This window comes from Lissotriton helveticus, chromosome 5_1, assembly GCF_964261635.1.
Source record: "Lissotriton helveticus chromosome 5_1, aLisHel1.1, whole genome shotgun sequence".
In the NCBI taxonomy this organism is placed as follows: domain Eukaryota; kingdom Metazoa; phylum Chordata; class Amphibia; order Caudata; family Salamandridae; genus Lissotriton; species Lissotriton helveticus.
In genome coordinates, this window is record NC_136065.1 from 1132457454 (window position 1) to 1132745811 (window position 288358).

Genomic DNA, 288358 nt, shown 5'->3' on the forward strand with positions numbered 1-288358 from the left:
ACCAGGGTCGTAGAGTAGGACTGGTAAAACTCTACCGGCAGTCCGTCCTGTCCAGGAGTCTTACCTCGGTTAAGAGATCGGCTCAAAATCCTTAAGATGTCTCTGCATGAGGGGCGTGCAAAGATGCCAATGCCCTCTCTCATCTCACTATCTGGGAACACAGGTGTGCCAATCACTTCTGTCTTTGTCCAGTCATCAAATACAACTTTCCTATTGTCAGCTGGGAAACGCTTTCTAGCATTTGCGGTGAGAAATGCTATTCCCTCCAAACGCTAGGATTAAAGTGTGGGACAGGCGCAACCCAACGTGTCAGCTCCATTAATTTACATTGGAAAGAGAAGAGCAGCAGGCTTGCCTGTCAATTTCAGTTTGCAACCACTTTTTTCGGTTGATGTGGATTACAATCTGTAAAGAATTCAATTATCTCTTGAATATTTTTCATGTTCTTTCTCAAGACAGTTATTAGGAAAACAACACGAATAGTGCAGTGGCCCACCACCCCAATGTCTATTTCCCTAATAGTTCTATGTACAGTTTTTAGATAAAGTACTATTTGTATTCTCTGGACTTGTCAAAGGAAAGCCAAGTAGGATATTCATTGCATGGTGAGCAATAGTTGCTGAAGTCACCCAGGAGCACCAACACAGAACCTGGGGGTGTAAATGTAAATGTAGTTGAGCTTATATAGCGCACAGCTACCCGCAGTGGGTTTCCCGGCGCTTGCTTAGGAACCCTTCCTGGTATTCCCCTGTGAGATAGCAGGGTATCCACAAGGTGAAAGTCAGGCATCCCGCCGCGAGGGGCCGTTGTGGAGATTAAGCAAGCTATTGCCCAGAGTCGCAGAGTGTGAACCCGTGAGTCGAGGAGGCACCGGGCGAGAATTATCAAGTCCGTGGAATTTTTTTTTTAGCCCAAGACCCCGCCGAGGCGGGGAATTGAACCCTGGTCCAGGACCGATCTCAGCTTCCGGGTCTGCTGCCTCTAACCCCTGAGCCGGGCGCAGTCACACTGGGATTCATGTTAGATGCAGAAAATCTGATGAGGTTCTTGTGTGATGATCCTACTTAGGCTCACAGCATCAATACTGGGCGTATGGGTGGCGGGAGAGATGTTTAAGTCATGGGCAAAGTGGTTAATTGCCCAAGGCCTCCATCATCCAAGGACCCCCTGGGGAAAGTGACATTTCCCTCTATCTCACCACTCTTATTTTCTCTCTCTGACCAGTGTCATGTTAAGGTTTTGTGGGGCCACTGTTTTTGTTTAACCGCGTTTCTGAAAGTGTGTTTCGCATCATGCCAGCTCAAAATAGCAGAATGGGGTAAAAAAATTGTTTACGCTGTTACGAACAGGAGCTCACAAAATATGTGCTGCCTGGGGTCCCAAAAATCCTTAATTTCACACTGATGTTGGTAGGTTCCATGTAGCACAAGGGCGCACAGGATCCGACCATGCAGTTTGCATCGCCAAAAAGCCAGCATTGATGCAGAAATCTCTGTGACCTTTCCGACACTGTAAATAAAAGCTTGCACAAGGAAATGTGCAGGGTTTGTGATTGGCGTGAATTAAAAAATAATAATAATGAAATCCTTGGAACTCAGTCAGGTACAGAAAGTGGCCAAGGTAGACTGCATGATAACACACACTGCAGAACCCAGCTTTAGTATGCAAAGGCGTCACCTCAAAGGGAGAGGAGGTTATTACATGTAGGGGATATAGCCACAATTAAAGGAATGAAGCTTTAATCCAGTAATCCAACAGGTTAGGTCTTTCCTGTTAGGACGCCATCAACAACCAGCGCACAGCTCAATGTCTTAATCACCAGAGAACAACCAAACAAGGACCATGAAGACAAAAACAAAAATACATCACACATAACACTGCAGCAAACAGAACGCCTCACACACGCCCTTAACACTCAAGACAGCCACCCCGCCTAGAACCAACATGATATGCTCTCAGACATTGCACTAAGGAACTGACGACAGCTCCAAATCTCTGAAATAAATAAATAAATAACTGCGCTGCGCTCCTCTCTGCTGCCAGGCTTGCAAGTGAATGGAAAAACAAAACTGACATGCATTGAACCACTCACTGTATGAAGACTTTGACCCCAGAAATGATGGGCAAGTATCAGACCCAGAGGCATGGCCCCTGATGTAGCAAAGCCGCCATGGGACCTAATGCGAGTAAGGAAAAAGGGCCCACCCCCTGGGTTAGCAGTAAAAATACAAACAACCATATTTAGTGTCCCCCCCAATATCCCTCCCCCCACAGTACTACCGATAGCCACATCCCTGCACATGGCCTCATGTAGGTTCAGTCGAATCCTAGGGAAAGAGACGAGGAAGTAATTTGTAGCACAGTTTTTAGGAATGAGAGGTATTTACGTTTGCTTTGTTTCGAAGTAGAGCTGCTGTTGCAAAATACTCACAAATACCAAGAAACATGAGCTGGTCTCTTTATCTTTCCAATGTTGAGCGTTGTAACAAAATGATGATGAAAGTTTACATAAGTTCCTTTTTACACATGGTCTCGCAATATCACACCCTGGAGCACAGGTACAGAAATAGCAAGCTGTACTAGAGTTGGGCGTTGTTATCTAAACGGTTGGTAAGTGTATTTAATGTATAATCATTGTTTAATTAAATAATGTGAGAGGCGCACGCGCTGCAGAGTTCAAGATGGCCGCCACCGAGTGGAGCACCGTGGCACTACGGAACGGCAATTCGAGTATGCAGCTCCGAGTGAATTAATTATCTTGGAAACAGGCAGAAATCAATCAGCAGAACATGCCCTCCATTGTTTGGCAGCGTTTTTGTTCTCCTTAAGGACTGTTTTTTCTGGGGGTTTTTTGGTTGAACTGAATGCTGGACCTGCACTATGGCAGCCATTTTGGGTTCTGAGCTTCTGCCCTCCTCAGAATGTGAGTTATATGTGGCGCGCTTTTACTAACTCCCATGGGGAAGTTAATTGTGAAGCTTCCATAACTTTTTTCCATCGTTTCTCTATGGGCAGAGGTTGTAACCTGTTACATTTATCTACAAGTTATCAATTGAACTGGATACTGGCAGGTATTACGAGCCATTTTCTTTTGCCTCTTGAGGTTATTTCTCATACTGTCTGGAGACCTGAAAACTAAGCCTGTGCTGCAGCCGCCATTTTGTGTTCAAGGACTTTATTTTCCTCAGTAATATAACCTCTGTAGTGCACTCTTCATACCCCTCACCTCTCTCCTCCTTGTTTGGATATATCTTCTCTATTTATTGGCATTGTGAGGTTGGGGATGGCGCCATATTTTTTCCGTTGCCTGCGTCCCTTTTCTTCTCTGCGTTTTTCATTGAATTTTATGAGCAGTAGTAAAAACCTACTCCACTCAAATAAGAGTAAAATTGCTAAGATCTCTACGACTGATTCCTCACTTACTGTCCATTCTATGAACAGTTCGCTCTTTGCAGTCAAGATGGTTCAGTCTTCTTCTTCTCGCTCAGTACCTCTGCCTTTGCCGTCCTCCAAGACGCAGATAACGTCTACTGCTACCAAATGCCTCAAATAAGACCCACCTTCTCCTCCTAAATCTCTTACTCCTTACTCCTGCATCATTAGATATTATCTTGGAGGAGATACGTGTGTTACGTCCATTTATTGAGGAAACTAATACCCGATTACAAGTGATGGATAACAAGTGGGCATCCATGGAATCTAGGCTTTCCTTGGTGGAACAACATGTCAGTGATGTTCAGGATGCTACTGTTAAAATAACGACGTTGGAAAAAGATATTTCACTACTCAAAAAGTCAGTAGAAGACCATGAAAATAGAAATAGACTGAACAATCTTCGCTTATATGGTCTTCCGGAGGGCCTTGAAGGGAATGACCCGGTCGCCTTTTTCACCACCTTTTTTCCCAAGCTTCTAGATCTTCCACCTTCATCTAATTTGAAAATTCAGCGTGCTCACACATTAGGCCCTCGTCTCACTTCAACGTCGGATCCCTCAAAACGTCGTTGAGTGATTCTCCTTTTCTTGCAGTTCACAGACCTCATCCAAGTACCAAACGCAGCTAAGTCCAAAAAGCATCTTGTTTGGTCTGGGGTTAACTTGTTTATTTCCCAAGATGTTTCTAATGCAACGGCTAAGCAGCAGAAGGACATCCTTGAACTAAGACCTGCTCTAAGGGCCCTTGGTGCACGATATGGACTCTTTCATCCTTGTCTCTTTAAGGTGACCTTCCAGAACAACACGTCCACCTTTGAAGATCCTGCAGACTTGAGGAAATGTATTCATTCTCACTCTACTTCATCAATGGAGATTCCTGGTCTTTCTACTACTACTTGACTGTTATACTAAATCTTGTTATCTGTTTCATTAATGTTTGCTTCCTTTGCACATTGCTTGGTAATTTATCATTTTCTCACCGGTTTCCTTTGTCAATTCCTTTGTAGACCTTTTGGATTCCAGCCAATTGTTTCCCCCTTTGTCGTGTGGGAGTTCCGGCAAGATGCTTTCTCTCTTGTCGGCTGTGCCGTCATCCTTTGTTGTCGCCACTCCCTATTGTTGTCCTCATCCCTCCTTAAACGGTGATGTATTACAGTCGTCTTTTTGACATGTACTGTCCTCTCTGGCTATCTTTCTTCCTCTTTCTCCTTTTTTCTTTCCTTCTTCTCTTTTTTCCCCCAGTTTATGCTCTTGTTCATTCTTCTATTCTATTTTCTTCTCTCACGATTATGCTCTTTTCTTAGTATGTTCTTCAAGCTCATATATTATTGTTAACTTCTGAGGCACTTAAGCTTAAATGTAATTGGGTTGGTTCAGTTTTGCTTCTCTCACTAATACAAAAAAGAATGGTGTCATTATTTTATGTCCTAAACATTGAAATGCTCTATTGTTACACAAGACATGGATACTGAAGGTAGATGGATTTTCGTTAAATTACTTGTTAATAACATTCCTTTAACTGTATGTAATGTTTATGGTCCAACACAACCAGACTATACTTTTGTGTCCACTATTACAAGTAAATGTATTCAACATAAAGATTACTTTTTTAAAACTTGGAGGTGATTGTAATCAGATTATAGACCCCTTCATAGATTGCAAATCACAGGTACATTTTATTCACCACAAGACTCATAAGCAATTTCATAGTACAATCACACTGCCACAACTCGTGGATGCTTGGAGACTCTGTAACCCTGATCAGACTGAGTTTTCTTTCTTCTCTCCTCCACATGGCTCCCTAACTCATCTAGACTATTTTTTCCTATCTAAACCATTAGTTCAAAATCTTATTTCCTCCTCGATTTAACCCATTTTGATTTCTGATCATGCTCCAGTGATTGTTCATTTTGATCTGCTTTGTTCGCAATCCAAATCCTCTAGATGGAGATTCAATAATTTCCTTTTGCAAGACCCAGCTTTTCCTCCTCCTTCACTTCTTTGGCTGAGGAATTATTTTCTCTTAATGAGACCCCGTCAATTTCTTCTGATGTGTTATGTGATAGTTTTAAAGCTACTGCTTAAGGGTTTATCATTGATTTTGTCTCCAGGAAAAAGAAGCAAATTCGAAGTCAACATAAAGCCCTGCTAACCAATATAAAATGAACGGAACATCAATTTTATCCTTCTGCCTCAGAATCAATGCTGCAACAACTTGTCCGTGCTAAACTGCACTTTAATAAAATCTCTACAGATAATTCCTCTTCTACTTTACTTCAAAGTAGTGGCCGGTATTATGGTCGAAGAAATAAGGTTGGTTCACTCCTCGCTAATTATCTTAAATCTAGGAAGGAAAGGGTATTGATTGACTCTCTCGAAACAGTTGATGGTAAGCATTTATTTAAAGATTAGGATATTTTAGACGAGTTTAAAAACTTTTATGGGAATTTATATACTCCAGAAGCGCCAGCCTTGGATGCCTCTATTGATACGTTCGTTAGAAATATTCCCCCTCCTTCTTCTGCAGATCTTGACTTTTCTTCCCTAGACACTGATATATCACTTCAGGAAGTTGCTACCTCCCTTAACTCTCTAAAGAAAAATAAATCCCTTGGCCCGGATGAGTTTTACCCTCATTTTTCTAATGTACTACTCTCAAAGCTTTTTAAACTTCTCCAATATGTGTGCATGACTGGTAAGGCAAGTGATACCTTTTTAGACACTTCTATATGTCTTATCCACAAAGAAGGAAAAAAAAAACTAATTCTGTAAGAATTATCGTCCTATATCTTTGATAAATGTATATTATAAACTCTTTGCTATACTTTTAGCTTTAAGTCTTAAATCCTTCCTTCCACATTTAATAGGACCTGAACAGTGCAGTTTTGTCAAAGGCAGATTAACCACTGATAATTCCTGAATATTTTTCAATGTTTTAAACAAGGCTTCTTCATTATCTTACCCTTTAGCCGCGATATCAATAGACCAATCAACCCTTTTCCGAAAAAGGCCTTTGATAGGGTTGATTGGTCTTTTCTTTTTAATTCTCTTAGTTGGCATGGCTTTGGTTTCAGGTTCATTTCTCTTGTCTCCTTACTTTACTCTGCACCTATGGTGTCCACTAAAGTTAATGGTCTTGTTTCCAATCGTTTTTCACTTCATCGTGGTGTCCGTCAGGGTTGCCCTCTATCTCCCCTTCTATTCATTTTATCCCTTGAACCTTTTTCATCTCGGATCAGTCACAACACTTCTATTTCTGGTTTTCTTTATGGGGATCATCACTTGAAACTTTCTACTTATGCAGATGATATCCTATTTTTTATCTCTAATCCAGAGACCTATCTTCCTCCGTTACTACAAGAAATCTCTGATTTTTCTGTAGTATCAGGATGCAAAATAAATTCAGACAACACGTAGATTCTTCTTATCTCTAAGTTCTGTCTTAAGGAACAATTTGATAAAACTGGTTTTCGCTGGAACTGTTCCAGAATCAAATACCTTGGTGTTTGGTTTATTAATTTTAGATTTAGTTAAAATAAACATGAAGGACGCTCTTGACCGCATTTCCAAACTTTTGTCTTCTTGGAATCCTCTTTTTCTTTCCTGGTGGGATCGTCTCGATTCTATTAAAATTATGATTACTCCAATTTTACTATATTTCTTTTCAATGATTTCAGTTCATATCCCCCTTATCTACTTTAAGAAAATAGATTATATAACATTCAAATTTTTGTGGAACAAAAAACTTAGGATTTCTCTATCTCATCTTAAAAAGCCTAAATCTTCTGGTGGTGTAAACTTCCCAGATTTTCGTTTTCATCATAAAGCCTTCTGCCTTTAACAAGCTTCTTTTTGGCTCCTTACAGAAACCCCTCATACTGCTCCATTATGGGTTAATATTGAAAGGTGTTTGTTAACCCCCTTTTCTTTCAAAGAGACTCTTGTATTTACAACTAAGGTTACTTGCACGTCTCTTCCACTTTTTAAGCATACATGTTGATTATTAAGACCTCACTATCCACCAAAATCTTTTATCTAGAAATATATTCTTACGCTCCCCTATCTGGTATAATCGTCTTATTACTATCAATAATAGACCCTTGTTTTGGAGTTCCTGGAGAAATAGAAACATTATTTGGGTCCAAGACTTGTTTGATGGTATTTCTCATTGATCCTTTCCTAAATTCCAAGCTATTTTTAATTGCCCATGTTCGTTTTGCACAAATTCTCGATTCTTATGGAAGTGATTTTAGATGTTTTCTATCCCCTTCCTCCTGAAGACTCTCTGTCTACTCCAGATCCATTTCTTAAAATTATATGGGTACTTCCAAAAGCTTCTTTGATTTATAAATATTTCTATTCTGTCGATCCTAATCGATCCAAGACTAAAATGGAAACTGCATTGGAGACAGATTTGGGTTGTGAATGGAGCATTGATTTATGGAATAAAATCTGGGCTAGATCCTTAAAAATATCTAGATCAGCTTCTACCACTCAGTCTATGTTTTATCTCTATCACAGACTACTTTATACTCCCATCTCCATAGCTAACTTTACGCACACTAACAATAAGACTTGTTGGTCTTGTGATTCTCCTCTAGCTGATTTATTTCACCTTTTGTTTTTATGCCCTCCTGTAGCTTCCTTTTGGCTACAAATCTGGTCCCGCTTGTCAATCATTTTTAACTTAAGTAATCCTATATCAAACCCTCTTCTTTTTATGGGGAGCTTATCAGATTCCTTAAGCTTATCATCTCACGAAAAAGGGTTGCTTGATTTGATGTTAGCTTTAGCGTTTCAACATATTACAATGAATTGGAAATGTTCAGCAAAACTTTCTATCAAAGCCTGGTGGAACATTGTTTGTAATTATCACAGACTGGACACTGCTTTTGCCTCCCGTTGTAATCCACATGTAAATAGAGACCTATTTTGGTTACCGCTAACTACTTATCTAAATAAGATTTCAATTAATCAAATATCTCTCAATTGTTCTGAAAATTTCCAACCTCCATGATTTTATTTTTTCTCTCTGCCGTTTGCGGATTGTTGTATTAATATACAAATTAGATTATTATATTTGTTTTGTTTCTTTAGAGTAATATTAATATTCCTTCTCCTGCTGCAAAGTATTTTCTTTTCCATATTTCCGCCTTTCCCTCCTCTCTTTCCCCCCTGCTCCTATTTAATCTTTAAAATGTAAACAGCTTTCTACTATTTTATTGCCTATTTGTATCTCATATGTTCATTATTAAGTTGTTGGCTTCTGGCCTATGTCTTATGTTAATTATTTATTCAATAAAGCTTGTTAAACATTAAAAAAAATTATGTGAGTTACAATGTGTAATTAGAAAGTACTGAGACATTTGACAAATATTGCCCAGTTTTGTTGAGAAGCAGAATTCAATTACTATGTAGACTCACGTCAATTCAGAGGAGTATGTGGTGATAGTGATGGAGCGTACATGAACCTTAGAAATTAAATGGGTCATCCAGTGTAAACAACACTAAGCTGATAACAATACGCTTCAACCTTGTTGAACCTCTTCCTGGTTGATCTGACCATGAAACTGGATAACTGCAATTCACATGCCCCAAAACTGGGCAGCCTGGTTCTTTCTTGCCTTCTTTAGGCAGACGACTTGGTGCTAAAAAGTCACACCCCTTTCGGGCTGCAGCATTTGCTATATTTCACACAAACGCACTCAACGGAAAACGCTTTGACAAGCAACCAGGAAAAAACAAAAATAATGGCAATAAACAACGGCAAAAGAAGGAAACCTTCCTGGCATCTGGGCACCCAGACCCTGGAGATAGAAACACAATACAAATATTTAGGTGTCAGCCTTGACAATAAGGGGTCCTTCAATCGGCAGAAAGAAGCCCTGAGAATGAAAAGCAATTCCTCTAGCATTAAAATCAATAAAAAGAAAGATGACAGGCGTGGTCTCTCTGCAGATGAGGTGAGACGCACGCTAAGGGAGCTCCGGCCGATCGCTGCCTTTCTAAGCAATTTTAAGCGCAGCTGGAGCCCAATTGCAGCCACTTTTTGGGGCACAGAGGTGGCGGCTGAAGAGGAGCGTCCCCCAGATGTGCTGGCGGTGCAGAGACTGTGATTATTAAGGGGTTACAGAGCTGCCCAGGCCTCCCCCTAACGACCGCAGCGACCGCCATTTTGCGATATCCAGGACCGGTGCCTGACAAGACCCACACAAGCGATGCCTTGGCCATCCTGGGGCCCCACAGGTGTAATGGTGCTCTGGCAAGCATGGAGGGGCACCCCTGAGGAATCGGGCGAGCTGGGAACACTGTGAGCGTCCTGGCAATCCCTCGGTGATACTTGCTGGCAGCCATCTTGCGGCGGCAGAGCCGGCCTAGTGAAGGTGGCGAATGGCTGGTGATCGGTGCTGAAGCAGAGAGGCAGAGAGTGTCACAGACGAGGGGCTGAGGCTGGCTGGCAGCGGTGGACGGCAGATCTCATCGGCGGGTAGCCCGGCGCTGTGATTTTGGCGTGCGGAAGCTTCGTTGCGGGGGGTGAGGGAATCCGGGGCCATTACCCTGGAGAGGAGGACAGTCATTCGGTTTGCGCGCCCTGCCCCTTTGCCCACTGGCCACCATCGCACAGGCTGAACGAGGGAACCCCCAGGAGGATCCTCAGCGGTGACGCCCTGCAGATGCCCCTAGGCTACCCCGGTGAGGGACCCTCTCTGAGCGGCTAGGGGAAGAGTGGACGGATGCTGCGGGAGTGCGGCCTGCCGGGCTGCCCCCATGCATTGGCCTGCGGGCGCAACTCTATCCAGGTGAGGGCTGACAAAGATGCAAAGAGGACCCTAAGTGCGGCGGACCGCCCCTGCTTCTCCCTGGCGCGCCTAGGCCCTGCACATAATGGTGAAGGGGTAAAGGACCGCTACCCCTGCAAAGAGGACATTGCGCCCTGCTTTTGAGCTTGTCCACCTCCCCATGGCTCCCCGGTGATCACGTTGTGAGGGGGCCCTGCCGAAGGCCCTCCTGGAACCCTTGGCCTAAAGGCGCCCTCGCGCTGCCCCTACGAGGACTACTTCTTGCACCAAGCCTGTGGGACAAGTGTACCACTACCTGGTGGCTGCTGGGGGCGGGGGCCTGCCGGTGACTTTGTTGACCATACTAGCGCCTCTGTACTGCTCCTGTAAGATGCAAGTCCTGCGCTCCCACTGCGGGATGGACACATGGCTGTCCCAGTGAAAAAGTCTTTGGTGTGGCCACGCACCACTCTGGACGGCCTCTTCGCGCCCACCTATAGAAGTTTTGTGTGCGAAGGTGCCTCTGACTGCCCACCGGCTTACCGCAGCGGTTTGAAGCGTTTTCTGCCATGTGGGCCCTCTGCAGCCTCCCCAGCCTGTACTGGCCGCGACGGATTGGGGCACGGCTGGGACCCGGTGCAGGGCCTTCGCTGGTACGAGATTGGACCTCCTTTTTTGGGCCTTCTAGAGGCAGGGTGGGTCGGTGGCGGTTACAGCAGGCAATCCAGACCTGGACATTGATGACTTCATCGCGCTAGAAGGGGACAGGGGGCGAACATCCTAGCATCTGCTATCTCTATTGGGAACGTGAGCGGAGGAAGTTGGAAGAGACCCGCTTGGCAGTTAGGTGCTCTAACAAACAATCGCACGGCTCCTTCCTGCTCCTCGAATCTGCACTTTGTAGACGATTTAAACTGCAAAAATGACCCGCACCAACAGAGGCAAGGATGCTTCGGCAACAACCTCTAATGATACCACTGTGGTAGCAATGTGGGGCAAGGCTGGTTAGTCTGCTCCCGCTGAGGTGACCCCGCTGGCTGAAGAAGACTTGCCGCCGGTCACACAAGCGTTCATGGCCACCTTCATGTCTGAGCTGAAAACCGAAATCGGCTCCCTACGCTCCGAAGTCCATTCATGTGTTCGGGAACTCAGGAAGGAGGTCACGGACCTGGGCGAGCGAGTGGACGGGCTAGAGAAGACGATAGAAGCCCGACAGAGGATCAAGAACAACTCTGGCAGCGCCTTGCCGCCTTGGAGGACCAGCATATAGAGCAGCAACTGAAGCAGGAGGACTTGAAAAATCGAAGTCGCCGGAACAACCTCTGCATCCGGGGGGGGGGGGTTCCTCTTGGGGCGGAAGGAAAGGACATAATGACCTATGTGGCACAACTACTTCACGAGGTCTGGGGGGGGATGACGATGCCTCCCCGCCGGCTTTGGACCGGGCTCACTGCTCGCCGGTCGGGTCTCCTCTCAGACATTTTAATCAGGGTCCATTTCTTCACAGAGAAGGAAGCTATTCTTCGGGCGGCGAGAGCCAAGCAGGACCTCACATATGACGGGAACAGGATCCAGATATTCCAGGATCTAGCGCCCAATACCTTGCGACACCGCCGAGACTTCAAACCTGTCACGCACTGCGGAGCGTGGGCATTTCATCAGTGGGGTCACCCGTTCGCCCTTATCTTTCCATGGGAGTCTAAGCGCAGAGTGATACGATCCTATCATGAAGCTGCTCAACAACTTCGACTTCCCGCCTCGCGATCTGCCAGTCCTGCCCGTCCTCCGCCTTCTACACGGGTGCCTGCCAAGCCGTCCTGGTCCACCGTGCGCCGGGGCTCACCACCCCTGGACGAGCGAACATCTTCCCAGGCTAAACAGGACATTATTGGGCACATCAGGTCCCTGGAGGGGACAATTCAGAGACAGGCCTGGATTCCTCGGTCCCTTGATGGCCGACACATGTATCCGTAATGTCCTCTGAATCCTGTATAGGGGACCATGGCCCTCACCTGGCTGTTTCAATGCTTTCCGCTGCGTTATAGTCGCCACCCCAACTCCCCATGCGCAGTGTAGCTGGAGCCGGAGCCACCCACTTGGATGAATTTGGGTGCAGCAGAAGACCTACCCCCATCTGTTCCTGAGAGAGTGACGTCTCTGGGCCCCCCCAAGCCTTAGGGTGCAGGCTGGCCCGCGACTGGAACAGACTGATGTGGCCCAGTTGGCCAATGTTGGTTGCGCATTTTTTTCTCTTCTTTCCTCCTAATTACCCAACTCTTCTTCCTTTCTTCTTTCTGTCCTCTGGGTATGGCGGGCGGGAGATTACAAGGCTACGATGGGTCCCTGACCATAGGAAGGGCCAGCTCCTGACCCCTCCTCCCCTATCGATGGCATGTCCTTTATGTTGGCACGAAGGCTTAACTTGTGATCGGACAGGAACATGACTCTCCCTGACCCTTTAAAGATACTAACCCTTAATGTCAAGGGCTTAACTCACCCAATAAGAGACAACAAGTGTGGAGCTACTTATTACAGGGCAGTCCAGACATCATTTTTCTTCAGGAAACCCACCTGTTGAAGGCGGACACCCCTCGCATGGTGCACCCTAAATATCCCCTCCAATTCTCGGCAGCAGCTGACACCAAAACAGCTGGAGTGGGCATTTTATGTAGACCTGGTTTCAGGCAGGGAAAACCCAAAATCTTCCGTAGTCCAGATGGGCGTTTCATCAGAGAGGGGGTGGAAGTTGGGAGACCCATACTCACCTTGTGTAATGTTTATGCACCAAACCAGATGCAGGACTCCTACCTCCGAACGTTCCTAAGGGAACAAGTGCCACAGGGCGACCCCTCTTTGATGTTAGGGGGTGATTTTAACCTGGTGTGGGATCCTATGCTGGACCGTAGTGAAGCCGCCTTAAACGGGTCGGGTGCCACATCCTCTGACATGCGGAAACAGATACAAGGCCTTGGCTTGATCGACTCTTGGCGATATCACTCCCCTGAGGAGCGGGATTACTCGTACTACTCGCATGTCCACCGCTCGTACTCGCATATTGATTGTTTATTTATATTGCACGCTCTTATCGGGGATACGTTGGCGACATCTTTGTCCGAAATCTCGATATCTGATCATGCTCATGTTGAGCTCCTCCTACAGGATCGGCCGCTTGCCCCACCCGGTTGCCGCGGTGACGCCTACCGCCGCATATCTTGCGGGACCCGGCAAACTGGAAGCTCTGCGGACTGCCATTGACTCTTACTTTGCAAGCAATGATCTACCCGAGGCTCCATTCCCTGTGGTGTGGGATGCCTTTAAGGCGACAATCCGCGGACATATCACAACTATAGCGATCGCGCGGGCGCGGGAAGCCCGCCGCATGGATGATAGTCTCTCCAAGGATATTAAGAAATTGGAGAAGCAAGATCAGGAGCATCCTTCGCTTGCAAGCCGGCGGAAACTTGTGAATCTACGGGGTCAGCTTCACACCCTCCGTACCAATAAAGCTGAGCGGACCCTGCTTGCCCTAAAACAACGATATTTCGAGGGGGGGATAAAGTGGGTAGATTATATGCCAAGCACCTGCGGGCGCATACTGCGAAGGCCCACATAGCGAATATCCAATTGCCGGAGAGAGGACGGGTCACCTCGGAATGGGCCAAATGCGAGGCCTTTAGAACCTATTACACTACTCTTCATGCAGCAGAGGCGCCCTCCCAAGTCCATATCAATGATATTCTGAACCAGGGCCCCGGGACCCCAATACACCTGCACTACGCTAAACAGATGGAAGATCCCCTCACGGCAGAGGAACTGACGGCAGCGCTGAAAGACCTCCCCCTTGGGAAGACACCAGGCCCGGGCGGCTTTTCGTTGGCCTTGTACCGTATGTTCATATCACAACTCCAGCCATACCTACTGCGATTATATAATTCCTTTTCGGACATGGAGGGGCCGTCATTCTCTATGGGTATGGCGGAAATAGCCCTCATCCACAAGCCAGGTGAGGATCCCACGTTGTGTGCATCTTACCATCCTATCGCACTGCTGAACACTGACCTCAAAATTTAAACTAAAATGCTAGCTAAGCGCCTGGATCCCCACATGCCTGGCCTTGTGGAGCCGGATCAAGTTGACTTCATTCGCAATAGACAGGGAGCGGACAATGTGCGTAGAATTGCACACCTGGTTGGGAAAGCACACCACTGGAACATACTGGCCTGCCTTCTGTCGCTTGACGCAGAGAAGGCGTTTGACCGGGTGGACTGGGGTTTTCTTCGTGCGGTGTTACACAAGATTGGACTGGGACGCAACATGATTTCTATGATCATGGCCTCCTATCTTTCTCCACAAGCGAGGGTCCGGGTTAACGGGCAGCTTACAGACCCCTTTTTCATACATTGGGGTACGCGACAGGGCTGCCCCCTGTCCCCTCTGCTATTTACCCTGGATATAGAGCCCTTAGAGGAAATGTTCAGGCAGAATGAAGACATTCACAGCCTCACCTTTGGAGGTCGGCAATACAAGGTAGCGCTATTTGCAGACAACCTTATCCTTACGCTGTCGCACTCCACACTCTGCTACAGTCCTTTGAAAGGGCGTCAGGCCTTACAATTAATCATGACAAATCTTGGGCTTTAAACCTTACAATTCCGGAAGAGGAGATACCAGCCTTGAAAACACTTGCCCCTTACCAATGGACCACAGATCATATTCGATACTTAGGGCTTCAACTAACCCCCTCCCTGGACACGTGGACTCAAGTAAACTGGCAAGAATGCAAGAGAAATGTCCTGGGGGACTTACAGAGGTGGAAATCCCTAATTATCTCTTCGCTGGGTAGGCTTAACGTCGTCAAAATGTCGATACTCCCTAAAATCTTATACCTATTCCAATGTCTCCCTACCCCTATACCACAACACCAGATACAGGGCCTCCAAAAAGATATCACTACGTTTATATGGGGTGGACTTCATCCGCGGTTCTCCTGCAAGATCCTCATGATTCCGCGGGATAGAGGGAGACTAGCATGCCCTGACCTTTTGGAATACTATTGGGCCTCGTACCTCCGCATTGTCTCGGAATGTACATCCACTGAAAGCGAAAAGTAGTGGTTTCATATGTACAGGATGGTGACGGGGCGTACCATCTGGGATCTTACGTGGTTCCACCGTGCGGCGCGTTCCCGTAGTGCCTATATTGCAGTGCCTACTAAAACGGTCCTAGATATATGGGATAAGGTGGCCGTGCGCAAGGGACTGACGACCTTCCCTTCCCCTCACACTCCCATAGTAGGCAACCCCCTATTCCCTCTGGCCCTCCATTCACAAACATTTGCCAAATGGGCGCAAGGAGGTTGCAGAGTGATCGGGGATCTGTACGAAGGGGGAACCCTTAAGACGTTTACGCAGTGCAGAGAGGAATTTCGTCACCCCCTGGGAGCGGGCCTACAGTACTCACAGCTGCGGCACTGGGTGTCTTCACCGGAGATACAGCAAGCTCCTACCCAGCCATACACCCCCTTTGAGCGGCTGGTTCGCTCCTTTGATGATTCAAAAGGCCTCATATCTCGGACATAACAGATCCTACAACACCCTCCGGTGCTAACTACGCACCCATATCAACGCCAATGGCAGCTGACGTCCAACGCGGAAATCACACCCACGCAGTGGAGTCGCCTGTGGCGAGACATACCTAGCGTCTATCGTAGCAACCAACAGAGGGAAAATGCATACAAAATTATGACGCAATGGTATTAAACGCCCGCTCGACTGCACAAAATGTTCCCTGTCACTTACCCCTTGTGTTGGCGGTGTTTGAATGCATCTGGCGACTTCATTCACATTTGGTGGGATTGCCCGCTCCTGACCCTGCTCTGGAAGGAAGTCCTTAGTCACATTAAAGGGGTTCTGGGCTTCCCCCTGCCTGAATCCACAACCACGATTCTCTTGGGACTCAAACCTGACAACTTTAAGCGCTCACTTGAATGAGACACGGCCGGCCCTGAATGGGTTGTGGGCTTAACACTGTGTATGTATGGACCTATGTTCTGGTATTTCGAAAATAAAACAGATTTCAAACAAAAAAAGGAAGATGACCAGCCTCACTCTATCTCCATCACTCAATGTCATGCAAGCAAAACTTCTACCAACAATAACATATGGAAGTGAGCCGCAGCAAGGGAGAGACGCAATTACCTTGGACAGGATTACCACTGGATCGTACAGAAGGATCTTTGAACTTTCCAAATATAGCTCTCCTGCACAGATAAGAATGAAATTCGGAGGACTATGTCAAACTACGGACAGAAGAGGGGCATACATCAAATGCTGGTAAAAGATCAAGTGTGCGGAGCCGAACCCATTAAATTTGGTCCTCTGGCTTGAGTTGACCACTTGAGCCAACTCCCCAGCCAGAGCCTACCTCTATGACTCCTTAACGCATCTAAGCTTACAGGCCCTATGGGAAACACCTACAACCCATTCATTAAACGGAGCTTATTAATTGAGGACAAATTGGCACTGGCAGTAGGGCTTAGTGCTGGTTAGTCCTGAAGAACTATGTTGCAATAACCCCACAACCTTACTTTCACATGGGTTTCTCAAGGTTAGTGAAGGAGAAATTTCTGAGGTACCGCCTGGGCATTTTACCCTCTCCACTACATCAACCACCCTGGAAACGGAGCTTAACAAAACCCAGCTGTCACCTGTGCGGCTCGGGCAGGAACACTTGCCACACTTAGGGGGTCATTATGATGGCGGATTTTCCGCATACTCCGGGCCGGCGGAAGCCACCGCCGGCCCGGAGTATGCGGGAAATCCGCCGAGGAGGCCTGAAAGACCCACCGCCAAATCAGGATGGCTGGTGGGTCTCACAATCTGTCCGCCGCTTTTCCGCCGCGGTCGGAAGGCGACCACGGCGGAAAAGCACTAACATGGGTGGCGGTGTCTATCAGACACCGCCAGCCATATTAGGATGTAGGGAAAGTAATGCTTTTCCACAGCGGCTTTTCCGCCGTGAAAAAGCATACGGACCGTCACTTCGGGGGCCGTTGCGGGCCCCCTGGGTGAAGGGGTGGTGGGGGGTGCACATGGGGGGTACCTGTGGTACCCCCCTGCATTTGCGTGCACAATGCAGCAGGCACCGCGCGGTGCCTGCCGCTTTGTGCATGCAAATGCGGTGCATGCATTTTTAACATTGCGGCGGGTGCAGCTTGAAGCTGCACCCGCCGCAATGTTAGAGATAGAGGATGTGACCGCCACCCTGGCGGTCACATCCTAATCAGATCGGAGGGAACGCCGCAGCCCATGCGGACGTTCCCTCCTCCTCAGGGGTCGCGGACGGACTTGAGTCCGTCCGCGATCCTAATCGACCCCTTAATATGTACCTGCAATTAACTACTGGAGGAACGAAGAACAATGCTACACCCTCTCTTTAACCAAAGAGGTATCCAGACCTGTGGACAGGCGATTTTGGCAGGTTTCGATCAGGCGAATCTGCAACTAAACTGTCCTTTTGTATGATACATAGACATAGTAGGAAAAAACTTGCTGCACTGGCAACATACAATGAAAGCCTCAACACTCTAAATCACCACTCTTTGCTTTTATAAAGGCACTCTACCACTTTATGGTTCTTTCTGAGCAGGGTGAATGCTCCCTGGCGGAATACCACGTGTCTGAGACAAATGTCGAATGTTACATGATGTGGCATTTACAACTTCTGTAAACTTACCTCAGTGGATGTTTTAATCCCTTATAAAATGCCCATAATGTTGTGTTTTTACAAAGGAACCTCGCAATTTTTACTTCTGTAAAATTGCTTCATGGGAAGTTTCTACTGCCTACAATGACTCTACAGCATTATGCTTTTACAAAGGAAGCTTGCATTTTGCAGACTACCCCGTGTTTAGAGCAGAGTCGAATGTCATATGAAGCCTTATTTTTAAACCTCTCTAATATCATCCTAAGAGACGCATCATTGCCCAACAAAGTTTTTAACCATAATCTTTTGAATTGTTGTATTGTTCATGCTTATTTTTACAATATGTGTACTTGATATGTAAAGGTTTTTTATTAATCACACAATAAAAATACTTACCGATGGAAACAAACCCCCAGATGCATCAACCACCCATTTTGCGATTCCTTAATAGCGAAAAATACCGATTCGCTATTAAGGAATAGCAAAATGGAATGCATCAAGAAATCACAAAAAAATTAGCGATTTCTTAGAACTCCTTAATGCAATTAAGGAATACCTCCCCATTCATTCCCCATAGGAATGAATGGGAAGACAATCTCAATTTGCGAATTGCAATTAGCGAATCACAAATTTAGATTGCGATTTCAAGGGTGCAGGGGTGTCCAAAGGACACCCTGTTGCACCCCTGAAATTGATCTGTGCACAAATGATGCGCACACACATGCCCTTAGGGCATGTGTGTGCGCAACATGAAACTTTGAAAAATGCACTTTAGTGCATTTTTCAAAGTTTTTGCAAATTACCATGAAGTTGTACTTCATGGTAATTTGCGTGCCCCATTAGCGAATTCGCTATTTTTAAAACTTTCATGTATTGCATTTAAGGAATCTCAAATTGAGATTCCTTAAATGCAAATAATCGCAACTTAGCGATTTCTCAATTTGTGATTTTTGCATTTGGGATGATGCATCCCAAATGCAAAAATACCGGTCGCAAAGGGGCAGATTCTGAGAATCTGCCCCTTTGCGAGCGGATTTTTGTTTGATGCATCTAGCTGAAAGATTTTATTAGGATCAAAATAAATGAATACACTTGATGGTACACAAATGAAATATTTGCTGAAACCCAATTTCCACAAATTACTGTTTGTGTACTATATAATTTTATCAGTAAAACTGTATGACTGTGCACATTTAGTGGCTATTTCAATGGAAAATATGTGGTCTGTTAATGATCGTGTGCCTCTGCACCATGTTTTAGTAGTATATGCAGCACAAGCACATTATAAAAAACGTCCCATTCTCCTGCAGAACATATTTGCTCCACTTGATCTTTGTTTGGTGCATATCTTTCTCACAATCCTTGGGACTTTAGTGATGTAACAAGGGTGCAGCGCTTCCCCTCTGAAAACTGTGCCAGCACCATTGGTGTGTATCAGAGGCATATTCTACTGTGCCATGATGGCCCATACACATGCTCATTGTCATAAAGGCCACCTGCAGGAAGAGGTGGGCCTTGGGGGAAGACATGTCTCCTCCTCCTCTAAGGACAGCAGCAGACAACCAGTGTTCAGCGACGTCCACAGGCTCCGCTCCCCATAATGCCTTTTGGACTAGGGGTGGCAGCAGCCTACATATTTTGATGGGGCATACTGGCACTTTGCTGCCCACCTATATGGGGGCCATGCTTGCCAGTCTTTGTGTCTCAAACAGCCCACATTGATAAGTCTTTTCAAAGACAGGCAGCTGTCTTGTTTTCAAAGGTGTCTCCATTCTACTCTGTCCTGACTCAGTTACACACACACAAGTTAAATAAGAAAGTGTAATTTCTTTGTGCACGATCCGGTGTTAGAGATGGTCCATCTAAAATAAAAATATGTGAATGCATTTTGTAAAAACTTGCAAAATACAGTCTTCAACACTTTTTTTAGCGCCAACATATATACAAATTGATAATCATGGTTTTAAAACATTTGAAAAGATACTGATGAATACTGTAATTCAATGGTGCAACAAAAATAACAGTATTGAAGGAAAAGGTGCAGAGGTGCACAGCACAGAAACAGGCAGTGGTACAGCATCCAAAAAGGGACATCCTCATCCCTATTTCTCATCCATCATCCCGACTACACGTCCATGACAAGGATACTGTAGAGTGGTGTCCTCTTGATTTTGAGTTCACTCTTATTCTAAAAGGTGCAGGTTTTCAAGGATTTCGGTTCAGTTATCTACAAGAGTTTGAGACTATACGTGATGTAGAAAGTTAGTAGCTGATCTGATTTAAACATACAGTGGCTATTACCGTTTTCTATTAAGTTAACAATACCCCACATTAGGTGCATGTCGTTTTCGGTGAATAGTTGCTGTAGACAGCCTTCAGCTCTACACTAATGGTCCAGAAAATAAGTTAGGAGGTCATTGAAGGGTAGGAAAAGTGATGGACGAGCTTTGGTGGGAGCAACACGTGGAGTGGGGGAGGTGGGATGTGAGAGGGTATGCAGCACACAGTACAGAGATATACAAACATACAAGCACTCCCACTGGAAGCAAAATAAAGAAGCATTGGTAAAGCCAACCAGTCTGGCATGTATTTCTGAGGCTCAACTAAAATATTTAAAAGAACTTACTGCAGTGAAAAAAGCAAACATTGACAACTTTCTTTATTCAATGTATCTATGATATAAAGAATTCAAAGTGTAATGATTCCATGTACGTTTGAGATGTAAAATAGTCCCTCGTGCAGAGACAGAATAAAGCACCAAACAGCTAATAGCGTACAGTAGAGTTAATAAGGAAAAAGTCGATACTAATATGAAAAAAGATACATTCATTTATGAGATGAAAATCACATCTTTATTAATGAATTCAGCCGTTGTGAACTCCACATCAACCCAGACTCGCAAATACGTACTCAGGAAGGCTCTGAGACCTAGGCTCGAGGTCACTGATTGATAGGTAACAGGTGGGGTGGCACGTAGCCAGCAGACAAACGCACAAACAAGAAACCCTAGAGCAATCCCACAGAAAGGTGCAGCAACACTACAATGATGCAGGGAGATTGGCCCCAATAAGGCACACATAGCTGGAGGGGTATACGAGCTCCCAAAACAGTATAAAGTCAAATGCCACATGGGTTTAGGAACATATAGCCAATCAGGATACAGCACAATCAGTGATCACCAGCTCCCCATGCCGGACATGTTACCAACTGGCCACAATGTGCCTACCTGTACTCTCCATTAGACAATTAATTTATGACTCCAAAGGCAGCAACTGATATTTCTCACCATACATGGATCATCGGAAATTCTTTAATACCTATGATGAACTGTATAAAAGGAGGCTGCTGACTGATTGTAAATTGAGACAGACCTCGGACCCTGCACCTGTAACTGTTCTCCCGGCCGCTCTGTTTGCCAAACGGCTCTTGTCTCTTTTTTTCCAAGGCATTTCATGTTCAAGCAACACTTGCAGAGAAGTACTCCTCTGGACAGAGGTGCAGTTGTGTGGACCAGGCAACACTGTGGAAGACCAGAAGCCGTTCAGGAGCTGTCCCACGCCGGATGATGAGAGCTGAAGGGTCAGTGTCCGTTGTGAGCACCAATAAGCCTTCGCAACTGCAACCAACAAGGCAAGCTGAAAAGGCACAAAGTTAGGACTAGCAAGGTCCAAGTGACTCACCGCAAGCAGGGGAGTCGGGGTAGGTCCCAAGCAATCAGGTGAGCCCACTGGAGTAAAAAAAGACCCTCGAGAGGACTTACAGGCCGGAGGCACAGGAGTCACAAGAGGACCACAAGCAACTCACCAAGGATACAGGTCCACGGTGCAAGTCCGCAGTCCCCCGCATCCAAAGAGCAACTTCAGGCAGCAGATCTTTCTCCCACCTCGCCGCCAAGACCTGGAACACCCTCCCCACCCACCTATGGCTGACCCAAGACCTACTGACCTTCAGAAGACTCAAGACCTGGCTCTTTGAGCAGTAGCAGCACCCCCCACCCCCCAGCGCCTTGAGACCCTCACGGGTAAGTAGTGCGCTTTAAAAATTATTTGATTGATTGCAAGAGATGCAGTAAGGATGAAGATCTATGTCGTAAGAGAGAGGCTGGAGCTTCTTGGAGCCCGAAGATCTCTGGTGAAGAGAGCCAACAAGCCTAGGCAACGGCAAGTCGAAGCGGTACACTGGGGTTTGGTTTCTGTGGATCAGACGAGGAATACTGGCCTCAAACTGAGTGAGAAGACAGTGCAGGCCTCGAAAGAGTTATAGAACCTTGCTGAGCCTTTCGGAGTCCGTGGGAGCCCAGAAACAGTAGACCTGTCAGCTTGTTTGCGATGCCTGCAGATACAGGCAAGTGACTCCTTCACTTCAAGGGAGATTCCTTCAGGGGTCTTGGATGTCCACAGGCCTTGGAAGGATCCTGTATGGAGCACAGGCACGGACATTGCAGCAAACGAGCAGGACAACGAGACCAGGAGCAGCAGGAGTCTTCACAGTTGCAGTCTCAGTGCCCAGAGCAGAGTCCAGCGATGTCCAGAGTGCCCAGATAGTCGAAGATGAAGTGGTGTCGTCATCTGAATCCTGCCCCACAACAAATCTAGGGACCCACGCACAGGTAAGCCCTTAAGTACCCTAAGGAAAGGGTTGGGACGATTCGAGGGTCCCTCCCAGAGGAGGAGCCGGACAGTGGGGAGGATACTCCCATGTCCTTTGTCCAGTTTCGCACTGGAGCAGGAGCCAACGGCTCCCTAAACTGGTTTGAATTTGAGTATGCGAGGAGGGCACCAAATGTGCCTTTCAGGCAGTGTCTGTGGCGCTGGCAAGCGCCCCCACCCTGCCTTAATACACTAAACCCTGTCAGGGAGGTGGTCACATCTCCCTGTGACATGATATCTATTGTTCTGCCTTCCCCTGCTTGACATAGGCTCAGCAGCAGGAGGGCAGAAGCATGTCTCTGGTCGGCTGTAGCCCTAGCTTGCTGTCCGGTTCTTGAAGACTGATACTGGGAGCACTGAGGGCCTCCCAGAGGAGCTTTACGGTGCCTGGAATCATACCTACTACACCGTTTATGGTGTGGGGGTATGAGTCCAACATGTTTGATACCAAACATGACAGGGTTCGTTAAACCCAGTTTAGAGATGGTCATTGTGTAATGACGCATGGCCACTCTATATGTCATAATGGCTGATGCACTTACAACCTGGGAGAATGGACTCCGAAGATTGTAGGGGTGCCCTGCTCATGCAGAGGCACCTCCGCACTTAGAACCGAGCACCCTGCCTTTAGGATTGAAAGGCCTGCCTAAGGGGTAACTTAAAGGTTTTAAGTTTAGTGACCTCAGATATAGGGAAACCTATATCTGTTGTAAGTGGTGCTAGCACCAGCTTACACAGGCTGCAATGGGTGGCTGAGAGTCACAATTTGAGTAGTCTCTCATGGGTGGCATAATACATGCTTCAGCTCAAGAGAGACCTCTGGCGTACCAATGCCCTGGGTACCCGAGTACCATAGACTGGGGACTTATACAGGTTTACCAGAAGCCAATCTGGGGGTACCCAAGTACTTACCATAGTCAATTTAGGGAAGAAAGCACAGAGACTAGGGTCCTAATTAGCAGGATCGCAGTCAGACTAGTCGGAAACAGCATAACACCATGCAAAAAAGTAAGGATAACCATAAAAGCAGATCCTACTTTCCTACATCAGGTGATTCACTTTTTGAAAACCAAGGTGCCACAGAAAGAGATTGGTTGAAAATAGCATGAACTACTCAAGAGTTTAAAGAGTATGTGCATGCATGCTAATTATGAGAGGCGTATTTCAGATTTTCATCAGTATAGTTGTATTGAAAATCCCGAAAGAGGAAATCTCGTAAATTTTGTGTCTCAGTTTGATCTTGGGTTTGTGCCCAGAGATTAGCTCACACATTCAGCAGTCTGTGATGTGTTGGCAATCAAAGCTTTTGGGTGAAATTTTGAGTTACACAAAGTATTGCAGTGATAATTTTGAAGCAAGACAGAAGAGAATCAAGGAATAATTCATGTTGGCTAAAACAATGGGCCAGATCTAGATCTCGGCGGACAGGTTACTCCGTCACAAAGGTGACAGATAACTGCTCAGCTGAAAGATAAATCCGATAGAATTTAATGGAAGTGATATTTCGGCAGAATTTCAGAAGGGCCCTTATGTGACAAAATCAGGTTATAACCCTGACGTCGGTACTGGAATGCAAGGAGTTAGATATCAAGGTGGTGGTAAGATAATGCAGAATAGGAATGGTGTCCCACAGGGTGGAGGGCGAGGGATGCAGGTTGACCTGAATTCAGGGATGGACATAGCCATGTTGAAAAAGACTACTCCATGTCATTATTATAACAAGTTATAACAAGGTGTACCATTTCAAATGAGAATGTAAGTCAAATCCAAATCAAATGCAAATTGATGGTGAAATGCGAAATATGAATCTATGAATTTGATGTCCATTTAAAATATGTAATGCAATGACCTCAGAACCCTAAAAGTCCCTAAACCCTGTTAACCCCTTAATTGCTGCCGTCGGCCAACGGTCGTCACGGCCACTACCTCCCCAGTGCTGCGCACGACCGTTGGACGTCCATTCAGCACTAGTTCCAATGGACAGCGCAGCACTGGGGAGGTCTATTTACAACGTTTTAAAGGGGTTAAAGCAGCACTGTGTAAATGGCTCGAGGTTTAATGCAAACCAAATCTCGGAGTTCAGCAAAACCCCTTCACAAGTCTGACAGTTTCCAACAGTTCTTGGTCATCAACAGTTTTGGGAATCCAGGTTGTTACCAATCACAAAGACGGTGCCTGAGAGGCGAGGAAGACTGTGTGCTTGACGTGGTCTTTGAGGCAGACTAGAGTGGCTCAAGTGTGGAGGGAAAGGTGAATGTTATGGATTTTTCGGACACTTAGCAATTGCCTGCTAAAATACCTTAAGTAAAATGCGCAGTACACAAGAGCAGATGTGATTTTGTGACTGCTGGCAACCGCTTTGCAGATAAGAAGGCCAGAGACTGAGCTCATGGGCCTTGCACTCTGAAAGGAAACTGTTCTAATGATTCAGAAGATGATGCTTCTAAGAGACTCTTATTGACTGTTACTGATACGTGGGATGAGGTCAAGCGCCTAAAAGCGGAAGTCCCAGAAAGTGAACAGGAGGGGTTAGTCAGAGCGGGGTATGTGAAGAATCTGGATGAGATTTGGGTTTTAACAGACAGGAGAACTGCCTTGCCAGATGAAAAGTGGCCCTCTGTGGCCAGACATTTTCATGGCTCAATTTATGTAGGAGGAGATGCGATAGTTCACTTGTTTAAGACTCACTGGTTCAATCCCCATTTCCTTGTCATTGCAGAGAACCTATGTTATAAATGTGTAACCTGTCAGCAGTTAAATGCGGGCAGAAGGACCGTAGTAACAATGAGACATACAGGGAGATCAGGTGGTCCCTTCAATCGCATGTAACTTGATTTTGTTGAGATGTCCGTGTGCAATGGGCTTCACTACATCCTAGTTGTAGTGTGTATTTTATCACCCTGGGTGGAAGTGTACCTTACCAGGAAAATGGCGGCCTTCTTGTGCTAAGTCGTTGTTGAGGGAATTCTAATTGGTCTTTGGTCTCTTTGAAGTCAGATCGCGAGAGTCATTTTAACAGCAAGATTATGTGCCAACGAAGGAGAAAAGGTCTTGGTGCATTCCGGGTTTTCACTATTTCCCATCCTAAGATTAAGGTGCCAGGTGCACCGAAACGCGTCAGGAAATGTAATTAATTCAGACTTTTGTTTCCTGTTCCGTTAATAAAAGACCTTGTGGATTTCCCCTGGAGTGCGTCCTTGAAGCTAGGAGGCTTTTTTTGGGGGTAAATGTTAATGCGCGGCTGCTCGAGCCGTGGAGGACCGCACCACCTGGTGTACTGTTAACAGGTCTGTGCGCTCCGAATTGGATTGCAGTGGTTCAATCAGCACGGAGGTGTTTATAACTGGGGAACCGGACAATAGATCTATGGCCCACTAGAGGGCTTGAAAATATTTAAAACATTGGGAGAATGAAAGATTTGTGAAAACTGGAGCCCCACCGATGGGGAAGAATCGGCACTATGTTTCCCGGCATGTCACTCACTGGAGAGTGTACGCCAACAAAGGAGAAAAGGTCAAGGTACATTCCGGGTTTTTACTATTTCCCATCCTAAGATTAAGGTGCCGGGTGTACCGAAACACGTCAGGAAATGTAATTAAATCAGACTTTGGTTTCCGGTTCCGTTAATAAAAGGCCCTTGTGGATTTACTCTCTGTTTGGAGTGCGTCCTTGAAGCTAGGAGGCTTTTTTTGGGTAAATATATATATATATATATATCAAACACCAATCCTGGTCGAATACTTCTCTTTCTCCGAGAAAAATCCCGAGCCGTGGCCACAATTTGTGCCCAGCGTGTTTTATTGGGAGCGTGAATTGCCAATAAAACATGCTGAGCACAAATCGTGGCCACGGCTCTGGATTTTTCTCGGAGAAAGAAGTATTTGACCAGAATTGGTGTTTGATTTACGGGGGTGGCGACCCCGCCATGTGCCCGCCGTCTTTAGTGGCTTGGATGTGCCAAAGACTCTATATATATATATCCCTCTCTCTCTCTCTCTCGAAGAAGAAGAAGAAGAAGAAGAAAACGCGTTCTCCCTCTGAATGAAAGCGAAATCAGCACTTAATTACCTTCTCACAATTTTTATTATTTCAAAACATCCACGCATTCTGGCCATTACCTCACAGCCTTGTTCATGTGTGTGTGTGTGTATATATATATATATATATATATATATATATATATATATATATATATATATATATATATATATATATATATATATATATATATATATATATATATATATATATATATATATATATATATATATATATATATTTGCCACAATGTGATCCAGCAGAATTCGAGTGCGCTCCTCAGTGTGTGCTCAGCCCAGGGGTCGGATCCTGACCCAAAAATTACTTTTTGTCACAAAAGAGGCGGCACAACTGGATTCCTTATTGAAGCCTTTTAATCAGCGCTTCACCCCACCAATGCGTTTCAGCCACACAAGGCTTTGGTCACGGTCAGTTAGTCCTTCTACCATTTCCATTTAAATACTAGACCCATATTAGCCTTAGGTGGCATATTTATGTGGAGAAGTGTGGCTCAATGGTTAAAGCGGCAGACCCTGATGCACAGGTCTAGCCCAGGACCAGGGTTCAATTCCCCGCCTCGGCGGGTCTTGGGCTCAAAAATCCACAGACCTGATAATTCTCGCCTCGGTGCCTATTCCAATCATGGAGTCCCACTGTGCAACTCTGGGCAATAGCTTGCTTAATCTCCACAACGGCCCCCACAACGCTAAGGATGCCTGGCCTCCACCTTGGGGGTGCCCAGGAGTGGACACCTCACAGGGAAAGCCAGGATGGGTTCCACAGCGGTATTCGTACAAGCGCCTTGAGACCCTTGCGGGTGAGTAGTGCGCTATACAAGTATCAATTTACATTTACAATTTTATGAATCATTTTCAAGAGCATGTTCGTATGTTCCAGTGTTGTAATGCTGCGTTGTTTCAGGAAATATTGGCAGGCTTCTATTCCCACATCATGTCTTATCGATGTGTATAGTGATACCACATCTATTGTGACTAATAGGTATTCTTCATTCCATGTTATATCCAGAAGGGTTCTCAAAAAATCTCCTGTATCCTTGATGTAGGAAGGCATGCTTTGAGCAATAGGAGCAAGAAAAGTATCTACATATTTTGAGGCATTCTCATATAGGGAACTACATGAGGAAACAATTGGTCCAATTGTGGGAATAGAAGCCTGCCAATATTTCCTGAAACAACGCAGCATTACAACACTGGAACATACGAACATGCTCTTGAAAATGATTCATATGTGTTTAACAAACAATGTTTTCCTGTTTAACAAGGAACTATACAAGCAGGAATGTGGAACTGCTATGGGGATATCTTCTTCCCCAAACTATGCAATCATTACCATGGGCTGGTGGGAACAGACAATTGCATGGAACACCAATAACCAACAAGATCTGGATCGAATAATTCTATGGGTACGCTACATAGACGATTTGTTTATAATATGGAATGGATCAGACCTACAATTTCAAAAATATTTTTCCATACTTAACAACAATAATGTTGGTCTACAATTTACATGCTCCACAAGTAAAAAACAAATTGACTTTCTAGACACCAAGATTTACATTTCGGAAGGAAAAATGGAATCCACCTTGTTCCGCAAAAAAACGTCCACCAATAGTGTGCTACATGGCACTAGTTTCCACCCGAAAGCCCTTCTCAAAAGTATACCATATGGAGAATTCATAAGACTAAAAAGAAATTGTTCTGAAGATGCAGAAGTCAAAATGGGAGAAAGCAAGGCAAGATTCGTCTCAAGGGGATACGAAGATTGTGTCCTAAAGAAATGTAAAAAGAAGGCAGACAAAAAGACAATAGCAGAAATTTTGGTAGAAAAACCCAAAATAAATACTAAGAATGATCCACCAAGATTTGTAACTACATACATCAAAGAGAGTGGAATCATCGTCAATAAGATGAAAAAAATATTGGCATCTCATATCTGGAGACCCGGACATAGGAGGACTGGTAGGTAAACAACCATCAATAACATATAAAAAGAACATTTCTCTCCAAGATCTCCTAGTGAACAGCCATTTTCAAATGAAATCACAAACAAACTGGCTAATGGACCAACGTAAAGGATTCCAACCATGCTCCACTTGCAAAGCATGTAAGATTGGAACAAGCCAGAAAAGCATCGAAGAACCAGATGGCAAAATAATGTACATTGACCAAGAAATTACCTGCACATCTAAAAATGTGGTATATGTAATTGAATGTAAATGCGGGATTAAGTACATAGGCAGTACCACATGCTTGTTAAAAAGAGAATCTTGGAACATATCAGGGCAGTGAAGAACAAAAACATGCTGTATGCCACGGCGAAACACATAAATGCTTGCCAAGAAGGAGACTGGAGAGCAATGAAATTTTATGGTTTGAAGATGCTAACAAAAATGGAAAGAGGAGGTGACATTGTTCGAAAATTAAGACAAATTGAGTCCCGCCTCATCATCCGACTTCGAACAAAAATCCAGAGAGGCATGAACTTTGGGGTGGACCTCCACATACATCTAGAGTGACTTTGATAGTACCAGCTGAAAAGTTCAGATTGCTAGGGTACTATACCCGAAACTCGAACTAACAGTGATTAGGAACTAATCCGAGAATGAACTCTAATCTATAATTCTGCCCATGTGAATTAACATGTAGCAAAATGTACGAATGACACTACAAATGTTTAATCACACCAGTCTTTCTTTTCTTTTTTGCACTTTTAAAATAATTTTGTTCCAAACTACGTATCCCATAATGCCACCTAAGGCTAATATGGGCTAGTATTTAAATGGAAATGGTAGAAGGACTAACTGACCGTGACCAAAGCCATGTGTGGCTGAAACGCGTTGGTGGGGTGAAGCGCTGATTAAAAGGCTTCAATAAGGAATCCAGTTGTGCTGCCTCTTTTGTGACAATATATATATATATATATATATATATATATATATATATATATATATATATATATATATATATATATATATATATGAAATTTATAGTGTGGTTTTCATACTAGGTTTGTAATTTGTGATTCCCACCCAACAGGTAACCATGGTTAAAGTGATTTCACGTTAAGTTAGCCAGTTAATGAAGGCATCAGTTTAAACAACTCATACTAACAACTTGATGTGTATTTTGGTTGTTATGATTGATGCCCTAGTTCTCTCATTCCAGGAGCCGAGCTGCAGTAGCATGATTCTAGTACATTGTTACATTTGTTTTAGTGTCTGTGAGAATTGTTTACCCTTCGGAGTTTCAACGAAAACTAAATAATGAGTTTTCTACACCTCTGCTCTGGACGGCCCAGGATGACCTCAATGTACCGTGTACCAAGGGAGATGTGTGGGGCAGCGGACAGGGCCCTAGCCGGCTCCGGAGCACAGGGACAGGGTTCACGGTTCAATCCCTGGTGCCGGCGGCAGACCAGCCCAGTACAACGTGACTGAGCAATAACTCGCTTAATCTTGCTGACGGCCACCGGTGCCTTGAGACCCTAAGGGGTGATTAGTTGGCGCTTTAGAAATACCGGGTTACTTACCAACCTTGCACTGTAACTCTTGTAGATCATAGATCTGTAAGCTTCTATTGTGCTGTGTCTAGGGCGAAAGGCAAAGCCACATTATTGGGAAATGCTGGATTCTGATTGGTCCTCGCTAGTTGGGAACCATGTAATTGTATGATTTCATTGTGCATTACTGATCTAGTTAGATTTGGATATGCTTTCCCACTTGCCTGAAAGCAATTCCCCTTTCCATGCTTTTGAGACTTGCTACTGGCCTTTGCCACTCCTCATCAGTTAAACTCCTGAGCAAATCCTTTCTCATTTACCCAATTGAACTTTCAGTTGGTTCTGCCGTTTGAGGCTTTGCTTGCTGACACCTGCTGCTTAACTCCCCCCCCGCCCCCCCATCTCATTTGAACCCTCAGCTCAGCATTAAGGATTTTTTCTTCAGGGGAAACTAAATCGTATTTGATTTGTTTATGACAATCTTTAAATGGCGTGCCTTTATATTTATATCATGCTTTGAATTGTAGTAAACAATGCTTTCATAAAAGTAATTATTGATCTATGACTAATTTGAATAATTTGAGTTAGCAACTTTGCTAATCTGCTAATAAACCTTCCTCTGATATCCTTCGGGATCAAGTTCGCGCTATATGAAACTTTACAAATAAATAGATCTGTTACTCTCTGTCATCTCTGTTGGCCCTAATGCTTCAATGACTTACTGGTAATTTCATTACTCTGAGAACATTTTCACCCTAATTAATTACATATTGAGGCTGCTGTGCCTCCAGCACACACACCTACCAACGTAAAACATATAAAAGACCCTCACAACTTCCTGTTTTAGTTGTCTCAAGCCCCCACATAATACAGTTGGCCTGGTCCTAACAGGGCTGGAGGGAGGGCTTAATTAAATATGGTGGAAACGTACTCCGACTAAAACAATTACAGGAAAGTAATTGAAGCATTAACACCTCGTAACGTTATCCCCATAATTAATTACACATTGAGATATAGCAAGCAATAACATAGATCAGGACAACTAAATTCCCATGCATAACCCAGTTTTATTTATTTGGAATCAGAAATCTCCTCTATTGCCTCATACAAGAAAGCACGTTTGGACCTCAAAACTTCATTTAAGTCGATTTCCTGCATTACCCCTAAACCCTGACAAAGTAAAGGGTGTAGCCAGTGCCACATTCCAGTCCTACTAAATGTAGTCAATGACACTCCCTGTGTCTCAGAAAGAGAAGTAGACATGGCTCTGATGGTTCTACCTTATACCCCTGCTGAACACTGCCACTGCCTTCTTATATGCCAAAGCTATAAGGGATCAGTGGCTGAATGGAAGGTGTAGAGCCGTTCCTGGCAGGGCCAGGATAATAAAAGCATGGCTTCAGAAACTCGACTTTCAATAGTAATAGTTCCTAGGCAACTGGGTACCTCAGAAACTCTATCCAGGATATTAAGAACTGCATGTTTAACAACTAAAGAATGTAAATCCACCTCTTCAAAAGTACCAGGATTAGAATGAAACAATGGGAGAATTAACCCTGCTCTCTTTGGAAAACAGCCTACATTTTGGGCACAAATGAAGGACCAGGCTGGAGAACCACCCTGTCCTAAAAAACCGACAAGAAAGACTGCCTCTCTGACAAGAATCACAGTTCCTCTAACATCCTCCCTACAGTAATTACTACCAAGAAGAACAATTTCAGGTTAAACGTCTCAAGACATCAAGGACCAAGAGAGATCCCAAAGAGGGGGAAACGGTGATGGCAGAGATCTCAAGTTACAAAAGAAAAACCCTAATAACTACTTGAACTAGACCAGAGGTCTCCAACCATATCTGTGATAAGAGCTACTTGTATTCAATGGAAATTCTCCTGAGCTGCTAGCATTAATAAAGATGTAATTGCCACCACATCAGACGAGATTAAATAAATGACCAACATTACTCAAATGCCAGCTTTAAATATATTTAGGAAATCCAACTGTTTTTCGCCAAAGATCAGCTTATGAATTCTGAAAATACAGATATTCTATTTTAAAATACATACTTTTTGATTTGGTATACTTTTTCCAATTCAACCAAGCAAAACCTTATAATTTAGCTGACTTGGTTGCACACAGGACAGCTACTTAAAAATAGCTGGAGAGCAACCAGCAGCTCACAAGCTACTCACTGGAGAAGCCTGAACTAGCCAAAAACAAATTATTCTATAAATCCTGGATGCTCACTGAGCTTGAACAGTAAAAACGTCCATCCCTGGAAAAAACGATCCAGGAGGAAATCTCACACCGAACTAGCTCAATCGACCGAGCCATCAAGCGTCTGGACACACAATATCTCTGGAATTAAAGCCAATGTCTTGCATAAGAAGACAGTGTGGAAGCCTAAAAAAAAAAAAGAATGAAGAGAGAAAGCCACCCTCTCCAGCACCAGCCATGTCCTCTCATCTCAAGGCCACCAGCCAGAGGGTTTTCAAGGTCTTCGTAAGAAGACAGGGAAACATTATGGTAGACGGACTACCAGGCGAAAAAACTCCTCACTGTTCCACATTGTCCAGATCAGATTAAACCAAGCAGAGCAGGACATACTGGATCTATCTGGAGCACTACAGAAGTCTGCTGCCATATCCTAATCACAAACCTTAGAAGTACAGGGAAAGTAAAAGAGGTAAAGAGTCCCCCTTCCAGCCAAAGGTAAGAAGGGCATCTAGTGTCCAAGTTTTTTCTTTCTCAACCCATGAACATTATAGGGGAAGCAGGGTAATCAATGCTGATATGAATATATCTGCCCTCGGAGATCCCACCTATGAAAGAACCTGGCAATGTCCACTTGCTCAGACAGAAATGTTGTGAAAAGGAATCTTCTTGAGCCACCTGTCTGCACACTTGATTTCCAATAAATATAAATCGACTTAAGATTTAAGATCTTGTCCAATGCACACAAGAAACTCTACTCTGAGATCCTTGACTGAGTTGGGGACTATGTCTGTCCCCCGGCCCGTTGGAGTATTTTTTCACTCGAAAATTTTAGTCCACCAAATAATAGGTAAACACCAGTAGTGTCAGCCAGATTGCCTTAACTTCTCAGAATTGAATGAACTCAATTGTTGGAACTTCGACCCGGCGCCATGGACCGTATCCAGGCTCACCCATTTTGTTGTACTGGTAGCTATGTCAGAATGAGAGGCAGCTGAACTCCTGTCACAATGACTGATAATTGCATACACCTAGAAAGCTGTCTCATGTCCACTACCCTTAAAATTATTAGCGACCAGTCCAGAAAAATGGACTTTGATGATTCTTTCCTCTGTAGGAATCTATAACCTTTTTTTGTTGGTTAGAGATTTTGCACAATGAATATCTCAGGAGCGGCTTGTATTGGGTAAAAGAGGCGGGGCGGAGGGGGGACGGACGGGGGACAACGGAGATTAAAACAACAAAATTCAAATTACCAGCTGCCACATCACGTTGTGCTCTTCCACTCCTCTCCGCCGCTGAAGGCAGGCACAGGCTCACAGCCTGCCCTGCGGCCAATCCTGAAGCTGCTCTCACATGACAGCAGCTTCAGGACTGGCCTGGGAGCCAATAATGTGCACTCCAGGACAGACTGGGAGTCTGTGCCTGCACTCTCCAGCCCCAGCAATGCAGCTGGGGTTGGAGAGGGGTCACTGCGTATGTGGTTTTCAGCCGGCCTGAGACCGCCGGCTAAAAACCACATGCACAGTGTAGGTAGAGCCCAGCACTCCCCCTCCAATCTATTATAACCCTGGAACCACCTCAAGCAAAATAAAAGATAAAAAAGCAGGTTTTAAACCCGTTTTATTATCTTTTTATTTTTTACAAATTTTATGGCCGACGGGGTGGCGACGCTCCTCTGCCATAGCGGAGGAGCCGCCGCTGGAATATCTGGTCTTTGAGCTAGTGTCATATCAGACTTTAACAAGTTACCAGAAGTCCATGATGTGTTAGTACTGCAACACTTATGTGGTCTGCGTCTCTGTTTTCTCCTGGAATGATGAAATTACTGGATAATCATTCCAGTAAGGTGGAATAATACTGTTCACCTTACGCAACATGCCCACCAGAGAGGATCCGAACTTTATCACCTATGCTCTCTTGACTGAGTGAACAGCGACCCTCGCTGACCCATCTTCTCACAGTTCAACCTCCGAATCCATCAGTAGAACAAGATCCAAAAATGTTCCTGGATGGCTGATGACAGAGACTCAAAATACCTCACCAGCAAATGCGTTGTGTAGGCATTAGGTTTCCATCCCCCAAGAACCAGTGCATGTCAGATTGATCTCTTCCTTCCAGTGTCTAAAGACCAGCTCCATGACTATTCTCATGAAGTGGCAACATCAGCCCACAAGATGTGGCATCCTGCAAGAAGAGACGCTCGTCTACCGACTACTGTGACAGCACATCAAAACTGAAATTAGTTTAGAATAGTAAAATATTGAGTCAGATCTCTCAAAAAAGATCTTCCCAGACAACAAAGTACTCTGATCCTCAAAAGGCAATTCTGGAGAACTACTCATCCTTGTTTTGGAGGCCTAGGTTCTCGTCGCCTTGAGTCTTGGCTGCAAAAACCGTTGCACCACCTCCTCAATTGGGAAGGCTAATCAGCAGTCCTGTGCTCCACAAAAGGCCTTATTGTCTATAGACCTTTTCAAAGATGAGAGCAAACGCATGTTCTGGGTATTGACTATCCACACTCTTAACATATGCAAACACACCTAGTGCAGTCAATGACCACTACCCTGGTGCCCAAGTGGTTTAAATAGCACCCTAAATTTGCACAACTGTGTTTCATTTCAATCTGAACCTTAGAAAGCCTTGAAACACAGTACATATGCAGCAAACAGACAACGGCATAATATTAGGGTATTATTGGAGTCCATTCATCAATTAGAAGGGTCATAATTAGCTATCAGAGCATGTAGGCACTAACCTTTAACCCCTTAATCTTCAGAGTGATAATGTAAGACCATTATCGTTAGGCCCTCATTAACTCTTTAATGCCCAATACATTAATCATTGATAAAGGTGACACCTGGCTAATTTTCTACAGGCATGACTAGCATCTCAAAGTGTCTGCTGGTCCAAAAAGGAGAACGTCACAGAAACGGTATTATTCCCCCTTATCAGTACATATGTCAAACAGCAAATAGAAACATCCACTTGGAGAATGTCGCCTAATGGCTAGAGAGGTTGACCTTGAAGCTGGAGAACCAGTTTCGACTCTCGGCAGGGATGCTCAACCTACTGTGATTCTCGGCAAACCACTTAATCTCCCCATGCCTAACAAAAACAAGCATTAGAAATGCAATAGGTCTCTGATTTTTTTGGGTTAGAGCTAATGAAATTGTAAATGGCAATGTCTTTTAGCCGTGGGTTATGGAGCGTATGCATGTGGTGTGTAGTGGAAATATGTGTGTTGGATTGGAATATTAGGAATGGTGGCATGCTGCGATTTAGATGAATACGTTTAAAAGTAAAGGGCACCATACCGCAATTGCCACAATAGTTAATTGTGGATGCGTTAACAATTGATATGTGCACCGTTGGGTGGTGCTGTGTGTGCCTGTAGAAATTGTGCACTGTTGGCTGCTGGTGTGTGCGCCTAGTAAAAGCATGCACGACTGGTGTTGTGTGTGACTGGTGAAAGTGTGCAGTGACGGCTGGTGGTGTGTGTGTGTGTGTTTGATGAAAGCATGCACTGACATTTGGTGTTGTGTGCGTGGTGAAAGCCTGCACTGACGCCTGGTGGTGTTTGTGCTTGATGAAAGCGAACATTGATGGCCGGTGGTGTTTGCGCCTGGTGAAAGGGTGCACTGACGGCTGGTGGTGCGTGGTTGTGTGTGTGGTTGTGTGTGTAGTGGTGAGTCTGTGGGGTGAGTGTGTGGTGGTGAGTGTGCAGTGGTGAGTGTGTGGTGGTGAGTGGTGATGAGTGTGTGCTGGTGAGAGGCTGGTGTGTGTGTGGTGTGTGTGAGTGTGGTATGTGTGTGTGGTGTGGTGTTTTGTGTGTGGTCTTATGTATGTGTGTGGTGGACTTAGTTTGAGTGTTCGTCTTCTGCACACTCACAGAGTGCCCCTACACACTCATACACTGCTCTCCCTGCACACTCACACTGTTCACCCTGCATAGTCACACACTGTTCATCCTGCACACTCACACACTGTGCACCCTGCACACTTACACACTGTTCACCCTGCACACTCACACACTGTTTACCTTGCACACTCACACACTGCAGTCACTGTCACTCTGCAGTCACTGTTACTCTGCAATCACACTCACTCTGCAGTCACTCTGCAGGCACTCTGCAGTCACACTCACTCTGCAGTCACTCTCCAGTCACACTCACTCTACAGTCACTCTGCGGTCACGCTAACGCTGCAGTCACTCTGCAGTCATACTCACTCTGCAGTCATTCTGCACTCGCACTCACTCTGCACTCACTCTGCACCTGCACTCACTCTACACACTCTCCAATCACACTCACTCTGCAGTCACTCAGCAGTCACACTCACTCTGCAGTCATTCTGCACTTGCACTCACTCCGAAAAACGCTAATTTTGCTTGCACTTTTTTCAGCTAAAAAAACGTAACACTTCTATCCCACTTACTTTGCTGAAAAAAACATTTCCAAAATCTCTGTTGAATTACTTTTCTTTACAACATTTTGTGTAGACCTTTTCTCCTGCAATTAAACATTCCTAATTTCAAGAAAAGCGTCACCTTTCATCGTGGACGTGTACAGAGGATGGTGGTGGGGTTGTCAGCTGCACCTTTTCGCGGTCAGTACCTGTTTCATCCCCTGTACCGGGCCTTTCTCGTCGCTCCTCCTTTTATCCCCGGCCGGCAGGAGGGTGTCGCTCCTCGCGCATGATATATGGGCATTATTTCACAGGTGGCGGCTCCCTCTCGCTCGCGCCGCTCCGAGTTTATTTCATCTGTCACTTTACAAGCGCGTGCCCGCTGATTATCACCAGGGAAACCGCCGTATACTCTGCGAGTGGGGGGTCCCGACGGAGCTAGGGGGGGCATAGCGCCGAGTTTTGTAGCGCTCTGTGTAATGGGAGGCACGTGGAAGACTCCTATTACAACGCCCCTGAGGGATGCTTTCGAGAGCGCACTGTCCCCGCCTCCTTCACTTGAACTGTGAGAACTTGACACCAAAATGATGTCGAACCATTACCTCTAAAGACCATTTAATACTCTGCTTCTGTAAATTACGTATAATTCTGTACTTTTTGCACAAAATTATGTATTTACATTTCATGTAACTACGTGAAAGAAAATTCTACAAACTCGCACAAGTCCTGGAGTGAAGGAAAAGTCTGTAGCAGCAAAGCTCCTGGGAAGGAAATGTCGACTTAATTCATGGAGGGCCCGGTGTGCGGTGGAAGAAGCCTCACAGGTGGGTCTCGGGGCCTCCGGGAGACGGCAGAGAGTGTGCACGGTGTGATCGTGGGCAGGCTTGTGAGATGTCTCGGTAAAGCATGGGTTAAAAACTGAAATCGGGGCTCTGTAGATGCGCCTTCTGAGTTTTCGAGATGCTTAAGGGTGTGTCTAATTATTAAAAAGAAAATGTACGGCAAGGATAGAAAGCGCAGTCATCGTGCACAGCTTTCCACTACACAAACAAGATTTGGCCGGGACGGGAGCCAGCATGCGCACACACACAGCTGAAATAAAAACAAACTGGAGACTGGTGCACGCGCGCCCAGCATCTGTCTTCAATTACCGCAGGCCCTGACAGCTGGTAATTGAAGACATATGCCCTTCTGCTGCGCGTGTCCGCACGGAATATGCACTAGGCGGAGCAACTCTAACGCCTATAGCCTATTGCGTGATGGCTTGTAAAAACACAGGCATGCGAGGCCCAATTGACGTATAGTTATCAAGGACCCCATGAATACATAGAGTTTGTGATTCCTAGGTCAGGGATAAATAAACAATCGACAAAAAACAACCTAGGCAATCATAGCTTGAACTTTATATTAAAAAAGGAAATGTTAAAGGAAAGAGAGCTACCAGTGAATACAAATTCTGATATTTATTAACATTTATATTAAAAAGGACATTAATTTCCTATACATAAAAAAATCATAAACAGATCAATTAATCACCGTACATAGAAAACAATTAAATATAAAAACCAATTTTTGACTTATCATAAAAAAATTATATATAAGAAGTGGCACAACTGCCATGCAGCTGCCAAAAAAAAACTAGCAAAAATCACGAGCTTTCTGGAATTCGGTAGGTTAGATTTTCGAAGCCCTCATAAAAGGACTCTTAAGCCACGCCCACTTCGTGGGACGTAGGCCGAGCCCTAAAAAGTGAATGTGTCCGTCTGTAATACAACTGGTGCTCATGTAAAGCGCTCCGATAACTTCGGGTCGAGTTTGCTCTATACAAAACTAAAAAAAAAAAACGTATATCAGAACCGCATAGAGTTGCCTTACGTCAACGGTAAATATGGCGTATATACCATGTCCGTGACCAATCCTCTAACTGATACTTCAAGAAAATAGAAATAGAAAGTCAAAGATATTAATACGCATGACTTTATATGAAATGTTAGTTAAGCCTTAAACTCAAGCCCATGCTAACCTGAACAAATGGCCTGTATGTTTGTTTAGGGAATCATGGGTGATAAATTCACCTTCGGCGCATGACTTTGCTTGAATTCCAATCAATAAGCCACAATTTTAAATGCTGACTAACTAAATTTTTACAATTTGCCTTAATCCCCTTGCCAGGACTTGAATCCCTGACCTGAAGGCAACGCTGAAACCAGAAGAAAGCACCTGCCGAACTGAGATATAGTTCTTAGCTGCTCGTTTGCCTTTTCATTTGCATTTGTACTTCACCATGATTGTCACAATAGCGCTGACAGCTCTCACCTGTTAATGGCGCGATGCAAACCCCATCCCGTGCTGAACAAACAAAAAGGTGGAGGTGGTAAAACATATCAACTTGCACGTCCAAAGTACAGGGTAAGTAAGTATTCAATACAAGTAACCTGTGCTCAAATGGATAACAGTACACTAAGCCACCCAGCTAGGCTAGGGTTGGAATATACATGAGAGAAAGAGAGAGAGCGAGAGAGACTCCTTCATATATTAATAGGACATTGATATGTCCAGAGCACCACACAGTTATTTCTTCATGGTCTGCCTGTGTAGCAGCTCCAAAACTTTATTGTCGAGACATCCAAAGTTCAGTAACAATCTGGTTAGTGTCAAAAGATGAAACAGCCAACACGTGTTTTGTCGTCGACGACTTTCTCACAGTGCTGGAACTGACACTATAGATGACTGTGCCATTACTGAAAAATATGTGATATGGGCCTACTATAGCCCTCAACACAACAGCCCACCCTGTGATGTTTGAGAAGGTTTTGCCTTCCAAGCGTAATTGATGTTCTTAAATACGAGCTCATCTATTCCGCTCCTCTTACTTACATAAACGAAATGTCTTTGTACAGATTTTTTTTAAACATAGATTTTGTGGAATTAGAGCTGATTGTGCATTTGTTTCGTCCTGTCCTTGGGGCTCCAAGGACTGTACGATTTGGGATTTCTACAAGGTACGGGACTTGAGCTGGGTCGCTTTTTCTAGTGATACCACTCAGCCTTGAGAAAGTCGTCCATGACAAAACAAGTGTCCGTTGTTTCATCTTTTGACATTAACCTAATTGTTACTGAACTTTGGATGTCTCGATGACAATTAAGTTTAGGACGTGCTACCCATCACATGCTGATTCAGTCAGGCTTCCTCTTTCTTAGAAGAAAGGTCAAGATACACAGCCCCACATACCCCTTACGTTCAGCTGGAAAGTTTTTTTCTCGAAGTTCTTAAAATATGATTATCCTCTGTTGTCAGGGTGGAAGAGCTTTTTCTTATGCTGCTACTAAAGAATGGAACGCTATTCCTCTGTACTTACGCCTATATGCCAACCCTTCCGATTCAGCCTGAAGACTACCTATTTCAAGGCTTGTCTCCTGCCTCCGGATTCCTGCATGCAGAAATAAATTGTTGATTCCAATCACGTGCCAGCCAATCTCCCCCTTCAAGAATCATCTCCGACATCAAAGGTTTACGCTTTGCGCTTAGTTCTTGGAGGGGAACAGTAGAGCAAGTGACAGGCTTCAACATTCAACGTATATATGCATTTCTTTTTTTTTTATCTCAAAATATTTTATTGGAATAAATTTGACATATACAGATAAAAAGAAAACATTTGTGACAATTATTGGCTGTTACGACAAGTATACTGTCTGGCTTGTGGTAGAGCACGAGAGAGAAGGAGAAGAGAGAGAGAGAGGATTTGAAAAAGAAGGGGGGGTGGTTTATCCCCCCAAATGGGCATCCAGGGCCGCCCACATGTCACCTCTGGCCCTGTGGTTTGCGGCTTGGTGATTGGCGGTGATGTTGTCTGCCCCTCGTAGGAATGTTATCCAGTTGAACCAACGTTTGAACGTTGCCTTGCTCGTGTTCTTCCAGTTCCCTATAATTGTTTTGGTGGCTGCCGTTAGCAAAACGTCAACTAGTTCGCGGTTCTCCTTGGATTCGAGCTCAGTAGCCAGGAAGGCCATGTTTATGCCTGTTAGGCCTCTTTGTGTGTGGCAGCCTGTGATCGTGTCTATGAGGTTGTATACTTTGTGCCAGAAAGACTTGACCTTGGGGCATTCGTATAGGACGTGGGCTAGGTTCCCCCTAGCTTTGTGACAGTTCCAGCAGTTGTCGCTCTCCCTAGCCCCTACTGTTTCTAGCTTGGCCGGGGTCCAGAGTAGTCTGTGTAGTAGCCAGTATTTAGATTGGGCTAATTGTGGGGTTACCTTGTTTTTGGATGCTGAGGTCCATAATCTGGCCCTTTCATCTTCGTTTAATGGTCTCTGTAACTCCCCTTCCCAGAATGTTAGTGTTTTATTGTTTAGTGTTGTGGTACCTGGTGTGATGAGTTAGTAAATGTGGGCGGTTTGGTGGCCTATTTTGTTTAGATTTTGTGAGAACTCTATGATGGTTGGTTTGTGTTTCGAGAGGTTGGCTTTTGTGAGGGCCGCCTTGATTTTGAGAAAAACATAGAATTCTAATTTCTAATTTAAAACATTTATAAAGCGCAGCGTGCACCGTGCGGTTTCTTGGCGCTAGTGGATAGTTCGTCACCTGAAGAAAAATAAAACCTGTCGTGGGTAGGAGGGGGAATTAAACAGGGAAGGCTTGTTTGAAGAGAAGCGTTTTTAGGTCTTTACGGAAAGAAAGGTAGTGAGTTGCAGAGCGGAGGTGATCGGGGAGGGAGTTCCAAAAAGTGGGGGCAAGGGTAGCGAAATTAGTTCCACCCCACTTTTTACGTTTGAAACGTGGGATTTGAAGGAAGGATTTGGAGGAGGAGCGAAGCTCTCTGGTGGGGACGTAATCATTTATTAACGAGGAAATGAAAGCAGGGGCAGTGCCTTGACGAGCCTGAAAGACCATACAACCGGTCTTGAACAGGGAACGCTCCTTAACAGGGAGCCAATGAAGCTCTCTGAGGAGGGGTGTGGAGTGGTGAGAACGTGGGAGACCATAGACCAGCCGGGCCGCCTGGTTCTGAACCATCTGGAGTCTCCGCAGGCTATATGCTGGAATGCCGTTGTATATGGCATTGGCATAATCTAGCCTCGAGATCACCAGTGCGGCCATAATCAGCTTAAGTGCCTGTGGGGTGAAGAAGCGGGAAACAGTGCGGATAGTTCGGAGGGTGAAGAAACAGGAGGAGACAACAGTGCTAATTTGTGAGTGGAGAGTGAGCTGATTGTTAATTTTAACCCCCAGTGTTTTCATTGTGGTTGAGGGGGTGGGGGAGGGGCCGAGGGAAGAGGGCCAGAATCGGGAATTCCAGGGACTGGACGAACCACCAGTGAGAACCAACTCGGTTTTGTCCGGGTTCAATTTAAGATGGTTGTGGTTCATCCAGTCCCTGATGAAAGACATGGTAGACTGAAAGTTAGAGACAGAAGAAGGAGAAAGGGACAGATCATAGATGAGCTGGAGGTCGTCGGCATAATTGTACACGGTAACCTCCAGCTGCTGGAGAGCAAAGATGAGGGGAGAGATATAAAGGTTAAATAATAAAGGAGAAAGAGAAGATCCCTGGGGTACACCACAAGTGACAGGAAGTGGAGTGGTCATAAAGTCTCCTAAACGGACCGCCTGGGTCCGGTCCCTCAGGAAGGAGGACAGCCAGATCAGAGCTGAACCCTCAATTCCAGCCGCCTTGACACGGGACAATAAGATGGTATGGTCAACCGTGTCAAAGGCGGCAGAGAGATCGAGAAGTACCAGCGCCTGATGATTATTATTGTCCATACCCTTCCTGAGGTTGTCCAAGACCAAAACCACCACTGATTCGGTCGAGTGCCTAGGGCGAAAGCCAGCCTGGCGGGAGGCCAATCCCCCATTAGCCTCTACGTGGGCACTGAAAACCGCGGTGGCATGGCGTTCCAGCACCTTGCCCAGGTAGGGCAGCAGGGAAATTGGGCGGTAGTTTGCGGAGATGGAGGGGTCAGCGCCAGGCTTTTTTAGGATGGGCACTATAGAGGCTGTTTTGAGCGCCGGGGTCACTACTCCCTGGGTAAGGGAGTTATTGAGGAAGGTAATGGGGGCTTCGGGACAGGAGGAGTAAATATGTTGCAGGATTCGGGCCGGACAAATGTCTGCTGGGGAACCTGACTTTACTTTGGGGATTATCTCGCGGAATCTAGCCTCAGTAAGGGGAGGGATGGAGGTAAGATGAGCATGGACAGTGGGAGAAGAGGGATCCACAAAGGTAGGTGAAGGGGGAGGAATATTAGCCTTGATGGTAACAATTTTCTCTAGGAAGTAAGCATTGAGTTGGTCGCATAGTGACTGGGATGGGGGAATTTGGAGTGAAACTCTATCAGAGTAGGCCAGGTCATTCACTATACTGAATATTTCTCTAGATTTGTTTTCAGCTGCCATTATTTTTGTAGAGAAATAGGTGGTTTTGGCAGAGAGAATTGCAGTTTTGTAGTCAGCAAGTGATTTGAGGTAAAGGGTTTTTGATAAGGGGCAATAGTTTCTTCTCCACTGTCTCTCCGCCTGTCGAGCGGTCAGTTTTAGTTCTTTTAGGTGGTCGTTAAACCATCTATTGGACTCCTTTGGTCGTCGGATGGAAATGCGACGCAAGGGAGCCACTGAGTCGCAGCCTTCAGTCAGCCAGGTGTTAATGGCGTTGGCTTGAGAGTGGGAGGAGAGGCCGGAGAGATTCGGAGTGGAGTTCCGGAGCAGGGAGGACAGGGAAGGGAGGTCGACTCTGTTCCAATTCCGCGCCCAAGTATTTCTGGCGTGTGGGACTTTGGATGCATGGTAGTGAAAGATGGAAAAGGAAATGAGGGCATGGTCGGACCAACAGCAGGGGGATACAGTCACCGAGGATATTTGGAGATTGAGGGACCAAACCTGGTCAAGTGAATGACCGTGGGAGTGGGTGGGGACAGTTATGTGCGGAACAAAGTTCAAAGAAGAAAGAGATTCTGTGAACTCTTTCGAAGCAGTGCACTCAGAGGGGTCCGATGGCCAATAATTAAAATCCCCCAACACCAAGACCGAGGCGTAGTTGACCACCAAATTGGCCAACAGGTCTTGAAATGCCGGTAGAAATAGTGAGGAAGAGTGGGGAGGGCGATACATAAGGAGACAAGTAATAGGGGGAGAAAAGAATAGGGAGCGAACCACGAGGAACTCTGTGAGGGCGATGGGAGGAAAGGGAAGAGTTTGAAAGTTTAACTCTGACCGAGCGATTAGAGCAACACCACCACCAGCCCTGCCCGCTGGACGATCGGCGCGCAGGGCAACGTAGGAAGGGGGGAGGGTAGCCAGAAGAACCGGAAGGGAGGAATCACAGAACCAGGTTTCGGTCAGGAGCAGCAGGTCAGGCTTCTCAGTATCAAGCAGGACAAACAGCTCATGGTGGTGCTTGACCGCTGATCTGGTGTTAAGTAAAAGAACGGATAGCGGCGGAGGAGAGGGGGGAGGGTCAGGCGGGGGGGAATCATGTGGTTGAGGGATCAATCGGGCGGGGGGTAAGGTTAGAGTGGGAGAGGAGACAAGACCTAATGAAGCAATGTGTCTTTGGACGGTTTCTGAGAGAGGCCATGTGCCTTGGAGGGTGGTAAGCTCCTCAGAAGAGTATGAGGTTAGTTTGGCAAGGGGACGTGCCCCTGGCCCCGTCCGGCCGCGGACGGGCGCAGACGGGCTTGCCTTAGGCGCGCCTTCGGCGCGCAAACGGCGCGCCCGCTGCGCACGTCCGCTGCGCGTTCTGGGATTGCACATTAATAAAGGGAATCTTAGGGCGGGAAGGGGGCGTGGCCTCTAGGTGGGCGTGGCCGAGCATGTAACAGGCCGGAGGGAGGGGGTCACGTGAGCGCTTGATCCGCTGCACGGCGCCCTCGAAGTGAAGATGGCAGTGGGAGTCGAGGTAGGAATAAAATACAAGTTTTAAGTACAAGTGACACACAAATTGCTAAAAAATAGAACACTCCCGGCTATTTCGCCTCAGGAGACTCACAAACGCCCCAGCGCTAGTGTCTCAGCGCTTATAAAGGGCGGGAAGGGGGCGTGGCCTCTAGGTGGGCGTGGCCGAGCGTGTAACAGGCCGGAGGGAGGGGGTCACGTGAGCGCTTGATCCGCTGCACGGCGCCCTCGAAGTGAAGATGGCAGTGGAAGTCGAGGTAGGAATAAAATACAAGTTTTAAGTACAAGTGACACACAAATTGCTAAAAATAGAACACTCCCGGCTATTTCGCCTCAGGAGACTCACAAACGCCCCAGCGCTAGTGTCTCAGCGCTTATAAAGGGCGGGAAGGGGGCGTGGCCTCTAGGTGGGCGTGGCCGAGCGTGTAACAGGCCGGAGGGAGGGGGTCACGTGAGCGCTTGATCCGCTGCACGGCGCCCTCGAAGTGAAGATGGCAGTGGGAGTCGAGGTAGGAATAAAATACAAGTTTTAAGTACAAGTGACACACAAATTGCTAAAAAATAGAACACTCCCGGCTATTTCGCCTCAGGAGACTCACAAACGCCCCAGCGCTAGTGTCTCAGCGCTTATAAAGGGCGGGAAGGGGGCGTGGCCTCTAGGTGGGCGTGGCCGAGCGTGTAACAGGCCGGAGGGAGGGGGTCACGTGAGCGCTTGATCCGCTGCACGGCGCCCTCGAAGTGAAGATGGCAGTGGGAGTCGAGGTAGGAATAAAATACAAGTTTTAAGTACAAGTGACACACAAATTGCTAAAAAATAGAACACTCCCGGCTATTTCGCCTCAGGAGACTCACAAACCCTTGTTTGGTAGTTTGTGCGTGTGTTGCAGTGCTTCAAAAGTGAGTGGGTTGTTGCCCATCTCTAGTTGGATCAGTGTTGTGATGCCGCTGCTGTACCATTCTCTGTTCTCCAGTGTCTTCCCTTTGTATGTTACCTTGGAGTTGTACCATATTGATTCCCATTTGGAGACTTTGATGCTGACTCCCAGTTCCTTATCTACCCTTAGTAGCGCCGTCTTAGTGTTCCTGATGATTGCATTCTTTGCTTCAGGGTGTCTGTTGGCTGTTAGCGCCATGATTGGGTCTGCTCCCCCCAGGATGCCTCTTTCAAGGTCTAGCCAGACCGGCACGTACTCTGGTGTCGGGGAGATCCAGTGTATGCCCTGTTTTGCTAGACAGGCCGTCTGGAAGGCCTTGTAATTCGTAAGGTTCAGCCCACCTTGGTGTTTCTTTAGTCTAAGCTTTGCTAGGCTGAGTCTGGCCCTTTTGCCCCCCCCCCCCCAGAGGAATGAATTGATTGCTTTGTCTATATTTTTGTGAAAATCTGAAGTCAGGGTTAGTGGTAGCATGCTCAGCAGATAGTTTAGCATTGGTGTGACCATCATCTTGATCGTCTCTACTCGGCCCCACCAACTGATGAATTTGGGACTCCAAGCTTCTAGCTTGCTCCTGATCTTCCTCAGCATTGCCTCCTCGTTGTGATCTAGGGTCGACCTAAGGTCTCTTCCGAAGAGGAGGCCCAGGTATTTCAGGGGTTTTGTTTGCCACGCGAGTCCGGACGTGCCTAGGACTGTCCTTGTTGTGTGGCAGTTCATCGGTTTACACTCTGATTTATCGCGGTTTAGTTTATATCCGGAGACCTGTGCATATCCCTTAATGGTGTGCATCAGGGCCTCTATTGATGTTTCTGGGTCGCATGTGGTGATCAAGATATCATCAGCATATGCAGCCAGTTTGAAGGCTTGTCCTCCTACTTGTACACCTGTTATTTGCAGGTTGTTCCTGATCATGTAGAGGAGTGGTCCTAGTACAAGTAGGAATAGTCCTGGTGATAAAGGGCATCCCTGCCTCGTCCCCCTTTCCAGGGAGAAGGCCTCCGACGTGGCCGTATTGCCCACCACTCGTGCACGGGGATTTTTGTAGAGTGACATGACCATACCTCGGTATTTATCCCCTAATCCGAATTTGCGCATGCATTGGTCGAGGAAAGGCCACGAGACTCTATCGAAGGCCTTTTCTGCGTCAAGCGCGATCATGACTGCCTTCTCCATGTTGTTTGCTGTGCGGTTTATGAGGTGGCAGAGTAGTCTGGTGTTGTCCTGTGAGAGTCTGTTATTTAGGTAGCCTACCTGCGATTTGTGTATGAGATGAGGTAGGTATGCGTTTAGCCTTGCAGCCATTACTTTTGCGAAGATTTTACAATCAACGTTTATTAGCGAGATTGGGCGATAGTTTTGCGGAAACTGTGGGTCCTTCCCTTCTTTGGGGATGACGACAAGGTTTGCTTCCGCCATCGATTTGGACATAATGCCCCTGTCTGCGCACGTCCGGAAGACTCTGACCAATGTCCCTTTTAGCAGGGGTTGAAGCTGTTTATAGAATGCCGCCGTGAAACCGTCCGGTCCTGGTGCTTTATTTGGTTTCAGCGAGTCTATAGCCATCCCCACCTCGGCTCCCGTTATGACCTGTTCTAGTGAGTCTCTTTGTTCATTGCTTAGTTTGCGCAGGTCAAGTTTGTCTAACAAGTTTGCGCCTCCGTCTGCCCCTAGTCAATTGTTCGCTGTGTACAGTTCCTTGTAGAAACCCCTGAAGGTTTCCAGGATTAGCTTGTTGTTCGTGTGGGTATGGTTGTTCTTGTCTGTGATCGCTGCGACCGAGTGTTGCCTTTGTTTGGCTTTCATGTATCCTGCTAGGGCCCTGCCTGCTCTGTTCGCTGAGCATCGGTTGATGGATTTGTATTTGTTAATCCAAGTGTTAGCCCTTTCACTTAGTATCCTGTTCAATTCATACTTCTTCTTTGTGAGTGTGGTGAGGGTGTTCCTGTCTACCAGGTTCGCGATGTGGTTCTTTTCTAGTTCCTTTATCTGGCTCTCCAGTTCTGTGATTTTTTTGTTCCTGCTCCTGTTCATCCTGGCTTTGATGCTCAGGAGCTTGCCCCGTATAGTGGCTTTTAGAGCTTCCCATAAGGTAATGGTGTCAGTGTCTGCGGTGTCGTTGAACGTTAGATATTCCTTAATCGCATCTTCTACCTCAGTTATGTTAGTTGGGATATCTAGTATGTCGTTGTTGAGGCGCCAGCTGCGGTTTGGTTTCTCATTGTGTTTTCCGCTTATGGAGATTGAGATGTGAGCGTGGTCTGAGATTGATATGGGGTCTATTTCTGTTGTTTCAGTCAGGTGTGTGTGCGTGGCGGACATGAGTATGTAGTCAATTCTGCTGTATGAGTTGTGTGGATGCGAGTAGAATGTGTATTCTCTGGCGCTGGGGTGTTGTAGTCTCCATGGGTCTGACAGCGCCAGTTTGGCACATAGGTTTTTGAGTATTGTCTGCTCTTGCGTTGTGTGGCTGGTCCTGTGTGGGTGCCTATCGGTGGCGTTGTCCATCACTTGGTTCATGTCCCCTGCTGCGATTAGTAGTTCCCCTGGTGGGATGTCGCTAAGTTCGCTTCCTACCTCATCCCAGAATTTTTTGTCTGTCGAGTTCGGGCCATAGATGTTGGCTATGTGTATGGTCTCTTGTCCTCTTTTGATGCAAGTGAGTAATCTTCTGCCTTTTGTGTCTGCTTGGTGGTCGTGTACCCTGAACTTTGCTTTCTTGCTTATGATAGTGATCACTCCCCCCTTCTTGTTTAGGGCTGGTGAGCATACCACCTCGCTTATCCAGTTTGCCTTGAGTCGATTTGCGTCCTCTACCGACACTCTGGTCTCTTGGAGGACATCTATGTCTGCCTTGAGTTTATATAGGTGCTCTAGTGTCTTCCGACGTTTAACGGGGTGATTGAGGCCCTTGACGTTTAGAGACACAATCTTGATATCTGCCGCTATTTGCGCTAGGGACTGTGTGGTGGGTGTAGTCATGGTGGTTTGTGTGTTTCGCTTGTGCTTGCGCCTGTGCTAGTGTTGGTCCATGGTGGCAGATTTGGGTCTACAGAGGTCACCTCCCACCCTGCATGTGCGTTTCCCCCCCCCCCCCCGGGTGTGCCTAGGGACTGTGGTGTGTAAAAGGACAGAAAGAAGGAAAAAGAGAATGAGTGACTCCACAAGGTTATGATTGTCTGTACCGCCTGGCTCCCCGCCCGGCCCTCTCCCCCCCTCCCCCTGCCCCTCCCCCACTGTCAATGTACTGTAAACGTGCGACAGCAACGGTCCTCCGCCCCCCCAGGTCGAAAAACTACCCTCCCCCCGCTGTGCTGTGCTACTCAGGTAAAGGATATTCTTTTCTGACTGCTGGTGTCTGCACGTGGTGCGTACTTCCTGAGCAATGCATAATACTGTAGGTAAAAAGTTCAAAAGTTCAGAGTTCAAGTTCAAGGTGTGTTCAAAGATCAAGAGTCTGTTGAGGTAGATGTGTCTTACAGTGTTCTGTTGTGCCGCCTGCAGGTCTTTCCGTCGCAGTATGTATGTAGCGTTCTTGACTGAAAAACAAAGTACTTAGTAAGTCTGGGTCACGGCCTGCCTTAGCAGTTCTGAGGAGGATGCTAGTTTGTAATGGTCGATGGTGCCGCCGTGTTGGCGTGTTGAGGTAGACATTGTTGGATTTGTTGAAGCTGCTATGGTACCCGGGTTGTATCCTCGCGTTTAGCGGCCGCCTGCTTCGCCTGTGTCCGAGCCATCCGATGATGCCCTCCTTTTCCCTGTCGCTGGGCCAGGTTCTTCCATTAGCTCTGTTTCCGGACCTTGGAGGTATTTGCGTAGGACAGCAGGGTCATCAAGGTGCACGTGTCTTTCTTGTCTGTTATCCTAATTTTTGCGGGCCCTGCAAAACTGCACGTGATATTAGCTTCCTTTAGCCTCCCCCTGAGTGCTAGGAAGCCTTTCCTAGTTTCCACCGTTCCTTTCGAGTAGTCTTGGGTGATTATTATCTTTTGGCCCTTCCATTTCACTGTTTGGCCTTTTCTCGCGAAGGCAAAAATGTCATTCAGTATGGTTTGCTCGCAGGGGCTTGCAAATGATTGTCCTCGGACCTTTCGCCTGCTGCAGCTTCATCGCCGGTACTCTGTAGGCCTTACCTATCTCGAAATTCCTTTCGAAGTTGAGGCCTGTCAGTTTGGGGATTAGGGTTTCTAGCATTGCTGCACACGACCCTGCGGCCTCTTCCTCCCCTTCCGGCACCCCCAGGATCCTGATGTTCCCTTTCCTGTTCCGGTCTTCCTGTTCCGCAAACTTTCTCTGTAGGTCACTGGATATCTTGGAGACATAGCGTACATCTCTATCTGTGCTGGCTGTTCTATCTTCTATCTCGCTAATTCTCCTCTCTGCTTCCCCTACTCTGCTGGTGATTCTGTTCTGGTCCGCTCGTATAGCAGTGAGCTCTAGCTGGACATTGTCCATGGAGTTCTTCGTGGCCTTGGCTAGGTCGTTGGCTTCCGTTATCTTTTTGAGGAGTGTGTCCATCGCTGCATCAATGTTATGGTTGTTTTTACTTTTGATAGGCGATTCAGCCAGATCCTTCCTTAGTTTTTTGTTGTCGTTGTCCGATTTGTCGTCTCTGTTGGCCATCCTATCAAGACCTCTTCTTTCCAGATGTGTAGGCAGACTGTCCTTCTTCTGTTGATCCGTCTGGTCTGTCTCTTGGTGTGGGCTGCTATTCGGAGGTGTGGTGTCTCTGTCCCTTGTGATGACACCGAAGGTGAATCTGCTGGGCCACCTTATTGTCCTGGTTCTTGTTTTGCCGGACGCCAGGACTCCTCCGAGCACAGCTGCGGTTGCTTGCCACACTGTGTCCGCTGCTGCTGCGGTGTTGGCTGTGTGAGGTTAGTCTTCTTGCTATGTTGGCACTGAGGAGACAACTTGCTCCTTACTGCTGTCTGACTTGCGGCGTTCAGGGGACCTCACTTGTGACCTGTTGTTAGGCTACACTTGTTTGATTTTGGCCTCAGGCACATAGGGATCCACGCCGTGGTGTTGTCTGGCTATCCTAGCCCGCCCACGGTGAAGGGTATGCTCCGTCTTGACGTTACTGCGCTGTGCCACACCACCGGCCTTCCTTTTCCAAGATGGCTGCCGTGTTGTGTTACCACCTAGCCCACCTTTTTCTGCGCTGCTGCGTCCTTCAGAGTAACTTGGCCACCCACGCTCTTTCCGTTCTTTATGGCTCAGGGGGGTCCGGGTGGCGCTACATCTGCTCCGCAGTGGCCCTCCTCCCTGGCGCGCTCACCTTCCGTGCCTGTTTATGTCTTTGCGCCGCCCCTGCCCCTCTCAAGATGGGCACCGCACAGATCATGCGATTTCTCCCCCCTCTGGCCTGATTTCTGGGCAATTCTTTTATGCCTTGCCTTTCAGAGGGGTCCGGGCGATGCTGGGTCGTCTTCCCTTTTTGCGGTTTCCTTGCGGCCTTGTCTGTTGAGCCCTCTTCGTCGCTTCCTGCCACACACAAGATGGCCGCTGTGTTGCCTCTTAGCGACGTGTTCGCTCCTTCCTCGCTTTTTCTCCCACTGTTCTCTTTGCTCCTCTTGCTTGGAAAATGGGGTTATCCCCCCCTGTGCGCTCACCTTGCATGTTCGCTGCACCTCCTGCGTCACCGCCTGCTGCCCCTCTCAAAATGGCCACCTTGTTTCTTTCCTCCCCCCCGCGTTGGCATGCGGTTCAGTTACCCGAAGGATCCTAATTGCAGGGGGTTCCTTGTGGCTAGGGTGGTGTCACGCACTTGGCAATTTGCCTCCAGTATGCTCGCCTCTGTCTTTGTATTCAAGATGGCCGCCCTGTATAGGTGAGTTTCGGTTTCGGTTCTTGGCTTGCCCAGGTGTCGCTCGCATGCGGGCGGCTATGCGGTAGCTTACCCCTCTTTTTGTGGCTAAGAGGCTGTTGGCTGCGCCACTTCTTACTTCCACTCGTTGCTGCGCGGCTGGAGGGGATTGGCGGCGCGGTGTGGCGTGGTTCCTGCAGCTTTCCCCTCTTCATGGGGCCGCCATCTTAAGTCCTCCTCTCCGCTCGGTCTGGCTTGCGCTCTTTGGCTCGCTGTTGCTCCTTCGTGGTGTTACGTTGGGGGTGGTTCGCATCACCTTCTGCCCCTTGTGTTCCCACACCGTCCGCTCCGTTTCTTGTGGGGGTTGGGGCTATTTTCGCTGTATGGCTCGCCGTTCTGTTCCCGGGGTTGAGGAGCTCTTGGATTTAGGCGACTGCCTTCGTTGCCATCCAAGCCACGCCCCCCTATATATGCATTTCTGATATCCGATTCTGTAGCAGCACACTTGCAAGTCCCATGCATTACAATTAGGACTCCTGGTTTTATGGTATTTCTTTTTTTAACAATTCCATCTGTTTTTATCCAAATTTATTTTTACCCACCTTATTGGTATTTATTCATATTTCTTTTGTGTTTTGAGAGCAAACAGAGTTGCAAAATGGTATATTTCCACATTTATGTAACTGATAAACTTGCACTTTTACTTTGATGCCTGTCACAATGAGCAAGTTAGGCAGCCAAAAATGAAAAAAAACACTACATCCACAAGTATATATCAGCATTATATCGGGGCGTGGCCAGCCACTGAACATGGCGGTCGTGTGTTGAGGGAGCTCCGGACCCGGGCCCTCAAAATCCTGACCTTATCCAGTTGCCGTGCTGTGAGGGTGCCCCAGAACCTAGTCTTCGGTGGCTGAGAGGCCTATGATCGCTCGGCACTGCCTGTAAAGAGCACAGACCCGCAGATTGAGGGGCTCCCCGCCGTGTACGCTGTCTGCCGTCCGGCGGAGACAATCAACCGCGTGGGCGTATCGGCCGGGAGAGGCTGCCCTAGACAGCAAGGAATGACCTTGGAGCGCGCCCGCTACAGACTGTAGCTCAGCGCGACAGCGGCGGACACCGGTAGGAGCGACGGGCGCTACGGAGCGGGGCACGTCGCCGTGCGGAGAACTCTGAGACCGCTGAGCACGGGAGGCGCTCCTACGCGAGCCTGGGGCTGCGCGGCCTACTACGGTGGGGGCGGAGATATGATGCGGCTGGAGCTGAAGGCGACCTATGCAAGCCTCGGCAGTTGATGGCTCAAAACACCACATGTATGTAGGTGCCCTTATGGTTTGCAGAGCAGAGACCAGGGCCAAGAGGTGTGGGCCTGCCTGGGGTGAACTTTATCTGGACTACCAACATTCCCTTAGATATTGCCCGGGCACGTAAGGAGGCACACCTGGGAGCCGAATGAGAGGGCCCCCCCATATTGTGTGGATACTTGGAGGTCCCCACTCTCCCATCCCCCCTCGCATACACAGCAAGAGAAGCTGTAACACACTACGGTACCCCACACAACAGGAGAGACCCATATAGGCTGTGCAGCCCCCCTCCTTCCGCCTAACAGGAACGGCGCCTGCCTAGCCCTTAGCTGTGCCTTTGATGATACCTGGCGACGGTGCTGCCCATATATTTGCGACTGGAGACCGACTGGCACCCCCGGGAGGACTGAGTGTGTGCCACTAATTATTGATCCTGTGTAACTGACTGGATAAGACCGGGTGCCGCACTGTACAAGAGACATGGGGCGCAATAAACCAAGACAACAGGGTCAGGTTGGCCCAGACCCATCACAAGACACGCTGGACAGTGTGGATAGTACACCGGGGTCCGATTGCGTCCCTCCCACGGTGGTGCCTGCGCAGATGGATAAGTTGGACCTTATTCTGCAGGAAGTACGTGACTCCAGGAAGGCCATCGAGTCTCAGATAGGATCTTTGACCACGGGACTGAACCTGCTGAGGGCGGATCACGCGAAGGTAGCAGATACGGTGAAAGATCACACAACGACCCTAGCGGAGGTGCTCCCACAACAGAAACAGACTGCAGCCGAGGTGAAGCTCCTGCAAACGCAGGTAGCTGCCTTAATGGACCGAGTGGAGGATGCAGAAGGGAGAGTGAGGCGCAATAACATTCGGGTGATCGGCTTGCCGGAGAAAAGTGAGGGGACTGACGCAACTGGCTACATGGAGCAGTGGTTTAGAGACCACGTCATGCTAGAGGGTCTCTCTTGGCAATATTGCATCGAACAGGCACACCGAATACCTACTGGGAGGCCGAAGCCGGGTGCCCCTCCAAGGCCTCTTATTGTGAAATTCCTAAATTTCAGAGATAGGGATACACTATTGCAGAAGGCTAGCGAGATGGCACCGATTACCTTTGAGAACACGAGGGTCTCCCTGTATCCGGACTATACGGTGACGGTGCAATGACAATGCTCTTCCTTTATGGCGGTGAAGCGTCGATGGCGGGATCTGAATGTCAAGTACGCCCTGCTATTTCCGGCTCGCCTAAAGATCCTACATGAACAAAAAACCTACTTCTTCGAGAGTCCTGGTGAGGTTGAGGACTGGATTGAGGTGATGGAGCTGACTAGCGGTTGGCGACCTCAGCAGACTGCCTCCTTGAGCCGTAAGAGTGGCCGCTTCCGGAGAAACAACACGAATAAACGCATCACATCACAGCGGCCGCAACAATCTAAACAACAGGCGATCATAGCGACAGCAACCTTCACCAATGCCCCACGTACTGGTACTGATACGAAATCTTCTACAGAAGGAGAGACATCACACGGATCAGACTCTGAGGGCAGTGTGGCCCTGTTCCCCTCAGCTACACCGCAACTAATTACAGACTTATTTGGTTGATGCACCCACGCAAGTATATATTGTGCCTTTGTTTCTAACGTGTAACTAGTGTACACTGTTGATACTCTATCCTTGCTGTACATTGGCTTACTGCTGATAGATATTGTTGGGCCCGGGTACCGTTGTAGCTCTAGAGTGCTATGTAAAGGTACTACACAGACGCATGTGAGGTGCAGGCGCCGCCCCCAATATGGCGGAGGTCCTTGGTTTGCAATTTTTTATTTGCTCGTTGCAATGTTATGTTGTGGTCTGGTATGGTTCTGGTCCCAGACCGTGTATTGGGTATGTTGGGGGGAGGGTTGGTCACCTTCATAACGTAGCTACTACTATAGTCTTACTTCCACGCAACATGTTCACACCCCACAGGATGTCCAGATTATCGCAATACATGAGTTGGGTAACTATACCATAATTACCTGGAATGTACGGGGTATGGGCACCACCCACAAAAGACATAGGATACACGCATATTTGCTACGCCGCAAGGTACAGATAGCCTACTTACAGGAATCACATATGGTGGACAGTGAAGTAGTAAAACTTTAGAAAGAAATGGAGGGGACAGGTTTTCTCCACCTCTTACTCAGGTTACGCTAGGGGATCTACGATATTGGTGCGACATGGAGTGCCCTTTGTAGCACATGATCAAAAAATCGACAAAGGCAGATACGTTTTTGTGAAGGGGTCACTGGACGGACAACTGGTGGTATTGGGCTCTATATACGCCCCTAACTTCGATCAGAATAAATACTGGTACCTGCTCAGTGGAGCGCTTGCAGGATGGGATACATGCCCCTGGATACTTGGAGGGGATTATAATGCGGTGTTAGATGTATCCTTAGATCGCACCCGCCAATACCTGGTGCGGAGGTATTCAAACAAACTGAGGCGCTGGACCGCTGTATGACGGGGTGGAGACTCTGTGATGTATGGAGGATGCGACACCAAGCCCACCGAGAATACTCATTTTATTCGGCAGTACACGCCTTACATACCAGAATAGATAGGATCCTGTGCTCTGACAATGTCGCAGTACAGGTACTCCACTCTACATACTTACCCAAGACATTCTCCGACCATAATCCACAGGAGATTAATATTACGTGGGGTAGCATACCCTCACCGGTTCCCACGTGGCGCCTCTGGCCTCAATTATTGGAAGACTTAGTGTTTCGTACAGATATACTGCACACAATAGACCGATATTTTACGGAAAATAGCAACACAGCGACAAGCAGATTAATAGAAGGGGATGCATTTAAGGCAGTATTACGAGGCAGGGCGATTAGTGCAACGGTCGGTGCACGGCAGGAGCTTCACAGATCTCTGATAGACACTGAAACGCAAATGGGAAGGTTAGAACAGCTGGCGGCGACTGATGACACATACTCAGGGGCGCTCCAGGAAATGAGGATTAAACACGCTGAACTGTTGGAATCTCTTAGAATTATAGATTACCAGGAATACACTCGAACAACACATGTAGAAGCAGATAAGGCAGGCACTTTGCTAGCTAGATTGCTTCGAGATGCTCCTCCCACAATCATGATTAATGAAATCAGGAAGAAAGATGACACAAGAGTTTGCACGCAGGGAGAGATTAATGAGGCCTTCAAGACAAACTATGCTTCTTTATATAGTGCGCCTGAGGGGGTACCCACTGAACAGACGGATGCTTTCCTATCCTCACTGAGCTTTCCCACGTTGCCGCCTCCGGCTCAAAAAGACCTAACAGGGCCCATCACCCCACAAGAAATCAGGACTGCTATGAAGGGACTTCCCCGTAATAAGACCCCTGGTATGGATGGCCTCCCCATCGAATTTTACACTACATATGCGGAATGTTTGGTGCCTAAATTAACCGACTTATACAAGGCAATTTGGGATATGGGCACACTGCCTCTCACTACCGCACAGGCACTGGTCATATCACTGCCTAAGCCAGGCAGGGACCATACGGACATGGGCAATTACCGCCCGCTATCACTGCTTCCCACCGAGTATAAAATACTAAGCAAAGTGCTGGCCAATAGGCTACAGCCATTCCTCTCACACTTGATACACATGGATCAGACAGGGTTCCTGCCAGCACATAGCACTTCCCTGAATATTAGGAAACTACATAATTTGATGTCAGAAGCGCCGAAGCAATTCCCCCACGCAGGCTGTCTCTCTCTAGACCTCAAGCAGGCATTCGACTCGCTCCACTGGGAATATATGCTTAGGGCGCTACCCACTTTGGGATACATGAGGGGTTTATGAAGTGGCTTCGACTGCTATACACAGCTCCGACAGCGAGGGCAAGGACGGGCAGGCACATCTCGATCGAATACATGATACACAGAGGGACGCGACAGGGTTGCCCGTTATCGCCCCTGATTTTTATTCTGGCACTAGAACCCCTTGCGATAGCAATTAGGCAGACCCTCCCACATATGGGAATAATACTCAGACACACCACCCACCTTTTTTCGGCATATGCAGATAACATAATGGTCTACCTTCGCGATCTACGCCAGCCCTTAGCTCCAATTTATGATCTGTTTAGGCGATTTGAGACCCTGTCCGGCCTAGCTGTTAACATTACCAAATCACACGCATTCTTCTTTGTGGATAGCGATGATGCCACGGAAGTGGAGTTTGGGGATACTACCCTACGGGTCGCTCCAACCACATTTAAATCCTTGGGTATTCAAGTGTATAGAACCCATGTCGATATGCTGGAGGGCAACCTCGATAGAACGATACGATCCCTGCGGTCCAGCGTTGTTTTTTGGACCTCACTGCCCTTATCCATTATGGGAAGAGTTGCAATAACATTATTTTACGAATTTACCCATTGCGGTGCTACTGTCCACTTTTAGAACACTGAACACGATGATTGTGGATCTAATCAGGGGTACAGGACGTAGACGCATTAGTCTGAAAAAGCTTCAAGCAGGAACTAGTAGGGGGGGCTGGGAGTCCCACACTTCCGGGCGTATTACTACGCCTGCCAGCTACAGTGGTTATCATACTGGGCGGCAGGGCGTAACCTCCATGAAATAGGATACACTGATACGAACATGGATAACGGTGCTCTGCACGCTCTCTTACTGCCAGGACACAAAGCACCGAGAGATCTGCCGATACGAAAGGGGATGATGGACGGAGCGTTTGAGCAAATCAAACACTCACCCCCAGTCAACTGATCTGGGTTTAATCCATCACCATTCTTTAGCCCACTCAGCCACCCCATTTCAGACATGGCTATATGCAAATCAGTCTGACCCTGTGCCTCATGGGAACAGTCCAGCCCGAACTGCCAAGCCATGCCTTCCATGGACCGGAAACAAGCATCCTGGGACCGGTTTCGGATTCATAATCCTCATCAGCCAGGCTATCTTGAATCCAGTGGCTAAGTGAGCAAGGGACTCACGTCTGAGCATACCCTGCCACACTTAGGGCGAACAAAGCGATACAAAAGGGGATGATGGACGGAGCGTTTGAGCAAATCAAACACTCACCCCCAGTCAACTGATCTGGGTTTAATCCATCACCATTCTTTAGCCCACTCAGCCACCCCATTTCAGACATGGCTATATGCAAATCAGTCTGACCCTGTGCCTCATGGGAACAGTCCAGCCCGAACTGCCAAGCCATGTCTTCCATGGACCGGAAACAAGCATCCTGGGACCGGTTTCGGATTCATAATCCTCATCAGCCAGGCTATCTTGAATCCAGTGGCCAGGTGAGCAAGGGACTCACGTCTGAGCATACCCTGCCACACTTAGGGCGAACAAAGCGATACAAAAGGGGATGATGGACGGAGCATTTGAGCAAATCAAACACTCACCCCCAGTCAACTGATCTGGGTTTAATCCATCACCATTCTTTAGCCCACTCAGCCACCCCATTTCAGACATGGCTATATGCAAATCAGTCTGACCCTGTGCCTTATGGGAACAGTCCAGCCCGAACTGCCAAGCCATGCCTTCCATGGACCGGAAACAAGCATCCTGGGACCGGTTTCGGATTCATAATCCTCATCAGCCAGGCTATCTTGAATCCAGTGGCCAAGTGAGCAAGGGACTCACATCTGAGCAAACCCTGCCACACTTAGGGCGAACAAAGCGATACAAAAGGGGATGATGGACGGAGCGTTTGAGCAAATCAAACACTCACCCCCAGTCAACTGATCTGGGTTTAATCCATCACCATTCTTTAGCCCACTCAGCCACCCCATTTCAGACATGGCTATATGCAAATCAGTCTGACCCTGTGCCTCATGGGAACAGTCCAGCCCGAACTGCCAAGCCATGTCTTCCATGGACCGGAAACAAGCATCCTGGGACCGGTTTCGGATTCATAATCCTCATCAGCCAGGCTATCTTGAATCCAGTGGCCAAGTGAGCAAGGGACTCACGTCTGAGCATACCCTGCCACACTTAGGGCGAACAAAGCTATACAAAAGGGGATGATGGACGGAGCGTTTGAGCAAATCAAACACTCACCCCCCGTCAACTGATCTGGGTTTAATCCATCACCATTCTTTAGCCCACTCAGCCACCCTATTTCAGACATGGCTATATGCAAATCAGTCTGACCCTGTGCCTCATGGGAACAGTCCAGCCCGAACTGCCAAGCCATGTCTTCCATGGACCGGAAACAAGCATCCTGGGACCGGTTTCGGATTCATAATCCTCATCAGCCAAGCTATCTTGAATCCAGTGGCCAAGTGAGCAAGGGACTCACGTCTGAGCATACCCTGCCACACTTAGGGCGAACAAAGCGATACAAAAGGGGATGATGGACGGAGCGTTTGAGCAAATCAAACACTCACCCCCAGTCAACTGATCTGGGTTTAATCCATCACCATTCTTTAGCCCACTCAGCCACCTCATTTCAGACATGGCTATATGCAAATCAGTCTGACCCTGTGCCTCATGGGAACAGTCCAGCCCGAACTGCCAAGCCATGTCTTCCATGGACAGGAAACAAGCATCCTGGGACCGGTTTCGGATTCATAATCCTCATCAGCCAGGCTATCTTGAATCCAGTGGCCAAGTGAGCAAGGGACTCACGTCTGAGCAATCTGCCTACATTGTTAGATACCGCGCTTACGTGCTGTAAGGCGGCGCTCAAATATGCCAAGGCGACCTCCACGTATGCGAGCAATATACCATTGCTGGGCATCCCGCTTGCCGCTGGTACACTCAATAAACGCAAGATAACACCCTGGGCAGAGGCTGGTGTCACCACTGTGGCGGACCTTTTTAGCCATGAGCTCCTACTGGACCATGACACGTTTATTCATGAGACGGGTGCCCCTCAACACTTATTTCTGACACATGCTGCACTGATACAATACATTAAGAAACATTGGGCACCGCATGGACAGGAACCCGACCAAAATGAGTTGGTAAAGATGGTACACTATATGGGGGAGGAAAGCACCTAATCCGCTGGATATACCATGGGATCAGCACACATACTAGGCTACCCTTGGATCCCCTGCGTGAGATCTGGGTGGAGAAGATAGGCCGGGAACTGTCGGATAAAGAATGGGCAGTGATCCTGGAACACCCCAGGAAGGTGTCCCGGTACTCAAGATTCAAATTCATTCAAACCATGATACTACACCGTGCCTATCGGACTCTAGAAAAACTGGATAAAATGTTCCCACAGACACAGCACTCCTGCTCTAGATGCCACATAGCGGGGGTGGGACTCCTGCATATGTTATGGACATGCCCTAAACTGCTAGACTATTGGGTCAGGATCAGAGAGGTTACAGGAATGGCAGCTCACCTTGCGTTGCGGGATACGGTGGAGGAATGCCTGCTAGGACTACACAAACACAGGTACAATACTGATTCATAGACCTGGCACTGCTCCAAGCTCTTAGGAATATCACGATGAGTTGGAAGTCTAGCAAGCCTCCTGAGGTGCACAGATGGCATACGGAAATGTTAAAGTGGGGCAGTGCAAAGGGTGCAGCGCTGCGAAGAGAAGAGGCGTGAGGATTACGAAAGACGCCGATAGCGCTGGAATGGGAGGCTATGTTGGAAGAGCTCAAGTCTACAGAGGTTGATATGTCAGTTTAAAGGTATCCATGTCTGTGTGGACATTACCACCAATTGTCCATACCATGTTATATAATGAACTGCAAAGTTGTGTTATACCTTACCATATTGGACAAGATGTTGATGGGGTGTACATGTATCGATGCTGCTGCTACATCTGGAACGTGACCACTGTTTATAGGACGGGGGGGAATTACAAGGGATGTTTTTGAGAATATCCGTCATAAGGTGATAGATATGTGCTCTGTCGGTTGAAAATGTAACAATGATTATGTGAATGACATGCTATCGACCTTATATGACCACTCTACATGACTGTATACGGTACTTAAAAATCAATAAAATATGTTTTTAAAATATGTTTTTAAAAAATATATCAGCATTATATACACATTTATGTTTAGCTATGCCTGTAATTAAGGACATCTCATCCCATTTTCTACCTCCCCCTGCGGTTTGTGTTCAGCTGTTGGCCTGGAACACATGAAGAATAGTATGGAGAGTCACTCACAAGAAGCACACTTTTCTGTATTTTTCTACATTTAAAAATAAATACAGAGGCAGGAGGAGGCACGTTGTTTTCTGTCTGTATTTCTCTGTAAAAATCAGTAAAAACGGAAACGTGGGAGCCTTAATTACAATAGACCCGATTCAGGCCGCTGTAGAAGTCAATGGGAGAAATACATTATCCCAATTATTTTTTGTAAACCTCCCACTTTTCTCCTCTAAAATGTTGCCATGTATGTTACTAATAACACTCGTCGCATGCAAGTCGCGCTCAAATGTCGCCAAAGAGCACTCAGAGGGCATTTTGAGAATAGAATTATTGAATTTGCCAGATGTTTATTTTTTCTACTAAAAGACCTACCAAAACTCCACTGATAGCCTGGAAATAAAACGATGTGGTTCTAGTGAGGCGCCTCTGCGGTTGCAATTAAGAAGAGTTTGGAAAAATAAACTTCGGTGCAGGCGTTGCAGTAAAGCGCACACATAAAATCGAGCTCCTCAATCCAACAAGTGCAGCGAGCTCATTTTCAGCTTTGGTGACCCCCGTGGCACCCACGCCTCACCTTTGCCTTGCAGCGTGTACAAGGGGCGGTTAAACGCGGGCTTGGGCGGCAACAGAGCTGGGCGCTCGTTCTACGCAGGGGGGAAACAGAGTAGTACATGAAGCGGCCGGCGCTAGGACCGGCCCGGCCGCCCTTTCACAGCCCAGACAGTCCTGTGTTTCATTCAGCTCCCTGACAACAACACACAGACGGGGCAGGAGTAGAAAGTCTGCTGCAGGCTGTCTGGGAGCCTGCCACCGCCTGCCACTCCACCGACCAGCACGGAACATGGGCAAGAGGGGCCGCCCGAGGAAGGAGCTGGACTGCGAGGACGAGGAGGCCATGGACACGTCCCCGGAGCTGCAGGAGATGCCCAGGAACCCTTTCTGTGAACTCTTGAACACCGACCCCATGAACGCTGACCCCATGCAGGGCATCAACACTTTCCTGCAGAATGTGCAGGTCATCCTGGAGGCAGCCAGCTACCTGGAGAGGGTGGAGAAGGAGAACAAAAGTAAGTGCACTCTGCAGCCTGGGGGGATAGAGCATGCAATGCCTAGAAGTATGTTTGCTGGTGATGCCACCACGCCGGGCTTGGGTAACAAAGGGTAAATCCCCAGTGTACTCTAGTTCGAGAGCTGGCAAGACTCGTATCGAAGGGGGCATAGCGAGTGGGCGCACACACTGTAATGCCTGCGTTCTGTTAAAGAAACAACTTGATTGATATCCGAGCTTGAATATATGTGCGTACTCAGAAATGCCAGGCTGACCAGAGAACAAAGCTCTCTCTGTGGCAACAAATGCAGATGATGAGGCTGAATATGATTGTACAGAAAGCCCCCTTCTTGCAGCAGACTAGGCTTGAAACCACCGAGGATGGGTGCCCCGCGATGGACAAACATTTTCAGAAACTAGGTCTGCGGATTTAGACGTCTTGCATGACAACGTGCACGGGTGCGTGTGCACCACTCACAAAGAACGCACTGAGCCCAAAACAAAAGGGAGAAGTAGTTTTCTCTCTTTTTTAAAAACGAAGGCGTCATTTTTCTGATGGAACATAAAACAATAAAAACGCCAGTTCGAAAATAATGTTTGTGTGGGAGGGCAGAGTTCCAGGCAGGCAGTTGGGAATTACAGCATCCCTGACAAACACCAGACAGACAAGGGAGGGACCCACCGACAGGGGACTTCATTTTCTGCAGCACAAAAAAACATAAACCTAACCTTCTCCCCGCTGCACCGACTTGTTTTGTCCCAGTTTTCTGCTGACTGTACATGGGGAATCGTTTACAAGCTGCTGAGGGAGGAAAAAAAGATCTCGGAGAAACCGGCGGGCAGCGATCATTTTCCTTTCCACCAGGGAACAAGAGTTTGAACACTTACAGTTGAGCTGGTTTAAACACACATTTCTTTTTTTAAGTATAGCGCCAGCAGTACACTAATTAAGTTTCACGCTTTATTAAAGGGAGAGCAGAATTAACGTCGGGACTTTTCAAATGAAAAATTACAGTAAAATAGAATTAGGGGTAAACGACAGGAGGCTCCATGGGACTGCTGCTTCCCGCCCCCTCCCCCCGCCTTCCCTGCACCCAGTGATCCCTGTCTCGTGTTAGCTAAAGCCTTTTAACTAATCTAGCGAAGTATTTTTAGAAAAAGGTCCTGGCAGTTGTTGTTCAGAGCTATGGCTCTATCTGTACAGGGAGGTTTTGCACAACAAATGTAGTCCAGTTTTTATACGTATATTATTTTATTCCCCTCTGACTCAGATATGAGCCGGTTACCCAAGGGTGCTTCCTTGTTCGGTAACCAGGGGTGCTGCTTCTGCATGTCGGTCACGTAGGCATGGAAGGAGTGTGCGTGTTGGCGAAGGGGGGAGGCACACATGGCAGTTGTAGCCACGGGGTCTTTGTGCCCAGACAGACCTGCCTTTATTGATGCCCTGGTTCATTGTATGCACTGGGCGGAGAGGGGAGGCTGCGGCGGGAGCCGGTGTATGGATAATCAACCTGCTACTCCCCAAGCAGTGCTTTCCCAGCCCTTGGTATTCGGGGTCAACACAAGCCCCCTGTATTGTTTTACGCTTTTCCGTGGCACAACACAGCAGATAGTGCAGCGCGGGGCCCGCCGCTGCTGGCCTTCCACTGCAAAACGGGGTTATTTATAACAGGGGACGCCACGTTCTGCTCGCCTGTTTGCTGCAGTGTCTGTTCTCTGTCTAAAATACACAAGGCATGTCACTGTATGTTTAACGGTATAAGGAGGCTTACATGGAGTGCACTGCTAATGCCCAGGAGCCGTGCCTTTACGTGCCACGTTAGCGGTGTGCTTTGAATAACGTATGTATTACTGTTTGGCGACCTGTGACGTCTATTGTACGCCTCCTAGGCATGCTGTTCTAAAGTAGCACGTGCCAGATTAAGGCATTATGCTCTTAATATTTACAATGCACGCTTTGTAATTACCCTATTTTATACACAGTGCAATACTGGTTTTGGCCTTTCTCCAAAGGTGAGGAGAGGAGAAAAAAAAGAGATTAAATATTTATAACCCATGATAACGCAGCATGGTTACCTGGGGGACACGGTACCCGAGTATTACCAAGGGTGAAGTATCTGCAGGTAGTACCGAGGGCTACAGGCCCGGAATGGAAACCAAAATCAGCAATGGCAAAAAATGCTGAAAGTAGCACAACACTGCAGGAGGCCGTGAATAGTTCGAGTTTATGGGCGTTTGTGTCAGGGTGGCCCACCATGCTCTGAATGCATCCCCCTAGGCTGCAGCCCACAAGGAAAATAGCAGGAGTGATAGATTGTCTCAATTAGCTACTAACAGGGTGAACTGGCCAATCACATTGTTGATATGCATGTAAAGAAGAAGCAATAAACACTCGGCCTATTTACGAAGTTGTCACGCACTGCAGCCCAGCAAGTCACTTTGCTGCGCTGCATGACAGGGAAAAGTCAAGAATGAGCTGTATTTTGCAATACGGCGATTCCTGCCTTTTCCCCTGTGCTGGTGCACTTTTGGCAGCCTAGTGCCTGCATTGCATGTTGAATTGTATTTGTGCAGGAAGGAACACCTTCCTGCACAAAAACATCCCTGAGAGGCATTTTCTTCAAGTTTTGCCTCAGAATGCAAAACATACAGAAAGAGGAAATAAAGAAAAATAATTTTCTCCTCGCTAGGCGTACTTTTTGGCACATTACCAGGACTACCAGTGCTAGTAAATCTGGGAATGAGTAAAGAAAAGTGGGAGTTGCGTGGGAACACCCACGCAACACCCATGGAAAGCCTTATCTGGGCAGGGCTCTAGATTTATGTTGCCACAAAGGACCACATAAAGTGTTCTTGAATGGATTAATAAACCGGACTTAAGGCTTGTCACTCTTGCACCACGAAAGAGGGACGCAAAACCATCTCGTAAATAAGCCCCTCAGTTCGAGGTGTCAAAACTCACTTACATGGGGTACTCAGACGAATATCTGCGAGGAGTGAGAAAGCATTGGCTTACTACCAGGTACTAGTGCCAGGAGTAACAGAGAGAAAGAAACAAGGAGAAATATGAGATGTTTGTTACAGTTTAGTTTTTTTGGACAGTGCATGGCGGATTAACTACTGCAAAATGTAATCGAACAACATGAATGCAACCCAACACGTCATACAGCCCAAACACCTGCATTCTAAAAGATTTAATCGGAGCACCCACACCTGCATACTGAAAGACTGAATTGTAGCTCCCGCATTCCAAAAGATCGGATTAAACATGTAAATAGCAGAGAACGTGGCTGTCTTTCTTTACAAACCACATTTCAATTACCATTGTAAGGTATGTAACACCATGCTTTTGAGATACACACGGCATATTTATTTTACTTCAGTTGTATTGCAGTACAAGCAGGCAGAGAAGTGCTCTCGAATTGAAATCATTGTAATGGACACATGTACAGTGTGACGTACGTGTATTTTGTCCCCTCCCCCTTTTTTACCTCACTGCTTCTGCCACTCATCACATCCTGGTTTCTGTAATAGGATTTCACAGAAACACAATGCAGTTCCGCGTAGAACCTCATGAATCAGATGATGTGAAGGTTTTTCTTAAAGCCTCAAGCTTATCCTTGGAGCTAGCCACAAGCTATTCCAAATACCCAAAGCAAATTAAAATGCCGCTTAAGGGCACTTGTTTATTTTTAATTGCACATTTATGCTTATTTAGACAGTTGTCTTTTACTGAAAACAGAATCAAAAATGACCCAATTTCAAGGAGAAACAAAAACAGTAAAACAAATATTTCAGCAACTAAAAACAAGACAATCCTGTGTTTTGAGAAACTGTCCTGGATAAATGCACTGCGAACAGAATAACAGCTTTAAAAGTAACTGTGCAACACTTGCCAAAAAAGACTGCAGATGCCACTGGAGCAGGTGTAAATAATGGCCAAATCATTACAATAGGACTCAAATCATACTTTACTCAAAATGAACTACATAAATCCAGAAATTTAAAACAAGGCCTTTACATCGAGGTTGCATAAAAGCGAAACATTCGGTATGGGGGAAAAGCCTTATCACCACCCAGAGAACTTCCTCTTAATTGACTGAAATCTTGCTGGCAAGATACGCCCTATCTAAACGCACATCCGGCCCATGTTCTCTGCACGTCGATGGGGCCATATAACTAGGCAGGGATTTATTTTTGCAGTTAGTCACCTTTGCAAGGATTGAAACCTTGCAAGACTTGCACGTCATGCTGATCTCTGCAATGAGAACTTAACCCACTGAGATACTTTACCGACTTAAAGGCTTTTCGCACACGCTGTTATTTCAGCCTTTAACGTGTGTACTACACGTAGCATGTGTCAGCTGCCAATACTAATACAATCGCTAGTTGCCAATACTAAAACATTTGATAGACGGATGTAGTAAAGATTTTTACGCTGAATCTTTAAGCGGTAAGGCGGTTGGGTGAAGTAAAGGATTCTGGGTGAGCAGCTTTGCCTGGAAACATTACGCCTCTCTGAGAAGCGGCTGACCGTGCCCTTCTTTCCCGCGGCCCACCGTGGGTATCCGAGCCTGCCGCAGCCCGTCCTTGTGGTCCAGGGTACCAGCCGCAGCTCAGGTGCGCGCTCTTCTCTCCTCTCCAGCTGCCGCAGCCCAGCCCCCATCTTTTCCTCCGCCTCGCCTGCCTGCTGAGGAAACACATGGCTTCCACATGGAGACAGACTCCGCGCATCCCATTGGTCCTGGAAGCCGAAGCACCTCCACACTTTTGGCCTATCAGAAGCCGCACGCTGTACTGATGTCAGCCGTTGCTGAGCCTGGTGGCGCAGGGAGTTCACGGCCTGCTGGGAGTTGTAGTCGGGTGATGTCATCGCTTTGTTCTTAAAGCTGCAGGGTGCACACGAAGAATGACCGAGTGTCTGCCTCTCAGGATTCTTACACCCACACCGTTATTATGCATTTTTATGCAAAGCGAGCTACTGGGGCGCTTCACACGAGCTCCAAATTACGTTAGACAGAATGATGAGCAGACACCGGGACTCCTGTCTCGTTCTGTAGTTGCGACACTCTCCCCCAACAACGTTTTGCCTGCTATACGAATGCGTAGCGGTTGCTCTCAGCTGCGAAGTTTAATTATTCGCTTCATTTTTTAGGCCTCTCGATGGTGTGTAAATTGAATTGGGCAGGTAAAGAATGTTCAAAATGCAAGCAAGCCATTTATCAATTTGCACTTGATGGTGTATTTTTGGACAAGGAGAGGGGAAAAGCCTAAGGTTTGGCAAAAATAAGAGCCCTGAACTGAAATCACAAGAGTTACTTACTGCAGCATGCCTTTCAACAAAAAGAAAAACAAGATAATGGTAACAAAGGAAGCCACGAGGCTGTCATGCATCAAAATACGTGTTAGGTTCAAATCAACGACAGTAAGCTGCTGTTTCCGGTTTTACTGTGATGGTCCGTATGCTTTTGCTGCCTCTCTTCCACTGGTACTCATGGATTAAAAAAACACCTGCAGTGCCCTTTGATAGTTCCCTGCATGCATTTCTACGAATATCCTAAACTGCGTGTTTCTTTCACTTCTCTTGTTCGCTTTTGACCATTATTTTTCTTGCGTTTGCCTGCTATGGCAGGCCTCCTATATGCTTTAAATGTAAAGGACAACCTTTCACTTAAACTCTCGACACCCGGGAATAATTTACGCAGAGCATCAAAATCTCCTCTGCTAAATCCCAACAGCGGGAAATATTATTTATTCAGCTATTGGAGGATTTGGATAATGCTCTGCCCAAAACTCAAAGTTGCCGTACATAGGCCAACACTAACAATTCTGTGCAACAGCCAATCCTTCCATTCACTTGTTTTTCTGAATTCTCAAAAAAGGAACTGGAAAACAGTCTAACAAACCGCAGTACTGCAAGTACATGATTCCGTGATATTTAAAAGACAAGGTATTTAGAGCGCTCTTCTCGTGCAGTACTATTCAATCTATTTATCTAGCAAATCAAATCACGGTTTTACTTATCTTGTTATCTGGAGAGTGGTCTGAAACACTCCTTTGTGTGTCAAGCCCCTTCTAATCCTTTAAATAAATAGTCCCCCTCAGTTGTGTTTGCAGCACAGTAACGCAGAATGATGGCCCTCGCCCGCCCCTAGACCTAAAACACGTACAGAGTGGCCTGTTTCGCAAAGAGTAAGTTCATGCAATGCTGGCTAAAGCGATGCATGCTTTATGCTGTACAAATAAAACATTTTACAGGACTGCACTTGCCACACACCATCTTTATAAACATCCTAACCCCTGGGAAGATTTATGTTTTTATTACATACTTACAGTCTGGCTAAACGTCTTGGAATAAAATAGCAGCAACAAGCTTCCTTAAAAGAGGGCTGAAGAATATATATTAAAAACAAACACACTATTATTCTATTAAAATGTAGGGCTAGATGTCTGAAAGAGTTGTACCAGCCTAAAGCAGGCAGAGTATAAGGAGGCACGTGTTGCACAGGCACAAAGACAGTTTGCGTTTGCTTATAGTTATAAATTGGAGTGCACTACATATTACAAACAAGCTTTAGGAGCCTTGGCTTTCTGTTTCCCTATGGGATGTAGCAGCATGAATTACATATTCTTCCACTCAAAATATTGGCAGTGGTGGTAGGAAGCCTGCAAAAGCAGGATTCATTCATAAAGTGCAAGGGAACCCTGGCTGGAACACTGCTTCCACCTTATCCACACGGCGGTCAGGGATAGGTGGATATAAGAAGTCGCTAAAGTCCTCCTTTATGTCTGCTGCTGGCTTGAATAGGCTTCTCCCCAATCGAATCACGTGACATTTTCAAATTCTGCCAGTATAATTATGGATCCTCAGAAGAGAATTGTAGGAAAGATTAAAAAAATCAATTAATTGATCGAAACCAACCTTCAGGTGCTACTGGCATGCTACCCTTGTGGCCGATGGCATTGGAATGCAGTAGAATGTGTAATTTAGCCTGCAGTTTCCACCTTGCAGATACTTTGGTTGAACCGGTGTAGTGGATCCATGGACCAGAATTTGTTTTTGGGCTTCTCTTGATCTTCTGGAGGTAGGAGCAGGCTGGTTTCTACCAAGGCGATGTGTGCCAACTAGGGAAACAAAGAATGCGTCGAGATTGTGCTCTTCTTATCAAGCAGCATGGTTAGGATGTTGTTGAATAGGTGTATGTTACGCAAGCAGAATAGAGTATTGTGTGTGTCTGGTACGTGATCTGACCAGCTTATGAGAATACAGCTGGTCTTCTTGAGTTGAGTTGCACGCCATTTTACATCACTATGTTGAGACAGTGGTGCAAGGAGGTGTTGACTCATCTATATGAATTAATTCTCTGAACGAGGGCTCTTTATACATACGTCCAATAAATAAAAAATAGACATCATTCTGTTTTCCCGAGGCTGAGTGAGTGCTGGCAAAATATAGTTTTGTTCCTCAGATACTTCGTACTGCAGGTCAACGGAAACCTGATGCAGTCATTAAAGAACAGCATTCCAAGGCATCTTTTCAAGGAGCCAAGTGATAGTTACTGTATGGACGATGGACATGATTCTCCTGTAAAAGTATACAAGTCCAAGATATCAGCAGAAAGACACACCAGCTGCATATTTGTGCAGTGTACTCCAAGCAAAAGAGTTAAGGGTCTCAGCATTGTTCCAGAAATTAGTTAAAACACTGCATTCAGGACCCGCCAAGCTTTAAGAGTCGATGTCCATTACTAAGCCAGGCATTAGCAACACCTACCTCTAGAAGCATCCTACAAGTTACACTGGAGAGTACTGTACCTCTGCGACTGAGCTGACCCTGTCATTATTGGCATGTTAGAATCAAGTGTGAAGCCCCAAATGTCCAAAATCAAATTATATGTGGATGACCTAATGTTATTATTGGCCCCTGAGAGTTCAGTACAAGAGAGGGTGTTCGAGATCTTCATGGCTTTTAACATTTTAGGGGGATATAAAATGAATAAAGGCAAAACGGAGATTATTCTTTGTAACTGACGGAGGGAGAAATTGTTACCTGAGTTTAGGGCTTGTGAACATACCCGACCAAAATGCTGTTTGGGCGTTTTTGTACCAAAAATGTAGGTGGGTTGTACAACATGAATTATAAGCCACTTCTGCATAAAGTGAAAGCATTATTAAACAAGTGGATGCTACTACTACCTTTTACGCCTTTGGGATATGTTACTCTAATAAAGATGGTAGATCTCCTGTTATTTAACGTTTTGTTTGCCGTCACTCTCATCACTTAGTACTTTTAATTACAAAAAAAAGCAGATACCACGATTTCGTAATTTCTGTGGACTAGAGATAGCCGGAAAATATCCTTGAAAATGTTATATAGGAATGTGTACTAACGGGGGCTAGCCCTTCCTAACTTGAGATCATATTGTTTTCCTCATTTTGCACAATTCGCTTTTAGACTTACATAATCTTGTTCATTGTTTTACCATCTGCATAATGAACTTGTCGATATAATGACTCCAGAGAACTTTTTTGTGACCCCTTACGCTTTTCCAAATCTCCTAAAAAAGTTAGATACAAGACTCTCAAATGGTTTGTCAGAAGAAAGTGAAATAAAAAAGTATATATAATCTCCAGTACACAAATTCAAAGTCTATTATTGGCCATATTGATTGGGATAATAATGGATGTAGCCACTGCCAAAAGCTAGTTGTTAAACTAGACGATATCCTGGTTTGTGATGAATAGAAAACTTGGGAGGAAATAGAAGATTCCATTGTCAGCAAAAAAAGCTTGTTCCAGTGGTTGTATAGGGTAATTCATTGCCACTTGCAACACATGGATCCCAAACCTGGCTGAGAAGAGGGAGTTAGCAGATCATTTAATTAGTATTCAACAGAAGAAGAAGGTTGGGGACTGGTATAGATATCTACTATCTTGTGATAAAGTGGGTATCAATAGCCAGATATCTGCCAACTTGGCTAAGGAGAAAGGGATTACATTGATGTGCAATATTTGGCAATTAATAATTTATCTGGATTTCAAAACATTGAGGGGCGTAAATTGTCGTAAAATGCAGTTTTTGTCAAAATGATTTATCTACCAGATTTCCCAATTTTGAAGTAAAATATATGAAGAGCAATTGAACCTGTGCTTTAGATGTGATGCAATAGATACCGGAAATTGGTTCATTGCGATCTGCCACTGTTCTAAACTAGGCAATTTTTGGTGTAGCATAATTAGATTTTTGGAAGATGGCCTGCAGCTCGTGATCCTCAGAACCCCTTACTCGGTGTTATGGGCTATTACTGCATGCCTTTGGTATTGAAGAGGGATCAGAAGGTAATAGTTATCTCAATGCTAGTGGCCAGGTCCATACTTTTACAAAATTGGGGGTCTAATATAGTCACATCCTTTGCAGACTGGTTTGGGAAAATGCGGAGTGTCAGGGTCAGAGAAAGGATGTATGCCGAGAGGGGCCGAGCAATCTAAACAGTTCTATAAGCTATGGAGTTGAATTATGGTAATTGATGAGAATAGTAGCATCCCAGGATTCAATCAGTAGGTGAAAGTTATATTTTTCTTTATGAGATACGGATGCTATGTTTTTTCATGCCTTCGTATTTAAATTTTAATATTTATTATCTGTTCCTGCGTCATTTATGAATGAATAGTTTCAGACTGTTCATTTGGTATGTTCTTTATTGTACCTCCGTTATTACGGATACAAATTAAAATTACAAGAATCAAGTGTGACGCTTATGGTGGGAATTGGACCGGAGGAGGTTACTTCCTCATTTGATATTGGGATCCGGGTGGTATTAGCACAGAATGTACGAAAGTATGACGAGGAGCACTTCCTACTTGGAATGAAATAAACTATAGACTTTTACTGCCATAGATAGATACTTCCATACCACTGGTGTCTCCTTTTTGACAGGAAAAATGAATGTGCTATATTCTTTCAAAGACTTCAGTATGTTTCAGGCCAGGATAGTGGAGGTTGCCTGATAGAGGACATCTAGATGAGGTAGCACAACCTTTTATTTGTGACACCAGCTAACAGCTGAAAACAATCTGGGTTTGTAAAGGCACTCACTTTTTAGGAAGCTGACTAAGACAGAGATTTCCCACATTCACCGCTTCATCATGTACTGAGATACTTCCAAAGGAGGTCCTTCTGCGTTTAGGATGGACAGGAAAGTTAAAAGATAGATAACTGTTCTTAAGGACTTTAAACACTCACACACACACACACATATATATATATATATATTATATATACAAAAAGAAGCAGAGAACTTTGGGTAGTTCCCAAGTTCAAGTGGAGAGTAACTCCTGTATAGAGAACCTTACAACACCAGCAGCACTCTACATTTGTTGAACTCAAATTTCTGCTTCTCTAAAGCAGATATTTGAGGTGTCACTGGTGTTGTAGGCTTCTCTATACAGGAGGTGCTCTCCACCTAAAGCACCCAGAGTTCCATGCTTCTTTTTTGCCCAATGTATGCAGCAATTTATGTGTTTGTGTATATATATATATATATATATATATATTATATATATATATATATATATATATGCAAAAATGTTCCTGTTCACCACTCCACGGTGAAACAAACCAGATAAGGACCTCTTGAACGTGACTTCATCAAAATAGACAGAAGAAGGCAGCAAAGACTCTCGCCAGTGAAAGTAAGGTGTTTATTTCACACAAATGAAATAAAAAGACATGGTGTCATCCATATATTTTAGTCAACCCACTTCAATTGGTCTGTTGTTGTGCCGCTGGCATAGCTCACTGTGAACAAGTGGTACATACAAAGTAGTTCTGTTCAGTGCCAGGGACCACTCTTGCAATGTGTGCTTTTTGAGACCAAAAAATATTCTAACTTTTTACCATTTAAAAAAAAAATGACTAGGGCCAGGCAGGTCCCACAACAATGTTTTATAAAACCATGGCAAAAAAAATACACTGACAAAGCCAAAAGGCTGGTTGCGCAGACCAGACCAATTGGCTTTGCTAGTGCTTGTTGAGTTTTGTATTTTTTGTGTCGCTGGCAAAAGAGGAGAAGGGATAGCAGTGGAGCATGGAATTACAGCCTCAGCGAAATGAGATTATATTTTGTGTCTTGAAATGTTGCCAATTGAGTGTTCTATAGATGATATCACTGCCAAAACACAACTTTGGCAGTCTCGCAGAACATGACATCACACCTTGTCTTTCGGTATTTTTCTCAGGCGCTGGTAGCCTGTTTCTAGAAGCCTATTCGAACATATTAGTAACTTTTTATTGCTTGAAATAACCTGACTGACATTATTGTGAAACGTAAAGAAAATATATGAGTTACCCTCTGCAGTTCTGGCAAGCATGTTAACAGTATTGTGACCAGTGTCGTGTTAACTTTTAAATTCACTGTTTAAAAAAAAGGAAAAGGGTGCCTAGACACAGATGTGAATGGCACGTCTTTTTAGTTGTTACTCTGATTTCAGTGGTAAAATGTAAACCAATCAAGGTAAATAAGCATGCTTGTAGTCCCAGAATACTCAGCGACCTTCTCTGCCTATGTTATGTGTGTCATTCTCTCAAAACTGCAGTTTATTTTAGTCGTTGCTAGTGGGCTTTAGGCTTTCAGCAGTCACTCCAAAAGGTAGTGTTTAAATTCTCCAAAAGGTAGTGTTTAAACGCTTTTTTTCAGCTGTCATCATATGATTATGTCACTTTTAAGCATCTGGTGCAGAGATGTCAGAGACAGCCTCTTTAGTCGAATGTAGTCACGCCCTTGGGTAATTGCCAGCTCTACATTTTCCGAGGCTGTGCTTTGAACGGAGAAAAACAACGGTGGAGTGGTTGTGTATTTCATGAAGATGAAGTATTTCTGCCTGGTTCTTAGGTACGTGATGTGAAAGGATGTAGTACCCGGCATCCATGCTGGATGGATCGTCCCCAGAACCACCTTTGAATTGAGAGTGCTACGTGCTCCTTACTTGCAACCAGGATCAGGGGAATCTCCCCTTCACCTACCTTCCTTTCCAAATCTACCTCCACATACCACCATCTCCACGCCACAAGTAGGATTCAGGTTACCAGTAACTCCCAGAAATCAGCTAGCGTAGGATGTCACAACAGGCTGGGTAACAAAGCGCCACGAAGGAACCACATGACTTCCAGGAAGATCCGAAGGTATGGGCGTGGGCACAGTGACTCAGCCTACCCACGGAGGCCTGTAGAAAACTGCAAGCCTGGATCCCATGCGGAAACATCCATGAGATGAGGACACTCAGCAGATACATGAGTGCAAGCAAGCACAGTCACCTTAGGAGGACACAGGCAAGCTGGGGGAGGAAGGAGTCATTTACACATCAATAAGTTATAAAACACTGCCAGAGGAACAGGCAGGCACAGGTTGGAGTCATAGACAGGAAGATTCGGACACCCAGTAAGTCAACTCCCCAGAAATAATCCTTCACCGTATCTAATGAGACACCAAATAGTGCTAAGAGGTGGCAGCGCTAGCACACACTCAGGTACATAAAAATGATGAAACAAAACAAAGAGGTAAAAGACCTACTGCATCTCTACAGGCAATAGTTACGGGCACTCCCACAGTAACGAGGTGTCACCATTTCAATTGTAGTCATAGATGAGCAAAAGATCATAAATATGAGACATGTTACTGAGACTCAACTATTTTGGGGTGCCCGTTGGCTGCGAACAACAGCAGGGATAATGTCAAGTTAAAAACTTTTCTAAACGAGCAGAATTATGTCTCACCTTTGTAGGCTACTGCCTTTCCCAATGCTTTTGGGCCATGCTGGACAGCATTGGTAAAAGCACAGTGATTTTTGCTGATGCTATCTTCAGCAGCAGGAAAAAAAGGCACAAAGGTGCAGCCTCTGTTAGCCGGTGCCCTTTTCTTTTAGATAGGCCAATGGGAAAAAAAACGTGCAAAATAACTTTTGTGAAGGGCTCGCAGCAATTTGCTAACTGGCCTGCCATAAATAAATATATATATATATATATATATATATATATATATATATATATATATATATATATATATATATATATATATATATATATATATATTCCTCCGCTTCCAAACACCAGCCAGGTGCACACGTGAGCGGGTGCACACAGAACGGGGGTGTACCCGTTAAGTAATCAAAGCTCCAAACTTCCAAGGATCCTTACTCCGTAAAGAAAGTAGCACTCACAGGGGGTAGTTCCAACAAAGATTTATTCCGGGAACTTCACAGCAACGACGCGTTTCGCCATAGGGCTTTGTCAAATTGTGCAGAGAGCCAAGGCGCCCGTCTGCCTTAAAAAACGTCATGCAATTCATCAAGTGCAAAGAAGGACTATCACACACATCAGAAAGAGACCTGGAAATGAGGCCGCCATCTTATCACGGAGTGATAAACTAAATAGATGTCACAACGGAATGGTTTGCATTTCTAAATACAAATGTACTTACATATAATAACGATTATGTTGAATAAAATAATCATATTGATATTTTGATATGATGAAATATGCCTTAAAAATGCCCATCAAGGGCGTGATGAATATCACGTGCAATCATTTGGACTGTATGAGCCCATCTTGGGCGTAATGATTATTTTATTCAACATAATCGTTATTATATGTATGTACATTTGTATTTAGAAATGCAAACCATTCCGTTGTGACATCTATTTAGTTTATCACTCCGTGATAAGATGGCGGCCTCATTTCCAGGTCTCTTTCTGATGTGTGTGATAGTCCTTCTTTGCACTTGATGAATTGCATGACGTTTTTTAAGGCAGACGGGCGCCTTGGCTCTCTGCACAATTTGACAAAGCCCTATGGCGAAACGCGTCGTTGCTGTGAAGTTCCCGGAATAAATCTTTGTTGGAACTACCCCCTGTGAGTGCTACTTTCTTTACGGAGTAAGGATCCTTGGAAGTTTGGAGCTTTGATACATATATATATCTCCAAATCCACTCCGCGTCACAAAATAATGCACTCTCACGACTCAACAGGATTGTCAGTTCGTGAAGTTTATTAAGCTTCCACGCTACGCGTTTCGGCAGTTACACCTTGCTCACACAAAAGAAGTGATAGTTCAGTCACCATTATGTATGTATGTCAATGTGGACTTTTTGAGACTTTTCACTGGGATCGTTTTAGCACAAAATATGTAAATCTGTTTCAGTACAGAGATCGCACAATGCTGAATGTGCCTCAGCCTGTGATGTGCCTACCAGTTAACCCTTCCGTGGCACGTTGTATGCAGGCATGAACCGGCGTGGGAGCCAGATGTTGCTCATGAAAGACTTCAGTCAGAAGGGCACATTTACTTGGGACATAGCAAGATGAAATTCTTCTAAACATAACTTAGCCCTCACCTGTACCATCGGGAGATTTTTAAATAAATCCAACCTGGATCCACAAAAAATAATATGCAAATAGTTGAACTGAGAGGAAATGTGGATGACGGCGAAAAAAATGGTCCTTACCTTGACTTGATATAATACAACCAGCTCCAAAGTAGTGCTAATTGTATCTTAATTGTTTAAGTTGTTAAACAAACCGTAGTTTTATACAGATTCTTTTTTTTAAGAACCAATAACTATGCTGTTTTTTTCCTCTCAAAATGGTTTTTGGCTATGGAGGGATGTCATTGCTTCAGGTTACTGTCAACTTTACCGCAGCTACCGTAACAGTTAGGCGAAAAAAGTACACCATCTTTCACGTCTAAAATAGCATACTTCTTTTATATAATTCTGGTAGTTGTGGTAACGTTGTTAGCTTTATGCAAAGTTTTGTGTGGATTGGCCACATCCATTAGCGCACTACCTCAATCTACTCTAGCCTTGGAACCATTGATCAGGGCTCCTTAGAGTGCAGCAAAATCCCTTAGTGTGCTTCGGAAACCGTCAGTAAGCAGTGATCACTTGGGATCACATGCCAAACCGTTCAGCTAAAACTGCAATACAATTCTCACCAGGTGAAAGAGGAGTCATGAAACTCAAAAGGTTATGAACAATTTGTTCTATGTATTATGGCTGACTTTTTTCTATTAAACAAATTCATAAGTGTAATTAGTGTGAATGAGTGGGCGAGTTGGCAGAAGTTTCGATGAAATGATTGAGTGAAAAATACTTTCATTGTGACCACGATGTGCCACCGTAGGAACGTTTGTGGAACTGAATATGAGTGCATGTGCAGAATTCCAAAGATTACAAATAAATATTTTGTGCAAAAATGTGTGGGAAAAGGACATTTTTTTCAGTGGTTTGTGAAGCACTAATTGGTGTTCCCATCCAAAGCTAGCTTCGTGAACCAAAACTGCAGAATCTCAGCCTCAAATCCAGGATCTTTTGAAATGAGGGATTCAGTAGTGGCCTGTCCAACCTGATTCTAGTCGGCATCCAAAAGTGATCTTTGGATGTCAAACCATGGGCAAGAAATGACCCAAACAACATGCAGAATATCTTGATGGTCAATTATCTTACTAGGAGACAGCAGAGGGCGTATATATTGGAAGTGTCTGACTCATATTTCGTTGTCATCCTTGGGAGGGTATGCGCCCATAGTTTGAACCCTCTAGTGTTTTCCCACAAAAGATTTTCCAGTTAATTCGAGAATAAAAATAAGTCTTGCAATCCAAACATTAAGATGTGGGAATGTTTGTAACACACACCCTATCATGTGTGGAGATAAGCATTTGAATAGTAATGATAACGTGGTTTAAGGGGAAAGTTGTTTAGCAGAAATGAGGAGCCTTACCCCCAACTAAGTTGGCTATTCATTCCATCTTTGTCATTTTCCTGGCCTGGAAGGACAGGAAATATGTTTTTGTATGTATTTTAAGTTACTCCTTTTCAGTGTTTTGTAAAAGATTTGTGACGTTCATTTTATGTGCGAATGTGCAATTCTGTGGTTTAATTCTTACGTGCGGAGTTCCTCCTACATTTAGAACATCTGCTTTTGTGTCAGGCTGGGTTTCACTTGCTTGGTGAGTCATTGTCACCCTCTTAGAGAGACCTGTGATGGTAAAAAGTAAGGCGTATCCCATATACGTTGGCAGGATCAAGAATGTCTCAATTGTTATACCCTACATGGTCACACTTCTGGGAGTAGTAGTGTAGGCTTTTACCAGCACTCCCAAGTAGTCTGAGAAGAAAATAGAAACAAATATAGTGTTACACTGAAAACAATGCATGAGAACAGAGTGCCAAGCCTGTGGTGTGATTACCCGATCCAGTCACCTTGATCGAAATGACCAACAAGCAATGGGCTGACACTCTTCGGGCTCCTTTTCTCGATAATTGTGATCTGATGTCACAGACCACATATTTCTTTGGTTAAATTTGTAAGAAAGGTTTCAAAATACCACACTTTACCATCACATGAGAGTCCGTGGAAATAGACTAAGCATGAAAATGCATAGACTTCCATGGAAATAGACATTTAATAAGGAACATAACGGAAAAACTCGACAGTTTATTCCAGTGATCTATATTGTGGGGCACGTGCATGATCGCTTAATCTTGCGAGTTCGTAATTGTGACTCTTTGTGACTCACAATTAGGTAGTTGCAAAATGCGATATACCAATGTGTATCAGACACATTTAGCGATTCCTAATGGGGTTGCAATTGACCTACCCCATCAATATTCAAGAGGTATGTTACAATTTGCGACCTACTCGGCATCGCTAAATTCAAAGGGATGGTGGCCTGCTGAGGACAGCAAACCACTGTGTTTGCTTTTGAATAAAGCAACATTTTTTGTATGTTATGCAGCCCGTTTTCCTTAAAGGAAAACGGGATGCGTTTCAAAAAGAAAAATGAAACATTTCATTTTTTAAGAGTAGGCCGAGTGGTCTGTGGGACCACTGTCTGCTCTTAAAAAACATTTTGCACCCAGTCACAAAGGGTGAACGGTCCCTTCCGGTTTGCGACTGAGGTAGGTGGTAAACTGCAAATGTTTGGCAACCGCATTCTGGTCGCCAAACATTCGTACATTCCTCTACGACTCAAAACTGCAAATGTTTGGCGACCGCATTCTGGTCGCCAAACATTCGTAAATCCCTCTACGACTCGTTATTAGGAAGTGACGCCCATGACATGCCCCTACCTAATACCTACTCACAAAAGCTATTTGGCAAGTCAGTAATAAGTTACTGACTCGCAAAATAGGGTTAGTACATATCAAAAGGGCATCTAGCAGTCGCATCAGGCCCGATTCTCCGTTTGCGACTGCTAAAACCTTTTGAACATGTGCCCCCTACATCTTGAAAACTCGTGTAGATTTCAGAACAAGTGTTCTAGGAAGTCAGTCTCTACCGCAGTAAGAGAGAGGCAGGCTGAATTGAGAGCTATGTAATAAAACAGCAGGGTAAACAATGGTGCAAGTGAAAGAAGAAAAGTGTAAATACCTTCAGGGGTCTGGAGAATTTGCAAGATGTGGAGAAAAAGTCTGGCATGAAAGAGAAGTAGAAACACCTTAAGTACAGACAACGAAAGAGGCTTCCCGTGGCAATGTTATAATACTTAACGAAATGAGATGTTATTGTAATTCGCAGGCTCAAAAATGCGCAATATTTTAAATATAAGTATACATTTATAATTAAACTATTGTAGTCTCAGATCCTTTAAGTGCATTTTGTGGATGAATTCGCATGTTCTCGATGTCCCTCAGCCAAGCGCTACAAACTGAGCGCCCTTCCGCAAACTCGAAAAAGATTTTCAAAAGAATTATGCAAAACCGTGCTCAACTGGGTGCGAAAGGTCAGAACGTAGTGTTCCTATGCCCCCTTGCTACTCCCACCCCATCTGGTAACGGTCTGCTCGATGACGATACACTAACGAGCATGAAGCACAACACAGACGAATTACTTTGACCACCAAGGTTAAGGGTGAAATCCTACCAAAATATTTAGTTTAATTTGTGATGCCTGGCCACACAACGCTACTACACAAATTCGTTTTTTGACACCTAGAGGAAGGCACAAAAAAGCTTAATTTCTCCTCTTCTTGCAATAACATTTTTACCGTGGACCTTATGCTTTTTTTAACACACATATTGCAGGTGCAGGGAAGGTTGTTCGTCAACGGTGGAGTCACATCAATGCCACAAAAAAAAACAATATGGCGGTGGCTGTTCCCAAGAAGAGATGCCTTGCTTTATTTACAGACAACGGAACCTTCACTGGCCTAATAATGGGTCACTCGAGTTCTTCTTTAAGAGAAAGACAATAGTTTGCATGCAACACTTGGCAGTGCAATCACACACCAACCATAGGCATTTTTCAAACTCTGCAGTTCACATAAACCAGATCCTTGGTCGTTGTGCCTGAAAGAAACAGCAATGACCAGCCAAAGAGTCCTTCAAGGAAAACAAGAAAGACAAACATATCTGGCACTGTCCTTGTGCATATTTGATTGTGGGAGTGCATTTGCTTACGAAAGGTAAAAAAAACATATGATGTGATAATTCATGTTCTCTTAATTAGTGATTGCAGTTCTGCTTGCTTGCACTTCTGTGGAGAGTGAAAGTTGGATCTGACCATTCAGTAAGGTTCTTCTTGGTGGGTCATTGGACACAACTGCAATGATTGGGAACTGGGGGTAAGGAGAGGCGACGAGCCTTGTGTCTTTGCATTTGGCATCAATCTCATGATAGAAGAGGGACAGGTCAGCACATGCATTGGTGGGATGCATGCTCCAGGTAAAATTTGTTGTCCTGACAGAGGGCCAGCTGTTTCCTTTATTCTTCACTCTGGTTAGGTAGAGAGGCAGAATTACGTGGGATGAGGTGAAAGCTTCAGCTTGTCATCCGCAACACCACCCTTTTAGAAACGTACACCACGCTGCTCTCATTGTCGTTTTATTGGGTGGACTTTTTGAAGTGTGAGCATGTGCCTTGCATGATGCTCCTCACTGCAGCCCGTAAGAGCCTCCAGGGCTTAGGTAGAGAAACACTGAAGTCAATGTTTAAAGCCCAGAGTCAAATAAACTCCCATTGAGGTATCCGATTCAGCTTTTAAACTTACTTTGTTTTTTAAAAAAAGGTATGATTGCTTTCCTTTGTTGCCTGCGTTTGTTATTTTCTTGTTGATAGCAGCTGTACACCATTTGGCTGGAAAGCTTTTTTGTTCACTGCATACCTTTGCTTGCTCACACTTTGCATAGTTTGTTTTTTAAACATATTTCAGTTATCTGTCTACTTGCGTTGTCTCATTTCATCCCCCATTTTCTAAAAGTCTTTCTCATAGATCAGTTGGGCTAAGGCCTCTGTTCAGTGCTTGCCCTCTCAATGGCGTAAAACATGTTCAGAGCGACATGACAATGGCGTTCCCAAAGCAAGGGTACAAAATGCTACTAGAACATCTACTTCTAATAACTGCAAATTGCATATACTTACTTTTAGCCACATCACAGTAGTCATGTCTCCTTCCTGGCTTATGTTGGCATCTTGAAGCTCTTAATGTGTTCGGCTTAACAGAAATCGTAGTAAATTTCTTGCTTGTAAGTAGCAATGTCAGATGGCAACTTAGCTCTTTTATATGGCCTGAGACGCCCAATGTGGGTTTCTACAAGTCAAAATGTTTGTTTTAAAAATCTTACATTGGTGGCACTCACTTAAAATATATGAGTCATTCAAGGACTTTGATCAAAATGTTTTAGCACAGCAGATAGTTGGTTTCAGGAAACATCTGGCCACTCGATTTCAGATGTGATTAGATAACTCAACAGTACGAATTGCCCTTGTGGCTTGGGATTGCTTTCTTCCTGTACCCTCAACTGTCTGGACTTGGCAAACTGAAATGCTGTCAAATGCTTAATTTTAGCCAGGTGCATTTTGACGGAGGCATTAGTCTTCTATGTGTCTAGCTAAAACGAGGACTTCAATCACAAATTGACAGCTTTAATTGCAGAGAATATCTTGAATCTAGTTGGTTTTATGATGTGGATGATGTTGAGATGTCTATCAGTGGATGATGAATCTAGCTATCTGCCTACCGCGACCATGATATTACTGAGCATCTTACATCTTCTTGGGTTTGCCAAGTCAATAAAGAGACCCATTCATAACCCCCCCATGACGTTACAGATCGTCTCACCATCTTAGAGATGGGCTGGAACAGCCTTTCTGGAACTCCTGCAGGTGTTAAAATAAAGACAGCCTCTGCCCGTGGCTAAACTCTAAGAATATTTAGCACAAGTGGGTCCAAGACTGCAGTCTAATTTGTTGGAGCCTTGTGGACATTTACCCCTTCTCCTCATCGCCTCCAATGGTCTCAGGTTCTAAAACAAGTGGCTTAGGAATTCCTGGGATGAGGTCACTGAGGTGCAATTCTTGACACACATTAATGCCCTAGGGCCTAGACAAATCCCCCTGGCATTTGGCACAACCAGTCACTTTGAAATCCAAGGTCAAATCAGATTAAAGGAAATATCAAAAAGACTATGATCTCATTAGACAATTCTATACCGAGAAATTGATCTTCGGCAATCCCTCATTATGGAACTTAAACTGGTGGCCTTCAGAGATGGTATCCAATGCTCAACCCTCTTTCCTCGTTACATCAGCTCAAAACGTGGGGCCTTTTTCGATTTTAGCCTTACTTTTTAGTTGCATATTAACAACACTTTTTTCACCAGCCTTTTCTTTCTTAAAGTGCTGAAAAAATGTTTTACGTTTTTAGATTCTCATAATTGTAAAATAGTGGTTCACGCAACTATCACAGTCTGCCTGGACTGATGTAACATTGTGTTTTTGCCTGGCCTGCCTAAATACCTGGCCCATGCCTTCAAATTCTTTAGAACTCAGCTGCATGCTTTCTCCTGTCCATCAAAAATGCTGTCATATGTATAACCACTCTGGCTCCCTGGCTCCCTCTACTGGTTGCTAGCTGTGGTGCAGCAGCACTCTTTTTCAATAAACTCTTTGACATTGATTAGGCAAAAAGATACTTAAGAATATACTGCTTCTGCTTTATAGTTCCTCTGTACTGGCCTTCAAAGCTCTCTACAGCAACCTTTCATAGATGCCACAATTTGTTCATCACCACCTCTTGAAAAATGTTCAAACTTCTGACTGCAAGTTTGCTCACCTTCACATTCAGTTAGAATTTAAGTTGATTACATAAACTCTACTAATTAAATTGATGCATAGCTTCAAGTATTAGTCACCCCTTGGTCTATGCCCGGCCCATGTTCTTTAACAAATAGCTGGTGCCGTCCAACTCCTTTTACCTTTTGACAATCTCTCACTACTATAGCAGTTTGTAGTCTTGCCTCTCTTACAGAAATATACTTTGGACTCTTCAGTCTTCGTCCAATATTGCTTCTTTCCGCTGCCTCTGCATTGCTGGGGGTCAGTGGTGGCAACAAAGTTTTTGATTTTTTTTTTTAAATACTAGTATTCTGAATGAAGTACAGATGTGGTGTTTGCCGTCATTGAGGCAAGGGGTATGGTATGCTATCTATGATTAGTGATCTGTGTTTGGTGGAGGAGGTAGGTGGTGTCCCTAATACTCAGGTTGCCTGTGACACAACTGAGAACTCCATCTTACATGACTGTCTACTGCACATTTGGCTGGATAACACAGCCCTCAACTAATTTCAACCCTTCTGACAAACTAAAGTGAGGCAGTTTCCATTCCTCCATTCTCATCCTGAAGATTGCTGACCTGTGGCCTGTACCAGGAATTTTTATATCTTCTAGCCTGTTCAATGTGTGCATTCGTCCTTAGCCCTTTCCATGTGGTACAGCGTGGTTTGTTCTTATATGTATGCTAACAACACCCAGATCCTCCTGAAGTTGGGTGTACAACTGGATGCACTGAAACAATGTGGAGAAGTGTGGCTCACTGGTTAGAGGAGGCAGACCTGGAAGCAGAGGTCAGCCCGGGACCAGGGTTCAATTCCCGGCTCGGTGGGGTCTTGAGTCCTAAAATGTCCATGGACTCGACAATTCTCGCTCCGGTGCCTACTCGATTCACGGGTTCACACTCTGCGACTCTGGGCAATAGCTTGCTTAATCTCCACAACGGCCCCTCGTGGCGGGATGCCTGGCTTTCACCTTGCAGATACCCTGCTGGGGTTATCTCACAGGGGAATACCAGGACGGGTTCCCTAAGCAAGCGCTTAAAAACCACTTGGTGATTTGCGCTATATAAATTCCTGTACATTTACACATTTACATGCATGAAGGATCTCCCTGACTTTGTGAGGGGCTGTAAGCAAATAAAACTAGCATGCTTGTTTGTAGGAAGAGAGCGAGGACCACGAGAGTTCTGACTTCTGATTTGTGTTTTGCCACTCGAAACTCTTGTTTGACAGACTAAGGAGTCTACAGTGTGCTGCTTAGGATTTCAATTCGACCATAATCTCTCTTTGGGCCCACATATTACACAGATTGGCTGTGCTTGCTGTGGTCTCCATTTAAGGCATATTTGCAACTGTGTGGGATTCCTGTTTGGAGCTGTATGGTATGTGGTAAATGGATCTCCGCAGTAGGTATTTTCAACAACACATGCTGTGTTGTCCTTGACTGGGGAACCACATTAAACAATGATTCATCCAACTGATAGGAAAAGGCTCAAATAAATCAAGAAAGAAAAGCAATTTGAACGCTTGTGATTGCTATATCTTGTGAATAAAGTAGCACAGGAATCAGACTTGCGGATCACTGGGCTTCGATTCACTCAAAACGATCGACTCTTCAGCCTAGCGATCGTTGTGGGTGAGTTTCAGGCTACTCACTGCTACTTTATTCACAACGTCAATGACAACACAGGACAGTGCCTAGAGGCAACCACTTTCCACTAGTTTGCCGATGTTCTATTCTCTGGCCGAGATATCTACCATGGAAATCCACACGACTCCCACCAGGAATCGCAATTAGTTGCATACATGCTTTAATTGGGGACCACACCACATAGATTGGGCACCAAATCCCAGCCATTCCCAAACCATCCAATGCTGCAGTTTCCCTCTGAAGCATCACATGCATCAATAGCGCTCAGAAAATACCTCCTCGTTCATCCTATACATTGGGCGGATGTATGACGGTACGACGCGGGCTATTACCACGCGTACCGTTACAACGCGTGTTTTACAACGCAAGTCGTTACCACGACTTGCGCTGTAGGGTGCGGACTTAGGAATAGTTTAATTTACTATTCCAACACCAGTCCCAGTGGATGGTAGGGAAGATGTTGGAATAGTAAATTAACTATTCCTTGTCCTTGAGCGCCCTCCAGCGCAAGTCGTGGTTACGACTTGCGTTGTAAGAGACGCGTCGTAATGGTAGCGCGGGGTAACATCCGCGTCGTAAAGGATGTTCCCCCATTGGGCAGGTGCATCCCAAACCTTCGTCCTGATGATGACCCTGTCTAAATTGTATGCTTATGGTCGAAACGTTGACTTGACACAATAATAGCGAACTGTTTTAATTTTGATTCTGGAGCATTTCACTCTTTTTCAGAGTGTGTACCAACCACTTATTGCTTCATAGATCAGTCACTATTTTATGTACATAGATTGTAGAGCACCGACATATTTTACCTTCACTTATTTTCGCATGCACTGAGTTGTTGCGCTGTTGTCACCTTCTTACTTACAAATCGATTTAAGTATAAAACTACAATGATTTTTCTCTATTTGATAAAAATGTAAACAAAACTGTCCAATTTAGAAATGGAACCAATCTCCTTATGGTCTAAATTACCCTCTCCGAGGAAGTAGAGGTTTACACTTCCCCCTTTAGGGACCACTGTTTTGCTTTATTACTAGATGTGTCTTCAGTGAAGTATGCTACCTTTGTCCTAATGGTGCTACCCAAAGGAACATTTTAATGGAGTCTTAGAATAAAGAAAGATTGAGGAAAACACGGTAAAGTTTTACATTTATGCTTTGTAGTTTGCATGCAGCTCCTTAATGCCAGTACATAATGCACTAAGCTATATTACAAAGATTGAAACTTGAGATATATGGTTACGCCGGGATTTCTGCAACAGAAGTAAAAACCCAGTGAGCTATCTACATACAATACACATCTCTGACACACCTGTTACGCGCTGTGTTTTTTTGCAAGTAAACTAACCATCAATGCTATTTTATGATGTGTCAAAGCTATGACTAGGCTGGCTACAGATCTTTGCATCATACCACATAACTTGTTGGGTACACAAAGATGTCTGCCGCAAGTTCTTTACCCTCATATGTAATTTTAAAATACAGCTTCGTTTTGACAGGTAACCCAGAACAGAGTTACTATTGCTATTATCAGTGTTGCTAATTTCTTTGTGGGAGACTTGTTTTTAAAGGGGCCAGTCTTTGAATGATATCAAACCCCAAACAATCATCATCAAACAACGAAATGTTCTAGAATGTTAATGTTAGTGATGTAGTACTGAGTAAACATTACTGTCCCTTTTCCTTCACTGGATGCCCCTTTTGAAAATAAATGTATACGTTAACTCTCAGATTAATCTCCTCACTATTCCCCACTCTCGTGGCTCTCCTCGCTTTCTACCCCAGTGTGTGGGGCCTCAGAGTATATTTTCCCACCATCTCAGACAGAAAACATGGAGGATAGGGGCTACAATTGCCTCGGTGTGTTCTGTATCCACCTGCTTTTAAAACAAGATAGCTCTTAGTAAAAAAAAATGAAAAACAATAGATCACACGTTGAAATATTTTCTGTACTCATTGCCACCATTTTCTCCCACTTAAAAGAATTCCCCAACGCCCAGTGTTAAACCTTGAAATAAGGATTGGCAGGGGTCAAGAGAGTGGCACAGTGCCACCCTTCTATTAGTGAGTGCTATTTCTACATTGAACATATATGAGAGCTCTTTTTTTGAAGCAAAATTAAAGCAGGTGTGAAAAATGAAGATGCATTTTACTTCATCTTTATTTGAATGTGACAAATCACCTGGCGGAGAGGCCGAGGTGGCGAGCACGGTGTTAGCTGCCCTGGATGGGCCCTGGTTTTACCCTTGCTTTGTGTAAGATGAAGATATAGTTGTAAATTGAGTTGCTCTCGTCACTGATATATTTTCAGCAGAGATTTGAACTGCCCATTCTATGAAGTGTGCCTGCCCTCTGTTCGGGACTTCTGCCTTTGGTTGTGCTTTCTTTTAGCCATTGCTCACTCAACACGGTGATATGTTGTAGTTCTGTACAAATAGTTGCATCAGACATTTGTGCAACGTCAGAGGGAGGAGACATGACTCAAGTCTGCCCAGCTTGTTCATGCGGTTCTCTTTTGTTTTGGCTTTGGCTTCGTCTTTGGTGCTCAGTTCAGTTTTTAGGTGTGTCGAAGTGCTATGTATAACCCCGTGGATGTAAGCCACCTGAGGGTATGCGTGGGAGGTTTTCCTACCAAGAAATAATTGTATTTGCTCACATGGAGTATCGGACCAACCTATCTATGAATGCAGAAAACACAGGTCTTCTTTAAAAAACATTTAAATCACTCTTCATATGCTAAAACAGGACAGACTGTCCACAATACTTCCCTTGAGTTGCCATGCTTTCACATTATTTTGTCTTTCTGCTGTTCTTTCAGCTTCAATACTTCGAATCACCCACTCCTTTACTTATGTCTTTTTTTTTGCAGAGTTTTATATAGCGCGAACTAGACCCGAACCGAATCAGGTATCAGAGCGCTTTACATATTTTCCAGTTACGTTACATGAGGACACCCTTTCATTTTAGGCACGGGGAGATTAAGTGATTTGCCCAGAATCACAGGAGGTTTTGGCGTTGTTACCGAGACTCGAACCCAGATCCCCAAGTCCGAGGTCGAGCGCCCTAGCCCAACTCCTCTCCCCTTTTTCCTGTCCTCCTCTCTATCCATCTTCAGTTCCTTTCCTCCTCTTTTCCATCCACTCTCTCAGAGTTGGCTGCGGTATGTAAGAAGGCGCAAATAATCAGACAAGAGGGCGTTTTGCATTAAATGGGGTGAAAGTTAAGGGACTCCTCGCTCATTCTATTTCTCAATCTACCCTTAACACATCATCCTACACGGTCTTTCTTTTCTCGTAATTTTCTCTACATTATTTGTCCTATCTCTCTTAAATGTTGATTGAGAGTCCAGGACACCAACATGACCATGTTATGTGATGTGGGGGAAACAACAATCTTCCGAAATTAAGAGCTCTTACACAAATACAGTAAAATAAGGTATAAACACTTTGAAACAACCTGTGACATTTACATTCATCAGTTCCCGAGCGCCCAGATCTCCACATTGGCATTTAGTGGATTACAATGGCAGCAGCAGGCATTACATGGCCTTAGGAGGCCATTTTGCATTGATTCCAAACTGCTGGTAATATTTAGTTATCAGTGTACTAAGAATGCAAAAGCTCAGGCCCAGATCCAGGGGTTTGGGTGTGGGGTCCAGTTAGATGTTATCATCAGTAATTTCTGTAAAAGTTCATGATCTAATTGTAACTGAGATTGTGCTGCTTGTGCAGCAAAAATACGAGCATGCGCCATAATAAACACTGTGATACACAATGGCTCCCTTTTTAAGAATGAAAACAATAAGTTTCAACACTCATTATGTTGATACTAAGGGCAGAGTTTAGCGAACGACTATCAATGTGTCCACGGAGCACACCAGTCTGCTGTCAGCCCAGAATTTGCTAGCAATTTCCATTAAAAAACCCAACTTTTGATAACTTCTACTTACCAAAAAGCCTTTATTAACCTGTCCTGATGCATAGTGGATGTTTGTGACTTGTGGTATTTTGGTTTTCCATAAGCATATTATGTGTTGGAGAGCTCCAGCACACCCGTTTCTTTTTTTTGTGACAGACTTAGCCCGTGTCCCTCCCTCAGATGTTTCATATTTAAAGAACTACCATACAAAAATAAGAAACACAAGCCCTCTCTACCCAATTAGACTCTCGCTGGGGACAGTTTTTCAATTTTTGGGGTATCTGAGAGGAGATACCTATCCATGACATCGGATTTTCTTGATTGTTTGTAATGCCCCTCCATCAAAAATACAAGCCTGGTCATGTTAGTAAACTGCTATCCATGCGTCCCTTACCGTCCAAATGCATCAAGATGTATGCACATTTAAGGAACAAAGAGAAGGAATACATCAAAACGGACAATCCTAGTGTCAATATGGTGACCAACCGTACTCGTAAGGGTGACTACCTCATTCTTTGTTATTACGAACAGCATTCCTGGGCTTTTTTGTCACTACCTAACATCATAGGTGTTGTATTCTTGGTTTGCTTCCATAGAGCATATTAGACGAAGACACCACACAGCAATGTCTTGCATGTTAAAAGATCACAACAGCAAACACAGGGGTGTATCTTGGTGCGTGAGATTAAGGGGTAGGGGAGGAGGAGTTTCAGGTTATCCAACAATAACACAGGCATTTAATGTTAAAATACATTATACAACAATGACCGCATGAGAGGGACTTAATGGGCAGTGGAAAGTGAGAGTGATGTAGTTTGGAGGGATTACTAAGTTAGAGGAAACACAAGATTTTCTAAGAATAACCAACACTTTTGAAGACTTTCAAAACAGAGAGAGGGAGAGTGGGTGTGCGTTTTTATCTGTGTATGTGTAAATATCTCTGGTGAAATCCAACAGGCATCTCACCATACCCGACTGAAACCACTTGTACCCAACTATTGATCATAAAATATATTTATTATGAGGGTGTAACACCCCAGACACGCCACCTGAAGCTACGCCCCTGAGCAAACACTGGCCAATGTATTATGTGTTGTTATGGCCTCCCTACTACCGATGACAAGGATCACAGGAAGAAGTATGTAGCGGCTCTGACCATGAATTGTTTTCTACAGAAAATGGTTTCTATATTGGACACTCTAATAAAGTCATTAGAGCGAATGGGTCACAGCACACCTTAGTCTCAAGGGCGCCAGTGGCTTAACATAAGTCCTCTCCTTCACTGTGCACGGGCAGGAGCCCAGGTTTGGGAGTTCCTGAATGGGTCCGGAGGAAGGGTGGGGGGGGCCCTCCATGTACTTTGTAGGATAGCCCGCTCAAGTTTTATTACGCCAGTGGGCAGTGCTCCTCCAAAACATTAAATAATACTTGAATCAAAAAGAGGGACTTAAAATATCACACTCAATGCTCATCTTAATTATTATATGAGGTATAGTGTACGAGGAGTGGTATCAGTAGCAGTATGTCTATTAAGAACACTATTATAGCCACTGTAATTGTGCGATTGTACAGAGATTTTCGCACATTTGCCGCATAATCTACCATCTGCCTCATAGTTTGCAGATTTTACCAACAAAAAAATGTTTCTAGCTCAAACGGTTTACACGTTAGTGAAAACTCTGCGACACATGTTGCTGTGCGGTGTAAGGTCATTTGCAAAGTTTTTCTGGTCACCTTTCTGTAGCATATTGCTATATCTGTGTGTCGAACTGCCCCTGAGGTACAACCAATGCCCAGACAGTGTTAACAAGTGTAAAAATAATGAAGTAATACTATCACAAAAAGTGCCGTATAATTTGGCTCTTCTTGTATAATTTGGCTCTTCTTGCCGCATAATTTACTCGACCCTGTCACATAATTTGACCCTCCTCGCCCTGCCGCATAATTCCAGTGGCGCTGATGATAGCTAACAGGGCAGGTGCCTGTGCGTCAGTCACACACAGCTTAAAAACGTTACTCCCCAGGAAGCCACATTTCTTGCTATCAACAGTGTTACTGGACGATCACTCCAGTCACCAACGACTGTTACCCCTAAGACTCCGTTTGGTTCGTTGCTCGCGCCGCATTCCGATCTTTGAAGCCTTAGAGTTCCTTAAATTCTGCGTTCTAATTGTGCAGCGCTTCCTCGCTGTCGACTACCACGGCTGACACTTCCAACACAGGTTCCTCGCCAAGCTTCCTTTCTATTCAGTCCCACCATGTCGAGTTTTTAAAAATAAACCGCATTACCCAATACGCCTGTTTATGCTGCTCCTCCTCCCGAGCATCCGAAGCGCACTTTGAACTACGTATCCCATACGCGCTCCTCTTTGCCTCACGAACTCCGCTTCGAAAACAAAACTACACTTCCCGTGATACCAACTGTTTCCGCTCCTTCCGCTGCCCTTGGGTTTTCTGGCTTCCAAACTACATTACCCAGAAAGCGTGTTCGTCCCTCTGCTGTCAGCTGCTGCCATGCTCCTCCTCTCTCTCCAGGCTCAGCAGCATCCAGAGGTAAACAAAACTGTGCAGCAGAGGGAGGCTGACAGCAGCAAGGCAGCAGCCAGCCCAGGCTTTGCGGACAGGCTTCCCATCCACCATTATTATTATTTATTATTATTTCTATCTTACTGGCGTTATATACCTTCTTTTAAAGCGTATTTTAACGAGCCCTGATACCTTGCAAAGATAAGAGCAACAGCACTGAAATACGAGCACGATTCCGAAAGGGCCCTGCAAGGATCCCACAGCCAGACTCATCTCTTTATTTATTTCATTTTTTTTAATCGGCTGCTGCGATATTTCCCCCGTGGAGGCGATAAGCAACGGTGCATTTTTTAATTTCAAATTTACTCGAAAAGGAACCAGTACGCTCATTTTTTTGAACTCGGTCGACCTTTTGAGGGATTATTTTTAAATCATTTTAAAACGATTTAAACATGGATGGTGTGCACATGATCAACATCCAGCGGTTGATAGCGGCTGCAGAGTATTTGGAGAGGAGAGATCGAGGTAAAGGGCGCATGTTCCATGTGCATTTTATTGATATTGTGTGTGCATGCGTCGATTACACGTGTTATTGTTATACATGTTTATATTTTGTCGCCATGCTTTTTCTCATTTTTGAATATGACAGCGGGTCACGTAAATATTATTTTTGAGGAAGTGGGGAGATATAAACCTTCTGCATTACTTTGACAGGCGTGTGTTTTTTATTATCGGTTAACACACGTGCACATTTTCTGATTTAGTAACAAGCTGTGAAGACGAACTGTTCGCTGATACTGTATGTGAAATATACTCATGCAAAGATGTATGTTCCTGGTAGTATGTTTATAAGGAGTCGTAGATAAAAGCCTTTTCATTTAGAAAAACAATCACACTTTTGACTAGCTGTATTTTTATACCCTCAGTGATGTTTAATAAACGCTTGTGGGTGGATTAAAATGCTATTTGTTTAGTTCCTGTCATATGTTTAGCTCTTTTTTCATCTAAATTGTTGACTTAAAAAAACCTGAAATAATATCTTCGGCCCCAGAGGGGGAATGTGAGCGTGGCGTTCGTCTTTTTACAGACGTGCTTCAGTAATAACAAAAAGAAGGCCTCTCGGGCGATGGTTGTTTAGAAAAATGTTCTGGAGGCGACAGCAGCATTTGGGAGGGGGTGGGTGGGTGGGGGCATAGCACGGACACCGTCTTCTCGTGTTTTCGAATTCAAACGGGTTCCGTGTAACTGTCGAAATGTGACGAGACCGGGCACTGTCTGTGGACTGCTTGAGAGAGGAGGCTGCCCTGGCATCTCCCCTGCTCCTGCGAGAGGGGGCAAGAGGTGCTCGTCCCCCCTCTTTGACATCCCCCTCACCCCCACCCCCCTTCCGGTGCTGAGTGTTTGTGTCCTTTTATTTCGGGTATTTTTCTTTATTATTATTTTATTCAGTTTTGTTTTTGTTTCTTTTTTTTTTTTTTTTTTAGAATGTGAACACGGCTATGCCTCGACCTTCCCTTCCTTGCAGAGCCCCAACCCCCAGCACCAGAAACAGCGGAGGATGAGGAGCAAGAAATACAGCAGCACCAGCAGCAGCAGCAGCAACAGCCCCAGCAATAACAACAGGTAATGCAGGCGCGGTGACGTCAGTGTTTATAGAGCATGGGGAGCACGCTGCATCAGAGCCAAATAAAAATGTAAAATTAAATTCGCTAGAATACATGCTGGTCGTGCCAGCACGGTGGCAGCAGCTGCATCAGAAGGAACAGAAATCTAGCATTAATGTAAGGAAGAGGTGAAGGTCGTGCAGGCGCCGTGCATCAGTTGTTGGAGAGCGAGGGGCTATAGTGCTGCATTAGAACCCAGCAGAAATCTAGCATTATAGTACAGGCTAGATGCAGGTCGTGCAGGCATCATTGGTTGGAGGGCGAGGGCCGCGTGCTACATTGGAAACAGAAATCCAGCATTAACATTCAGCATACGTGCTGGCCTTCCAGCCAGAGTGACGTCAGTGTTTATAGAGCGTGGAGAACACGCTGCATTAGAGCCAAACAACTCTGCCAGTAACGCCCAGAATTAATGCATGTCGTGCAGGGACGCTGCTGTCAATATTTATACAGCAAGGGGAGCACAAAACACCAGAACCACGCAGAAACGTCACATTAACATGGTAACAATCAGAATAAAGGCAGGTCGTGCAGGTATGCCGACCCAGACACATCAGCTGCATTACAACCAGGCAGAAATCAACAGCAGTGTCTATAGAGCACGAAAACACGTTGCACTAGAACCAACTAGAAATCAAATACTAATCTTCAGACTGCATAGGGGGAATGTGGGCACAGTGACATCACCGATTGTTGAGCGAGCTGTAGCATGCATGCTGTGTTAGAACCAGGCAGACAGCTACCACCATTAGCATGCAGAGTAAATGCAGGTCTTGCCACCATACTGGCACCAGTGTTTGTATAGCGAGGGAGGCCTCGCTGTATTAGAATACACCAAAAGTACCAGTCATATACAGAATAAATGTAGGTGGTGCGGGCATACTGGCATCACAGTTTGTAAGGGAATAGGTTGCGTCGTACCAATTAGAAACAATTTAGAATAACTGCATGCCTTGCAGACAGACTGACATGTCTGTTTATAGTGCTGGGGCCACACTAGTAAATACCCAAATATGAATCCAATACTACTGTTCGGAATAAATGCAGGTCATGCAAACATCAGTGTTTATAGAGCGAGAAGAGCGCAACACTGTGCAGCCAAACACAAATCTAACTGTAATGTTTATTGGAAGTGCTCGTGGTGCAGGTACAGGACATCATTGTTTGTGGACCGATGGGAGCATGCAGAATTATTATAATATTAATGTTAAGATGCAGGGACGGTGAAATCTGCCCTCCGAGAGCCGGGAAGGGGGGGCATGCTGCATTTTTTACATTAGTGATTTGTAAGGATTGCACAATGTCAGCGATAAATACAGGCCATGCATGCGTGGTTTGCACTGTAGGTGCAAGGGGGAGCACATGAAATTATGACTACTTCATAAATATAATCATTAATATTTAGAAGATTTGCAGGAGGGGGCAGCAGCATTCACAAGAGCGAGGAAAGCATGCTTCAAGGAAGTCAGACAGAAAGCATGCACTCCCTTCAGCATTACCAGCTGGTAATACATGCATAGTGACATCATTGTGTACAGGAGCAAGGAGGGGGCAATGGATGATAATCAGATTGAAATATAAAATTAATATTCAGAATAAATACAGGCAATGCAGTTGCAAGATGCGGCTTGGCTGCATCAATGCATTATATGTGCCAGGAGAGAATGTGGCATGATAAACATAAAGCCTGCACTTTTATCCACGATAGCACCAGGCAGGTAGAGCTTGCCTGCAGAGGCCAGTGTCTGCCAGGGTGTGGAGAGCCCATGTGTGATGTACATCAATGTCAAATGACAACACCAATCGGAGAGTTATCTAACATTAATATTTAGATTAAAAACACAGGTCATGCTGCCACTCAAAGAGGCATGGGTGTCATCTTCACATATGGGGGCACAGCGAGCACAGTGTATTGCAATCAAACAGAAAACCTGCATTTTTCTCAGCAGTGCAGATAATGCATAATGCATGTGACAGCCTTGTTTCCATGAAGAAAATGAGCACCATGCAAGAAGATCAGATACATTTCCAATGTAATACATAAATACAGGCAGTGCATGCACAGTGACAGCAGCGTGTGAACGCGGGCACTTACTGCATGTTAATTAAATAGATATTTTACTTTAATGCCAGAGATAACTACAAGCGTCAGAGTGGCCTCAGCACGTTTATCACTAAGAGAACATTCTTATATTTAGACAGAAACCCTGCATTGATTTATGCATTCAATGAACAATGGGCGAGATAAATCACATTTGAGCATGTGGGTTTACACTGTTTGATAATGAAACTGACAGTATGCAATGGCAAGTTATAAAATGACACACCACAGACCGAAGTCCGTACAGAGTGGCAGTGGACCATGTAAATAGCAAATGCCAATACCTACTGGCGTAACGAGCACTACGTAGGCCTTCAATAAGACAAGCAGAGACTAATGTTCAAACACAAAGCAAGACGTCACTTCACAGAATATTCAACAGAAGTTCATGATTAATGTTGAAATGAACTGCATTCAAAAGCGTAGATCAGGAAGACACTGATCAATGCAGGAACAAGGTAACAACCTGCAAACAATCTACATTATTAGCTGCAACAGCTGCAGGGAAAGCTGGGTGGGAGAGAGCTAGCATCATCAACCAGAAGAGCACCAGCTAATACTGTCTCCGGAGCTAGTTGAGAAGGCACAGTTGTGTATTTTGGAGCACAGGATGTGCAACGTATAAGATTCAGAGTTTGTTCCAAAATGTATATCAGCAGCAGCAAGAAGCAATCAAAGTCAGACAGAGTGGCACCATTGTACATGTGACCCAGGCAGGAGCAGAGAGTTGAAGAAAAACAATTCACACATGCACTTCTCACTAGCAGCAGAAAAATAGATGCCAACAATCAAATCCATCTGGTTGCCCACCAAACTTGGCCCCACACCCACCCCAACTGACCAAGCTAGGAACCTAGACCTCATCGTGGACACCAGCATCACCATGAAGTTCCAGGTCAACGCCGTCACCTCCTCACGCTTCCACATCCTCTGCATGCTATGTTAAATCTTCAAGTGGCTCCCACTGGACACCAGACGTAGCATCACACAGACCCTGATCACAAGCAGATTGGACTACGGCAATGCACTCTATGCCGGCATCCCAACTCATCTTCACAGACTTCAAACCATCCAAAACACTGCCGCCAAACTTGTCCTCGACCTCCAGTGCCAAACCCACAGCACTCCACTCCTCAGAGAGCTCCACGGACTCCCCAGCCAGAAGCGCTGCCAGTTCCAGCCTCTCACACACTCATGTAAGTCATTACACAACACAGAACCCGCATAGCTCAATCACTGGCTTCACTTCCACCAACCCACCAGACAAGTTCGATCAGCTTCTCTTGCACACTCACCCTGCATCCATAGAAGCAAAATGAGTATAATCATTCTCCTACCAAGCCGCCAAACCTGCAATGATCTCCCCAAAACATCAGGGCCTCCTGCTTACATCTTAATTTCAGCAAGAAGCTGAAGTTCTGGCTTTTCAGATAGTCTTCTTGCAGGACCATCAAGGCTGTTGTACCCAGGCCCAGCCTCACCAAAGGCATTCACCTTCTCAGCCCCTCATAGCCTCATGGGTGACAAGCAGCACTCTAGAAATCCACCTTGCATTACAATAAGCACACAGTTAACAGAGACATTGCCAACGAAAATGGAAAGCAGAAAGATCACAGAATACCCCAATGTTCCGGTCAGACTTTCCACCAGTAAGGTGGCCAACATATGAAACATACAGAGCCCAGACATGCAGTGCACCTTGTAGACACAGTGACCCGACTAGTGTTTGAAGAGGTCAGTGCCTCTTCGGCTTTCTGAAAGCTATACATTTTTTTCTACCACCTATTGTGAAAAGGTGAAACAGAACAAGTGAGCAGTCATGGGATATCCAATGGCCAGGCTGCCCTGTCATGGGCAAGAGCCTGAGCCCCGTATGCGGGTTCGAAGCAAGCCACTGCGCTTGGTTTTAGGGTAGGTACATTACCGTATATTCAGCCATTATTTACACCAGCTGTAATACGATTGATACAGGCCTTTGTGGCTGGGTAATGGCGTGTATATAGACACCGCTGGGACACAAGCAAGGCATGGGCATCATTCACTGGTAGGTTTCTCCGACAACAAAACAGACAGCAAGAGCAAGTGAATAGTAGGGATTATTGTCAGGCAAACAGCAGTGCGCACACAGGATCTGGAGGAGTTATAGAAAAGAACAATGCATGATATGTAAATAAAGAGATTTCGAGCAGCAGCAGCAGCAATCCCACCAGGCTGCAGAGCTTATGAAAGGAGACAAAATGAGCAAACCAACGGCACACTGAAGGTTGAAGACACAAAACCAACAGGGCCAGATCATACTGCAGGATATACTCTGCTGCAGCAGCTGTGTCCTCAGCAAGACCAACACAGCAAGGACAAAGAATACAGCTGGTGTACGTGTGGAATGGGAAGGGAAAACATAGGCTGTCGCTTTTGTAGCACATAAAAATATACAGAAAGCATTCTAGGAGAAGCATGGTTAGCACCAATGGCGGAGGGCTAAGAGCACAGCCCATGCGATAGAATTACTGTGCATGTGGCACAGACAGAAAACAAAAAAATATTACACGAACTGTCCAGGCCTGGCCACGAGATGGTATGGCGAGAATTCTAGCAGAGGCAACAGTATCGTGGACAGCAAAAACAGATCCGGACGTGGTGAAAGAGCGCCGACAGAAACAAGGAAATAAAGTGTACATGTGACACGGAGAGCTGGGGTGATGCAGGAGCTGGCCTTCACACTGCACAGAACAAGTCATGGCTGAAAACCACTGATCTCTCTAGCAGCGGCTGTGCTGAATGGGAGCTAGGCCAACGCACATGTGGCACAGGCAGCAGAGAGAACATACAGGAAGCGGCAATTCAGGACATTCAAAGGTCTCCGTGTGACTGTGCGCCACACCAGGGTGGATGCTGACCTCCTCGTCCAATTCTGTCAGAATTGGAGTTCAGAAATTGCTGCCTCTGGACCCTTTTTTTCATCCAGTGCAGTAAAACAGCAGCTCCACAGTACTAGCTTTCCTGCAGGCAATTTGTAACATAGCTCGGCATCTCAATTAATCATAATCTCCCCTCAGTTTTCACCCTTGATCCCCTAACATCCAGCCGCATATTTTTCTGTCCCTCCTCCACCTTTCATGGGGGAGGCCGGCCATAGATCTTTCCATTATTCTTCTCATGGAATTTTAAATCCCACATGCCTGCTTATAAAAATGTTACTGATTTAACCAGAGACTTGTTGCCTCGTTGGCATATTTCTCAATATTCCAACAGGCCGGTCCCCCACAAATCCTGCAGATCTGGGGCAGTGTCAATACTGACTTGTGACTAACACTTTTTAAGCCGTATCTGCTTTTCAAAGACTTGGGCCTGCTTGGAATTTAGGAGATTTTCCATGTAAACCTACTTTGCATTTTTTATTCTTAGTTTGCCTAGCAAATGAAGACCACATTTTATAATTGTTCTACTGGCCTTTTTGCGGCTAGTAGGGGTATTTGAGCAACTAATTGTACGCCCATTTAGCCAGCATCGAAACCGACATGGGTATCAGCCTGAGTTTCTGTGTACTTTAAAGGCTAGCCCATGCTTCCATTATAAAACAACTATTTTTTGTATTTCCAGCCATCTACCTTACTATAAAGTTGTGGTTTGTGGTTCGAAGAAAGAAAACAGAAATGTTGCTAGTAAGCGTCTATAAAAACCAGAGCTGTCCTTTTGACTTGTGTTCCTGCATTTTTGAAGAGTTCTGTGTTGTGGTTTTGTGGAGGCGGGAGCACAAATTAACAGTCATCCTAATCGAGCAGGTTTAGCAGCTGAACCAGAAACTACCACTGGCACAGATATTGTGCAAATAAAAGGTGTAGCAGGTATTTTGATAGCAGGTGAGGCCGGGCGACGATCTTAATGCACACTCCCTTTCCGGATATTACATAGGCCTCCTACGTTTTTTTTAGCAGCCGCGCCGCGTGTGCACGTCCCTGTGGAGATAGTGACGTGCCAGTGCCTGGATGTGCTGCGTGGATGTTGCGCTTCTTGTGATGGCGGAAGAAGAGGTCGTAGGGAGCCCTGACTTGGCGTCACGACCACACCTGCCTTCACAGAGAACAGATTGAGAGACTGCTGGCAGCCCAGGGCCTCGTAGTTGCTCACTAAGTTCATTCAGAATTTTTCGTCATCCACGTCAGGTTTCCAAATATGATTTTACAGACAGCTTGAAATACAGTTCTTTGGCGAGCAAAAAAATCACCGTGCCTGCGAACCCACAATTGGCTTTATTTTTAATCGCAAACCGGCACTGTAATTCACCATCATGTATGCTTGTTTCGTGGTGCACACATAGAGCCTTCATCCTTAAGTAAAATGCATTGATGTGAAAAGAGTACGCAGGCATGATTTATTTATTATGCCGTGACGCTCGTGCCTGCTTTGTTTGCCAGGCCTAGAGTTGCACGGCCTGTAGCTTTTAAGTATTTCTGGCACATGTTTGTTAAGAACTTTGTTGTTTTCTTATCCTCTTGTAAATTTGAACCTAAGGTGCTGTATTTTCATTTCAGTCATTTAGCCAACATTCGTGGCAATAATTTATTGTGCATTGTTTAAAAATGTCCTTGAAAAGTTCTAGTAAAGATTGTTAGCATGCATGTATGGTAAAGAACAGTGTCTCCCAGTTTGAAGGCGGGCTCGATTATTTTTCTGCGAAGTGCGTTATTAATAGTGTGACCTCCAAGCAGTTCACTTCTTAGAAGAATCGTCATTGTACAGGGAAGCGGTTTTTCTTTCTTGGTTTTTTTTCCTTTCAAATTTGGTTTTAAGTTAGCACATCTACTCGCAGCTTTTTTATTGATACATGTGAGGGATGGCGGTGTAGGCTTTACTGCACAATGCTACAAATATGTCCCAGTCTTATTCTCCAAGCAGCCCCCCTCCCCGTTCACTCTTAAAACAAATAATTGTACTCACAGATGCAGTTTATGTGTCACGTGACCAGCATCCTTTCATAGCAGACGGTGGCAGGTCTTTAGACAAAGCTGAGGATTTCATAACAGGCTTGGGCTCTTGAAAGGCGTATAGGATCTGGGCAGTTAGTCACATCTCAGGGTGAATGGTGAATAGGAACATGTTGTATGATGGTGGGAGCCTCTCAAAGGCCGGTAGGCCCTCTGAAGGTCAGGTTGGGGCAACACCAGTCACACATCAGCCGTCAAACATGTGTTACATACATTTTATGAACCAAACCGGTGTCTTGAACCACAGTACTCTCTCTCTAGAATATACAGGCCAGATTCCTATAGGTTTAGTAAACCAACTTGTGGTGTTTCCATACAAAACAAACCTGAACAACAGATTCTTAAATCACGTTTTCGTTGATCCTTTTATGCTAAATGTATTTAGGGGATGCTGTGTGAATGATTTTGGGAAGATAGCTCAGTGATTTGGGTTGTTTCTGCTGGGAACTGTGAGTGAATTGCAGGTTCTCATATTGCAAAGTTGATACTGTCTTCCGTCTTTCTGAGATTGATAAAACGAGTCCCATTTTCGATTGGGTGATAGTAACTGTACATACAAAAGTTCCTCACAAAGCACTATGAAAACAATGTATTATAATTTCTTGAATTGACCATTGGTTCCTCGTCCGTGGCTGTTGCTGGTGTTAGCTAAATACTGGGTTGAAAAAACAATGGTTTCCACTCACAGTGCTCTTTGGGCAGCATGTGGAATGTCTGCAATTGTGGTGGCATCTGTAGAGAGTTGAAGTGTGCGTTTTAGATTAGAATAATATCTGTCAAAGGGAAGATAAAGATGTAGCAACGTCATAAGTTTTTACTTAGGTAAATTGGCTAAATATGACCGTAAATTTGTATTACAAATGTAAGCAGGGCTTAAAGCCCTATGACGTGCATGCTAATGTATTTTTAATGAGTGCACTGTGATTGCATAGCTGCAAAGTAGCCCCATTTCATGTAAGCTTTTTGTCCTGACTTAGAAGCCAATAGTATATTGCTAGGGTTTGGTGTTTTATATTTCCCATTACTACAAGTCCTTCGAACCAAAATACAGTTTAAGCAGCATTCATGATGGGTTACGGGAACCTTCTTCCACCGCTCAGGGTTTAAGAGCAGAACAGTCTACAGTAGACTAGTCTTTTATCCTATGCCACCTACAGTAGACAAAGGCCAGGAACAAAGGCAAAGATGTACCTGTTGCCTTCTTGTAGTTCAAGGCAATCTTCGATTGGGTCGAAAGGAAGAATCTGTGAGAAGTTAAAGAGAGCGTTGATTGACATGATCCTTCTGCTTCATGTCAGGAACCTCATTACAACACCAGCCTACGGATTCAGACTGAGTTATAAGCGGAGCTCTTAGTCACCTGGACATCAATCTGAGAAGCGGCCCTTTACTGTCTGTGTATAAGTACATGCTTGATACAGTCTTGCAAGCTACATCACTTACCATCCATAGGGAGAGTCACACTTTTGTCCGCATATACCGCCCTGAAAGCTACACCACTTAGCATCCGTAGGCAGAGTCACATTTTCGTCCGCTCATACTGTCCTGCAAGCTACATCACTTACCATCCGTAGGGAGAGTAACATTTACGTCCGATTAAACTGTCCTGCAAGCTACATCAGTTACCATCTGTAGGGAGTCACATTTTCGTCCGCTCATACTGTCCTGCAAGCTACATCACTTACCATCCGTACGGATAGTCACACTTTCGTCTGCAAGCTAAAGGCACTTACTATCCATAGGGAGAGACACACTTCCGTCCTTCTGTGTGCGGATACATCTTTATTGCTGTTGAAAACAGGAACCTAGGTTCAAAACAACTGGACACAATGTGTCTTCACAGTAATGGACACAATCTCAGGGTTATAATTATCAACTTAAAAAACTAAAATATTGATTTGTTGGGATAGAAAAGAAAAAGGTAGGAGCAAAATCTCTTCCTGGATATTCAACGACTGGAGACATTTCAGGTTTCAAATACTAAAGTCCACATTTGTAAAGCGCACAATCACCCAGTCTCTAGGCGCTGGGGGGCCGTCGGGAAGATTAAGCAAGCTATTGCCCAGAGTCACATGGTGCTGGGCTAACCTGCCGCCGGAGCCGGGGATCGAACCGTGGTCCCCAGATTCCAGCGTCAGTCGCCCTGGCCGCGGCGCCACACCTCTTCCACTTTGTGCTGAATGCAGTTTTTATAGGTCATAATCTGCAGCAAAAGTAGTCCTACAATTTGGCTCTCACTTAAGAGAACATCTGGGAGTAAGAGCAAAGTTGGAGGCATTGCCTGCTACAGAGCCAAACTGGAGGCGAACTCCAGCAAAATCAACTAAAAAGGAGTCTGGAGCAATGCTTCTGGAAGCAGACCCATACCTGCCAAACTCGACCGCATCCACACTACTAAAGGCCACCAGAGCTCACAAGAAACTGGAATCTAGGGCATGCCAAGCAGTTCGTGGATTACCATGCATGAAAGAGAGCCATATCCCTGAAACAAAACCCAATCTACATGTATTGGAACGAATCTACAGCACATTCAAAAACATCTAGCGCTTTCTCATTAATATCAGTCTTTCGAAGCTCTGCATTAGCCAGGAAGAATTTCTCCTCCAAGCCAACACCATGGAGAAGGAATGGACACAAAGAAACATTTAATATCACAGCCTTGGATTCCTTCACATGAAACCTCTGGGCTGTGCCTTCTAAACACTGGCAAGACCTGTTTAAGGCTATTTGTAAACCTCAGCCATACCTGGCAGCACTAAATAACAATTAAGAATGATACATCTTCATGCCGGCCAGATTAACACCATACCACATAAAAGCAACAAAAAAAAAGAGAAATAGCAACCGTGGAAGTCCGCACATTTACCTGTGATCCAAACTAAGGCCATGTTCCATTGACCAGTGACAACGGAGATGAGGAATTGCACCCATAAGAAATCCCTACTGCATTACCAGTCCAATGCCCCCTTACAAATATGTGCTTTTTCCCAACTACATCAAAACACCAAGTAGTAGCCACATTTATGAGTGATGGATGAGAAGAGCATTTGAAATTTTAGACTCATTTCTAAAAATTGTAATCCCTGTAAAGACGTCCAGGAGCATCTCAGTAGTAAACTTTGTAGCATAAGCATGCGAAGCAGGTCCTCAAGCTAGGAATGTTGGCAAAAAAAACGCAAGGAAAGACTTAGAGTAAAATAAGGAACATTTTCAAACAACTAGAAATGTCTGCAATCAGAAATGGATGCCACTGGAAGAAAGCCAGTGTACTCAAGGCCTGGAGGGAAACATGTACTACGAGGAATAAGGTGATTTGGCCCATCTACGGCCCCTGGCAGGCAGTTTGGCTCCACATTTTGCTATGTGCCCTTTCTGGCCTACTTCTCAGTGCGCTACTCAATGCTCTCTTATTGCCACATAATGAACCCAACTGACCTCATTTTTTTATCCATGTCTCAGTCGGTGAAGCTGGGGCATAGAGAATCACAACTAATTATGCATTAACCTCATGGCCAGGTCATGCTTCTCTACTCTAGGTTTTGATTTTGCGTTCTCTTTTCCAACACTGGTACCCACCCACACTTTTTCCTACCTTTGTTTTGTCTTTTATTCACACATTAGTCCTGCATATTTCTTTCTTTCTCTGCTCAGGTCCTTCTTTTTGTTTTTGGTATTTTTTTGTGTGGAAAAGTCGTACAGCGTTTGAATGGACATCCTGACTGTGTGATGGAACGGGGGTGGCAAAGGATGTCATGGTCGAGTTCAAGAGTCCAGCAGGGGTCGATTGGAGGGTTCAGAGGAGGTGGGGGCGCTAGCCTCCCTGCTTCTAGTTGAATGTGAATCTATTTGTGGGTTTGTATGGATCTTACAGTAACAACGACTTGTAACTGTAAACATTTTGGAACATGTTAAAATGTACTTGTCTATTTTATGGACATTGAGCTTCACCGTTGGTCCCGTGATTTGAAATCCTTGCTACTGCGAGAGCATTCAGCTGAAAACATTTCGTATAAAATTCTGAGCTTCTATTCACTTGAAAGTGAAGACTCATATGGCACTCATATGGCATTGGATGTTTGGGAGTTGTGTGATCACATTGTTATGGGAGGCTTGCATTATTTGCCCTATGTTTACAGGCATCCAGACTCCCATCTGCAGACACAGACAATGGTTATTCTCTAGTAGACTACTACAAGCTGCCTGGTGGTCTGACCACCTCACCAAACTGGGAATACACTTGCTTTCTTGAAATTCAAACCAAGTCAAGGCGCTGCAAAGAGCCTGAGATATTTTGGAACATCGGTTGTTTAAGCCTTGCTGATTGGCTGATAGCTCCCAGTAACAGGGGATGGCTTTTGCTATGCCTTCCTGGATAGGCATTGAGCTCTGGAAATATAAAATAACTGTGGAATGCCCCACTGCAGGGAAAATGGGAATAATTAATATTCAGATTGAGTCACGTGATACTGTACCAGAGCCTCGAAGGTTTGCTGTCCTTCCATCTTTCAGATCACAGACACAATGGTGAGTGGCACTAAATTGTGCAGTCCGCATCCAGATTTTAGCTAGGAACCGTGCCAAGGCTGAAAAGAGCTGAGGAACTTGAGGAAAAAGAAGTGCTCTGCTTTTGAGCTTGCTCGCTCTACGATATTAAGCCTTCTAAGCTTATATCAAGCGCAAAACTTAAAAGCCACAGGAATCAACTTGCAAAATTAAACAGAAATATTAAGTACTATTTTCATTACACTGTTTTTCCGCTTAAGCAAATGAGCACACAATAACGTGTTGTTTGGGTATGCATTAATAATAGTAACTTTGGAAAGGAAAAAATAATGTAGTGGTACCCTAATTTCTCTCCTGGGTCTATACCGGTCGCTATGCAGCTGATCGTTCTGCTTAGCAACTGCACCTCAGCACAGCATCACTAAATCCGGTTTTCAGAATTAGATCAGGGTGATACTTTATTGCTTAAAAGTAACCTGCGCTTGGAATTAACCAACAGTTTTCGGTTTCACTGTTTTCTACTACTAGCATGTCATGGTCCCTTCTGGACATACACTTATTTTAACAGTACAAGTTAATTGTGTAAACCCATGCCTTAGAACACTCATCAAAGCAGGACATGTGGCCAGCAAGTGGAGAAGTGCCCCATCTTGGATTGGAGATTATATTTAGTGAGTTGTTCTTTTAGACATCTATAGGGTCTAAATTGTTCAGCACATGTTGACAAACCAATGACAAAATTGATAATGCAAAAGGTTATCTTCTGAAACTCCCTTGATCACAACATAGTGCATCGAGGGCATAGGGAGGAAATATATATATATGCAGGTAGCCGCCCCGAAGAAGCTAACAACGAGAACGTCTTTACTGCATTGCAGGTCAAAAGATGTAGCATAGATAAATGTTTTCACTCGTATTGGTAAACTGCTATATAGTTCTGATAGATTTGGTAACTCTGTAATTACAAGTTGTTACTTAACACATTACGCTTACACAGTCCTTTTTGTGACATTTGATGTTTTTTGTCTAATGGCCTTGTTTTGCCCCAGACCCTCGCAATTCTTGCCCCCAGGAGCCCCACATGTCACGCACTTGAATAAAATAATGCAGCCACGGCGTCATATTGCACACTTAAATCTGTTTAAGTGCAGCGTTGACACACTGTGGTGCCTCTAGTAAGGCACACGGATGCTCTCTGCAACAGCTAATGAGAACGGAGAGAGAGAAGAAAGATTGAGGAGGCTAATAAATACAAACAACAATAAATGTACTGTACGTATAAATGGGTCCAGAGATCGATGAGAAGCTGCAGTAGGGAAATAAACCAGTGTAATTTAAAAAGCACAAGGTCAGAGTTGAAAATGAGGCCAGAGGGCAGTTGCTGTGTGACACAGAGCCCTGTGTCCAGAAAGGCCTGTGTTTGATGGTTTAGAAGAACATACTCCACAAAAGGGGAAGCTGTTGTGATGGTAATATATATCTTTTTATATGTATCCTAATGTATACATATCTTAATGAATGTGCATGCCTGTGTGTACGCATGTTTGTATATTTGTGTGTGTTTATATGAATGTACTGCCAGTAAAATTAAATGTGGCCACATAACATTTTGTACAAATGTAGTGTATTAATAACCGTGCATTTAAACATTTATTGCTAAATAGTAAAGATCAACTCCTGTGGTATTACCATAAATCATCCTAAATATTTAAAGGAATTACTATTTAATGCCTCACACAGGTTCTATGTTAATGATACTTGTTGAGGAGGGAAGGGAATTGTGACCTGGTCGAGGTTTCATCTATGTTGAATCGTGGTTCCTCTAGACATAAATTAACGTGATCTATAGTTTATTGCATTGTTGTTCATACATGTGATACATAATACTTGTACTGATACATATACTTCACGTATGTGAATGAGGGTGTGTGTATATATTTCAGAATTTCCACACATATATTTTGTCAACAAATTTGTAGTTGTATTCTAAAAAAATTAGCACCCATTTGTATTATTTATTAATTCCTATGTATATTCCGAATCCCTGTGTATACTTCCAAAGTCTTGAGTGTAACCTTTCAACAAAGTCCGAAGTTGGCTCCCAAGTTCTTAATTGTATTTCCAAATTTCTGTTTGTTTTTTGATGCATTTCACATTCCTAGGTGCATGTCCACTATCCTGGTTATAGTTCCAGAGTCTTAGGTATAGTTCCCCGGTGCATTCTTCACACTTTCCCAAATGTCTAAGTATATCACTTTGAAAGTCAATGAAGAGAAAAAACACTTATTTACCAAGCCCTTCACCGCTATGCACTTAAGAAGCTTCCTTGTTTGGTGATGCCAGCTTGGATTTTGACACACCATTCACTGGATGGCACCGTTAAGGATGCCCACGTGATATCTCATCCATGTCAGAAAGCTCTGTTTCTCATCATTTTCTCAGGTAACTGCACCTCCGATGTTTTCAGTTCTGGCAATACAGGTAAAGATATTGGTGTCAGTGGCATAATGATATTGACATTCACCCTTGTAAGCCATGTTGCCAGAAATTCAGTGACCAGTAGGTCCATGCATTTTGGTGCCAGTAAGTGACACTGCAGTGTCTCTGCATTTTTTGCCTATATGTTGAAAATGAAAAATGGTTGCATTGGAGGAATCATGCACCTGCGGTATTTTGAAAGTAATATCTGTACGGCCGTTTTTCTGGTTTGTGGATTATGGCGGCTTTTACATGTTAACACTTTGCAGCAAGAGCGAACATGACCACACGTCTCCTCAATTTGTCTACCATATTTATGCACGAAGAACCATGCACCTTATTCACAAATAACTTTTTTTCTAAAAGTAAAAAAATCAGAAATCTACCGTCATCAGGGTTGACCTATTATTGTAGAAATGTCCAACTTTTATGAGATTGACAAAAGTCTCACGGATTACTCCTGCTCTTCTGTCAACTGAAAGATTGCCGTCTTTTCAGACAATCCACTCAACTAAGCATGGTTGAAATGTTCATTTCCACATGTAATTTTTAGCCTGTGGAGAAACCTCGTCTCAGAAATCCCCACGATACTGGAAGATGGTTCGCTTTCCATTCATTCCATGGATCCACAGTTACTTGAACCTTTCTTGGGAGTAACTTTGCTAGAGTTTCCTGGGTATGAGTGGCCATGCAAATTGTGAACAACCAAAAATGTCTGAGTTTGTGGATGTTGGGTGCATTTTGCACTCCGCTGTCGGCCTTAACTGTGAACTTAAAATAGGGAACGAACCGACATTTTATCCCACTTACTAAGGTTCCGTAAATCAGAACATGGACTTAAGAAATGGGAATGCTTTTTGTCCCTATCTATATAACAGCTGGCTTCACAAAAAACGGACCCATAGAGATCCCTTTGCACTAACTAACCAGTTATTTTGGGACTCGTAGTCTTTATTTGCTTCAGTGCGGCTAACTTAACTTTGGAAAATGAATTTTAAAAGAAAAGACCACACTGGTACATCGTGTCCTCTTGACATGGAGCAATAGGGACATCCTAGGTCTCTGAGTAATTGTTCGAAGAACAAGAAAATAAGCAACAGTAAGCATTATTTGTTTAAGCCATCTGAGAAATTATCTTTCCCAACATTGTATGGTCCGGCTGCATTGACTTAAGGAATGTAGCTTTTCAAAGGGACCTTGCCTTGGAAACGAAGCCATTCTCACGGGTAGTCAACCATTTTGAAATACAGATTGGCCAGTGAAATGGAGCAGTGTGATATTCAGGATTCTGAACTATAATGTATCAATAATGTTATATCATTAGAGAATTTACAAGTAAGGGGTTGGTTGCTTCTTAACGTGCCCCATTGTTCGTAGGGACAATCATTTGAACAAATATCTTTGGGTGCTTTTAAATTACAGGCGGCCCCTAAATCTGACACATACAATTTAGCTGGTCTTGCCATTTAGCGTTGAACTCTTCATTTTGGCAAGATGTGGGCGGTACTGGCCTTCATCACTTAAGATGTTTGCTACCAATCAGTTATAGAAATATAGCGGGTTGAGCTGTCCATCTCAAGCAGCATCCATGCACAGTTTTACAGATCCATGCTTCCTAATGATGTACTTCTAAAGCTGTCCAGTTAGCCCCTGCACCAACTATCCTCCTACGTCTGCCTGGACTAGCGCCAAGAAGCTGCTTTGGCAGCCTGTTGGCACATTGTAGGCACCGTTAGCCCCTGCTCTCTCACAAACAGGCTCTTTATATTTGGGGATCCTACTTCCCCATCTCATCGGTCTCCACGGTTCTGAGCGATTTCTCAAAGTCTTCCTTTTTTCGAGGTGAGACTTGTCGGCACCATTTTCTTTCGCCCGCCTTCCTTCAGAATGAAAACGTTCTCTTTCAGGGTGGGTTTACTAATTCTGTTTACGGCAACAACATGTTGGAAGGAAGCCATTTGGAATAAATTAGAACGTGCACGTAACAAAGCTGTTTTATCAACAAAGGTTCCCACTGGAACACATTAAAAGGCATACGTAATGACGCTGTATAATCAACACACGATTCTGATGGCTCCGTCGAAGTGAAGGAGCACGCTATTATGCTAGAATATATTTAGCGCTGATCAGTGACTTGCACAGTGTTTTATTGTATGAACACATTTTTGTATGCCATACAGAGTGATTTTTATAAATTTGGCATTGCTTATGGAAACCCACACAAGCTTTTGGACACATCGCAGGAATCTGCAGAGCCAGATAAATGCTGTAGGGTTTTAACTGAATTATTCAATATAATTGTCAAAATTGTGAAAGTACCAGATGACATGGATACTATTTTAAACTAACAAAAGGCAGGTAGGAGCTTCCATTTTCAACCATTCGAAAGTAACTAATTAAAAAACCATTATATTTATATGTGATTGTATAATTATATGCACATATGGATGGATGGATAGATTGATAGACAGTTATTATCATAATTCAGAGATGATCAGAAAAGCATTAGAAGTAGATGTTATTATCGCTTATGGTTATATAGTAAAACAATAGTTATATGGTGAAACGATGCACAACGCAATGCACTGTAGTATAAGGGATACACAGAGGGGCCCGCGTTTATTCAAGTTGTGATGAAAGTGATGAGGGCATTCTTCCCTTCCTGCCCCACCGTAAAGTGTTAGTTTAAAAGTAAAAGTGGTTGAGAAATTGCCTTTATGTTCTGAATCACATTGCCTGATAGATTTCTCGTTCCTGGCTCTTGCAGCGATGTGAACTCGTATCCTTCTTAGTTGTTCTTACAGATAGCTTGGTGGGCGTGTGGCCTCCACTTCTGCTTCGAAGGAGGCTCGCCCCAGCCTCTTCTTCTTTAAAGGTCTATAGCAGATACTTCCTGTTCTGTGCAGAGGAACATTTACATAGTAGCCGGATACTTGGTCTGCAGCTGCATACCTTGTTTTCTAGCTGGCTTAAATCATGATCATTTATTTTTTGGTTGGAAACAAACTTTCTGAACGGGACATCAAAACATTTAAAGGAATGTAAATATGTTAAAAAAACAATACTGGTCAATGCAGAAAAACACAAAAGTAACACGAACCCTGCAGAAAGTGAAATCCACAAAGACAAAAAGTTCATGTAGCAGTTTAGAAACATAACACAGAAGGATGAAGATCCATACCTCCTGGAGGATACTAAAGATAAACCATCGCCCAGTGTTGGGGGCTGTTACCCCCTCAGACAGCAGTAAGAGAGGCAACTGTACTGCTGTTTTCTGACCACTGGTGTCTCAGAACTAATTCTGCTGGTGTTGTGGCTGAGGGAACAAAATCTTGCAATCTGAGAATGAAATGCTCCATTGCTGACGGAAAGATAATCGGAGCACTGCTGTTTACGGGTAACCACTGCCTGAGAGGTAACTACATCATTGCTGTATGAGAGGTAACTGCGTGTATAAACATATGGAATCCACTAAAGTAATGGGGCTACCCTACAGTGGTTGGGAGCACCCAATGGTGGTATAGTACCCCTCACACACCAAAAGGACCCTTGGTGTCATGCTTCATCATTGGGGTCTTCGCACCCCTCTACGGGATTCGGCGTGCTGCGACCTACGACTACGTGGGAGCACTTTATGATGACTATGTGACGTGTGTGTGAGGATTTTTGTTGTATGTGCGTGAGTGGTGAGGTTATCGGCGAGTGATGTTTCAAAAGTGCCTGGCTCGTGGGGTATGCTCAAAAATAATTTTAATGGGCCCCCGGGCTGGCGCTGTTAAAAGAAGTGACAGAGCGGAGGCGTAGGATGCAAGATAATGTGCATCACCTCCTGTGTGTGTGTGTCGACATGTTTCGGAGTCGGAACTCCTTCTTCAGGACAGGGTACACAAATCCCCACCGTACTCACGTTTCTCTACTCTTTAAAAAGTGTTATTTACAAAAAGTGAGATATGATGCAGGTTATGCGATGTACCTACAAAGTCGTCTTTTTGTCGCCATTCGGCTGACCTGCAAAGGAAGGGGACAAAAAATATTTTGTGGTGGTCCACTCCTTAGCAGCCCTAGGTGCAGTGACCTGTAGAAAAACGATCAATATGTGCGGACTCCGATTCTGTAGACAAAAATGTCATGCTACTAGTAAATCGTGCCTGGCGTGAAAAAGAAAGTTACAGACAGGACTCACAAACACTTAACATAAAGCACACACTCTAAAACCTAACACACTTCATGTTGAGGCTAGTTGCCCATGGAGAACGTTTTTGGTGTTCTAATTGGGTTAAGGTTATTGTTTACTGTGGTGAGGGTTTACCAGAAAGAAAACATGAAGAAAACATACTGTTTAGAATAAATAGAAATGGCTCATGAGCATCTGGTAACACAGGGGTCCTTGTGCTGTTTCGCTACCTGCAATTTGATGCAAGGTTATTAGATTTTGTAAGTACTTACATAGTTGTAGGATGCTCAGTCTAGTTGCCGTTGTAAGTATACTCATGAGTCCTGGAAGAGATTCCTTCCTGTCTGCCCCGTACCTGGCTCCGTTGAGAGTGCGAGGTCTATCGGTATCGCTCGTTGTTTTATACCCCTTCTGATTGGCAATTGTATGCCTAATTGACAGTTGTTAGAACGGAAATGCCCATGTATGGGTGTTACCGGGGTTATTTTAAAGTGGTACACCCACGCGTAGTGGCTCCGTATCACCCGCATGCTCCAATCGGGGTTGTGCCGGAGTGCGAAGTCGCTAGACCAAGGCCCTGTAACCGACGCATGCGTGTGGGCGAGACACGTCTCCGCGCATGCGCTGTCAGGCGGTTCCACCGCTCGTTCTTCACCGGGTTAGCAGTAGTGCATGTTTAAGGGCTTTTATGATGGTTGTGGTTTATTTGTTCACACAAACGTTTCTCAAAAGTGCCATGTAGACGGAAAAGGCAGGGATTACAGGATATTCATGGATGTGTTAAGTATTCATGTAATTCATAGTATGGTGCTCATTGTAGAGTACAGTCCCTAAGCCCTATAGTTCTGTTGGTGTCAACAAGATAAATTGTGGGTTATGATTCTTTCATGTAAGTTGTCCCCACGGTATCTCGTCGTTGAGGCCGGTTGTGTGGGTGCCCAAGCGGAATACCCACCGTTGTTCTTTTTCGAACAGACCCACCTCTGATGGTAATTGCTCCATTATGGTCCAAGCAATGTCGTTGACACAATGTTGTCTTTCCAAAAAATGAGAGGCCATTTTGGTGGTGCTTTTTTTGCAACGTATGTCACTCTTATGTTCGTTCAGACGTACTTTCACTGCCCTGGTTGTCATGCCTATATATTCTAGGCCGCAGGGACAGGTAATCATGTACACTACGTTCTTGCTGTTACAATTGGTCAACTTTCGTTGGTGCCACTTGGTGCCATTTCTGAACGTAAGCTGCTTGCTTTTTTTAGTTAAGTGGCAGCTTCCACAATTGCCACATGGATAGTGGCCTTGTATTTTGTGCTGGGCGAGGGGTCCTGGTGGGTCCTGTTTCGGTCGAGTGTGTACGAGTATGTCCTTGAGATTCTTCCCTCTTCTATCGTCGAACATGGGTTTCTCCAAACCCAGAGCTCCACATGTGAGGATGCGCCAATGTCTGTTAACAATCTTGGATACCTCGTTGGAGTGTGTACTATATGTTGTGACACATACCGGTCTTTTTTTGCTCTTGGTTTGGCTGGATTCTGTCTTCTAGTAGTGCATCTCTGTTATTATTTCTTGCTCTTTTCATGGCGGCATTTATGATGTTGTCTGGGTATTGTCTCTTTTGCAACTTCACTTTGAGGTCTGATGCTTGGGATTTGTATGCTGTCACATCTGTGTAGTTACTTCTCAAGCGAAGAAACTGTCCATAAGGTAAGTTCTCCCGTGAATGTCGGGGATGGAAGCTGTCGTACCTGAGTAGGCAGTTCCTCGCCGTGGGTTTAAAATGGGTCTTGGATTTTAAGATGCCGCCTTCATGATAAATATCGAGATCCAGAAAAAACAGTTATTGGTTTGACGCTGAGTGAGTGAATTTCAGATACTGGTTCTGAGTATTCAGCCATTCCATGAATTGAGTGACTGATGCTTGATCCCCCTGCCAGATGACAAGCACATCATCGATGTATCTTTTCCAACTGATTATGCGCTGTCTGAAAGGGTTTTGAGTATGGAGGATCTTGTTGCTTTCCATGTGGTGGACATAAAGCCCGGCCAGACTAGGGGTGAAGGTACTCCCCATACTGGTCCCATGGCTCTGAAGATAGATGGTACTTTTAAATTCAAAAAAGTTTTTTGTCAATGCCAGTGCAATACATTCCAAAACTACTCCTCTCGGCGTCTGGTATTTCCAATTTTTGCTATATAGCACTTCTTCAATGATCGCCAGTGTCTCATCATGTGGGAGGCTGGTGTAAAGGCTCTCCACGTCGAGACTTAGTAGTAGTTGTGTATCTGGGTCGAATGGGAGGTCTTTCAGTAGTTGCAGGACTGCTTTTGTGTCTCGGAGGTAGGTGTCTGTTGCTTGCACAAATGGTCGCAGAAAGGCATCAACAAATTTCGACCGTGGTTCCAGGATGGAACCGATGCCCGAAACTATGGGCCTACCCGGTGGGTTCTCTAGGTTCTTATGTATTTTTGTAATACAGTAGAAATATGGTGTCCTGGGTGACTTCTGCATGAGAAACTCTGCTTCTTTCTTCGACAGCCAGTCATGGGCAAGTGCTTCCTCCACCATCCCGCCTATTGTGATTCTGAGTGATTCAGTGGGATCATCTGGTAGGATTTTGTAATTCCGTATATCTGACAGCAGCCTGGAGCATTCTTGCTCGTATGCCGATGTTGTTTGGACCACTGTTGCTCCCCCCTTGTCTGCGGGTTTTATGATGATCTCTTTTTTGGAGGCCAAATCCCGAATTGCCTCTTGCTCTGCTCGGCTTGTGTTGTGAAAGCAGTCTCGGTGTGTTGAGCTCAGTGCTTTAAGGTCGTTCATCACGGCCTTCTCGAAGGCGAGGACCTCAATTGGTAACTGATTGTCGGGTTGTAACTGCATCACTGCTGTCTGAGAGGTAACTGCATCATTGCTGTCTGAGAGGTAACTGCATCATTGCTGTCTGAGAGGTAACTGCATCATTGCTGTCTGAGAGGTAACTGCATCATTGCTGTCTGAGAAGTAAGTGCATCATTGCTGTCTGAGAGGTAACTGCATCACTGCTGTCTGAGAGGTAACTGCATCATTGCTGTCTGAGAGGTAACTGCACCATTGCTGTCTGAGAAGTAACTGCATCACTGCTGTCTGAGAGGTAACTGCATCATTGCTGTCTGAGAGGTAACTGCATCACTGCTGTCTGAGAGGTAACTGCATCATTGCTGTCTGAGAGGTAACTGCATCACTGCTATCTGATAGGTAACTGCATCATTGCTGTCTGAGAGGTAACTGCATCACTGCTGTATGAGACGTTACTGCCTCACTGCTGTCTGAGGGGTAACTGCATCATTCCTGTCAGAGGGGTAACTGCATCACGGCTGTCTGAGGGGTAACTGCATCACTGCTGTCTGAAGGGTAACTGCATCACTGCTGTCTGAAGGGTAACTGCATCACTGCTGTATGAGACGTTACTGCCTCACTGCTGTCAGAGGGGTAACTGCATCATTCCTGTCAGAGGGGTAACTGCATCATTCCTGTCAGAGGGGTAACTGCATCACGGCTGTCTGAGCAGACTGCATCATTGCTGTCAGAGGTGTAACTGCCTCACTGCTGTCTGAGGGGTAACTGCATCAGTGCTGTCTGAAGGGTAACTGCATCACTGCTGTATGAGAGGTTACTGCCTCCTGCTGTCTGAGGGGTAACTGCCCCACTGGGGTCTGAGAGGTTACTGCCTCTCTGCTGTCTGAAGGGGAACTGCATCAGTGCTGTCTGAGAGGTAACTGCATCACTGCTGTATGAGAGGTTACTGCCTCACTGCTGTCTGAGGGGTAACTGCCTCACTGGGGTCTGAGAGGTTACTGCCTCTCTGCTGTCTGAAGGGTAACTGCATCAGTGCTGTCTGAGAGGTAACTGCATCAGTGCTGTCTGAGAGGTAACTGCATCACTGCTGTATGAGAGGTTACTGCCTCACTGCTGTCTGAGAGGTAACTGCATCACTGCTGTCTGAAGGGTAACTGCATCACTGCTGTATGAGAGGTTACTGCCTCACTGCTGTCTGAGGGGTAACTGCATCACTGCTGTCTGAAGGGTAACTGCATCACTGCTGTCTGAAGGGTAACTGCATCACTGCTGTATGAGACGTTACTGCCTCACTGCTGTCTGAGGGGTAACTGCATCATTCCTGTCAGAGGGGTAACTGCATCATTCCTGTCAGAGGGGTAACTGCATCACGGCTGTCTGAGCAGACTGCATCATTGCTGTCAGAGGTGTAACTGCCTCACTGCTGTCTGAGGGGTAACTGCATCAGTGCTGTCTGAAGGGTAACTGCATCACTGCTGTATGAGAGGTTACTGCCTCCTGCTGTCTGAGGGGTAACTGCCTCACTGGGGTCTGAGAGGTTACTGCCTCTCTGCTGTCTGAAGGGTAACTGCATCAGTGCTGTCTGAGAGGTTACTGCCTCACTGCTGTCTGAGGGGTAACTGCATCACTGCTGTCTGAAGGGTAACTGCATCACTGCTGTCTGAAGGGTAACTGCATCACTGCTGTATGAGATGTTACTGCCTCACTGCTGTCTGAGGGGTAACTGCATCATTCCTGTCAGAGGGGTAACTGCATCATTCCTGTCAGAGGGGTAACTGCATCACGGCTGTCTGAGCAGACTGCATCATTGCTGTCAGAGGTGTAACTGCCTCACTGCTGTCTGAGGGGTAACTGCATCAGTGCTGTCTGAAGGGTAACTGCATCACTGCTGTATGAGAGGTTACTGCCTCCTGCTGTCTGAGGGGTAACTGCCTCACTGGGGTCTGAGAGGTTACTGCCTCTCTGCTGTCTGAAGGGTAACTGCATCAGTGCTGTCTGGGAGGTAACTGCATCACTGCTGTATGAGAGGTTACTGCCTCACTGCTGTCTGAGGGGTAACTGCCTCACTGGGGTTTGAGAGGTTACTGCCTCTCTACTGTCTGAAGGGTAACTGCATCAGTGCTGTCTGAGAGGTAACTGCATCACTGCTGTATGAGAGGTTACTGCCTCACTGCTGTCTGAGGGGTAACTGCATCACTGCTGTCTGAAGGGTAACTGCATCACTGCTGTATGAGAGGTTACTGCCTCACTGCTGTCTGAGGGGTAACTGCATCACTGCTGTCTGAAGGGTAACTGCATCACTGCTGTCTGAAGGGTAACTGCATCACTGCTGTATGAGACGTTACTGCCTCACTGCTGTCTGAGGGGTAACTGCATCATTCCTGTCAGAGGGGTAACTGCATCATTCCTGTCAGAGGGGTAACTGCATCACGGCTGTCTGAGCAGACTGCATCATTGCTGTCAGAGGTGTAACTGCCTCACTGCTGTCTGAGGGGTAACTGCATCAGTGCTGTCTGAAGGGTAACTGCATCACTGCTGTATGAGAGGTTACTGCCTCCTGCTGTCTGAGGGGTAACTGCATCAGTGCTGTCTGAGAGGTTACTGCCTCACTGCTGTATGAGAGGTTACTGCCTCCTGCTGTCTGAGGGGTAACTGCCTCACTGGGGTCTGAGAGGTTACTGCCTCTCTGCTGTCTGAATGGTAACTGCATCAGTGCTGTCTGAGAGGTAACTGCATCACTGCTGTATGAGAGGTTACTGCCTCACTGCTGTCTGAGGGGTAACTGCCTCACTGGGGTCTGAGAGGTTACTGCCTCTCTGCTGTCTGAAGGGTAACTGCATCAGTGCTGTCTGAGAGGTAACTGCATCACTGCTGTATGAGAGGTTACTGCCTCACTGCTGTCTGAGGGGTAACTGCCTCACTGGGGTCTGAGAGGTTACTGCCTCTCTACTGTCTGAAGGGTAACTGCATCAGTGCTGTCTGAGAGGTAACTGCATCACTGCTGTCTGAAGGGTAACTGCATCATTCCTGTCAGAGGGGTAACTGCATCATTCCTGTCAGAGGGGTAACTGCATCACGGCTGTCTGAGCAGACTGCATCATTGCTGTCAGAGGTGTAACTGCATCACTGCTGTCTGAGGGGTAACTGCATCAGTGCTGTCTGAAGGGTAACTGCATCACTGCTGTATGAGAGGTTACTGCCTCCTGCTGTCTGAGGGGTAACTGCCTCACTGGGGTCTGAGAGGTTACTGCCTCTCTGCTGTCTGAAGGGTAACTGCATCAGTGCTGTCTGAGAGGTTACTGCCTCACTGCTGTATGAGAGGTTACTGCCTCACTGCTGTCTGAGGGGTAACTGCCTCACTGGGGTCTGAGAGGTTACTGCCTCTCTACTGTCTGAAGGGTAACTGCATCAGTGCTGTCTGAGAGGTTACTGCCTCACTGCTGTCTGAAGGGTAACTGCATCACTGCTGTCTGAAGGGTAACTGCATCACTGCTGTATGAGACGTTACTGCCTCACTGCTGTCTGAGGGGTAACTGCATCATTCCTGTCAGAGGGGTAACTGCATCACTGCTGTCTGAAGGGTAACTGCATCACTGCTGTATGAGACGTTACTGCCTCACTGCTGTCTGAGGGGTAACTGCATCATTCCTGTCAGAGGGGTAACTGCATCATTCCTGTCAGAGGGGTAACTGCATCACGGCTGTCTGAGCAGACTGCATCATTGCTGTCAGAGGTGTAACTGCCTCACTGCTGTCTGAGGGGTAACTGCATCAGTGCTGTCTGAAGGGTAACTGCATCACTGCTGTATGAGAGGTTACTGCCTCCTGCTGTCTGAGGGGTAACTGCCTCACTGGGGTCTGAGAGGTTACTGCCTCTCTGCTGTCTGGGGGGTAACTGCATCAGTGCTGTCTGAAGGGTAACTGCATCACTGCTGTATGAGAGGTTACTGCCTCCTGCTGTCTGAGGGGTAACTGCCTCACTGGGGTCTGAGAGGTTACTGCCTATCTGCTGTCTGAAGGGTAACTGCATCAGTGCTGTCTGAGAAGTAACTGCATCACTGCTGTATGAGAGGTTACTGCCTCACTGCTGTCTGAGGGGTAACTGCCTCACTGGGGTCTGAGAGGTTACTGCCTCTCTGCTGTCTGAAGGGTAACTGCATCAGTGCTGTCTGAGAGGTAACTGCATCACTGCTGTATGAGAGGTTACTGCCTCATTGCTGTCTGAGGGGTAACTGCCTCACTGGGGTTTGAGAGGTTACTGCCTCTCTACTGTCTGAAGGGTAACTGCATCAGTGCTGTCTGAGAGGTAACTGCATCACTGCTGTATGAGAGGTTACTGCCTCACTGCTGTCTGAGGGGTAACTGCATCACTGCTGTCTGAAGGGTAACTGCATCACTGCTGTATGAGAGGTTACTGCCTCACTGCTGTCTGAGGGGTAACTGCATCACTGCTGTCTGAAGGGTAACTGCATCACTGCTGTCTGAAGGGTAACTGCATCACTGCTGTATGAGACGTTACTGCCTCACTGCTGTCTGAGGGGTAACTGCATCATTCCTGTCAGAGGGGTAACTGCATCATTCCTGTCAGAGGGGTAACTGCATCACTGCTGTCTGAGGGGTAACTGCATCAGTGCTGTCTGAAGGGTAACTGCATCACTGCTGTCTGAGGGGTAACTGCATCAGTGCTGTCTGAAGGGTAACTGCATCACTGCTGTATGAGAGGTTACTGCCTCCTGCTGTCTGAGGGGTAACTGCCTCACTGGGGTCTGAGAGGTTACTGCCTCTCTGCTGTCTGAAGGGTAACTGCATCAGTGCTGTCTGAGGGGTAACTGCCTCACTGGGGTCTGAGAGGTTACTGCCTCACTGCTGTCTGAGGGGTAACTGCCTCACTGGGGTCTGAGAGGTTACTGCCTCTCTGCTGTCTGAATGGTAACTGCATCAGTGCTGTCTGAGAGGTAACTGCATCACTGCTGTATGAGAGGTTACTGCCTCACTGCTGTCTGAGGGGTAACTGCCTCACCGGGGTCTGAGAGGTTACTGCCTCTCTGCTGTCTGAAGGGTAACTGCATCAGTGCTGTCTGAGAGGTAACTGCATCACTGCTGTATGAGAGGTTACTGCCTCACTGCTGTCTGAGGGGTAACTGCCTCACTGCTGTCTGAAGGGTAACTGCATCAGTGCTGTCTGAGAGGTTACTGCCTCACTGCTGTCTGAGGGGTAACTGCATCACTGCTGTCTGAAGGGTAACTGCATCACTGCTGTCTGAAGGGTAACTGCATCACTGCTGTCTGAAGGGTAACTGCATCACTGCTGTCTGAAGGGTAACTGCATCATTCCTGTCAGAGGGGTAACTGCATCATTCCTGTCAGAGGGGTAACTGCATCACGGCTGTCTGAGCAGACTGCATCATTGCTGTCAGAGGTGTAACTGCATCACTGCTGTCTGAGGGGTAACTGCATCAGTGCTGTCTGAGAGGTTACTGCCTCACTGCTGTATGAGAGGTTACTGCCTCACTGCTGTCTGAGGGGTAACTGCCTCACTGGGGTCTGAGAGGTTACTGCCTCTCTACTGTCTGAAGGGTAACTGCATCAGTGCTGTCTGAGAGGTTACTGCCTCACTGCTGTCTGAGGGGTAACTGCATCACTGCTGTCTGAAGGGTAACTGCATCACTGCTGTCTGAAGGGTAACTGCATCACTGCTGTCTGAGGGGTAACTGCATCACTGCTGTCTGAAGGGTAACTGCATCACTGCTGTCTGAGGGGTAACTGCATCATTCCTGTCAGAGGGGTAACTGCATCATTCCTGTCAGAGGGGTAACTGCATCATTCCTGTCAGAGGGGTAACTGCATCACGGCTGTCTGAGCAGACTGCATCATTGCTGTCAGAGGTGTAACTGCATCACTGCTGTATGAGGGGTAACTGCATCAGTGCTGTCTGAAGGGTAACTGCATCACTGCTGTATGAGAGGTTACTGCCTCACTGCTGTCTGAGGGGTAACTGCCTCACTGGGGTCTGAGAGGTTACTGCCTCTCTGCTGTCTGAAGGGTAACTGCATCAGTGCTGTCTGAGAGGTTACTGCCTCACTGCTGTATGAGAGGTTACTGCCTCACTGCTGTCTGAGGGGTAACTGCCTCACTGGGGTCTGAGAGGTTACTGCCTCTCTACTGTCTGAAGGGTAACTGCATCAGTGCTGTCTGAGAGGTTACTGCCTCACTGCTGTCTGAGGGGTAACTGCATCACTGCTGTCTGAAGGGTAACTGCATCACTGCTGTCTGAAGGGTAACTGCATCACTGCTGTCTGAAGGGTAACTGCATCATTCCTGTCAGAGGGGTAACTGCATCATTCCTGTCAGAGGGGTAACTGCATCACGGCTGTCTGAGCAGACTGCATCATTGCTGTCAGAGGTGTAACTGCATCACTGCTGTCTGAGGGGTAACTGCATCAGTGCTGTCTGAAGGGCAACTGCATCACTGCTGTATGAGAGGTTACTGCCTCCTGCTGTCTGAGGGGTAACTGCCTCACTGGGGTCTGAGAGGTTACTGCCTCTCTGCTGTCTGAAGGGTAACTGCATCAGTGCTGTCTGAGAGGTTACTGCCTCACTGCTGTATGAGAGGTTACTGCCTCACTGCTGTCTGAGGGGTAACTGCCTCACTGGGGTCTGAGAGGTTACTGCCTCTCTACTGTCTGAAGGGTAACTGCATCAGTGCTGTCTGAGAGGTTACTGCCTCACTGCTGTCTGAGGGGTAACTGCATCACTGCTGTCTGAAGGGTAACTGCATCACTGCTGTCTGAAGGGTAACTGCATCACTGCTGTCTGAAGGGTAACTGCATCACTGCTGTCTGAAGGGTAACTGCATCACTGCTGTCTGAAGGGTAACTGCATCACTGCTGTCTGAGGGGTAACTGCATCATTCCTGTCAGAGGGGTAACTGCATCATTCCTGTCAGAGGGGTAACTGCATCATTCCTGTCAGAGGGGTAACTGCATCACGGCTGTCTGAGCAGACTGCATCATTGCTGTCAGAGGTGTAACTGCATCACTGCTGTCTGAGGGGTAACTGCATCAGTGCTGTCTGAAGGGTAACTGCATCACTGCTGTATGAGAGGTTACTGCCTCCTGCTGTCTGAGGGGTAACTGCCTCACTGGGGTCTGAGAGGTTACTGCCTCTCTGCTGTCTGAAGGGTAACTGCATCAGTGCTGTCTGAGAGGTTACTGCCTCACTGCTGTATGAGAGGTTACTGCCTCACTGCTGTCTGAGGGGTAACTGCCTCACTGGGGTCTGAGAGGTTACTGCCTCTCTACTGTCTGAAGGGTAACTGCATCAGTGCTGTCTGAGAAGTAACTGCATCACTGCTGTATGAGAGGTTACTGCCTCCTGCTGTCTGAGAAGTAACTGCATCACTGCTGTATGAGAGGTTACTGCCTCTCTGCTGTCTGAAGGGTAACTGCATCAGTGTTGTCTGAGAGGTAACTGCATCACTGCTGTATGAGAGGTTACTGCCTCACTGCTGTCTGAGGGGTAACTGCCTCACTGGGGTCTGAGAGGTTACTGCCTCTCTACTGTCTGAAGGGTAACTGCATCAGTGCTGTCTGAGAGGTTACTGCCTCACTGCTGTCTGAGGGGTAACTGCATCACTGCTGTCTGAAGGGTAACTGCATCACTGCTGTCTGAAGGGTAACTGCATCACTGCTGTCTGAAGGGTAACTGCATCACTGCTGTCTGAAGGGTAACTGCATCACTGCTGTCTGAAGGGTAACTGCATCACTGCTGTCTGAGGGGTAACTGCATCACTGCTGTCTGAGGGGTAACTGCATCAATGCTGTCTGAAGGGTAACTGCATCACTGCTGTATGAGAGGTTACTGCCTCCTGCTGTCTGAGGGGTAACTGCCTCACTGGGGTCTGAGAGGTTACTGCCTCTCTGCTGTCTGAAGGGTAACTGCATCAGTGCTGTCTGAGAGGTTACTGCCTCACTGCTGTATGAGAGGTTACTGCCTCCTGCTGTCTGAGGGGTAACTGCCTCACTGGGGTCTGAGAGGTTACTGCCTCTCTGCTGTCTGAAGGGTAACTGCATCAGTGCTGTCTGAGAGGTTACTGCCTCACTGCTGTATGAGAGGTTACTGCCTCACTGCTGTCTGAGGGGTAACTGCCTCACTGGGGTCTGAGAGGTTACTGCCTCTCTACTGTCTGAAGGGTAACTGCATCAGTGCTGTCTGAGAAGTAACTGCATCACTGCTGTATGAGAGGTTACTGCCTCCTGCTGTCTGAGAAGTGACTGCATCACTGCTGTATGAGAGGTTACTGCCTCTCTGCTGTCTGAAGGGTAACTGCATCAGTGCTGTCTGAGAGGTAACTGCATCACTGCTGTATGAGAGGTTACTGCCTCACTGCTGTCTGAGGGGTAACTGCCTCACTGGGGTCTGAGAGGTTACTGCCTCTCTACTGTCTGAAGGGTAACTGCATCAGTGCTGTCTGAGAGGTTACTGCCTCACTGCTGTCTGAGGGGTAACTGCATCACTGCTGTCTGAAGGGTAACTGCATCACTGCTGTCTGAAGGGTAACTGCATCACTGCTGTCTGAAGGGTAACTGCATCACTGCTGTCTGAAGGGTAACTGCATCACTGCTGTCTGAGGGGTAACTGCATCACTGCTGTCTGAGGGGTAACTGCATCAATGCTGTCTGAAGGGTAACTGCATCACTGCTGTCTGAAGGGTAACTGCATCACTGCTGTCTGAAGGGTAACTGCATCACTGCTGTCTGAGGGGTAACTGCATCACTGCTGTCTGAAGGGTAACTGCATCACTGCTGTCTGAAGGGTAACTGCATCACTGCTGTCTGAGGGGTAACTGCATCAGTGCTGTCTGAGAGGTAACTACCTCACTGCTGTATGAGAGGTTACTGCCTCACTGCTGTATGAGGGGTAACTGCCTCACTGGGGTCTGAGAGGTAACTTCGTCACTGCTATCCGAGAGGTGCCACATCTACCAGAGCAGTACTTGTAGCACTGCTGTTTGAGTGGTACCTGCACCTCTGATGCCTGCGAGGTAAGTGCACCACTGCAGTAGCTTTATAGCTGTATAACTCCGTACTCCTCCACAACCTTTCCTCATTTTAATTACGCAGAGGTTCAACCATACACCTTTTTTTTCATGTGGACTGTCTCAAAAGTATCACTTATCTTGGCTGTCCGTTCCGTCTGAGCCGGAAACAAGTTTAATCTAATTTTGACAGAACATAATAAGTCTAGCTCGGCACATTGTGGCAGAAGATTGTCGGTGCCTGGCCTGTATTTGATCCTGGAATGCCTGCCGCCGAAAGGGTGGTAGGTTGAAGCATCCATGTCTTGACTTGACAAACATGTCATGACCTGGTGGGTTTATTTTGTTTGCAGGAGAGAAGATAGGAAATAAACGGTGCCCTGTTAAAAAATCACCTGCTGTTTTAATTTTGTTTCCCAGCAGTGAGCCCGACTGCGTCCTTTCAGCTGCGGGCATTCTCATTGGCTCATAAGGCAGGAATGTGACTTATTTTGTACCCATGGGCTTCACGCGGTCAGTGGCGGATCCAGCTTGGCACACAAGGCTAACAAGCGTGTCAAGCGGATTAAATGTAGAAGCGAACAAATTGGAATCCGAACATCACCAGTCTGGAGTCAATACATGGTTGTGTGTTTGTTTGTGACTGGGAGAAAAGGGGCAAATAGTTGGCAAAGGTACACTAACCTGGCCAAACTGACTTTAGCTTTGTGTTTTGGTGCGGTAGTAGTAGGAGCCGAGTACTGTGTTGATATATTTTTATTTTATTTCTGTGGGCACTGAAGGGGTTCAAGCACTAGAGTTATTGTTTTTAGAAACCCTTCTTTTTCGTGTGAATATTGAGTCCATTGTATCGAGGTTTACTAATATCGTGGACAGAATATAGAGAGGATAATTACGTATACATTTGCTATACCTGACTCCACGTCAACCAACTTTACGATATAGATATTGTCATGGTAAATAGATTTGGAGTTAAGAAGAGTAAAGCCCCAATTCCCTCTGTGCACCTACTTTCGATATTATCTTCTCGATAGTTTGTTCAGTATGTTCTTGTCCATGATATTCAAGAGTACAAGCCCCCATTTTGTTGCAATCTTTGGCTAGGCCTCACCACTGAAGAATGGCAATGTTTCTCCCATCTCGGCCACAAAATATAGAATCGGCTCCCTCAGTGTCTTCACCCTTGCTTTAAAAAACCCTCAACACCATAATCATCTCAAAAGGCACCATGTTGAATGATTCATCTCTTCCGCATGGTGGGAGCGGAGAGTGGTAGCGTCAGGTCTGTCCCCTTGCTCCTTCTTTACAGTCTCTACCTGGGAGCTGCTTGAGCAGGGCAGCATTCGTTTCCGGCCCCATGGAGCAGACATCTTTAGGAGGAGGTGCACCCTCTAAAAGACGTGGAAAGAGCAACCAGTGAGAAAGCGGGTTCTTTCCTCCTTAAGCAGGCAGTGAGAACAAATTACACTGATATTTAACATCTCAGGTGGTGGGTAGTGGTGGGACAGGAAGTAGTGGTAGTGGATTTCATCAGAAACAACAAAGTAACTTTCTCAATCCAGAAATTTCCAACTTGACAAAGCACACACATAAACATTCCTATATTCATTTTTTTCTTAATGTGCAATTCCGCTCAATTCTCTTGCCCACAGAGACCACGGAGCTACCCCATTATCTATGCCTAGTAGACTCAGAGTATTGAACTGGACCCTTAACCAGGCCCTGTGCCTATGCCGAAGGACAAGCCCAGTGTTCTACGAGCTCTTCTCATAGAACACTGGGCTTGTCCTTCAGTTATGACCCTGGCCATTAGACTTTGCACTCTGCACTCAACATAACATCCCTAGAGCCTGATGAGTGATTCCTTTGGTCCTGGCAAGTGACTTCTGGCTTCATGGCACCTGCTTCTTAACTTGCTCTGTATGGCCTTTGTCTTCGAACTTTGACCATCTCCACGCCCTTACAATTGATTCCTGTAGAATCTAGTCTGTGTTTGGACACAAGTCAACAGATGTTTAAAGGGGCAGTTAATTGTGGCTTCAATGATATCGTACATGTCAGTGGTCTGTAAATTCATCGATGTTACACTATTTGTCCTTGAAGGGTGCCCGTTCTGACTTTGGTGTGGCTTCGTAGCGGTTTTAGCTGTCCTGTGACTTTCAACATGGCTTTGGGTTTACAGTCGTGGTCTGGTGTCTCTTTCAGCCTGTGATGATGGGTAAACAGGATTGTCCTATGATCATATTCTCGGTTAAGTGACAATGTCTTATTCTTTGTACTGTGGATGAATGGCTTTGGAGATGAAGGGTTATGACCATAGGGCTTTGTCTATTGCTTTTTCATTTTGTTAATCGCTAGATATGACTATTGATGCAAGAAGTGTGTGACATTTCCTAGTGACGAGTAGTACTGGGTATTCTGAAAGATGATACTGCAGGTCAAGGCCACATTGAAGGTACATTAGAAGTTCTTTTCAATGTGTTCTGTTTTGTCTTAGCGTGTGACAAGTCACCTATAGACAGGCTGTTTTGAGCATGTTTATAACCAATTACATGTCACATCTGTGCTGTTTGGATGAATGTGAGGTGGTCTTCCTAATGTGTTCTGTTGGACGTTCTGATTTTTTCCTGGTTGGTAGTGCCTCTGTGAGGCTCATAATAACCATGTATATGGCATACCTGAGCTGTGTTGCGTTAATGAGAAGCGATGTGGGTAACGTGTTCTGTTCAACCTTTCTGTGTGTTGTTTTCCCCTGGTTGGTCCTTTTGAGAGGGGTCTACCAGCTAACCCTGTCTGTGTTGGAAGTCATTTACTCTGAAAACATATGCATGAAAATATTTAGACTTAAGGTTTTTTAGAAACAGTGTGCAGATGGGATGCTGAAGAGCCCTTGTCTTCCATGTAAAGAGTTAAGGCAGCACTAACTTTGTGAAGCATCAGATATGCATTGGCAGAAACCTGTGGAAATTGCCTCGCTTGGAGCCTTCAGCCTGGAGGTGCAGGTCCCTGTCCTCTCAGTAGACCGAGCAAAGATCCAGGAGCCTGCCAGTTCACTTTAAATGTGCTTTCATGTGGCCTACAAGGGGAAGCTTGAAACATGTTTCTGCAACGCTGAACAGCAGCTTTTAATCGCGTCTAATGATACCATTCCATACTGACTTCTCCAGATGGGTTACATAGGATAATCCCTTCGGCAATCAGGAAGAATTGTAACTCGAAGCATGAAATGTGAAGGGGGATCAGTTGTCTCCACTAGCTGTATGGAAGGGGGGAATATGTAAAAACACCAACCTTTTTGTCAATGCTGTTGTGAAAAGGTCCAGTCTTAGTTTCAAGCTCATAACTTGGAGGGCCTTTTCACCCCTCCCCCATGGCCATTCATTAGTGGCAGCATATGTCCTCACAATCTCTTGTAATCCAAGGAGAATTTGCTCTGTGCTGTCCTATATAGGAAATTGGGAGGAGGGGTGTTGATTGAATTCCTATTAAGTACATCACGCCAGACACATGTCTAGCAATTAATGAACTGATTGCAGAAAAAATGAGTAACCCTTTTTTTCTCTTTTTTTCATTTAAAGGTCTACGCACAACGAGCTAGAAAAGAACCGGTAAGAACTTACCTAAATGTAGATTTCTCAATGTAACTCGCATTATTTGTGCCACTTGTCATCTTTCTTCCTCTGGATTTCATATGTATAATGATTATTCCTGAAACATAACCCCAAAAGAACTGATTGAACCATCATTAACCGATCCAATACTTTTATCCAACAAAACACTAGGATGACCGACTTGAGGTACAACTCTTGTGCGACTCTCCTCGCAAGGTGTTGCTAAGGTTTCAGGTTTCTGAGACACTTTGCTAGTATGTTTGCATCAGCTGAAGAACAGCAGCGCTTAAGCTATTCGTAAGTGTGGCCACAGGCTTGGAGGTATAAATGAAGCACGCAAGACTGGGTGTTTCCATGGTGTGTTGCTTCACACAGTCCAATGGCAATTGTCTTGGGAGGGAGAACGTTTATCTCTCGACAGCGTGATGAAGGGTGATGCCATTGCGTGGTTGTTTTTGTGGTTTTTGTAGTCACGTAGTTCTGTGCTTTAACCCCCATGACTAATGAAAACCAGAAGCGTATTTAAGATGTATTGTAGTCGCTGTGTTATTGATCTTCCATCCATAGTTGCTTCTTCAGGGAGAAAAGACTCGGGGATCCTGTTGTTCATGTGAGAATGCACTAAGCTTGAGAGAGGGGTTGGTTTCACAAGTCAATACCTCCATGGTCCTGCCACCAAACTTAAAATGTTGCTTTTTTTAATAGTAGGTCCTTCAGAAAGCATTTCCATTGGCAAGATATACTGAGAATCTACAAAGCTCAAAGCCCACCCCATAGAAGTTCCAGCTGTAGGTGTGTTAAAAGATGTCTTCTGAGTGGGTTCGGTGTAGGTCTGCTTACTTAGACCCCATTTCTTTTGTCCCACAGCTCATCAAACATGTGAAGATGTAATTCACAATAGGCCAGTTGGAAAAGTCCAAAATGTACTGTCCTTTAATTATCCAACTTTTCAAAGATTCGCAAAAAAGTCAAAGATTTCCTGGAGTATATACACAAGTAAGATTTGTGGTTGGGTATTTTGCAGCAAGTGCAAATTCTGCAACTATAAATGTAACGCAAATGTTAATTTTCATATGTAACTTTTTCTGGATTTGAGAAAATGGATTTGCCCTTGGAGAAATGCCTTCTCTTACACCCCCACTTAACATGGGGTATTCCTTCTCCCATCCTGAAAACTCTCTCTTCCTTGTGACGGCAGAAAGTTTCTAGAAAACTCTGTGGAAGGCGTTATGTCAGTACTCCCAAAACTGAATTTCTCTGCGTTGCCTGCTAGTACAAGGCGGCTCACCCATAAATGGCCTACTCTTATCCCTGAATTAGCAAATGCAGAAATTCCTTCATATGGGTGATATCCGCATTTGTAAGTTAACTTTCCAACCATAAAATTCCACCAATTCAAATTCTACAACTGAAGATTGAGATTTTGTCTTAAGAGACGTATGAACAAGAGCAAATACTTGTACGCTCATGTACTAAGTAGGGCACACATGCAGATGAATGCACACAAACTTATTTATGCAATCACACAAACAGAAAGGTGTTTCTTCATACACATCTCCACCTTTATCGGCCTAGGCTAGACTCACATCAGCTCAGCGCCAGGACACCCTCCCGGGTGACTGTGTGCTCTACAGGTCTTCATAGCATAACATATGCACCCTTGTACCTATGCACACTCCTAGAAGTACTGACAAATGTACAAAGACACACAACATGCACATAGCTGTGCTCAGACACACACTCTCATACATAGAGATGTTAATGCACACACGTGCAGATGTGCCTCCAAAGCACACGCTTGCCTGTAGGGATGTACAAAAAACAAACTCGTTCAGGATCACACAAACTTACACTGAGGCACACACGTGCACACTGCGTGCCTCTACCAGCACCACACATACGGAGGGGATTCAGAGTGGGGGAGGCCGGGTGCTGTGCAACAGACAAAGGGGGCTCGCCAGAATATTGAGCAGGCCCCCAGATGGTGAGGCCTGGGCAGAATCGTGTCACCATTGTCAGAAAGATGAACTAAATCGCCTTTCAGAAGAGCCACGACGTGTTGGGGGAGGATGGCGTGAACATTTCACCATTGTTGCTTAAGTGCTGATTTCACCACATCCCCCGAGCAGACGCACGTTTACGTGCTCGCTTTGTCACGTTAGAAATGTCACTGAGGCTAGAGATGCCTTGCTTTATTCTGTGCTTTTAGGATTGCTCATTTGGGGCGGCGGCGGTGTTTGTGTGTAATCTCACACCGGTTTAGTTTCGTCTACAGCCTCGTGTGCCTCGGGGTAGTATGCTGCTGGCTGCTTTGTCTTGTGATCGACAGTGTTCGGATAGCGCCTCGTTTCTATAATTGTGGTAAAAAAGAGCACTAAGGAAATTGCGTTGTTTTACATGTCGTTTCATACCGCATGTATGCCTTTTCTCGGCGGTGTAATTAATAGGCACCGCCGGTAACCAATTCCATGGCACTCGATTTATCGACTTCAGGAGGATGGACGGCCGTGCTGGCTTTCCTTGAACTCAAACACTTGACCTACAGATCCCCGCATACGTCAGCAGAGAACCTTACCTCAGGGAGGCACCTGTGTGCGGGTGCAGAGTCCACCCTGCAGACACGCACCTCATTTGACATCGGTTTTCTTCCTGAATTGTGGCGATCCTTCCGCGTGCGTGCCTGTGATATATTCCCCATTAGACGGTGGTGGATTACTGTGGCGACCTGGCTGCGGCTGGGCGAGGTCATTAGGGTGACGGATGAGTAACCGGGCTAAATAAAGCTTGAGGAAATCTTTCAGGGCGGCTTCTCTCGGTGTGATGTTTTTGGGGTGTGTATGCTGGGAGCTTGTACAGCGTGTGCCTCAAGTTCACGTGAAACTCTGGCCTACTGCAGTAGATAGATACACGTGGATAAGCAGTATACAACCGATGTTAGGGACTCTTCTACTCTGCCTTTCTTATTGAAATGAATTCACACCCGGGCTGTCCTTTACCATTTGGCGTCAGAATTCATGTTAATGTAATCTTTCTTACCTGCTTGGATCGTCCGTTGACAGGACAGTGACGATGCCGGGTACTACAAACTCTCGTGGGGCCTGATGTTTGAGGGTAGTTAAGTTAAGCAGTTGCTGCCTCGGTGTGGCTTTTTGTGTCCCCTGTAGACCTCTTTCAGCCCTTCTGGTTCTAAGCATTCCTGACCTTTTTAGTTTTTGCTAGTTTTACTGCTTGGTACACTGCTCATTAACATGCAGCAGGCTCTTGTTTTTCAGTATAGAAAATCGAGCCAGCTGCCAACAGGGTCAGAAATGTGTGACGTCACTTCCTGGACATTAATGGAAAGGGCATTTAATAGTATTTAATAGTCCTACCTTTTTTAATTGAGTCAGGTGTAAGGTATGTAGCGTATAGGCAGGCCTGTGCAATATTATGTGTCTTGATCCAGCCTATCTCATAATTTCTAGACCAGAGCCTCTGACATCATGTTTTACTCTTACCAGTGTGGTCAGAAATATCAATTAGTTCTGCCGAATAACCCTTCATGACCTGGTATTCTACAATATGTGAACATCGCAAACATGACGACTGCCTCAGCTGAGGGAATGTGTGATCAATTATGTGGCACCGCCTCCCTCCAGTTCACAGTTTGCCCTGGTGCCACCACACCCCTCGCAGTGGCCTGCAGTTGTCCTCAAGTAACACTACTTTGAGCCTACCAGCTTCCTGTCATTGTCTTGTAAAGCCTTCTGTTTTATTGTCTTTAAGTCTCTAGTGTATCCTGACCACAAAATCCAGACTACGCACCCTTGGTATTGTGCGACCCCTCCATTCGTCAGTATCTGCGACAGTCTCCAAAGAAAATCTTTGGGCCCTAGCACTTATTTATTCAGTTTCTTTTTCTTAACATATTAAGCACCGATTTTGGATACCTCCCTTCCATTGCTCAAAATGTACTTTTCCATGCAGACGTCACTTGCCTCTAAGGGGAGACTGGGTTGCGCCATTGCACGGTGGGGGAGAGGGGGGTGGGTGTAAGACACCAGTTACCAGTTCATACTGGCTCTCTTTCCGAAAGAGAAATGCCAGTGGTAACTTGTAATGCAACCACTTGCGTAGACGAGGCTTTGCCCCTTTATTAAGCTGCAAGCGCCTGTCTGTGGCGTGATGTTGACATTGAGAGCGACTGCATGGGCACGTCTGGTTCGTCATGGGAAAGATAAAAGCCTCTACTAATTGCTTTCGCGCTGCAGGCTGCTAGTTTTTCCTTTTTTCCCCATAATATTAGAGATCACTGTTTTTGACTCCACGGGTGTTATCTGCATTATCACAAAACCTATTATTTTCAAAATTGTCCACAGTTATGCGCCTGGTTCAAAGTTTTTTTTATTGTTTTCTTCTGCCAGGAGCCTGCCTGCGCGGCCTGTCTTAAATGGCATGCTTTTCAAGTTCTGGCACTAATAATAGGGGCAAGGGGAGCAGAGGCGGAAGGAAGCTTTGTCAGAACGAGGCAATCCGCCTACAATTACGAATCCGTATTCAAAAGCAGGTCGAGTGGGTTGGGAGCGCGACAGAATGGCAAGTATTTCAACTTCCGGTTTGGGAAGCCACACGGCCATTTCCAAAATCCTCGGAACTCTCAGGAATCCAAACCACAACGCGCTTTGTATTTTCAACCTTTTCCATGAAACTAACGTCCATCTTGTACGCTATAACTTAGCTGCAAGCTCCAACCCAGTTTGCTAGAGGTGGTGAGTTTTAAACATTTGTACAGTAACAAGTTCAAATATGCCTATTTGAATACGCTTTCCTATTTGATGCTATATCATGGGTCATTTCTATAGCGCTGTCTCCTCCGGTTATTTGGCCTGTTGGCGCTTTGGGAATGGCAGGATGCAGAATTAAAAGGTCGGTGATGATGGAGACACGAGAACACGGACCTGTTTAGAATATTTGCGGGTCGATATCGGCCTGCAGATATTTCTGAAGCGATAATAAGCTAAAGTTGAGAATCATGGCGGCGGGGGTGGCGCGGGGCGGTGCAGGCTGGGATTCCCAGGCCCCGCACTGGCGGGGGCACAGAGCCTAATGTAGGTCATGTGCCGCCGCCAGAGCTGGGGGCTGCGCCGAGAGGCCGGCAGGCTGCTTCGAGAGAGTCGAGGAAGGCCGCACTCTGGCGCGCCGCCAGGGGGAAGGCACGCTCAGCTCGGGTTGCACCCTTTGCCCCCTCCTCAGACTCGAAAGTTATTGTATATTTGTGTGTTTTTAGCTAACGGCTACGTGCACCTCAGAGGTCTGAGAAAAGCCGCTTGTATCCCCTCATTATTTTCCTCTCGAGTTGAGCAGGGTGGAAGCTTTCTAACCCAGGGACGCCACCCACCCTACATTGTTTATATTCGCACGACATGGGGTGCACTAAGTTTATAGATTGTACTCAAGGCAACAACAATCTTTACTGGTATAGCTCAACAAAACGCCATTGCAACATATATAACAATTTATTAAAGACCCAAATGACACTTGAAAATACCTTAATATCCTGTTGTTAAAAGGCTAAGCTAAAAATATAAGAAAGGGGAAAAACATAGAAATTATTTGCGGTTGCCCCCCCTTACCTCCCTCCCCCAACCATGAGAAGTTAATGACAGCCAGATAACGTTAAAATACCGCATGTTCTGGGCGCAGGGCTGTTCATTTAAAAGCTTCCCGAATGTATGAAGCGACTGATAGATACAGCATTAGAAGGTCAGTCTACAGCACAAGGCTAAGGACATTTACTCCGGACAATGTTAAAAGACCTAAAAAAGCAGCAGCCATCGTTTGCAAAGGGGAAGGGCTTTGAGGCAGAAAATCATGAGGTGTAGGATGGTATCTTTGCTGCCTGGGCCTCAATCACACAGCCCGTTCTGGTATTCAGTTGTATAACATTTAGACAGGTATCACTATGCACCCGAGTTCGTGCTGAATAATATCCAGATACGGTTCACAAACTATCTTTGTTTTGTAGGACAGATAGTTTGATGTCTTTTATTGATGACTGCTAAAATTAGCTTTACATTTTAGGTCCCAATTTTAATTGCATCTACAGATGTGCTGATGTGTAGCCCTTCCAAAGTTTCTACAGACCTATCTCCTTTCCTTACATTTTAACATGCGAAGCCAAGGCTCATTACAAGCTCCCGGGAAGGACACCACCTCTTCCAACACCTTACTCTAGGCTTCAGCATGAGTGTTTTGATAAAGTCTTAGCCAGTACAGTATGGGACACAGTGCAGTTTAATCAGAAATGGAATGTAGGCCGAGCTCCAACCGAAGTGGGGTCTGTGGGATGCCTCAGTCTAAAGAGAGTGAGGATCTTAAAAATATATTTTCAATGCTCAGATCCATCTTGGTATTTATGAGACCCCATGATTCTGTACTATATACAGCAGGTGATATGGCTTTTCTCCCGTAGATTTGTAAGATAGAACGGATCACCATACATTTTAGCTTTGTAATGTTTTTTTAAAGAAATTTTTATTGCAGAAACATAAATCAACCCGTTCAATAGGCCAACCTATACACTGACGGCCCCCAACATTTAGTTCGATGGCAATCCAATACACAGCCAATTAGCCCACATCCCGGAGGCTGGGCGGCGCTTCAATGAACCAGTTCGCTGGAGGTGCCTCAGTGCATGCCTGTCCAGGCCATAGGTCAGTTAAATCACATCGCATCCGCTTTTATCCCATAACAACCAACCCACCCCTCGCTCCACCCAGCCCTAGGCCGCTCCACTGTCGCTTCTCGCAAATCCCTATTATGACCTCCCAGGGCGCCCGGTTCCGGGAAGCTGCCGCACGGCGGCAAACCCCCCCCCCCTCCCCTAACTCCCCCCATTCTCCCCCCCCACCAACTGCTGCTAATGCGGGTCCCTATAATCCCTTCCTGCTCTGAGGTATGACATACACCAGGAAGTTCAGACAATCATACAGTCCCCATGGAGTCCCTTCCTATTCCTGATCCACCTCCGTGCCTTCAGTTATATAGTCCCTTAAAGCCTGTACCACCAGCTCCCAGGACCGCGCCAGTTCCAAACTTTTTTCCTTACCAGCTCTAGTCGCCTGACGCATCCTAAGCACACTCTCACATCCCGACCACTTCAACAATTCATTCCTCCATCGCCGCACAGACGGCCCCTCTTTAGATTTCCAATGCCAAGTGAGTTCGCGCTGCGCTAGTATTAATCCCAAACCAATGAATTTGCTCGTCACTTTGGTCTTCTTGGTGTGCGGGAACCAAAGAAGCAGACATGCAGCCATGTCAAAGTCTACCTCCCTATCCGTGACCGCGTTCAGGAGTTCTCCCACTTCCGGCCAGTAGTCCCCCAACTTCGGGCACCCCCACAGCATGTGGTCCAGGTCTACCTCTGGCTCTAGACATCTCGGGCACATGGCATCAAGCACCTGGAAGTGTCGTCGTAACCTCTCCGGGGTCAAATATGCCCGATGTACAATGAAAAAATGCACCTGCTGAAACCGTGCATTCCTCGTCCCTTTCCAGGTCCTGTGCAACACTTGGCCCCATATGGAGTCCGGGATTGGCTTACCTATGCTGGCCTCCCATCGCGATTTCAGTGCGACCAAAGGGCACTAGACCTTCATGTAGCATTCTGTTGTGAAGGCAAGTGACCGCCTTGACGGTGCCCGCGGCCATCACCACATACTGGCATGCCATCGTCACCTCCGGCTCCACCAGTCCACCCCCCCAGTGCCGCTGCATCGCTGTTACGACCGCCGCATGCAACAGGAAGGTTCCACTCGGCAGGCCGAATTGGTCCTGTAAAGTCTGGTATGGGACCAGCGTCCCGTCCATATAGAGGTCTCCCACCATCTGCAAGCCCAGTTCCTCCCACACCAGTAATTGGGACCAATCACCCCCGTGCGGTAGGGCAGTCAGCATTCCCAGCGGTATCTCCGGCGCATACGGCCGGTGCTTCCTAGCTCTCTTCAGGTTCCTATTCCAACACAATCTAAGCGTCCTTTCCTCCATCGTAAGATCCCTTCCAGCCAGTTTCTGTTGCATCACGATTGACGACAAGACATGTCTCTGAATGCCGACCCCTCGGTCGCTATCTGGCCCTCTGAATTCTCTGGCTACGTTCTGTGTCAGGACCTGGAGCTGCGCCGCTAGATAATATAATTCAAAGTCGGGGACGGCCTTCCCCCCCTCACAATTGGGTCTTGTCAAGGTAGTCAGTGCCACCCTTCAGCGACCCTGGCCCCAAAGAAAGCCGGTCACCAACGTCCTCAACTCCCTAAAGATTCTCTGCGGGATCCACACCGGCAACGTTCTAAAGTAATAGAGTAGCCGCGGGAGTGCCACCATTTTCAACAGTGCTACCCGACCCAACACGGACAGTGGAAGAGAGGCCCAGAAATCCATACAGCCCCTCAGCGCCCGGATACAGCGCTCCACATTCCCCTCAAGGAGGTCCGCTGCGTCATGGTAGATGCGCACTCCCAGGTAAACAAAACAAGAGGGTTCCCACACCACCGGTCTTGTGAGCTGTGGGCAGTGCGTGGTCTTCCGCAACGGAAATACACTGGTCTTGGTCCAGTTCACCCTGAGGCCTGACAGCCTCCCGAACCTGCCCAGCATGTCCACCGCGCCTTCCAACGCCCTCCCGGGATCCGCCAGGTACAGTAACAGGTCGTCGGCATATAACGATATATAGTGCGATACAGGTCCCTGTGCAATCCCGTCGTAGACGGTACCCGATCTCGCCTGCGCTGCCAGCAGCTCCATTGCTAAGGCAAAGAGCAGAGGGGATAGTGAGCAGCCCTGCCTCGTGCCCCTACAAACCGGATAAGCCGGAGAGACCATGGCTCCCAGCCGCACCCGCGCCTTAGCCGAGGAATAAAGCACTCTCGTCCAACTCCGAAACCCTTCCCCGACACCGAACTTCATCAGCACGCCATCCAGATAATCCCATTCTAAGCTGTCAAACGCCTTTTTGATATCAACCGTCAATACCACCGGGCCCTGGTCTGCCGTGGCTGCATCATCAATGACCCCGATCAATCGACGGATATTCATCGAGGTGCTCCTAGTCGGGATGAATCCCGCTTGATCCCTATGTACTAAGGAGGTCATCTGTGGTAGGAGCCTGGTAGCTAGGATACGACTTAAGATCTTGTAATCTACAGTTAACATAGACAATGGACGGTAAGAGGATACATCCAACGCATCCCTGCCCGGCTTCAGCAGCGGCACTAGCAGCGCCTCCCTCATAGAGTCAGGTAACCGCCCCAATTGTTTTGCCTCCGCGTACACAATCTGCAGCCTGGGTGCTAAAACTTCCAAAAATGTAGCGTAGAACTCGATCGGCAGCCCATCCACCCCTGGGGTTTTGTTCCGTGCCATATGACTAATAGCCCCTCTTATCTCTCCTAGGGTGATGGGGCCCCCCAGGTCCCGGGCATCTTCCATATCCATTAGCGGCAAGGGGATCCGATCTAAGTAATCACCTATTTCCGTGGCCTCTGCTTCGAGGTGGCTTGCATACAGTCCCGTATAGTAGGACTGGAAGCGCCCCAGGACCGCTGACTGCGAATAGATCACCTCCCCGTCCTCGCGTCGTACACTCATGATCGGGCACCCTCTAGGGCTCGGATCAGCCAGCCTGGCAAGGAGCGTTCCCACTTTGTCCCGCTCCTCATGCACTCTTACAGCATACAATTTATAATCATAACACCGCAATCTTTCCGTCTCAGTCGCCACAACCTCTTTAGCTTGCAACAATCGTTCCTGCAGCTCCGGCCTCTCGGGTCTTCGCTGTTCCAACCCTCGCAGCACTTCCTCCGCTTTCGTAAGGTCATTCAGCACAGTCCCTCTCACTGTCAGAAACCGTCCCATACACACCCCTCTCACCACCACTTTCATCGCATCCCACTCAATCGCTCTAGTCGCCGCCGACCCAGCATTATCCGTAAAATAGCTGTCTATGCCCTGGCGGACCGTGTCGCAGAACGCCGGATCTTCCAGCGTATCCGGACGAAGTCGCCATGAAGGAACCGCCGATCTCACCAGCTGCCATTGCATAGAGAGCAACAGCGGATTATGGTCCGAAATGGTCCTGGACAAATACTCAGAGTGAGTTACTACATTCGCCAGTGAGTTGCTGCATAGCACTGAATCCAGTCTAACATGAAGGTCGTGCAGCGCGGAGAAGTAAGAGTAATCCCTAGTGTCGGGGTGTTGGGCCCTCCAGACATCCACCAGGCCCCACTGTTCCTGCCATTCCCGCCTATGGGTCGCTAGTCGGCGCACTGGGGAGTCCACCAGAGGTGGGTGCGATCTGTCTAATAGCACATCAGAGATGGAATTAAAATCCCCCGCCAGCAATACAGGGCCTGCCAAATAATACGCCAGTGAGCGTGATAAATCCTCAAAGAAATGAGCTTGATCAACGTTGGGGGCATAGATGTTGCACAGCGCCACCTCCCTACCATACAGCCGTCCCTCAACTACCACATATCGACCCTCTGGATCTATTCTCTGACTCGTAACTTGAAATGGAGTGCCCGCCCGTATCCATATCAACACCCCTCTGGCGAACGCCGAGTACGTCGTGCCAAACACCTGACCTCGCCACCTCTTCTGCAAGGCCCCGCACTCCTTCTGCGTCAGGTGAGTCTCCTGAAGCATCGCAATCTGAACGCCCCGCCTCACCAAGTAGGCATGTACCTTGTGGCGCTTCACCATTGTTCGAATACCACGGACATTCCATGTGACACATTTCAGGTTAGGTAACGTCCCCATAAAGCATCAATCTCAACAGTGGCGCAAGCCAATAAATGTTTCCCGCATTGCAGCAATTGTACAGCCCCCTCAAAACATGTCCCCAAACTCCCCTCAACCCCCTCCCCAGGACAGGGCCTAATAACCCAGCTTCAGCCCCGTTCCAAACCTGAAACACCCAACACATCACGCTAACCTGTGGTCGTCACCACAGAAGACCGTAAGGGTCTGAAAAGGGCAATGGAGCCCCAAACCAGGACGGCAGAGCTACCACCCCGCGCCTGTAGTCCCACACTGCTAACGCAGCCCCATACCTGGCAGTCCAATAGAAGTTGGGATAGTCCACCCCGTCAGGCATCCCAGAATTGTTCAGTGGCCTCGAGCCTCACTCGTTAAATATGCCATCCGATGTCTGTGGGGTGACCTCTGGTCCCTGCACTCCCCCCACCTCAGAGTCGTCGTCTTCGGTCTTCTCCCCTTCTTCTTCCGATGCCGAGCCTCTGGAAGCGCCCTCCTGCTGCGATCCCGTGATGCTCGCCGTGGCCTCCAATGCACTCTTCCTGTCGGCCAGCATTTGTGCCTCTCGTTCGGCCCGTTGGCGCCTATTCCGGGAGCGGATGCGCTGAGATTTCCTGATCTTGACTGGTTGTTGCCGATCCCTGTTAGGCCTGTGCGCACGATCCGTCCCCGCACGGTATAGTTCCAGCCAGGACCATGCTTCATCTGGTGTTTGGAAGAAGTGAGTCCTGTCATCAATGATTACCCGCAACTTGGCTGGAAAAAGCAAGGAGTATTGGATCCCTTCCTCTCTCAGCTCTTTCTTCACTGACAGAAAAGAAGCTCTGCTCCGCTGCACCTCCTGCGTGTAGTCCGGAAAAATTGTTACCTTGATATGTCCACCTGGAAGGGCCCTTGAGATCTCGCCCTTTGGATCAGCAGATCCCGATCTTTATAGTGCAGCAGTTTAACCACCATCGGTCGGGGCGGTCGGCCTTCCAGGGGCGGCCTGGCGGGCACCCTGTGCGCTCTTTCCAGAGAGAAGATGGGGGACAGACCCTCTGGCGCCACCACTGTCCGGAACCAGTCCTCCATGTAGGCCACCGCATCACCCTTCTCAATTTTCTCTGGAAGCCCCACCACCCTCACGTTGTTCCGCCGGTTGCGCCCTTCCGCGTCCTCTGCTCGACGCTCCAGGATCGCCAGTCGGCTAATAACGTCGTCCAGTTTATGCTCCGCAGTGACCACCGCCGGTTTCAGCTCCTGGATCAGTTGTTCGTTGGATTTCACCCTGTCAGAGAGCTTGGCGTGGTCCGCTCTCAACAGGCCAAGCCCCGTCGCCACCTGCGCTATGTCCTGGTGCAGCTCTTCCTTCGTAGCAGTGATTGCGGCCAGTATTGCATCCAGGCGGAGGTTCAGCCTCTGCTCTTGTGGTGAGGACTCCGCCGGGAGACCGCCATCCGCGCCCTCGGATGTCCCTTCCCCCCGCTCAGGCGGTGCGGCGAGGTCAGCTCCCCGCGCGGCCATCTTGATTGCGGGAAACACGCCGCTCGAGCAGCCCCCACCGACGACGGCCGGCCGCGGCAATCCCTCCGGCCGCTCTGTCCCTAGGCCCACCTGGCGTCGCCCAAGGGCAGATCTCGGGTTGAGCGGCTCTCCGAGCCCCAGTTCCAGCTTGACCACGCAGCGCCAGTCGTCCTCCTTCTGCGCTCAGCCGCCAACCTCCGGTCCAGAAGTGCGCTCCGTGTTGCCCCACTAACACACTGATTGCGCCTTCAGAGACTGCAACGTCCCAGGGTGCAAGCCCCTCTGAAAAGGCCAGCTGGTATGCAGTCAGGAGCCCGTCTCCCCGGACTGACTGATCCCGCTGCTTCCGGCAGCACTGCTCCCCGTGGGTCCAAGCGCATGCTGGCGTCCAAGCACCGTTTTACCGGCCCGATGCACCACTGACTCCTACCGGGCGGTCCCACCCCCTGTGACCGGTCCGCCGGCCGCTGCCCAACCTGTCCGCTCCTCAGGGTGCCCAAGCGCCGCTGGCGGCCGCCCCCTCAGCACTCCGACAACTCGCTGCACTCCTCCACTCCACAGCGGCCCTCAGCTAGGTATTCGGGGCCCCAATCCACGTCGATCCTGGCAGCCCGGCCCCGGCTGTGATAGTCTCAGTGGCGGGTCGGCCCCACAAGCCAGCAGCGCCCCCACCGGTGCAGCGCAAGGCAAGGCTCAGCCCTCCAGCCAGTGTCCGGGGGATCAGATGGGGGAGGGGCGCCGCTCCTACCAGTCCTCCACCGCCGAACTTTCCTGCCGCTCCGGACCCGCTCCCACGGTCCTCTCCCAAGTGCGCCGACCAGCCAGGGCCTCCCAGGCGCCTACAGCAGGCCCGGCACTCCTCACGGCTCAGCCTCTAGCGCTCTCGGTCTGTCGGCGCCGCCATCTTGCCTCTGTGCACCGGCCGATCCGACCAGGCCGCCAGGTCCGCCCTCACACGTCGCCCAGGGTCCCGACGGGGGTCAGATGCTCCACACTGGGTCAGTGACCCCTCCGGAGCTCGATCGTAGCCGCCAGGGGATTCGGGGCCAAGTATTGCAGGAGAAAAGACGGGACTCGGCACGGAGCAACTCGCTCACGCAGCCATCCTGGTCGGCGCCGAAACCACGCCCCTCTTAGCTTTGTAATGTTAATGCTCAAAATTTTTTTTCTCACAGTAGTTTGTAAATCTGCAGATCAGTTGACACATTATCCAGCATTAGGGGTGTCTTTCATAGATTGACATGCCTGAATCATTCCCCGTCGTCGGAATGGGGACTCCCATTCCGACTACGGGGAATGATTCAGGCATGTCAATCTATGAAATACACCAATACTGGATAACTGCAGTTACAGGTAAGTAACGCATTTCTTATCCAGTGTTATGGGTGTCTTTCATAGATTCACATGCCTGAATCATTCCCCGTCGTCGGAATGGGAGTCCCCATTCCGACGACGGGGAATGATTCAGGCATGTGAATCTATGAAAGACACCAATACTGGATAACTGCAGTTACAGGTAAGTAACGCAATTCTTATCCAGTGTTATGGGTGTCTTTCATAGATTCACATGCCTGAATCATTCCCCATCGTCGGAATGGGAGTCCCCATTCCGACGACGGGGAATGATTCAGGCATGTCAATCTATGAAAGACACCAATACTGGATAACTGCAGTTACAGGTAAGTAACGCATTTCTTATCCAGTGTTATGGGTGTCTTTCATAGATTCACATGCCTGAATCATTCCCCATCGTCGGAATGGGAGTCCCCATTCCGACGACGGGGAATGATTCAGGCATGTGAATCTATGAAAGACACCAATACTGGATAACTGCAGTTACAGGTAAGTAACGAATTTCTTCCCTTCTTGGGCATAGTTAGAATAGTTACATCGTCTGCATACACTAGAAGTGGGATTTTCTCGTTACACACTTTGGGAATGTCCAAATTTAAGGATTTGAGATGGTTTACAACATTGTTCAAAACAGACTGAGACATAAGTGTAGAAATCTACAGCAGCCTGAATTCCCCATGTGTCAGTGATATGTTGGTGCCGCAGGAGGCAGAGGTGCATTCAGATCCCAGACGCCTTCATTACCTGGCCTCACAGATGAGACAGATGATGAAAATATGCTAATTCAAGTTTATTTCCACAGGAGAGGGTTGCACCGCTCCCTATCCTTAACGGTATTTCAGTGTCACTGTTCTTGCTGGAGTCTCTGCTCAGAGCGTTCCTTGCCTCGTCTCTTAGCTTTCTTAGTAGATACCTCTGTCTTTCTAACCTGCCGCTCTTTCTGGAACCCTGCCCACCTGTTCACCGCTGCCCAGTCTGCCACATCAGTGCTGTCTCTTTTCTTTAATCTACTGCAAATGAACAATCACATGTGTGCTATCACTCTACCTGTATGTGAGTGTAGTGCAGAGCCGTCACCGTGTTTCTCAAACTAGGTGCAGTGCTCCTGCTCCCTCCCAGTCCTAAATTAAGTTATGAGAAAGTAGTGGAACACCCCGTAACAAAAATTGAACACATTATGCAGGTATTTATGGTAATCAGGTCATATAATTTTGTCTCAACAGTTGTGTCCCTTTTGTATAATTATTTCCTGGAAAAAGGTTGTTCTAGTTTCGTGTCAGCTTTGTCCAGTCTTGAACCAGTAGAGAAGCTGAGGGCTTTCAGATGCTGCCGAGCCTGTAGAGTACCATCGAAAAGCCATAAAGGCGATTATTTAGTGGCAGGAAACCCCTTGGGGTGAAAGTGTGCTTTACAAATACACTTTCTCTGATGCAGAGTCAAACTTTAGCTTCATGAAACCTGTCCAGACATGGGGGCCTTGGTGACATGGAGTCATCATGTCACACCTGTATGATCGCTCTCCTCCCCGTGTTTCTCACTCTAACAAAGAGAAGCATTGGATCGTATAAAACCACAAGCTGGCCAATTTCACATACAAGTTGTAAATCTGTAGCCATAGATTTACATGTGCATGCGGGCGCAAATGTACAGATTTTTGCTATTTCCAATAATAGACTGGAAAAGCTGTGCCAGGACCAGATTTCCAGGCATACTCGTGGGAATGTCAGGTACTCAACTCTTCCTGCGAGCTCCTATTCTAGATGTGCAGACATCTCTGTAGGGGAATAGGCTTGGCTGGAGTGAATCTCTGACCATTTCCAGGATCGGAAGCAGCAAAGAGGAGTTTAGGTCCAAACGTATATGTTTGTGAACATTCCCAAACTTCCAAGGCAAACCGTCCATTGGAACACCCTCTTTTCACCAGTTCGTGGGATTTAAAAGTTCAGATTTCTCCCAACTTATGTCAGAGTAGTTCTCACATGCAAAAAACTGGGTTCACGAATGGTAGAAATCCCTTTGTGAACGTAACATTTATGATAGAATTTACATTTGTGAATAGGGGAAAAAAACGTAATTATTTCATTCTGGTCCTTCCTAGTTGATGCTCAAAATAACTGGAGAGTTTAAAGAAGCTCTCCACCCAGGGATTAGAGTCGGTGGGTGTCCTTTCTTTCAGGGACAAGCCGTGCCTTTCAACAGAAGACAACACTGAACCCTTGTGCAAGTGCCAAGCGTATATCATGTCCTGGAAGTGCTCTACCAAGAAACAATGTTGCGCTTGTAACCAGAAATGACCTTACCGTCTCTGCTGTTACCTAATTGTTGTTGGGAAACTGAAGTACAGGAAGGTAAAGAAGAAGACTGCTTCAAGATTGCACTGTTTGTCAGTGGCTGCGCCGGGACTCCATTTTATAGGAGCCTAAGTTCTGGCTCCTGCCTCTTTCTACTGTTGTGCCAAAAGAATACATGCTGGCATCATACACATCCATCAATTACAGCATGCAAGTGTTGAGTATGTTGAAGATACCCATTTTTTTCATGGCGTACCTACCAACTCTACTGAACATGCCGACGCATTACATGCGCACTGACTTCTCTGCATTTTCAGGCACACTGCTTGTCGACCCAAAGGCAAGGACCTAAAAACACTGTCTCCAAATATTCTAAGACCGAAGATCTATTGGTAATTTATCCTATCCTCGAACATTCAGGCATAATTCCATGCCTCCCTTCTTTTTGAGCCGAAGTACGGCTACTTCCAGGAGACACAGACACATGGGCAGAAGCAGCCGTTAGAGCCCCTCCATGGACCCACGCCAAGCCTAAATGTATCAGAGAATAGGAGGCGGGAGAACATTTAACTTCACCCTCCATGTTAAAAACTGTTATACTTTGCACGTTATCCTTGTTCTTCGGTTGACCATTATTTAAAAAGGGCAGGATCTGAAAAACGAGCCAAGTAGTGCATTTAAAAACATACCTTCCCTGTTGAGTAGTAAAAGTGGGTTTCCTAGACAACTCTGAAGAAAGATGTGGAGAGTCGCTCCCTCATATTTTTCTTTAAATATTGTTGATGTTTTTTTGGTGGGCACTTCAAGAAAATCAATAGTTTTCTGAGACAATTCCAATGGGGGGATTAAGCACATTTTTAGTTCCTTGATCTTTTGCAGGACACCTGGAATCCTTGGATATGAATCCAGGACGCATGCCGTGCATGAGGTGCGGTTGAAATGCGCTGTGCCTTTGGCAGGGGTGGAAGAGGAGATGATTGGACAGGGAGGCTCACACTAGTGGCTAACACATTCCAGAGTCTGGGCACGATTCCATTTCTCTCCTGGCCCGAATGTGCTGCCACTACTCCGACTCGACCAGCTCCTATAACTATTTAAAACCCGGGCACTGTCCCATCTCACACTGCCAGCCAGTGGCAGCAGCGTGAGACAGGCTGCAGCAGAGCCGAAATATTGAGATTGCATATCAGGAGATGACTGGTAACCTGGCTCATTGTTTTACCCTCAACATCTGCATGCGATTAAAGGAACAGGCAGCTCATTTTGTTGTAGGTTATGATTTAAAGTTTTATAAACATCTGCTTTAAGTGCAGTCTTCTCAATATCTTACTCTAGTGTGAATTTCCAAGATGGAGAGTGGCAACCAGACAGATGAAAGCATCTTTTCACTTGTCCTCTCTTGGAAATGCATGAAGACAGAGTTCTAGACTAGAGGTGGGGTAAATATCTTGTATGTCCTCCACCGTAATGGGTATGAACTGTATAGAAATGGAACCCCACGTCTACTGATAGGCATTGGTAGGCCCATCGTGCATGTATAGACACGTTTCTGACTTCCTTAGTGAATGCCATTTGGACTGTTACTTTCAAAATTCCAGTTCTTTCTTAGTGCGCTATGTTTGAGCCAATTACTTGGAAAATAATGCAATCTAAAGATAGTGAATTGGGCCCAACATTTTGCTAGGAGATTTTACAGCTGGGCTGAGTCTCAACGAGTTGCAAAATCTCTCAATTGAAAAGAAAAAATCACACCCTGCTGCCTTTAAAAGCCTCAATAAAGTCAGGCCAATTACACTTTTGTCTGAAAAAATAGATTTGTTCGCAACAGCAGGGTCACCGACTTGCGTAGTGTGTTACTAATGCAGGACATTCAAATCACCTTCAAAATCCAAAATAATAAATTCCGGCGGTTCTGATTGCAAACATTAGGCCTGGGCTCTGTAGTTTACCAATGGATGTAGCAGTCCGAGGCAGAAGCACACATTGCAAAACATCCAGTAATGATTTTTGTTGCCTAGATGAGTCCTGTGCCACACATGTGCATCACAGCAGCCAGTAAAATTAACATTTGCATAATTCATACTAGGCTGACCTCTATTTTGAATCCTCACTCTCTGACCTGAATGCATGATCTAGGGTTTAATGAGGGACGGGCTGTTTGTCAATTTTGAGGATCTTTTACCGGCTGCATGAAGGCAAATTGACATTTTGTGAGGCCGGATAAAGCATGTATAGTTTGCACAGTGGTACGCTCCAGAGGTGCTGAGCTTCTAGAGGCATAGAATTTGTATGCCAATAACTTTCAAAAACCTCAGAACAACCATGAAGAACTGCACTTTCAGCCTTATTCCAGATCTGCTTCCGTTCTTTCACCTGCATTTGCGCACATTTTTAAGCAGAGAGAGATATTTTCTAAACATCTCGCCGGAACGAAGGGTTTAATGGGTACAGCTTGGTCAAGAGCTTCAGCCAGAAACCCAGTTTTACGAAGACACTGAGTAAAGTGAGCAGCATTGCTGTTTCTTGGAAAAAGGCATAAAAGCCTCTGTACATGGAAAGCATTTTTTGTTTTAAGCAAGAACGTTTTTTAACACTAGTACTGCTACAAAATAAAGTGTTTTGTACCATGCCAATCCGATTTATATGGTCTCACTCTATGAAGCCAGAGACAGCCTGTGCACTGCTGGAAAAATAAGGAAAGCACTGAATCGCAATTAAAAATCTGGAATTAAAGCACCCACTTACACATACTGCAGAAACGACACATTTCATATAATCTACAGAAACAAAACTGGAAAACCAGTGTGGAAAAACCTCCTTGCAACCGTTTTGGATGTGTAGCGGAAGGGGTAGTTCAACATTAGAAGCTATTTTCTTGCAATTTACTTATATGAATGTCATAAGTGTATTTGTAGAATGATAAAAACAAAAGGTCATGTATACAAATTACTGATGACACTATAGGACAGTGCCAGGGGCTACTCGGCTGTAGAAGGCCACATGAAAGCAAATTGGTTGCAACTAAACGCAAACAAGTGGTTAAGAACTGCACAATGCTTATCGTCGCCAGAGGTAATAAACATATGTGTTTCTTTTTCCTAAAAAGCTGAAGTAATTTGGTTGATAAGCCCCAGCTTTGGTACCTTACCCATTTTATAGTAAAAAATCATGTGGCTAGCATTAGAGCCTATTGAGCACAAGGTTAGACTATTGTATGTACACAGGCATTGTCGAAGGCAGTAGGTTTGGCTTGAGTGTGCCAATGCATGTAAACACAGGCAATCACTCACAAATGATGTTTGCAGCGGTGCATCCACAAATGCTGTTTATCACATTAAAGCCTGTCCTATTTGCTTCGCCGTTGCTGCTGGGAAAACAACAACAAGGATTGCTTTTTGTATAGAATGCATAGAGAAGATAAAGAATTTAATGTGACAACTAGCATAATGATCGAGTACACTTTTCAGAGGCAAAACAGTCCGTCATACAAGCCGGTGAAAGCATTGAGGCGGCATGCTACACCAAGCAGTATGTGGTGAAAGGGTGGCATTCCTCTGGGTGAAGCCATAGCCCACTTTATGTATATTTCATTGCACTGGTAACTAGTCCATGTATGTTCAGACCTGAGGATCAGACCCTGGTAAACATCAACAGAAGACGTGTGCATGTTCAACAAAAGTGTGTCAGGTCATAACTAGTTTGGTGGGGTTTTAACAAATGAACACTAGTGAAACGTTGCTTCTGAAAACGCTGTATAGAAACATCTACTTGATGGTGGGTGTGTATGTTTCCCTTTATTAGTTACCTGTTCTAGCCTATTGCTCTCCTTTTTCGCCCACTAGGTATTGCCAGCACCCCCACCCACCCTCTGCGTTAATCAAATGTTGGCTTTCTTCTTCTTGCCCCACCACCCCCACCCACATACTTGTATTTTGTGTGTGTTCGTTTGTGTTAACTGTATTCTTTTCTGGTCCCCTGCTCTTTGCTTGTGCTTCGTCTCTTTGTCTTACTTCTTCTTCTGTTCATCTTTCACTTTCTCATCATCCTCCTCGCCCCTCACTGAGCCCACTGCCCCTCTCTTTGCCTCCCAAATGTCTCCCCTAAGTTCCCATGGCCTCTGTTCCTTCCTTAGAGACACAAACGACGGGAGCTACTCACACAATAGCGAGTCGCACATGTATTCATTTAAATCAATAGTTCTGAATTGTGTAGAAAACATGTTGTCCTCTTGCTGGTTTATTTGGTCCACTCAGGAACACGAGGAGTATTAATTTATCGCTGCACAGGGCGAAGTAACACTGAACTGTCAGCACCGCCTGTGTGCCAATCAGCAGTCACGAGCTGCTGTCGAGAGACCATGGCAACACGTAGATAGCACGAAGGGTTCAAACTTCAAATGCCCACAATTAAAATGGAAAATATTGTCGGTGCAGCAACCACCATCCTTTCAAGCTTACTTTTTCAAGTGCCTGCTCTGTGCTAGCAGCAAATGTGAAACGCCTGGCAACGTGGGCGCGTGCTCGGTAAGGTCTGTTCTTCATCAGGGGTCCATGCCTTCGGCACCTCACGCTGCGCAATTGGTGCCAGTGGCGCGCTGGGAGTCAGCGTTTCCAGAGGTCCTGGTGCCCTGCTGTCACTCCGAAGAACATGGCGTTCTGCGCTGCAGTCCGTGGCAGCGTGTTTGTTTATATCCAAAAAGCGGCGAATGCTTCTATGCCATGTACTCTTAAAATGCAGCACTTCCTGGGTTGAACACAGCCGGCAAATGCAACGCGATTGCGTTTCATTTCATTGCTTGACAGACGCCATTTTATGCTGTCTAGCGAGCCATTCACCCAAAAGCCAGCTCGAGCCACTCTTAAGGGCTGCTGGGGAAGAAACGGTACTTAAGCTGATGTAATGCTTTCAAAGTGCAGAGATGTCGCAGGTTACTGAAAAATACATTCTGGGAAGGTGATGTTTGAGCTTTGGGACCGTGTGAAAGGTGGGAGAGAGCATGCTGTTGTAACCTCCACACATCAAAGGAAAGGACATTTCGGCTCAGAATTAAGTCTAAAAAGTGCTAAATAGAGCAACAACAAAAATGGGCCTTCTCCATATTTTATTTTACCTTGCCTCCTTTTTCATCATTATCACATGAGAGCACCTGGTAATACACAGGTTCAGGGTGTGAACTGTACAAAAGTATTTAGTGTTTTGTTTTAGTATACTACTATAAGGTTGCCCCCTGCCTAATAAACAACCTAAGCCACATTTAGGTCCACATGACGACTGACCTGACTCTTGGTTTACTAATGGCATTGTTGTCAGGCAGCGGTGGAATCTGGAGCATGGCTATTTCTAAGCTCACATTTAAAAAAACATCAGTTTTAATAAATAGCTCTCAATGTATTCATATTATCCGGTGTCATAAAGTAAAATGCGTTCCCATGTTAAAGAAAAACACTTTTTAACATTTTGAAGCACCTTTATCATATCTTTAAATTATATACGTTGCATGATATACATGCTGAAAATTTTCATAGTTCGGCTCGCGCATGGTCTCTTAGAGCTAAGCAGGACCCTTGGCATGGCTCTGCTCTCCTGGTTAATTTGTTTGCCCACCGAATACTAATTCCCCATAACCAAGCCAGGATCCGTTTCAATCTTAAGTGTTCTTCTTCTATTGGACAAGCAGACGGAAAAGTATAAGTTTCCATTTTCCCAGAGATCAGAGAGGCAGCCTTACTTCTTTCCCAAGAAGAACAGGAAGCATGCTTCCTTTTATTTGATCCATTCTTCGTTAGGAATTATGGATAATCCTGGACTTCTTCAAACTCTTAGGTATTTTCACATACTGTTATATGGAAAGCCAGTCTATACTAATGCACAGCTTCATTGTTTTGTCTCAGGCATATGTTTCCTTAGTACACAAACAAGTAATGTAGCTATACAAAACTAGTCATAACTCAAATACCGTCTTACTCTTGTGTATTTAACAACACCGTTCTGATTTAGGATATACTCAAAATACTTTGTCAAGTCAAAAATGTGAGAAATTTCAACAATTTGGTTGTGTACAACATTTTCAAAATGGAATGTATGCATCTTTTGTGCTGTCTTCTTCAAAACGAAGAGGCCTACTCACTTTGTCAGGCCTGTCCTCGAAGTCCATTCTATGGTTGCCCTCTCTGACAAGAGTATGTTTCTCTAGTTGAGTTTCTAGATCCTCGTACTGTTTATAAGGTAGCTGAACTGTGACTGCTCTTGGCAAACGGTGCACAAACCTTGTTGTGCTGCTCGGTCACAGTAACATTGGCCGTAGCCAAATCACCTTTACCAGCAGTGCTGCACACCTCTCAGTAGGCAGGGGTGGAGCTGTGGTAGTGGTGAAAGCCAGTTGATTCTCTGACTAGTGGAGACAGGATACAACTGCTATTGACAAACCTATGCATGCACCTAAACTGGTAGGTGCAGTTATAACACGTGCAGTGCTTCTTTGTCGGTCTGAGGTTGTTCTGCCCAGGGAATCTTTCATTGGGTCCTCATCCCCATAAGAGGACCCACCAATCAGCCAATCACAGCTCAGTGCTGGCGTAACCTGGGTATGATAATCGGTGCAATTATCATTTTCCATGTTCTCTCCAAGGGTATAAACAGTGGGCTGCTTGTCTTCTTATTCCTTGACCAGAAAGTCAACCTGTTGGCATTCTGTTACCAACAAGAGCCAGAGGACATAAAAGCGGCAGACAAAGCAAGTAAGTCTGGCCTTACCTCAGAACAGCCAGGCATGCACCCCTCCCAAAATGTGCACATAGGTTTGGCTGCATATTTTGGAGGATACGGCTACTTGTGTTGATCAACCTTTACCTTCGATCACACAATTTGGGCAAGTGGGGAATAAGCATTGATCCTACGTTTTCTGGTTTTACGTTGTGCAATTTAGCCATTAGATGTGTATCTCTTTCTCGCTCCTATCACAGGTTAAAGCCTTTCCTTTAATTCTTTGCACACGAAGAGCGTTGGTGGCAGCCAGAAGCCACGTAGAGGCACCGCTCATTTGGGCCTCGATGGTCCAAGAAGACCTTGAATCTTTCCCAAGATAAAGATAAAAACGAATTTATGGTGGAAATTAGGAGCGATTTTAACTAGCAAAAAGTGATAGGTCGTGATATTCAGCTCATGATTTGTTACTAATTTTCATATAATTACATAAAGGTTCTTGGCATTTAGGGGGCGGAGCCTCAGCCCAATTGAAAAAAGATAACCTGGAGATCTAGAACCATTTTGGAAATCTAAGCTGCTTCTCATAAATAGGAAATGTAGCTCTCACCCGCAAGGTATACGTTTCCCAATTTCGGTTTTGCTATGGCACACTCTTTTTGACTTTTTGCAACAACAAAAAAATGCAAGCATTTCTGTAAAATTGATTCAGTCCTGCTTTATCACTTGGCCACACTTTCTCATCTCTCTCTGGTGATTCTGTCCAATGCCTTGCCCGGAGGAAAAGTGGATTTATGGAACAGACTTGGTATGTGTTACATTTTTAATTGCAGATATGGCAGTTAATGCTTCCGTTTGGTCTCTGGTCAAAGAATGGAAGCCATCCTACGAGCGCCAGTCTGATTTTTAAAAGTTTTTTAGAATGTATTTATGTTTGACTTATTCTTTGAGCCAAAAGTATTTGTACAGAAAACACTTACATAAATTACCACACTATATGATTGCATATGTATAACTTTGCCTTAGATATCTTATGTTAAACCCTGTAACAGGCTTGTTTTTCTTAAAAAAAATATTCAATAAAGTGTTTTGAAATTAAAAAGATATATATATTTGAGTAGAATTCATGATAATAAACACTAGTCACCCAGGTCCAGCTCTTAATTGTTTAACTGGAATCATGGGGGAAATAATAAACACAATGTAAGAAATATGCTTCCTAAAGAGGTATGCCATTCGGAACTGTGCTGGAATCAGAGTAGGTTGAAAAAAACAAGAGGCGCGCATATGCAGTACAGGTTGCGCTGCCCAATACCAGATAAAAGCGTGTCTGAGGGCAGGCTGGTAAGACAAGTGTGCGCACCCAAAAAATGTGTACACTTCCAAGGATCGAGGAGAGCAACACGTGCCTCTCCTTTGCCAAAGAATGAAGCGGGCATCCATAATGCTGCTGTCTGACAAGCAGGAGTGCACTCCCAACACTGAAACAAGCATTGGAAATGCAATAGGTCTCGCAGTAGGAAAGTTAGAACTATTGGTCTTATAAATGACATTTATTTTATTTGTGTTGTTTTTTTAAATAATAGCTTTGTCATTTACAATGCCAATAGTTATAACTTTTGCAAATGTGACATCTATAGCATTTGCGGGGTGCGGATCCCTTTAAAGTAGCTCATGGCCTCGCGGCCGTGAAAGTGAAAGCAAAGCAAAGCAATTAGGGGGGAGGTGGGAGGGAGGCTGATGGCTTTGATGTGTGAGCGCACGCTGATAAGCTTGTGGGAGGGAGGCTGGGCTGCCTTTGATTTGGTAATGCCAGGCAGGCAGGCGGCTGGTGGCATTGTAGGGCTCAGAATGAGAAGCAGGAGGAAAAATAGGCAAATGCTGAGAGAAGAAGCAAAGATGGAGATGGTACAAAGGGATACAAGAGGGCGAAGATTAGGAGAATTGGTGCATAATGTGGAAGGAAGAGCATCGACCATTGAGAAGGCAGAGTGTGTGACAAAGAAAACAGAATGCCCAGAGTGAAAGATGACATAGAAAGGCACTGTTCAGGAGAGCTAAAATGAAATAGAAGGGTGCATACACACCGAGATAACAAGGACAGCAGAGCAAGACTGGAGGTGACACAGCACTAGAAAGGCTACAGATTTGGACAGTGGGCACGAACATGGACGGCACAGGGAGAGAAGAACAATACTAGCAATAAGGGCAAAGAGTGTAAGTGTAATCCTGGGAAGGGGGATACACCATGAGAGACAGCAAAGACTATAAGTAACATAGAGAGAAGACAGTTTGGGAGAGAGTGTATCAAATGATGAAAGAACACAGACTAGGAAAAGGGACACCGGACTGAAGGACGGCCACCACAAAAGGCACAGTATGGCAAGACTTGTAACAAGCAGACTCCAAGGGGCTGCAGGTTGGCTCTGTCCATAAGATAAGAGGCACAGAATACCGGCAATGAAAGTGCACAGAAAAGTGCGGATTAAATGGGAATAACTGAAACGACAAAAACAAAAACAAGACGAAGGGCATTGCTGTGGGGAGGGGGAGGAGAAATGCGACACGGCCGCAGCAGGGGGCGGAGCGGGGAGAGCAGCGATGAGGGAGATCCCCGGCCTGGCGGCCGTGAATAGTGTGAAGCAGCAAGGGCCTTTGAAGTGAAGCTTCACTTCAAAGGTGTGGGAGGAGTGCGGCTGAGCCAGAGCGCACGCAGGGGGAAGCTTGTGGGGCGGAGCGGGAAGAGCTGCTGGGGTACAGATGGCTGGCGATTTGATGCAGTGCACGCGCATTTTAGGTCAATGCGCTTGCGCATTAACCTAAAAGCGCACGGGCACAGCATCAAATCGCCAGTTAGTTAAAGTCTGTTTAAGCCCCTATAGTCTCGCTTCGCTCAATGCGCATGCGCATTGAGAGGCGAGACCTAAAAAGGCCAAGCAGGTGTTCGACGAATATGGCCGAGGAAAAATACCACAGTGCAAGACAGAAAAGTACTGCAGGGCAAAACTCATAATTGACCCCTCAAATGAGAAGCAACTTCTGGGTGCTAACATGTTCTCTGTTAGTGTCAGTTCAGTTTATTGTTTTAACCAAGTTTGTTCCTTGGTGCTGGTTTAGATAAGGCTTCTTTTCTGGGTAGAGGTGTTTCTGAGATGTCACAGGGGTTGCAGAGAATGTCACCATTATTCTTTGGAGACGCGGCGATGCATAGGGTCTGCCTGCCAGTGGATGAAGTCATCCTGGAACCTGTTCTATAGCTCTCTCTGAAACCTGTCATAATGTGGCAGGACAGGAGGAAGGCTGACAAGGGGTGGACAAGACTGCAGAGGGAATCTGTGCATCCTTCTAACAATTTATAATCCATTGTACCACCGTTGCTACAGGTAAAACGAACATTTCTTTTGTCTCATTTGCTCTTTTTGGCTGGCGGTTTAGTTAAGCGGTTCAGATAGGCAGGAAAGCTTACCCTGTAGGCACTCTCGCAGAGAATCACCAACACACAGCAAAATGAATCCCCGGCGTTTCATATTCAACAGATAGCCTTAAACGGAGAGCCGTCTGCAGAAGAGTTGTTCTGTTTCTATGGATGCAGACATCACATTCTAGAATCTCATCTAGAGTTTACGCAGTGCATTTGGGCATCACCCGTGAATTTTAGACCTTCTCCTTATTGATTTTAAATGATAGAGTAGCTCTTCAGCAACAGTGGAATTATCAGAGAAGATACCATAACTCCACAACATTGTGGCACTTTCACAGGTTCTCCGTACCTCAAAACATTTATTTTTAAAGGCCATGTCACTTGGTGAACTTCAAATTGAAAACATTTTGGATCTCTGATCCACCTTGGCAGTCTCCTTGTTCCGATGTCTCTAGCTTGCACTAGTGCCTCTCGAATAGTGTGTCAGGATTTCTTTCGGTCTCGCCAATGCTGTCAATGCCACTTCTCATTCCATGGCCTCTGCCTTCTTCTCTTACTCATTTCATCACTTACCCACCCACTCCCAGTTACCTTTCTTGCTACATAACTCCCTGCAGCCCTTAGGTTGACTACCCACTCCACACAAGCGTTTCCCAGTGCGATGCTAGCATATTGTGGAACATCACTTTCCTAATTCCTCCTATTAAGTTGTCCCCTCTCAATTTTTTCTTATCTCCCTTCAGAACATTGGAGTGACATAAAGCATCTTACAAATAATGAAAATAGAATTATATTAAGATGCATTTATTTATGTGTAATACCTGGATGTAGAATCTTCCGAGAAATAGTTTTGGTTCAGTTCCCTATGCCTGAAAATATTTTTCTCGCCCGGTACCAAACCTCTGACTCTATGGAGCCTCATGATTTTGTTTCTCTTCATGATGCTTACTCTTGAGCCAATCAATTTATATGTTTTAACACTATTGATTAAAAAATATTTTACTTGATTTACTTCAGCAAAGATGATCTTCGATTCTTACAATTTCTACCTTGATGTCGAAGGTGGTCTTCGAACAAAGGTGCATTTTTTACATTCATCCCAGTCCCTGTTTTATCTTCGAATTCTGCCTGCTAGTCCCTAAACCCTCGGGAGGAAAACTCCGTAAACTAAACATTGGCTAGATGTAGCAATTCTATCTAGAAAGATCAAACACTTTTTTTTCTTTTTTGCTTTGGGTGACAAATAAGGCATCTTCAAAATAGGTTTGATCAGACGGAAAGTCCACTAAATAGTTTTTGATGTAAGGTTCTAAGTTAACCTGCACTTACAGAGCTCAGGTTCACTGTATTAGAGCCACCACATAAACCACTTCAACCATCAAATAAATTCCTTTGGTGGAAATTTGTAATTTTGCATCTTGGGCTTCTGGGCAATCACTAGTCACTATTTTGGACACATGTGGGGTCATTCTAGATTTAAATGAGCGCTGCTGCAGAGCCTGGTTTATTGGATGTTTTGTTGAACCTATATAAGAAGTGTGTCTTATAGGTTACTGCTTAGATGCTGGAGTCTTAAGGTCCTGCTATGTGTTGGATGTAGTGAAGTCAATAGAGAAGTTGGGGTAATTTAGGAATTGAATCTCTGAACCCCTTCCAGGCACCCGGCTCTGTCGTTTACCATTTAAAAAACAAACAATGTCAGTGAATAGATTGGGAATGGTAGACGGTGAAAGTGGGGTTACCTGAAGGTAAATGAGGACGGGACATTTTTCTGCCACCATAACTTTCCAAGTTAACGTTTTTATACAGTTGGAAGATTTCTTTAGATCTCCAGAGGTAATACTTGGTTCATCAATTCATAATTAGATCTTTGTAATTGGTTACAACTCAGTAAAACCCCATGATCAATGCTGTACGTGTATGGAACTGTCAATCCCCTGCAAAGCAGCGGTTTATTTTAGGCTTCTATTTATTTTGGCACATCTGAGCATCTTGCTCTGGTATAAATAGCACAACACATAATGCTACTTTTCTGTGTTTATACTAGAGCAACGCAAATTGAGGAAAGTGCTTCAGCATGACTAAGTTTGTTGATGGACCAAACAGAAGTTACATATGTTAATGTCAGCATCAGAAATACATATGTACATGCTGAACATATAATCGAAGCGAAAATGCTGGCTGGGATTAAATAATTTAATGTCACTGAGAAACAGGCTAGGGTGATTCTGAACTACTTTCGGGAGATCTGTGATGATTGCATAAATGTCAAGAACATTGCAGAGGTCAGTGTAAGGAACGGGATATTTTCTACCAAGCAATGCTATCAGTGCTCTGACAGTGTATGTGGTCAACATACTGCAATACTTTCATACTCTCAGCCCATGTGTATTCCATGCCCGTGTAGGCAGGTAACTCGAGGAGGGAATGAGAGAGACAGCCATGTGAAACAATATGAGGGGGCCAGTGGGAGACGAAGGAGGGGGGGTGGTTTGAAAGGGAACCTAGGAGATTTACTTCAGTGTAATCTAGAGGGGGAAGGGGGTATAGGGCAAACATGACAGTCCAACAGGTAGAGCCAGGTATTAAAATAAAAAATACAAGAGGGGTTTTCCCTTCACTAAATGGGGACCTTACAAACAAAATGGAGGAGCGCAGAGAACAGGGACTGAGGAGAACAGTTACGATGGCGTTCAGTAGCTTAGTGTGAGAACCGCACAAATGGGGGTGATGGAACAGTGAGGTTCCTGCACTAAATTCAACCAGAACCCTTTTTAGACATAAGGTGCCTGCAGCCTCCTCATGCTCAGATCATAGGAAGGCTTGTGGATGTAATTACTGAATGGGCAGTGTATCGGATGCCTATTTTTGTCATCACCGTGCCAGTGTGATCAGCTGTCATTTTATTCTTAGGTACAAATGGTTTTAAGTTGAACCCCCTGAACAATTCCAGGTGATGACACAGGCGTGTTTGAGTCATGTAAAATATTTTACATATTAGTGCAGTCATTCAGTGCATTTAGGAACTATTTAGAAAACACAACATGCTTGACTTACTTAGCATTAGATTATGCTTGGAAGGATGTGGTAAACGTGGTGAAAGGCAAGAGAATACAGGGTCTGATCGTTTCCTTTAAAGTGGAAGTATTGGTAGACCTACTAGTTGTTAAGCTTATCTGATTACAGCTGCATCCCCTCCAAGCGCAGTTAAAAAAGAAACGATTGTTTGAAATGAGCTCACTTCTTGTAAAGGCAGCACTGTTTACACCTTCATGCATGCTCAGCGTTTGTGAGTTCTGGGTATGCTTGTGTTCCTCACTATCATGGTTGGGATTCACGGACTGGCACGTCAATCATTTTAGAAAAGCGTGGCACTACCGGAGAAGCTCTTTAAAGACCATGCATTATTGCCACTCCTTACAAGACTGGGACACGGGGACCAACGTACAATTCACTGCAGCCTATAAATGTTTCCTGTGTCACTTTGGAATATTTTCACATACATTGTAAGCATGATGCATAGAATAATCCCGCCATCAGAGCCATTAGTTAAAAATATAGGAAAGCACAAGACCGAAAAGGAACATATTGCCTAAACCCCAGATAAAGAGGAATCAACTTAGGAACAGACTTAAGACATCTGTAACTATGATCACTGGAGCATTCCCTTTCCATCTTTTCCCCCATTGTCTGTACGAACACTCAGGCACTTCTGGACTTGCACTGTCTGCGCTCAGATAGTTGTGTTTTGACATTGTTCAATTCTAGAAGATTTCCGGCACCTTGTTCCTTTTAGAAAACCTGATCCATTTGCTCTTCCTTTGTTTCCTGGCAAAGTAAGATCCCAGTCTATTCCCACACCTCGGGGGTCTGCAGATTACTTTTTGCTGTATCTGGAGTGAGACGTTACTACATTCAGGGGAGTGCCTTTCAGTGTGTAATGACTCCGTGAAGTTAATGAGCTGTGTTCTATTGCAAAGTTTTTGTGTTTCCAAGCCCAAACTGACATAGTTGACTGTGATTACCTCAGGATTCAAGAATTTCACACCTAGAAGTAAAATCTGATTCCTTCAGTGCAAGTGATGGCGTCAGCCATTTGTTGTTTGAAGGAAAGTCATTTTGGACAAAAAGTCAGGTGCTTTTAAAATTAATTTGTTTCTTGTGGTATTGTTTCTTGTGATACACGCTGCATTTAGCCTAAGAGTTTCTGAATTCAGTGACCTTTATTACGTGTACTCTGTTCCCCTCTTCCACCTTGCAGCAGTGCAAGAACAGGCTCAGAATCTGCAGCTGTCTCCTAGATACTTTGTAGACTTGTGATAGGCACAAGAAGCCTCAGTCCTAAAGGTTATGTTTGAAACTACCGCACAATATCCCACTGCATCTTAGATATCAACCAGTTGTCATGTACAGTATCTCTAGAGATGTGCACTGAACCACATCTGGGGATGCCTGCTGCATCCTTAGACATTTTTGAGATGCAGTTGAGCGAATTTTTGTGAATTCCGTTTACACACGAGGTTCCACAAACTGTTTTGAAGTCAGCATTAGGCAGCTAATGTAAAACTGAGATATGGAAGAACATCTCCTAGCTTGCTGTAGAGAAAATGCTCGTAATCTTGTCCACAGTGCTCACCAACTTTTCAGTGTGCTCTTGTAACCTCCTTCCGTCGCATCCCATTTTTAATCACCAGTGAATTAGTGCACTCAGCTCCTACTCAATAGAAGCTAGCAATACAGATCACCCACTAATGTTTGAGGAATGGAAGGTGAAAGCAAAACGAGGCCTCGGGAGAGTTAAAATAATTTCTTTTTAGATGGTTCCGCTGTAAGACCATTAAAGGCCCTTTTCACGAGGATGGGGAAAGTGCCTACTAATGTAGTATGCTTTATACTCTTTAGACATCACCCAGGCTCTTAGCATCAGCCCCTGTGGGCAAAAACATATTGAGTCGCGAGTGGTAGCACTCTACCAAGTAACGTCCATGCATCCATCTTCGTTCGATTTTTATTTGTATTTGTCTCTTTTGTAGTCTTCTTCAGGTTCTCACCATTTAGTACATTTTCGTGTCTATAGAAGTTTTAGCCCCAAAGGCATTAGGCTTCGCTTTTTTTCTTGAAGCTGTTACAGATCGCCTTACCCTCACTTTCTGAAAGGAACTTTCTTTAAAAAGGGAAGGTCACTAATTACTAGCTTTAGGATGCAGAACCTTTACACTTCTTTACTCCAAATCCCGACAAGGGCAACAATTTTCTTGGTGTGCAACAACGTATTGACTAAATTGTAAAAGCTTAAAAGCAAGCAAATACTAAAATGTTATTTCGGATTTCATACCGCTGTAACGTTTCAGTTTGGACAGCCCTGTATTACTCAGCTTTATTTAGCAACACTTTCTTGGACACCAATCACTGATCTGGGAACAGCCTTTAGTTTGACGCTGGTATAGCGCACATGGCTTTACAAGAAGACGGCACTCGATTAAGCCATTTTGTGGAAGCACATTCTGACCCCACAACGCAATGCTGGGTCGATTGAAGCATGTCTTCTTTGTTCCTTCTAACCTTCTGTACCATGAATGTACTCATTTTATTCATCTAATATATATCTAGTCCTGCAATACCCTCCTACACCTATTAGCTTCCCACATACCACATCCATAGCCAGTTATAGGATATTGATTGACAGCACACAATTCACCAGGATCCTCTGCTACTTTTCACTCATTTCCACAGACACCTCCTTTGGAATAGTCTTCCTAGTGAGACCAGAGCTGCTTCATCTCTAGTTTTTCAAGAGCACCATCATAACCCATCTCATAAGTCTTGAAAGCATGGACTACTAAATATTCCTGTGCACCTGAATTCCTACCTTTGGCTAGAGACACAAGAAACAGCATCCCAAGAACTAGCCATGTAAAGGTGTAAAGGTATGTTGTCTAAAATAGTTCGTAAGGCATGTTTCAACGTCTCGACTCCTCAAAACTCACAATCCTGTATGGTTATGTCGTTGTTACCAACTCCTGTTTTGTTATCTCAAGTATCTTCATTTTACTTTGTTCAGTACTTATGGGTGAAGGACTTCCAAACAAATGAAAATAACTACAAAAATACTCATTTAGAAGGAGAACAACTCCAGAGAGGGTTATTACACAAATGGGAGAGGGTATTAGCAATAGCCAATATGGTTTTAGAATTTCTGTGGAGACGAAGTTACTTTTTTGTTTCAATCAGTACAAATATATTGATTAAAGACAATTACTGTTTCTACCCTCGATTTAATGTTGATTTGACTTAAATCTCTCACTTTAGTAGCTGATTGCATTCGGTTGTTATCTGGCATGGAATCTTCACTAATATTAATAAACGGTAAAATACCCCCACACAACAGTAAGTTTTGGGACCCAGCATGTATATGGAGATATTGTAATGGTTATAATGGAGAATGAAGATATCCCTACTAGAGAATTTTATTTTATTTATTTTGAAGGTATTATATAGCGCCTCACAGGTATCTGAGTGCTTTACACTTGTTAGAGAACAGAGACATATACGATCAGTATAAATATAGTCGAAAATCTCAGGTAGGACGGGATCGCCATTATGGTAGGACAGAAAGTCAGAACAGTAGAATAACAAGCGAGCTGTGTCCTGAGAGAAGTCGACAGACCAGGTGGACTCAGCAAGAAGAGTTCCAAGGACCTAGGGCAGAAATGTGTTCCTGAGTAGTAATTTAACTTCTTTCTCATGGATGCTGTTGAGGGATTCAGTCTGGTTTCTTTCGGGGGGGAAGCGAGTTTCAAAGTCTTTGGGCTATGCCAGAGAAGGTTCTATTGTAGATTTTCTTTTTAGATAATCTGAGGTCCCAGCAGTGAAGTGCAGGAGCTTCTAGATGATTTGAAGCCCCCAGAGAGTACAAGCTTCTGAGCCAGGTAACTTCGGGTGTTGAAGTGTTGGGCTTTCTGGGTCACGCATTCAATTTTCAGCTGAATTCTTGTTTCATAGGGCAGCTAGTTGAGGTATTTCAAATCAGGGGTGATATGGTTGTTTCTTTTCGAGTCATAGCCCTGATAGAGAACTGGTGCTAGAAGTAAGTAACATTTTGTTCCTCGATGCATTAGTGGCTACTTTTGCGCACTTCTCATTTCCACATACCATCGCCTTGATACTGAAAGACGGTAACGTCCCTACGTTGTTCCTGCATATCTGTTGGCTATGGTGTATCCACAGAGTAACAGATGATATTTGTTGTATAGCAGTAATGTTTAAGCCTTCCACCTGTGATAACACTCTGCAGGGTTTTTCTAAACGTTATAGCCCAGTTGCTTAGCTAGCACCTACAAACTAATCATTAAATGGCCCATGTTTTATGGTCGAGATTAGTATGCAAACATGATAAGGTTAAAATATATACCTCTGTTGCACTGCATATCATGAGAAATGAGGTAGGATAAGTGTTCTTCTGTGAAGCTCCTGTGTTCAGTTTCGGTCTTGACGACTCAATGTCTGGACTGTGCTTGGGAAAAAAATTCAGACTAATTACTTTTAAAAAGTCGTAAAGCCTTCTGAGTGACGTTTCAGAATGGCTACTGGTAAACATGAATAAGTACAAAAAAGGAATTTCAAGTGTGAGCTATTTTGCCCGTGGTCATGGTTCAGGTCCATTTCCACTGCACTTCATTATTTTTTTCTACCCAGGCAGCAGTGTACGATTTAGTGATACTATTCCACTTCCAATGTGTCGTATATCTGGGAGTTCAGAGGGTTTGATAGGATGCTGGAGCCGCACTCCTCTTGCAGCATGGATTGTGAGGGGTGGTTTTGCCATGCCATAATAGTAGGAGAAATGTCTCTTGTGCTTCACTCTTCTTGAACCGATTCCCTCTGAAGACCAGAATCCACCGAAGAAAAAGCTGCCAATTGACACACAGTTAACTGTGGCCCTCCTGCCCACCTTCAGAGCTCGGGTACTACACTCCTGGTGTCAGCATGGGGCCAGCGACACCGTAGACTTCCTTTTATCACTTTATCAGATACTGGCTAAACTTTACCAGTGTGAGCACAGAGCTTCATTTGGTGGGTAGCACGTCAAGAATATAAACAGTGCAACTCCTCTTCAACAGCCCGATCCTCCACTGCGCTTCAATATTTTGTGGACTAGACTCGAACTGTAATGCGTCTTTGATCAGGTTATGGGATCAGGAATATATTCATGTGATCCGCTTCGTGATATCACACCATTTTTCCATCAAGAAGCACCCTCAGTATGGCCAAAACCATCGTTTCAGGCCCATCTACTTTGGGATTCACAAATTAGGCTTTAGGTGCACCATATTATAGCAGCAGAACTCTCTTCCGTGCTCCTGCCTGAGCCTACTTAACCACAGTTCTTCAGAAGCTTGGTACCAAGAGATCCTGCATCCATTATACTTGATCCCTTTCGGAAAAACCACCCAGTGTGTCTCCCTTCGTAGGTCCCGACAAGTTTTCAGCTCATCACTGTGCACAAGGCCTTACATTACACTGATGCACCGCCTTATAGCAATGCAACCAAACAATGAGTAAAACTCCCTGACCTACAGCAACTCGCTAGCAGTACTTCTATCAGCGATGTCCTTATTGTCAAATCGCTGCTATTTTGCTTTGTAATCCTACAGGATTTTTGGGATGGTAAATGTTCTTCGTGGCTATATGGACCCCATTCCACCATGATTTCTCTTACCATTCCTATAACTAAATGTACCCTACCAGCTTTCCTGGTGTGTCTGGATCGTGTATAGCTGCTTATATGGGTCTGTCCCATAGCTCTTTAGCAGCGACATTTAAGTATAACCAGAAATCTTAGATTGGGTTTACTTCTGCAGTCTGTCTAACCTCTTCAAAAACGTGCACCGGCAGAATCACCCTATTTAAAATTATTAACAAAAACTCTACCTATAGTATTCGCCCTCTTGCCCTTGGTACTTAGGGGGTGAAGCTAGGCAAGGTCATGGGGTGTGGGGTGGATAGAAAGACATCCTGGGTAAAGTGAGGGCCATGAGTGGAGGAGCCCTGAGGAAAGACTGAAAACAATACCAACTGTGAGTTCAACAGCTTCTTTCTTAACATAAATGTTCAGTGATATCTCAAAAGAACTGCTCCTTCACAGCTCTCTGCACCCTTTCACTTCTTTCTGCACAAAACTCGATTTGGCTTTCAGCTTGCCCTGTGGGTCACATTTCTTCTCTGGCAAACTTTTCTTTAGGAAAATTAGGACATTTCTTGATGGGGCGGTGCCTCTGATTGGCCAGTAGTGCAGGATCACTAAGTTGTTTGACAAGGGCCAAGCGATAGTTTCCAAGTTTTGTTTTGACCCTGGAAGGTTTCTGCTGTTATAAGCATAGCGAGATTCAGTTTCAGACTTAAGAAACAAACTACTGAGAGGACTTCGAATGGAATAAGACTTCACATTTATAACACAAGCTTATGCAGCAACAAACAACATTTTCACTGCTGGCCAAGCAGACGAGTGCCTCACTGTGGTGCTAGAATACAAACGTTATATTGAAGATTCTATGATTCACCCATGCTCATTATTTGTAAAGCACACAAATAAAGTTCTAGTAGTGGTTTATCCTTTTGTGAGCACGACTGCAAGCCAGCGTTATCGTCAGCAAAAAATATTTACCTGGTGACTGCCTAATGCAAAAAGGCAAGGTACCAAAACACATCTCGGATATTATTGGCAAAATTGTTAAGTTCCTGTCAGCAATGATGATGCTAGAAACAGAATTAGATGGAGGTATGTGGGACCAAAGCAGATCCAAGCAGGGGAAGGCCAAACACCTTTGGCAGCAAGGGTGCTAACCCGTCGACTGACAGCAACTGTCCAGAGCCTACCCACTATCATTTAGGGCACGTTTAGGGTAAATAGAACACACCCAAAGAAAGCTTTAGCGCTAACAAGTTCAGCAACGACCGAGTTCACCTAACATACTATTTACTGTTTAACGTGGGTCTGGAATAAATAAGACACACCCAAAGAAGAAGGAATCTGAACTCACATGGAATAGATTGAGTGCTAATAAGTCAAATATTAAACTGACCCAGATCCCCTAACATATAATTTAATATAGGCTTGGAATAAATAAAGCACCACCCTTGGGTTTGGGTTTCCTTCAGGTTAGACCCGTTAGCTGTAATTACCAATTAGCTTATATGAATTAATAAAGAACGGGTTTGGAATTCCACTACCTGCTTGTTATTGGTGTTGCCTTCTAGGGCACAAATCTAAGTAAAGATGAGCTTTAAGAATTGGCACCTTTCCTTCAACTGCTTTAAAGATATATCTGGCCTTTATAATGCCACATTGTAATTCCTAGCTAATTTAACCTGTTACAAGTAACTTTGTGCATTACCTTTCATCGCTGCTGCTTTTAATTTATAAGAATTGTCCATACTCCTTAACAGGCGCCCTTGATATTTCCAGAGTCTGTCTGAGGGATCAGAGTGGAAGTAATGGCAGCGGAAGTGTGCCTGCTCCCAGTGTATCATGCAATGTTTAAAGCGCAGCGAGTATGCAATACGATAATAAGATATATATAAGTGGATGTGTGACTTCTCCATTTCACCACTTCAGCCTTGAATGGCCAGCCGCCATGAGGAGCGCTATGTCTTCTTGGCGCATTGCAGATGGTGAGCAGAAGGCCCCATCGCACTAGTCCAAATTGTGTGTTACTGGGCAAATTACAGCGTCCTTCCATTATCTGCCAAACTGGGAGTACTCGCAAGCATGTCTAGTCCAATGCTATGTGCTATACTTAAAATAAAACTGAAATAATTATAATGTGCGTCAGCGCTACCCCATGCAATTCCGGTTTCTTCTGGAAAAAATACCTCGTTTGTCATAATTATTTTTCAGAGGTGCAATTAAGAGTCATACTCCTTTGTTGTAGAGGAACATGAAACGCTCTCCGAAGAGCAGAGGGGGTGGATATTTGTGTACTTTTCCGCAAGAGCTCCCGCAGGGGCACAGCTTCTTCAAATGATGAAGAGGATGACTCTGCAGGGAGCAGAGCTGGCGACGCGGATGCCACGGAAGTGCACAGTAGTGCAGTACCCAGGCCGCTGCCCTCTCATTCGGCAGAGCGGAGTTTGTAATAGCGCCCACACCACGCCTGCCTACATCAGGCGCCTGCCGGGATGGGTACCGAAAGGAACACCCCGAAGCATGGAAGGGAGTGGGGCTAGGATAAAAAGGGTCGCTGAGTCGGGGCGACACCGAAAACCCTCAGTGGCGGTACTAAACGCGATTGGGGCACATAGAGGAATGTGGCTTCAGCAAACACGACTCGTAGTGCGCTTGAATTCACGCAGTAACTCAGAAGACGGTGGTTATGGGCGGCGGCTAGAGCACCTTCTGATCTTCCAGTAGTGTGCTTTGAGGTTTTTTTTAAATTTAAAACTAATGTATCATCTCTTTTTTCATAACTGATTAATATTATAGCTGCCCTTTAACGGCCACAGTGTGAAGAGGGGCTGGGTATTTACTTAGGCGGTCTGTATGTATGTATGTATGTATTTATTTACTTATTAAGCGCGGCTGCCACCCAAAGGGTATCCTGGCGCTGAGACTGCGTCCGTGCTACAAACAGGTCTGTCATTACATTTTCCTTGGAAACAAGAACGTTTTCAGGTCCTTTTTAAAGGAGGGGAGATCCTGTCTGCTCCTCAGTGTCAACGGGAGTGAGTTCCAAAGTGTAGCGGCCGCAAAGCCAAACGCCCGGTCTCACGATAGGAACACAGAAAAAAATCCCACACCAACCTCAAGAAAGCAGGTTTTAGTTGGATGGAGTGGGCATCTTATAAAATACAGGGTCATGTTCTGCTCAGATCACCTTGCCTTCCTACAGGATTTGGGAGGCTTGGGCCCTGTTTGATCATCCAGTATGCAGCCTAACACCCGTTCTAGTCTTCCCTGCTTGTAAAATAACACTTTCCTTCTCTTAATCGGGTCGCAAAATAGGTGGAGACTAGGTATACCAGGCATTCTAAGAGCCCAGCATCTACATGCTTATTTACCTACAGTAGTAGTTCAAGAGCAAATATTAAGTTGGAGTTTCAGGACAATCTATGGTAGAGCAAAACGAAGGGTAATTGGCAATCTATGCGTGTTTTGTGTTTCTCTGGTATCTTATTCAAAGATTCCCATTGTGTCAACTCATCGGTCCCATCTCTTCAGACACCTTGTTCGTATTCCTGTGAAAAGTATCTGGTTTAGGGCCCCAAATGTTGTAATCTGGCACCAAGAGAAAGAAGGTGTTTTTAGCTAGGTCCTGCCACACTTATGCACAGAGATTAGGTTTTTGAGCCTGAAAGAAATAGCACCCTTTTACGTGTCACCAGTTAATCTTAGAATTCAGTGCACCTACTGGGAGATGCGAGCCACATACATAGAAGATTTCCCTATAGCGCTCTGCCTCCCATGGGCGGATTGGGCTGGGGTGTAACCAGCCGAGCATCAGGCATAGCCATTCATTTTATGAACCTTGGAGGGATGAATGGCTGATTACACCCAATGAGATTAGCTCTTAGGGCCTTTGGGTATACAAATGTCATCAGCGCGTGCCTTGACCATGAAACACCCTAACCAGCTTATTACAGCAAGGCACACAGATGATCACTTCCTAATCATGGCTGCAAGTAAGCATGCACCGGATGTCAGAACTAAAATCGTTTTCAAAGCTATTTCATTTTGGAAGCCACCCCTTTTAGTAATAGAATTAGACCTGTGATCAGCGTGTTGTACACATATTTTTTAGGAATATTAAGAGGTTCGGAAATAAATTTTTTTTCCACCTACAGTACTCCGAGTGAAGGCTATGTAGCTTTCTGCAAAGGGTATTTAACTATAAACATATCTGTTTACTTGCAAAGGGATGGGATGGTGTCTCTTGGGCTCTCAGCTTTCTGTTAATACTTTGACTGTTCCTATGGAGGCCTCTCCGTGTCCGTGCCCCACCAAAAGCATGTTGGTATGTGTTCCAAGGGCAAAGTAAAACCCCCATGACATTCTGCACCTCTCAAACCGATATGCCTGCAGTACGTTTCAGTGCACTGCATCCAAAATTGGGCCATATTTTTAATATAGGGTTGTAAAGAAGAGGTAGTACAGAAAGGGCACGTATTTATAAACATATATGTATATGTCTGTGTTGTGTATGTGTCACGCAGTTAAAGGTGGGAGACTGTGGCACAATGTTGGTCGAGTAATGAAAGTGGGGATTAGATCTCTGGTAACAGCATTTTTCACTAGTCCGAGTAAAGTCAAGTATTGTTCTGCAGCAATTTGAAAAACGTTGCAAATAGCAGGTTCAGCTTTCACCCAGTGTTCAACCAATAAGTGCTGTATTTTCGGTAGCTGAGCACCTTATAAATTTAATTTAATAATAATAATATATATATAGACCTTGGAAATGGGCAAAAAATGCTCTCTTAGTTGGAGAATTTGTACTAGGAGGATTTGTACTAGTTTTCTGAGCAGATGATCAGTTGCTAAATGTGTGCCTATGTTATTTGCGGGTGTCGCTTTCAAGTACAAATCTGCCAGCTGGTGCATACCATGAGCGGGGCTGTTGGGATTATGACTTACATGTTTACCATCACCCAGGTTTATACATTACTCAAGAGGCACCCTTTTCGTCTTTCCTGATCGCACATACTTGGGCATGTTTTTGGGATCTCTTTTGTTTTTTTTTACCATTTTGCTGTTCTGATGTGGTGTAGTTGATAGCCTCGGCTTGTCAGCCTATGTGCATTCTACTTCCACCTGGTGAAAAAATACAGCCATCCACCAAATTACAGTGCCCTTATGGTGGGCTAATACCTCTGCTTCTTGTTGCGTTCCTGTTTGCTTGCTGTCAAGCAACACATACCATTCAGGGTGGTGCTCCTGGTCGATATGGTTGTCATCAACTCTGGGCACATACTTTTATGGGAGTTCAGATGATAGTCCCCACTGTATTAACCCCTTCGCTGCGGCGGCTATTCCGCCGCAGCGCTAAGGGGGCGGGGCGACGGCGCGGCGGTCCCATGCTCGTGATGGAACGGCTCCGTCACGGCACGCGGGTGAGCTGTGCTTGTGACGGAACGGTTCCGTCACGGCCCCGCCCGCTCAATAGAACGCGCCGCGCAGGCGCGAAATCAGCGCCGGGCAGCGGGCCGTGACGGAACCGTTCCGTCACCAGCACAGCCCAGCCGAGGCTCGTGACGGAACGGTTCCGTCACGAGCATGGGAGGGGTTAAATGTGATTTCTGAACGGTTACCTTCCTGTGGCTTCTGTGGACACACCAACATACGGAACATGTCTGTACCTCTCTGTTAAAAACTTTTTTCAATCCATCCTTCTTCATATCTATTTTAAACCAAACGATTAAATTAAATTTTTCAAAACAAATCCTAGTGCCAAGAGCTAGAAAGCGGTTTGAATCAAGAGGGGGAAAAACCCATTCACATGCAATAATATATGCAATATCCTGCTACCCTTTATCCAAGTGTTTCTTCTGCACTGACTACGTAAACAGAATCTGTCAATATGCAAACTTCCACTGGAAGTTCCTCAGAGAAAAAACATTTTCAGTCAACTAAGAAAAATATGTTTGTTTTTTTTTAAAACTATTTTTTGATTCACAAAGCTTTTTTCCGTGAGCTGTTTTGTACTATTCAATCAATCAATCATAGCATTTGTAAAGCGCACTACATACCCCTGAGGATCTCAAGGCGCTAGGGGGGGAGCACTGCTACTGTTCGAAAAGCCAGGTCTTGAGGAGTCTCCTGAAGGTCAGGAGGTCTTCGGTCTGTCGTAGGCGAATGGGGAGGGTGTTCCACGTCTTGATGGCGAGGTGGGAGAATGATCTGCCGCCGCCGGTCACTCTTCGGATGCGGGGGACAGTGGCGAGGGCGCGGTCTGCGGAGCTGGCGGGCGGGGATGTAGCGGCTGAGTCGGCTGTTTAGGTACGCTGGTCCGGTGTCGTGGAGTGCCTTGTGTGCGTAGGTGAGGAGCTTGAAGGTTATCCTCTTGTTGATGGGGAGCTATTGCAGGTCCTTCAGGTGGGGTGTGATGTGGCTGTGGCGGCGGATGTCGAGGATCAGGCGTGCGGAGGCATTCTAGATGCGTTGGAGTCGTTTCAGGAGTTTGGCCCGGGCTCCTTCGTAGAGTGCGTTGCCGTAGTCCAGTATACTGCTGATGAGGGTCTGGGTGACTGTCCTTCTAGTTTCGGTGGGGATCCACTTGAAGATCCTGCGAAGGGTGTTGAAGCAGGAGGAGACGGCGTTGACCTGCTTTGTCATGGAGAGTGTGGAGTCGAGGATGACCCCTAGGTTTCGTGCGTGGTTGGTGGGTGTGGGGGGTGCTTCTAGTGCCGTCGGCCACCAGGAGTCGTCCCAGGCCGAGGGGGAGGATGAGGACCTCCGTCTTGTCCGTGTTCAAATTCAGTATTCACTATTGACTTGGGTGTGACTTAACTCCGTAATTTCCCCAAGTTGTTAGTAACTAAACAAAGTTTTGTGAATTGTACCGTTATTATTTAATTCTGGACAGAGGTAAGTAAGGCCCTCAAATTCATTGTTTGGATTAAACCCCATGTCAGCTACCAGATCTTTAGCCCCACCCACAATTGGTATTTGTATTACAGACAGGGCAGCTCAAGCGGCCCACCCCCGCACAGGGCGAACACCTTAAGAGGGGCGCAGGAGCTGCGTGCAGTAGTCTTCTTCCACGTGGCTCCAAGGAGACGTGCATTTAAACACTTTCTTGAGGCTGCTGGTGCGGTTTCTGCATATTGACTGCTGCTTTCCTTCTCACGACTCCTTTTCGTGCCCCGCACACCTTTCCCCTACCATTTGGTCAACTCACAGAAGGTTAAAGATGACGAATGCGAAGGGGAACCAACGTTGATTTCGCCGAGCATCCTTCTGAGTGAAGGCCAGCTCTGATTTACACCCCCACGAAAGATAGTCGAGACTGATGACCTTGATTGGAAGGAAACTTAGCGTGTTTCCTATTGCTTTGGCTTCTCCTGACGCATGTAACAGACAGTGGTGCGCTTGATTGCTAACGATCACACGATGAAGGCACCGCACTTAATTGGCGGCCTCCATCTGAGTTAGCAGTTGCAGTGTTTTGGGAGCATACTGTGGCATAGCAAGCCTCGGCTGCCACCTATTGCAGCACTTGCAGCAGGTGGCATGTTGAGCCACTGAGCAGCGAAGATGTCGCAGCAAAAAATATTGCGCGATGTACTCGTTGCCATTGCGGTCTGCTTTTCAGTGTCATTTTCCACTCGCTGTTTTGGTATGCGCTCGGAGTGTTTCCTTAGGAAGTCTAAGGACACTTTTTTTGTAAAAATAAAAAAGCCAAGTGCGTTCTTTTGGGGCAGAGTAGAACGTCGAATGTTCCGCAGCACACGTATTGCCCATAGCTCAGAAGGGAGTCCCTCAGTTGTGGGTTCCTCTGTCTGCTGATTTGATGTAACACCGGGCACGCGGAAAACGCAGAGCTTTAACATTCACTCCGATAAAATACCCCACCTTCAGGAATGCCTTACACATTTACCTTTCAGGCCAAAAAGTCACCTCTTTCCCCCTATAGAATTCGCTGTGGCTCGGAGCGTCGACGCGGGTCACGCGGCTGCATAATATTTATAAACAGTGAAGCGCGCGCGCTGCCGCCTCGGCCCGTGCACGCGCTTCCTCGCAGCGCAGGGCACGGCTGAAGGGCTCCGAGCGGTTACGTAATCTCAGCAGCGCGAGCCTACGTGCGCAGGCGGCCTGCAGCTTGGTTTCTGTTTCTTCTGTTTTTGTAGCTGGCACGGTGGCGGAGCGTCTCTGAGGAGGGGCGGGGGAGGCTTTCGACAAACCTGTGCTTCCGAGGTCTGGTTGGGCACCGAGAGACGCCCAGTCAGAATCAAACGTGTGTGTGATTTGGGGACATTTACAGTGCTGTCGAAATGATTAGACACCGAAACAATAGTGCGTCACATGTGGGATTTGTTCTTGTGAAACGCCGTTTGGTAGTGTGGCGTGATGAGACTGCGGGGACAGCTGACAGTTTTCTAACGTCCGTGCATGACTACTTACTCCAGTCCATGTTTTTTCTTTTGCATTCTGGGACCCGCAGTCCCAATGTTTTAATGAAATAAACAAAACTACAAGTCGCAGAATGCAAAGAAAAAACCTGGACTAGAGCGGCTAGGCATGGTTGGGCACTGTGGGAGGGCTGTCTATGTTGTGGAAAGCAACGATTGAGCTCTGTCATGTAGTATCTTTTGTAATCCTGTTATTTTATAGTGATGAGAATTGTGTATGAAGCGCAGGTAGGTACGTATGGCACTACACAATTGTTTTTCCATTGCAGTTACAGCACCAAGGGAGGTGCTCGCTTTGCAGGTGCTCTCCTGACTTCCCTTGGTCCCCCAGGAACCCCAGCAAAGAGGTGGTGACATGGCAAATGACCCGTCTCACTCGCTCTTTCAGTGTTGTCTTTTTCAAAGTTTTGTAGAAGTCTGGGGCTTGAACTGCTGGCTGCGGAGTTTACTGCCATGGATGCTAAAGTGGTATCTCTCTGGTCCCGTTGAGTGTCAGCCAAATGTCTTATGAGGTATTTGGTTTTCAGGCTCACATTCTTCCCTTCCATTGATTTTTTTTTAATAATGACATTCCCGATGTTGGTAACAATTCCTCGGGCATAACGATGCCTTTGCTAACCATCACAGTTAAGGGAGAGAGATGACAAGGCACCCATCCATACTTGCTTCTCAGATGCCATGATCATGGTCACACGTTAGGTGTGACCCTTGTCCTGCAGTCTCTATCTGCTTAGGAGGAAGAATGATCTTGTCAGTGTTAAATTAATGAACATGTCTACAAATTGCAGTTATCTGTGAGCACTGAACATATTTCTCTTGTGGACACTACCCCCCTCCCCCCAACCTTTAAATAGTGGCTGGTGCCAAGTGTGTCCTTAGGATCACGTTTGCGTACTTAACCAAAAGTAGATAAGCTGCAACGTCTCAGTTATGTTACAGCATAGTAGTGTGCTGGTCACTGCCTATGTTAGAAATATTTCCACCGACATTTTGTTGATGCAATGCTTTCTTTTGTCCTGAGTGGTAAGGTACTACACCCCATATTCATACATATTCGTTAAGGTCTGGATGAGCTTTGGTCTGGCTGTAGATGACTGAATTTCTCACTTTCTATATAATTAACTGTGCTCCTGTGTCCATAAAAGCTATAATTTAGTGGCTTTAGATGGTTACTTTGCATTGCAGATGTAAAATCACAAATATTTCCCAAGTCAGTATAGCTCAACCCTGATGTTTGCTCACCTATGAATGTACACATTTCCCTTTGATATACTTTCAACCCTGCGCGATTTGCCCTTGTTTTTCAGTTTGACAGGTGGACAGCCTTACCTGGCAGGCCACGCCCACAGTAACCAAACATGGGCGTGTTTCACTTATAGCAGTGCTTCATAGTCCCTTTCTTTGTCTGTGGACTCACACTTTAATCCACCAAATCTGCCACATTTTGAGTGATAGACTTGTCTGCGAAGACCATTTCGATGTGCATTGTATTTGTGACTTCCAGTTTGTGTGATCAACCTTGTTTCCACAACTAGCAAGTGAGGCATCTGGTTCTCAATGCATGAACAATGCTTATCTGCAGCCCTGGATTACTTGTTCCAGCATCTATTCCTGAGGGTCAGTTGATATATACTTGCTGACAAGTTACCTCAGTCCTTCATGAACATTGTCTATTGCATGCTTCTGCATGGCTTGTTGCAACGCAATCAGTTATAACCGGGCTTTTGAGTAGCCTTTGAGAGCTATCACAGCTGCCTTACAGCCCTGGGTGCTACACATGTTCATGATTTGTGCGTGGGCATTCTCATCGTGAAAAAGGGTAGGAATAGGAAACACTATAAATCACATCAGTTTCATTGTTTGCCAAGTACCATTGCCTTCACAAGCACATCACCAATGGCTGCCATAGAGGTGGCATGCAATTTTTTTTTCTTTTCAGATTTATATAGTGCGAACTTGACCCAAAGGTATTGGAGCACTTTACATGAGCACCGGTTACGTTACACAAGGACACATTTATTTTTCTGGTAGGCACGGGGAGATTACGTGATTTGCCCAGAATCACAGGATGTGGGCATGACCCGAGGCTCGAACCTTGGGTTCCCAGGTCCAAAGTCGACAATCTAGCCGTCAGACTACATCCTCTCCCCTAAGTTGGCGCTGCGTAGGGGTAGCAAGCTGGTGGGTGCACAGAATTACCTCATCTTTATCCTGTTCCTTCTTTGTATTCAGTGTCCACTCTGCTATTTAGTTCAGTACATGTGTAGGGGGTGATCTACCCATATGTCATGATCCACCTAAAATGGGCTGGACTATAATGTAACTAGTATAGCCCATTATAACAAGCATTTGCAATGCATTCAGTCTCACCTTTGGGACCTTATATGTATTTAGCCATGCAGCCCATTAGCCTGGGTGCTGAAACATCTACTGTTCTTTAACATGGAGGGAAAGTAAGCACCAAACTGCGTGACATGCCATGTATGGGAACACATAGAAAGAAGTATTGCCTTTCAGTGGGAAATGATATTGTCCAAAGCTCTGTTTTTAATATAAAGTCAGAGCCTTCAGTGGTCATATCACTGAAAATACAAGATTTGAAAAAAATATTATTGTCTACGGGTGCTCGTGGAAGACAATTTCTATGGACTGGAATCTAGAGAATGCTAAAGTGATTCTGGTATTTCACTGACTTCTGCTGGTCGTTAATCTATCCAGAAAGTTAAATAGAAGCAGTTGCCAGAAAAATTAAAAAGGAAAGTCCCAGAGCAGAAAGCAATTCTAGTGTTTTACTGACCTCTACTGGTCGTTTAATATCAAGACAATTAAATAGAGGCAGTGGAACAAGCAGAAACAATTCTGGTATTTTACTGACACCCCTACTGGTCGTTTTCTTTCAGGACAGTTAAATAGAGTCAGTTGAACAGAAAAAAAGTCCCTACGCGGGAGCAGGCAAGTCCTAGGATGATTTCAAGAGCCCACAAAGGACAAACACATAAAAGTATATACTAAAGTACATACAGGTCTCGAATGCTCGACCTAAAAAATCAAGCTGTATTGGACACAGGTCTTTCAAAGATCACACCCTGTTGGGAAATCAGTCTGACATAAGGCTGCTCGTATCCTAATAATACATAACATAATTGGCTAATTCAAGGGACACACGAGTTTGTAAATAATATGCAAGTCAAATACTAATTGCGTTTTCTCAGCAGAAAACAGTGTTTCCTTTGCTGTCCAAACCAGAAGACTTCTGTTTTAAAAAGGTCCATTTAACTCTTTATAAAAACATGTTTTGTTCAGTGATCGGTTTTGCCGCCGATGTGCTTCTCAAAGCATCAACGTGGACAAAGCAATTCGCTCGTGACTTCTGCAGAAAGGCCTCGTTTGGTCTTCCCCTTCGTTATGTGTGCACAGCGGGCTTTGTTTTACAGTAAAAAACGTGAAATGAGAACAACAGCGACTAAGTCACGAGTTCCAGCAGCATTCTGTTTTTAAAATTTCGTGACCGCTTTTTTTCGCTGCGATTCTGCGCCAGGGAAGGCTCAGTGACTCAGTCTCCTGCTGTCAAGTTTCCGTTTTACTTTCTTATGGAGTAGTATGCACGGTTAGACTATAGTACTGTAACAGTAACTTACCAGGAGGCATCCTTCTAAACCGGTCTGAGGTGGAGGCAAATGTGTTTCCTGGCACATCGCGTTATGTCGCTGTACTCCAGTTTAAATATGTCTCCTGGCTTTGGAGATTACAGAAAAAAAACTAACCGTCTCGTACTCACCAGAGCTATATATAAAAAAAAAAACAGTTGTGTATGCCTTTGAGAATGTTGCATTGTGTGCACGTTTTGTTTGCCCTTACTTGGTTTCCGTTGTGCAGCTGTCTTCGTGTAGCTCTCAAAATTGCTCGAAATGTCTGGCTGCTGTGTATATATTGTTTTACTGAGTCAATAGTGTTCCCTCAGCGTATTCTTAATTCGTGAACTTGTGTCTTCCTTATCTGTGAATCAAGGGCGAAGCTTCCATTGGTGCAGCAGGTGCAGGTCCAGAGATCTGAGGGGCCCACTGAACCCTAATTATTGATGTATTTTACGACCCAGTTTCTTCCTTGCCCAAAGGCCCATGACACACTGGCGACACCACTTCTGTGAATGTATACACCAAAAAACGTAATTGAAAAGATGGTGTGCGCACATTTTCAGCAAGGAAGTGACGTGCTGTCGTCGCTTCCACGTGCCCAGACTTCGATTCCTATGCATGACTCACAATAATAGTTCGAGCTATACACGAATCAAAAGTAGTTGGCGGCTACCAACATATATGCTTTTTGGGGTTTGAGTTTCTGACAGGCGCGTTTTGACCTAATGAGGGAATTTATCCTTCCACGGGCCAGTTTCATGTGTGGAACCAGCGGTGTTCTATTAGTACTTTTGGGAACTCTGTTTGAGAATGAAGTGATGCAGTTTAAATGGAATCGTCACTTGATGAATTGCCAAGCATGGGAAGGACCTTTAATAGTGTTGGAAGCTGTTTTTAAAAGGTGTGCCGGCCTATTAGCCATTCCTTAGTGAGAGCCTCGGATTCCTAAATACTTTGTGGAGTAGTTTTGCATAATCATGTGGAAACTCCCACAGCGTCTCCACATCTCATGTGATTCATACTTCATAATGCAAGTCTGGAATGTAAACAAACTGGCTGTCTTGGGTGCGAAGAAATGATAATAAAAGCAGACAATACCGGATTAATTTCAGAAGATTTATGGAAAGCCTGTTTTTCTTTTACTAACAGAAAAGGCTCCAATATCCTGTCATGTTTGATATCAGGTAGTAGATGACAACTTTCAGGCATGGCCTAGATCTTTGTGGCCAGTACAGAAAAAATGCAATTCAACATCTTTGTGCAAGTTGGCATCTACTGTTCAAGCAAACATAAATATTACCTTCAAATTGGGATGCACTTTGGAATTGGGAGTACTTTAACTGCCGTGATAAGGCTATACCACTGAGAGCCTCATGCATCTCTGGAGGCCTAGAGTATGGAGGATTGATTTAAAAAACTATAAAAGGAAAATGAAAAAATACCAGAAAAATTTAGATTTTTTATTAATTATGCTTTTGTAAAATAATATTATATACTGATATACATTAGATAATCAATTCCCTGTCTTTGTTGTGCCCTTCTGATTGAAAATGAGCTCTTATCTAGTCCAACGGAAGTTGCGTCATTGAAATCACGTTTGCTCTTTAGGCTCTTCTGTTCTCCTCTGTGTAAGTCCGATATCCAAATTTACCACGATTTGCCTTTCATACTGTGGGCCACTCGGGAGAAATGTAGATTTTTGCACTTTTTTTCAAAAGTTCAAAAAAAATGTTGCACAGCTTTTAAAATAAGATATTTGTGCATTTGTTGTTGAAAGTGCAACATTGCTGCAACATTAAGATTCTGATGAGGGAACACAGAAAGCAAAACATTGTGATATCGGTGACACGCTAGAGACTTGTCAGAAAGCCATATTTTCCTTTTGAGGAATTCGAATGAAATAAAAGCATTTAATGGAGTGTTTAAAGGTGGCTAACAGGATACTTGTTCTTGTACCACGATGTGCAGTTTACTTGAAAGCCTAGGACAAAAACCAATATTTGTTTTCTTATGCCTTCCTGTAGCAGAGATGAAGTTAATAGGTGTGTTTTTTTGATTGTCAGCTTTGTACTCCTCGAAAGAACGAGCTGCAATGTTGTCAGCACGCAGGGTTCGTACTCAGTATTCAGGCTCTTTAGGAAGGGCACATTAATTTCTGAATGCTTTGTTGACTTGAACAGGTTTTTTTTGTGACCGCCTTGTTAGTAATAGTGGGTGGGAGAAGTTTTCTTTAATCACAGGGTGGCTGGATGTAAGTATGGAGGATGAGTATTAAGGGCCCTAATACTAAGAAGAGTTGGCGTTGTTACTGGGAGAACTTGATAATTCTTGAATGCATTGGATCAAAGTAGAGCAAGGAAATTAGTATGCCTGCTGATACTATGGTTTTGTTGAAGGTTTGGATCCAATGTAAAATCCGTATTTGTAAAGCGCAAACTACTCACCTTTATGGGTCTCAAGGCGCTTGGGGGCCGTCGTGGAGATTAAGTGAGCTATTACCCAGAGTCACATGGTTCAGAGCTGAGCTGCCACCGGAGCCGGGGATGGAACCATGAACCCTGTGCTACGAGGTCAGCTGCCCTGGCCGCTGCTCCACACCTCTCCACTCTGGTTGGAGCTGATGGTGTGGAGATCGAATATTTACATAAGAAGCGTCATGCCAATACATCAATGCTGACAGTTCATCAAATAAACCCATGACCTAACAAGCCTTAATCCTCCTTGCTTGTCAGTGACAACATAATTGCATGCTGTTCCCGATTCCTGCATCTCAAGTCTATAGAGTCCTTCGACACGCGCGCACACACACACTCTCACACTCTCACACACACACTGCTCAAACCTTTCTTAGATTGCTGTTCAATCTAGCAATTGTTTTATTGCCAGTCTCAAGAGGAAGGGTATATTGTGTTTGATTCGGTGATAGAATGCGCAAAGGTTGTTTAAAAAAAAAAAAAATACATTCCATTATGTCACAGTATAATGTGTCTAAGCTGCAAGGTTAGAATAGTATTGGCAGCATTTTGTTTACATTTGCGAATGACGCATTTAACATAGCATACTTTTGTACTGTCAGGAGGAGGCTTTTTAGCTTTTGTACATCTGAGATTGTTGAAGATTTGAAATGGGTTTTAACAATGGGCAGCAAAAATCAATGGTCTTCAGACGTCTGTCTAAAGAAAGCCTTGCGTTTCCTAACTTTAACCCTTTTGTTAATATAAGGTTGTAAGGGGGATTTGGGTAAGGCAGCTGCATATTTCTGTCTATTGGATGCTCACTCATTGGTATGTACTGTACTCCTCGGTCAGAGAAAATAGCATTGTCAACTATGCATGATTTAAAAGACAACCTCTTACAACGAGTGCTAATTATAATTAGGACATTTACCAAGAATACATTTCCTGCAACGTTTGAAGGAAACCAGTTGTGTATATAGTGTCTCCAACTAAATACACGTGGATGGCAGATAAAGACCACTGGGCCTGTATAGTCTGATATGCTGAGCACATGCTTGCTGTACATTTAAAGTGTCTCCAAAGGGCAAAAGTCAAAATTGTAAAGACCTAAATTGATTTAAATCTGTTAACAGTGCCTAAAAATACAGAAATCGGGTTCAAACCTCTAAGTAAAAACAAGCTATATATTATTATTTCACTGAAACTGATCAAATAATGAACGTTAAAACATATTCAGGGCCATTCTTTCCTGGTGTTTACTACGTTTGTCTCGTTTCTTCTCTTGGCCTCCACATGGCCACAGTTGTCTTTGTTGACTTGTTTAATTGTCCAACTGGCAGACATTGAGAAGCGTATTAAGACATCATGGAAAATATTAGTAAGCCGGACTCGAGGTGGATATGTTATGTAAATAAGGCACCGGCCCTCTCTCACGCTTCCCTCAAGCTATTTGCCCAAAGCTGGACTCGTTTAAATACTCTCTTGTTACTGTGTCTTTTTTACCACGTTCATTACGATACTCGGCACATTATATTTGTCCTAATTAGAAAGGGGACGTGAATGAAACTGGCAAACACGCCAAAATCACATACTTCAAATGAGGGGCCCTTTTGGCCCAAGGGTGGGCTGTGTTCCAACTCTTTTCAAACAATTTAGTGAGAGATTTGTAAGCGTTATAAAACAACAAAGTACATTCAAAATGAGCATTTATTTCCAAACGAGTTCCTCTCCCTCCTAAGCAAGATAATTGGCAGAGGGGACATGTTTTAAAATAACAGACCTTTGAAGAAAACAAATATCATATCTTTGATATTTCAGGGTATACACGTTTTAACACAGAAGTCATTTAAGGGTCTATGCACAGGGTTTGTGGAGCGGGATATAGAATAAACCCAGTTTTATGGGACTTGAAAAGATAAGGAATTCGCTCTTTATTCTGTGAACTCAATGTATCTTGAGCAACGGCCATTAAATTCGGATTTAGTTGTGTCAAGAGGGTAGGGCAGGCAGAGTGGCTGATGTTAGCATGAGTCAAACGTAGTTATGGGGGCTAGGCAGACAAGCCTGGGCTTGCAGGAGAGACCAGGGTTGTGTATTACAGTTTGATCTGTTGCAATGCTGAGCACGATTCCCTCTCAGTACGGTTGTCTAACACGCTGTCACCTTTCTCTCTTTCAGCCGAGCGCACCTTCGCCTGTGTTTAGAACGTTTAAAAGCACTGATCCCGCTGGGCCCGGACTGCACCAGGCACACGACGCTTGGGCTGCTAAATAAAGCCAAAACACATATCAAGGTAAGCCCTGCGAACAGGCCTTCTTCAGTAACAGTTCGCTGTGTCGTAATTAATATTCCTATATATTTAGCTCCAGTAAAAATAATGTGAACATTTGGCTTGCTTATTTTGGAATGCGAGAAGTTCTGTAGTTCACCAGGAGGAACACCAAAGAGAACGACTCCTGCCAACCTGAAACGGGAGAGAGGCAAACAGGGAGAACTAAGATCAATATGGAAGCTGAGCGTAAATGTCAAATGTAGCACCATTGCTATTTTTTAAATGAAAAGAGGAGGCAGGGATGGGTCTTATGGGCACAGAGGATAACCTCTCAGAAAATTAAGGAAAGAAAAATATAAACAATAGACTAGACCATGGGCCTGATTTCAGGGAGGATGGGAGGGAGAAGCATGATCATCTTCTGTGCCTCTAGTGACCCAATCCACCACATACAGAGATTGTACAATGGTTACATTGCCAGCAGGGTAAGCTCCTCTGACTCCACTGTTCTCCCACCCAACACTGCCATGAAAAGGGGAGCGGATGTTCACAGAAAGGTTAATATAGTGCCCATAATTTGCTGGGATCAGCAGGCAGATGTTAGGGAACCAGGCTATGAGAGCCTTAACAACCAGCTCCCACTTTGAAGGTGCATTGCCAGTGTCGCATTTAATTCAGGTAGTTTTGCCTCAGTGTGAGGCTTACGTGTTTTCCCCACCAGTTGGTCCTCCCCTACAAAGCTCTTAGGCTGGATTGAGCACCTCATGTAGAGAAACCTTCACCGCCCTTGGGGGAAAATTCGAAATACGGTGGATTTTTCCTGCCTGGCTTAGCAATTTACTGGCTCACTCTTAATGAGTTAATAATGTTCAACGGAGCCCCCAAGAAAAACTCACCCATGTTGTTAAGGCTTCAAATTGGCCTTTAATCCCATCTTTTTTTGCAGAACACTGTAGCATGGCAAATGGTAAACCATCTTGAATGTATTTTAAACGTGATTTACCGAATCACTTCCCAGCCATAAAATACTGCTAGGTTGCAACATTTTAGCATAATTGAAATTCAAGTCACGTTCTATGAGTACCACCCACCTTATGACACCTTATTCTAGCCAGCTCACTGTGGTGACATCACCGTCTGAGCTTCCATTATTGAAAGGGATATGCACATTGGCGAACTAAGCGCCACTGAAGTGCTTCCCCAACAACTGCAGCTCTTTGTGCGCATACAAGTTAATTTGCCGTGATCTTTCATGCCGTACAAAATCTTATTAGTACCTTCTGAGGTTATACTCATACTTTGTATCTCCTGAATGGCATTTACAGCCAGCCTAATTTCTTCACATATTTTTGTCATCTTAGAGGTTGTAATTAGTGCTAGAAAAATTGTTTCCACTTATAAAATAACCTTTTTAAGTGCATACATCTCATCTGCATTGAACCTTGCCTTCCAAAGTCATTTGGACATATTCCTTCTTGTGTCTGGTACAAGACCCACAGCGGAGTTGGAGCACGTGTGCGGTGTCAGTCTGCATTGTTTTATTGTAGCAGTGTTACCAACTTTGTACATGCATGGACTTGATGCGGAGCAGTGTTGAGCATGCTTCGGGTTTCTTTACATGAGCACTTTTTCGAGTGGGGGCCTGGAAGAAAATACAATAACGGAAAATATAACATAGTTGTGCAGGTTAGGAGCCATTAAATATGCCTTCCAGTATTTTATGCTACTGTCATGATAACACGCCACTGTTTGTTTTATGACCATTGGTTGGAATCTTGAACCAAGTGAGACAACTTTAGAGCTTTTTGGGTACATAAACTGAGAGGCAACATGTGGTCAAAAGATGTGTATTCTTCATGAAAAACCATTCACTTTTTAGAATAACTGTCACTGTGCGTTTTTAGGCTTTGCTGGAATAGCTCCATCTCCAGTTGCCTGTAGTGATCTTTTCACTTGTTTTCTCCTGGTATACTGCTCACAAGACCTCGGAGTTCTGGCTGATGTGGTTTAATGTGAAACCTCTCATAAACAACTTACCTTTTCTCTCGAATCTCTTGTATATTGTGTTGGGAAGATACTTTACTATGCCATTTGTTGAGACCGCAGTGGGAGCCTGTGGATTAACTCCAGGCCTGCTTTTCCATGGTCTCATTTATTTATTTTCTACTTGATTTTCTGCTTGATTCAGTTTATGCTGTATATACTCCGTGGCAGTTTTGCAGGTGGGCTTTAATGAGGTATCTGATCAGCTCTGTGTTCTGATTCATCTAGAGCACCTTTCTTAGGTGGTAAGCTCCCTTGCTTGGTTACTGTGTTGAGCTGAATGATGGAGGATAGACGGGTTTCAGAAATCAGGAGAACGTTTTTTAATTTTATGAACCTTTCTCAGCACCAGACCTAGAAATGAATGCATTACCTGCAAATGTCGCTTCTATTTTAGTTTCATTGAAACCAAAGTATCTTTCCCACATCTAGGTTTGAAATCTAAGTGGTGGCATTTGGGTTGTTCAGTAGTCAGAGACGGATTCCCTTATGGTCTGCATACATTGTAATAGAATGTTATAAAAATTGTAAATGTTGAATAGCAGAGTAACGTGGTAGTAAGACATAAAAAAAGGGTGACAGAAACTGTTTCAGGTAACTTTTCAAGACCACTATTCCTGAGCTTAGATTTCCCACGTATTGCAAATGCTTGTTTTTCAGTTTGTCTGTGGGATTAGAGAAGGGGCTTAACTATATGTAAATAATTATTGGCCAGCCCTAAAGGAACAACCTGGTCATAAATGTTAGACCACCACCCTTTTTCACACAAGCAGCCCTAGGTGTGTTTGAGTATTGGGTACCCTTACTGAATAGATAAATAAATAAACCGCCGAGTGAAAAAAGTCCATTCTCGTTTTTCCTGTACTTGCAGAGGAATGATTTTATCTATTCTGCATTTATGCTTACTTCCAACCAGTCCTTTAATCATAGCTGATGTATCTAACAATGGTACTACGCGAGAAGCCCTTCAGTTCTTAAGCTATGCACCTATTATTTGGAGACAGGAAGACCACTGGTAGGGATATGTTTTAGGAAGAATCTAAAATTATATCTCCTTATGTGTTAGCAACAAGTATATGAGCACAGTATGTAATCAGGTGGTATTTTGTTTCAGAAACTTGAAGAAGTTGAGAGAAAAGGCCAACACCAGCTCGAGAACCTGGAAAGAGAGCAGAGGTTTTTAAAGAGAAGATTGGAGCAGCTCCAAGGCACTTCAGAGCTGGAACGAATACGAATGGACAGCATAGGATCAACCATTTCTTCGGACCGCTCGGATTCTGAGCGAGGTGGGCATTCTAATAAGAATAATACTTTTTATTTAATGGAAGAACTATTAGAACATTGGAATGTTGGGAGCTCCATTGAAAACAATGGAGTGCTCCGGGCTTATAATGGCTGGTATAAGCCTGGAGCTCCAACATTCCAAACTTTCTTTGTTCACAGCTCTGGCTGTGAACAAAGGCTTCAGGGAGCCTGAGGGGATTCCGCGCTCCCTAAAAACTTTGTTTTATTTGTTAGAACATTCTGCCCTCTAGTGGCAAAATAATAGCCTTATAGCCCTTTGTAGCTGGGCTATACCGGCTATTAAAGTCCCTCTCCCTTGTTAAAGGCCCTCACCTTTGACTCGGGCCTTTAACACTGGAGAGGGCCTTTAATAGCTGGTATAGCCCGCTACGGCGGGCTATAAGGCTATAATATATAATTACCAAGCAATTGCTACTGCAGCTGTTGCAGTTTCGTAGCAAATTATTGTGTCTCTCTATATGCTGTTTTTGTCATATTCTGTGCCCCTTTATTTTTAATTTAGAAAATGGAAAATAATGGTCCCTTCAAATTTATTTTCACTGATCAAATTTGATGAGGTGTCAGCCAAGACATTTTACGTAATAAAAGGAATTACATTTATCACTTTACATTTTTTCAAATCAGTATTCATTGATACACTAACCAGTGCACTGTCCACGGCTCCGATCAGTGTTTTTGATATTTTACCTGTTTATTGAGACCACATTCTTGATATTTTACAGTTTGCCTTGGATATTCATAATTAACACATGCAGTGGAAGTCTGAGAGTGGGAAGTCACTCACATTCCTCAGAACAATGTTAATTTTTACCAGTGTATGAGTGCTTTGGAGTCTCAAAATAATCAGCTAATTCACAGGACTGCCAAAGGGCCTGGGTGAGAGGAGAAATTGTGCGACAAAGGTGGACGAGGGAAGAAGAATAGAGAATGGGTAATAGGACCGAACCACATGTGATAGTATCATTATTTACCTTGGAGCTGGAAAGTGACTCCTCTTTGACGTTATCCTACTAATGCACACTCACATGCTCCATGGTACCATAAGTTGGGGGTAGATGTACACCAATAACTAATATTACTCTCTGGCTTTCCAGTCAATAGATAATACTTCACTCTCTGGCTCTTTCTTGGCAAGCAGTTAGTTAGTGAACCTTCATACTCTTGGCCTTCCATGTTCAATTCTTGATAGTCAGAATTACATTTTACTAAAATAAATACTGTAACTTACTTTGTAAGTATATGTTTTAATGTATTGTTTCTTGTGAGACAAATACAGGGCACAGTAAAATAAACGACACAATCATTCTCGCTGATCTCTGACATTCACTGTTGAAGCCCGATCTAAAATAACTTCTGTATCTTGATCTAGTTGAACTGAATGCTTTTATGATCCACTAATTAAGTACACCATAATTACGTCAATCCTAGGATCCGTTGTATTTGACAGTAATATGGAATTTCGTAGTTAAAATAGGAACTATGAATTAGAAAAGTGTTAAATAGTGTCCTAGTTTTACACAGTTTCAAGCAGGTCACTGTTACGTTCAACAACCCATGGCCAAGTTGACAAAGGGGAAACCGTGGCACTTATTTTACTCGATCTTAGTGCCGCTTTTGACACGGTTTCCCACACGATCCTTCTCAACATCCTTCAGTCCTGTGCTATTACTGGCTTGGCTCTAAAGTGGCTTGTTAGCTCTTTCTGAGAGAACTTTTCAAGTTGTATCTACTACATCTGCTTCCAAAATACATTACTCTAAATATTGTGTCCCTCAGGGCTCCATTTTGAGTCCCTTACTTTTTAATTTATACATCAGCCCGTTAGCCACTATTGCAGAACAAGCTGGGCTCACCATCTACTCATGCTGATGATACCCAGCTTATATATTCACTCTCTGCAAACTCACATTCTAATCCATCTTCCCTATGTTCTGGACTCAATAATATTGCAAAATGGATGTTTGAAAATAAACTAAAACTTAATGGGGGAAAGACCGAACTTCTGCTATTCGGCAATAACACAGCTCTATGGGGCTCACACCATTGGCCTCCTCAGATGGGTTCTCTTCCTTCACCTTCCAAAACGGCTCGTAACCTTGGTGTCATCTTTGATGACCAAATGTCTATGAAGCAACATGCGATCAGAGTCTTGGCTACCTGTGTCACCATCCTCAAGTGGTTGAGGAAGATCATATGGATGCTCCCTCACGATACACAAAAAACCGTAGTCCAGGCACTAATAACATCTAGACTGGACTACGGCAACGTTCTTTATTTGGGTGCCTGCAAGGAAGTAATACGGAAACTTCAGACGGTGCAAAACATAGCGGTCAGGCTATTGTGCAAACTTCCTAGTAAATCTTCGACATCGACTTCCTTGCGTAACCTTCATTGGCTCCGCATCGAAAGTCGTTCAAAATTCAAGGCTCTGTGCTTTATGCACAGAATTAACTCTGGTAGGGCTCCACCTTATCTTAGAACATTAGTTCACCATTACTGTCCTTCTCGTGTCCTCCGTTCCTCTAACCAGCATAAGTTTCAAGTACCCAGGATTAAACGATCCAGAATGGGCGGACGCTCATTCTCTTACCTAGCTCCATCCCTTTGGAATTCCCTTCCACTTCACCTGCGTACAGAACCTAGTTACCTTAAATTTCGTAAGGACTTGAAGACCTGGTTATTTAACCAATAGATTGTCCAATCTTTTGTTGCTGAATCTCTTGTGCTGCTCCTCTGTTTCTCATCTTGTCCCTAGCGCCGGGAAACCTCCGGGTAGCTGCGCGCTTTATAAATTTAAATATAATAATAATAATAATAATGGTAGGTTATTTCCCCAGAGGCAATTGTTTAACAATCTACACATTGCTATTTGGTGTTGGCCTAATTCCCTCCAAATAAATAGAACCTCCCCACAATGTACTAGTGCGCTGCCTCCAGATTGGAAGGTTGGCAGAACTTGGCCCAGGGGCCGGATACTGAACTGAAGAAGACGAAGAGGTTTAAGCCATTTTACTCTCCACAGCGTGGGCACACTAAAATCACATAACAAGGGTTTTTTTGTCTTTGTGCAAGCTATTGCAGTTAAAAGCAAACAGAGTGGAACAAGCCCTTCCGCTAACCTTGGAGCTACTACATGTAAGACTCCTAATAAAAACTGTAAAAAAAAATGCTGTGCTAATGATTAGAAAATGCATGTGTTCCGGAAACTTCTCCTTGGTGCCAGTTGGCTACAAGAAATGTAATCTTTCACATTGCCTTGAGATTTCATATCTTCCTTGCCTCTGCTTTTGTTATACAATAGTGATGATACAACAGTGCAGTTTTGTGCAGGTTTTTGTGACAGGAAGGGAAGTCAGTGGGTATTTGTGAAGTCTGATTTAATATAATCACCCACCATTGTCTGGCCTTGAGCACCATCTTTTGTGGAGTAATTGTGTCTGAGAAGGCTAGACTGGTAGGAATTTCTGACATTTCCTTTTTCCAGCTAAAGTTGTAACTATCCTTCAAATCATATTAACCAAATTCCTTTTCCTTTTCTTGCAGAAGAGATTGAAGTGGATGTGGAAAGCACAGAATTCTCCCATGGAGAAGTGGACAGTATCAGCACAACCAGCATCAGTGACATTGATGATCACAGCAGCCTCCAGAGTATAGGGAGCGACGAAGGGTATTCCAGCGCAACCGTCAAGCTCTCCTTTACTTCATAGGAATACAGCGAAACATCAGCACAGGACAAGCTATAAACTGGTGGCCAAACTCCCTCTTCGATCCAAAGCCTCTACAGGTTGGGGTTCAAGACGCAGTATCCCTTTTCAAAACCCGCTGTCTGAAAACTAATTCTTCAGTTCCACACAGGTCTGTGGTAGTGGCCCTTTGGTGCTGAGGGTTTTGTAAGCAAGTGCATCCTGTGAAGATAGATGCACTATAAAATACCCACTCAAGGGCATCAGGCTGAATGTTGATGAACTCACCTTATATTTATGTGAAAAAGGATACTGGAGTTTCCAACCCTTTTGAGGGAATGCTATTTTTTCCATGGCCACCCATCGGGAAAATTTGTAGAGTTGGGTTCCATCCTCTTTTAAGCCGCTGGCATTGTCGAAAAAAATCTCAAGTGAAACAATCAGTCCTTTTATCTGGGCGACTAAAATATATCCGTAGATGCAGGCTGTTCATACTTAGCCTTTGGGGAAAAAAGGCAGACAAGCCATGCTATGAGAGTGAGCTTGACGATCATGAAACACACCCAGTGGGACCACCATCCAGCTTAGATGTTTGTTGAACTTTGTTTTAGAACAAGTACTTTCACCTTTTACTAGTCCTAGAGTACCAAACCGTGTCCTGATCTTAAAGTTTGTGCTGCACTGGAGCACAGGCCTGCGCTGACCACAGCTGTTGACAATTTTGGGACAAACGCAAAAAAGAGAAAGGCATCAGCATCAGTAATACAGAGAGGTGTGCAAGAATCCATGCCCGATTCCCAAGTCATTACACCTGTTTTCTTTAACGTTTTTTCACGTGTGTGTTGAAGAACCAAAAAGTAGACATTCTTCATAATCCTGTTCTTTGAAATTGACAGGCACATTAAAAAAGGAAAGCATTCACCCTGGCTCGCTGCCATGCTGGATCTGGCGGTAAACGCAGAGACTTGAACTGCTACCTTGCTCTATCATGCACAAACAAGTGAAGCTTGTAAGAGCTGGAACTGGTCACGTGATGTTGCAGCTCTCTGTAGATCCATTCCCATTTGAATACCCACGCCACCTGTTTTTAACGAGTTATCGCACTAGATTTAGTAACGTAGATCATTACGTACGTGTCACATCTTAATGTCAGTTTGGCCTGCACATCTCATTAGGGCACTTTGCATCGCATACACCATCCCACTGTGCAGGTGCTGGTGCTGTTGTTAAAAAATATTGTATGAAACGTTTATTATTTCTTTCATGATGACACTTCTAACTTGCACTCTGAGGTCTTGTTTTTCTTATATATATATTTTTTTTTAAATGCAACGATTTTTTTTTCTCCAATTAAAACTTCTTATATTGACCTCAACTATGGCATTGTTTGAAACTTTGTATACCTGAAATAATTTAACTACCCCCAATAACTAAAAATGCTTTATAAAATTCATAACTTATTGCTGACTTTAAATGGGTTGTTTAATTTCAGTCCTGTAGATTTATTTTGTTTTAGGTAGGGCTGGGCAAAAAAAAGATTATTGAAAAAATATTGAAAAAAAAAGACGAAATAAAGACAACCTTATTTAGCAACGCTGTTGGTTTGTGTTTTTCCACGTTCATGTAGCATAAAGCACTACCCTCCATTTGGGAATATCATTTACCTTAACTTTTACTCATGTCTGCTTGTATTTTTTAAAACTCTTCCCCTAAGCTTTGCACATCATTTTTCGAGTTTTTAAGAGCTTCCTAGATTATTGTGCACAAAGTTGTTGATTTGTACCTCAAACATATCCACGCATTTCAGGAAAATCAAGATTAATTGAAAAGTGATATATGCAAAAGGCTCGTCCACTTGAGCGCTGCTGTTAGTTGTTTATATGTTGGCTGTTAGCACCAAAAGCATTAAGGTGTATGACATTTGCCTCTTCTGTAATCACATTCGTACTATTCCTTACATAGACGCATCTCGATAATCTAATCATAGTCCAGGCACTCAGTGCTTTAAAATTATGTGATATATTTGTAATAAAAAGAAAAATGTACAAGTCCATGCCACAGATGAAGAACCTTTGGAGAAGGATCGGTAGCACAGCCGAACAGTGGCGGCCGCCACAAACATAGGGTGGTGAGGCGGGTGGAGGGAACGTGGGAGGAGGTCCGCGGGGGGGAGTCATGCAGGGGAGTATTAGAAATAATACATTTAATTAAAAAAAATGTACCTTGCAGGTACTTCAGAGTTGTTGAGGTATGGGGGGGGGAGGGGTTGCATGGTTTCAAGGGGACGGGTTGGAATTTGGGGGAGGGGAAGGGGTGGGGGGCGGAATGGGAGTGGGGGGGAGGGGTTGCTCTGCACAATGTCTTTGAGATCTTCATTCTTGCTGTGTACATGCCCAATATGCCCGTTGCTAGGCCCAGTGATGTGCTTGCGATTAGATGGCGGTTGAGAGTCTCGGACTGAAGACACCTAAGGCCTCTATGCGAGTGTTGAGCTGGAATGTGTGGGGGATGCTAGATAAAATTAAGAGAAGCGCAGTTCTGAGGTTGGGGAAAAGGGAGAGAGCGGACATTCTCTTGTTGCAGGAGACGCATCTGTTGGGCAACAAAACGCTTAGCCTGAAGAGATACGGCTATGACCAGGTTTACCATGCTGGGTTTGTGAGGGGGTCTCGAGGGGTGGCCATTTTGGTCCATCGTAGACTGTCCTATGTCCACTCGACACAGTGGATTGACCCACAGGGCCGGTATGTGTTTATTAGGGGGATGATTGGTGCGGAATCCCTGGTGGTCGGGAGTGTGTACGCCCCGCCCCCTCTACAGTGGTCACTAGTGGAGAAGCTGTTTACAGTGTGGGCGGAGATTCCGGAGGGACTGGCTGTGGTGGGAGGCGATTGGAATGATGTTATGCATTGTCGAGTGGATCGTTGTAGGCCCGGGGGTGGACAAGTTGCAGACACACCCACTAAACTGGGAAATATGGTGCAGGGAATGGGATGGGTAGACGCGTGGCGTTATCTGCACACACATAGTCGGGAGTATACATATGTTTCAGCGGTCCATAAATCATTTTCTAGACTTGACTACATCTTTGTCCCCACTGCAGTGATAGGGAGAGTTGACTCGGCGCCTATCCTACCACGGGGGTATCAGACCACTCTCCAGTCACGGTAGACATTACTCTAGACAGGGTGAGACAACCATTTCGATGGCGCCTATCAGCGTGGAACCTACAGCAGGAGGATAATCAGAACCATATGGGGGAGGCCATAGCTCATTACTGGGAGGATAATCTAGGCTCAGTGACAGATGTAGGGACGCTCTGGGAAGCCCTAGAGCCCACGCTCCGTGGAGTGGACATTGCCTGGTGCTCGGCGGCTCGTAGGAAGCGTAAGGAAGAGTTGGTGAAGGCCGCAGCAACGGTGGAGTTGCTGGAGACTCAATGCAGGGTGGCCCGGGACGGTAAGGAAGTGGGGCAGTTACTCTTGGCACAGCAGTCTTATGCGTCCCTGCTGCTCGACGAGGCCCGGCAAATGTGGTTGGCGACACGGAGTAGAATCTATCAATGGGGCGACAAATCGAGCACAATGTTGCATAGACTCTGCCAAAACACATTCCGGGCGCAGGTGCTGCCGGGCCTTAGAGATGAAGCCGGGGCCTCGATCTCGGCCCCAAAGAAGCTGGCAGACAGCTTCGCTCAGTATTATGCGGTCCAATATGCCCCACAGGAGTGTCTATCTGCGCCGGGCATAGATACATTTATTGCAGATCTCCCACCATGCCCACTCCCAGAGGACGTGCGAGAGCGCCTCGAACTTCCGCTGTCGGCCGAGGAACTGGGCACGGCCCTAGGGGAACTTAGCACTGGCAAGGCCCCCGGGCCTAATGGGTTTCCGAGCGAGTTCTTCAAGAAATACCATCTCCAATTAGGGATACACTATAAGAAAGCCTTAGAGGCGGCGAGACAGCACGGACTCCTGCCGGCAGATTGGAGACATGCTGAGATTGTAGTGTTCTGCAAGCCCGGACAGCCCCCGGACAGACATGAGTCATATCGACCGATTTCCCTTCTAAATATCGAGGCCAAAATACTGGCCAAGGCACTCGCGAACCGGCTCCTCCCCCTTATAACGGAACTGATCCACCCGGACCAGGCCGGGTTCATGCCCCGTAGGGCAACAGGACACAATATCAGACGCGCGCATGTAGCGGTAGAGGCGATTGGGGGCACCGGGGCCCAGGCGGCGCTGTTACTGGCTGACATTGACAGGGCCTTTGACTCCCTGAGCTGGATCTACCTCTTTGCACTCCTCTCACACCTTAACTTTGGGCCACGCTTTATGTCCTACCTGAAGCTACTGTATACTGATTTGACGGCCTCGGTGAGGGTGGCGGGGGCCACGTCGGCGGCCTTCCCCATAGGGCGGGGCACCCGACAGGGATGCCCCCTCTCGCCGTATCTGTTTGCTCTCGCTATGGAGCCACTGGTCGCGTGGGTCCGAGTGGACGCACAACTACGGGGCTTTGAATGGGATGCTGGTCCGTCGGACAGAATCGCATTGTATGCGGATGACGTCCTGTTCTTCCTTACAGATGTTAATAGGTCGGGGCCTTGAGTCCTGGAGATCATGAGAGTATTCGGCGAAGTGTCGGGATTGTGCCTGAACCCGCGTAAATCCACTCTGTGGGTGCTGGGGGATTCTGTAGGGCTTGGCTCGTGGGCATCGCCACTGCAGGTAGCAACCGGGGGCCTCATGTATTTGGGTGTGTTTTTAACGGTTTCACCCGCTAGTTCTTGGGAGCGCAACATAGTACCGGTCTGGGACCGGGTTCGGACAGATATGAAATCTTGGTCTCGCATGCCCCTCAATATCTACGGCAGGTCGGCTATTTTCAAGATGGTGGCCCTTCCACGCCTGCTGTACCAGTTGCAGAACCACCCGTATTCGATCTCGCCGCAATGGTTTCTGCAAGTAAATTTAGCTCTGGGCCAGTTCCTGTGGGCAGTGAGAGTGGCCTTGCGCACCTGTTTTCTGTCCACACACTGCGGAGGGCTGGCAACATCGGATATTCTGTCTTATTACCAGGCGTCCCACCTCCTCATTCTGAATGAATGGTGGTATGGGAATAGGGGGGACCCGGCGTATGCCCTTGAGAGATACCTCATGGACCCTGATACGCTACATACCATCTTATACTCACCACGGCTGAGGAAAGGGCTGCCCAGGGTTACCCAGGTGGTCTTCCAGATTTGGAGGCAGGCGTTGCGTCGCATGGGATGGTGGGGTAGACTGACGGAGGAGACCCCGCTCTGGCAAAATGGTCGACTGGCGTCACTGGGGGGCTTTCGGGGTTGGGATTCCATAGGAATCTCCACATTAGGGAACGTTCTGAAAGGCACGTCACTTAAATCCTTTCAAGTGCTCAGCGAGGAGATTCACATGCCCCGAACGCAGTTCTTTAGGTACTTGCAATTCCGTCATGCCATTACACCTGCCCTGAAGGGACTGGACTCCTTGCCCGAGTTTAGCCCGATAGAGGCAAAAGTGTTCATGGGAGACCTGGAGGAAAAGAAAATATCCCGCATCTACCAAACACTGGTCACACATTGCTCCTCCTCACTGCCGGGGGGAGGGGGGGATCCGGGTTGGGGGGGGTGTTGGCAGAAGGGGTGGGGTAGGTGGGCGGGAGGTCAGGGGTTATGTTCTAAGATGCTGTATAGATCGCTGTTTATGATAAGAAATGCGTGTTTGCAGTCCCTCCGAGGTACGGAGTGCTGTGTCTTTTGTGCGATCTGTCAATAAAATGAGTTGTTAAAAATTATTATTTTTTTGTACCTTTAGCCGCCTCCAGCATTCTCCCAAGGTCCTGAAGAAAGCCGAGCCAGTAAGCTATACGGCTGAAACATGTCGACCTCACTTGTTGCCAAAAGATAGTATAATTATTCCAAACTATCAGGCGGTTTTTATTAGATGGCATTAGGACAATCCCCAATAAACATATTTTTTGTCCTTCTAGTCATTTTTATTTCACACACGCTTATCACCTGCACTGCACTCCATCAGTTTCCACATACCTTGAACACCACAATGGCTGAGATTTTCTGAGAGTATGGGGCCTAGTACCCATGTATGTTAGCCTTGGAGCAACATTGGCTACGTGTGACCTTTCTCTCTTAGCTTTCCAGATGACAAAGTTCCGCCAACTGGGTGGGCTGATGGAAACCTGTCTCAAGCAAGGTATTGGACAAGCTATGTAAAACTGGTGAACCAGGTATTTTTTAGCATTGGAGGCCTCTTTTGTCACACCAAACAGACCGATTTCCTCCCCGTAGTTAGATAGGTTTGGGCTTAGGGGTGTGGAGTAAATCTGGTCTTTAAATATAGTCCCCTAGACCCTCCCTCACAATTTTGATTTTAGGTCCAGGAAACCTAGCATAATATATGAGAATTGTCTGGTTGGGTTAATATGTATCATGTCCTATCCCAATAAGGTTGCAAGAATGAACAATAAAATAGCATATGTGGTAGGTCTCCCACCTGAGAGTTGCAGTTCCAGCACTGGGGTGACGGAGTAAGGTTAAGTTTGTGAAGCTTAGCTGGTGTCCAATAGGCTCTGTTTATAATCATGTATTTTGTCCGGGAGAGCAATGGCGAGATTTTATTTCAGAATAGTGTCATATGTAAGCGTTCCCAGTCGAATCTCAATAGATTTTGTATTGGGTTCTGTTTCCCACTTCCTTTTGTTAACTGTATGGTGTTTACCTGGTTTAGACATGAGTATTTTATATACCCTAGATACCATATGACCCACTTTGGTTAATTGGGATAATTTGAGGGGTAAGAGAAGGACATACCGGCTTTATAGGTTGTTTAGAAATCTGAACTTTAAGTTTCAATAACTTACACAAGTCTGTGTTAGTCAAGTCTTTTTCTAGCTGCAGCTCAGCAAAGGTTTTAGGGGAGGTGTCGTTATACAGATATTTTTATCATGTTAATACCTTTCTGTGACCAATCTTACCAAAAATTAGGTTGCCATCTATTGTCAATTTAGGGTTATTCCAGATTGCAGCGATGTTGGATTTCTCTAGCTTAATGTCGGAGTGTACCTCTAAACGTGAGAGCGCCTGTCTTGTGCTCTGGATAATGTATTTAGAGGGTGGTAGGATTGAAGTATGCATAGTCATAATGGCAGGCAGGGGATGCCTTTAAATAGGTTTGCTTCAACTTCCAACCACAGAGGCTGGTAAGAAATACGTTACTTACCTGTAACTGCAGTTATCCAGTATTGGTTTCTTTCATAGATTCACATGCCTGAATCATTCCCAGTCGTCGTAGTGTGAGTCCCTCGGTACAAATAACATAGCAGTAAGTAGTAAAAAACCATAGGCCTAATAGATGCAAACATGCATTGCATAGCCTATTCGTCTCCTTTTGTAAAAAGGACCAAACTGAAAAACACAACCAATCAGAGAGTAGCACCCTCTAGAACCTTCCCAAGAGAGGCTGAGTTCCTCAGATTTTCCAGCACAAGTGTGGTAAGTACTGTAGTATAGAGGAAGCCTCTCCGGGGAGGAGGGTGGGTGCATGTGAATCTATGAAAGATACCAATACTGGATAACCGCAGTTACAGGTAAGTAACTTATTTCTTATCCAGTATTTGGGTATCTTTCATAGGTTCACATGCCTGAATCAGAATAACAAGCAGTGCCCCAAATGGATAATGGAAACTTATCCATAATCATATGCACTCATTTTTAGGTCTCGTGACCTATCAATGCGCATGCGCATTGAGAGAAGCGAGACTATAGGGCTTTAAACAAAGTTTACCTAACTGTGGCGATTTGGTGCTGTGCCCGTGGCTTTTAGGTCAATGCGCAAGCGCATTGACCTAAAATGCGCGTGCACATCACCAAATCGCCGTCTGTTCCCTCAGCCGCACTCCTCCCACACCTTTGAAGTGAAGCTTAGCTTCACTTCAAAGGCCCCGGCTGCTTCACACCCTCATGCCGCTCTCCCCGCTCCGCCCCTCCCCTGCCCGCCGTGTGCATTTCTCCTCCCCCCCCCCTCCCCACAGCAATGCCCTCCGTCTTGTTTCCTTTCTTGTTTTTCTTTCAGGTGAGATATCTTTTCCATCATTTGCGATAATACAGTTCTCATATGCATTTTTTTAAATTATTAGCAGCATATACACAGGCGCCCCTACGGCGCTTTTGCTCTCAACCCTACTATCCTGTCAGCCGCATCTCTATAAGTTACTCGAAGCATGGCCTGACATGTGCACAGCTTATTCCGGCACCACCATCCTGCCAGACGCTTCTGCTTTGTTCGCCCACCGCATGGCCCTATTTGTGCACATTTTACTTTCGTGCATACCCTTACCCGCAGCCTCTCCTTCCCCACTTCTGCCTTTTCGGGTCTCGCGCTCACCGCAGACCCCTTCACATGGCTCACACCCACCTTTTTTTCAGGTTACCATGCCATTCCCCACCTATCCCCCAGTCATTTCCGGGTAGGACGCGTGCACCCAGTGGACTCTCGGCCTTGGCCCGCTTATTCTGCCAGCCGCTTCTGCTTTGGTCGCCCACCGCATGGCCCCATTTGTGCACATTCACTTTCGTGCACACCCTTACCCGCAGCCTCTCCTTCCCGACTTCTGCCTTTTCGGGTCTCACACTCACCGCAGACCCCTTCACATGGCTCACACCCACATTTTTTTCAGGTTACCATGCCAGGTTACCTCACTCACCCTCAACCCCTCACCCTCACTCACCCTCAACCCCTCACCCTCACTCACCCTTAACCCCTCACCCTCAACCCCTCACCCTCACTCACCCTCACTCACCCTCAACCCCTCACCCTCACTCACCCTCAACCCCTCACCCTCAACCCCTCACCCTCACTCACCCTCAACCCCTCACCCTCACTCACCCTCACTCACCCTCACCCTCACTCACCCTCACTCACCCTCAACCCCTCACCCTCACTCACCCTCACTCACCCTCAACCCCTCACCCTCACTCACCCTCAACCCCTCACTCACCCTCACTCTCACTCACCCTCACTCACCCTCAACCCCTCACCCTCACTCACCCTCACTCACCCTCAACCCCTCACCCTCACTCACCCTCACCCTCACTCACCCTCAACCCCTCACCCTCCCTCAACCCCTCACCCTCACTCACCCTCAACCCCTCACACTCACTCACCCTCACCCTCACTCACCCTCACTCACCCTCACCCTCACTCACCCTCAACCCCTCACCCTCCCTCAACCCCTCACCCTCACTCACCCTCAACCCCTCACCCTCACTCACCCTCCCTCACTCACCCTCACTCACCCTCACCCCCTCACCCCCTCACCCTCACTCACCCTCACTCACCCTCAACCCCTCACCCTCACTCACCCCCAACCCCTCACCCTCACTCACCCTCAACCCCTCACCCTCACTCACCCTCAACCCCTCACCCTCACTCACCCTCAACCCCTCACCCACCCGCACCCTCACTCACCCTCAACCCCTCACCTTCACTCACCCTCAACCCCTCACCCTCACTCACCCTCAACCCCTCACCCTCACTCACCCTCACTCACCCTCACTCACCCTCACCCTCACACACCCTCACTCACCCTCACCCTCACGCACCCTCACTCACCCTCACCCTCACTCACCCTCACTCACCCTCAACGCCTCACCCACCCTCACTCACCCTCAACCCCTCACCCTCACTCACCCTCAACCCCTCACCCTCACTCACCCTCAACCCCTCACTCACCCTCACTCTCACTCACCCTCACTCACCCTCAACCCCTCACCCTCACTCACCCTCACTCACCCTCAACCCCTCACCCTCACTCACCCTCACTCACCCTCAACCCCTCACCCTCACTCACCCTCAACCCCCATACCCTCCCTCACCCTCACCCTCACTCACCCTCACTCACCCTCAACCCCTCACTCACCCTCGCCCACCCTCACCCTCACTCGCCCTCAACCCCTCACCCTCACTCACCCTCAACCCCTCACCCTCACTCACCCTCAACCCCTCACCCTCAACCCCTCACTCACCCTCATTCTCACTCACCCTCACTCACCCTCAACCCCTCACCCTCACTCTCCCTCAACCCCTCACCCTCACTCACCCTCAACCCCTCACCCTCCCTCACCCTCACTCACCCTCACCCTCACTCACCCTCAACCCCTCACCCTCACTCACCCTCACCCTCACTCGCCCTCAACCCCTCACCCTCACTCACCCTCAACCCCTCACCCTCACTCACCCTCAACCCCTCACCCTCAACCCCTCACTCACCCTCACTCTCACTCACCCTCACTCACCCTCAACCCCTCACCCTCACTCACCCTCACCCTCACTCACCCTCAACCACTAACCCTCACCCTCACTCACCCTCAACCCCTCACCCTCACTCACCCTCAACCCCTCACCCTCAACCCCTCACCCTCACTCACCCTCACTCACCCTCAACCCCTCACCCTCACTCACCCTCAACCCCTCACCCTCACTCACCCTCATCCTCACTCACCCTCACTCACCCTCAACCCCTCACTCACCCTCACCCACCCTCACTCACCCTCACCCTCACTCACCCTCACTCACCCTCAACCCCTCACCCTCACTCACCCTCAACCCCTCACCCTCACTCACCCTCAACCCCTCACTCACCCTCACTCACCCTCACCCTCACTCACCCTCAACCCCTCACTCACCCTCACTCACCCTCAACCCCTCACCCTCACTCACCCTCAACCCCTCACCCTCACTCACCCTCACCCTCAACCCCTCACCCTCACTCACCCTCAACCCCTCACCCCCTCACCCTCACTCACCCTCACTCACCCTCACCCTCACTCACCCTCAACCCCTCACCCTCACTCACCCTCAACCCCTCACCCTCACTCACCCTCAACCCCTCACCCTCACTCACCCTCAACCCCTCACCCTCACTCACCCTCAACCCCTCACCCTCACTCACCCTCACCCTCAACCCCTCACCCTCACTCACCCTCAACCCCTCACCCCCTCACCCTCACTCACCCTCACTCACCCTCACCCTCACTCACCCTCAACCCCTCACCCTCACTCACCCTCACTCACCCTCAACCCCTCACCCTCACTCACCCTCAACCCCTCACCCTCACTCACCCTCAACCCCTCACCCTCACTCACCCTCAACCCCTCACCCTCACTCACCCTCAACTCCTCACCCTCAACCCCTCACCCTCACTCACCCTCAACCCCTCACCCTCAACCCCTCACCCTCACTCACCCTCACTCACCCTCACCCTCACTCACCCTCAACCCCTCACTCACCCTCACTCACCCACCCTCACCCTCACTCACCCTCACTCACCCTCACTCACCCTCACTCACCCTCACCCTCAACCCCTCACCCTCAACCCCTCACTCACCCTCACTCTCACTCACCCTCACTCACCCTCAACCCCACACCCTCACTCACCCTCACCCTCACTCACCCTCAACCCCTCACCCTCAACCCCTCACCCTCAACCCCTCCCCCTCACTCACCCTCACCCTCACTCACCCTCAACCCCTCACCCTCACTCACCCTCAACCCCTCACCCTCACTCACCCTCAACCCCTCACCCTCACTCACCCTCACTCACCCTCAACCCCTCACCCTCAACCCCTCACCCTCACCCTCACTCACCCTCAACCCCTCACCCTCAACCCCTCACCCTCACTCACCCTCACTCACCCTCAACCCCTCACCCTCACTCACCCTCACCCTCACCCTCACTCACCCTCACAACACATATTGTGTTACAATAGGTGTCACATTTGCGAAAGATAAAACTATTGGCATTGTAAATAACAAAGCTATTAATTTCGCTATTTTCAAAACAAGCACATACATAAAAAATGTGTCCTTTACAATACCAATAGCTCAAACTTTCCTAATGCGAGACCTATTGCATTGCTGTGCTTCTCTCCCCTGCTGCACTCTCCTGCTCTCTAGAGATGTGGCCTAACGACCAGAGCTGCCATCTAAGTGACGTAAATACAAAACATGTTGCATTCCAAATGCTATAGGTGTCACATTTGCGAAAGTTATAACTATTGGCATTGTAAATGACACAGCCATCAATTTAGCAATTTTAAAAACCAAAAAATAAATAAAATATGTCATTTACAAGACCAATAACTCCAACTTTTCTAATGCGAGACCTATTGCATTTCCAATGCTTGTTTTGATTGAATATCTTTTATTAGTTGTTTTATTAAGTTACATTCAATTCGTACACATATATGAGATAGTGACATAATTGTGACAAAGTATCATCAGTACATATCCTGCCAATCTTAGAGACACAATATTGATTACAAGCAAAAGATGGCATAATAAGAGTAAAGCAGTGTATACATCGTTACTAGGCCATTAGTTCCTATTGTGCACTGAACAGATGTGAAATCGCAAATTAACAACAGCATTTCGCTGAAAACGCCAAACAATTTCCAACCGCATACCAAGGGAATAAGTAGGTAGAGGTATCAGCTATCTAATTCCCATGGTATCGTGTAATAGTAGTTGTGGCATACATGTAGCAGGTATTCAAATCTTTTGCTTGATGCGGGAAACCATAAACAACAACCTGGAATAGTGGGGTTGAAAAAAGTAAAACTAGGTAAAGGTGAACAAGGCGTGTGTGGTTCGATCAGGGCGGTCAGGAATGGGCGTGTGTGGTGCCATGGCCGTAGCGAAAGTCGATGGATGCGAAACGTAGTGGGTTCATCAATGAGAGAGATGGGGGGGGAAGGCAGGAGGACAGATCACGAGGTCTAGTCTGGAGCGTGCGGGGGTGCGAGACCGGTATGTAGCCAAGGGGGGAGGGAGGGAAAGTGTTGTAGGAGTGGGGGGGGGAGGAGGGGGTGGAAGAAGGTGAGGGGGGACGGAGGGGGAGGTAGAGGGAAGGGGTGGGAGTAAAGGCAGGGGTAGCAGGGTGTGGTGACTGCCGCACACCCGGATCTAGATAATGCCTTTCTGCAGGCACACTCGGTGATAAGTGGCCAAGGTGTTGTCCCAGTCTTGCGCTATGGGGAACTTGCGCAGTCCAGCCGTCTCTTCCCTATGTAGTGCCACACTTTCCGCCCTCGCCCAGTTATCAAATGAGGTGCGCCAATGTGCGGGTTGCGGGGGTGCACTATTCTTCCAGCGCTTGGTGATGAGGCGCTTCGCAGTTATCAGCCCCAGTTCCCAGAATCTAGCCTGTACCTTGGTCTGCTTCGTTCTCCTAAACAGGCCCAGCAAGCATGCCTCCCAGGTGTGCGGCAAGCCACCTCCCGCCGCCGCCACCAAAGAAGTCAAAATCAGCGTCCAGTAATTATTCAGGAGAGGGCACTGCCAGAGCATGTGGAGTAGATGCGCGTCTACAAGTCTGCATCTGGGGCACGCTGATGAGTTTAGGTCGAAGTATCGATTGATTTTGTCCGGAGACAAGTACGCGCGATGTACTATGTAATACTGTATAGCTTTGAATGGTGAGTTGCGCGGAATATTGGTCGCCCCAGCCAGTACCACCGCCCATTCCTTATCGGTCCAGGCGCGGCCCCTGTCCCCTGCCCATTTGTCTCGTAGGCGTTGCGGCGAAAAATGTGTGTGTGTGTGTGTGTGTGTAGTGCTTGAGCAAGCCAGTGTATTATGTGAGAGCCGTTTCCCATCACATGTAAGTATTGAATCAGTAAGTGGGGAGGTAGTTCCACTGTAAGGTCGCCCCAAGCCCGTGTCAGTAGACGAAGCAGTGCCGCGTGTGTTAGAAATTGTCCAGGTGATAGTCCTGTGTTAGCTGTCAGGGACTCAAACGAAAGCAAGGTGAAAAGAGGTCCCCTAATGTTTCCAAGTCGACATTTGTCCAACTGTCCAGTGCTGTCTCCGTGAGTATGCTGCCCTCCCAAGGTGTGCCCAACAGCGGTAGATTGGGGGCATAAGGTGCGACCGAGCTTGTAAGTTTGAGGCTCCTCACAAAACACCTCCTCGCCACCGCAAGATACAACTGGTCTGACAACGTTTCTTAAGTCAGGGGGTGAAACAGCGCATGTATCTGAGTCACCGTCATGACGGTATCGACCGAAGTCGTGTCGCAGATGTTTCTTCCGCTCAGCCAGTAGGCAACCCACTGCAGCTGTGCTGCCAGATAGTAATGCTCCTGGTTGGGGACAGATAATCCCCCTGACTCCGTTGCCGCATATAGATTTTTTAGCGCTACTCTGGGGCGCCCTGTATTCCAGATCAGCCGCCTAGTCAGCGTTTCCAGTTCACGGAAAGTTTTAGTCGGGACATACACTGGCAAGTTGGCATAAAAGTACAGGAGTTTCGGCAGCATAATCATCTTGGTAAGGGTAATCCGGCCCGGAACAGTTAATGGAAGGGTGTTCCAAAAGGCCACCTGCGCTGTGAGTGACGAAATGGCTCGCGTGAGGTTACCTTCCAGTAAGTCAGCTGGGTCTCGATAGATACGTATCCCCAGATAACGGAAGACGGTCGGGTACCAGACGAGTTTTTCACCCATCACTATAATGTCATGTTCCGGCGTGTCCGCGGCAAAAGAGTACACTCCTGATTTTGCCCAATTAACCCTAAGTCAAATTTCTTGAGCACATGCATCAGGTACGTCCACTCCACGGAGTCAAACGCTTTCTCCAGATCGAGAACCAAACACCCCGAACGAGGCCACTTAGACGTGGCTAAGCTTTGTATTCGAAAGAGGCGTCTGATGTTATAGGACGTGCTCTGGGATGGCACGAAACCGTTTTGGTCAGGGTGTACCAGGCTAGGCACCAAGGGAGCTAACCTCTGAGGGAGAGTAGACACCAGGATCTTGTAATCCGTGTTAAGGAGTGCAAGTGGTCTGTATGACCCCAGATTGAGTCCATTCCTGCCAGGGTTCAAGAGGGATATTACGTGCGCCTCCTTCAGAGTTGGAGGGAGAGCAGAGTTGTCTATCGCTGCCTTATACATCCGTAATAGTTCAGGTATGAGAATAGTGGAGTAGGCCTTATAGAACTCCGCAGGCAACCCGTCTGGGCCTGGGGTCTTGCCATTGGAAAGGGAGAAAATGACCGTCCTGAGCTCTTCCGCCACAAGTGGCGCACCCAGTTCCTCCCTCTGCGTATTAGTGGCGATTGGTAGGGGAAGCTGCGATAGGTATTCCGAGATTTCCTCTTCAGTGACCTGCAATCGGGAGCGGTAAAGGCCCACATAGTGATTCGTGAAGTCCCCGTGTATGGCTCTCTGCGTATAGACTGTGGAGTCGTGAGTGATATTAATTGCTAAGACTGGCGCCGTTTGAGTGTCCCGCTGTATTAACCAGGACAGAAGTTTGCCCAGTTTGTCTCCAGTATGATGGGTGCGCGCCGAATGGGCAGCGTAATTCAGGTTTTTTAACCTGTCCAAAAGGCGAACGTGTTTTCCTCGGGCCGCCATTAATCTCGTGTCGTCCCCCTCAAGTGCTTCTCGTTCACCGTCTAGTAGGGCAGATTCTACTCATGTCAAGTCTCTTTCCACCTGGCGTCGCATGCCCGCTTGCATGCCCAAACAGGCACCTCTCGTGACCACCTTGAATGCATCCCACTCTACTTGCGGGGTAGTTGCAGTGCCAGTGTTGTCCTCGAAGTATCGCAGAATGCAATGTGAGAGCGCCTCCCTGTATGTGGCATCTAATAAAACGTCCGGTTAAAGGCGCCGGTGGATGAGGGTGCTCCCAGGCAAAGTCTAGTGTATGCGGGTTGTGATCAGAGTGAGTGCGCCCCAAATATTCGGTGTCAGCAACATGGGGGAGTAAGTCGGTCGTGAGCATAAACCTGTCTAGCCTAACATGTAAGGCATGGGCCCCCGAGTAGTACGAATAAAGTCTCACATTGGGGTTTCGGGTACGCCAAACATCATGTAGGTCCCACTGTGTTGCCCAGCTTGTGAGTGCCCTCTGTGCTCCACTCGTCGGTGCAGTGGCTAAGGGGGGGGAACGAGCGATCAAGCGCAACGTCTAGCACACAGTTAAAATCGCCTCCGATTAAAAGTGGGACACCCGGCCATGGCGCCAACACCGACGACAGTGGTGAAAAAAACCTCCCGTGCTCCGAGTTAGGTGCGTAAATGGAAACCATAGTCACCTGCTGGCCATCTAATTTGCCCTGTATAAGCACATATCTGCCCTCAATATCTATCACGCTGTGAGCTAATGCAAAGGGGAACCCAGGGCGAATCCAAATTAAAGCTCCTCGCGCGAATGCCGATAATCTCGTGGCTTAAAGTTGTCCCCTCCACCTGCGGCGTAGTGTGCCTACCTCTAGGTCTGTCAAATGGGTCTCCTGCAACAATGCAATGTGTATTTGGTGTCGCTTAAGATAGGAATAGACCTGGTAACGGCGTGAAGGTGTATGCATGCCACGCACGTTCCAAGTACAGAATTTAACTATAGTCATCGTGTGTCCAGGTACCCATAGCTCCCCTCGGCCACTTCCCCCAGCACACAGTATAGGTACATTACGTTTCAGAAATCCACAACAACCATGACATATCAGTTGCCCCCGGCTGTTGTCCCACGAACACACATGTAGGAAATTGGGACAAACAAGGAAAACATTAACATAATACCACAAGGTCGACAGCAGAACATGTTGTCGTCCAAAGGCTCTAATGAGCATTAAAAGTACGTAAGTTCAAGGGGGGGTCACTGAGACGTGATCCTGTATCTTACAGAGTGTACATGCGAGGGAGACAAAAGTGCTGTCCCCCCCAGAGGCAGGTAGTGTTTGCTAGGTCAGCTCCGGTAAAGTGTCACAAAGTCAGTGGAAGGTGTTCCAGCGTGTCCAAGGACTCGCTGCCCAAAGGCACCATGGCTCAGCTTGCTCTGAGGCACTCACCTCTAGGGGAGTCGTCCACCCCTTTGGCATAGACTCACGATTCACCTACAGCGACCGCCCCTAAGGCGCAATAGGAGTGCAGAGTGCAGCATACGTGCCCAGGGCAAGCAAGGGTGGGCATCTGTTAGAGTGTCGGTACCAGTAAGCAAGATTCATCTCTGTGTCTGGTCACTCTGGAAACATTGCCGCTGCAGCCCTCTCAGCGATCGAGTAATGAAGCAAGCGCCCCAAGACACAATCAGTGGATCATGTCTGCAGTTTGCGGTGTGACATCTGGAAGATCCAACCATACTTGGGAGTCCGGTAAGCCGTAAATGTATTCATCGTCGCTCGCAAGGGCCTCAGGACTGGCCTCCAAGACGGGATCCGCTGTGTGCGAGCTGCTGATTTTTGTTGCTCGCTCTCCCCTCCACAAACTGCAAGGGTAGGACAGATGCCAGGCGGTAGTGTATGGCCCCCTCCTCATCTCAGGTGCCCGCACACAGGGAACTGATACTTCCAATACCTCCGGGCGTGTCCCCTCTTCGCCGCGCCAACGCCAAGGCCGGGCAAGAATCTCACACGTATCCCGAGGCACACAAGCCTCGTCAGCGCCAGTCCGAAGCGCCTGCAGCGGGTGCGCGATAGCCCAGGGAGTAGGGGGCTAGGGGCGCAGCAGGTCGCGCCAGTGAGGAGTAGTCACAGCAATCAGAAGGGGCCAGGGTTAAGTGCCAGAGGGCACCAATCCGTGCATCAAGGGCAGCCCACCATCGTACTCAGCCGCTTCCACTCCAGTTCAATGTGCCCCACCTTGGCCAGGGGGGGGAGACGATCTCCCAGGCAGGAATCTAATTCGTCGGAGCGGCCGGGAGAAAGCTGCCGGCCCCAAACTTTCCCAGCACGGAGAAAGGAGCTCCCAGCGCCCTCGTTGAAATTAGCAGCGGGTTTGGGGCGCTGGAAGTGGAGAAATGGCCTGTGGTAGGGAGCTTCGCCCGGAGCTCTACCCAGGCACGTCTACCACCATTGCGTGCTCAGCCACGCCCCCATAATCATATGCACTCATATAGCTGATAAGTACTATAGAGGACAGTGGGTAGTGCTAATACATGTATTGCATAGTAACCATACTACATATGAGAAATAATGTATGTAACACAAACATGTTCCATTACTAAGAAATAGACAAATATGCTATATAGCACAGCAAGTGTATTTAACAAAATCTACCAGTACATGGTAACAGGAAGATATATACATATCTACATATACTCCTTTTTTCTTACAAAACTTTAAAAAAAATGATTTACCTTAGTGAAAAAGATTCCGTAGTACTGCCTATCCCACAGCTGCATCCGCTGTGTGTGATGACTCAAGGCAGTAATGCTGTGCAAACGTGTGGGTTGTCTTCCAAGTTGTCACTTTGCAGATTTTGTCAACTGGCACACCAGCAAATAGAGCAACAGAAGCGGAGTCTGCTCTAGTAGAGTGCGCTCGCACAGTTCGTGATAAAGGCTTGCCAACCTTGTCGTGGCAGAATTGTATTGCATTTCCTACCCATCTAGCTATGGTAGCCTTGGTGACTGCAGTTCCCTGACAGTTTTGACCATAAGCAACAAATAAATGATTCAATTTGTGGATCTGTTTTGTACGTTGCAAGTAAAACTTGAGACATATTTTTATGTCAAGAGTGTGTAAAGCTCTTTCAGCCGGAGTTGATGGGTTAGGAAAGAATGTTCTGAGAATCACTGGTTCATTCAAATGAAATTGAGATGGTACCTTTGGAATGAACTTAGGGTTTGTTCTTAGAAGGACTGTATCATTAGAAAAACGTAAGAACGGAGGAGAGATAGTGAACGCTTGAATTTCACTAACCCTTCTTGTGGAAGTGAGAGCCACTAGAGGGGCGACCTTCCAGGTTAAGTATTTCAGTTCCGCCTTATGTATAGGTTCGAACAGTTGCCTCATCAACTGAGATAACACTACATTCAGTTGCCATTCTGGAGGTGGCCCCTTGATGGGTGGAAAGGTTCTAAATAGGCCTTTCATGAACTCCTTCACCAGTCTTGATGACCATAATGAAAGGCCTTTGGGCAATCGTCTGTATCTTGTTATAGCAGCCAGGTGAACCCTAACCGAAGAGTGTGTGAGACCAGATTTCGCTAAAGAGAGCAAGTAAGGTAAGACTTAATCAGCAGCAGAGTGAAAATTATCTAAGGCTGTGCGTCTGCACCATACACAAAAATGCTTCCATTTAAGTTTGTATGTTCTATTGGTGCTATCAGCTCTTGACTTGGCTATCATTTCGTTACGGATGTATGACGTTACAATGCATGCTTTTACCACGCATGCTGTTACAACGCAGTTTTTACAACGCAAACCTTTACAAAGCATTGCGCTTTGGGGTGCTGGATAGTGAATAGTTTAATTTACTATTCCAACTCCAGTCCCCATGGACACTAGGGAAGGTGTTGGATAGTAAATTAAATCTATTCCCTATCCTAGAGCGCCCCCCAGCGCAATGCGTTGTAATGGTTTTCGTTGTAAAACCTGCGTTGTAAAAGTTTCGTTGTAAAGGATGTTTCCCTTTCGTTACAGCCCTGGTCAATGTCTAGGTCTTTAAATTCAAAGAATTAAGAAGCCAAGCATGTAATTGCAGTGTGGCTCGTTCCGGGGGACTCACTTGGCCATTGTTCCTGGATAACAATGTTGGAGTTGGGAGGAGGCGAATGGGCATCGCCTCTGACAACAGGAGGAGTTCTGAGTACCAGTGTTGCCTGGGCCACATGGAAGCTATGAGCAGAATGCGACAACGTTCCCACTTGATCTTCGTGAGGACCCTGGGAATCAGAGGTATGGGGGGGAAAGCGTACGCATAGGTCCCTGACCAACGCATCAAAAGGGCATTCCCCTGAGATCCTGGGAGAGGGAATCTGCTTGCAAAGAATCGGCATTTGGAGTTGATCTGAGTCGCAAAGAGATCTAGGTCTGGTTTCCCCCAAGCCGCAAATATTCTGTCTAGTTGTGATTGCTCCAGCTCCCACTCGTTACAACCTTCGTTTGCTCTGCTCAGGGTATCCACTAGAGTATTTCGTAAACCTGGGACATGTTCCGATGTTAAAGAGATTTTGTGGAGTGTTAGCCAGTCCCAAATTTGTTGGGCATCTTGCGATAGAGACTTGGTTCCTCCCTGCTTGTTTATATAGAACAAGCTTGTGGTGTTGTCCGTGCAGACTAGAACCGAGGATCCCCAAATTTGTGGGAGGAACGCTTGGAGTGAGAGAGAGATGGCTTTCAACTCCAGTCTGTTTATATGCACCTTGCGTTGAGCTGAGGACCATTTTCCTTGAACTTGTAAGTGTCCTCCCCAACCTACCATGGAAGCATCTGTTGTGACAACGTAGTCTGGAGTAACTGGGAGAAAAGAAAGTCCTTTGGAAAGGTTGGATTATCGTGCCCACCAGAGGAAAGCTTCTTTCATTAGCGGGGTGATCTTTACTATGTCGTCGAAAGAGCCTTTGGTCTGTATCCACTGGCATTGCAACTCCTCCTTAAGAGGTCTCATGTGTAATCGAGTCATTGGCACTAGTTCTATTGCCGATGAAAGCATTCCCAGTAGAGATTTGAACACCCTTACAGAAACGCACTTTTTTCTGGACAGTCTTTGCACTAGTGTCTGTAGACGTTGCTGTCTTTCCTGGAAAAGGAAGGCCTTGTTCTTCAGTATTGGGGTATCTTTCATAGATTCACATGCCTGAATCATTCCCCGTCATCGGAGTGGCAGTCCCACGGTACATAAAAATAGCAATAAATATGCACATAATAACCATACCATAGGTAACATAGAACAAGGAAGTAAAGTAGCTAGAAATTAAAAGGAAAAAACTTTCACATTTATGACTCGTCCAAGTCATTATATATAGTCCAAACTACAGCCAATCAGGTGGCAGCACCCCCCAGAATGTTCTCAGAGGCTCAGGCTCTCAGATTTTCTACCACATGTCGTGTGAAGAGAGTCTCCTTGAGCTCTGCTCAGTACTTTTCAGTTTTCAGGAATTCTTAATTTCATGATGTCTTCTTCAATGAAATCTCTCTTTCGATCTTGTGGGAAGCTCCGTCTGTTTTCTGAGGACCCCCACAAGAAGTGCATTTATTGCTTGTATCCTGACCACCAGGTGAGAGACTGCAAGATCTGCAGAACCTTTCCTCAAAAGACTCTCAGGGACAGAGAGGGACGTCTACTTCTGTGGCTACACAAGATTAAAGATCAAGACAACCCCTTATCTGAAGTTGGGAGTATTTCATCTGGTAAGACTATGTCCTCTAAGAAGAGGGTTGCTGACGAGGATTTATCTTCTCTTGGGGCTAAGGTGTCGAAAAAACAGCACACCTCTAAGAGTGCTGAACTGCCTTCCACTTCAAAAAGGCTCCTCCACATTCTAAGAGTAAGCCTCTACCTACTACGCCCCGAGAAAAACTGCAAAGTCTCTGTCTTCAAAGCGAGTTTCTGACAAGGATTTACCTCAGAAACGGGTTCCCTCGTCGACGATCTCGGCAACGACATCTTTGTTGACGAAGCCTACCGTCGACGCTACGACGAAGTCGACTGTTACTTTCTCGTCGCCGAGACCTCATATGATCATGTCGTCTGCATCCTTGCCATAGACGCTGGTATCCGTCTCTGTGAAACCAATCTCGTCGACGAAGGAGGTGAAATCTACAGTCGACGTCCCTTCGACGACGAAGATTAGATGGGTATCGTCGACGGTTGCCCCGTTGACGGCCATTTCGACGATGGCAGCCTCGTCGTTGACGGCCGCCTTGTCGTCGACGGTTGTCTCGTCGACAAGTACTTCATTGACGCCAGCTTCGTCATCGACGGCTCCCTCGTTGACGCTACAGTTATCCTTATGTACAGCGTTGCAGGTCTGGTCAGCGTCTATGGCCAAGTCATCTTCTACATCGTCTACGACATCTGCGCAGTTACCTCCTTTGACTACAACACCTACCTTACTGCAAAGACGAGGATCTTCATTGGAGGCCCTCTCTCCAATTCATATTTCCCAAACTAAAGTTTCTCTGGAGTTACCTGAAAAGTTGCTGACTATGGAGAGGATGATGAGGAATCAGATGAAGACGATCGGTTTCGCACTGCCAGGAGCCCTTCTGAGTTATTCATTAAATATCAGGAGGAGGATCCCGAGGATAATCCTTCCCCAGAGACTGTTTGTCCAGCTCCAGATACTATTCCTACGGCCCAAATGCCTTTGGCTCTGCTAAATAATCTACAGTACATGTTGGATGAATTATTATCGCCGTTTCCCTCCATCCTAATTGGTTTCTTCTGTACCGCCTACACCTGTTCCTCAATCTTCTTCTTCTGCATTGAGATCACCCAGACCAACTTCTCCGGTACCTCCTCATCATTCTTATGATGCTCACACCATGGATGACGATAGGGAGGAAGGAGAATTGGACAGATTGCTCCTTACGGAGTGGGATGATTACCAGATACAAACTCCTTCTCCTTCTACTCCTGCTCCCATCGATTCTCCTCCAGTGGACATCGGAGGTTTTTATCTTCTCATGGAAAGGGCAACGCAAAGGTTCCTCCATACTATGGAAACAAAGAAGGATGAGTGTTTCCTATACGATTTTAAAGATCAACTGAGGAAACAAGTACGGACTATCCCAATCATTGACTTCATTTGGCAGGAAGGACTAAAGGTCATGAAAGCTCCTGCTTCTGTTCCTGCGGTCCTGCCCTGCCTCGAAAAGAAGTACAAGGCACCAGACAATTCACCAGCATGACTCATAGGTCAGCCAAAAGCTGATTCTGTTATCGCCCAAGCTGCACAACGACGAGCGAGAAATCCTTCCTCTCAGATTGCAGCTCCTCCAGATCAGGATGGCAGACGCTTGGACGCTATTGATAAAAAGGTTTCGACCATGGCAGCGACGACCGTCCGTGCTGCTAACTCACTGTTGTGGTCGGACATTTCTCCCTAAATCAACATGTTGCCTGAGCCCTCTAAATCAGAAGCACTAAAGATCTTGCAGGAGGGGGATCGTATCTCTGCTGAGATCATAGATTCGGCTGTGGATTGTACGTCTACAGGTTTTCGGCAACAGGCAGGTGCCGCAGTCCTACGGCGGCAAGGCTGGTTGAAATCCACATCATTTCGCCAGGAGGTTCAGGCAAAAATAATTGATATGCCGTTTGATGGCGAATCTCTTTGTGGTCAACATGTGGACGAGGCCCTCCAGGCCATTAAAAAGGATACCGAGACAGCAAGATCTCTCTGTACTCTCCAGTTTTGGAAGCCGCCTTTTCGTGCCGCTGAGGGCCGTGGATCCCTCTCTGGTCCAGGAGGTTATAATCAACAAAGACAGTACCAAACCTATCAAAGTATGTATGTATGCAGAGCTTATATAGCGCACTGTCACCCCAAGGGTATCCTGGTGCTGCAACTTAGCCTATAATAACAGCGGGCAATGTGCCGGATTATCAGTAAGGACACTGTCCTCAGTTCTTAGGAAAAAGCCCAGGTTTTTAGGCTCTTTCTGAAACTTAACAGGGAGGTCACCTGTCTAATGTTCAAAGGAAGGTTGTTCCAGAGGCGTACAGCCGCTACGCCGAAGGCCCTACCTCCCGCCCTAGATTTCTTAAATTTGGTCGTAGTTACCAGAAAGGCACTAGACAACGGGGAGATGTCTTGCTGGCTTATACCATGTAAATCTCTCCTGCGTAGGGATCGGGCCCATTCCGTGTACTGCTCTAAGCACCATGCACAGTGATTTAAAACAGATCCTCTCCATAACGGGAGCCAGTGGAGATCTCTCAAGGCCAGACTAGTGGAGGCTCTGCGTTGCCTGTTTAATGCCAACTTTGCCGCTATGTACTGGACCCTCTGCAATCCCTGCAGAATGTATTGGGGAGCTCCCAAATACAGGGAATTGCAGTAGTCCAGTCTACATAGAATTATACTTCTGACTACCAAGGGTCTTGTCTCCTCAGGCAGCAGTGGAAGTATCTGTCTCAATGCCTTCAATAAGGTAAAGCAGACACTGACTGTTTTATTGGCCTGTGATGCCATTTGAAGGTCGTCGTCAATCAGGATACCCAGATTGCGCACGGTCTTAACTGGAACTAGGGGATCGTCTCTTGGAGTGAGTTTAAACTCTAATGGCAGATGCTGTAACCTTTTACCACTGGAGCAGTACACCACTTCTGTCTTCCCTCTATTAAACTGCAAAGAGTTTTCTTTAAGCCAGCTTGCAGTTCGGCACATACATTCCTGAAGGATCTCCATGGTCACTGCCTGCTTTCCCTCCAAAGAAAACACCAGTTGGGTGTCGTCGGCATAGTTTACCAGGCCAAACCCAAAGTAACCAACGTTACTCTTCTCAGCGCCAACAATCCTACAGACAACAACCAAATACCTCTTATTCACAAAACAGGAGAAAGTCTACCTACCGCAGACGTGATACGTCTACGAAACAGTGACAACTGCCACCTGTTCTACAGCCTGTTGGAGGGAGAATCTCCCAATTTTACTCGAATTGGTCAGCTGTAACATCAGACAAGTGGGTCTTGGACATTGTGGCCAGAGACCATGTTCTAGAGTTCGTAAAGATCCCTCCAAATTCTCCACCCAAAGGCCCACCTCCAGCTCATCTCATGGAGCTTATTTCCCAAATAAATCTGATGTTACGAAAAGGAGCGATCAAAGTGGTCCCTCAATTACAAAGTGGAACCGGTTTTTATTCAAGATGTTTTCTGATAAAAAAAGAAATCGGGAGAATGGCGCCCCATTCTAGATCTTCGCTCCCTCAACAAATATCTAAAAAAGTTATCCTTCCGGATGTTGACACTTCAAGAAATCCTTCAACTCCTCACTGCGGGGGATCACATGGCCACCCTCGACCTCCAAGACGCGTATTTCCATGTACCAATTCTACCCAGACACAGAAAGTTCTTGCGGTTCAGAGTGGCTGTCAGGGACTTCCAGTTCAAAGTCCTTTATTTCGGACTACGTTCCGCACCCCATGTTTTTACCAAGGTTCTAGCACCTGTGGCCGCACAACTTCGTCTGGAAGGAATTCAAATATTTCCATATCTAAACGACTGCCTTATCAAGGTGAATACTTTCACAGTCGCGAACGCCCACAATCAGAGATGTTTGTCTCTTTTCCAATCTCTGGGTCTCTCCATCAATCTTGACAAGTCTCATCTCAGCCCATCGCAAAAAAGAACGTTCTTGGGAGTCACCATAGACACGCGGCTGGCACAAGCCTTTGTCTCAAACGAACGGCAATTGAAAATTTGCAAACTCGCCCAACTACTGCGATCAAAAAGGTGCATTTCAGTCCGGCAGTTCAAATCACTTCTGGGGATGCTTTCATCCTGCATTCTCTTAGTCCCGAACTGCCGTCGCAGAATGAGACCTCTGCAGGAGGAGCTCAACAATCAATGGCTACAGGTTTCGGGGTCCTTTGACGATCTCATCCACATCACTCTCCGGATTCGAGAAACCTTACACTGGTGGACTTGCAAGAGGAACGTGGCAGCAGGCTGCGCATTCCTAGTGGAAGCTCCGAGTTTCTTCATCACCACGGATGCCTCACTCGAAGGGTGGGGAGCACACCTTCAAGGGCTGACGGTCAGTGGCAAATGGGACATTCAGCAGCAGATGTGGCATATCAACCTTCTGGAATTGCTAGCTATCTTCCTGGCCCTAAAATCTTTTCGCACCATCATTTTCGGAGAATCAGTGTTGATACAAAAAGTATGCACTACTTGAACAAACAAGGAGGAACGAGATCCGCCCTGATGTCTCAACAACCCCCACAAATTTGGGATTGGGCGATCCGACACCGGACAGCCTTTCAGCAGTCCATGTTCTGGGAGTTTCCAACGTCCTCGCAGATTCCCTCAGCAGGTCAACAGTTTCCAAGCCCGAGTGGGAGCTCCATCAACCAATGTTAGATCGAATTTTTCAGGAGTGGGGTCGACCCAATCTGGCCCTGTTTGCGACCAGTCAGAACCGCAAATGCCCATTCTCCGCAAGCTGGCTTCCACACAAAGGATCATACGGGAATACGTTTTTGATGAATTGGTCACAGATCTATGCTTACGCTTTTCCACGGATACCGTTGATTCCCAGGGATCGCCTAATAATCATAGCTCCCAGGTGGCCTCGCCAGTTCTGGTTCACCGAACTCCTCCTCTACGAATGCGATTCCATTCAGTTTCAACCAATGCCGAATCTTCTATCCATCCAGAACGGACAGATCTGCCACCCGGACCCTGCATCTCTGCGCTTAGTGGCCTGGCGCCTGAGCACCTTGAATTCGCTCACTTGGACATTCCTGCGGACTGTAAGGAAGTCTTAGCCAATGCTAGAGCGCCTAACACTATTAAGACGTACAGGCTTAAATGGAAGCGATTTTGCCTGTGGTGTCAAGCCGCCAACATTCATCCAATTCATTCAAAACCGGAGCAGATTCTGCCCTTCTTTTTGCATCCAGCAAGATCAGGCCTTTCCCATTCTACTCTTAAAGTATTTTTAGCGGCTATCTCAGGATTTCGACAAGATGGTTCCAACTCTCTTTATTCCGCTAGGATCATTCAGCAGTTCTTCAAAGGATTGTTTCGAATGTTTCCTCCCATCCGCCGTCCACCTCCATCCTGCCATCTCAACGTGGTGCTTGCACAGCTTATGCGACACCCCTTTGAACCTATTCATAGGGCGGATTTGAAGTTTCTACTTGGAAGGTGGCTCTGCTGTTGGCTTTAACAACAGCTAGGCGGGTCAGTGACATTCAAGCCTTCACTATTAAACCGCCTTTCCTGCAATTCACCTCGAACTCTGTAGTGCTACGCACGAACCCCAGTTTTCTGTCAAACGTACCTTCGGACTTCCATCTAAACGGACCGATCATTTTAAAGAATTTCTTTCCTAATCCTCAATACCTGCGGAAAGAACTTTTGCATACCCTTGACATCAAAAGATGTCTGAAATTCTCTTTACAACGGACTTCTTCAATCCGAAAATTGGATCAGCTGTTGGTGGCCTATGGAAAGATGCGCCAGGGACACCCAATATCCAAACAGACCATAGCCCGTTGGATTTCTGCTGCAATTTGTTTCTGTCATCAGCAAGCAGGAAGAACATTACAAACAACTCCAAGAGCGCATTCCACTAGAGCAATCTCCTCCTCTACTGCTCTTTTTGCTGGTGTGCCTCTTCATGAAATCTGCAGAGCTGCAACGTGGTCCAGCAGGCACACCTTTACCAAGCACTACTGTCTGGGAGCTGCCAGTAATGCAGATACGTCTCTGGGACAAGCGGATCTCCGTAATCTTTTTAAATAAGGTGAGCCTCTGTTCTTCCCTCCTCCTCTTTGGTATTTCTCAGATACATATCATCTATGAATATATATATATATATATATATATATATATATATATATATATATATCACCTACTGGCGATTGCCAGTAGGTAGTTATAGTTAGGACCTATTTTCTATAGGAAATCCGCAACATTCTATTCGCAATAACTTTGGCGCCGGTTGACGAATCTTCGTGAAATTTTCAAAACTCGTGGGGTGCTCATGTCCGCTCCTATCTTGAAAGTCATGGCTACAGCCCGAACTGCTGAACGGAATTACACCAAATTTGGCAAAGAGGTAGCTCTTGGTTCAAAAAGAGGCTTTTTTGTTAAATGGTGTAAATCCGTTCAGTAGTTGCAGAGAAATTCAAAAGTAAAAATACATATATTATCTAGGGCCGCGGATCCTCCCGAGCACAAGCTTTATGCTAATTGGCTGTCAACACTCCAAACCAGGAAGTGTTGGCAGCCATCTTGTGCCTCGGTAGAACAAAGCCTATGGGATCCGCGCATCCGGCCGCTGGAAAAAAAAATGCCAAGAGCTCATAGTTGCTAATTAGCCCCCGGGGGGCCAAGTCCTGGGGGCAATATGTTTAATGTAATGAGGGCCCAGAGGGGCCCTGGGGACCGCCACCCACCGGGGCTTAAAAAAACATGGGTGAGGGGCTCAAAGGCCCCCAAAGCCCCGGGGACCGCCACCCCCGGGGCTTTTTGAGAATATATGCGGGGGGGATCACGGCCCCCGCAGCCCCGGGGACTGCCACCCCCCCGGGGCTTTAAAGCTTAACATGGGGGGCATCCAAGCCCCGGGGACCACCACCCCCGGGGCTTAAAATAAATTATTGTGTAGCGGGGTTGTAGCGGGGGCTGCCCCCCAGCCCTGGGGACCACCACCTCCCCGGGGCTTTGGAAATGTTGGAAGGGGGGCCGCGTGGCCCCCCTCCTGGAGCCCTTGATGGCCCTTGGGACCTCCACCCCCCCAGGGCCGGCTCCTGCAGTGTCCCGGGGTGCCCACCCCTGGTACACTGTAGTTTGCTATGGCAGGGCGGGAATGCCATAGCAAACTTGGTTTGGATTTTGAAAGAGAGAGCAGGGAAACCAAAATGCAAACCAAATTGCTTTTCCACACGGGGAGCTGCATCTTAGCAGCTCCCCATGTGAAAAAGCAATGCCGGCTCCCGAGGGACGCGGGGGAATTGTGGACCCCCACGGTCCCCAACGGAGAGGGCCAGCCCCGGGGGATGGGGTCCCCGGGGCTACAAGTGGCCCAGGTTGGGGGCCACGCGGCCCACCTCCCCAAAATGTTATTGAAAAAAATAATAATAATAAAAAAAGACCGGCCCCAGGGGATGTGGTCCCCGGGGCCATAGTTGGCCTGAGGAGGAGGGCAACGCAGCCCCCCCTCCAAAAGAAATAAAATAAAAAAAATAAAGGCCATGCCCCGGGGGATGGGGCCCCCGGGGTCGATTAAGGCCTCGGGAGGGGGGCCACGTTCCAAAAATTAAAGAAAAAACAGCATAGCGCCGGAGGCCACACCCCCTCCTTGCTGCACTCTGCAAACGCGACCCCTGGTGCGTTTGCAGATGGGGAACAAATTCTCCTTGAATACTCGGGGTCCCTGGGGGCCAACTAGCCCACCAGGAACCTCCAGTATGTGCCAGGGGTCTGCGTTGCAGAGAGGTGTTCTGAGGCCAAGCCCCTTTTTACACCTCTCTGCAACGCTGCTCTGTGGCGCTTAATGGAGGTAGCTGGTGTGTTAGTTGCACCCCAGGGACCTTCAGGATTCAAGGGGAGTTAATCCCCCAACTTAAAATGCGCCACAAGCGCGTTTGCACAGTGGTGAAGGGAGGGGGTGGGCCCTGAGGTGACGTGTGCAAACACCCCCTGTGGCGCATTTTAAGTTGAGGAATTAATTCCTCTTCAATCCTGAGGGTCCCTGGGGGCCAACTAGCCCACCAGGTATCTCCAGTAAGTGCCATGGAGCTGCGTTGGTGAGTGTTGTAAAAAAGGGCGTGGCCTCTGAAAACCTCTCTGCAATGGAACTCTCTGGCCCATACCGGAGGTACCTGGTGGGCTAGTTGGCCCACAGGGACCCTCAAGATTGAGGAGGAATTAATTCTCCAACTTAAAACGCGCCACAGGCAGTGTTTGCAGACATGTCACGTCCGGCCTTCACCATTGTGCAAATGCACCCGTGGTGAGTTGAAAGTTGGGGAATTAATTCTCTTTCAATACTGAGGCTCCCTGAGGGCCAACTGGCCCAACGGGTATCTCCAGTATGCGCCTGGGAGCTGCGTTGCAGACAGGTGTTCAGAGGCCACTCCCCTTTTTACACCTCTCTGTAACGCAGCTCTGGGGTGCTTACTAGAGGTTCCTAGTGGGCTGGTTTGACCCTAGGGACTCTTAGGATTCAAGGATACTTAACCTCTCAACTTAGAATGGCCACAGGGCGCGTTTACACAGTTGTGAAGGGAGGGGACGGGGGCTGAGGTGACTTGTGCAAACACGCCCTGTGGCGCCTTTTTAGTTGGGGAAATAATTCCCCTTCAATCCTGAGGGTCCCTGGGGGCCAACTAGTCCACCAGGTGCTTCTAGTTAGCGCCACTGCGCTGCGTTGCAGAGAGGTGGTCTAGGCCGTGCCGCTTTTTACACCTCTCTGCAAAGCAGCTCTGTGGCGCTTATTGGAGTTACCTAGTGAGCTAGTTGGACCCCAGGGACCCACATGATTCAAGGGGACTTTATCCTCCAACTTAAAATGCCCACAGGGCGGGTTTGCACATATGTTAACTCAGGCTCCCCCCCTCCCTTCACCAGTGTGCAAACGCACCCCGTGCCCTATTATATACTAGGGGCTTACAGACGGGGTCATGCTAATCACAGGGGAACCCCAATGCATAGTGTTCCCTAGTGTATGTAGGTGTTTTCACTGTATTCTAAGTGTCTTTTAACATAGCACTGGCTCTAGTGTCATCCTGTTACATAGTCACACTCATCCATAGAGTTACTCACACACATAGTCTCACATGCAAACATAGTATCAAACATCCATTACATTGCATATACAGTTATACAAACACCACCACACTTACTGCTACAGAAACTTACACATACTTACTCTCTTAAGCAATCACTTATAGAAACACATACTAATTTATACAGGAACTCTTCCAATCTCTCACTCTCACATATACTCACTTACATACACCTCACATATACTAGTTTAAAACATAAGGAGTTACTCATAAAGACACTATTGAGACAGTCATTCACTCACTAACACACCCATACACACACTCATCCACCTATACAGTCCTGCATACATGCTGTCTTCAACACATACAAACAGTGAATCACTCATTCATGGATTTATGCACTAAGTAATACCCCCACCGAACCATTCGGACACTCATACTGATACTCAAAAAAACAACTAATAACCCATATAGACACTCATGTAGCTACTCACCAACCCATGTTCCTGTCTCCTGAGGCAAAATAGCCGGGAGTTGCTGCATTTATTCTTTTAAACTGGTGATTTATACTGTGTTTATACTGTGTTTTTAAAACTTTGCACTTGGGCACTTTAGGGCGACGTACAGCGGACCTAGCGCTGTCACGTGACACCCTTTACCGGCTTCCCTCGCCGCAGGCCACGCCCACTTCTCGGCCACGCCCCCTTCCCGCCCTAACGGTCTACTATTTAAATGTGCATCTCAAGAACGCGCAGCGGACGTGCGCAGCGGGCGCGCCGTTTGCGCGCCGAAGGCGCGCCTAAGGCAAGCCCGTCTGCGCCCGTCCGCGACCAGACCGCGGCCGGGGCCAGACATGCTGCCGGCAGCGGAACACAAGGCAGAAGGCTTGCGTGGTCAGGTGAGGACCTAAAAGCACTCAATCCCCCAGCTAAATGCTGCACTCACCTTATAGACCCTATGACCTTCAACCCTCCTCAGATCTGCTACGACTGTGGGATAACTATTGGCAGCGATGCCTTTGTGATATCCCCTAATCCCAAATCTCCATCTCAGATAAGCCTTAGGGCGGGCTTACTAAACTGCAGATCCTTAGCCAAACACGCAGACGATGTCTGGCTCCTATTAGAAGAGCAGGAATGGGATATCCTGTTTTTAACTGAAACGTGGATCAAGGAGGACAATTTAACCTCCATTGCACTTGCAGTCCCTTTGGGTTTTAAAATATGCCTCGCCAACCGCCCTGGGACAAAAAGAGGCGGTGGTGTAGCCATTATTTTTAAAGAACACTTAGCATTGACATCCTCAGCCCCCACTGCTATTCAAGGAATTGAAGGCCTCCACTTTTGCTTCCAAGTGAGCCCTCAGCTATCACTAGCAGGACTAGTGATATACCGCCCCCCAGCTGGCACGGACCCCTACCTAACTACTCTATTAGACACGATTGTCCAGAGTTCGCTCCTCCACCCCCTTTTTATTGTGGTAGGCGACTTTAACATTCATATGGACAAACCCGACTGCGCTATGGCAGAGCTGCTCAGAACCACGTTAAATACGGCCAGCCTCAGACTGATCAATGAGGGCCCGACACACATAGGGGGCCACACTATTGATCTCATCTTTTCTAATATCAAGAATGTGCTGTCTGAGACACCTCTCCCTCTGACATGGTCAGACCACGCACTCGTCCCATTCACACTGAACATCGCGAATGATATCCCAGTGTCAAGTAAATGCTACTTTCTGAAGAGGCAATGGAAAAAATTGACCCCTGATACTATGTGCCCGGTCCTGGCGCAAACCATCCCTTCCCTGACAAACAATGCCAATACGGATGCTATACTTCTCAATAATTGGATCGGAAAGATGGTTTCCTCCATTGCTCCTGCCTCTCGGGCCCTATCAAAGAGAGACTCCCCCTCAGCTCCCTGGTTCTCGCAGGAACTTAGGAATGAGAAAGCGGCCTGTAAAAAACTAGAGAGACTCTGGAGAGCAAACTACGGTCTAGAAGAAAAAGCTAGGTACAAGGAATCTTCCAAAAAATTCCGGAAAGCCATTAGAAAAAGTAAAAAGCGTTTCTATGCGGACTCGATTCTTCAGGCAGAACAGTCTAGCAAACAAGTTTTCAAAGTGGTACAGTAGTTTTTTAAGCCAAAATGCATTGAAAGAGAAGTTGTACCCACAGCTACGCTATGTGAGCAAATTTCAGAGTTTTTTGATCATAAAATCAAAACAGTGTACGACTCTTTTGGTCCAGTAATAAAAACAGTGAAGCAGGACCTAGCGAATAACGGCGAGCCAGGTGAAACTCTCACCCAGTTCATGCTTATCCCCCTGAATGAGGTAAGGCAGGAACTTAGCCGCTGAAAATCCGGCTCCCCTGACGACCCCTGCCCAGCTAAACTATGGAGTGCCATAGCGGATTCGGTAGCCCCCACACTTCAATGTATTTGGAACTCGTCCATCATTTCAGGCACTTTCCCGGACGTCTGGAAGCACGCTACTCTCTTACCCCTAAAGAAGAAACCTAATGGGGACCCAGATGACCTTACGAATCTCCGCCCAATATCCCTACTAGCGGCCCCGGGAAAAATGCTGGAAAAAATTATACAGCGCCAACTGAGCAAATTTGTGGAAACTAACAACATTCTACATGAAACTCAATCGGGCTTCCGTCCCGGCTTTAGCACTGAAACAGCGCTCATAGAGGTAGCCGAGTCAGTGAGGTGGTCGATGGATGCAGGAAACTCAGCAATGCTGGTACTCCTGGATCTGTCGGCCGCCTTCGATACGGTGGACCACGCCAGGCTTCTCAGCCGGCTGACAGAGATAGGTATTCAGGACAGAGCGCTGGGGTGGATGAACTCCTACCTTTCACTGAGAACGCAGAAGGTGGCACTTGGGACGATCTCTTCCACACCCAAACCCCTCAGTTGTGGAGTCCCGCAGGGATCGGCCCTCAGCCCCCTTTTGTTCAACATCTACCTGGCTCCTCTCTTTACGCTAATTGCCAACTGGGGTGTCAAGGCAATCTCATATGCCGACGACACCCAGTTGGTATTTCCGTACTCGGAGACGACGCAGGAGTCTTTCTCTAATTTCAAAGGCTGTCTCCAGGACATTGCGCATTGGATGAACACCAATAAATTAAAACTAAATGCTAATAAAACCGAAGTCATTTTCTTCGGCAAGGGTCCCTCCCCCGCCCCTGAACTTTGGTGGCCGATGGAGATGGGTCCGCCCCCCTCACCCAGTCACTCGGCAAAAAATCTTGGAGTGAGATGGGATGATAACATGTCCTTTACATCCCATATCCAACAAGTTGCCGGATGTTGCCTGAGCAAGTTGAGAAACCTCCGGAAAATCCTTAGACTCTTACCGGTGAGCTGTAGAAAAACGGTTGTCCACGCGACTGTCACTTCACGGCTGGATTATGCCAATGGTTTATACCTTGGCCTCCCAAAATACCTGACTCACAAGCTTCAGGTAGTTCAAAATGCGGCTGCGAGACTGTTACTGCGAATTCCTTTCAAGCAGTCAGTCTCTCCGCATCTCCAAACCCTGCATTGGCTATCTGTTACCAACAGAATAAAATTCAAAGCTCAGATGCTTGCGTTCAGATCTCTGTATGGCTTCTGCCCACAATACCTGAAAAACCGCCTTCGAAGATACGCCCAAAGCCGTGTACTACGGTCCAATGACCGTGTCCAACTGATCGTCCCGCGGGCAAAAAAGGCCCGACTAGGCGGTCGGACCTTTTCAGCTAACGTCTCCGCTCTGTGGAACTCCCTGCCACAAGCAATCCAACAGGCCCCCTCCGAACCCTGCTTTAAGAAACTGCTAAAGACGTGGCTTTTCACCCAGCCACGCTAGCTCTCCTAATTCTTTCTTGCCTCAGGTTATTTGTGTTCTACTAGCGCCGGGACACCTCCTCGAGAGGTAGCTGTTCGCGCTGTATAAAATCCAGTATTATTATTATTATTATTATGCAGCCACTTATACACAAAGTGAAAGACTGATACAGATATTTATTTATTTACACATTACTCACTAACCCATGTATTCACTAAGATACACTTAATCAGTCAGTTAAACCATCACTTTTCATTAAAAAATCATCCATTTAGAAACTTATATACCCATTTATTCTTCCATCGACCTTGAGATATACATATAGAAAACATATTTAATTTTCAGAAACACCCACATTCACTGGATGATGTCATCAGTGATGTCATTTGAGATGTCATCATGTCATGAGTGATCTCACTGACCATGTCATGAGTGATGTAATATGTGATGTCATCAGCAGTGCATTGCGGGCGTGCAAGTTATAGTTAGCTGAACTAACTATAACAGGGGAATTTCTATGGTTTTGCACGAGTGAAATGTCCAGCTAACTATAACTCCCCTGAAACCTATAGTTTTTTTTGTGAATTTCTAAGGTTTTTTAAATGCTAATTCCTAACTATAACGTGCCTGAAACCTATGGTTTTTTCAGTGAATATATATATATATATATATATATATCCATATATATTTGTTGGTTGCTGTACTTCAGGTTACGCATGTTTGGGATAAATATGGTCCACTTCCTGAACATATGGTTCAAATATATTGATGTAACAAGTGCAGTGCCCCATTTTCTGATACTTGTAACTCTTTGTTAGGAGCCACGGCATTGTGGGGCACGGTAACGACTGGTGAGACAGATTGCATCTGATACCAAGGGAGTGATTCTTTACCTTGAATCTGAAGGTTGAATTTCGTGAATAGATAACAGAATTTTGTCAGGTAGGTTAATGTTTATACACTTTCACCACTGCTGTTAAGGGGCTTGTCTTTTATCTAATAATACGCGCCGCTGATAAACGATGTCTCTTGTATTGTTGTTCATTTTGTAGAACTCACCTAAAAATATCGGAATTGCCCATTATCAAGGGATCTATTTTGCATTTAGGAGAAGGAAGGAATTTGATTTTATAACTAAACCGACACAACACGTTATCAGACGGTAGGTTGTTCTTTTGATTCCCTTCTCTTGCCTTGGTATATTTGCCTTAGACCTTAGATAGTGTTTTGTTTTTCGCATTTTAGCCCGATACTGGAATTTGGATTGTTTCCCTATTCATGACAAGAACATCGTTCTTTGCTCATAGTGGATCATGGTACAAACCTTTGGTTCTTTATTTTGTGACACACCAGCTTCTGGTCACCCATATGACATACGTCCCTGTTGACCTTTGTATGAACAGGTTGTATACATTTTCTGTCTATTGACTTCCCTACACATACTTTCCCCCAAAAAGGTCTAAGTATGGTGAAATATGTGAAATGATAAAAATAAAAATAAAATAATGTTTTAAAAAAGTTCCCAATTTTTTTTTTAAAAGTGTTCCAAAATTGTTTCTTGAAAAAAGAAAAATGTCCAATGTCTTCTGGACTCTTTTGCCATAGAAAGTATAATCAAAATTACACCTAGCAGTTATGACAATATGGTCTCAAGTTATGTTTGTAGTGGTGTTTTTATAAATCTATGTGGTACTTTTTATGTACACATGACGTGTTCTTTGTGTATATTGTACATGTGTATATGGTGTCTCTATGCAGTTTTTTTATATGTATGTGTTATATGTTGATTTTATATGTTGTTTTGTATATGTTTTAATTTTCCAGCCCTGAAGAAGTTCTGGTTTCAGAACGAAACGCGTTGGCTGTGACTGTATAAATAAAGAGAAGAATACACACCCTGAGAGAAGGAATTGCATTAATTGGATGAACTCTCTGTACTTTTGCATATTATTGAAATTATACTCTGAAGTGGTGCATCTTTAATATATGTTTCTATCTCCATATATATTATTGCATAATGTTTCTGATGTACTTATGCTTATGTTATGAATATGATCTCACAAGCACTATTATGGATTTACTACTTTCTATTCAGATTCAGGCATGTGAATCTATGAAAGATACCCCAATACTGGAGAAGAACAAAAGTTACTTACCTGTAACCTGTGGTTCTCCAGTATTGGTATCTTTCATAGATTCACATACAACCCACCCACCTCCCCTCAGAGGCTCTCCTATGCTCTTTTTGCTATGGATCACACTTGTGCGAGAAAATCTGAGAGCCTGAGCCTCTGAGGAGAACATTCTGGAGGGCACTGTCGCCTGATTGGCTGTAGTTTGGATTAAATATAATGACTTGGACGAATCATAAATGTGGAAGTTTTTTCCTTTTAATTTCTAGCTACTTTACTTCCTGGTTCTATGTTACCTATGGTATGGTTATTATGTGCATATTTATTGCTATTTTTATGTACTGTGGGACTCCCACTCCGACGACGGGGAATAATTCAGGCATGTGAATCTATGAAAGATACCAATACTGGAGAACCACAGATTACAGGTAAGTACATTTTGTTCTTCTGAATGCTGTCCAGAATTGCTCCTAGGAAACTCATTCTCTGGCTTGGAGTGAGTGAGGATTTTTAGTAGTTTCATGATAGGCCTAGTCGCTGAAACAGGGAAATCCAATCTTCTGTTGCTGCTTCCACAAGATGAGCTGATGGCACTTTCAGAAGCCAGACGTCAAAGTATGGAAATACCTGATGACCGCTGTTTCTTAATGCCGCCGCTACTGGGGCCATACATTTTTTCTAAAGTTTTTGGGGCCAATTTGAAACCAAAGGGAAGGACTCGAAATTGATAGTGGGTACCATGCCACTGTGAGCCTTAGGAACTTTCTGTGTTTCGGGTGAATAGGGATATGAAAGTAGGCGTCTTCGAGGTCCAATGACGTCATGAATTCGCCACTGTTGAGACAACTCAAGATGTCTGCCAGAGTGACCATCCTGAAAGTCTGGGTCTTCAGAATTTGTTTAATTTTCTGAGGTCCAGGATAGGCCTCCACTCGCCTGACTTTTTTCGGATAAGGAAAAAACTGGAGTAGAAGCCTTTCCTCCTCTGCGAAAAGGGAACTCTTTCTATTGCTCTCTTTTGAAGCATGATCTTCGTTTCCCTCTTGAGCATATGCAGACGAGGGGGGTGCGATCCCCTGGGGGCACTGGGTGGTTTCTGAATGAACTCCAACGTGTGGCCGTGAGAAACGAGATCCAGGACCCATTTGTCTGAGGTGATTTCTCGCCACTGGTGTAAATGTCTGGAGAGTTCCGCACCTTTTAAGGGGATACCCGACTGAAATCATTGCTTGAGGCCGGAATCACAGCCCTGTGATGTTGATCTCCTTCTAGATCCCTGTCAAGAGAAACCAGCTGTTGTTGGTTGGCGGTTATATTGTTGATATCCTTGTCTTGGTTGGTAAGACTGATATGACTGGGAACGCTGGTAATTGCTTTTGTAATTTGAGAAACCCCAACCTCGAGCTCCCTAAAAGGGAACCTTGCGGTACTGAAAGGTACTAGAGCTCTAGCCGAGTCAGTATCTTTTTTGATCGCAGTCAAAGCTTCATCAATGTGGCTGCCTAAGAGGCTATCACCATCGTAAGCCATATCCAAGATCTTTGATTGCACCTCCGGGCGGAAACTTGTTGCTTTCAGCCACCCTTGACGTCTCAGAACGGCAGCACTCGCTAACTGTCTAAAACTAGTAGTGGCAATATCCATAGCGATATCAATCAGCTCCGACGCTGCTCTTTCACCTTCAGTGATGAATTTAATGAACTCATCCTTATTTTCTTCAGGGAGGAAGGATTTCATCTCCCCTACATCAGACCATAGCTGACGATCGTATCTGCTCAGGATTGCCAGAGCGTTTGCCGCTCTCAATGGTGTCAAGTCGTCTACCATCTTTATCAGGTGGTGAAGTAATAGGAGCGGACGGATTCTTAGAACGCCGCTGAGCTGCCTGAGAGAATACAGAATCCGCCTTAGGGTGACCTGTTAGACAAAGAGGAGAGTCCTCAGGGGCTCTATATTTTTTATCCAGTCTTGGCAGTACAGGGATTACAGAGGCTGTTTTTTCGTCACTTTTACCCCTTCCTGCCAAATGTGGTAGATGATAGGTATTAACGTCATACTTTTTCTGGATTGTTCCTTAAAGTCATACAAAAGCAATCTTCCTGATGTACAACAGTTGGTAGGTGGAACCTAACAGCAGCCCTGTCCATAATATATTGGAAACCTCCTATATCTTCAGGAGGTGAATCCGAAAGGCGATGAAGTGGTGGTGAAGGCGTTGGCAAGACGTTATCATCCCATTCCTCAGCAGGTGTCGCAGGGTCTGGAATCTCCCCTTCTTCTTGCTCTTCATCAGAGGTAGGTGGATCCTCTTGTGGAGGGGGAAAAATAACAGGAGTTGGCATGACTTGAGGCGGCAATGGTGGTGGAGCCGCTGGCTGTGGTGGAGGTACTACAGTTTCCAGCTCTTGAGGAGGGAACCTCTTTCTGTAGTCCTGCAGCATACTCTGGAGGTCTAATAGCAACGCTGCTGGGAATTGAGCAGGTTGTTGCACAGGCTGCTCCATGTATCTATATTGTCTATAGTGAACAGGAGGGGCTTCATACTGTTGATAGTAATGCTCCTCCTCCGCATAGTCATCATCCTCTTATCACTTAACATTCAGTTGTGAGGGGCTATAAGCCGCTCCAAATTGACCCTCCTCATCGTCAGTATCTTCAACATCTAAAAGATTGCTGGGAGGCAGAGGTGAAATCTTTGGGGTTTTAAACTCCATGCGCACCCTTTGCAAAACCGGCTTTGAAAAAGGGGCATACATAACTGCTGGTGAAATCTTCGTCGTCGACAGATCCGTCGTCGACAGTGGTAATATTGCCGTTGACGATATTATCGTCGACTGTGGTGTCGATGTCGATGTCATGAACGATGAGGTCGTCGTCGACGCCTGTGCCGTCGACAATAGAGTCGTCGTTGACGCCTGTGCCGTCGACGATGGTGTCGTTGTCAACGCCGTAGACGGTGGTGTCGTCGAAAGCGTTATAGTCGGTGATGGTTTCTTCGACGACGAGGTTTAGCTCGTCGACGGTGCGGTCTATGCCGAAGCTTTAAGTTTGGATGCTCTCGACGACAGGTGTCGTCGACGATAAAGGCAATGTCGACGAGATAGATCCTTTAATACTTGCCGTTGAAGAAGTCATCGTCGTCGACGGCCTGGAAGATGACATAGTTGAAGTTGTGGAGGTAACAGGTAAGACTGTGGACCCTGAGGAGGTTCTCCTAGCAGATTTGGCTTTTGAAGTACCTGCAGACTGAGGGGATGAAATCCCTTAAGAGACTTTATGTTTTTCTCCTGATCAAGGGATTCTTTTGCCACGTGAGCGGCGTTAAGTTGTTTCCTTTTCTCCTCATGCTGACACTCAGGCGACCTCTGCCTCTTATGAGACTTAGAGGAAGTATCACTTTCTGCATCTGAAGAGGCATCATTCTTCTTCTTCAACCATAGCAAAAGCCGTCCTTCTCTGTCCCTCAAGGTTTTCGTAGGGAAAGTGCGGCAGATCTTACAGTGCCTTGCTTCCTGATTTGGATAAAGGCAGTAAATACAGTCTTTGTGGGCATCATCAATGTGGACATTCTGCTACCCATAGGACTAGCAAGGTCTGACTAGTCTTTTAGAATCCCACATTATTCTGCTAAAGTATAAAATATACACTTATCTGAAATCACTGAAGAACTGAGCCAGGCTCAGGGAGACTCCCTTACACAACGAAGTGCGGTGAAAATCTGAGGAACTCAGCCTCTCTTGGGAAGGTTCTAGAGGGTGCTACTCTCTGATTGGTTGTGTTTTTCAGTCTGGTCCTTTTTACAAAAGGAGATTAATAGGCTATGCAATGCGTGTTTGCATCTATTAGGCCTATGGTTTTTTTACTACTTTGCTTATTTGAGTTTTACCAGCAATATTATGGGCCTCTTCCCTTGCCATAAAATATTGTTAAGGGCCTTGTCGATTTTCTTCAAGAAGTCTTCTGATAATATCATAGGAAGCATACTGATAAGGTAATTAATGAGTGCCTTCTAACCGCATATTCTTCTCCTGGTGAATTTCCGCTGGCGCCAGACTGGATCTGGAAACTTTTGTAGCAATTCCCTCACTTTTTTACAGGTGACGTCATGCAGATGCACAACAAATCAGTCCTGCCACGGATGTGACATCGGGCCCTTACATATGTACCACCGCCTCGTTCCAAAGTCAGTTCCTTTATTTCTTTGCCTACCAACACAAATCTGCAGCGTTTTGAATCCTGTCACTTCTAACAGATATTTTCCTCAGTGTACATACAGTGTCGCCCCCTATGACTACAGGCTTCAAACCTTGTCGTGACTGTAACTGACAGATGTCGGTAACAGACACCCAAAACGTCTTTCTATGTTGCCTCTTCTCGAAACATGTATTTTAGAGAAACACAAGAGACCCAAACGTCCATGGGAACTGGGTATTAGCTATTACCTAGCAACAATTGTTCACATGGAACTCATTCTTAGTAAAAATTATTTTTTTTCACAAGCTCTTACTTTGCCTTGGTTTAGTCATAGATAAAAAAGGAGATTGAGTTAACAATAAGGGAGAGTCCATCTAACCTTAATCAATTACAGTAATACATTTTGATTATTTATTCTGAGAAGAAAGTAGCCCAAGGGATATGATAATTTATACTCAATTCAGTGAAATGAGTAAAACATTTATTCTTTAGCTTTAGACATATATCACAGGAGTTTTATTATAAATACAATGCAAAAGCAGATGTTCATGAGTTTGTTATAAGGAAAAAGAACAGTGACAACTGTGACCCTAGTGAAGTGACCATAACAAACGCTTTATTTAAAAGGGACATATAGTGACTTAAAATCAGACAACAGGTTATTGGAGGGTCTTAGGATGTCTGTGTGGTTCTGTTACAATAATCCAGACCAACAGCCAGATTCTTCTCTGGTGCTTTATTTAGAATATCCTTCGAAATTGTCGACGACGTTTCGTCCCTACTTGAAATGTGAGGGTCTCTTCAGACAGTGGTATCCAGGAGACTGCAAAGGCACTGATTAATATTAATTAAATTAATACAAGTAGAGGCTAAGAAGCGATATGTCAGGGTTACTTTTAGTGAATTCGAATAGGCTTACCCAAGGATCACCTAAGCTCCAGGTGCCAAGCTCATTAGCAGATGCTGGATTATTTCTTCTTGTATCCAAATGTCGGATACATGGGAAGGAAGGGGGGGTTAACTACGAGCTAATAGATAATGCATGGTGACATTATAGTTGCAGAAACTTACCATGCGTATACAGTGTTCATCAGTTTCATATTCATGGAAGGAATGCCCATGAGCGTATAGTAATATCATTTTAGTTGCGCAGACCTATGGTGATCGTTATGCCTAAAGATAATAGTAACATGAGGTCAAGAATGACATAATAATAATGGCCGATGGATGCACAGGTACTGTATCAACAGGCTCACCGTTTTCATCTGTATTAAAAAAGCGGCTCGTCAAGGGGTATTGAGCGAGGTAGAAGATGTCTGGGGAAGGATAACATCAGAGCTACATGGATGGCAGGAAGAAGAGGACCTACGGTCAAGGTTCCGATCTTGTACTCACTTGGATTATACGACGTCGGTTCATTTTCTGATCGGCAAACCCGGGGCGTAGCGCTGCCCTTGTTTTCTGGGTTTGAGATTAAGGAGGCGTGTTGACATCAGAGGACGAGTTTTACGCTGCGATCACGTGGTTGTGTGTGTGGTTGAGTCACGCTTGAAGGTCAACTCTCCCACGACTAGTAGCCATCTTGAAGGTGAAGAATTATGTAAAGGCGCCCAGTGGATAGAAATCTGATTGGTGGGGGTTTCTGTAGTTTTTTTTTTTTAAAGAAATTTTATTTGCCTAGTTTCACATATATTGCAGGGCTCTGCACTCCAGAGACATCTGCACACATTAAACATACATTGATAAAAAACTTTGACTTTTGCAGGTATTAGCGCACCACATAATAACAAACACCCCCCAACTCCCCCCCCCCCAGATTGCACCTATGCCACATAAACCTGTCCATCACATGACATTACAACCGGGAATACTGGTCCCTCCGACCGTCCCACCCCCGCCACCACCGTCCAAGAAAGTGCATGGGAATTAGTCCGGCAAGTGTGTCTCTACTTCCTGTGGTGGGTCCAATGCTAGACCCTGGTAGTCTGCCCACCGCTTGCATATCTTAAAATGTTTTCACGGACTCTCCCTGGCAAGGAAAACGGGTTGTTCTAACCCCCTACAAAATCGATCTCATTTTTCCAAGCAGCCACCTGTGGTAAATAAATAATTAATTACCGGTACTATTTTTCAGTATAAGCAATAAAACAGGTAGCTCAATAAATAAGAGTCAGGATTCGAGGTATCTTGAGTCTTCAGGCTTTAATCAGGCATAAGAGAAAAGGACAGAACAGCCTGGAAGCACGGGACGGCAGCTGCACGGGAAGGGACAAGGGAAACTGGGTAACTTTTTGTAACAGTGCACAATATATATATATCAAAACAATTGCATTACATTCAATACAGTAGGCGTAGCAGTAGGCGTGACTCGTAGCAGTCGCGAAAGATAAGGGCAAAATGATGTAACAAGAAGGCGTGTACAGGGCGTAGACATAGACATGTGATGTAAACGTAACAGAAGTGTCATAAATGAGGCGGAAACATGGAGGGGGCTACCTGAGCAGCTGGGACCTCTAACCTAGTGGTGCGCGCAAACGGGCAATGACGTGTTACCAGGGAGAACTGGGGGCTATGACTTCTGCGCTACAAGAGGAGACTAAAGTCTGGAGTGTCAGAGCGACATGTACCCAAGGCATATCTGGTATCTGGTGTTTAGAGTACATATTGATAGAATCCAAAAGTTATCAGGGCAAAGGCTACTAGACATTAGGACTGATGCGTGCATAATTCTACAAGTATTGTGTGTGCGAGGAATATTCTATGAATATTAATACAGTATTTCTCTTACATGGAGACAGAAAGGCTAGACCATGACGGAAACTATTGATGCGATTCAGTAGCTTAGGAATGCAGAGAAGGAGGGCTGGACTGATAACTGGAAGCATAATATACTCTTGGCAGACTGGGAGGCAGAGCCAGGCCGGGCCGGGCACTGCGAGGCATGAAGTAAGCTAAGGGTCAGGGATGCAGGTGGGGGCTGTATCGCTCCTCGGAGAGGGTTCAGAAGACTGGAGCTGAATCTGAATCCGGGCCCTTTTGAGGCCTAGAAACGGGGACAATTCAATGAATTAACGTGCACACTGTAAAATGTGGCAACGTAGGTTTACATAGGCCTAATATTCGTTGCTTTCACGAGAACTGGAAACTGGCATACTAGAGATGGACACAACTGTAATTGCGTCTTTAATCGATCAGAGGGGAATACATGCATATCGATCATGCACATATAGCATAAGATGGGGAACACGTAGGCACATATAACATGGCAAAATTTACTTTTCCACATTCCCTCCTTGTGCCCTACGTTTCCATCAGGAAACATCAATATTCATGATACCATCTATCATTTCATATAGCATCATTTGTTCGTCTCGAATTGTCTTGGAACGGGACTTAGAACTGGGGATACAAGAGGTAGCACACATGCCGCAAATCGCAGGGCCACATTGTATACAGAGGCAGCAACTGAATATGATCATTACTGCTACACCTAGGAATGACAATACTTTCCATCCCCAAGCAGATATGATACTCCAGAGCCAACCGGACCATGTCCAGGTGCCTGGATTCTGGTGTAACTGATGGGCAATTTTATGAAGTCTGGTTATAGCTGAATAAACAGACGGCGCGTTATTAGGAATGAAAATGCAGCAACTAGATCCGATGACTCTACATGCTCCTCCTCTATCGGCCAGTATGACGTCAAGAACGAGACGATTTTGGAGCACGACAAATCTCATAGCAGATTGCTCTTCGGTTAAGTTACCTAGAGCGGAAGTAGTCTCATTCACTACTGCTTCAAGGGTTCTGGTTAACCTACGTATTAACTTACTATTCTGGATAGGTCCTATAAAGAAGAAGAAACCTTTATTGAAGTCTTGATATTGTTCTAGAGTAGTTTCAGTTTGATCGACAATTGGGGACTCGATCTCCCTTCTATGTCTGACGTGTACTAGATGTGTGTTTCTGTGATAATCAGATGGGGCTAGAAAAACTGGTGGCAGTAGGAAGGCAATATAACATGTTCCATCCCAATCGAGGGGCAGACGAACATATGCGGTCTGACCACAAACAAAATAAGAATGACGTGAGGCTTTGAAAATAGATTTCCCACTGTCACTATACTCGATAGTAGTAGTACAATCACTATGTCCCACATGTGCGGAACCATTCTTTCTGACACATAATTCGCCTTTGACTGGTAGTACTGAAATGGCAGGTAAATCTGGAGTAGTATCAGACTGAACATTCAGGACCATGAAATTCGAAGAATAATTACCTAAATCATATACTTCATTTTCTAGATCTAACCCTGTTCTATGGGAGAGACCTTGCTTGTCTGGAAAACATGTTCTATTCAGAAGGGACATATCATTTGAGGATGATGTTAACGTGGACCATGCTCCACACGAACCATTATGTGAAAACGGATAAGGAAAGAGTGGCAGAACTCCCTTCGGAGTCTGGAAAGGGGGGAGTCGACCACACACCCAACAATTAGTGGCATTGCTGGTCTGGTGTGAATAATGCAACATCCGGATGAATGTATTATTTCGCATAGCAAGACGATAGGATAGCTCGTGAGGAGGCAGATCACTAAATGTGTGCTCTACTGTAGTGTTAGAAAACATATGTACATGTGAAACTGGAAAACATAAATGTAAAGCATAACTTGTGCAGGTAACCATAAGACTCAAAAATAATAAAAAAACTTAGAACAATGATACATCTTATAGAGTTTTGACTAACTCTCTCACTATGGGGGTCTATCTCATACATGTCAGGGACCTGTCTAACCGTTTCACCCGAGAGGGACTTAGACAATTAAACTAGCTGACTTATTTTACTAGACCGGAGTTTCTGTTTATACTCCTGTTGCGGAGTTTTCTCTAACAAGGGAATTTTGAGTTCAGAGTCAAGTTCAGAGTCTGTTTTTAGGCAGTCTTTTGGAATGAGGCAGTCCTTAGCAAAAGTCTTTTCTGGTAGTCCATGGAATTTCTTTATGTGGGTCAGGTGGACCCATCCTTTTCTCCCCTCGAGCTTTACTGCGGTCCTTGTTGTTAGTAAAACGAGGCGGCGCTCCTTCCAGCGGGGCTCCAGCGGACTTGAACGATCAAAATTCCGCACCAACACCAGGTCGCCTGGAATGACTTCATGCGGTTTCACCTCGGTGTTGTCTGGAAATGCGGCGGCAACCTGTGAACGACAAGAGTGTAGGGCAGACATCAAGGAAGCTAGGTAATCTGTCAGCATATTACTGGAAACATCGGTAATACTGCGGGGTCTAGGTGTACCCCACATGTTTGGGGGGCGGCCGAATACGACCTCATACGGGGACAGACCTGATCTGGAATGTGCAACCATCCTCATAAAAAATAAAGCAACTGGCAGGGCAACTAGCCAGTCTACACCTTTTTCTCTACAAATTTTAGCAATGCGGATTTTCAGAGTCTGATTATGTCTCTCTACGAGACCGGCTGCTTCAGGATGGCGCACACAATGGAACTTCCACTGGTACCCTAACAGAAGGGAAACATGTTTCATGAGCTCAGATGAGAATGGCTGGCCGTTATCTGAATACACGACCCTAGGGAGTCCATAGCGGGGAAAGAATTCACGAACCAACTGCCTGGCAGTGGTCGCGGCTGTGTAATCTGGAACTGGATATGCTTCTGTCCACCTGGACAAAGCGCATACAACTACGAGGACATACTTAAAACCTCGACATCGCTCCATCTGAATATAATCCATCTGGAGGACTTCAAAAGGGTGGTCAGGGGGTTGGAATCCACCTTGTTCCACCGGGACACTTTTACCTGGATTGAACTGACAACATATCATACAGGTACGGACTTTCTGCTTGGCTGCAGCTCGTAAGTGTTTGTTGAACCAAAGGTTCTGAATACTGTCTAACATAGCTTTCTCTCCTAGATGTGCTGGACTATGTGCGGTATTAATAATGACTTGAACCATAGAGTCGGGGAGAAACCATGTGGCTTTTCCCTTCGTCAACCACCCTTGATCTGTCTGGACCCCTCCTTGTTCGGACCATTTCTTGATTTCTTCGGGAGTAGCATGTAACTGTATGTCTATGACATCTTGTGTAGGGTCCTTAACTGTCATACAAGTAGTCGGATCTGGAGTGAGTGTCTGTGTCGTGTTAACTAGAATGTCTGAAGCCTGAGCTGTAAGCTTGGCTGTTCGATCTGCTAGATCGTTACCTTGGGAAATGATGTCAGTAACTTTCGTATGTGCCTTGCACTTCATGATAGCGATAGCTGTCGGTAAATGTATTGCATCTAACAGAGCTTGAATGAGGAGACCATGCTGAATCTTGGTTCCATGAGAAGTCATGAAACCTCTCTCCTGCCAGAGCACTCCAAAGTCGTGTACGACTCCGAATGCGTAACGTGAATCTGTATATATGTTTACTTTCAGGTTCTTGGCACGTATGCAGGCTTGGGTCAGAGCGACTAGCTCTGCTGCTTGAGCAGACAGGGTGTCAATACGATGTGTTTCTATAACTTCGGTTTCAGTAGTCACTGCATACGCGGCTACTAGTTCTCCTGTACTTGTTCTCATACATGAACCATCCACATAAAGTGTCAGGTCGGGGTTAGGTAATGCAATGTCTGTCAGGTCTTGTCTTGGCTTTGTCATAGTGTTGACAACTTCCACACAGTCATGTGTGGCCGGATTTGAAGTAACTGACGGTAACAGTGTGGCTGGATTTAGAATGTTGCAGCGTCTGATTTCTATGTGTGGCTGGAACAGTGTCAGTTCATAACCTGTTAAACGTGCAATGGTCAAGTGTTGAGTCTGCGTTCGGTTTAAAAGAACTTCCACGGAGTGTGGAACTTGTACTGTCAGGGAATGTCCTAACACTATGGAATCACTTTGTCTGATTGCTAGAGCTGTGGCTGCAACTGACTTGAGGCACGCAGGCAGAGCCTGGGCTACTGGATCTAATGTGCTCGAGAAATAAGCACAGGGCTTGTACTGTCCTGCTTGATCTTGTGTGAGAACAGATAATGCAGTACCATCACGTTCTGTGACAAAAAGTGTAAAAGGCTTACTGTAGTTGGGTGTCGCTAGAACAGGTGCTTGACATAAGGCTTTCTTTAATTCATTGAATACAAGTGTATGTTCCTGGGTCCAAGGGAGGACAGTCGATACGGCTGCCTCCTGTGTCGTTAACTGTATCAGTGGCTTGGCTAGAAATGCATACTGAGGAATCCATTGTCTGCAGTAAGAAGTGAGGCCGATAAAAGCTCGTACCTCCTTCTGTGTCTTGGGCTGTGGAAGACTCGCTATTAACTGGATACGGTCTGGTGTCAACTGCCTACCCCACTTGGACAGTAAGTGTCCTAAGTATACCACTTGCTGGACACAGAATTGTAATTTGGAAGGGGACACCTTGTGCCCCTGCTCGGCCAGAAAATACAGAACTGTAAGTGACGCTCGCTCGCAGTCACGTTCAGAACGGGCCGTGATCAGTAGATCATCGACATACTGGAGCAGGGCAGTGTCAGATGGCATGTGAATATTGTCTAGTTGTCTCTTAAGTGCTTGACTGTAAATACTGGGACTTTCTGTGAAACCTTGAGGAGCTCGTGTGAATTTATAGCTCCTTCCATTTAAACAAAAACCGAAAAGGTACTGGCTGTCTGGATGAATGGGGACACTGAAAAATGCGTTCTTGAGATCGATAACTGTGAAAAATGTAGCTTCAGAATCAATGGCTGTCAATAGGGAAGAAATATCTGGGACTACTGGATACTGAGGTATGATACATTTATTAAGCTCTCGAAGGTCAATCACTAATCGATATACTGGAGGTGCATTTGGATCAGTACGTTTCAAGACCGGAATGATAGGAGAATTACATACATTGGAGTCAGTTTCTACAACCACTCCTTGAGCAATGAGCTCGTCAATAATTTTGGATAAGGCTGCTACAGCCTCAGGTGGCAATCTGTACTGTCTGATTCGTGGCAAAACTATACCTTGCTTGAGAGTCACACGATGGGGTGTGATATGCATACAACCTACATCAGTTGGACCTTGCGCCCATAAATGCTGTGGTACATTCAATAATCTTGGATCAAAATCACGTAATACATAATGACCTTTAAAGTCTCTCAGGAACAATCGGACCCCTTCTGGGGAGCAACAAATTACTGCACCTAATTCTTTTAATGTCTTAATGCCTAACAAATTTTCTGGACATGATTTCGTGAGTAACAAATCAGTAGTTCGGGACAATGGACCAACTTCTAGAGAAACTGGTTTCGAAATTTCATTAACAATCGGCTTTCCTGAAAATCCAAGGGAAACATTTTTAGAGCCTGAGAGCGGAGCCCCTGGAACCTCGTCATGACTGATAGTAGTCCTACTTGCCCCTGTATCAATCAAAAACTTTCTGTCTTTCCCTAATACTTGACTGTGTACATAGGGACCCTCTTGATCTACAGGTATCTCGATGAGAGGCAAGCCTACCTCCCTCTCTAGGCTGTTTCATGAATATGGCTGATAATCTGGATATTCTGTCTGTGCATACTGGTACATCTGCTGTGTAACATGCTGTGTTGCAGCGATAGGCTGCGATGCTGGAACTGTCTGTTGTGCATTCTGGGGTGACTGAGAAGTCTGTGAAACTTGTTCTTGTCTAGGCGGACGTGGTCTTTCTTTAGTCTTACCAGTAGCTATGTTGTGTTTCAGAACTGCACACTCGTTTATAAAATGACCTGGCTGTTTACAGTAATTGCAGGTCCCTTTAACGGGAGCTGCAGGATGACTGGCTTGATTTGGACCCCTCTTCTGACTGTCTTGTGGAACAGATTGTGCAACTAATACTTTCATTTTCGTGTCTTTCATACGTCTCCTTTCGTGTTCTTGCTCTTCCCTGATTCTATTCTGGTGATACTGGAGCATCTGGAGCATTTGTGACGGAGTATTAGCTTGCCAACTACTTTCGACTTTCAAAACTCGATTTTTAACTTGTGGACTTGAATTCTCGACTAGTTTGGTAACAAAAAGATGAGGGTACGATTCACTACTCGTTTTCAGACCACTATTAATAATAAAACATTTTTCAAATCTAGAATAAAAATCACTAGTGTCTTCCTCCTGTTTCTGTTTACAAGCTGAGATTGCATCCCAATCTTCCTTTTTCGTGGCTAGTAATCTTGGCAAAACCTGGATCAATAACTCGGGCAATTCTTTAACTTTACCCCCAAGACCGGTACCTGGTACTCGTGAATTGTCTTCAGCTTCTAGAGCTGTCCAATCTATCTTTTTCTCTCCCACTTCCCATTCTTTTTCCTTGAGTTTTTCATATACCCCTGCGGGCAACAGGACCTTTAACATTTTAATAATATCAGGATACGTGTATTCTCCCATACGGAGCATGTCTTTTAATTCTCGGTGGAACCCTGCTGGATCTTTGTCGTGACAGGGAATTAACTTTTTCATCTCTAAGAGTTCCATCTTTGTGATAGGGGTGTAAACAAATACTCGTTCTAGATCACCACCCGTTGTCCTAACTGGGTGTACTTCTCGTAACGGATGTTGTCTATCTATGTAAAATGATTTACTTTCTGGAGGTGAGACATGAACAAAATGCGGATTCAGAAACGTTCGATATTTGTGGCGCTGTTCTAGAATGATACTAATTAAATCAGTACCTAGACCTCTCCATCTATACTGGAGTAACTCGTTCAGAACATCATGTAACGGACCTGGATCAGAATGCTGTCCCTCATACAATGTAATGAGGTGCTGGATCATATACATACCCACCAGTCGCTGCTCGGCTGGGGGCAGTTTCAGAAACATTTGTGCCACTATTTCGTCTGGAAAAGTGGTAGAATCAGTAGTCCATCGGACTGCTGATCGAGCTAGTTCTTGTTCATGCATTGTACTCAGTTCACTATAACCGATTCGAGATTTCAGAATGTGATCGGTAGCTTGAAATACTTGCTCAAGAGAACCTTGTTCTGGTGCTGGAGGAGGGAAAACTTTCTTGTGATCTAGGCGTGAATGTCGGTCGGGAAGTCTAGTACTACCTACATACGCTATCCTGGAGGGATTCTCGTCGTCTACCTCTTCAGTAGAAGAGTTGTCTTCTTTCTCGGTTACTCGTGCTGCTTCTCGTTTCTCGTATATCTTTATTATTTCCCTACGGATTTTCTTGTACATACTCTCTATACAGTTCTGTGTCTTGTGTCTTCCCTCGGCTATATGGTCACTCCACCTGGTCAGGACTTTCATTTCTTCCGGATCTTTATCCGGATAATCTTGTTCTCTTATTAAACAATTAAATAGAAATTTTAAAAGCATGAGCTGAATCTCGACTTTTCTTTGAGCCATGGCCTCGCCAATACTTCCTGGATCTGCTCCTGTACGGATGAAACGATATATTCTGTCTAGATAACCTTTCATATTCGGTAGGGTGTCCAAATATTCGGTCACCCGTTTTACACGCAATGAATACAGGACCATATCATCATCGCCTGGGACTGGATCATAACGGCATTCGGTAAGGGCTCGCTTGATATCGGCGACTGACTGAAGTTTGGGCGAACGCTGTAACGCTCGTGCATGTAGCTCGAGTAGCGTGATACGTCTGGGTTGAGGCGGGGTTCCAGGAGGACTTCCCCCCGTGGCCCCTAGACTAGAATCGTCAACGGGTACTGTACGTGCTGGGAGAGTGACTGATGTAGCGGGTACATGTACTGTAGGCTGGACCGGGGGTGCCGTAACAGGTGCTGTAACCGGTGCCCCGGTGGCTGGAGGAACAGGAATTACATTATTTACGGGAGCTGGCAGAACAGGATTTGCATATTCTGGGACTGTGTCGTCCAAATAGGACGAGAGAAAAATATCAGCTGCGGTTGGTTTGTGACGTAACTTAATCGGAACTAATGGCGGCGGAAAATTACATGGTGCTTCCGGGGTTGCTTTCGGCAAGCCCTCGGCAAGAAGAGGATACATACCCTTAATAAGGGCATTTCTCTGTCTGTCTGACTGTTCGGCTTTAACTCGTTCACCTACTTCGATTAATTCCCTTTCTTGGGCTCTTTCGGAGGATTCCCTACTTAATTCTGTCTTTCTGATTTCTTTTTCCGTTCTTCTGTGAGATTCTTTGCGCCATAACTCGATGGCATCTTTCTGGGACTGTCTGGATTTCTTTTTCCATAATGCTTCTTCTACTCGCATGATGCACTCGGCATCCCACGTACCTGATACAGGCCATCTATATTTCTCTTCTAATTCCTTGGTGTACTCCACCCATAAGTCTAGATATAATATGGCACTTAAGCCATGCTTATGATACATAAAATGACCTGGACTGTCCCTCGGCGGGACAGGAACTGCTTCCTCTAACAATCCCTTTCTGGTTTTTAACTGACGTAACTTCGAGAATAGAGGCATAGTTTAGGCTGAAGTCTGGACACAATACAATACACGGTAAACACAATAATAACTGGAAAAACAAATCACTCATACCACGACATTGAAGACACATGAAATAACATTTAAAATAACGGTTCGGACAGAACACTTGAATTTCTTGAGAACAGAACTTACTGGAATGACTAGATGCACTGCTAAAACAGCACGAACTTACCGGTCCCATAAAGAGACACGTCAGGACCCGCATCCACCTAGGTGGACACTTCGTGTTGGATCTGTGTACCCAAACCCACGGACCAGAGACAAATTAATTGACCCTGTCTAGATACTACCCCAGCAACGGTACTCACCGGGCAGCAAGAACGGAAGGCCTCGGACTGGACTGGACTGCTACGACGACGGACTACGAACTTCGGACTTCAGTTACAGGTGGGCCTCCGGATACCTCGGACCTTGGACTCTCGGCTTGGGCTCTGGTCGGGACTCGCCGCATTCCTCACCGCCTCGTCTGGATGCTGGACCGCAACCTCCGTCTCCTCGGTGGGCCTGAGGGATACTGAAAGCAGAAATATCTGCACGTGCACGGTATGGTTCCGTCATGGCTGCAGAGGATCAGGGGGCCTGCGTGGCTTCTCCGGCGCGTGGGGAAAGGGCAAGTTCCTATTCGGGCGCCATTATGTGGTAAATAAATAATTAATTACCGGTACTATTTTTCAGTATAAGCAATAAAACAGGTAGCTCAATAAATAAGAGTCAGGATTCGAGGTATCTTGAGTCTTCAGGCTTTAATCAGGCATAAGAGAAAAGGACAGAACAGCCTGGAAGCACGGGACGGCAGCTGCACGGGAAGGGACAAGGGAAACTGGGTAACTTTTTGTAACAGTGCACAATATATATATATCAAAACAATTGCATTACATTCAATACAGTAGGCGTAGCAGTAGGCGTGACTCGTAGCAGTCGCGAAAGATAAGGGCAAAATGATGTAACAAGAAGGCGTGTACAGGGCGTAGACATAGACATGTGATGTAAACGTAACAGAAGTGTCATAAATGAGGCGGAAACATGGAGGGGGCTACCTGAGCAGCTGGGACCTCTAACCTAGTGGTGCGCGCAAACGGGCAATGACGTGTTACCAGGGAGAACTGGGGGCTATGACTTCTGCGCTAGAAGAGGAGACTAAAGTCTGGAGTGTCAGAGCGACATGTACCCAAGGCATATCTGGTATCTGGTGTTTAGAGTACATATTGATAGAATCCAAAAGTTATCAGGGCAAAGGCTACTAGACATTAGGACTGATGCGTGCATAATTCTACATGTATTGTGTGTGCGAGGAATATTCTATGAATATTAATACAGTATTTCTCTTACATGGAGACAGAAAGGCTAGACCATGACGGAAACTATTGATGCGATTCAGTAGCTTAGGAATGCAGAGAAGGAGGGCTGGACTGATAACTGGAAGCATAACATACTCTTGGCAGACTGGGAGGCAGAGCCAGGCCGGGCCGGGCACTGCGAGGCATGAAGTAAGCTAAGGGTCAGGGATGCAGGTGGGGGCTGTATCGCTCCTCGGAGAGGGTTCAGAAGACTGGAGCTGAATCTGAATCCGGGCCCTTTTGAGGCCTAGAAACGGGGACAATTCAATGAATTAACGTGCACACTGTAAAATGTGGCAACGTAGGTTTACATAGGCCTAATATTCGTTGCTTTCACGAGAACTGGAAACTGGCATACTAGAGATGGACACAACTGTAATTGCGTCTTTAATCGATCAGAGGGGAATACATGCATATCAATCATGCACATATAGCATAAGATGGGGAACACGTAGGCACATATAACATGGCAAAATGTACTTTTCCACACACCGATGGTGCCCTAGGTGCCTTCCAGGCCCTGGGGATATCCCTTTTTGCTAATGTGAGGCCCAGTTGTAAGAGGTGGCATTTATAAATATTACCCCCCACTCCCTCCATAACAAGTAGCAGGGCCAATTGCGGCGTGCGGTGGAGCTCCCATCCCAATACCTCAGAGAGGCAGGAGTATATCCCTCTCCAAAAGCTATTTAATGATAGGCAGCTCCAGACCGTGTGTATAAGTGTACCGTCCTCTAGGTGACAAGGAAGGCACTCGGGGGACGCGATCATTCCCACCCTCCACAGACGCACTCTGGTGAAATACACCGTGTGTAGGTACTTAAACTGCACCAGCCGTAGGCGCATTGCTATCGCCGCCACCCGCGGGGCCGCTAGGGCCTCAGCCCAGTTCTCCTTTTCCAATACACCCACGTCTTCCTCCCAAGCACTCCTAAGCCTCTGTAGGTTGGGGGAGCAGTGAATGACCAGTGACTGATATATTTGGGAGATCTTGCGATCCCGGAGTTCCCCCATGAAGACCTTCGCCTCTATGGGGCTAAGATCGGGTAGGGACTCCAGGCCCTCCAAGCTAGGGGATAGAGCGTGCCTGAATTGTAAGTAGCGGTAAAACTGGAAGCGCTGCATCATATACTCCTCCTGTAGTTCCTGGAAGGGTTTAAGTGTCAGGTCCTTCATAACACCCCCCAGAATTGAGATACCTATTGCGTCCCATCCACGGAAGCCCTGCAGTGCTGCCAGTTGAATGTAAATGCCCGTTGTCCCAAAGGGGGGGTCTCATGGGGCAAAGTGTTCCACCACCCCATACGGCGAATAGAGCCTGTCTCCAGATCAGAAACACCATCCGTGTGACCGATGGCAACGACCTCCTGGGAGGAGCTGAGTATAGTATCGTATGTAAGGAATGGCGTCCCATAAGCTGGCGCTCAACTGCATATGCCGGGTCTCCCCTGTCACCCTACCACCACTCATTGAGGACTAATAAGTGTGAAGCTTGATAGTACGAGAGGACATCTGAGGATGCAAGACCCCCACAGTAGGTAGACAGAAAGCATGTGCGCAAGGCCACCCTCACCTTTCCCCCCTCCCACAGAAACTGACCCAGCGCTGCATTCACTTGCTTAAACCATCGGGTGGGATCTGGTATGGATGGTTCTGCAATTGGTAGAGGAGCCGGGGAAGCGCCACCATCTTAAAAATCGCCGACCTACCATCTAGGTAGAGGGGCATGCAGGACCATGCCTTAAGATTTTCTCGGGTACGTTCCCACACCGGGGCCAGGTTGCGTTCCCAAGACACTGGCGGTACATCGGACAGAAAGACACCAAGATATTTCAACCCCCCCACCGCCAGTTGAACCGAAGATGCCCATGCTCCCACTCTTGTTCGACCCCCCATAGCGTAGATTTACGTGGGTTCATATACAATCCCGAGGTTTCCCCAAAGATCTGTAGGATACGCATCAGCCGCAGCCCCGTCCTGTCTACAGCCGTGAGAAAGAAAAGGACATTGTCTGTGTATAGTGCTATTCTATCTGAAAGGCCCGGCGCCCACTAAAATCCCAGAATCTGAGCATCGATGCGCACCCAAGCCGGCAGCGGCTTCATGATGAGCATAAATAGATACAGGGAAAGGGGGCAGCCCTGCCGCGATCCCCGCTGACTAGAAAAGGGCCTGGAGAGCGCTCCCGCCACCCGCATCGACGGGGGCTTCTGTAGCTTAATAATTGTGTTAATTAGTCATAGGTATGATAAACCATATTAATGTGTATGTCCAAATTTTGGGATTGTTTCAGGAGCCTTACACGAAAATGTTAATGCAGGTCATGTAAGTTGATACCACATTAAAAGCATTAGGGTTAGTTGCAGTTAAGATGATTGGTAGAAAATCCTCTCATTATGCAAACTACACAGGTTACAGAGATGATCCAGGCATGGTCCAGGAGTGAGCCATAATTCAGTGGCATATATTCATGTTTTCATCTATTCAACATGCACATACACGATTAAAAAATATCACTGGACAAGTATTCATAAAATGACATGGTTAAAAAATAACAGTGAATTACTGAACATGTATGCATAGGTTCAACTAACAAGTACATAATTACTGATTGTACATCACTATACATATCACGTAGGCCTTGATCATTACTGATGTAATTCATGAAATGTGCATCAGGAAACTTATCTTGTGTGTGGACTCTGGGCAGGTGCAATGGTTATCTATTCATGGATGGATCATGTAACTAAGTGATAAACTTGTGCCATTCCTCTAGGCTGTTGAGGCCCTGTCTGATAGAGCTGCACTTGCCTAACCATTTACACTCTAGGCTCTGTAGTATTAGTAAAGCACACAAGATGATGGACGGATTGTTGCACATTGGCAAAACATTCACCCCAGTCACAGATTTGGGTTTAGCTACAAAAGAGGGGTCAAAGAGAGCACATTCCTAAAGCACATGTAGGTATAAGTCATGCTGTAATTGAGCAACAATCAAACTATAAGTATCCTGTAGTATTTAGATTTGGACTGGACAAAAGAGCAAAAAAGTTCATATTTTCATTTTCTTTCTTTGAAGATCCATCATAAAAGTAGAGTTGACAAGAAACAGCCGACACGTGTTTCGTCAGTACTATTGATCAGTATCGTGACTTTCTCAAGGCTATATAGGCGAAAAGCTGGCAGGGTGCATCCAGCCTCGTTCGTGTAAGATGGAATATAATGTAGGATCATAACAATATGGAAAATAAGGAAATCCAAGGTCATTGAAATCCACTGAGATAGTTTGGAAAAATTGTCTGTGACCCCAAGACCAGTATGCCCTGTCACACGTTCTAAATCACGATGGATGACAGGCTCAGTAGATAAACGGTGTGACCTAAACACTGTGAAGTTGAGGCCCTATAGAAAAAATGTAAGCAGCACAAATAGTTCCGGTTAAAAATCCGATGTCCGGATGGTGAAAAAAAGTAAGCGACGTCGCGAAAATGTCAGCGAACTGCAGTGTTGCCCCGAAGAGGTCTAAAGGCTGTGAAGTGGCATGTAGGTCCGCATATTAACGAGACCGAGGAAACAGATCTGAGTTTAATCCATCATTATTTTGCTCACCATGCCACCCCAGTTCAGACATGGCCATATGCAAATTAGTCTTGATCCTGTGCCTCATGGGAACAGCCCAGCCTGAGGGAGGACATGGCTTGGCAGTTCGGGCTGGACTGTTCCCATGGGGCACAGGGTCAAGACTGATTTGCATATGGCTGGGTTCAAACTGGAATGGCATGGTGAGCAAATAAATGGTGGATTTAGGCCCAGATCTCTGTACTGGGGTGAATGTATGACATTGTTCTTCATTCTGTCCATCAACTGTTGTTTTTGCATCTGTAGTATTAGTGGCAGTTACTCTAGTATTGGAACTTTCATAGATTCACATGCTTGAATCATTCCCCGTTGTCAAGATGGGAGCCCCCGGTATTATTAAAAGTAATGTCCTGTTAGAAATAGAACATAAGGCCCTAGGCCTTAACATTTTGTAACATATCCTTGTCCTTATAGAAAAAAATGACTAAAAATTAGAACCAGCCAATCAGCTGACACCACCCTGTAGAACCTTCCTGAGAGAAGCTCCGGTCCCTCAAATTTTCTACCGCACTTCGTGCTAGGGAGTCTCCACTGAGTGCTGCTACTCTTGATAGAAGATTTTCTTCAGCTCAGATATATTTTCAAATCTGTATATTGGTGTTGAGGTGGAGTAAACTGATGCCTATCATGTCAGATTTTTTTTGAAAATGTGTTTATTTGCATAGCAAGTAGAGCATAAATGTGTTACAGTCTATGTAAAACGACAATCACATAAGGGCATGCTCCTCGCTGTACAGTAAGAACAATCGTGATGTAAATTTTCCATTATGTTGCATTGTGATTAACTCAACAGAACCCCCATAAATCTTCCACCCCTAGTATACCCACCCTTGGCATTCTTACTCGTAATTGCAGTTATCAAGTGGCAATCGGCTGCTCCCATACATAGCTCCTCCCTATGACATTGTCCCTTATAATCAGCCAGAGGTACAAACAACAAAAAGTATGGGTTCCTGGTTAACATGTTTCAGAGTGCACCCGTTAGTATCGAGGCAAGTCATGATGTAGTGAGGGTAGTTCACAGTTCAAGCAGTAGGGAGCGAGACATCAGATCCCTCCTCCCCGTCCAATTCAAAGGCTCCTAGTATGGTGAACCAGTCTAGCGATATCAGTGTCTTCCTATGGCCCCTGCGTTCCTCTCGCTGCAGTGCCTCCCCCTCCGCTTTGCCCCACCTTACAACTTCCGCCTTCCATATGTCAGGTTCTGGCGGTTTGGGTGATTTCCACCGCATGGTTATCGCGCGTTTCGCAAGTAGCATGGCCATATCAGTGAAGCGTGTTGACACACCTCGTTTACGCGCGCCCGGCCGTAGCCCTAGTATTGCGTGTTCTAGGGTGCGGGGTAATAAGGAAGTCCCTCCTTTGGCAAGTGAGTCATGTACGTTCGTCCAATAATAGCCCAATTTCGGGCAGTCCCATAGCATGTGTATTAATGTGGCATCATCAGCTCTGCATCTGGGGCAGGTATCAGCAGCGTCAGGGAACATGGCATGTATACGGCGTGGCGTGAGGTAAGCCCGGTGCAGGACCATCAGTTGAATGAACTTGAACTTCGGGCTTCTGGCCACTCTTTTGGGAAATTGCAGAATTCGCTCCCATTCCTTCCCCTCAAGTGGTCGTCCTATGTCGCCTTCCCACTTGGCCTTAAGGGGTGTTAAGGGGATCGCTCTCCCTGTTCTGATACCTGCAATAAGCCATCTGGTTAGGTGGCTTCCCGCTCCCATGAGGTATTGCATCGACAGTAATGGGTTTGTGGTGGCTCTTCGCCCTCTCCCGCCCATTTCTCCGTCACATAGTGACGTATACTAGCATGTAGGAGGAATGAGCCTCCGGGACGTTATGTGAGGCCCTGAAGTCCTCAAAGGATAATATGCGTCCGTCTGCGAATAGGTCTCCAATGTGCATGACCCCTGCGTCATGCCATGGGGCTAGTTTGTGGGTTGTGAGCAGACCGGACTCCAGTGGGATACCAAGTAGTGGGGTCGTAGGGGCGTAGGAAGTCGTGGGGGACGTATACTTCACTGCTTTCCGCCAATATTGAATGGCAAGGCATGAGAAGAGGGGGAGCATCTCTAGGTAGTTCTGAGTGGGGCAGGAGTAAGGTGTGGAGTCTCCCTTTGGACCGGTCTTCCTCCGTCATGTCAATCTCATGTAGGTTTCTGCCCGCCAGCCAGTAAGCCGGCCATTGCAACTGACAGGCGTAGTTGTAGGCCCTAAAGTCCGGTGCTCCCATGCCCCCCGCCCCGGAGGCAAGTTGCAATTTAGCTAGGCCGATGCGTCTCCGCCCCGACCCCCATATGAGCTCCGTCAGTAATGTGTCTAGTGTCTTGAAAGTAGAGGCTGGAATCAGGAATGGCAAGTTAGTGAAATAGTAAATGAGTCGGGGAAGCACCACCATCTTGGAGATTGCTATTCTACCTGCGACTGACAACGGTAGTGACAGCCAGAATTGCACCTGTGATTTAAGCGATCTTATTGCTCTGTCCAAGTTGCCGCTTAACATTTCCTCCGCTCCTCTGTAGATTTGGATCCCGAGGTAGCGGAAAGTGGTGTCTGCCATCTGGAAGGCGTATGGCGGAAATGGTAGTGGCGTAGATGGATCAGTGTCATGAAAGCAGTAACCAAATGATTTTGATTCGCTTATCGTGAGGCCCGATAGCAACCTGTAGTCCTCAAAGAGAGTGGGTATAGGGTGTAAGTCACCCCTCAAATCATGAAGGTATAGGATGATGTCATCAGCATAGGCAGACACCACATGTGACATCCCACCCCTCCGAATGCCAAGGTGAGGAGCTTTCTTACGGAGCTTACAAAGCAACGGCTCGAGTGCCAGAATAAATAAGAGTGGGGAGAGTGGGCACCCTTGTCTGGTGCCCTTCGCAATGGTAAGTGGTTCAGAGATGCATCTGGACGTCCGAACCCGCGCCGTGGGGTGGGAGTAGAGCAGTCTGACCCATGCAACACATTCCGGGGGCAACCCGAATCTCTCAAATGCGGCAAACATGAAATCCCACCTGAGGGAGTCGAAAGCCTGTTTTAAATCTAGCGTGATACAGCCCTCAGTGTTTCCGGTTGCCCGGTCTTGCAACATCAGCTGGGCTAACCTACGGAGGTTCAAGGCTGTGCTCCTACCAGGAACAAACCCGCACTGGTCGGGGTGAATCAGTTGGGGAATGTATTGTGTCAGTCTAGTTGCCAGCACTTTGCTCAGTATTTTGTAATCAGTATTAAGGAGGGACAAGGGTCTGTAGTTAGCTAAGTGCATTCCGTCTCTGCCTGGCTTCAACAGGGAAGTTATCAAAGCCTGCAGGGAGGATGGCGGCAGGGAATTAGTCTGTAGCACTTCGTGATAGATGATTTGTAACCGCGGGGCGAGAAGGTCAATAAACGTCTCGTAAAATTCTACAGGCAAGCCGTCCGTCCCAGGGGTTTTATTCTTCGGTAGGGTGTGTATCGCCTGCTTAATCTCCGACGTGGTGATAGTTCGTTTCAGATCATCTCGCTGTCTATCAGTAAGCCGCGGTAGAACCAGGCCCTCCATGAATGTCTCGAGTGCCGTATGCGAGAGGGGTTGATGTGGGCCGTACAGTGTGGTGTAGTATTCTTTGAACGCCTTGTTGACTCCTGATTGAGTCGAGGCTATGGAGCGTCCTGATCTGTAACTTCAAGGATTGGGAGGCGCGTCGGGGCGTCCCGTATTATGCGGGCTAACAGTGGGCCTGACCGGTCAGCTTGAGTGTGTTGTCTGTTAGTGTATTCTCGGTAGTCCAGTAACCTCAATTCTTCGAGGAGCTCAGCATGCCTCATGTGCGCTTCCTGTAGTGGTGTAAAGTGTAGGTGCGTGCCTACTGCTTCTTTTTCTAGCATTGCCAGTTTACCTTCTACTTCCTTAAGGCCATCCAGTACCACCCTCTTCATCCCACCCGGGTGGCCATTGCCTCCCCCCTTATGTAGACTTTGAATGTGTCCCACTCCAACCGTCTGGAGCTGGCGGTGCCAGTGTTCGTGTTAAAGTAATGTGGTTCTGAAAATTCTGGACTCGTGTAATCATTCTGGACTCGAGAATTAAACTTCGTCGAAACATGACGAATTTGGTATCAAAAGACCGAGAATGACGAGCACACCATGTATAAATATTTTCAGCATATTCGAGTGACGATTTCACCTCGAAATCGTCATCAGCGTTCTGAACCCTTGGCTTCCATTTTATATACGACAGCCATCTTGTGTGTTGCCCTTTACATAGGCCTTAATCCAGCTGAATTCAATTCCACAAGGACACATACTCCTTAATCGACTTTCCTATGACCCGTGCCAGTTGGAACCATTGCCCCAGGCCAAACTCGTTAGGTTAGTTCCCCTCCCAGTGGCCGAACAAGATAGCATCAAGGTTCAACAAGCCATAAAACCATTTCAGCGCGCACACCTGCCGTATCTCGCTCACATCTGTCTCTACTCTTTTTGCTTCACTTACTTTATGGTGGGGAGGTGCCTGTTTTATTGGGGGTCCACCGATATCTGATGAAATGTTGGGCCTTGCCGGGTGATTTGTTGTGGGCAGCACGAAGTGAAATATGTACATGTCATCATGACTCTGCTTTTCTTTTGTAACAAAGAACTGTAAATGATATACTGCGAATTCAAAGAATGTTTGCCTGAAGCTGAATATTCTGTATAAAGAGAGAAGCCTGACTTTGTAAATTCGAGCAGTTTCCTGAGAATATACTTCCCCGTGTGTTGTACTTCTAGGACACTTGTTACCTTGGTTGCAGCCAATAAAATCGATCCTTGACTTCACCTAGAAGACTCTGAGTTTCTGTGGTCTGAATCAGGAAGAACCCGAGGTCTCTGGGTGTACCCTGACACCGCTGGGTTGCCGGTTCTGTGCCGGTTCTTAAAAACCCAGTACCTCAGCTGGCGCCCAACGTGGGGCGATTCCAGTGGTACCAGTCAGCCAGAGGTTCGTGAGGAGCTTCGTGTGAAAATTCCGGAGGACGGCCAACCACCTCATCGACCCCTGCATGTCGACGTGGTCCGAAGGTCTTTGCTGCGAGGTTCCCCGCTTCCCGATGGCTACAAAGGACTGCTGCCCTGGCTATCGCCCTGATTTGGACCCTTGATGTTTGGTAGAGCGAAACGATAAGACGAGTCTTCTGGTGACGTCATCAATATCTCAGTTAAGTATAAGTGGAGCGTCTCCCAGTCCTTAGTTGGTCTTAGTCTTGGGTATCCTTTGGGATAATTGTTGGTACTTGCAAACACCAAAACAGAAGGACTCGTGTATTCATGAGAAATATCGTAATCGATAATCCTTTGAAGTTTGGAACTAAACTAGAGAGCGAAGATGCCTAGTCTTAGACTTGGAAATTTGTTTTGTCTTGGTTGTAATAATAGGGACTCCCGATTGGAGGACTCATGTCCGGTTCCTCCGGTTGGAACTCCAACGTACGAGTTATATATGAAACATGGGGTAGGCCCCATCACATACAATGAAGTGTGGATCAAATACACCAGAAAAGATGGTGTTTTAAAATGGCCCCAATATGGTAGTTTTGATACCGAAATCTTAGATAACCTTGAAGTTAAACTGTTCAAAAAGAAAGCCCGGCCGGCAATGGTCGACTCTTTCCGCCTATGGCGTAAGGAGGCCAAACAGAAGGAAATCAAATTAGCTAAGAAAAATAAGAGAGAAGGGGGACTTTCAGTAATGCAAGCTGCTATGCAGTTTAAAGACAATGAAGTAGAGCAGATGAGTGAGCAGTTGCACAGGCAACGTAAAATGGCAATGGATAAATGCTATCCAGTTTTGCCGTCTCTTCAGCAAGAGGCAGCAAAATAGCGTGAAAAAGATCCATTAATGTCGCATTTATTAAGTTCGCCACCCCCCTATGCGCAAAATGCCACGGCACCCCCGCAACCTTTAGTTGTGCCACCTACGCCTCCTGTTCCTACGCAGCACCCACCAGCTGTTCTTCAGCTGACTCCTGTCCCTACGGTGCAGCCTCCTCCAGGCCCACCGACCACATCTGCTCCACCTGTGCTTTCTACTATTTTGCCTACTGTACTTTCTACTTCTCCTAATGCTCCCTCTACGATTTTGCCTAGTGCTCCATCTATTTCTCCCGATGCCTCCTCTGCTATTTTTCTGCCCCTGCCTTATCTCACCCCGTTTTTCCACCCGTTCTTCCTTCAGTTTCACCTTCCATTCGGCAGAAAATGGCCAGCACTGTCACTAACCTTTTCTCACCTCTTTTCGGGTCGCCTACTACGACCCCTAACATGGGATGCAGGCAGCTGCGAAGTCGACTGCCTGACTATCAAGAGAGAGACTCATTGAATCGTTTAGCACGGAAATGGGTTATGGACACTGTAAAGTATGATGTAGAGTCTGTCATGGAAGTCTTCCATCAATGGGAAGCACCGACGCAGAGATATGTTTTTGAACAGATGTGTGTTTTCCTTTGTGAGGATTTGGAAGACAATGATCTGGAATGCAACCCGCAAGAGTTGTGTCGTGTACGGTTTAAGTTTGGAGAGGGCATGATTGTAGGTCCCGATGTAGAGAAAGCGGTTGAAATATTGTTATCATATCGGAGTAAGGGGAGCAGTTCTGGGTCACAATCTGAGCCTGGTGCATCTAGTAGGAAAAAGGCCCGACAATACCCGATGAGAGAAGTTCCACCACAATGGAGAGAGGGCGACACAACTGTAAACCCACCTATTCTGCCTCACTTTCAGCGTGTATGGGTCCATGTCCCATGGAAGCGAGCTGAAGTTTTAGCCCTTAAACAGACTTTACCTGATCCGCGTAAAAATCCTGCAGGATATTACAAAGAGTTGTCACAAACTGCTGGGTCATGTATAATGAATTTAGCCGATATCGATATGCTATTTGGGAATGTTGTTCCACAGCCTTTATGGGGTAAAAGTCGTCATACAGATCATGATCAGGAGTTAGGTGACTCATGGGCTAATATTGCCGCTGCAGATGCCCGACAAGTTGGTGGTGCTAAGCCTGAGCCTTTGATAGCAGAACTCCCTGGTAAAATAGTTGATTACATGAAAACGATAATGCCCGCAATACGCGTAAATTGGGATAAGTTGTCTGCATGCAAGCAGAAGAAAGAAGAAACTGTCTCAGATTTCTTCACCAGGTTTGAGGAAACATTTGTCGACCACAGCGGTCAGGATATGACCACAGAAGGTGGTCAGAGATTGTTCGTCGATAAATTTGTGCACAATCTGCTTCCAGAATTGTGTAAAAAGTTAAAAGATTCGGAAAGTTCTTGGGCTGTGTCATCTTCAGCCCAGATATTGGCTACTGCACAATATTACGAAAATAGAGACAAAGACGAGAAAGATAGAGCAGAAAAGAAAACTAAGGAGTTAAAAACGAAGGTTTTGCTACAACAAGCATATCCGCCACGTGGTGGTGGTGGTCAAAACAATAATGGTCAGAATCACTACCAGAATAATTTTCAGCAGCCTCAACAGTATCAGAGGAACTCGCAAAGAGCCGAGTACACTCAGCCACGTGTCCCTGTAGGCCCCAACCAGTGTTCGTATTGCAAGGAAGAAGGTCATTTCAAGTATAGTTGTCCTATTTTGTTACAACGTGCAAATGGTGCTTCTGGTGTAAGAGGTCGTGGTATTCAGCAAGCACCTAGAGGTAGAGGACGTGGAAACGTCCCCCAGAACGCACGTCCCTTTCCACCCCAAAATTCTATGAATAGGTTCGATCAGCAGAACAACGCATCTGACAGGACAGCTCAATACTATGTTGATGATTACTATACAGAAGATGAGTATTTGGAGGGTAATGATTGCTAAGACAGCCATAGACAAAGAGAGGGAGTTGTTTCAGTTCCAGTAGATCAGAGTGGACCCTACGTTGAGGTGATTACATCAGGTGTGTCAGAGCCTTTTCTGTTGGATACTGGTGCTACAAAGAGTTCTATTATGCACTCCAAACTCCCTGGCGCACCTTTGTCTGGCGAAATGAACGTTTCTGTAGGTTTTTCTGGCGCCCCAGTTAGAAATCCGATTTCTGACCCTTTGTCTCTTTCTGTTGGTCCTTGCGAATTCGAAGCACCCCTCATTCTGACAACAGGTTGTGGCAAAAACTTGCTAGGATTGGATTTGTTAAAAAGATTGTATGCGACTTTGTACTGTTCTCCTTCAGGAGTACAACTTACTTTAGGTAAGAAAGTGGTTTCTCCCATGTATCTGTCAATGGACAAACTTCCAGCGGAATTGTCGTTTCTTCCAGATATTCTTTGGGCCGCTGGTCCTAATGATGTGGGTCTTTTAGAAATTCCTCCATATGTTGTAACATTGAAAGCCAATGTTCAAATGCCACGAATTCCACAATATAGGATATCTAGTGAGGGTGAAAAAGCTCTGCTAGCGATCGTTTACGAATTGATTGAAAAGGATGTGATTGAAGAAACACGAGGCAACGTTTGCAATAGTCCTGTTCTGCCTGTTTTAAAACGAACTGATCCCTCTCAGCCACCTGTGTACAGATTCGTGATTGATCTTAGAGAGGTGAATAAAATAGTTTTGCCACAATTCCCAGTTGTCCCCGACATTACCACATTATTGACTATGATTCCAGCTTCTGCCTCTTGGTTTTCGGTGATTGACCTGAAGAATGCTTTCTTCAGCATCCCGATTGCTGAGGAGAGCAGGGATATTTTTTCCTTCAGTTTAGGAGGTCGCAGCTGCCGCTTTAAACGCGCTCCTCAGGGCTACTGTGAAAGTCCATCAATATACAGTCAAGCTCTAAAAACACAGCTTGATACGATTGTTCTACCTAAAGGTGCTGCTCTTGTACAGTATGTGGATGATTTGCTCATTGCTGCAGACACTGAGGAAATTTGTAAAAAGGCCACGCTGTCATTATTGCGTCATCTGTGTGATCTTCATCACAAGGTGTCACTTTCCAAACTACAATATTGCCGACAAGAAGTGACCTACTTAGGTCACCTCTTATCGAAGGAGAGAAGGAAACTGACCCCAGAAAGAATTCAGGCAATAGCGAAATTGAGTGTGCCAAGAACACAGAGAGAAGTGCGTGCTTTCCTGGGCATTACATCGTACTGTAGACAGTGGATTCCAAATTTTTCGTTATTAGCCAAACCCTTGGTGGCATTAACGTGTAAAAATACACACAATCCCATTCCTTGGTCTGAAGAGTGTCAGAAAAGTTTTCTCGAATTGCGCACAGCATTATGTTCGGCTCCTGTGTTAGGTACTCCCAACTACAGTAAGCCTTTCACATTGTATGTTCACGAGAAAGAGGGCTGTGCATTGTCAGTGTTGACTCAGTTATTTGGAGGTAGGCAGTGTCCATGTGCCTATTTTTCGTCGACTTTGGATCTGGTAGCTAAAGCATTGCAAAGTTGTTTAAGAGCCACAGCAGCAGCAGCTGTTTCTATTCGACAGTCTGCTGGTCCAGTAATGAATAATACACTAATCGTGATGGTCCCACATGCAGTAGACACGTTGTTAAATAGAACCAAGACACAGCACTTAACTAGTGCTCGATTGTCCAGTTACGAATTAACATTACTAGCGAGTCATGTGCACATAAAAAGGTGCAGTACTTTAAACCTAGCCACATTGTTGCCAATTGTAGAGAAATCAGGTGTTTCAGAACAGCACGATTGTTTTCTTAGAACAGAGGAAGAGAGGAAGAGACGAAAGGGAGAGTAGATCTATCCGATACTCCTCTTGCTGAATGTGATGGTACATTGTGGGTGGATGGTTCATGCTTCAAGCCCCCGAATGGTGACACGACTGCAGCATATGCTGTTACGACTTTGCATACAGTTGTTGAAGCTGCACGTGTCCCACATAATTCAGCTCAAGCAGCAGAATTAATTGCACTCACGAGAGCATGTGTGTTGTCTAAAGGGATGAAAGTGACTATCTACACTGATAGTCGGTATGCATTTGGAGTGGCTCACAGTTTTGGACGATTGTGGAGAGAACGTGGGTTCCTGACTTCGCATGGAGCTAAGATTCAGCATGGTCAGTTGGTGAATGAGCTTCTTGAATCACTGACATTGCCTCTGCAAATGGCGATTGTGAAATGTAGTGCTCACAAGAAGGTGACTGATGATGTTGGTCGTGGAAATGCATTTGCTGATGAGATCGCGAAAGAAACGGCAAAGAATGTAATAAGCCGAATGTATGTTGCAGGCCCTGCAAGATGGACTGGTGATGTTGGAATGTGTGAAGACACAATAGAGAGTGTGAAGTCCATTCAAGCTGAGGCCACAGAGAAAGAATTAAGCACGTGGAGAGAAAGTACGGGTAGAATGGATGCAAATGGTTGTTGGATTGAATTGACAGAGCATCAGAGATGGTTGTTACCCGATGCATATGTGCTTGCAGTGGTTACAATGGCTCATGGAATGGCTCATATCAGCGTGAAAGGGATTTGCAAGTTGTTGGCCCCAGTATGGCACAATTCAGGGATTCCCAAGTGCGCAGAGAATGTTGTTAAGAACTGCATGGTATGTTTGAAACACAATCCTGGTAGGGGAACCCCAACTCCAGCTGGTCATTTTGCACCTCCTACGTATCCGTTCGAGGTTTTGCAGCTAGATTTCATCCACATGGAGAGGTGCAACAACTTAAAATACGTACTCGTTGTTGTTTGTGCCTTCTCAAGATGGGTAGAAGCCTATCCCCTAAAAGACAATACTGCCTTGTCCACAGCAAAAGCCCTTGTGAAAGAGTACTTCCCCAGGTTTGGAATGCCTAGAATGGTCTGGTCTGATAATGGAAGTGAATTTGTGGGTCGTGTGATGAAGAGAGTGTGTGAAGGGCTAGGTATTCGGCAGAAGTTCCACGCTGCAAATCACCCCCAATCGGCTGGATTAGTAGAATGTTACAATGGCACTTTAAAACTTAAACTGGCCAAAATCCAAGCGAGCACAGGTCTTAAATGGCCTGATGCTCTACCCTTAGCACTCCTGTCCACCAGAATGACTGTGCATTCACGAGTGAAACTCAGCCCTTACGAGATCGTTTTTGGCCGGCCAGCCAACATATGGGGAGTGCCTAGACCCACTAAGTTCAGCGAGCTTGAACACCCTATTTTGCTTGATTATCTGTATGAATTGACGGCTAAATTGCGTGTTTTGAATCAACAGGTTCACGACACCCTGCCTCCGGTCTCTGAAACTCCGGGACATAAGATAGACCCTGGATCCTGGGTCTTGGTCAGGAATTTTCAGAGAACTAAGAACGACCAGCCCAGGTGGACCGGACCGCATCTCGTCCTTCTTTCCACAAGATCAGCCGTTCGGGTGGAGGGGAAGGCCAACTGGGTCCACGGGATCCATTGTAAGAAAATCCCTTTTCCTCTGCCTCATGACCAGTGGGTCCAGAAGGGTGTCGCTGACCCAGAACCTAAAACAGTGCCACATGTCATCCCTTTTAATGATTTGCATGTAAAAGGAACTGACTCTGAACGAGAAAATGAAAACATTTTGCACAAGGCTGTGCCGCCATCCAATCGATTGAACACTACGGAGTCTGAAATCTTGTTCCAGGATCAAACAGTACCTGGAAGACAACGGTATAATTTGAGACCAAGAAAAACGAACTAATAAAAACGATTTCTTTTGCAATTCTGAGACCGAGACCCATGGACTAATAAAATATACTCTTTCCTTCCGAACCTTTTTTTTTGGAAAGTGCAGCTCTCCCATCTGAGAAACTTGCTCATTTTTGTTTTTCGAACCGCCATCCGGGTTCCGCTGCTAGGGCCGCGGTTGATTAAAGTCTTTGGGGTGCAGCTGACGATGTTAGGTCGGTAGTTCTGGTTGGTCCAAGGGAGTTGCCCTAGACTGACAGAAGCATCCCTTAGCAGAGGCAACCTCCCACCGCGGGCAGCACTTTAGAGAGGATGGAGTATCCCGATGTGGAGAGACCTGCCAAACCAGCGAACCTTAAACGCAAATTATGTACAGTGATGACAAAGAAAAGCTTTTTAATATTGTGCATTTGTATGTTATTCAGTATGATGATATTTTTGATAAGTTACGCATTATTCTCTTTTCGTGTAACATTTGCACCCACTACATCACCCGTACCTCCCCCCATTGTTTCCTCTCACTCTTTCCACCCTCTTCCTGACCATGAATCCAATAGGAGATTGGAGTTCATTAATAACTCCTTTGTTCAGCTCTTGCACCAACACCAACTTGTAATGAACACAACTAACTGTTGGGTGTGCGGTCTTATGCCTCACACAACGGATAAAGGTATCCCTTATCTGGTCCTGCCATTCAGTCACAATGGTTCTGTATGGGCATATAGGACAATGTTCATATATGCACACGAACTCTACCCCCTACATTCTGTAACAGACAATCCTAGGAAGAGTGCTCTAGTCAAGGGTATAGTAGACATGATTAAGGAAGGTATTTCTTATGAGACTATCCCGAGAGATGAGACACTAGTCTACATAGGATGGAACATGACTCGATATGGAGCTACTCTAAGTGAGAAACAGCAAGCTAAGAGATCGTCCCCGATTTGGATTGTACCCCATCAGGGTCATCTGTGTCTGCAGGGGAATGGCACGAATCCCAGGGCTCAGTTAGGGAAGAGTATCTGCACTAAAACATATGTTTTTGCAGCCCAGACTTCCCCCGCGTTTTTAGCAGCTAAGGGTACTTATTTCATCTGCCATGATAGAGCCTATACATGGTTGCCCCCTGACTTTTCGGGCTCATGTTTTGTTTCATTTCTGTTGCCCCCCACCTACGGGCGGCAGATTACCACAGGACAAGGATAGTTAGAGGTGTCTTGAGTACAGAAGACACTGCAGGGCAAGAATTTGGGGACTTTGCAAAGGGTTTTCTGCCGTTCTGGGGATCCATGGCTAACAGCAGAAACATAAGGCAATTGACAAGGGTAGTTGAGTCCACCGTGATTGAAACTGCTGGTGCCCTTAGTAACTTGACTGCTGAGCTCCAGTCGGATCGACTTATGACCCTTCAGAACAGGGTCGCTTTAGATGTCATACTTGCAGACCGAGGTGGGGTATGCAGATTGATCCAATCTAGTTGCTGTATCTTCATCCCTGATAACGCTCCAACAGTGTACCAGGCCATCTCCAAACTACATAAGATTTCCGAATCTATTCATGTGGATAAAGGAGATTGGTCGTTAATGGGATGGTTCTGGGAACTTATATCCGCCTGGGGATGGAAAGTTCTGATGGTCATTGGGATGGTCTTAGACATTCTTTTCCTGTTCTGTCTATGTGTGCAGTGTGCTCCTGCAATATGTGGCCTTTGTGTCACATCATGTGTAAGGAAGCCTGTATCAAGAGATGAACTGAGTACTAGAATGATGTTACAGCAACATCTCAATGACTTTAGGAATATAGATCTGGACTCAGATTAAGCATGAGGACAGATTAATTGCCTATGTAAGGGCAAAAGGAGGGTTTGTGGTTCTGAAAATTCTGGACTCGTGTAATCATTCTGGACTCGAGAATTAAACTTCGTCGAAACATGACAAATTTGGTATCAAAAGACCGAGAATGACGAGCACACCATGTATAAATATTTTCAGCATATTCGAGTGACGATTTCACCTCGAAATCGTCATCAGCGTTCTGAACCCTTGGCTTCCATTTTATATACGACAGCCATCTTGTGTGTTGCCCTTTACATAGGCCTTAATCCAGCTGAATTCAATTCCACAAGGACACATACTCCTTAATCAACTTTCCTATGACCCATGCCAGTTGGAACCATTGCCCCAGGCCGAACTCGTTAGGTCAGTTCCCCTCCCAGTGGCCGAACAAGATAGCATCAAGGTTCAACAAGCCATAAAACCATTTCAGCGCGCACACCTGCCGTATCTCGCTCACATCTGTCTCTACTCTTTTTGCTTCACTTACTTTATGGTGGGGAGGTGCCTGTTTTATTGGGGGTCCATCGATATCTGATGAAATGTTGGGCCTTGCCGGGTGATTTGTTGTGGGCAGCACGAAGTGAAATATGTACATGTCATCATGACTCTGCTTTTCTTTTGTAACAAAGAACTGTAAATGATATACTGCGAATTCAAAGAATGTTTGCCTGAAGCTGAATATTCTGTATAAAGAGAGAAGCCTGACTTTGTAAATTCGAGCAGTCTCCTGAGAATATACTTCCCCGTGTGTTGTACTTCTAGGACACTAGGACACTTGTTACCTTGGTTGCAGCCAATAAAATCGATCCTTGACTTCACCTAGAAGACTCTGAGTTTCTGTGGTCTGAATCTCTGGGTGTACCCTGACACCGCTGGGTTGCCGGTTCTGTGCCGGTTCTTAAAAACCCAGTACCTCAGTAAGCCTCAATGGTGTCCGCCATAGACGATTTGAAGGCAATGTCTTCCAACAGGTCCGTGGGCAGTCTCCATGTCGGTATCGGCGTCAGGAGCCTACCCCATTGTATTGCCATATCGACAGGGTTATGGTCCGAGAGTGTCTTACCCATGTGTTGTGCTGTGAGAATCGCTCCCAGTAAAGAGCGGGAGCAGAACACTCGGTCTATTCTGGTGTGCAGTTGGTGAGGTGGGGAGAAAAAGGTGTATTCTTTGTCTAGCAAGTGTTTGCTGCGCCATGCATCTGCTAAGTCCCACCCGTCCGCCCATTGAGTTAGCGCGGCCGCCTGTTTCCTGCTGTCGGTGGCGTGTAGTGGTGGGTGTGACCTGTCCAACGTGACATCCAGCACAGCATTAAAATCCCCTCCAATAATCCATTGATAACCCGCCCAGTCCGCCAATACACCATTAAGGCCAGTTAAAAAGACCGATTGGCCCGAATTCGGGGCATACACACATCCAAGCACAACAGTAGCACCATCCAGTTCGCCCCTCACAAATACATATCGTCCCTCTTTGTCAATCCTCTGCTCGACTGGTTTGAAGGGCACAGAGTTACAAACCCATATAGCCGCCCCCCTTGAGAAGGCAGAGTAGGACATAGCGAAGAGCTGACCTCTCCATTTCTTTGACAGTTTCAAGTTCTCGGCACTGCTTAAATGTGTCTCCTGGAGGCAGGCTATCACGACCCCTCTGCGGTTAAGTTGGGCCAGTATTCTGTGCCGTTTGTGGATTGAACCCATGCCTCGTACGTTCCAGGTGCACATGTTATATAAATTAAGTGACCCCATGACTGTGCACATTATGAGGAAGCGTTGCGCTCGTAGGTGAGCAAGCCAAGTTTACTCTACGTTGGTGATACAATGCCATGTGAAATGTCAACCCCTGAACTTTAAGGTCCCCAAGGAAACGGACTCGGGGTCCAAACCATGATACCCAACTTGGGTAACTTTCAAACTCAACCATGTTCATACGATGGGGGGTGCAGTCTATTCGGTCCTGTTGTGTGCTGACCTGCGGTGACCTAGCAAGCCCTTAGCACATACAACCCCCATGCCACCCACCTGCGTGTGGCGAATTGTGCTGTTCATACATTACCACTCATGCATCGTTCAAGGCGCCGTAGTCAAAATTCTGCAGCCATTTGTGCCGTGATCTTGGGGAAGAGCTGTAAACTATCCGCCGACCCCGATACCTCTGTGCGTGTGTCCGACTTGCTGGCCACTTCCCTTGCTGCGTCCGCATCGTGCGCGGCTAGTGCTGCCTCTGTCAGCTGTGTCACCTTTGCCCGGTCCACTGAGCGGTTTGTCGCATCTTGTCCTTTCGGTGGGGTCCGTGTCGAGGGACCTTGGCCAGTATCAGAGGTAGGGCTTCGGCGGTCTGGCTGGTTCCGGTGGCCGTTGCTGGTGCCTTCGGCAAATGGGTCTTGTGAAGTCGGTGGGGTGAGTGTTACTTCCATCCATTCCTCTGCTTCTTCCGGGGAATCAAAAAAGTGTGATCTGTTGCCATGTAGGATCTTGAGGCGGGCTGGGAAGAGGAGGGCATATTTCAGTTCTCGTTCGCGCAATTTGCGTTTAACCCCCAGGAAGGTGGACCTGGCTCGTTGTACTGCTGGTGTAAAGTCCGGGTACACAGATATAGTCTTGTCTTCGTACCGGATGGGCGCCTTCTCCCTCGCTGCGCGCAGCACTGTGTCGCGATCTTTATAGTGAAGGAGGCGTGCGATCAGAGGGCGCGGCGGGGCTCCTGGCTGAGGCGGTTTCGAGGGCATCCTGTGCGCTCTCTCCACGCGGTATAGGGCAGTAAGATCCTCCGGGCCTACCATCTGTTTGAGCCAGTCTTCTACAAGTTGAGTGGGATTTCTCCCTTCGCTTCGCTCTGGAATGCCCAAAATTCGGACGTTGTTGCGGCGGGCCCGCCCTTCCGCGTCGTCCACCTTGTCCCATAGCTGTCGGAGTTGTTTTTCCATGCCTTCCAGTTTCGTGGAGTGTTCCGTCTGTTGGGGGATCAAATCATTGAGTGCGATTTTCTGCTCCGACACTCTCTCAGCCAGTTTGTTGTGATCTGCCCGGAGCAATGAGAGGCCCGTCGCCATATTATCCATACGTGATTCGAGTGCTTCTCTTGTCGCCCTGATTTCATTCAGGATGAGGTCCAGTTTGGCATCTTGAGTCCCCTTCCCGGTCGGCGGGATAACATCCGCGTTGGAGGAGGCCAGAGGGTCTTCCGAGCCGGTAGACTGCATGTCCGTTGTTGCGCCCTGGTCCTGGGTTCTGCCCCGGTGTCTCCCCATGGATCTAGTGTGCAGGGCGACGCTGCGTTGATCACGCGCCCCCCTCGCAGGCTCCACTTTGTAGTGGTGCGTAACGTCCCGTGTCCTGGTAAGCGTCGAGAGATGTAGTCCGGGAGAAGAGAGGGTGTCTATGGCATAGGGATCCACGAGGGGCCAGGAGACTCAGCCAGTACAACGTCTGTCTTAGGGCCTGTGAGGGATGCTGCGGCGCTATGGGCAACGTTCTCAGCGGGGCAGATTTGGGCACAGGCAGTGGTGGTTGGGGTCGACTGCTGAGTGGCACAAGAGGTTTCGCAGTGGGGGGTCAAAGCACCGCGTTGTGGCCCCGAGTAGGAGTAGCCTCAGGTATGGCGTCCCTGGTCTCGTACCTCTGCCCACGTGAGCATCGGGGTCCGTCTCTCGCAAGTATGTGAGTGGGGCCTCCAACAGTGTCACGACGCGCCTCCTGTGTCCTGTGATCGTGGTCCCGGTGCAGGGCTCCGGTGGGTGTAATTCACCGTGCGGTGAGCTTGGCGTGTCCTGTAGACCAGGAGGGAGGCAAAATGGCATCCGCCAATATTATCACCGCAGCTGCCCACTTCGTGTAGCCAATGCCTGTCCCTGTCTGGGGAAACGATCCGCTGTTTACCTCCCCCGTGGTCAGGGAACCGCAGTCCGTGCTCGGCGCTCAGGCGCTCTGGTGCGCGCGGGCCGCAGCGATGGAGCTTTAAGCGCGGGTCCTTCCCGTGCGCGTTGCCTTGCCGGGCCCGGCCGGGAGGGTAGGGCGGGGTTCACAGGGCGTCCCAGGGGAGGTGCATCCAGGCTGGAGAGGCAGGGTAGAGGGTATGTGCGCGGTCGCGCTCAGGGTTCAGGCGTACCTTTCGCGCCCCCGCAGATCTCCGCCGCCAGTAGGTAGCCCACCGGGCCGTCTGCCAAATCCAGGCCGCGGCTTCACACGAGGTTGTAGGCCTCAGCAGGCGCCGTGACTCTTCCTCGGCTCCAGACCGTGTCGGGGGACGGCAGGTCCTCGTCGCCGCTTCTCCGTTCCACACCGATGCTCCAGAAGACAGTTTCAGGTGGGTGGCGTACTTGGGGAGCAGGATATGCAGCAAGTATTGTGGGCTGAGGACGGAGCTCAGAGACTACGCGTCCGCCATTGTCGGCTCGTAGCCACGCCCCCTCGCCTATCATGTCAGATACACCTAAAAAAGGTCTCTTCAGACCCTGTGGCACTTGCAGGAACAAAAGACTGCATATTAATGTCTCACGAAAGGACTGCCTTTATTGCCTTTATCTTGAAAATAAACCTAAGGATTGTAAGTTTTGTCAGATATTCTCAACAAAAACTTTGAAGGATCGGGAAGGAAGGCTTCTATTGTGGCTTCAGAGGCTTAAAAACAGGTACAGTGTGGTCTCTGATTAGGAGAGTGATGCTTCTTCCAAATCCTCCTACAAAACGCCTCTTAAAATACCCCTGGATGACCCTGCAGGTACATCTTCACTGCCACCCAAGAAATCATCTAAAAAATCACCTGAAACCCCTCAGAAGCATACTGTTTCTGTTAAGAAAACTTCCCACCTAGAAAAGAGGCCATTGTCTTCCAAAAAGCCAGCTTCAAAGCCTTCTACTCCTCCTCCGAAGCGCAAACATACTTTTAAGAAGCCTACCTCAGCTCTGCCGTCGGACAGCTCGTTGACAGATCCTTGACGATGAGAAAATTCTCTACCAATGTGGTTTCGGTGACGTCAACAGCACCTGCAGTCATGACCATCACCGTTTCATCAGCAACGACATCATCGTTGACAGGTCAGGCTCCATTATCACCGATGACAAAGATTATCTCTTCTGAATCGTCGTCATCAAAGAGCCATTTCTTGACAACGGCCCATCATCGACGGCACACCTCTCGCTGTCGACCTTGCCGGCGGTGACCTTGTCTTCCTCGTCGACGATCCCTTTGACGTTATAAACCTATTCTACGGCAGGAGTAATATCTACGATTGTGTCGACGACGGTAGCCACTTTGTCCGCGTCGACGAAGATTCTTATCACCGACCGTACATCGTCGATGATGGCAACTCCCTTCGACGAATCAAGGTATGGCTGTGCAACAGCCCTCGTCGACGGGCTCATTGACTAATCCGACGACGAGGAAAGAAAAACCTATTTCACATCATAGGATGAAGCAAAAGCCATTGACACCAGCATTAACTTCGCCCAGTCATGTGCACTCACTCTTACCCTCACACCTTTGGGAGGACGATGACGGGGAGGTGGACTCTGAGGACGATCGCCTCTTTGGGGCAACACTAAGCCCATCAGAACATAATGTTAAGTATCAGGAAGATTATGATGAGGAGGCCTATTATGACCAACAATACTACTATTCACATCAACAACATCAGCAACAGGATGTGATGTGCCTTCCTTCTAATCTAGTGACGGATCTACAATCCATGTTAGCAGGCTATAAAAGATTTCCTCCAGAGCCTCCTGTCCAACAGGATCTTCCTCCTCCTGAATTACAGATTTGCTGGACTATTCCACCACAACAGGGGTCTCCAAGTGTTTATTATTCTCCTCAGGTAGTTCCTGTGCAACAGCTGTCGTCCTCTGAAGAGGAAGAAAGAGAGAAGAAGGTGAAATTCAACAGGATGAGTGGGATGCTTGCATTACTCCAGTATTGGAACTTTTATAAATTCACATGCTTGATTAATTCCCCGTCATCGAGATGGGAGTCCCCGGTATATCAAAAAGCAATGCTTACATCAATACAAAGCAGAAAAAAGGCCTGGGCCCATTTCAGTTTTGTAGCCCATAACTCTCGTTTTGTTAAAGAGACCTCAAATAATACTTGAACCAATCAGGACCCTTCACCCTCTAGAACCCTGCTGAGAGAACCTTAGACGTTCAGATTTTCTACCACACATTGTGCTAGGGAGTCTCCTCTGAGCTCTGCTCAGTTTTCTCTTGTTAGTGTTTTTGTACAGTATTCTTAGCTTTCATCTCAGATTTCATCCGCAGGATTCTTCTTTAGAACTGGTTGGTGATCGTTCTCATTTTATTATGTCAGGAAAGGAGAAAAAGGTCTATTTAGAGCCTGTGCTACCTGCTCCAAGAAGAGGCGTTATACTAATGACCCTGATGCGCCCTGTATTTATTGCCTCTATCCAGACCATCAAGCAAAGGACTGCAAGGTATGTCGTACCTTTTCTAGTAAGACCTTAAAAGACCATGAGGGACGCCTTTTGATATGGCGTCAAAAGCTAAAAGCCAGAAAGGAGGTGATTTCTAGTGACAGTGATGAGGCATCCTTTTCCTCATCCAGAAGGTCCCATGAAAGAAGATCACCACATACTCATTCTTCTGAGAAGCGTCCAGGAAAAGCACTAAAAAGACTACTCAAGGGTCTCACAGGAGCAGTCCTTCAAAAATCTCCTCAGAGATAAAACTGCAAAAAAGGAGTTCTGAGCAGTCTAAGACACTGTCAGGATTCGGCAAAGGTTCAGATGAACGGGTCCGTAGTACGGAGCGAGCAGCCTAAGAACTTCAAATCCCGGCATGCCTTGAGGCGCGTCACGTTTCCGACGTAGGAAGCGTGACGCGGACATAAATGCATTGTAGGAAGTATCGGTGGTGCCGATTATTATGGACCAACTTTGTGGATGTGCGAGCTGGGTGCTGTGAAGACGTGCTCGTAATAAGGTTATGCTGGAGGGTGAGGAGTGCCTTTGAGAATCAGCATAGAAAACGCTAACTCGGTGAAAACGGTCCGTTTCTTATGCTTTTCAGCGTGAGCTTTCAGGAAACCGGACCGGAGCTTTCTCGGCTGAGAAAGCAGTTGTCCTCGCGGGGTTCCAGGTCCGTGAGAGAGAGAACCTGGTGAAGAGAATCCTGGGGTACTGTGAGTAAAGTAGCATTGAGATTGGAATCCTATTCCCATGTACTGTGGCCCGGAGGTGGATCTATGAATTAATAGACACTCACAAAGAAGGTCAGGTGTTCTAAACGTCGAGGAGAGAACAGTACTCTCTATCAGACTCAAGTTAAGCACTCATTAACATTGATTATATTTTGGATATGATTTAAACACGAGTTGTTTCTTCTTTTCCTCACATAGGAGATAAGACAGAGGGGTACCATATCTATTGGGGATATCTATACAAACCCATGCTAGAACGTGAAATGGTATGTTGAAGTACTGGTATGATCTTGCCTATGGTATAATGTGGTCATGTGATTATTCCAACTGCTTCTTGTTCTTTTCCTTGCAGTAATAGAAATATCCTCGGTACCTCATTAAGGTCTATCTTCTATTTACAAACCTACATTACTTTCTTCACAGGTAAAGAGGTGGGGGGTTTGATGCTAGATGTATTGATAACATCTGAGTCTATAGGGAAAAGAGTGTGATAATTTGTATTGTGTTTATGTCGTTGCAGCTCTCCCTCCCCGCCGTCCCTATCCTTTCCTTCCTTTTCTTCCCGATTCGAATCGTTTCTCATTGTCTGTATTATTAACTCAGACGTGGGGAGGATTCCATTGGGGAGGTTATAGGACCTTCAGCACAGCCCCGAGGAGACAGACCGTGGAAGCCTGACAGAATAATCGGCCCACGAATTGTGCTCTCGTCTTGGCTGTGCTGTGGGTACTATGGCGTTAGCTTTAGTCCAAACCGAGCTAGCCGCTTCCAATAGGGAGGTAGCGGCCGCTAGGGCAGAAAATGCGCAGTTGAAGGCCAGGATGGATAGGGTCACCCTTCCTCCAACAACGTCAGGGGGGGAGTAGTCAGGTTCCCGCTACCTCTGTTACAGTTGAAATGCATGCACAAATACCTTTAGCTCCACCTGAAAGATTCTATGGGGACAATAGGAAGGTGCAGGTGTTCATGACCCAGATCCTGTTACACTTCATGTGCAAGCCGAAAATGTTTGCCACCAATCAAGCCAGGGTGGCCTTTTTGATTTCATACTTGGGGGGTGAAGCTGCTCAATGGGCCGTTCCTGTGGTTCGTAGGGATGACCCGCTACTCTATGCATGGGATGACTTTCGCCTTGAATTCGAAAAAACATTTGACAGACAAGCTGAAACATTCACAGCGGACAGAGAACTTTTGAAATTGAAACAAGGCAACGCTGATTTAGTTTCATATTTGAACAACTTTCGCCGGCTGGTGGCGAAAACGGATTGGCCGGAGGCTAAATGAACCGCTCTCTTTTATCAGGGATTGAGCGAAGAACTCAAGGATGTTTTGTCCCATATCGACCCACAGCCCCGTACGTGTTCCGCCCTCATTGATCTTACCTTGCGTTTGGATCATCGTATAAGGGAAAGGAAGGGGGAACACCGAATGAAAGATCGTGCCGTTCTACCGTATGATAATACTGGGCAAGGAGATAAGGCATCGGCAGGGCCTGAATCGATGGATATTGGAGCAGTACGAGCTTCCCTAACAATGAGTGAAAAGGAACATCGGCGCAAACAAGGGTTGTGTCTTTACTGTGGCAAGAAAGGCCATTTCCTGCGGGAGTGTCCCGTGAAACCAAAATTTAACAAATTTAAGCGAGGGCAAATCGCGGCTGGACTGTCTGATGCGGATCAGGAAAACTCCAAAGCTTGAAGGTGGGTGAAGGGGAGCCACCAAGCAAAGTTATCATCACTTCTATTACCCCTGACCGGAGCGTAGATAGGTGCCACGTGTTCTTGGACATGTGTTTGGAGGTGACGACGGAAGTAAAGGATGTCCGTGCAATGGTGGACTCTGGTGCCACTGGTTGTTTTATGGATGCCAAAGAAGCCAGAAGACTGGGAGTGAACCTGGTTAAGAAAACGCACCCGGAAATTGTTTATGCGGTGGATGGAAAGGAGCTGCAAGCGGGGCCTATCCGATATCGAACCCAGGAATATGTCCTCTCCTATGAAGGATTACATCGGGAGACGTTATCTTTCAATATCATTGAAGCACCTCAGTATGGGATCATACTGGGGCTTCCCTGGTTTCAACTGCACAAACCCAATATACATTGGACTTCTGGGAAGGTGTTGTTCGATTCGGTTTATTGTTCTGAACATTGTGGCACTGAGTGGTCCAGTCCGGCTACGTCGCTAGCCTCGGTAATGCATATTGCTACGGCTGCAGAGAAGGAGATGTCCCTACCCTTGTGTTTCGCGGCGTTTGGAAAGGTGTTCAGCGATGTGGAGGCGGACACGCTTCCGCCACACAGAACATTCGATTGTCGGATCGACCTTCTCCCTGGAGCGGTGATACCTAACAGCAGAATATACGCTCGCACACTACCTGAGAATGAAACCTTGAGAGCTTATTTGGATAAATATCTCACCCTTGGATACATAAGGCCCTCAAGATCACCGGCTGCGTCCCCATTATTCTTCATTCTGAAGGTCAATGGTGAGAAGAGGTGTTGTATAGACTATCGTGCCCTTAATGCTGTTACCATCAAGAACCAGTATCCACTGCCCCTTATTCCGGTTTTGCTGGAGCAAGTACGATCAGCTCGAGTATATACCAAACTGGATCTGAGGGGGGCGTATCACCTTGTACGTATTCGTCGAGGTGACGAGTGGAAAACAGCCTTCAAGACGCGGTATGGGCTCTATGAGTACCTCGTGATGCCCTTCGGCTTATGTAATGCTCCCGCAGCATTTCAATTTTTTCTTAATGAAATTCTCAGAGACCTTCTTTTTTTTTTTTTTTTTTTTTTTTTTTAAACCTTTATTGTGACAGAAAGCAAATACAATTGCAAGCCAGCAAGAGCACAGCTGGCCAGTATCACAGAGACGGTCAATGCAAATCAATAAATCAAAACACATACATCCCGCCTCCTCAATTCCACATCAACACCCAGGATACTGTCGCACCGTAACGGTACCAGGATAAAAGAGGTTTTGTTTTTTCTTAAAGTTCAGAGATAGAACAGGATCCGATGTCATACAATCTAATAACACCAGAAGTGGGGGATATCACAAATCAGGATATGCACATTCGGGACCACAGCAGGCGGGGCGCAGGCAATAACGCGCACTAAACAGGATAGACAACAAATTTTTTATTACGCCCCCCCAATGCAGCACACGCCCGTAGTACCTAAAAAGGAACTATTATAACCTCCCCCACACTGGCTTGAGACATAAGAACATCCGGTAAACCACCTACTACTCGGAATCCCAAAGATAAGAAAAGAAAGAAAAGATAGAAAAAGCCAAGCAGAGGAAAAGAGAAAAGAGGCCCTAGAAACTGAAAAAGGGAAAGAAAAACAGAGAATACCCCCCACCCTGCACCCCTGCCTCCGGCTACGGCCTCCCCCTCAGCAGAGTGCCTGTCGCCCATTCTATGAAACCCGAGATTTAGAAGAGAGAGAAAGGAAACTACCACCCACCTAGACTAAAAAGGGAACCCAAGCGAGGGAAGGAAAGGAAAGAAATGGAAAAACGGAGGGGAGCCCTCTAACAGTCCCCCGGCCTCTCCCTCTGCAAATAACGTATATGAACAGGACGTAAAACACCTCCGTTAAAAGTAGTACAAAAGAACAGTGCACGAGGCACAGGAGCAGCCCAGCATGGAAACAAATAAGACAATATGTCACACATCCCACATAAACCCGCAAGCAGGAAGTATCGAAACGGAGGAAACACTATTTATCCTTGTCCTGCCCTGCGCATATCACAATGGCCCATCAAATTGTCGCACTCCAAATCCGCAACCGTCAAGAATAGGAATATCAGAGCAAACCCAGACAGCAGCCATTCTGTAGTGCAGCGATGCGATCAGACCTCATCCGAGCCCGTTTCCCGCCCGCGTGATGGACCCATCCTGACACTATAACATGACTGCCACATCGCAATCAGCAAAGCAGGGAAAGATAGTCACATTGTTAAAACGTAGTTGGAGCAGAACCAGAGATACCAACAGCATGGCGTGGAAAGAAAGTCCATCGCTCGGTTTCAAGCAGGAGCCCACGGATAGTTCTAGATCACGAATGTCACAAACTGGAGATGGTTCGAGAGTCCGTGTCCCGGATTCCAGGATATCAGTGCCGGCGCCATATTGTCGCGTATGGGCAAGGAGCGAAGCATACCAGTGTGCGCCCACAAACCACCCGGGCTCATTAGTTCCGCCACAAAGACAACATCATCCAGCTTATCACCCAGTGAACGGGCATCCTGCTCCAAGGTATCTCGAAGGTCAGCTAGGGCAGCAAGGAGATCGCCAAGATGTAGTTCCGTTCCGTGCCCCCTTTTGTTATCAAGCTCCCTGCCTCCATAGGATCCAAATCAGGTCGGGACTCAGTTTCTCGGATGCAGCACTCTGCTCCCCTCGCTACGTTCCGAGGAAGCACCATCATAGATTGGGGCCGGGGCATGCGCAGCAGGGCTTCAGGCGTCATGGTATCACCAGCAGGGCACCAAACCAGTGGAGACGTAGCCAAAACACAGCCGCCGAGGGAGTCCGCGCTAGTAATCGCGGCTGGGCCAAATTCGGGATTCTCCCGCAATTAGCGGGACGGGTCTCACCACGGTCCCCGGCGGCAAGCGAGCAAAATTCCCAAAAAGTCACCAACTACTCAGGGGAACCGTGAAGGGTCGATCTCTAACTCATGCCCCCCATCCGCTGAGCGAGCGATCCAAAAATCGGCCGGTCCGATTCGATCCGGAGCCGACCGGCCCCTCACTGCAGCTGGTGGCCGTTGTTGTTCAATTGATGGCCGGCCCTGCCACCCAGGCGAGTCCCCGGTCTGCAAGCTGCCTCGGGCCGCAAACGCCGCTGTCCGTTTCTCCCCGTGTAGAGGTGGTACAAACCTCGGGGACGCGCCATCGGGTACCGGAGCCGCTCCTGCGCCCGTGTGTGCACCGTTGAATCAGGATATCAGGCCGAAGGCGCCCTCGGGAGGAGATGGTACACGGAGCCGGGGGACTGGGCGGCCATCTTCAACGCCGGCTTGGCTCCTCCCCCTCAGAGACCTTCTTGACCACCATGTTGTCGTATATATAGACGATATATTGATCTATTCGGACACAGATGAAGAACACGTGAAACAGGTGTTGCAAGTCTTGTTACATCATCGCTTGTATTGTAAGATCACGAAGTGTGAATTTCACGTGGAGACTGTGGAATTTCTGGGTGTGATGCTGACACCATCTGGGCAAGTGATGGCGGAGAGAAAAGTCAAAGCAGTGATGGAGTGGCCCCGCCCATGTAATGTCAAGGATATACAGTGCCTACTGGGATTTTTTAATTTCTATAGACGCTTCATTCGGGGGTTTTCAGAGCTGGTGGCTCCTTTAACGAGACTTACTAGGAAGAGCGTCCCTTTTTTGTGGGGTGTTTTGGAACAGGTGGCGTTCGATCGATTGAAGACTTCTTTTGCCACGGCTCCAGTGCTGGTGCATGCCAACCCGAGGGAGCCTTTTCTTGTAGAGGCTGACGCATCTGAGGTCGCTTTGGGTGCAGTGTTATCTCAGAGGAATGCAGATACTGGAGTGGTACATCCCATCGCTTTTATGTCCCGCAAATTAAGCCCGGCGGAAACCAATTATACAATCACAGAGATACGTGATGCATTCCGGGAGTGGCGTCATTGGCTGTTGGGAGCAGAACATCTGGTTACAGTTTATACCGACCACCGGAACCTCCAATTCATGCGGGCGGCTAGACATCTTATGCCCCGCCAACTGCGTTGGATGTTGTTTTTTTTAAATTTTTTTTTAAATCTTTATTTTTCAGAGATTCAAAAATTTTAACCATTATTTCGTCCACGAACCATTGTTACAGTAATGAGGTGAATTAGCAATAAAGGAATCGTTAACAAAGCACATAGTTACATCGTAGCAGTATCATTCTATCATGCACATATACGATTTCCCTTTTGTCAATATCCTCTGTCCACATCACCCCTCATATCCTACTCCGGTATCCTTCCAATGTCCGTCTGGATTCGGTATAGCATTCTATTCCTGGCAGATTTAACTTACAATAAAACAAAAACACAGAAAAACAGTAAAACCTAACTTAGGTCATCACTTGGCCGATGGCCACTCCCGCTTAAGATCATTCGTTAGCCAACACACATATACAGCACCATATCAAACATAACACCACAAACCCGCACCACCCCGTCACCCGCCCGAGACAACATGAATGCCCATCCACACTAATCCACCTCCTCCTCAGAGTCCAAGTCCTCGTGTTCCGGTAGGGGTTCACATGGGTCTCCCCTGTACTTATTCCAGGGTGTCCACACCTTATTCCACTTACGCGGGCAGGCCCGCAACAGGTATACCGCCCTTTCCTTCACCATGAGGAGGTCTACATTTCTGATCCATCCATCTACCGTAGGCAGTTCCGGGGCACCCCACTTCTGCGCAATGTCCCTCTTGGCCACTGTCACCGCCAGTGTGACCCATAGCCGGCTATACCTGCCCAGGTCAGTAGGGTCCCAAACGTTCAAGAGGCACTTACGGGGTTCCGGCAGGACTGAGCCTCCAACAGCCTGGGAGATGGTGCGCATAATTTGCCTCCAGAAAGCCCGGACTAGGGGGCAGTCCCATAATGTGTGGAGCAGAGTTCCCTCCTCCCCGCAGCCCCTAAGGCAGAAGGGGTGTGTCGCCCTCTGTATTTTATGGAGAAGTGTTCTGGTGTAGTAAGTGCGGTGTAAGATCTTGAGCTGTACTAGTCTGAACCTAGCCGAAATGCCCACCTCCCTCGGTGACGCTAGTGCCTCGTTCCACTCCGCATCATCCATTTCGCCTATTTCTTCCATCCATCTCTCCCTGAGTTTCTGTGTGGGGTCTGGCAGGTTATTAACCAGTTTTTTATATGTGAGAGAGGTCGCCCCTTGCTCCATAAAGTCTGTCAACAGTCTGTCCTCCAGTGGCAACGATTCTGGGAGTGCGGTGTCATGCGGAATTGCCTGTAAGAGTGCGTGTCGGATCTGCACATATCTAAATGTTTCAGTGGAGCTCATACCATATTGTTGTTGGAGTTGTGAAAAAGTAACCACCCCGTCTTTGTCCCACAGATCCCCGACCACGGAGATCCCTATGTGGTCCCACCGCTCAAAACCCTTACAGGATCTTAGGCCACCCAGCGCCTTCGTGTCCCACAGTGGCGTCATCTTGGTGAGCCTCCCCTTCCAACCCAACCTAGACTGCGCTGTATGCCATAGGACTGCCGTATGAAACGTCAGACCGAGTAAGGTCTTAACTTGTGGGAAATTGTACAGTACTGAAAGCATGCTGTCCGTCCCCAGCTGCGACCAGTCCGCCCTGTATGCGGGGTCTACCCGCGGGGCGTGTAACCACTGATTAATCACCTTAAGCTGGGATGCCCAGTAGTACAACTGGAGGTTGGGCAACGCAATCCCCCCTTCAAACCAGCTTCGTACCAATTTATCCTGCGCTATGCGGGCCGGGCCGTATTCCACATCAAGCTGGACACTAGAGCCGCGACCTGCTTGAAGTATCGCGGCGCCACCACAAAGGGGGTGTTCTCAAGCACATAAATAAATCTGGGGAGAGCCATCATCTTATATAGTGCCGCGCGTCCAAGGAGGGTCAGCGGTAGAGTAGCCCAGTATTTAACGTCGGTACGCAGGCGTGCCAGAGGCGGCAGCAAGTTCGCGGTATGAAATTCCGCGGCGTCCGAAGTGATGTAAACACCCAGGTACTTAAAGGCGGTGGTCGCTAATTGTAGGGGACAGTCGTCCCGCAATAGTGGGGCTGGGCCGTGCAGTACGTAAATAACCGACTTTGACCAATTCAGGGTGTAACCCGACGCCTTGCCGTGTTCATCACACAGAGCCAACAGGGCTGGGATTCCGTCGTTAGGATTAACCATATATATCAACATGTCATCCGCATACAGGGAGACTTTATCCTCCCAACTGTCCTCCCAGGCGATGCCCCGAAACAGTGGCGTCGCTCTCAGCAGGATGGCCAATGGCTCTAATACTAAAGCAAATAGCAAAGGCGAGAGCGGACAACCCTGTCGAGTCCCGCGTCCCAGTGTGAATGGCGGCGAAATGTGTCCGTTTGCCACCACTTGCGCCACCGGCGACGCATATAACAGCCGTACCCATGCAAGATATTTCGGGCCAAATCCCATTCTAGCAAGGACAGCAAACAGATACTCCCACTCCACCAGGTCGAACGCCATTTTGGCATCTAAGGACAAAATTACAGCCTGGTCTGAGAGAAGATGTGCCCGCGCCAGCACCCCATGAATCCTCCGCAGATTCAACGCCGTACTCCTGTGGGGCATGAAACCCGACTGATCGGGGTGTATCAGAGCGTGTAGGTGTTGTGTCAGGCGATTGGCCAGCAGTTTTGCCAGGATCTTCACTTCAATGTTGAGCAAAGAAATGGGCCGGTACGATGTACACACATTCGCCGGCTTGGCTGGTTTAGGAATAGCCACTATTGTGGCCGTGCGCTGATCAAGAGGAAGTTCCGCCCTCTCCACACTTTCAGTGTACATATCCAACAGGGGTTTGGCCAACACGGAGGCTGTCGCCTTGTACCATTCGACGGGTATCCCGTTAGGCCCCAGGGCTTTGCCGGATTGTAACGTCTGTATGGTCAGCTGGATTTCGTCCTCGGTCAGGTCCGAATCCAAGTCTAATTGCGCTTCCTGCGGAAGCACGGGGATAGCAATGTGTTCGAGCGATGCCCTCGCCTCCCTTTCCGTGACGGCCCGCTCCGGGGTGTATACCTCCTGATAGTGACGTGCTAATGTGCGCACTATGTGTTCAGGGTGTGTCTGTAGTTGTCCATCATGTGAATAAAGACCCTGGATCCCTCTGGCCGTGCCGTCCCGTTTGTCCAACCAGGCCAGCATCTTCCCGGCCTTATCCCCCACGTCGTATATTCTGTGCGCGGTGTTCGCTAGATGCCCTTTAGTGAGGATTGTGAGGTGCGCCTGGTGTTGCTGCTGCCGGATTTGCAGTGTATGCAGGGTGTCAGGGGTGGGGTCCGACGCGTGCGCGGTGTGTGCGGTGTGGAGCGCCAACTCCAAGTCAGCGAGGACCTTTCTAGAATCACGTTTGTGCCCCGTGATTGCCGCTATGGCCACTCCACGTAAGACTGATTTATAAGCCTCCCAAAGCACTGAGGGCGAGGAAACCGATCCCACATTTTCGCTAAAGTAGTGTGTTGTGGCCAATTTGAGTTTCTTTCTAATGTCAGGGACCGTCAAATAGTTGGGGTATATCGGGTACATCCTGGCGCGCTTCTTCTCCTTGGTTGTAAGGTGGAGGGACACGGGGGAGTGATCAGATACCCCTCTGGGCAGAATCTCCAGTTTGTCCACCATTCCCATTCCCATCCCCAAGAAAAAGAAATAATCAATGCGTGAAAGGCTGTTGTGTGTAGATGAGTAATGTGTATATTGAGTCGCCGTGGGGTTCAACTGACGCCAAACATCCGTGAGGCCCAGAGCGCTCAGAAAACCAGGAAGCGTCGTCGCTCCTCTCGGGCGGCTTCGCATGGGAAAGGTGTCTAACAAGGGGTCCATTATGGCATTGAAGTCCCCCCCAAGTACCATATCACCTTCGGGGAGGTCAAGGAGAAACTGGCCAAGCGCCGGCAGCGCTGTAGAGTGGAGAGCCGGGGGGATGTACACAGACACAACATTGAGGGGCCTCCCCTCCCACTGGCCTGAGAGTGCCGCAAACCGTCCCTGATCATCCGCCTTGCGGCTATCCACTATAAAGGAGGAGTTCTTTTTAAGTAATATCCCAGTGCCCCTGGACCCCGTGGTGAATTCCGCGTGTACCGCCATGGCATAACCACGTCTATCTAGCGCTTTACAAGTAGACCCTGCCAGGTGTGTTTCCTGAAGCATCACTAACTCAGGCCCATAACGCTTGATGGTGTGTAGGACCAGACCTCTTTTTATTTTGTCCCCCAGCCCTCTAACGTTCCAAGTGAGCAGCTTAAGGGCGGGCACCAGTGTCATCGCAGACGCGCCCTCAGTGGGATCAAGTCGTTCCTGTCTCGTCATCTAGACGCGTTTCAAGTGTGACTGAAGTGAGGCAGTGCGGTGCTGCGTGTGAGCAATAACGTGTGCTGGGGTGCCATAAGTGTATGGCCCGCGACAGGACCCATTTCCTCAAGAGAGTAGTGATGACCGTTAACAAAAACCTTAACAATACAACTTCCCCCCCCCTCCCCCTCCCTGCTCCCCTGCACCTCGGACAAAAACCCGCCCGCAACCCCAACTTGGCAGAGTGCTTGATCCCATCCCTGTCTATCTTACTTGCTCGTGGGGTGGTGAGTCCCCTACAGGCACCGGCCGAATCCCGCCCTACTCAGCTTTATCGGCTTCAAGGTCCCAAAGGCTGCAATCGTGTTGTCCCCCTCGCAGCAAAATGCAATCAAACCCTGACAGGCTGTCCTGAATCGAAGGGGTCCCTCTCGAGATCAGAGTCCAATCTCGCTGCTCCTTCCTCACGTGTGGGGCTGCCGGACTGTTGCCCCGCCGGTCGTCCGCTGCGATGGTTCTGGCGTTCTCTGTGCGGGCGCTGGGGCTGGCCCACCTGTCGCCATCCATCAAGCCATTCCCGTGCCACCTCCGGCGTATCAAAAAAACACGTTTTTCCTTCGGCCACAATCCGCAATTTGGCGGGGAAAAGCATTGAATAAGGTAGGCCCCTGTCTCGCAGTGCCCTTTTCACTTCAGTGAACGATTTCCGGCGCCTGGCCACCTCTGCTGTGTAGTCCGGAAAGAAGGCCAGAGTCGCGTTCTGAATCTTGAACGGCGGCGACACCCTCGCCGCCTGCAGAATGGCGTCTCTGTCTCTAAAATTAAGCAGCCTCGCTAGCACCGGCCGCGGTGTTGCTCCCTGCTTGGCCGGTCCACCGGGCACTCGGTGCGCTCTTTCAACAGAGAAAAAGTTCGACAATCCCTTGGGTTGCAATTTGTTTTTGATGAGGTCCTCAACGTAGAGGTCCATGGCCCCCTTCCCTTCTGTTTCCGGAAGGCCTAGGATGCGGACGTTGTTCCTCCGGGAGCGCCCTTCTTGATCGTCCAACCTATCCTGCAGCTGCTTGGTGACCTTCTCCATCCGCGCCATTGCTACTTGCAGATCCGAGGTGTCCTCTACGAGCGATTTCGTGACTACTTCTACTTGAGCCACCCTTTCTGACATTTTCTTAAAGTCCGCCCTCAGCAGAGTAACCTCAGAGGAGATCGAGCCCACCGTCGTCTTCACCTCGGTGAGGGTTTTCATGACGTCCTCCAAGGTGATCTTTTTCGTTCCCTCTGTGTCCGGGGGCGTACCTGCGGAGTGGCGCCCCCCACCCTGAGAGTGTCCATGCTGGCTGTATGCAAACTTGTCGAGTTTTGCCTGTGTCGATGTACTTCTCGTGCCTTTGCCCGCCATGGCGTCGTGGTCGCGGAGGAGTAGCCTGATGTCTGTGGCAACAGCGGTGTTTACGCGGTAAGTGGCCGTGTGACCCTCTGTCCACAGGCTGAGCGCAGCTGAGTTGGTGTCCCACTGTCTCCCAGTGCACCGCCACACACTCACGGGGCCCAGGCGCGACCCAGTCGGTCGCTGCGACGGTCAGTTCGCTGGTTTCCGCGCTGTGTGTGAGCGGGCTCCCACTGTTGTACTCCTGTTCCACGCTTCACCGCGGCAGGGTTCGTCTCATGTCCTCGGGGTGACGCTAGCGGGTCCCCTGCGGGGGGTACCCCTCGTTCCTGGGCAGCGTTATGGCGCCCCTCAGTGGGCCCGACCCACTACAGCCGCCTCCGTGGCAGTCACCCCCAGCACCGGGAGCCAGGGTCCACCCAGTCGTCTAAGGTGAGGAGCGTCACTGCGGGGGGTCGGCAGGGCCCCCGGCGCACTCCCTCTCACCTTACCGGAGCGCCGCCGCCAACCCTCCTCACTGTCCAATATGGCGCCGCCCGGGCTCAGGGCTATCTCCGTCTTCGTAGGCACCCGCTGTGTAGTCGAGGTGGGTCGGTGCAAGCAACCACACCAAGGCGTTATATTCCCCTCGCTCCCACGGCGGTCTGTATTAGCCAAGCCGAGCGCCGGAGTACTGGTCGGCTCCGTGCCCCGCACTGACCAGGCGGAACCACCGCTCCCCCGCCGTGCAGGATGCACTTCCGCCCGGATCTTCCAGTCACTCCAGGCCGGTGCGGCCAGGCAGGCACAGGCCCCAACACACCGCTGTCGAACGGAGCACTCCCCGGCAGCCAAAAATCACCAAGGTCGGAGGAAACAGAGCCGCTTGGGTCCCCCAGCCGATGCCGCTTCTTCGGGCGGGTAAGAACACGGAGAAATGTGCGGATATTTGACACGGGCCGCTATGCCTCGAGGAGCTCCCTGTTTAAGCTGCCTCCATGCTCGGTAGTTGGCCACGCCCCCGGATGTTGTTTTTTGAAGAATATCAGTTTCTGGTTACCTTTCGTCCGGGTGCGGAGAATAAGAAGGCGGATGCCTTAACCAGACAAACCCATCCTTCATTGCATGTTGAGGAGCCTGTCAGGGCCATAATCTCGCCCTCTCAAGTGGTCGGTGTTACGAGATCTGATGACCTCCTGATGGGTGTGAGGAGGGGTGTGCTGACTTGTGTGTGGCGTACCTGGCTCCGTCATCATCCGGAATGGCGCTTGAAACAAGGAATTCCGATGAAAGGAACTCAGGTCGTTCTCCCTACCGTTTCCTTGCAAAAAATGGCGTTTTCCTGGTGTCATGAGGCCCCTAGTGCGGGGCATATGGGATATGCCAAGACGCTTGAGAAGATGCTGAGGCAATTTTGGTGGCCGTCAATAAGACCCGACGTCCAACGATGGGTGATGGCTTGTGTACGGTGTGCGCAAACTAAGTCCGACCGACAAAAACCACAAGGACTCCTTCAACCGATGCCCACACCGGAAAATCCGTGGGAAAGGTTCTCAGTGGACTTTATTGTGGGACTCCCTAAAGATCAAGGGAACACCGCTATCATAGTGGTGGTGGACTATCTAACGAAGATGGGGCACTTCCTGGCATGTAAACAAGTTCCTACGGCAGGTCAGTTGGCGCATCTCTTATTGGTGAACATTGTTAGACTACATGGACTTTTTAAAACAAAAACCATTAATAGGTAAATTAGGCCCATTTGGGCATTAATATGCAGTTAAATTGATTAGTTTCGATCCTATACCGTTGTTAGTTGTTGCCACCTACTTTACTTTATGTTATATCCTAGACACGCTAGGTCCTAGAGATACTAAAAGGCTGGCCCTTAAACGTCGCTTTTCTGAACTACGAACTTGTAGTACAATAACCCTAATACTCTTGTGTTTGGTCAACATGTGTTCGAGAATGAGTATGGTATACAATGTGAGTAAATGGAAGTTATGAAAGATGTTAAAACTGTTTAAATGTTCTCTTTTTGGTTGCTCAGCCGAGGTTATCCAAATTGCCTCTTATAGATCTCACCTTGTGGGAGACTAACTTAGGGAGTGGCCCTAGTTTTGTTTGGTACTGCACGCTGTCATTGTGACAAATATATAAAACATGAGCAGAAAAAAGACAATTATGTGCTCAAATTTTATCGATGTTGGAAAAGAGAAATGTATTAGAATGAGAAATGCCTTGATAAATTGGACTGTGATGTAGATACATACTAAGGCATTGTGTTTTATTTTTAGACTACTATCCTGTTCTCGCCCAGTCAACATTTCCCAGCCCTGATGAAGGTGTGGCCCACCCGGCCATTCACCGAAACGCGCGTCGGCCCGTGGTTCCAGAAATACGACACATTATAGAGTATCGACTAGATGCCGTGATAAGATCAATTGTCTGGAACAATACTCTGCTCTATGCCACATATTGACCATCTTTGTGTGGCATACAACAGAACAACCTGTATTGATTGAAGAATGAGAGTGGAATGTTTGATTTTTAGGTAGGATTAGGTTTTGAAAAACTGAAAGAATGATAGTATGATTGAAGTATGAAAATGTTACTGGGTAGGTTCGAAATAAATAAGTATGTAATTTTGTCACTTTTTATTCGCTTTCAAATTGATTATGTGTATTATATTTATAAAATAATTATGTGTTATGGATGTACATAAATGCTTTCTACACTAAAATAACAATACTTATATATTTGCTAAAAACTGTCTCTTACAAATAATTGATTTCTGTTAATTTTGTTAATGTGCAGTACCAACCTCTAGGTTTATCACCCCATGTACACTAGGATCCCAGACTTGGGACCACACTATCCACTGGCGGGGTTTGTTCTTTGGTCTTTGTTTAGACTACATGGACTCCCTAGAGTAATAGTGTCTGATCGGGGGGCGCAGTTTACTGCGCGTTTCTGGAAGACCTGGTGCTCGGAACTACATATATCCTCTTCTTTGTCTACCAGCTTCCATCCTCAGTCTGATGGTCAGACGGAAAGACTAAATCAGTCCTTGAAGCAGTATCTACGCTGTTATGTGCACGAGAACACCGATGCTTGGGTGGATTGGCTGTGGGTGGCAGAGATAGCATACAATGATTCACAACATTCCTCCACTATGCATTCTCCCTTTTTCTGCACCTATGGTCATCACCCCAGATTCACCCCTATGTTACTTCCAAGCGCTAGGGTTAAAATACCTGAGGTTAGGGAGAGATTGTTGCGGGTTCGTAGGGTACTCACTGATGCGCGTAAACACCTTATACAGGCTAAGCGCAGGTATAAGATGCAAGCTGACAAACATCGTAGGCAGAATCCTGTGTATAAGAAGGGTGATTTGGTATGGTTGTCCACAAAACATATCAAATTCAAACAGTACAGCGTTTTCCATCCCAGGTTTATAGGACCGTATAAAGTTGTGAAACACGTCAATCCTGTTGCTGGACAATTACGTTTGCCTGCTCATTTCAGAATACACCCTGTATTTCATGTTTCTTTGTTGAAGCCCTCTCGTTGCCCTGTGCGCAGGTTGCCGCAACCCCTTTGGGTTCAGGGGGATAGTGAGTATGAGGTTAAAGCTGTTCTGGACTCGAAGTTTGTGCGGGGGCGGGTGCATTACCTGATCTCATGGAAGGGTTTTGGGCCGGAGGAAAACTCGTGGGAACCTGCTGGTGCTGTACATGCTCCCCGTTTGGTGGCTCAGTTCCATCATCTGCATCCGTCCTGTCCTGCTGGTGGCCAGAACCCCTTGTGAGGGGGGGTGTACTGTCAGGATTCAGCGATGGTTCAGATGAACGGGTCCGTAGTACGGAGCGAGCAGCCTAAGAACTTCAAATCCCGGCATGCCTTGAGGCGCGTCACGTTTCTGACGTAGGAAGCGTGACGCGGACATAAATGCATTATAGGAAGTATCAGCGGTGCCGATTATTATGGACCAACTTTGTGGATGTGCGAGCTGGGTGCTGTGAAGACGTGCTCGTAATAAGGTTATGCTGGAGGGTGAGGAGTGCCTTTGAGAATCAGCATAGAAAACGCTAACTCGCTGAAAACGGTCAGTTTCTTACGCCTTTCAGCGTGAGCTTTCAGGAAACCGGACCGGAGCTTTCTCGGCTGAGAAAGCAGTCGTCCTCGCGGGGTTCCAGGTGTGTGAGAGAGAGAACCTGGTGAAGAGAATACTGGGGTACTGTGAGTAAAGTAGCATTGAGATTGGAATCCTATTCCCATGTACTGTGGCCCGGAGGTGGATCTATGAATTAATAGACACTCACAAAGAAGGTCTAGGTGTTCTAAACGTCGAGGAGAGAACAGTACTCTCTATCAGACTCAAATTAAGCACTCATTAACATTGATTGTATTTTGGATATGATTTAAACACGAGTTGTTTCTTCTTTTCCTCACATAGGAGATAAGACAGAGGGGTACCATATCTATTGGGGATATCTATACAAACACATGCTAGAACGTGAAATGGTATGTTGAAGTACTGGTATGATCTTGCCTATGGTATAATGTGGTCAAGTGATTATTCCAACTGCTTCTTGTTCTTTTCCTTGCAGTAATAGAAATATCCCTGGTACCTCATTAAGGTCTATCTTCTATTTACAAACCTACATTACTTTCTTCACAGGTAAAGAGGTGGGGGGTTTGATGCTAGATGTATTGATAACATCTGAGTCTATAGGGAAAAGAGTGTGATAATTTGTATTGTGTTTATGTCGTTGCAGCTCTCCCTCCCCGCCGTCCCTATCCTTTCCTTCCTTTTCTTCCCGATTCGAATAGTTTCTCATTATCTGTATTATTAACTCAGACGTGGGGAGGATTCCATTGGGGAGGTTATAGGACCTTCAGCACAGCCCCGAGGAGACAGACCGTGGAAGCCTGACAGACACCTCCTCAGATCAGGCACTGCCTCCTGAGGTAAAAACAGCAGCAAAATCCTCATCGTAGACGGGACAGTCTATGAAGAAACCATCTATGTCATCGTCGACGAAGGTTGAGATTTGCCTGCTACCAAAGAGGTTTTCAGTGTCCACGGCAGAGTTAGGAGCTCCGTCGACGAAGATTTTATCACCACCGATGACAATTTTGATGCCGGTATCATCGACAATTACAGTGTCGCCAAAGGCAGTCGTCGACGACTATGACGACGACAGTAACCATGTCGTGGACAGCGGCTAGACCATTGGTTTCCAGGTTACCGCCGATGGCTGCAACTTCTACAACGGTGTCATCAGCGATCCTGTTGGCGATCTCGTCGACCAGGGAAAAAATGCCGGACAGGTCAGAAAGCGCCATGAAAAGTAGAATTACTCCTGAAATCATATCTCCTAGCAAAGTTATGCCTCTTTTGCCATCTCACATGCTGGAAGAGCAGGACTCTGTGGGAGAACACAAAGGACTTTATGGCTATCCAAGTAGCCCATCTCAGCTGCACGTAAAGTGTCAGGAGGACGACTTTGATTAGGAATATGGCGAATATCAATTCCCTCCGTTATCAGGAGGAAGTGGTTTGCATGCCGTCCTCCTTGTTGACGGACCTACAATTCATGTTGGCTGACTACAGGATAACGATTTCCACCAGCTTCTGTATCTCAAGAAATGACATCAGCAGTTCCTCACCCACAATCTATACCATCTACTCCGATGAGTAGCCAAGCTGTGCTGGCGAACCCTTACAGAGGTCACCTCAACAGGATCCGGTTACTACAGAACACGACCAAGAGGAGGGAGAAATTATAGATCCTAATAGAGAATGGGATGACTACCTCATTCCTACACCCTCTTCTCCCTCACCGGTACAGGCTGACTCACCACCAGAGAATATTGGTGGATTTCATAATTTGCTGGAAAGAGCTGCAAAAGGATTTGACCTACCTATGCCAGCTACATAGATGGAGGGTTTTTTATATGATTTTAAGGAACCATATAGGAAGTCGGTGATGGCCATCCCGATAATATGTCATGGTTGGGAGGAAGGCCTTAATGTCATGAAGACACAAACAACAGTAACACTAGTACTCTCCAGGTTGGAAAAGTAGTACAAGGCCCCAGAGGACGCTCCAGACTGTTTGGTGGGCCATCCCAAACCAGATTCCGTTATTTCCCAAGCAGCTCAACGGAAATGCAAAAATCCATCAGCACCCATTACAACACCGCCGGATAGAGAAGGCAGATGCCTAGATAACGCTGGTAAGCGTTTCTTCTCAATGTCAGCTATGTTGGTCAGAGCGGCTAATGCCCTTGCCATATTGGGCAGATATGATAGACAGATGTGGTGTCACCTGGCTCTGTACATGGATCAACTTCCAGAAGAAAGTAGTCCAGGGGTAAAGAAAATTCTCCAGGAGGGGGATAGAGCTTCTGCAGAAGTAATAGATTGTGCGATGGATATCGCAACTACAGCTTTCAGATCGCTGGGGTGTGCAGCGGTTTTACACCGTCAAGGATGGCTATGAGCAACATCATTTAGACCAGAGGTCCAAAATAAGATCCTGGACCTTCCTTTCGATGGAGAGGATTTATTTGGAAAGCATATAACGATGCGCTGCAGGATATCAAGAAAGATACGATACAGCAAAGGCTCTGGGGACACTACAATATCGGAAGGTGCCCTTTAGAGGAGCCAGGGGAATAGGACTTCCATCCTACAGAGGAGGATACCAATGATACAGATATCCCCCTTACGCTACATCTTCTCAACCATAAAGTCAGCAGATGTTCAACGACAGCAACAGTCAGAGGCATACTCTAGATCTACCCCCAGAGGGAAATCAGGTTGTCAAGGAAAAGACAGCTCAAGACGCCAATGACGAGCATCGATCTCCGGCTATGTCTATTCCCTCCTCTCCAGAAGTTCCTCTGGGAGGACAAATTTCTTTTCATCTTTCCCAGTGGCAGAAAATAACCATGGACCGATGGGTCCTCAATTTAATACAACTTGGCCATACATTGGAGTTTCTTCAGATTCCTCCTTGTACTCCTCCGGTATTCCCGGAAGTCAAACATCTACATCTCATGAGCTTGGAGATTCTTACAATGCTCTGAAAAGGAGCAATAGAACCAGTGCCAATCTCCCAGAGGGGGAAGGGATTTTATTCCCGTTTCTTTCTGGCTCCCAAGAACTTTCATCAATGGCGTCCTATCCTGGATCAAAGAACTCTAAATACTTATCTAAAAAAACAGCCCTTCCGGATCTTTTCCCTTCTGGGCATTCTGCTACTCCTAAACTCAGGGGATTATATGACCACCTTGAAATTACATGATGCATATTTTCACATCCTCATCCTTCCCTCCCACAGGCAGTACCTTAGATTTGTCGTAGCCGGAAGCCATTACCAGTTCACGGTGTTGCTGTTTGGCCTCAAGTCCGCCCCAAGGATTTTCACAAAATGTATGGCTCCAGTGGCAGCTGTTCTGAGGAAACAAAGGCATCAGGTATTTCCGTACCTGGACGACTGGTTGATCAAAGCACCTTCACACGCAGCTTCTCAGTTGTCCACGGTGGCATGCACAACACTTTTTGCCAAATTAGGCCTGACTCTGAACAGGGAGAATTCAACTCTTGATCCTTCCAAGAGCATTACATTCTTAGGGGTAATTCTGGACACCACAATAAACAGAGTGTTTCTTTCTCTTGAGAGACAGCAGAAGCTAATCTCTCTGTCCCAAGTATTCACAAGAAGAAAGTCACCTTCAGTACGCCACTACAAGTCACTGCTGGGGACAATATCTTCATGTATCCCTCTCATTCCTTTCTGCCGGTTAAGGATACGTCCATTACAGGAGGGACTGGATCGGCAATGGCGTCAAACTGTGGGATCCGTCAAGGATGTCATCACAATCACATCAGGTATGATACAGGCCATGTCTTGGTGGACCCAACGTCAAAATATTTCAGTCTGACTTTCCTTTCTGAACCATGTCAGCTCCACAAGACATCACCACCGATCCTTCCCTCGAAGGTTGGCGGGCCTTCCTTAAAGACAGAGTCAAGTCCAATAACTTCACATAAATCTATTGGAACTCAGAGCAGTGAGATTAGCATTGCTGGCTTTTTCTTCCGAGGATAAAGAACTCGGCTGTACTGATCAGGACAGACAACACAACAGAAATGCATTATCTCAACAAGCAAGGCGGCACAACATCTCTACCCCTATCTCAGTAGGCCCAGAGAGTCTGGAAATGGGCAGTTCAGAATGGAATCTCGCTAAAAGCAGACAACCTTCCATGGGATCAAAATTTCAAAGCAGACACATTAAGCAGACTCAAGTCAGCCTGCCACGAGTGGGAGATCAATCAGGAAACCCTATCTTTCTAAAGTGGGGCATGCCAACAGTGGACCCCTTTGCGACATCTCAGAACAAAAAATGCTGCTTCTTTGCAAGTTGGCGTTACCAACAGGGATCCTGGGGGAATGCGTTTTTGATGGCATGATCAGGGACTTTGCCTACGCCTTTCCGCAGATTCCCCTACTACCACGTCTTCTCATGCAGATCAAGAGAGAGCCGTGCAGAATGTTCCTGATAGCCCCATGGTGGCCCAGACAACACTGATTCACGGAACTTCTCCTTCTTTCGGAAACTCAACCAATTCTCCTTCAGTCCATTCCATCTCTCTTGACAATGTTGCGGGGACAAGTGCTTCATCCAGACCCCAAGTCACTACAGTTAGCAGCATGGCTCCTGAACACTGTGAATTTCAACAGCTAAAACTACCATCTGAATGCAGGAATATTCTCTTAAATGTCAGAGCACAGAGTATGAATAAGACGTACAGGATGAAATGGAGAGGATTCTGTTTATGGTGCCAGGAGTCTAATATTCATCCTCTAAGATATGCTTCTCGTGAAATTCTTCCGTCTATCCTGCTTTTGGCGAAATCTGGATTAGCGCATATGTCAATTAAAGTTCAACTAGCCACTATATTCCGTTATAGAAGGCCCTCATCAGGACCATTGTTATGGTCTGAAAGAATCATAAAACAGTTCATGAAAGGATTATTTTATACCTTTTCCCCAGTCAAAACTCCGCCACCTCTATGGCAGCTGAATATAGTGCTATTGCAACTCATGAAGCATCCATTTGAACCCATTCACAGGGTGGACATTAAATTCTTGTATTGGAAGGTGGCTCTTCTCCTGGCGCTCACATCGGCTTGGAGAGTTGGGGAGATTCAAGCCCTGCCCATTCAGAAACCTTTTCTACAGTTAAAAGAGGCTCAGATAATCCTTCAAACTAATCCAAAGTTTACACCCAAAGTACCATCAGACTTTCACTTGAATGAGTCTCTTATCCTAAAGAGGTTCTTGCCTCAACCGACTACTGCAGCGGAGAGTACTCTCCATTCGCTGTATATCCAGCAGTGTCTGAAATTTTATCTACAAAGAACTAATGCTTTTCACAAATCGTTTCAGCTTTTTGTAAACTTCAGTGCACCCAGAAAGGGCTATCCTCTTTCCGAAAGAGGAATTGCTTGGTGGATCTCAAGTGCAATCCAATATTGCCATCAAGCAGCCTTTGGGAGTACTGGTTTGTGCTCATTCGACAAGAGCAGTATCGACATCCACTGCGTTGTTTGCTGGAGTACCTATATAGTACCTGGATAGATGTATGGCATTATATCGCATACCAATACCAAGCGTGCCATTACAACGCAGGTATTACTACGCAATGTCATTGACAACGACATGCCATTACATCGCAACATTTTACCATGACTATGTTTTTACCACGCATGCCATTACAACGCAAAGGCAAGAGTGGTAAAGTTATACTCGTGGTTAAAGCTTGCAAGGTAAGTGACCATACCCTACCCCTGCACCACCCTCCCCGACCCCCAGTCCTCTCCCTACAATAACACTACATTACCCTGCACAACCCCCCGACACTACCTTAAAACACTACACTACACAAACACTACAACACTACCCTAAACCCTAAAACACTACACTACACAAACACTACAACACGACCCTAAACCCTAAAACACTACACTACACAAACACTACCCTTAACCTTAAATCACTGCACTACACAAACACTACACTACCCTAAACCCTAAAATACTACACTACACAAACAGTACAACACTAGCCTAAACCCTAAAACACTACACAAACACTGCAACACTACCCTAACACTACACTACACAAACACTACAACACTACCCTGAACCTTAAAACACTACACTACTCAAAACACTACAACACTATCCTAAACCCTAAAACACTACAACACTACCCTAAACCTTAAAACACTACACAAACACTACAACACTACCCTAGACCCTAAAACACCACACAAACACTACAACACTACCCTAAACCCTAAAACACTACACTACACAAACACTACAACACTACCCACAAACACTACAACACTACCCTAAACCCTAAAACACTACACAAACACTACAACACTACCCTAAACCTTAAAACACTACACAAACACTACACCACTACTCTATACCCTAAATCTCTACACTACACAAACACTACAACACTACCCTAAACCCTAAAACACTACACTACACAAACACTACAACACTACCCTAAACCCTAAATCACTACACTACACAAACACTACAACACTACCCTAAACCCTAAAACACTACACAAACACTACAACACTACCCTAAACACTACACAAACACTACACCACTACCCTTTGGAGGCAGGCGACCCCGGTGGCAGAGGGTTCGCGCCTGCAGCCAGGAACGAGACTGTGTTTGGCTGGAAGTGATAGTTACGCCCTGCTGAACGAGAGCTGTGGCGCTGGACTGCATTATTGTTTTTAAATATCTCCGAGTCAACAGGAGACCAACTTTTAACTTTACCTCTTCAGGGCTCGGTGGAGTGTGGGCGCCATCTTCCTTTGGGCTGGTCAGGCGACCCAGCTCGGCGCCACACCCACCGCACTCCGCCCCTATTTAGGAGTGGCTTCCCTCATCACTCGCTATTGGAGGCAGGCGACCCCGGTGGCAGAGGGTTCGCGCCTGCAGCCAGGAACGAGACTGTGTTTGGCTGGAAGTGATAGTTACGCCCTGCTGAACGAGAGCTGTGGCGCTGGACTGCATTATTGTTTTTAAATATCTCGGAGTCAACAGGAGACCAACTTTTAACTTTACCTCTTCAGGGCTCGGTGGAGTGTGGGCGCCATCTTCCTTTGGGCTGGTCAGGCGACCCAGCTCGGCGCCACACCCACCGCGCTCCGCCCCTATTTAAACGTACCCAATGAGGAAGCGCAGCGGACGAGCGCAGCGGGCGCGACGAAGATGCGCCGAAGTGGCGCCTAAGTCAAGCCCGTCTGCGCCCGTCCGCGGCCGACTGGGGTTTGGGGCGCGTCCTAATGTCCTATTTTACTCATCCGAAGACCTACGCTCTATTCAGGGTGATTGGCCTCTGTCTGGGCCTATTATTCGGCACATCTCTGCTCTCGGTCTTGATTCTACCCCTCATCACATCATCCCTTCCCACATGACTCCTCCACTCTCCTTTGTTCCCGACCCTGGTTCCTTACCCTCTTCCCCTCCTCTGTCTATTATTTTACTTAACACGAGGTCGGCTGTAAAGCATCACCAGGAATTATTTGTGCTGCTCGATACCCACCAGCCTGACATGTTACTTTTAACACAAACATGGTTTTGTGAGTCCTCCCTGCCCTCCCTTTTGGCCGCCCTTCCCTCGCCTTATGTGGCACTTCGTGCTGATCGGTCAGCGGGTAAGGCAGGGGGTGGCGTGGCTCTTATAGCCCGATCAGAGCCCAACTTTCAACTCCTTCCCTCTTTTCCTATTACTCCCACCGAGCACCTTGTGGCTCGCTCTCTTGCCTTCTCTCCCCCGCTCACCTGCTTATTAATGTATCGCCCTCCCCAGCCTTCCCACTTGTTTTTGCCAGCATTTCAGGACTTATTGGCCACTTTAGCGATTAATCACGCTTCAGTTCTAGTATTAGGGGATTTTAATTACTGGCCCTTAGACCCTCATGAATGTGCTGCTTCTAAGCAATTTTCTGATTCACTTGTATCCCTGAATTTTGTCCCTCACTTGCAGATTTCTACACATATCCACGGTCATGTACTAGACCAGGTCTGGTCTCTTAATATCTCGGTCTCTTCCGTGTCCGTGTCCCCATGCCCCTGGTCAGATCATGCTTTGATCTCCTTCTCCCTCCACCTTAAGTCGGCAGTAAAGATTCCGCTTGCCAAAAACACCTGGGCGCGGAACTGGAATAGGGTAGACCTTCCTGCATTGTCATCCTCCCTCTTGAACTCTGCACCCAACCTAGAGGGTTTATCTTCTGTCTCTCAAGCCGTTGCCATCGATACCTGGCTTGCTGGAGGCTGCGATACGGTAGCCCCATTACGTCGGATTTCAACCCGAAGACCTAAGGAGTCAAATCGATGGTTTGGCGACGACTTGAAGATAAAAAAGCTGACCCTCAGGCGGGCCGAAAGGCAATGGAGAAAGGATTACTGCCCTCTATTAAAAACTCACTACATGACTTTGCTGAGTGACTATAAAAGGGCCATATTAGGCGCTAAGACTGCATACTTTTCAGCTAAAATTCTGGTGGCGGAGAACAAACCTAGGGAGATCTTTTCCATCGTTCATGACTTGGCCTATTCCGACAGGGCCACACTCAAGCCTCCCCCTACCCAGTCCCTCTGTGATTCTCTGAACTCCTACTTTCTGGAAAAAATTAGCAATATTAAAGCCAATATCCCACTTCCTTCCCCTACTTTTGTTGAGCCCCACCCCCCGGTTGCTCACGGTTGTCTCTCTTCTATCCCCCCGCTTACCGAAGAAGTATTCCTTGCAATACTTCCCAAAGTAAAGTCGGGATCCCCGGCTGACATCTGCCCAGCTCATATCTTGCAACAAATTTATTCTACTTGCCCCAAACCACCAATTTCCCTTCTCAATAGCTCGCTGGTTCAGGGGGTGGTAATCCCGGCTCTTAAATCTGCCACCATAGTGCCCATCCTGAAGAAGCCTGGCGCGGATCCTTCTGCGCCAGCTAATTATCGCCCCATTTCCCTTCTGCCCTATCTGGGCAAGGTGCTGGAGCGACATGTAACATCGGTCCTCAGTGCCCATGTAGAAGCCAATGGGGGCCTAGCGTCCCGCCAGGCAGGCTTCCGGCCTAGGCACTCCACCGAGTCCGTTGTGGTGTCGGTCCTGAACAACCTCAGGGAGGGCATGGACCAAAATAACCACCAGGCTCTGGTGCTCCTCGATCTCTCCGCCGCTTTCGACACGGTGGACCATTCCATCTTACTTTCCCGTGTCGGAACGGCGGGGGTCGGGGGCTCAGCCCTGGTTTGGCTATCATCCTTCCTGAGGGACCGCACCCAGGCGGTTCGGCTGGGGGATTTTTCAGCCACCCAACTCAAGGTCACATGTGGTGTTCCCCAGGGCTCTTCTCTCTCCCCTCTTCTGTTTAATCTCTACATCTATCCTCTGATCTTTGCACTTCAACAACTGGAGGTCATCGTTTATAATTATGCGGATGACCTCCAGCTTATCTTTTCTCTTTCCCCTTCTTCTCATTCTATTTCTAACTTTCAGACTGTTATGATTTTCATCAGGGACTGGATGAACCACAACCATCTGAAGTTGAACCCTGATAAAACAGAACTGGTCCTTACGGGTGGTTCCTCCAGTCCCTGGAACTCTCTATTCTGGCCTTCTTCTTTAGGACCCCCTCCCACGTCTTCTCCCTCAGTTAAAACCCTGGGCATTAAAATCAATAACCAACTTAATCTTCACTCACAAATTAATTCTGTTGTCTCTTCTTGCTTTCTTGCTCTTCGAACTATCCGTTCTGTCTCTCGCTTTTTTTCTCCCCTTGCACTTAAACTAATCATGTCCGCTCTGGTGATTTCCCGGCTGGACTACGCCAACGCTCTATACAACGGCATCCCAGCGTATAGTTTGCGGAAGCTCCAGCTGGTTCAAAACCAGGCGGCCAGATTGGTGTATGGTCTCTCCCGCTCCCATCACTCCACCCCCTTACTGAAGGCATTACACTGGCTACCTGTTAAGGAGCGATCCCTTTTTAAAACTGGCTGCATGGTTTTCCAGGCGCGCCAGGGCACGGCTCCTGCCTTCATTTCCTCCCTGCTAAAAGAGTATACCCCTGTCCGTGAGCTCCGCTCATCCACTCAATCTCTTCTCCAGGTACCCCGCTACAGACGTAAGAAATGGGGCGGAGCCAATTTTTCATTCTTGGCACCATCCTTCTGGAATTCCCTCCCCGATCACTTACGTCTGGCCAGACATTACTCCCTCTTCCGAAAAGATCTCAAGACTTTTTTGTTCACCCAGGCCTTTCCTAATGTAATCTGATTTT

The 288358-nt window shown here is 46.4% G+C and overlaps 1 protein-coding gene across 2 annotated transcripts; it reads left to right on the plus strand.

Moving 5' to 3' along the window:
• The first annotated feature begins 61421 nt into the window (after window positions 1-61421).
• MXI1 (MAX interactor 1, dimerization protein) lies at window positions 61422-186655 on the plus strand. 2 transcript variants are annotated; one of them, XM_078643757.1, is made up of 6 exons: window positions 61422-61910; window positions 92574-92712; window positions 126445-126474; window positions 177938-178052; window positions 181189-181360; window positions 184923-186655. In XM_078643757.1, exons 1-6 carry the CDS (start codon window positions 61685-61687, stop codon window positions 185084-185086), a joined length of 846 nt encoding a protein of 281 aa, XP_078499883.1. In that variant the 5' UTR covers window positions 61422-61684; the 3' UTR covers window positions 185087-186655. The 2 variants fall into 2 exon arrangements, with proteins under 2 accessions (XP_078499883.1, XP_078499884.1); XM_078643758.1 differs by lacking the exon at window positions 61422-61910 and adding an exon at window positions 91062-91614.
• Window positions 186656-288358: the final 101703 nt, after the last annotated feature.

What these genes read in the sequence shown, in the direction of transcription:
- MXI1 (XM_078643757.1), top strand. Translation starts at nt 61,685, where the DNA reads ATGGGCAAGAGGGGCCGCCCGAGGAAGGAGCTGGACTGCGAGGACGAG. An exon ending in GGTGGAGAAGGAGAACAAAA is followed by an intron (nt 61,911 to 92,573) that starts GTAAGTGCACTC and finishes TTTTTTTTTTAG; the next exon opens with AATGTGAACACGGCTATGCC. An exon ending in AAGCCAAAACACATATCAAG is followed by an intron (nt 178,053 to 181,188) that starts GTAAGCCCTGCG and finishes ATTTTGTTTCAG; the next exon opens with AAACTTGAAGAAGTTGAGAG.